Raw genomic sequence first — 288,358 nt, 5'->3', positions numbered from 1 at the left:
TTCCAGACTTCAGTCATCCCCTAATGATCATGCAAATTCTCTCATCGATGCATAATAGAACAAAAGAGATCTGTGCATTAGGAATTACTTCTACCACTTTCTATGGCATTCATTAAAATGTCACATTTCAAACAACATTTTGCAGAAGTTACTTATCAGATTTGCTTATGGGACACATCAGAAAGAGGAGGAAATGGCAGATGTTTCCCTGCAGTTCTGCTTTGTTTTTCTTGGCTTGGCTGGACTTCGATGTGCCACAGGTAAAATTCAGCATAAAATATTTATGCTTGGTGTTGAACTTTATTTCTGCAATATAAACAAAACATCAGGATTTCCTTTAGGATGTGGGAAGATTTCATGAAAATCCTTGCAGACACAAGAGGTAGAAACCAGCAAAAAGAAAATCTGTGCTACTTGTGCCCACACTCTCTTGAGCAGTGACAGGAAGGTATCTTTAGCTGAGGTGCTGGTTTGTAGTGATTTTTATGTCTTAGGTTGCTTTCCATAATGTTTTTACTCACAGTAGTACAGAGCTCTCTCAAAAAAAATTTTTTTACATCATATGCCCTGTCATCTGCCCACAGTTATGGACAGTGGTGAGGAAAGGCTGCAGTGAATTACACTTCAGAGGTAAATATTGACAGAAAGAATCTCAAGTCAAAGTTAATCTGGGAAACTGGGCTGCCAGTAGGAGGGAAGGATAAGAAGGATGGACATCTGAAATTTAGTCCAATTTAGGCTCCTGCTCTGAATTGCTCTCAGGATGCACCTTCCCTTGACTACATGGGGAGTCCACAGACAAAACCTGTAACATAGGTAAGGTGTATTAAAACTCCTTACATTGACCAAGATTTCTTCTTTCAAGTGCATTTCAGCTATTACATGCCTGGGATAGCTGTGAGGAAATCATGTGTGATTGCTGCTTTCCTTCTGCTGGAAAAACCTAACATTTAATTTACCATGAAATAAGACCATGAGCTTAAATGATAGCTAAAATGGCTGTGAAGCTGCTCAGGCTTTGTGAGAAGTGAAAAAACCATGAAATGTCTGAAGGAGGATAGTAAAACAGTAGTCCCCTGATGGTGTGTCCTTCTGGTCAGTGTACCATGTTCAGGGGTTAGGAGAGCATCACTCAGGTCACTTCACACCAGGAGCAACCACCCACTTAGGGCTGACCTGATTGCTGTAAGAAGATGTCTGCAGCAGTTCAGTGAAGAGCAATACTATTTTTTAGGTGAGAAATGCAATGTAAACCCCTTGACCTTGCTGTGCTTATCTACCTCTGAGGATAAAAATTTCATTTTCTCTTTGTTTGTAACAGCATGAGGGAAAATAACAAGGCAATCCTCACCTGGATTCATCTCAGGTGAGGTTCACTTATCAGGTACCAAGTTGCTCTAAAAACAATTCAACTTCTACATAACAGAGAGTCAGTTAGCATTAGATTTTTTGCTAACTTTCTGTCAATGTATGTGAGCAAAAGAACATTTCAATATCAGGGTTTTTCTTTGTCTGATGATGACACTATTTAAAAGGGAGCAGGGTTGAGGCAAGGAATACAAAGTCATGCTTGAGTAACTTTAATCATTAAGAACTTGCTCTTTCATAATTGGCTAAAAATCCTCCCATGTTTCAGTTGTTAGTTCAATGGATTAACAGCACAAGGACACTGACCTGTCATGTCTTTTCAGGAGGAACTTGCTGAGTGGAGATCCAGGAGCATTGAGCTCATTATGCATCCTAGGCAGGGGAGGATCAATCCTACTTCAGAGAGGGAAGATGGAGAGCAGAAAATGTGGGAGAATTAATGGAAAGGCACCTTTTTTCTTCTTTTTTCTTTCTTATATTTTTTTCCTCAAACTTTCTCTAAAGTAAAAAAAAAAAGGAATCTGTGTTGGGTCTGAAAGTATGACTAGGTGTAAAACCAGCTTGTGACATTTTAAGGGGAAAACACCACTGTAAGAAGTACTTTGGCTTGTCAAAAATTTTGGGGAGAAAAGAAGATACAACCAAGCAAGCAATGGATTTAAACCATATTGGATTTGGGAAGAAATGATCACTGCAAGAGCTCTTCAAAAAAGGAAATGCTTTGCTGAGTAAATTATTTACATCCACTCCTGGTTTCCACAAGTAATAAAGGAAATCTGATTTTCACTATCTTCTTGCTGCAGTTTACAAAAGTGAAAAATTATGACAAGGTTTTTGCTGTGGGACACCAGCAGGGCTCTTGTGGGTCAGCACACTCCTGTTCTCTGGACCAAGAGCTAAAGCAGAGGAAGTAGGAGGCTCTAATCTGGCATTGCTTTTATAGGGCTCAAAGAAGTCAGTCTGGTTACTGGCTTCCATCCATACCAGAGATTAATGACCCCACAAGAATTAAACTCAGAGAAAGAGTTTGACCAAAGCTCTGCAACTCTAACCCAGTTAGATTGCTGCCAGTTTTTAGTACACCCATTTGCAGGATCAGAATCTTTAAGCTAGAGATAGCTGATGAAACAGTTCTTCAACTGGTAAATGCATTTGTATTAAATTTTTAGAGGACAATTTGATTGCATTTTTCAGAGGGAAAAAGTCCAGCTGCCTTGTTGTGACAGTGTTAAAATGCTTTTTGTATTTATATTTAAAATTTATTCAATAAATTAGATATTGTGCATTGTAGGAAACTTGTTTTCATAATATATGGCATTATCACAATGAAAAGCTTTTGCTGTTTTTAACTCAAACTCTCTGAAATTTTATTGAATGGGAAGTTTCACCACGCTGGCTTGAAGTTTTTATTTAGAATTGAGAATAATGGCAGGGAAGTCACTATTTCCTAGAGAACAACAATAAACCCATAGATTCTCATCCAGGTCTACCACTAACAATAATTGGAGAGAAACTGGAGAGAAATTTGAGAGGGATTTGAAAAAGTAAGCAACACTCTCAAAGCAATAATATTTTTGACATATTCTTATTAGTATGATAGCTCATTCTGCTCTGTCAGATGCTAGGTTGATAATCAAGTGGAAAGCTGCTGCCTACTAAAGGATAAATTTTCTTATCTAGTATATATACAGATATTTTCATCCCTATTGCCTATTTTAGGGTTTATAGCTTGTCCTCAAATCTGAGTAATGCCAACATATACCAATTCCTTACACAATTCATACACAAACCGAATTCCTTACTGGAATTCAATTTCAGTACTTTGCCCATCAGTGTTCCTGGTGTAGATTGTGATGGTGTTCTGCTCTGATGTTGGCATCCAAAAGTTGTAAATTTTGGTCATGTGCAACTACGACAAAGTGTCATTGTCACAGGAGATAAATGGGCTCAAAGGATCTACCAAAGGTGGACATTTACCACTGACTTCCATTTAATGAGGAAGATTAAGGTTAGTAAATACAAATCTGTGATAAAAACAACCTCTGAAATTTACTGTGTTTTTGAGGAAAGTACAAACATCTTTCAAGCAAATCCAGAACTGTTTTCAGGGCAAGAAAAGCAATGTCATTGGGTGTTACCCTGAAGATTGGTTTGACCTGGGTACACAGCAAAGTTCCTGCTCTAAGGAAGGAAACTATGTAGATTTACAAAAGACTGGCATTTTGTACAACAGAACCATGCCATCACTTACAGGCTGTTATCATAAAGAACTGTGGATTTATTATTTGAGAGACAAAAATGCTATCTACTGGACTTGGTTTCCTTAAGTCTATAGACTATATTCACAGACTTCAAAGCTCTAGGCTCAGTACTTTTGCCTTTTTTACTAGATAAAGCATGATGACAGAGCTCTGGCCTTCTACTGAGTCAGAGAATTTCCTGAGAAAGGTTTACATGAGGACAGACTTTTGCACATGTCTGCCACAGATGGATTTCTTCTGTTTTCTGTATTGTCAGAGAATTTCCTGAGAAAGGTTTACATGAGGACAGACTGCTTGCACATGTCCACCACAGATGGATTTCTTCTGCTTTCTGTATTGCTGTTACTCATAGCTACTTTACACATCACTTGTTTTAGTTTTGATGCAAAGACAGTTTTGGATTTGTTCATGTACAACCTACAGTTTAATCACACGGTTTTCAATACTCAAAGGAGGCTTATAAGAAAGATGAGTACAAACTCTTTAGCAGAGCCTGTTACTCTAGGACAAGAGATAATAGTTTCAGCCTAAAAGAGGGAAGGTTCAGACTAGACATCAGGAAGACATATTTTACAATGAAGATGGTAAAACACTGGCACAGGTTGCCCAGAGAGGCTGTAGGAGCCCCATCCCTGAAAACATTCTGGGTCAGGCTAGACTGGTCTCTGAGTAACTTGATCTGCTTGAAGATGTCCCTGCTCTTTGCAGGAGAGTTGGAGCTGGATAACCTCTGAAGGTCCCTTCCAGTTCAAACCATTCCATGATTCTGTGAATTTATCTGAATATTGTTTTTTACCCGTTTATATCATTGCATCTCAAAACATTTAGCTAAGAATGTAATAGCTTTTGAGGCAACAAAAACATATAAAACCCACATATGTTTATATGTTTATATGACATGGTCACCATCACCCAGCAGGAAGTGGCAGAGCCTGGCTGCAGGCAGGCCTGTGTGCAGTTTTCCAAGCAATCCAGTATTTATCTGACTGCTATTTGGGGCTTTTCAAAAAAATTGTGAAAATAAGAACAAATACCAGAGGGTGGAGCATGATATGAAGGCTGTGGGGCTGCCAGAGGTGCTCAGAATTGACCTGAATCATTCCTGTGGGACAGCAGCTAAAAGGGGCTGAGTGTTGGGTGATGAACTTTCACTCAAATATATTTACCATGTGAGCATATAACATGGCCTTGCCCTCAGTGCATAACTTGCAGCTCTATTTCTAGCTATGATTTGCAGCCAGTCCATTTTTCGCTCATGTAAGAACTGCAGAATGATTAATATTTCCAAGTGTTTGTCACATCAAGAAGAAACAAATGTGTATTTATATTTGTCTTGTATTTATGGATAAAATTCCTAAGGACTCTACTCTCTGACATACAGCTGCAGATATACACAGGAGCCTGGCACAAAAAAAATTTCCTAATTAAGGTGTGCTGCAGCATGCTGGGGCAATGATTGTCCCAACAATATTCAGTGACAGAGATACTTGGGAAAATGAGGGACAGCAACCAAACAGCATTTAAGGACTTTGAGAAATGTTTGCACAGAGAAGATGCTGCTAATCAGGAGATACTCCCCAGGAATACAGGAGTCCATAGACAGCAGGTCATATCTCACATAAAAAATTATTTTCAGCCTTTCTCCAGCCTTGTCAAAGCAATGAAGAAATAGAGAGATGGAATTACATGTGACCCCAATAATGTTTGATCTTGGCTGGGAGAACCACGGTGAGCAGTAATCAGCCTGATGTCAGAAGGCCCCGTGAGCTCCAGGATGGGATTTTCTGAGGGCAGAGCTGCAGCTCACTGCATTGCAGAGGCTCCAGGCAGCTCCCACCAGCCCATCCTGCTCCAAGTGCTCTCCAGCTCTGTTTGGATGATTTCCTTGTGCTGTTTTAATTGCAAGATCTTTCTAGCTTCTTACACACTCCCACACTGCGGGTTCATTATCTAAGCCCTCTCTTTACCCAAACTCTCTGCCATGAGCGGTCCCACGCAAAGCACTCAGGAAACATTCACTATTGCACCAGAGCTCTTTTTATACCCAAGCCAACAAGCACCCTGTAAAAAAAGCCAGACAAAATCTAGTAATAAGTGGGAAGTTGTGAAATAGGTGTAGCATGAAGAGAAGGGAAAGTTTTATAAGTATATTACCAGGGAGAAACACCAAACAAGGAACCCGCTACAGCAGTGAAATTTGTAGCCTAAATCAAGAAGATATCCACAAGGAGGCAACAGAGATCTTGCTGCTCCTGTATTGCTGAGGCTGCTATTAGGCCTCCTGCCATTCAGCAGAGCAACTGCTGTTGTCTTTGAGAGCACCAACTCAGAATCTGCTTCAGTGGCTGTAATTTAATAGTAAAGGCATCAGAGGTTGAAAATGGGGAACTTGGCAGGAATGTCTGGGAGAAGAGGGTTTTTTGTGTGTGAATCACTGAACCTCCAAATGCCTTCTGCAAGTCTGCCTTCCTCAGTCTTTTTTTTTTTTTTTTTCAGGAAATGTACAGTATCAGAAAATGTCAAAAATGAGAAGTATGGATAACCAGCCAGTGTTAAAATCACAGAGGTTTATACTGACGTGCAAAGTCAATATGAGAAAAATTTGAGAGTCCCAGGAAGCAGAACACTTCTTTCTGCCCTCTTCATGGATGCTCCTCTTGATCTAGGCTCTGGACTGCAGGCTGTGCAGCTTCATCACAGATTTAGGCAGCAAACTCCAGGCTCCAGGGCAGGGTTTGGTGAAACTCATGGCTGTGTATCCAGGGCTCACAGAGATGCTGTGGCTCAGGTGTTTGCATTCCCTGAGCCTTCAGCGAGCATGAGCCAGCACAGCTCAGCTCCACCAGCAAAGTTTTGGGCTGTGCAGAGCTGGAGCAAAGGCTGGAGCACCTGTGAGTGACTTAACCAGACTGGGCACTGTCCAAGCCAGCAACAGCCAAGAGAGCCACACAGACTCCAAAGGAGCCAGCACTGCTCTGGATGCTTTATAAGTCATTACTAAACAGCACATGGACAGTAGCATCAATCACTTCTTCACCATCTCCTAATTCACATATGAAATTAGCATCATTTTACTGGGCATTTTTCCTTGGTGACCCAGTTTTGGACATAATTTTCATTTGCCTGTGGACTCTGCATGTTCCACAGACATTTGGCAGTTTGGCTGGTGTCTAAGCCCACAGCAAAGGCCAGTGCAGTGAACTTTTCCTGATCCCAGGGAATGTCACCCTCTTATATTCTTCCAGTTTTCATTTAAATAAAAGCTCTGGCAAGTCAAGAAAGCACTAGTGCTGCTGAGCCTTCCCAGGCCTCTTCTGTCAGGCTGACAGTCATGATGCAATTGATAAATTTTAAAAAAGACAGTGTATCCAGGTGCTATCTGGTGTTTAACATATCAGGATGTGTTTTGCTAGGTTAAGAATTAGGATGAAGCCTCAGCACTTAAGTCTGATGCCCATGGTAGTTTTAAGCACTGAGCTAAATGCAGGATGTGGCTGTAGCTGAGACAGGTATGGTGGTGGGTTTCCCCAGGAACGTGGAACACAAAATTCTCCACTCAACCACATGAATACATTAATAGAGTGGCTGCTGCTGAATTTTGCTGTGATAGAGAGAAATCCTTACAATAAAGATGGAGAAAGCAAGAGGCTTAAGTGGCCATGTGCATGTAAGCCTCAAGTCCACCCCAGAGTACCTGCTAGTGGGGCCAGGCTGGTCTGCAGCTGTGCTGGCCAGGGCCTTCAGCAGAGAGCCCAGCTGAAGGACAGGGATGAGATATCCAGCCAAAACTTTTTTATTTCCCATAAACAACCTACATAAAACATATTTTTTTTAAAGAACTCATATTTTCCAATGAACCTAGTTTTCACCAAAAAAAAAAAATAAATCCAAAATTGGGTCTGTGACTGATGCTACTATATGTACAAAAGTATACAAACACATTCCCTCTTTTCCCCAGTTCTCTTCCTCTGCGACCCATGGAGACAAGGCAGGGTTCTGCAGATGGAACCTGCTGTTCAGTTTATAGAACCTCTAAAATAAAAAGAAAGTACATTCTAGAAGGGCTCTTTAACACAAGGGTGCCTATAGCTGATGCTGAATCATACTCTGAGGAGGTTTAAAAAGAAAAGAAAAGAAAACGCAAGTGACTTTAAACACCACTGTAACTGATATTGTATTTGAATTAAACATTTCATTTACTCTGCCACAGTGACTGTGACCTTTTCAACTGCAGTTTGGCTCTAAATGACTGATGTTCTTCACGTCACACATGAGGCTTAACAGACTTGTTCTGTCAAAGAATGAAAATAGCTCTGTGGGTATTTTGTCTCCCTGTTTCACAGAGAGATAACAGTGAATGCAATAAAAAGTAATGGTGTGGAAGAGATCATGCTGCTGCTTTCCAAGGGTCATGTATATATGGCTGATGAGGAACCTTGGCACTTCAACTGTCTACTGAATTAAAAAAACAGTGACAGGCAGCAGCCACTGTGCAGCCTGAAAACGTGCTGCACAGCTCCCGTGTCTTCAGAGTCAACGTGAGCCCGGCAGAAAATTCAGGTTATACTCCTAGGGATGAACTTTCAGAATAAATCTTCTCCGAGTTGGGTGAACTCTTGAAACCCTTGGTTTTCTTCATTGCCTAGAGACTGCAGGTGGATTGAAACGATTTTATGGGGAGAATGGCCCACCTGTCCCCCTACTCTCAGTGACATGCAGCCCCTTATCAGAAGGGTGAAGTGCCAGAGCTTGAAGGGAGTTTCAAGTAGTTTGCCCACACTGTGTAGCTGGTGATTTTATTTGTCCCCTCTCAGAAAACTGAGGTATCTTCCTTCAGAAAAGAGAAATAGCAAAGTATTTTAAAATATCTCTGCATTAATGAGCTCCAGATTATTTGGTTGGAACAGTATCAAACCCCATTTTCATGTTGTACTTTTCTTAGATTAAGTCTCTTGCAAAGCACCTTAAGGAGAGAAGTAAGGACCCTCTCTGGATGTCAAAAGTCCCTGTGGCACAGGGAGAGGTGACATCAGGTGCCTCAGCAAGACACACATAGCCTGGAGCACCTGAAAAACAGACTTGGAAACTGGAAGAAAGGGCATAAAACCTGTAACTGGCTGGTTTCTTTGGGATGCCAGAGAGTCACCTGTGGTTACTTGTGTCACTCTCTTCATCACAGACAGAAAAAGGCACAGCTGAATGCAGCTGGACGGCTTGGGGCTGGAATTGAACACACAGAAGGAGATAACGACAGAATCACATATTCAACTAGGTTGAAAAAGACCTTTGAGATCACCAGCTTCAACTTATGAATGAACACCGACTTGTCAATTAGACCATGGCACCAAGTGCCACATCCAGTCTTTCCTTAGACACCTCCAGAGACAGTGACTCTACCAGCTTCTGGGCAACCCATTCTGATGCCAAACCACCCTTTCTGTGAAGAAATTCCTTCTAATGTCCAATCTAAACCTTTCCTGGCACAGCTTTATACTGTGTGCTGTTATCCCTATTGCTGGCTGCCTGGGAGAATAGACTGACCGTCAGCTGGCTGCACCCTCCTTCCAGGGAGCTGTAGAGAACAGTAAGGTCTTCCCTGAGCCTTCTCCAGCTGAACAATCCCAGCTCCCTCAGCCATTCTTCACGGGATTTGTACTCCTGACCCTTCACCAGCCTTGTTGCCCTTCTCTGGATACTCTCCAGCACCTCAACAGCCCTCCTAAATTAAGGGGTCCAGAAATGAATGCAGTTCTCAAGGTGTAGCCACACCAGTGCTAAGGGGAAGAATCACTTCCCTAGTCCTGCTGGCCAAATTATTCCTGATATAGGCCAGGAAAATGTGGAGGTAGAAATGGCTGAGTAGGAATGAAAAGGGACAATACAATCTCTTTTAGCAGCTCTGCTGGCTTTCAGTGCTTGTTGAACTATAGCCTGATTTTAACACACAGAGATACACCAGAGATCAGCTGCTGTTCAGGAATGAATAGCCCAAGAGTGTGCACAGGCCAGTGTCAGGTGTACACAGAGTCATGTAATGAGCAACACAAAAGTACTGTAAGGTCCTGTGCAATATTGTGAAATCCCAGCTCGACAAACATCACCTCTAGCAAGGGTCCACTCACTTTTCCAGTCAAGGGCTGCTGCAATGTTTGCAAAATGAACCAACTGGAGAATACTACAGGAAAAAGAAGAGTGAGGAAACAGAAATTATTGGATCTGATCTGCACTATATACGCACAGAGACTGATGTCTTCAGTGATGCATCATCCCATGGATGCTCACTGAGAATCAAAAGGCTTGGCTGTAATAGTCATAACACTCTGTACTGGTGTGGGTAAACTGGAAAGATGAGAAACTGGTGGGAATAGTGCACTGAGACCCCTCAGAGGAACACAAGTACAAGCGCTTTTTGGAATCCAAAGCAGCCAAGAGGCTGGAAAGGTGGGAGGCAGCCATTTCCATGACATTTCCATTCACTGAGGGGGAGAGCCAGAAGTATCTGGACAGAGGTCAAAGTCCAGCCCATTAGAGACCCATCAAGGAGACCAGAGGAACCACCAGAGGAGGTAGACTAAGCTGTATTATAATATAGGCCTTGATATCAACTTCATACTCTAAAAATAAGGGGAAAGGAAACTGAGGAAACTCAGCTGTGGAGAGCTCACAGTCAGACAGCAGATTGACATTAATGAGCACAAAGAGTATCCAATCAATCTTAATGGGGCCCAGCCAGTACTTTGACAGATTAGTCTTTTTTCGTGGATTTCATGGACTAATCCTTTGAAGCAAGCACACAAATCACACATGGGGGGAAGGAGTTTCACTGGTTTGCAAAGGGAGATCCAACCCTAATATATGTACCTAAAATCATTACCCATTTGACTAATTGCTCATAACTGACATAAAAACTCACAGGTACCATGGCTGTTGGCTCCAGAAGTAAGGCTTGTACCAAGTCTGACATTCATTGGGGGATGGAGACCAGCAACACATAACACCACAAAGGTGATGTCTGATGGCCAAATCAAGCCCCATCAGTGGTCAGCTCTGCTTTCTCACATTTTCTTGTGTTAGCAGAGTGCAGGGAGGATGCCCACACACAGTTAATTCACCTCTATACTTTGACTGCAAAAAACTATCTGTGCTGCAGGTGAATAATTTTTATATTCTCTGTGCTTTATATTACAGCACAGAGTGTGAGTCGAGAGCCAGGCTTACCTCCCACACACATACCTTGTAATATCAATATGTGTGACTCACCCTTCAGCTGCTCCTATAAGAAACCAAGAAATATTTCATAAAAACCTATCCAGAGATTTATTAGTCTTCAGAAAAAAAAAATTGTAAGCCATATGTCCTTCCTTTTTATTTTTTTACTTCAAGCTTTATCTCAGAGTAATGCATTTTGCCCAAAGCTTTCTGCACACTCCAAAATACCATAGGAATTCAGTGAACAATTATTCTTTGTGCTGCCCTATCCAATTCCTTTTTTTTTTTATTTGCAGAAGCAGTTTACTTTCAGGATATACACATGTAGTTAACCATATCTATAAACCTTCTTCTCTGCTTTCCAAGTCTTCCCATCCTTATTCTTGTCTCCTTGCAACTTACTACATTCTGTACTCTGTTTGTAGCTCTTACTGATCTCCTGTTTTCCAATACTGTGGGCATTATTTTCTTCCCCAAAAAAGAAAAAAAAGTTGTCTTTTTTTTTTTTTTTTTTTTTTTTTTTACTTTATCGCCATTATTGTAAAAATTGACAGGAATTCCTTTACAGACTGTAAAATCAACATGCTTGTAGATGTGCAGTCAGAACTTGCAATGGTTAGGTATAAGGTGATTATCCATAGCAACTGTCAGCTTGTTTCAGAGCCCAGTTATTAGGCAAGCAGACTGTTTATTCTGTGCATATTTGCAGCATTTTGTTAGGTTTTGCCAGTAGATAATTGCTGCTTCTTATCTTCTCTAAGGAAAGATCATGTATGGGCCACTTGCCACAGATACATTGATTGCCATAAAAAATCTCAGCATGGGTTTCAGTTACTTTAGCACTGTTTTCCCATATTTAGAGGATAGGATATAGCTTTTCACAAATGAGGGCTCTCTTACAGCTAAGAGATAATGCAGTATTTCTCCAGTTCTATTTAAATTATTTAGTCTTATTACATATGTCAATTATGCTCTCAAAATTCAGCCTGACATCACAATTTTGCCTGAACTGAATTAGCACTTTGCAGAACTGCAGAGGAACAAGGTTCCTGCTTTAAAGAACCTTACAGACCAAGGGCTACAATGGGAGCAACCAAATGGTGTGACAATGGTAAGCAGTAAAGAGATGAGTGTGAAAGGCGGTGTGATGCTCTGAAGGGAGAGAGAGCAGGGTGAGTGTTTCCAGTGCCAGCACCAGTGTGCCTGTCTGCCTGGGCTGTGCACCTGCACTGGTGCTGTTAGCCTGATGGGGAGATGTCCTGCCTGGCTGAGTGAGTGCTCTGGCTGAGGTGACACCTGGGACTGCAGCAGCACACGTGTCACGGACACACGAGCCAGCTGGCATGCCTGGTGGCTGTGTGAAATGCACAGCCTCCCTCCTTCAACCAAAAGAAGCTTAATGGCACAAACCACTGGTGAAGGGTTTCAAGTCAATCCCAAGCACAAATACAGGCTGGGCAGAGAACAGATTGAGAGCAACCCTGAGGAGAAAAGCTTGGGGTGCTTGTTGATGAGAAGCTTGACATGACCCAGCAATGGGTCATGCAATCCTGAAAGTCAGATGTGTCCTGGGCTGCATCAAAAGCAGCATCGTCAGAAGGTCAATGGCAGAGATTCTCTTCTCGCCTCTGCTCTCCTGAGACCCCACCTGGAGTGCTGCACCCAGTTCTGGGGACCTAAAGAGACATGAACCTGTTGGAGTGAGTTCAGATGAGGGCCATGAGGATGATCAGAGAGATGAAGCACCTCTCTTGTGAAGACAGCTTGAGAGAGTTGGGGTTGTTCAGCCTGGAGAAGGCTTCAGGCTGAGCTTAGAGAAGCCTTCTAGTGCTTAAAGTGGCCTACAAAAAAGCCAGAAAGGACTTTTGACAAGTGTGTGCTGTGAAAGGACAAGGAGTGACAGCTTCAAACTGAGAGTAGGTTTAGATTAGATATAAGAAATAAATTCTTTTCTGCAGGAGTGGTAAGGTAGTTAAACAGGTTGTCCAGAGATGTTGTTGCGACATCCCTGGAAGTGTTCAAGGCCAGCTAGGATGGGGCTTAGAGCAACTTGGTCTGGTGTAAAGCATTCTTGCCCATGGCAAGGGGGTGGAACAAGATGATCCTTAAGGTCCCTTCCCACCAAACCGTCCTGTGACTCTATGAAGTCAAGGAGTTTTGGCACCTGGGGCATTGCTCAGGTTATTGAAAATGCTCAGAGAAGCAAAGCACCCTTCACAAGACTGCCAGTGCCCTCCCTGCACAGCTCAGGTTTGGCTAAGAAGACCCTTTTCCCTTCCATCATCATTTCGCTCTGCTCCACCGTGTCCTCGCTCTCTGAGCAGCTGCCGCGTGACGGGGAAGCGGAGCCCGTCCATGCACAGCCAGGTCGGGAGCGGGAAGCGGGCAGAGGAGGAATGAAGTGCGGGAAGGTCTCGTCGCTTCCCGGAGCCGGGCTGGGCCCGGGGCTCGTCCCGGTGCCGCTCGGGGCCGGTGCCCGGAGCCCGTCCCGGTGCCGCTCGGCGACACGAGGTGGCAGCAGCCGCTCGCGTTTGGCAGCGCCGCGCTCTCCCTGCCGCGGGCCCGCCGCTGTCGTTTGTTTTGTAAAGGTGCTCCCCACCTCATTTTCCAGCCATTTTGTGGAAACCAATGCTCCGATAAAGAGGGGACAAACAGGCCGTTTTCACCCGGTCTGCGCTTAACTTGTCAGCGCTCTGGGAACAGAAGCGGGTCATGTTCCGCGCTCGCTTGGAGCTCTGCTCGGGCCAGACGTGTCATTTCAGTGTGACGTAGTGAGAGAGAAAATTAAAATCCCACTCGGGAAAGCTGTTCAGCCGCAAACCGAAGCTCTCAGGAGCTGCTCGTCAATGCCACGTGCAGGATAAATGTGAGTGAAAGTCAGGGATGTGCTCCCGCTGCGGGAGCCCCGGAGCAGCGCGGCTCGCAGGGAAGGAGCGCGGGAGCTGCGCTGCAGACGCCGCTCTCACCCCGCTGTCACCGCGCCTGTGCCCGCTGCGGAGCTGCGGCTGCTTTAATCTTTGGATTTAAATTCTATTCCTCATTTAATTGCTCTGTCAGAGAAGACACACGTCCATTGACTGCAGTGGAATTCAGCCCGTGTTTTTATACCACTGTTCAATTGCAATATTGCATTTCATTGAGGAACTGTTCTGTAATTGGAAGGCCATGTAAAAATATATTGTATCATACAGCTACTACCAACACAAACCGCTCAGCTTGTAGAGTTTGAATAAATCTTTAGATCAAGTTCACCTCCTGAATGACCCATAGATCAGTGCTGAGCTCTGCTGTGGTATTCAATTATTTATTCATTATGTTTTCCTCATTCTCATGACAAAAAGAAAGATTTAAACAGTCATTATGGTGTTTATGGAAGTGTTAACCAATTAAAAGCTCAAGGTTGCATGCTATTTCTTCTGAACAACGAAGTAAAAAAAAATCAGGAGAATGATTGATACAGTTAATATATTTATTGGCATTAGTACATTCTCTTTTATTGCTGGGATCAGAGTGACATCATTCATCATAAAGACAGCATAATTGTCTCTGAATGTTATAAAAGGTGAAATTCATTCTCCTGGAAATTAAAGAGAACACTGCAAAGCTTCAGTTAAAAAAAAATAATAAAGGACTGAATGATACAGATGATAAAATGTACGGTCTTTAAATTTCTGTTCATAAACCTGGAATAAAGCTACTGAGAATTAGTCCGAAATGAAGATTGTAATGCAATAACTTGAAATTAGTTTAGGCATTCCTCTAATCTCATTTTTCATGGGATAGGACTATTCATCATAAAATCTGTTTTCTTTCATTGGCAGTATTTCAGCTCTCTACTCACTGAATGAAAACAGTAAAGGGGTGAAGCCACCAAATGAAATATATGTTATTTGTTCTGGCAGAATTATCTCACTCTCAGCAAAGCAAAAGACACAGCAGCATCTTCTACCTGGTCTTTGCTCCCCACGCTCAGAACTACTCTGATCCCTTACTCCCCTTTTTCATATGCAGGTTTGGCTTTAGGAGCAGGCCTTGACCTGATCAAGTGCCTCTCTCATAGGATTTTAACTTTGCTTAGATTTTGCTTTTATCTTCCTGTGTAATTTCTTATCTACAAAGAGACTCTGAAAACCTAAGTGCTACTCCTTTGAAGATCAACTCTGCCCCTCTTGCCTGTATCAAATAATTCTCATCCTGTGGGTCTGGATTGGGTTCTCTTCCAGTTTGATGCTGCCTAAGAGATGAGATGCAAAAGGAGAGAGGACGGGGAAAAAAGGCTGAAGGTTCTTACTCAGGACTCTACAGCTCCACTAAAGCTACGTGCTCCTCCTCTCCTGAGCAAACCCTTCCAGACCTGCCTCATGCTTACACCATGTTTGCTGTGGGACTCTCATCCGTACAAGTTACCCATGGGAAGGGAAGCTCCCATTGCAAGATGGCCAGCATGCTGTAAATCAAGGTGGATATCCCTAGTGACTTAGAATTAGCTTTCTGAATTATGCAATAGCTGTACATGCCTGGTTTAGTCCAAGTATGTTTAAAATTAGCCTTTAATCTTTTGCAAGCCCCGATGTTCCGAAAAATGAAATTGTCAGTGCAAACCAGACCAACTAAGCAGTATTAATTAACACCAGGAGAAAATCACAAAGGATTCTCTTTGATCATTACTTGAAGATATTTTGTACTTACCTTTAATTTCCTCTCCTGATTTGAAATAACAAGTTCATGTTATAGCTCTTTGTTAGAATAATAATTAAAACAATCTAGTCTTTGCATATGCATCGTTTAGCTAAAGGACACTAATTATGTGCATAGGTTAAGAGACTAATTGAGGTTAAACCTGAAAGGGAGCAGCCCTTAAATTCTTCAGGATGCAAAAATTTCTATTAAACATGGCAGTGTCAACCCAAATCTGGACTCTTAATTGTTTTCTCTTTCTTCTATAGAATCCTCAAGTCAGCTTCTGAGCCCTCCCCTCAAAAGGTACAGCTTTTTAAACACATCTGGAAGGGTTTCTCTGCCCCGTAGATATTCAGGGAGTCACCAAAAGAGTTGAGACTAAAGGGGCTTTCAGTTGATGCTCACTTCGGGGTGGCCTGATGGAACCAGCCAGACAGAGGAGCCAGGGACATGGCCCCATGATGTGTCCAGCCTCTGAACTAGAAATGACAGTCAGGAATGGGATGCCACTGGCATTCCCCCTCAGGAAATTCCCTTCACTGAGAGTTGTACCTCCACTCTTGGGACTGAAGTGGGGCCACGCAGGCCAGCTGTATTGCACAGTCCCCTGACATTGAGCAGATAGGGTGTCTCAGCTGACCTCGAGCCTGCTCCTTGGTTTATCTTTACATGAAAGTGAGAAGTGTAAGAGGAGTGTCACCATGGATACATGGAGAAGGCCACAACATTTTACCCTTTTATGTCAAAAGTAAACAAAGCAGACAGCCTACCATGAAAGCCAGAGGCAACTAATCTGGAGTGAGCAAAAGGGAATTCTCACTGTTTCTACCCTATACTATGGCCAAAATTTTGAGATGCTGAGAAAAAGCACAGTGCAGTCTCAAAAAAATTAGCTAATCTGGGGTCAAGGCTTTCCCCTTCTGAGAAATCTGGAGTAATTCCATTACCCAGTGCAGCTATTCCAGGTTTTAGCACACACAGTCCCTGACTAAACATGGACTCTGCAGCTGTCCTTGGCAGGATAATGATTACAAGAGATAATCTTCATGTTTCAAGAAGCATTGCTGACAGAACTCAGAAAGAAATGCCTTCTCTCTCTCACGGTAGCGAAAGTATTTCATAGCTATCCAGATGCATTATGAGAACTTTATGTCTTTCTCTAAAACAAATGGTGGAAAGCATTGTCAGAGAAAGCACAGATGGATTGTGTTTCTCCCTGCCATGCATCACTATGGTTAGATGAAGATTAAATTTCTCTTTTGTATTTAGGCAATCTTGCCTTTATTTTCTTACTAATAACAGCTGGAGGAAAAATGCTATAAATCTGTTTAATATGCATTCACCACGTGACTACTCAGTATTTCTTATATGCAGCTCTAGTTCTGCTGTTGTTTAAATCAAAAATTGAACTCAGTGTTAGTTAACAATGCCGGGATCTGTTTGATGGTCCTTCCCCTGCTCCATTGGTGATCACATCACAGGGGCACAGGGCAGGAGGAGACAAGGTTACAAACACTGGCACTGTTTTGTATTGACTATTTTACTGCCTCTGTGTCTGTGCTCAGGTTTTTGCTAACTCCTTAAGATTTACATCCCAATCCATCCAAATCACTGTGCAGGGCTAGCTTAACCTTGACAAAGCTGTATCATTCCGTGCTGAATTTAAAGCTAGAAAAATTGAGTTTCATCTTAGAGGTCTTAGCGATTTCTTTTCCAAATCTGCCACATTCAAGAGCAACACGCAGCAAAGTTTCCTCCTCTAGACATCACCAAGAGGAATATGGACAAATAAAGTGAACTCAGCCATTACAAGGGCTGTGGCTTCTCTCAGAGAAGAAGGATGTTTAAGTCATACAGAACAGAGGAACTCAGGTACAGATGCACTGCATCTGACACCAAAATGATCATATTGTTTCTGTTGAAAGTCAAAAACAATGTAGTTGGTAAGCTCTCTGTTTTTGCTGCTAGGCAGAAAATATATACCCTTAGTTGTTTTCATTATAAATAATTTATTATCCACCATTTCAAGCCACATACCAGCTGCTGTTTATTCAAGTTCTGTAATTGTTTCAGTTCCTTGATACAAAGGAATCAGCCATTAATATCAAATAACAATAAGCACTTAATAACCATTTATTACCAAAGAGATAGATTAATGACAATTTCAGGAAACTATCTCTTCAGGGAAGCCCTAAGAATCCTATGCCATCGGATGCAAGTGTTTAAAAATTCAGGTGCTTGTGACAATGGCTACTAAGTTCTATTTGTGTGTCTGCAGTGCTCAGCAGTGAAATGAGGTGGCATCTCTGTCAAGAGCCTCTAGGTGCTGCCACAGTACCAAAAAAAGGACGGAGTGCTGCATTTGTTTCATTGTTGGAAAGAGGCAGTAATCAAGTAAACTGCTATTCTAGCAGGCTTTTAAATAAATACTGAGAAGTAGTATTTTTGCTTTGCAGTTCTTTGATCAACAGTTTAATTGAAATAATTTCTCAAAAAAAAAATCCATGCATCAACATCCCTTGTTAAAGGAGAAACCTGTTAAATACATGGTATGTAGAAATGTCAGTGTATTTTTTAAAAATATGAAAATATTTAAAAATAAGGTTAATATTCAACTTTGATTTGAAGCTATTCTGCCTTATTTCCTCATCTATCAAATCTCACTGGCACACAGAGACATGGTCTTCTTTAATGTCTGCAGGGAAGTCTCTCTCTCTCCCCCACGTTTTCAAACAATGATCAGCTACAAGGACTGAAAGCTAATGGAAATCATTTCAGTCTAGAAATGGAGGCAAGTTAATGCAGCTGTGTGTTTAAAAACATTTTCCAGTGTTGTTTTTTATTTACAGACCAAAGACTTCTAAAAAAAATCTTGCCTACCAGCAGCTCCCAAGGATTTTACTTCAGTGCCCCATCTCTCAGATGGGATAAAGCAGCATAGCTTCAAAGGAATTCTGATTTATGCTGAGGACTGGGGCTGAAAGCACTGCTTAGGGGACATGGTGCTGCTCAGCATTTGGGTGCAGCTGCCCTCCAGACCCAGGGGCTCAGTACCCATCTCTGATCTATGGTAAGATTTTTGTCCCCTTTATCTCAGAGATTAACACAGAAAAATCTGTAGAAATTGGTTTTGTATTTAAAAACCCAACCTCATTTACATACACATCAGTCACAACTATAACTGCAGCAACAAATGTTCAGAGATGCTGAGTCTGGGTGACTTACATCATGCCAGCATCAGTTTCCAGCCGGAGCACAGTGTCACCTCACCTGTCTCTGAGCCAGCACTATCACTTGCAGGGAGATGCCCCAGAAAGAGCCAGAGGTTTCATGTGGGAGAGGGCAGTTGCCACAATGGCTCCTAACCAGCACTGTTATTATTTATGGTTTGGCAAGGGGTAGAGGGGCACCTTGGTTTTAATTTGAACTAGCCTATTTCCTAGTAAAGCCCCTCTCTGTGGGATTTAAGAGACTTTTGGAGCCTGCTGAGAGGATGGGTGTAAATTTGGCCTTAAACAGGAATAAACTTCAGTAGGTACTGGTGTGCCTGCCTGGATAGCAACTTAAATTCTTTCTCTCTGCACCAGAGTGCCTGTGTCTGAAGAGATGAGGAGTTTGATCAGCAGCTAAGGCCAGGATTCATCAGGGAAAAGCTTGGATGGACAGAAAACTTATTTAATAATATGTATTTATGAGAAAGATACTAGGTTCTTTTATGTCTACTAATACAAGGAATATCATTGTAAGTTGAAATTATATGTATACAAATACCCCAAACTTCTTTCACCTTTCACTTCTGGACTTAAAAAAAACTTGTTGTAACTCCTCACCTATTTTAATCAGCCTAACCACAATGTATCCATGCAGAAGATAAATGTTGTTATTATTTAAAATTCCTAGCACCAGCTTCCAAAAATGCTGACAAGTCACTAATCCCAAGAAAATGTATGGTAGTTAATTAAAAGTAAAATGTGCAGAAGTTATCCAGTAGATTGCAATCAACAAGATTCATTGAATGAACATTTTGTTCCTCACCACTGAGACAGGTTGTTTCCAACCCTTCCTCCTCCCCACAGACATTGGGATAATGATGAGTACAGAATGAAACAAATGAACAAATGTGGCTTCAGCTCCAGAAGGAAACAAAACATCTTTCAGAGCCAAGCACTTGGAAATTCATATTTCCACCTTTTTCAGAGCTGTCCTGCTGGCCAGGGAGGGGGTTTGTTCATTTTACTTAACCTTGAGTTGAAAACCTGACAAATTGAAAATATTCCCAATAAGCAAAGGGAAGTGCTGATGCACCCTGAGGCAGGATGGGGTGCCCCACACCATGCAGGATGGAACTGGGAATACCCCACTCAGCAGCTACCTGCCAGACACCCTCTGTGAGCCACGGACAAAGAGAAGCCTCTCAAAGGCATCTGTTTTCCCAGCACTGGGCAGGAATGCCTGGGTGTAATAAGACATCTCTGTAGATCAGAGAGGTCTCTGTGTGGCTGCTGAGGTGATGCCAGTGCAGCTCTGCTGCTGGTGCAAGTGGTAAGCAGCTCTTGCAGACACAGGAAACGTTCCCTCCATCTTACTAGCACTGGCTGGTGTCACAGGGAGCAGCTCACACAGAGGGACTGGGGGAAGCAGGAAGATGGTCAGAAATTGAGCTACCATCTTGGCTTCATATCCCAGAAATGCTTCTAGAAAAGTGCAAAGCTTTAGTGGCTAAAGTCAGCCTAGAGGACAGCCAAAGTTCTCACCAACAGGTCAGACTTTCATGGACTTGGGTAAAAACCCCCTCTCTTAAAAGTGATGTCTGGAGTCAGCATGTGGATGTCTCCATGTGTCTATGTACAGGGTTAGTAGGCACACAGGGGTTGCCCATGGTGAGAGAGGACATCACCAACGTGACCACAGAGTTGTAAGATGCAGCAAAGTCAACAGCTCAGATGTGGGACCTTGTGAATGAAACAAATAGATCAAGGTTTTTGTCATGCCGACAGGGTGACTTTTACCTTTTTTGAGCTATTTGCTGCTTCAAAAGCAAAACTTAGTAGGAACACACAACTACTGTTAGAATCATAAATTCATAAAATCCCAGGATAGTTTGAGTTGGAAGGGACCATAAAGACTGGCTAGTGCCAGCCCCCCGCCACCCTTGCCACAAGCAGGCACACTTTCCACTAGACTAAATTGCTCAAAGCCCCATTCAGGCCTGGTCTTGAAGACTTCCAGGGATGAGGCATCCACAATTTGTCCAGACAACCTGTTACAGTGCCTCACCACTCTCACAGTAAAGAATTCCTTCCTTAAACCTAATCTAAACTGACTCTCTTTCAGTTTAAAACCATTGCCCCTTGTTTTATCACTGCATGCCCCTATTAAAAGTCAGAAGTTATTCTCCAGCTTTTTTGCAGGCCCCTTTAGGCACTGCAAGACTGCTATAAAGTCAGGCAAGAGCCTTCTCCTCTCCAGGCTGAACAACCCCAACTCTCAGACTGTGTTCACAGGAGAGGTGCTCTGATCATCTTCATGACTCTCCTCTGGACTGGTTCCAACAGGTCAATATCCTTATTGTTTTAAGGCCCACAGAGCTGGATGCACCGTTCCAGGTGGGGCCTCATGAGAACAAAGTAGCAGAGAATCACTCTCCTTTGCCTGCTGGTCATGTTCCTTTTGATGCAGCCCAGGACACATTTGGCTTTCTGGGCCACAAGCACACATTGTCAGCTCATGTCGAGCTTCTTGTCAACCAGCAGCTTTCTCAAGTCTTTCTCCCCAGGGCTGCTTTCAATCCATTCTCTGCCCAGCCTGTATTTGTGCTTGGGATTGCTCTGACCCAGCTGCAGGACCTTGCATTTGGCCTCGCTGATTATCATGAGGATTGCATGGACCCACCTTTCCACCGTGACCAGGCCTCTTTAGATGGATCCCTTCCCTTCAGAGTGTCAACAGCACCACACAGTTTGGGGTCTATGATAAACTTGCTGAGGGTGCGCTGGATCCCGCTGTCAATGCCACTGACAAAGATGTCAAACAGGTCCAAACACCAGCCCCTCAGGAATGACATTTGTCTCTGGTCTCCAATTAGGACACCTTCTAGATGTAGCAAAATAAAAAATGAGCACTGGATGGGCAAACAGTGTACCCATAACACCTTCATTCTTTAATTTCCCTTACAGGAGTCCTATCTCCTCTGACAGCTTTAGTTAGACATGTTGTTTGATCTGGGGTTTTGAAATGGAGGGAGGTTTTCAGACCCACTAACCAGGACCATAAGGATGTGTCTTATCAAAGTCACAGCTTGTCAAGGTTTTATGTCAGTTCCAACCAACGGAGGCAAGAGCATTACTGAATTGTGCAGACTAGCCCTGCACCTTGCCTGCCTCCTTTTAGCACTGAGATCTTTTTCATGCAACAACAGGCCTAGCACGGAAAATGTAAGTTTTCTGAGACTCATTTTATTCCTTTAAACAAGGTCTTTAAACAAGGTCATTAGAAACAGCAGATGCTGTTCATCACACCTGATGTGCTTTGGGGAAGTAAATTTCAATGCACTGTTTGAAGAAAGAGAGGGTAGCGTTTATTAACTCAGCTGAACCTCTTCACCCAGCACAAGCTGAATTACCCAATATGCCATAAATTTCAGGGAATGGGGAGATAAAGCACTGAAGTTCCTGTGTTCCCATTGGATACTGCAATTGAAACTGTGCTTCATTATTCTCTCAGCCATACTCAACGTTCTTCCCCAGCAGAATAATCACAGTATATGCTGAACTGGAAGGGATATGTCTCAGAATAATAATTTCCTTAACTTTGCCAGGCACTGAAGTGAGACTGACAGGGCTGTAGTTTCTGGGCTCCTCCTTCTTGCCCTTCTTGAAAATCTGGGCAATGTTTGCCAGCTTCCAATCAGCTGGGACTGCTCTGGATTCCAAAGACTGCTCAAAAATCAACAAGAGAGATTAATCAAGAGTGATGTCTTGTATTTCTAATTATAAGGGGAAGAAGGCAGAGTTGCCATTATGTTTATGCTTAACACCTTTTCTTGTAGAAAAAAAAATATTTTCAGGTACATTCACAATTTAGGTTTAAACAATTTTCATTAGAAAATTTAACATATATTGCTATAGAGCTATATAATTGTAAAATTATACATTCCAAATTAGTTTAGGGGTACTCTGTAAGGAAAAATATTCTCGTTTCACTATTTACCTTCAAATCAATTTTCCTGGTTTTATCTGAAAGAAATAACTAGTGTGCATTGAAGGAAAAGCATTCATTGGGTGGAAAAAAGGCTTTTCCAGGTACCACAATTTCATATCCCCATTTTTCTATTATTAATTTATTATTTAGGATTTATCTTCCATTAGTAACACTCTCTGGTCTGTGTCACAATAGCACTTTCTTCCCTAAGTGGCTTATGTCCAAAGGAAGATAAAATGCATTTGCTTTGGGGGAGAAAGATTTGGTCTGTTTAGATACAGACATATATCTAAGCACAGACATAAAAACATCTCCTCTGACATTTAAAATGGGTTTTTCTTTGGTGTTATGTAAGACTAACTGAGGCACAGACAACTTTGTGACCTGTAGTTCGAAGGTATTTCTCCATCAAAATGGACAAAAAGGAGTTATGGCAGCTAGGGAATGGAAGAGCAAGACCAGCATATCTTTACTTACAATGAATATCTGTAGAATAGGAGGCATCCACAGAGAAGAACTGTGCTGCACTGGTGAAAGGAAAAAAAAGTTGGACAATATAAGAGAGTGTTGAGAGGAAACTTATATTCATGGAGATGAGTTTAGACTGACAGCTGAGAAAGACAGTTTTGGCAGACACATATTAGATAAATTAGAGTAGGATGATGCAAATGTAAATGGGATTTTTTAAACTTTCACTCTTCTCTTCCACTATTTTTCAGTTAAGCATAATTTTCCCTTACACAATATTTACAATCTCCAGCTGAACAAGGCTTCCACCAGTCTTACACAAATAGTTTTTGGAAGGCTGAAGGATGTAACCTCATACGTGGAAATGTCAGAAATCCTGTCCTTCCTACTAGGCTGAGTGCTGGACTTTCATCTAACACAGCTAATACATAATTATCATGTCAAAATGACAGAATTTGCCTGGTCTCAGTGAGGAGGCAGGATCTTGTTCTTACCCTGTGGTCATATCTAGAATAAACTCCTAAAAATGTCTTCATTTCTAAGTAGGAGTTCTGAAATATAGGAAGCAGAGATGTGTTCACCATGACAGGTGTTCGCTGCACTTCTCACCTTCCCCATGTCCCCAGACATCCACAGGTCTCCTGTGCAAACACTGCTGCTCAGTTCCTGCATGTACTTTTTCCTAAACCTGATGGCACAGAAAACCTTCTTGTACAGCTCTTGAGAAAGACAAGGCTACAATAGCTGGAAATCCTTACAACTCTGATTTCTAGAGGTTAAAGGCAAAACCTTCCCGGAAATGTAATAACATGTTTTACTTGGACTGAGAACAGAAACAGAAATAGAGCCATATGCCAATTTGTGTATCATTAGGCCCATTTAATGGAGTTAATTTAGAGATAGATGTATGACAGGATGCTGCACATCCAGCTATTGAGGCTAGAGCTGCTGAGAGCTGAGCTGCAGCAGCACAGCTCTCCTCCTGCCCACCCGGCACTGCCCAGCTCTGCTGGCAGCTCCACACTTGCTGGACTCACCATCCCTGTTCCTTGCCTGGGATGAAATTGTCTCCCACTGAATTTACAGCTCTGTCCTCCTGTCCACACCAACATCACCCAGATTTCAGCCTCCAGCTCTCCTGCACTGCCTTCTGCATCTCAGGTGGGCTCTTGCCCCTCTTCCTGAGCCCCGGTTCCCAGTGCTGACTTTTGAGATCTCTGAAATTAAGGTTCTGACTTTGTGTTTTCCTGAAGTCAGTCATCTAAATTGCTGCATGTTCTTACAGCCCAGCAAGGTTGGGAAGGTGGCTGTATCCTTTGTGAGACTGTTCACTGCTTTTAGCACTGGGGGGGACACACCAGGCCCTGTCCAGCTCCTTCCCAGGTACAGACTATTCCAGCCTCCCCTGCTGAGCTGTTCCAACTCTACTCACAATTTTGTTCACATCCCTGGGCACAGCCAGCTCACAAATATGCAGTGCTATAAAAATTAAATCGAGTTTAATAGCTAACTAAATATCACCATGGGCATTTTCTGATTGCATTGCAGTGGGAGGGGGACAGCTGCTGCCATGTGTCATGTAATCTCCTATGCTGGAATGCAGCAACATATCTTTGAATAGACATCAATGACAGATCTAAAAGTTGTCTTTACACAGCCTAAATGTCATAGACTTCTTTCTCTTTAGATTAATGTAAGAGTGGATAAAGTCCTCTATCTTCATCTTGCTGATCCTCTCTTTGGATGTGGCAAAGGAGTGGGTAGGTATTTTTTAAAAGTACTCCAAGCTTTTAGAAGTATTGAATGCCTAGGTGATTTCCGCTTTTAGATGTCTGCAATATCTTCAAAATTTTTCCCTCCTGCTATGCAGAATTTTGGAGTGTTTTTTTTTTACATATGACTTATCCCTTTTGCTGTTGTAATGTCCATACAGTCTCTTGGTTTTTCACTGTCTCTAATGAACATAGATACAGCTTGCAAATAAATCAATATCTGCAAGAGCTTAATACATGAGGCACAGGAGCCCTAGGAGGAAATAAAGAAAGCACTTTAAATAATGAGCAAGTTGTAAAAATTAAAGCTTTTCATTTGATCATTTGAACAGATTATCTGGAAAATTCCATTCTGCATCAGTAATGAGATGAGATGTGAAGAACTGTCTTGTGTTAACAAATGGACTTGATGATCTGAAAGGTTTTTTCTGATCTAAATTATTCTTTGACTCTACGTAAACTCTCACACCTAATAGAGGATCATAGAACTAAAGAGCAACTGACCTGTTACAGATTGTTGCACAGGATGATAAAGTTTTGAATGTTCAAAGACAAAGATCCCAGTCCAATACATTTCCTACAACGCTGCACAGCAGAAATAAAAAAATGAAGATGATAAAGAGCCTCAGACATTATATTTTACAGCACTGGCTGAACTCTTATTTGTGAACACAGAGCACACAGAAATGTCAATGTTCTCCTAAGATTAAAACACCAGCTGCAAATGTGGACCCTTCCCATGGAGAGCCTGACTGTTGCCTTTTGCAGGAGGTAGGAGAGTTTGGGCATCTGTCTCTTGGTCTCATCACTTCTGTCTCAAAATAACCCATTGCTTCAACTCCATTACCCAAAGCTCTCCTTCCTGCACTTCTTCATGTTTAATCTCACTCTTCAGCAAAAGGCATTAAGTGAAGAATGTAAGCCACCAAGATCAGAGTTTATCTGAACCTCTGCAAAAATAAAAATTGGTGAGGTCAGAAGAAGAATTGTAGAATCTTTAAGGTTGGAAAAGACTTCCAGGATCATTGATTCCAACCTTTGATGAAACACCACAATGCCAATTAAACCACAACACTAAATGTCACATCCAGTCGTTTTTGAACACTTCCAGTGATGCTGATTCCACCACCTCCTGGAGCTCATTCCAATGCTTGACAGCTTTTTCAGTGAAGAAATTCTTCCTGATATAGAGGAAAAGAGCAAAAATGATGGCACTGGCTTATGTGAGGAGCTACCAAGATGATCTTTGACTAAAAAATCTAAACAACTCCAAACTGGCTTTGCCAGTAAATAAGATATAAGATCAGCCTGAAAAATCCTCATGTACATCCTTACCCAGTGCATCCTCTCCTGTCTTGAGCATTCCTGAGAATTTTCCCCTGGAACTCCCCTTTCATGGTATCTCTAGTTCAGGCTTCTCATGCGTGTCAGCTCTTCTCAGACCCTGTCCAACTTTCCTTTCCCTTTGCTTAGATTAAACTGCGTATGTTCTGTCATTTTTTCAGATTCTTGGCCTTTAAGAGAAAGGTTTTGCACATTGCTTCTTCATTCCTTCTTTTCTGCTAGGATTTTTCCTTGGCCTTAATATTATCTCAAACAAGCAGTCTTAGAAGCCCTGCTGTTTTCCTGTACTCTATCTTGCCCACTGTTCTATAGTGCTTGCACTTGAAATATAGATTATCCAGGTTAAGACTCTCAATTTTTTGTGTCAGTCTTTCCAACCTACATCTGGAGAGAGTGACCTGTTAGGAAACTGATTCCATGTTTTTGAGCCTGCACGTTTTAGCTCACTGGATTTTTTCAGTCAAGGGCATTGAGAGGTTCCCAGCTAATGCTGGTGTGCAAAAAAACAATCTGTCTGTAGGCCAGGTGTCATAGAAAAACTCTACTCAGGTTTTTATTCCAATTTTGGGGGCAACTCTACTAGTGGTCACACCATGAATGCTTTGTCATTATATTAATAGTGTAATGCAGATAATGTACTCTTGAGTATAAATCTGGCTTACGGTATTTATAGATACAAAACCTTCATGAACTCACCAGAACTCAATTTTAATAGACACAGATTTTCCAAAGTGTCACACTGGACATTCAGGGCCTGTGTATGGTCTTGTGGTGTCTTTTTTTGCAGAACCAGCTCAAATATTCTCTTTGCCAAATAGTACCCTAATGTGCAAAGAGAAGCTTAATGGCTACACTGCAGTGGAACAGCACAAGTTCATGCATTTTGACTGCTTTTTATTTAAGAAATGGCACAACATAATGAAGTGTTTGGATTCTGGCCATGACTCCAGTCTCCTGCATGGTTCTGTCCTCAAGACTCTGCATCAGACCCTCAGAAACCCATTTTCATTTTCTATCTTTTACAAAGACTGTTTTAGGACAGCAGTGTTTTCAGGAGGAAATTTTCTTATGTTTGTGGGTGCACAGGGCACAGAGAATAGCATAAGCAGCACCTACACATTTCATAAAATTGCTGATTATTTACCCGTAATTGAAAAGATACACTTTACCTTTCTCCCTTTCTCCTTTCTCTTTCGTACTTCTCACTCTATGATTCATTGTGCATATGTATGTCCTTTCAGTGTGGATATTTCTCTTTATGCCTTGCTGAAGTTTCACAAAATGCAAAAGGATCTGTCCCCACATGACTGACAGGTTCCTGCTCTTACAGGCTGCTTACAGGGACAGCTGTCAGGCAATGCTCATCACTTTTCTGGCTTTCTGTATAGGAGACCTCTTGTCTGAAAGTCAGTCTCTCTCTTTCCCTCTCCAAGGCTGCAGGGACTGGGGAGATTTCCTTTCTGATGCTGAAATCCCCCTTCCCAGACATTGTAGGATGAGAGTTGTGCACTTGAGTCTACAGCACAAAAAAACACATGCAGACCTGAGATAAATCAGAGTTATTAATTGAAGCCCATGGCAGCCATGGGAAGCAAGAGGTTCTTAGCTTAACTGAGGGACAGGAAAATTGAGGCAGGTCACACTGAGGAAGAGACTGATAAATAGCCTAGTAGCCCAGACCTGAGCTCTCATTTCCAGACCACTTCTGCTTCTTAAGATATGTAATAGAGCAGCATTGGAATTTTGGTGCAGAATTCTATTAATAATCAGTAGTCAAAAATATGGCACATCTAGCAGTAACAGCTGGAGGAAAATTAAAATTTTCATTTTTAATGTATTTCCTTCTGTTCCACAGTGTTTGATATTAATTAAAAGAGAGCCCTGAGCAGTACAGAACAGCAAAAAGCTCAATCAGTCATAGCTGAGAATATGCTAAAACTTGGTGTGTTGAACTTTAAGGCATGGCTTTTGGTTTAGGTTGAGAGTATTTTCTGCTTTTTTGTTGACCCGGTTTTAAAATTCACACTTTCTGGCAAATTAACTGAGTCACCTGAGGGCTCTCAAATCCAGTCAAAGAGTGAGTGATTTCTTCCAGATATGCTGTCTTGTTATTTTTTAACTCTGTATCAAATAATTTACATGGAGCTTTGCCTATGTTGTACCTCACTGATTCAATTAATTTCAAAGGTTTTTGGCAAAATAAACCTCCAGTGAAAAATATTCTTATTTAATAGCTACCATAAGAAAGACAATAGTATTGTTATGAATAGTGAGTTAATTTTAGAGCTCTGCTGAAGTGAAAATAATTTTATTTCAGGTTGTGGGCCCACAGGCCAGATTGTGTGTTGTGGGACTATACAAAGACAGGGAAAAGGTCAGGAAAATGTAGTGTCTCCTTTATCATGGTCAACTTTGGACTTGCAACTAATTCAGAGCTACATCCTACCCTGAGGACCTCTAAATGAGCAAACTTCCAGGTGGATGGTCAGCTTGTAGGGAGGCTGACCTTCCTCTTGTAATTTGTAATCCAAGCTGAACGAGCTCCTGTAAACCAAACTTGCCTTTCTCTCCATCCCACCCCTCTCACTGTTCAGCCATCAGGGCCATCCCTGTTTCACATATTGATCCCTGTTTCACATATTGATCCCTGTTTCACATATTGATCCCTGTTTCACATATTCAGTGTGTCCAGGAAAGTCTCAGGTGCGTGGTGCTTAAGAGTGCATTAGTTTTGGGAGATCTGTGACCAGACCTGGCCTGTGCCTCAGAAGGCAGCACCAACACAGCCTCTCATAGAACTCTTGGAGATGGACACTCTTGGAGGTGCCCTCTCTTCCCCACTGGCTCCTGGTAACCTGTAGCCTCCAGGCAGTGTTCCCACAGTTATGATGCTGTGGTTCACAGAGCTGTTCACTAACGGCCTTCTGCATCAGAAGGCTGTGCAAGCAGATCACACCAGCAGCTCATACCTGCTCCTCCACGCTGATCCTTCACAACTGGGGAAGATACGGCAGCTTTCTTGGAGTGGTAATTTTCAGGGATAGGAATGTAGGAGGAGAGTTTGAAACCTGTATCACTGTGCCAAACATATGGAGATGTGGAGAAAATAGCTGAAGTGATGACTGGATTTCAAATCCCTCCTGATTTCAAGTGAGATCCAGGCATACATTTCACACAAATGTGGATCTGTGACAGAATGAAGCAGCACTTCCAAAACTTATGAGATTTATCTGTTCTGAATGCTAACACTACACAAAGTAATTCTTTGTACTCATTAACTCATCTGTGCTCATTATTCTCAGATACTTTAAGGAAGTATATGAGGCTGATCCAACAAATAAATGTTGCTGCTGAAATGATACCTCTACAGGTGAAAATGCCTTATTTGGACAAGTGCTGGTGAGACAGCTAAGGGAGCTTTCTGCCAGCATCCAAGACCCCAAAGAGGAGCACAGTGACAGGATGGCAGCAAGCTCACAGGATACCATGGTCAGTGCCCCTTCCAGCCCTGTGTGTACCTGCCCTAATCACATCTTATCAGGAACAATCTTTCACAAATTGTCCCTTTGGAAGTCTGCCTACAGAAGCAGTTCAGTGCTATGAGACATGTATTTATCCTCTCTATATACACCTACATGCATAACCAATTGCACATCAGTTATAGTTTTGTACATCTCAGATCAGTAATCTCACTACATTGCATTGTGTTCTCACTCCAAGCCATAACGCTGCCTAAAAGTTTAAAAGTCTAAAAATCACAGGTTTTAGTTTTCTTATATTTTTAGACATATAATGCCAGACAGATATTTCACACAAACACACCTAAAAGAAGAAATACAAGACCACAAACATTTTAAATAGGCAACTAACACAGCAGAGCATTTATTCTGGAGATCAATATAGATTTTGATAGGAAAATTATGTCCACCCCCAAAGAGACATGACAGAAGCTGAAAATCTGAAGTACCACAGCATACATGAGAAGTAAGTATTCAGAATTAATGGTATTTGTATTTTTTTTCTGGGTGATACTTGGTATTCCTGGGAAAAGGCACTTCACTGTGGATTGAACCCAATTTACAATTTCAGAATGCTTTCCTTACATTAAAAATTCTAGGTTAATTGAAGAAGATTAGAATGACATATGATTCTATAATCATATGCATTACACTCACATCAGCAGAAGTGAGCAACTCTGCATTCCACAGACCAAAGAGGAAGATGGTGACCTACATTTTCTCCTTCCTGGCAGCAGGAACTGGTGGAGCAATTTTTGGTAACAGACTCCAGCAGGGTGGAATGGTGCTGGGCTGCATTTGGGGGAGACTCCAGACCAGCAAAAGCATGCTCTGCTGGTCTCCAGCACAGTACAGGGCAAGGCTATCGTCTGACAGAGATGTCCTGTGGCTCTTGAGGTACAGAAATTACATTTTTAATAACATAATCTCAACACAATAAGATCCTGATCCAAATTCAGATGAAATTGCCACTGATTTCTGAAAATTCTGAAGTTTTAAAAATCTTGCCATATTCTCCAAAACTAATTTTTTAAAATGTGCTTTATTTAATAACAATATCTCCAGCCTGTCAGAGGATAAAAAAATGTCTGTCCACAGTTTTGGTGACAGTTTACTCTTAAATTATAAGGCAAAAATCACTTCTCTGTGGCTTAGGTGTTCTCCTAGCAATGTGACTGAGAAGCCCTTCTCAGCTATCGGGCTCCCAACAGTCCCATTGACACTGTAGTGAGGATTTTGACCTCTGGAGGGTCAGAGGAAGAGCCCTCATTATGGGCAATGAGTCACTCAATTACTGAAATTGAACTGTTTCCCATTTATACATAATTCTCTAGACATAATTTAAATTTGATAGAAAAGGAGAAGATGTCCCATTTCTATCTCAGTTCCTCTAGTTATACAGTTCCCCAAACATATTAGGCCTCTTAGAAACAGATTAGCTTAAAACAGAGATTAATAGTTTCTGGAGAAAGAAAGCCTCTTTCCTTCAGATGATATCATCAGTAACTCTAGTAGTTAAATCTTTCCTTCTTTCCCAATCAGACCAGTTGCACCAATCCATTTCCAAGATTAGCCTGACCCACAAACATGACAGATGAACTAAAAGAAAGGGTTTTTTCTAGCCATCTGAATTTTGCAGACACTATTGTTCATGAAAGTTAAAGTGAACTCAAGTAATCCCTTAAATCCCAAAGCACAGAAGGTGCAGACATAACTAATAATGAGAACTAACTACATTGCAATACCAAACCCAACTGGTTTATAGATCTGAAACAGCCTGCACTGTAACAGAGAACCATTTCTTGAATGCAGCTTTATTTTCATTTACATACATTTCTGAGATTATAAACAAGGCCATAAGAGAAGACAGGGGACCCACGGGAGTTGTGCTTCACCCTGGAGTGGCAGCTGAAAACTGGGTGAGACACCCGAGTAAGTCAAAATGTCTGTGTTTGGCCAACACATTGACATCCTTCTTGTTTCAGTGAATGATCAGGAGTTATTTTTCTGCACTCCTTCACAATCCATGTCCCACTGCTGAAGACACAATCCTATTTCTTATTCTCTATATAACTTCTCACCATCTTCCATTAAAATAATTGAGAAAAGAAATCATAAGGGTGGTAAAATGCATAGCCAAAATTACTCATCTTTGAAGTGTGCTATGAATTATTTTTTCTTGTAGCTCATTTGAGCCCTGTGACTCTTTCAGCAGCCAATGTGCCCAGCAGTTAAAAAATCAATAGACTCCTATTGAGAAGTGTGTGTCTTCCCATCTCCTGCGTTGATTTGTTCTGTAACCTCTGACAGGACCAAGGCTCCTCTTTGGCTCCCACTTTGATTGTGAAATGGTATATAATATATATAATAACAGCCCAAAGAGTGCAGTGGCAATTCTTAGTGCTGCGGAGCAGAGTCTCCTCTCCCCTGAGCAACAGCAGCAGCAGCTTAGAGACATTTGCCTCCTTTGGCCACCCTGCCCTTGCCCATCTTGGCCAATGCTTTTTCTGGAGAGCCCATGAGACCCTCAGGTCAGCATCATGCAGGCAGGGGAGAGAGCTCTGGTGCATGTCTTGCAGTGACAGCCCTGTCCCCTGCCAAGCCCTGGCAAAACTGGGAGCTGAACAGGCATATCCCAGCACAAAACTTGCTACAGAGCTAACCAGGACCTATGCTTACATTATCACTGCAAGTTACAGCCAAATCTGTAAGTACATGGGTAACTGCAAGCCTTGCTGGCTTTATCATCACAGTATTTGTGAGAACTGTGACAGCTGTGCTAAAAAACAGGATCATTTACATGGATCCCTGTGCAAGATCATAAACCAGATTTCTTCCAGACTTAACACTGCTCCATAATCTCTAGCAGTTAGCACCCATACTGCTTGGGTTGCAAGTGAGCTAATTTGTCACCCTTATGGCTTCCACCAGCAGTAGGGTAAGAGCAGCAGTTTTAGTTAAAAGTTTATATGCAAACATACCTCACAATTTCTGTGTCACAAATGGTTCTCCTCACCCTGTGGTTTCCCTGCTGCTGGTCAGGACAAAACTCTTGCCTTTGCAAAACTGCACATTTTTGTCAAAACACAGGAAGGCTGCAGTGATTCTCACTCATTTATCTTGGACTTTTGTATGAGAAGTAAATTTCTTTCTGTCATCCCTACTATTTTATTTGTTTAGGGCTTCATTCCACAGATTATACTGTCTGGAATTAAGGCATTTGTATCTTCACATCACCAGTCTGTCATTGCTTTAAAACAAAGACTATTATTTTCTGCATCAATACCTAGTATAACAGATATCCCAACATTAATATACTGGAAAAATAATAATAAATGTTTTAAGTACTTTATTTTTAAGTAATTTTGCAGTGTTACCACATATAGGGAAATAAAATGCCCAAAACTATATTTGTACAAGCTATGTAAACAGTAAAAAAAAAAAAAAGAGAAATTATACAAATAAATACATATGTAATTTAGGTGGTCTGGGTGTGTTTTCTGAGTTGCTATTTATTAATTTTATTTTTTTTTTCCTCAGATTAGCTTCTATTTCTGATTCTTCCCTTTCCATGAAGCCCACTAAGATGGACTATTCTCTTTTCATACTTTGTGGCCACCTAAACCAGGCAGTTGCTATGATTGCTGATGTCAATTCTTTTCATGAACTGAAAGAAAGGTTTGGAGTGATTTTTTCCAAATCAGCGCATTGCAGTAGATCAGTCCAATACCATCTATGTTTTGTGCCATTCTGTTCAATTACCAGACAGTAAAACTCATTACCAGACAGTCTTGGATCAGTTCAGATGGAGTCTACTTAGTACAGTCTTCTGCATTCAGGAGCAGTGCTTCACATACATGCAGACACTGGCAATGAAGCTTTTTCCCTCTGCACCCACATCCTTCTTCTCAAAAGTTTATTAAACAATTATGTTGGCCCAATTGTCAGTGGTGACCTTAAAATTTGTTTGGACTGAAGAAAAGAATAATTTTCCTGATCTGTTCACTCCTAATTTATCACCAAGGTTTAAACCAAAAATCTTAAAAAAAAAAAAGTAAAAAAAAAAAAAAAAGTAAAAAAAAAAATGTTAATGGCTTAAATATACATTCAGAGTTCATGAAACATGTAGAATGCACTAATCACCTTAGGTAGCTGGATGGACCTGGGAAAACTGCAATAACAGATGAACCAGTTATCAGATTAATAACATTCCTCTGTATATAAGAAATGTTGACACCATTTAACACAGAAGAAAAAGTGAAAAGATAGAGAATTAGACAATGCCCCTGACTGTCAAATGCACACAGGTCATTAATCCTAAAATACTCATGTGGTATTTACAAAATATTTAGCCAAAAGTCCAGCTATTGTGTTCCCTGCCTGCTTTTATTATTCTTGGAAGGATGCACCATTATGTCAGCAATAAGGAAAAAGTTTTGGGATTTGTCCATGGAAAGAGAGGAAAGCAAAAAGATGTTACAAAAGGGCCACCACAGGCTGCAGCTGTTTGCACTGCCAGATTTAAAGACCCAGCTCCAAAAGCACCTGCCAGGAATAAAAGCCATGAGTGAGTGTAGTTTTGCCAGCAAGAAAGTCAACAGGCTTCAAGTTACGCTCACAGAATGCTCCCAAAAGGTTCTTTCCCCTGTGGTTTGATGCAACATGGTGCTGTATGCAATGATATAATGCAATAACGTTACAGTTGTCTCCTGTTTTAAGGCAAATGCTTTGTTTAGGAGTGGAACACAAGTAGAAGTTGACTTACAGAGAAGGAAGAGGCAAATTTACTGTGTGGGGTGACGAAGGGCCTCAGCCAGGAAGAGAACAGAGCCCTCCAGCTCCACAGCTGGTTGAGAGCCACACAGTGCAGAGCTCAGTCCTGGCAAAGGTTGTGTGCCCTTAAATAACCTGTCTTAGAAAGTCTAGACAAACAGCTAGATCATTCCAAGACACTTGCTGAAATCTGTTCTAATAACTGAGAGCCTCAAGGTGTCATTGTCTCCTGTTTCTTATTTATTCCTGTTTGCAACTTCACTTTTGTTTTAATTTCACAGCGAGTTTTTGCTGAAATATAGGGATGGGCAGAATGCTGCAAAACAGATAAATGTGAGATGAGAAGCAGCAAAGACTTCCTGCTGATGATCTTGATGTCATATAGATGGGTGCTTATCTTCAAAATTGTGGCTGAATTCTTAGTATTTCCTTTTTTTTTCCTGTGCTGAACTGTCCTTTATACCAACTGGCTGATAAAGAGATGCTCTCCCCAAAACTAACAGAAGACAGTAGATTTGCAGCATTTTGGAGTTGCCATATCTCAAGATGCTGCCATCCTTCCTTCTAGAAATAGATACACTATTATACCAAAATCAGTCAGTTTTTACATTTTAAAGAGGAATAGTACCAAACTGGTAGGGGCGGAATGATGGCATCACATAAATTTGGGTTTGTGTCAGGAGTTACTTTTTCTCAAGTAAAAAGGACAGAAGGCAAAAAGCCATTATTCACTCTAAGTATCAAACAGTAAGAAATCATCTCTAGCAGACTGAGCTGGAATTCAGTTCAATGTTTGCATATATTTGTAGTTGATGAAAGAAGCGCAGAGGTCCAGTCCTGCAGGACCAAATAATGTGAATAAATCCTGCCAGAAGCAGCTTTGGGGCTGGTGGGGTCTATCTTCCACTATGAAGTGCTCCATTGTGGAGTCCTTACCCTGCAGGAGCAGTTGTGCTTTGATTGCCTGTAGCTTCACCCACTCACAGGCTGTCAGCCTGAAAGAGATCAATGCTACATAAGCATCAAGGACAACAGCTATCTGCTATTACAATGTATATTTAATAAATTATTTTTATATTAAAATTTGACATATGCCCACTCTAATGGGGAAGTTTAGATTTGCATGTCATTTGAAACTCTGTCATAACATATTTACTTCTGGCAGATGATTAGCACGTCTTGGAAGTACTTTTCTAAAGCTGCTTCTTGCACATGCCTCTAAGCCTAATAAAGTTCTGTGGTGTTGTTAAGTGTGCACTGCTGTCTGTTTAACTGTGAAAAACAGAAATGTGTTTAACAGAAAAACAGAAAAGCAGAAAAGATGCTGTGTCTTTGCCAAAATGCTTCACTCAAGTATTAAAAAATCGGCAAGCAATCAACACAGGTCCTCATGTTCCCAGTCAGAAAACAGAGAGTTTTGCATATAAGTGGTATTTAACATGGTGAATAAATCAATCCTCTCAATATATTTCATCTAATGAACAAGGTTCAATATACCTTATGTGAATACCAGTTTCCTTACATCAGTTTATAGAACTGAGCAACACTAGCAGCGAAAACACTGTAAAATATCAGTGGGGAAAAGCCCATCTTCACTGTCCATGAGCAACATGTTTTAGGATCTGTTTCTTAAATCAGAGCTGAGATAATGTGAGCCCCACTACTGCCTTCCTTCACCTTTGGCCTGGGTTGCTGTCACGGATATCTTCCACCCATGTAAGTCAGTTTGAACTGTTTGGAGCTTACTTCATGTTAAAGTGAAGCTGTGCAGTGTCAGGGGGTTCCAGCAAACTCCAATGAGGCACATCCCTTTGAAATCTGCATTCAAACAAATCTGAGAAGCTGATCACCTTGCTTCTTAGATGGCACCAAAATCTGCTGCTCCAAAATCCAAAGTGCTGAAAGTGGCAGAGAATTTCTAAAGAGTAAGATTGACATCCTGCTCTGTGGAAAGATGTCCTGTCCAAACAAATGAGGGACTATTAAGTGCAGTACCACTGGAAGGAGGCCGTGTGGTACTAGATGTGCTTGGGGTAAACTTTCTTCAGTCATTTCTGTCTAATTTCTTTATGGAGAAGTTCCGGAGCTATTGCTGTACATCTCCTCTTCACAGAGGGACATGATCTCAGCCGTATCACCCTAGTACCGCTCCAAAAATGCTAAAAGGAAGCATGAAACTAGGGTATCAATCACAATATCCATTGTCTTTCATAACTTTCTCTGCTTTTTCTCTTCCACCAACCCAACACCCCTGCATACCTCTGCAATGTTCTGATGATCTTTCAGCCACTCTATCTCTCTAAAAAACGTCTACACATCATAAACACACCATGTGGTGTTAGGAAAATATCCTCTAGAATATTCAAGTACTTTATCACCTTTATGCATGGACATAATTCAGCATCATCCTGGGTGAATAACATTTTATGGTAACATAACATTAGCCGAGGAAATATGAGGGCAGGACTGTGGCACTGCTTCTGTGTACAGGGCTCAGAGCTGTGGGGTGCACTGACAGCAAGCCCAGTCCTACACACACACACACACAGGCAAGCCCTGGGGACACAGGTAACCAAAGTTTTGAACATTCTGGGAGAGGTCTGTGCACAGAATTTTATTTGCCTTCTCAAAAGCACAGGATGGATGTTGGTAGCCAGTAGCATAGATAGGATGGTGACTTGGTGCATGCAGCAGTCACATCTCTCAAAGGCAGAGCTTTCGGGACTGAAAAAAGCCCAGATGGGCTGAGGGAACCCTCTGAGGAGAGAGAGAGGAAAAGCAGATGCCTTCACTGGGACAGGTATTGAATGTGTTATTGATGATGTAGAAGTATTAAATGTATTTAAAGACTACAGCATTTGGCAAAAGACATACAGAGAAGTTCTAAGGATGTATGATCAAAGTAGTAGAGTTTTTTCCTTTATATAAAGTGGAAAACACTTTCCTGTTTATTTCCTGGTGAAATCTTCTGCAAAGACAAAAGCTGCATTACACTGTTAAGCATTTACAGAGGTACTTCTAGGACTTTAATTGCAGCATACAGAAGGAGATGCAATATTACTGTCACTGAGCAATACTCATCTAGTTTTCTTTGAAGCCAGTGGTAGACTACTACTGCCATCAGTCAGAAACAAATTGGGCCTTGAATATGTACCCATTTAAGTAAATTGCTTGTTAGCTTCTCCAATCAAATCTGCAGTTCAGCCTACCATTGCCAGGCAGAGATAAAACCCACATTCATTTGGACAGACAACAGTAGCAGAACATGAATTGCTTTGTCTTCTCTGCTTCCTTCAGCCACTCCATAGAGGGAAAAGCAGGCAAGGCTGGCAAAAGCAGCCAGCCCACAGCTCTGGCTGACACAAAGTCATGGTCTCTGGCAGCCCAGTGTTGCCATTGCTGGACGTGAACCAAGATTACAGTGTCTCAGAGCAGAGGCTTGCAAGACTTACGCTGCCTAAATTTGTCTTGCCCTGCCTGGAGCTTTGTTTTTATGTGGTTTTTGGGTTTTCACTTAGAGTTTTTTTTCTGACACACAATACAATTACTGGATCATAAGGTGCAGCTTTTTTGGACCACTACAAAAGTCCAGAGCCCTGACAGAGAATCTCTGAATTGTGGGATTAGGTATAAATTCCAAGTGCCAGACTGCCTTGTCCTTGCTGTCCTCTCTGAGAAATAACTGGGAAGACAATAAACAGTTTCTAATAGATATTGCTGTTGTGTAATATAATATGGTATTGTATTTCCTCACCAAGTTTACCAAAATGTATATAAAATTTGTCCATTCCACAAACCTCTTCAAAAGCCCTGCATGGGGTTAATAACTCAGCTTCTCCTGTGCCTGTAGACATTAGCTTTTATGACTAAATGTTAAATTTTACAGTTACATCTATTTTATATGCACTGATTTTTATTGCTTAGCCAGTTCTGCATTTATGAATCATCCTCAGATTCTTTAGCTACTTGAATCTAGGAATGAAAGCTAAAATGCTGCTTGGTATTAACATTGTTGGTTTGGGGTTTTTTAATGAACTTACGAGGCACAGTTAAAATATTCATTTTCAGGACAGAAAGTTCAAACTAATCAACACCTGAAGTGACAGGTAACTTGAAGAAATCAGCATAGGCATTCAAAGAACTAAAAATTGTACAAAACTAAATATAGGAAGAATAAGTTAAGAATGAAACAAAGGCCTTTTCTTATACATGAGTACTTCTTACGTACACTTTTTTTAAAAAAGCAAATTCTTCTCTTCAAAAGAAAAGCAAACCTGCAAACTCTAATATAAACATCACTCTCCCCTACACCCTCGCTGAAATAGTTCTGTAATTTCCAAACAATGCCATGTGTTCTGCTACTAAACTGGATCAAGAAGCTTGTGGAGCTTATCCATAATATTGTTCTCAAAACCATTTATGGAACATATATTTCATCCACAGGGTCTGCATCTTGAGCGCAGTTTATTATTCTGGGCTCAGGGCAACATTCAGCACTTTGGATTCAAAAGCTGCTGACAGTTCATTTCCATTGCTCAGTCTTTGTGTTTCTGGGTTCAAATCCAGCCGAGCCCTGGCAAGCTGACAACTCAGCAAGTGCACCTTCAGCTAAAGACACCACGAAAAGATTTTTATTAGCAGAAGATACCCATCAAACTAAATTACACCATGACTCTTTTAGGACAGACAGATGCATTTGGGTGGAAACATAAAAGTAATTGCCATGAAACTCATTAGAAAAATAGGCACTTCTCATACCATTTTCAAGTGATATAGCATTCCTGATAGCTACAGGGCAGTCAAAATAATCCCTCACTGGAGAACCAACCACTGGATGTATATTTATCAGATACCTAAATAATCTGGAAAGGAAGAAAAAAATAATTAGAATCAAAAAGTTAACAATCTGAAAGCAGAAATATAGAATCAAATGCAAGTGTGTGAATTAATACAGACTTAATGCTGTAAAGTGTTGGTCCCTGAACCAAGCCCAGCAAATCCCTTCAGCACGTTTCCTAACAAAACACATCACACAAGACCCGTTGGGATGTGACTGGAGAGAGCTTTTTAGTGGCAATGAATAGACACAGTACCAGCATCTTGCAGGACTGTACCCTTTGTACCCATTTTCTATGTCCTGAGGTGTAAGATCTAACTGCACATACCTTCCAAAGACACAATAACTGCAGGAAGAGAGACACAAGCATGCAGATCCAGAAGTCTGCTCCTCTACTTGTATAATGGCTATTGTAATTGAAACATTTGTATAGCCCCAACTTACAGCGTTTAAGTTTAAATTTTATGTTTTTCGTTAAAAGCACCTCCAGCTCCCACATTAAGTCATAAGTCCTTTGAAAATTAATTCTTAAGCTTCTATCAAAAAGTTAACTTTGGTTTTGGGGGTTTTTTTTGTTTGTTTTGGTTTTTTTGGGTTTTTGTTTTGTTTTGGGGTTTTTTTGGTTTTTTTTTTTTTTTGGTTGTTTTTTTGGGGTTTTTTGGGTGGCTTTTTTTTGGTTTTTTTTGTTGTTTTTTTTTTTGTTTGTTTGTTTGGTTGGTTGGTTTTGGGTTTTTTTTTCCCTAAAGAGGTACTTTTTCCATAATTCTCTATTTTCTTTAATTTTTTTTCCTAGCAATAACTACCACACATTGCTTATCATGCAAAGTCTTTAAAGTAAAATTAAATGCCACAGAAAATGCTGCACATTTTCTAATGCTTATTGCATGCCTTTAATTTCTTAGTAAATTTATGTTGACTTAGGTGTGGGCAAGAGTTCTGTTGCAAGGATGAAAGCTGCCAACTAGTATGAGTGTCTCAGAAACTTCAGGGATGAGGTACAAGATTTAGAAGATCTAAAGCAAAAATAAGTTCCAGCATTACCAGATGTTTCCCATAAATGCAAAATGAAACCATAATGTTACTTCTATATAGTCAACACCAATTTCCACTCTAACTCTGCTAAATCATCATGGATGATGATAGGTGATCCTGATAAATCTAGCTGTCTGATGTCTTGCCATGAAGTTCTTGCTTTCAGTGGCTTATATTTTGCCAAACACAACCAACTGGAGAACATTTTCTTTCTTTGCTCTAGGTGGTTATGTTTTTGTTTTGGTTCTTAGACGTTGAACAGCCAGTTCAGCTGTTTCTGAGAAGAACTGGGGGAAAGAGTCAATAACCCTGCAAGAGCTTGAACTAATATTTTACATGTTCTTTACGTTTACACACACATAGCAGTAGGGAAATACAACTTAGCAAAATTGGTGCTGTGCCTATGAAAAACTTCTGCTTTGAGCAAATGACAAGTTTCTAAAATATACATATTTTTAAATCTATATACTGTATATTTTCTATTCACATTTTCTATATATTAATTATATATAAAAATGAAATCTGTGTGTGCATATATATATATATATATCTGTATATCTCAGAATTAAAGGATGTTTGCTGAAAATCTCTGGGGGCCCATCTGCACTGAGCATGCTTCATCTCCTCTGAAAAGACTTATAAATACCAGTTATACCAAGCATACCATTGGGAAAAGGTTCATAACTCTGGGTGAATTTTCACTTCAGAAATCACTCTTGACCAGGAAAAACAAACAATTATACTGGGGGAAGAAGGAAAACCTTCTTAGCTGTAAGGAATTTGCTTCCCTGAGTCTCTGCTGCTCCGGTGCACAGCGCACATCCTTGAGCGTTCTCACCCGGATCCTGTTATGAATAAAAAGTTATCTATTTTTGTTTAAGGTTACAGAGCTAAAACCGGTTGGACCGGTTGCTGTTAAATTAGCTTAATTGTTAAGAGTTCTTCTTTAATTGCCCGTCAATGGTTGGTGATTTAGCCATTGTCCTCCCGATGCTTGCCCAGGAGCTACACCTGGACACGGCAGCCCAGGAGAATAGGAGTGGCCTGAGACCACGTATGCAGATGAGAAATGCACTGCTCCAAAATTTTCCCGTTTTCCAGGAAAACTCCTAAAACCAATGAGCCAATATAGAATTAGGGGACCTTAGGTGATGTCTAAGGACGGGCGCGCAGTCCAGTACCTGCTCGGATCCTTTTTGCTTCTCACCCTGACCTAAAAGGATGTTCACTAAGGAGGGGACCCAAAGTGTTGGACCGAAAAGCAGGAATCTGTCAATCTCCCGTGAGGACGCAGTCCCCAGCTCTGCCTGCAGACCAGCGGACAGAGCTGCATCACCCTCCTCCTCCGTGCCACTCTTGGGGACAGCGGCGGCGTGGGTGCCACCTGTCGATTTCTTCCCAGCTGAGCTGAATCTCTTTAATAAAGGCATTAAAAAAGGAGAAAGATCTCCTGCCCATTTATTTCAGATCCCACTGCTGTTGTCCTGACCTGCCCACAGCACAGAGGGCCACTGCACAGCTGCAAAAGCTGACTTCATTGTTCCTCTCTTGGAAAGAGGGGACCCAGCACCAAATGATTCCAACAGAAATCAGTCCACATTGCTAAACCTTCACAGGGCAGCTGGTTTGTGTAAGTGTTACCAGCTGCTTCTTAAATTCATCTAGTGGAAGCCTGGGCTGTGTAACTAAATGTCTACTGACTGTCCTTTGTGGATCTACTAAATGGAAATGGATGTAAGATAATTACCTTTTCCTAAGAAATTTTGAAAATTATAGAAAACTGTATTGTCTGTAAGACTGAGTATTCCAAGATAGGAAATATTAAGGTGGTTCCTTATAAACTGTCACTTGGGAAAAGATGTGCTGGACTGGTGAGCTCTGCGTTATCCCTGTTATTTTGAAGAATCTCCCTGCAAATGTGGAGGACATGGGCAATAACAATTATCACCTGAAAGCCTGTAACTGCATGAACACATGATAGTTGTCTGAACCAAACACCACTCTTATGGAGAAAAATCACTGGAGACTAGCACATGGCTGCAACGAGAACAGAGGAAACTCATGTAATTTAGGTCTTTGGGAAGACAGGAGTGAGTGATTCAGCTCATGTCCCTTTCAAGGAGTCATGGCTGAGGCTGGAAGTGACAGGTCAGAAGGAGGTCATCTGGTCCAAGCTCTCTACCCAAGCAAGGCCACCCAGAGAGAGTTCCCTGGAACTACGTCCAGATGTTTTTCTTAATGTCTCCAAGTTAGAGAGTCCACCCTCCCTAAGCAATCTGTGTCCATGCTTGGTTACCCTCACAGTGAAGAAATGTTTCTCTTTGTTCAGAGGGAACTTCTCACCTCTTGGTTTGTGCCCCTTGCCTCCAGTCCTGCCACTGGGCACCCCTGGAATGAACTTGGCTCTGTTCCCTGTATACCCTCTGTTCTGGGACTCAGACACATTCATAAGGTCCACCTGATCTCTTCTCCAGGCCTTCTATTCTCGAGGCTAAGCAGTCCCAGCTCTCCCAAGCCTTCCCCACAGGAAAAATGCTCCAGACCATCCACCATCTCCATGGCCATTCATTGGACTCCTCCAGGATGTCCATGCTTGTACTGGGGAGTCCAGCACACTCCATGTGTGGCCTCACCAGGGGGGAGCAGAAGGGAAGGATCACACCTCAACCTTCTGGCAACACTAAGATTAATTCTGAGATTGTATCATATGTGTCATACTCCGGGTGTGCAAAGGACATCTCTAACTTCCAGGCTACAGTCCCAATTTTGCTTTTTCCTATAATCCCTAGTCTTCCTTTTGCCATCAAAACTTTGAAAGTATTTTTCTGAAAGTACATCGTATTTGTAGGCACAATTAATAAAAGATATGTACTGGAAATACAATTGCAGTTTTGGATTTAACTCTTAAAAATTCAATAACCCAAAGTCATAAAGTACATGTAAATATTTCATTACACACATTTAATTGGACTAGGACTGTGCTTTTCTCTGATGTAGATTTATGAAATTGGCTGCAAAAAGGGATAGGGATGCTACTTGACTCTTCTTTCTATTTTATGGTGAAGTATAAATCATTGTCAGTATTTTAATATATTGGATATTATTAATGTTTAACTAGTGTCTATAAATTTTTTATTAGAACTTTTCTTTGAATAATTGCTTCAAATTAAATTGAATTTTTTTTTTAAATGACAATACTACAGACATTTACATTTCTCAGAATGTTCTTGAAAGGGAAATTAAGAGCAGAGAGATATACTGGAGGTTTAGTATTCACTGACATAGTGGAAGCATTACCAAAGAAACATGGGTTTCAAAGGGTCAGTGTTAATGCCTTTCCATATTTTATATGGAACAGATTCCTAAAAAAAGAAGGGTAAAAAAAGAAAACAAAGCAAAACAATACAGCAAATACAGAATAAATTACTTAAGCACACACTATATTGAGAATATTGCCTGGTGGAGAATTCCGGTTATGAACATCATCAGTGTAGAGGCAACCTTCTTACACCACAAGTCTCCAGAGGCAGGCTACCCCAGGCACTTGGAAAGGAAACAGCTCTGGAAGAGGAGCACTGGCAAGTGGCTTGTTCAGAGCTGCTCACAGGGCCCTCCCCACACACTGTGCCAGACTTTGCTGCTGCGGCGTGTGCCCTGTGCCGAGCTCTGGCATTTCATTTCGAGATGTCTGTGCTAGGGAGGGCTGAAACCTGGGGAGAGGGCTAGCACAGGAGCTCCTTCACCAGCTGCTTCCACTTTAATCAAACCTTTCTTATGCACCTGGACAGGAGCTTTTTAACCTAGCTGGCCTCTGGCAAGCTCACAAGTACTAAGGTAAACTCATCAGTTAGCTTAAACCGGTGAAGTGGTAAACAGAACTCTTGGATTGAGCATTAGTAATTTCTTGTCATCTCAACATTTTCTCACTGCAGCTGCTGGCTAGGATTGAGCTTTTCTTAACAGCTTAGCTTCCTTGAAGTCAAAACATCAGCTGATAATGATTTTTGCTAGTAGGAGTCGGTCAAAATTAAAGTTACAGGTTAAACTAACAACACAGCAGGATGCCACAGTTCAAGTCACACTTCACCTGCTGCTGAGTCCATCCCCTTCCCTATTTTAACTGAGGCAGCTGTGTGGACCTTGAGTGGTTTCACAGCACACGCCAGCACTGCCCACTGCAGGGACATGCCGGTACCTGAAGTACTTTTAAATAAAAACATAGGTTGGAGAAACCACACTGCTGCCTTATAAGAGTGCTCCACATTAATTTTACTCAAGACTACTGATGTAAAACACAGTGCTACTGCAAACAATTTGCTTCCAGGACTCGGCCTCTCATTTACAGCACATCTTCGATGGCTTTTTTGCCACACAAGAATATGGCCCTGGGGACCCACATTTACAGAGCACCATCTCTTGCTCTCCATCCTGGGTGTGAAGGATGTATTAATGGGCTGGACCTATGGCCCCAGGGACAGAGGTGGGGACTTGCTGCTGTGTGACTGGGGACGGGCCCTACCCAGCCCTCCTCCCTGCCCTGAAACCAGCGCCTGGGCAGCCCAGGCCATCATGGGGATGAAACTTCTGAAATGTTGTGTGCTTTTCGGGTTTTTTGTGAGTTTTTTTATGTTTTAAGTCACAGAAAGCTGTCGGGGTTGCAGTGTGTCCCATCAATCAGCCTACCACGCAGTGTCTATATTAAACATCCTACCGAGTCTCACAGCAAGCGTGAAATTTCCAGTGACACAAGATAAGAAAATATTCAGCAGGCTTTCTTAAACAATTTATATGTTACAGGACTGAAAGGTCAGTGAGCAAAAATTGTATTTTGTCTTCCCTGCATATATATTGCTTGATGATTAGGTCAAAAATGTTACAAATACAGATGCAAGTGAAAAATATGGCAATGCATAGTCAGAGATGGGAAAACTAGAGGGTTATACTGCTCATTTCAGTCCCTGAACAACAGATTCAGAGAATAATTGTGCATTGCTAGGGAGAGCAGCTTTCTGTCTCTTACAGGTGTTTTCAGTCTTTTGCCTTGCCATACCTTCAAACCTTGTGTAAAATTGCTAGCAAAATACATATTTTATCAATTCATGGCCACCTCCAGTGCAAAAATGCATGAATAGCTAGCTCATACTTCAACTGGCAATATTAGACAATTGCAAATGAGTCACATTTCCATCCTATTGACTGCTAAGGGGTTTGATCTTCAAATGCTTGCAGGGATGGGAGAGCCTCAGTAGACCTGATAAGTCTGGTTGGGTAATTAGTGCTGAAAAATCTGAAGATCATGTTTCCTGTTTAATGGGGTAGATGTATGTTGGACTTTCTGGAAAAAGAATTAATCAAAGGAAAGGGGAAAGACCAAATTCAGACCTTCTGTGTAGGGACTGTGCCTTGTTTCAGATGAATCAAGGCAGAAGTTTTTAGCAGTGAAGTGTCTTTTATATTGAATTTAAGAATAGTTTTTATTTCAGTAAAAAGAAATTAAAAACAAGAACAATTTTTTAATGCACAGGACAGGCAATAGGTCACAAGGCATTTCTGGGCTTTTTGCCCAGATGTGTCATTGACTTCTTGAGTATATCTTGTGAGTCTGTTTTATGTTTTGAAGATAAAAAAAAAATAAATTGAGTAACGCAAATGTTAAAAAAAAGCACTGCAGTGTGATCTGTAGGGTCATGTTGCAGGCTGGGTTAAGAGACCTTCAGTATATTTCAGTCCTTATCTATATCTATTTTGCCTTTTTTCTTTATTATGTACTGGCCCCAAATCTGTTTTCTTCAGGGCAAATGCTCTGTCTGCCTGTATGTATGGGTACAGCAAAATAGCCATGCAGGACAGAGACATCTGTGCTAGCCTTAAAGTGCATGTATCATTACAGTGGATGCTCCTACAGGCATCTCTGAGAGGCATGAAGGGCCATGCTGAAATGGTGGAGACCCTTTTGATGCTTGAGTTAGCTCAGAGCCATGGTGCAATATTCAGCATAGATGTGGGAATTTTCTACAGAATGGTGTAAACAGAGCACTCCATTCTCTAGGGGGACCCAGGAAGGGCTGCTTACACTTTACTGATCTTGTCACAACCCACTGTTCTTGGTGAATTCGGGGAATGGGCTCTGTAGATACACACATGTGCACACAGGCAATGTTACCAGAAAACAGCAATGGGAAGGGTGTGGAGAGAGAGTGCGTGTGGAAGTCTCACAAAAGGTGATGAGCTCTGGAGACTTGTGTTTCTCTTGAATCTGAGGTAGCTGATAAACTCAGAACAGCAAGAGCCTTGCAGATTGTCCAAGGCCATCACCTTGACATGGCAAAAGCATCAGCACAGGCCTCTGTAAGTCACACCATAGTCAAGGAGGTGGTAGCTGCCATATGTAGACAGAGCACAGTCTACAAGGTTGATACAAGGGAGGAAGGGACTTCTGAACACCTTCCTAAAAGCTACTGGTGCATTACTATGAACCTCTGCTTCTCAGTGAATATCCAGAGTTGGCCTCCCCACTGCTGCTCTAGCTGGGTAGAATGAATGACTGAGAGGGTAACGGAGTGCACTGTACCAACAATTACCTGCTGTTAACAGTGACTGCTTTATTATCTTACTAATAATTGTGTAACTCATAAAATGTGTTCCAATAAATGTTGGTGGTAATCTGCATTTCCCCCTGTCTGGTTCCTTTGTCTGTAAAATTTTCCTCCTTCACCCCCATAGTTGGAGACAAGCAGACAGTGAAAAGAAGATTCCGTACTGTCCTTGTAGGGAATTAGGAAGACAGGGATGACACTGGAGCAGGAGGCAGGAGAGAGGAAAGCTTTTACAGGGGCAGAGAGGGAGAGGCCAGGTATGAGCCCACTGACTTGACCTAGAGGTCGCTCATAACATCTAGGTACTGATAGAAATATAATACATACATTAACAATAATGGTGGCATTAAATTACCAAACTCCTTAGACAGATGGTACTACAGGCTGTTCTGCCTCTTTCATTTGGTGCTTTAAGCACACATAAGTAGATAGTCATGTAAAGATTGCTAAGAATTCCTGTTCACAGCTGACTTTTTGCAGAGACTGATTTTTAGATGGTGTTTAATTTTTGGAAACAGAACATTTCAGTCCACAGAATACTTACCTCACTAACAGATCTAATAGGCTCATGAATGGACAGTAAAATCTTTGCCTTTATATTCTCTAGCCCTATTGCTACGAGCTATACGAGTCACAAACTGTTCATATAAAATGTCACATTTTTCTTCACTAAAACCCCAACAGGAAGAAAAAAAAACCTGCTGACTTTGATTAAGATTTTGAAAAAACTCCTATGGTTTTGGCCACGCCAGGCTACCAGTTTATAGTCTGGGAACATTATCACAGATTCATTTCCACAACAAAAAGGCTCCATTCTTTTCTTCAAGGTTTGGTCTTTAACCCTGTCCTTGGTGTTCTGCATCACAAATGCACTTGTGTTGTCAGCCCCTCTATTAGCACTCACTTATCAAGGGTGCCAAGGAAAAGTAAAAGAAAAGGACAAGTGTCTAACAGGTTACTATAGTTTCTTTTGTGCTCTCAAAATTTGTAGTCTTCAGGCATTTAAAAATGTAATTAACATTTGTGCATATGATAAATTTAAAAAATGGGTGAAGTTTTCACACTTGAATGTTAACCATTTCCATTGTCTGTTACCAGTGAATTTCAGTGGCTGGTAATTTCTACTGTACAGATTTTTATCAGGCTATAATGCTGATAGGTTGCACTAAGCAGACTGTGCCAAGTTGGGTGAGAGTGTTGATCCGCTGGAAGGTAGGAAGGCATTGCAGACGAATCCAAACAGACTGGATTCATGGGCCAAAACCAACTGCATGAGGTTCAACAGCCAGGTGGGGTTGGTCTCTTCTCCCAGGCAGCAAGTGACAGGGCGAGAGGACACAGTCTCAAACTGTGCCAGGGGAGATACAGGTTGGATATTGTTGCGGTGTGTTGTTACCCATTCAGAAATATTGGTAAAAACCAATAGGATATCAGGGTGAATTTCTTCATGAAACAGGTTGTTAAACACTGGAACGGGATGCCCTGGGAGGTGGTGGACTCACCATCCTTGGAGGTGTTCAAGAAATGACGGGATGTGACATTTAGTGCCATGGTGTAGTTGACACGGTGGTGATTGTTCAAAGTTTGGACTCAGTGATCTCAGAGGTCTTTTCCAACGTAAATGATTCTGTGATTTTACACAGAACAGGAAACAACCATTTAAATGTTCAGTGTAAAATAAAAGGTATTTTCCCTCCAAAAGTGAACGAAAATAATTTCATTTATTGCAGTTTGGTAGGTGGGAGGCATCTTGCTAATATTACATATTGCTAATTCTTTTTCTTTCACCACCATTTTATACAGTCATTTAGTCACAAGCTATGAAAATGTGTGAATAATCCACTTCTGCTATGCCAACTTAACACCACTCCATAAGCAAATCAAATATGATCTTGGCAACATCTGAAGGTACAGCAAAATTAATGCAGTGAAGAATGAAGAGATCATGCAGCCAGAGATCTCACATGACAGTGTTCTTCCTCTGAAGTACCCCTGTTAAATTCCAGAACAGACTAGTTGTTAATGGAAAATATCATTTTACAGTTGTCCTACAAGGAGCCCAGAGGTTTTGGCATTGTCTAGTTTAAAGCATTTTGGTATCTGTAGTACAAAACTGTGTATCACAGCCTAGCTGGCAAAGTCACCAGCAAATTCAGTAACTATTGCATTAACCCCTGGTGCCAGCATTTGCAGGTTAGAGTAAGGTAACTCAGCACCAGGAAACCTGCACTGTGCATGTTCTGTGGTAGTAACCTGAAATTCTTTCTCTGAGGCTGGCAGGGTGATGCCTAAGAAAGGTGCTAAATGCAGTTGAGGCTTAGTTTCCAGGAGGACATTATAACAATTTGAGCAAGGAGGTTTAGAAAGAGACAGAATTAAATCAGTACTACTGAATTTTATTGATGTCTCCTCAAAGATTGGCGCCCAAGAGAAAGAAAAAGTGCTGTAACAGAAAATTTGAAAGCAAACACCTCAGCATTTTAATAACTGCAAAAGCCATTTTTGCTAGAATGCCATGAACATTATTGCTGTAAGATAAAGTGAAGGACAGTCCTATAAACAATACATAAAAAGACAAAGACACTACTTGTAACACTGCTTATTTCAGGGCTAAAATGCTGCCTACACATTACTATTGCCCTATTTTAATGTTCCCAGCTGGCTTCTGCAGGGAAATTCTTACTTTTTCTCATGAAGGAATGAGACTATACCTTCATCTAATACAATTCATTAGGGAGCACAGAAAAACTATCTCCCTCTTACCTTTTTGCTCCCCATCTCCCAGGATGGTGAGACAAAAATATACTAATTGCAGATCACTAGCAGTGGTATTAGAATTTCTGGAAAACGCTGTAAATAAATCAATGTTTAATCAAAGGGATGTAACAAATTCAGTTGAGAAGCCTCACTCCATTGCATCTCTCCATGGTCTCTCTAGACATCTATAGGCTGTGACATCTATAGGGATGGTCATACCTGCTGGTGGCAGGTATGACCATCACAACAGCATTAAAGGCATTCATCTGCCACTCATATCAGAGATAGGATGAAGAAACAGAACCCAGAATATTTATTCCTCCCTAAATGAATCCTGGAAAGAACTAAAAAGAACTTGGGAGTCCAAGAAATAAAAATAGAAGGGGGTCGGGGGAGGAGAGGGATGAAGAATGGGCAGCAGCTTGTAGGTAAATTCTGAGAGGTTCTTGGAGGGACAGATTATCCAAGGCATTCAAAAGGGTTACAGATTTGCACTCATAAAGCAGGTGAAATGATTCAGATTGGATGAAGACATGGTTAGAAGGTGAAGAAGAGTTTAGCAAATTTGTTTCAGAATCAGCAAAAGGATGATTAGAAATGAGGGCAGAAAAAGATAAGTAATTTGGCAACAAAGATAAATTGTCATGAATAGGCTTGGTAATGCTACATAGAATAAAATAACTATATTTAATAAGTGAGTAGATGGAGAGACAGAGAGAATGAGACATCAAATGTAACAGTAAGGCTACAAGATAAGGAGGACAGTAAAATTCTGAACAAACAGAAAAGGGACAAAAGAACATCCTGGGGACAGCTAAAAAAGCCTCATGTGGAGAGAGTTTGAAATGGCAAGGTAACACCAAAGAAGCTATGTCAGAGATAAAAATTCACAACAGGAGGAAAAAATAGTTGTAAGCAACAGAAATGGCTGGGGAGGATAAGGTAGTCAAAAGAGAAACTATAAAGATAAAAGGAGGAGGACTGAGGGTGAAACTTGAACAGATGTGGATAGGGATCTACCAGAGGAGGTGATGATGAGAATGGTGTTTGATATTAAAGTAGAAAGCAGAGAGCATAGGCTCACCAAAAGATAAGATGGAAAGGAAGAAGATGTGGGGAAGTGCTAGTGGTCCTGGAGACTGCATTAAGGGGCATCTGAACTGAAAGAAACCCTCCAGCTTGGCTAGGAAAGAACATAGGTGAAGGGGGTCTCCACGGGTACTGAAACTAGATAAAACAGAAAGTCTGACAAATACAAGACAGGAATGAATATTTGAAAGTCTAATTGGGTGTGAGAAAAGCTCAGTGGGGAAGTGCAACCATGGTTCCAAGCTGACTCAAAAAAGCTGGAGAAGCGAGACAGGGCAGCAGAGAAACTGTTGAGAAATAAAAAAACAAAGGGCACTGGACTGTGTCAAACAAGAAGTAGAGAGGAAACACCAAAGAAATCTTACCTTCAAGGCAGAAAAAGTAAGACAAGTTTGGATTTAATTGAGAGTAAACAGAGGAGGAAGGAAAATCAAAGTAGTTTTAATTATTTTATAGCAGATTTTGCTCTTCACTTACAACTGCAAGATCCAGAAGTCTTGATAGATGTAGACCTGTAGACCCATATATTAAACTGATGCTATAGTTGACCCTGTTTTCCAAAGGAGAAACAAGAGATTAATTTATATGGAAGCCTTCCAGCCAATAAAAGCACAATTGAACTAGACAAAATATCATAAAATCTGCCTCAGCAGCTATGGGGCAATCTAGCCATTAGTGCTGAGGTGAAAACATATTGGAGAATGATTAGGGTTGAATAGATTTATAGCCCCAGGAATTGCAGAATAAAACTCTATGGGAACTCCCACTTTCAGGCTTTCTTCAGGAGAATACAGAACTACTGGCACCATAGCAGCCAAGTATCAATGCAGGCTGGTTTTGCTCAGTAACTAGAAGATTGACTTACCTGGCGTGGGTTGGATGGAGAAGTTATGCCTAGATTATTAGTTTAGGAAGTTAGCACAGATCTTTCATGGTTTTTCAGTTATTAAATGATCATGACAAAGGAGCCTAACTCCCAATTTCCAAGCTACTTGTGGCTTACCAAACAGTTGATGTTGCTCAGAAGGGCTGCTGATGAGACAAGCTCTACTTGCACACTGGCACCAGCTATTTTATGTCCTGGTTCCATGGCAAGGTGATAACGATGTGCTGTGCTTGTACTTGAGCGCTATTCCTGTACTGCCTGGAGGCTACAGGCCCCTGACAGATGCAGCTGATGCCTTGAAGAGGCTACCTGGATCGGAGGCTAGACAAAGCTAAAAGAATAAAGTAGGTATTTATTAACAGGCCTTCAAAGGCACACCTTGGGCAGTGCAAAGCCTCACAGAAGCTACACCCAAGATGGATGATAGTCACGAGTTTCTCAGACTGATATAAGTTTGGTCTATTTGCATATCAGAGGTTAATTGTCCAATTATAGCATCAGGTAATGAAGTCATATTTGCCTGGTTGGCTTCCTCCCAGATTCACTTTTCTTTAAACGTCTCAGGGCCTGAGGCTGATAGTGTGACCTTGGTTCCCAGGCCCTGAAGGATTGTTTAGTCTGCCAAAATGTGAAGAAAGCTAACTAGCATTCTATATAGAGCTCAGAGTTACACACTAATGCAGTACAGAATCTGAAAAATGTAAAGGCTAAAAACTTAAGGCATCACAGTGAGTTTGCCTCAAATATCCATCACTGCCGGGTCAGCAGCTGCTGTTGGCACACCCTCACGTGGTAGGCGGTGGAGTGTTAGCAGGGCTAACAGCATTGCTTCAGAGGAGCACAGAAGTGGACCCACAGCAAGCCACTAACTAAGGCTATTATGTCTTTAGCTGAAATATAAAAGTGAATTTATGTATCCAGCATAGAAAATGTGAGAGCACTCTCCCCATAACGAACCAGAAACATATCCTTGCAAATTACACCTAACTCCCCTGCCACAGAACGAGACAAAGAAATTGTAAAACAAGCTTTCTAAATAAATTGTTCTCTTTTGTTTGAAGAGTACCAAATAACAAATTACATGAGAATTAAAAAAGCTTTTAAAAACAGTCCACCTGCCTAAGTATGCTATAGCATAATTAAGTTCATTTAACAGGGCAGTGACTTGCCTCTTCTACCTGCCCTCTTGCAGGCTGATCTTGTTAAAGATGTTAAACAATACGTTTTTAAGAAGTAATCACTCTTCAAATCACTTGAACAAAAAGATTTAATTTTATCTGCTTTGAAAATTAATATTACTTAGAAATACAAAATCAGCAACACAATAGTCAGCTTTCTATTTTGAAACAGCCTGATAGGAGGAGGCTTTCAGGTTGTTGGTTTTTTGGGTTTTTTGTTTGTTTGTTTTGCAAAAATTAAATATTCATTATGGTTTAAGTAGAGAAACAGCCTAGCCTTGTTAAGAAGCTGGGTTGACAAAAACTTCAGAGACTCTATACAAATCTATACATTAATATATCTGATGATTAATAGTGTGTGAATTTCTCACAATTCAGATCAACTAATATCTATTAAGAGGCAAAAACTTTTGCAAAACTTCTAGTCAGAAGAAGACCCAGAATCTCTTTCCAGAAAAAGTGCAGCTTCTCTCAACTGCACCATTCTCTCCTGGAGGGAAATACAGAAAGATATAATTTCGATACTCTTGCCTCTCATATAGATGTTGATAGAACTTCTACTTTGCTTTTGAAATCCTCAGTCTGAGAAATGTAAAGGAAATATAAGAGGATGATAAAATCTGTCAAATGAGATTTGCCACAAAATGCTTGAAAGCCAAAAGCATGCATAATTGATGAAAAGGTAGGGCATCCTGAGATCCATCAGAAATTTAGAGAGGATGCACTGCATACTACTCACAAACCTGAAGTTCTTCCCATGACTCAAAAACCAGTCATCTCAGCTGAAAATTGTCCTGGGCACCACAAATCCGGGACAAATCCAGGTTGGATTTTAAGGACAGAAATTCATTAATAATGGCTGGCTGGTAAAAAAAAAAAAAAAAAGCTGTGGTCCAATTGCAAGTCCCTGTGAGTTCCTTCCTGCATGGAAAAGCTAACACAGCATGTGACCACTGGTGATTGATGGTGGATCTCCAGGAGCTAAGAACCACACAGGTACAAAGCTGCAAGGCTTTCTCACACATGATGTTACTAGGGCACCTGTACTGATGGTACATGGTAACTTGCAGTTTTAAAATTTTCATTGTATTTGTTCTATGAATCATCATAGGATTTTGTTCAACTTCCTTATGATGGGACCTTTAGGTACCAGCTAAGTGACAAAACTCTGTATATGATCATGCAAATGAGGAGAATTAAACCTAGGGAGAACAAATTGAACTCAGGATTCTGAGATTTACATTTAATTTATTTTAAAACTGCTAAAACTCTACTTAAGTCTAATTATACACGTTAAAAATTAGGATATACCTATTTTTAACATAATAATCTTTGTGGAACCCACAAATTTTTACTTTGTGCATATAATTTCTTTCCTATTACTAACCCTCCTTCAGCCTGATCTGACCTGGCTGGGTTTAAGAGCTGTCCCAGGGAGGTTTCAGTCTGCAAGGTGGCATTGGAGGTCCCCTCCACACCCCCACCTGAGTACTGGAGATGTGCCCCCAGTGCAATCCTCTCCAGAACCTCTCTGAGGAGAGAGGAGAAAGAGAGCACAGCTTGAGTGCCACAGACAGACAGGAGCTACAAAACTCCTCACATGCCTCAAGGACACTGCAGAGATGGGCAAAGGACCCAGAGTGGGGATATCCCATGGGCGCTGCCATCTAAAGGTCCTGATGCTGTTGCTTAGTGGATAAACTCAGTATCACTTGTGCCACTGTATTTGGTTTTGTTGCCCATCACAACCAGACCACTTGTGCCAGCTCTGTCATGCTGACAGAGCTCTTCAATGGGAGGACAGCAAACACCAGACAAACATTTTCTGCAAAGCCAGTTCAAGTGGCTTTCCACAGAACTCACCCTCAGGGTTGTACAGCTGACCCTGCTGACCAGTGGTGTGGGCTTTTCCCTCCATCCCCAGCTGGTCACAGACACCAGACACAGAAACACTCTGTACTCACCAAGCTTGGCATCTGGGGGTTCAGGGAGCTGAGGTTCTTTACAGAGGATGGCTGCACTGGGCTACTGGCATTGCAGAGCTGGGAGCAAGGTGATTTATTCCCATGAAGGGACAGGGCAAAACTGGAAGAGTGCAATGGGCAAAGCACGGGTGTGTGCACAGAACAATATGACAGGAGATGGGTGATGTTTACCAAGATGTCAGCAGCAGGGGGAGTTGGCATGTAAGGACACCGTGAGTTGAAGATCTGTCATGCTGTACAGCCCCTCACTGACCAAAGAAGTTTTAAAACCAACTTTGTCCTACTATACAAGGATTTAAAGTATAAGCTCTGACATTAATCCCAAACATTATCCTAATCTTCAATTAAATAGCTGCCATTTTATTTCAACTCTACATGGATTCTCTGAATTTCTTTCATCAGGAATGGCTAAAACAGTTCAGATACCCCTAGCATCAGTCTGGCATATGTAGTATATACTGAGACTTCTTCTTTACTCAGATTTACTCTGGTGTAAAACTGACATAATAGAGTACTAAGTCTCCAGCCTCTGTGTTTGAGTTACCAGACCTTAGCTTGAGTATAAGAAAAAAAGAAAAAGTGTATCTGTTACATATTTCTTGTCTTTCTTATCTCCAGAGGCAAAATCATTTTGGATAGTTGCCCTAAGAAGGAGCAGAAAGACCATGTTTTTTCAGCTTTTGTGATATTTGTTGCTTATTGGATCAGAAGATTACACAGTAATCCAAAAAAAAAAAAACCACCCACCCCAACAAAAACCCCAATAATAATATCCAAATGTTATAGCTGTCTGAAGAAAAAACATCTTCAGTGAAGACTTGGCAATGAATTAGGAGGTGATAGAGAAGTTAATTTGGATGTAATTCATAAGGTTATTTGACTTGTGACTGGGAGAAGCACTACTGAAGAAAGCAGGTTAAACCTCTCTGATAGGACTTTGTCTCAATCACTAGCAAAGGTCCTGTCAAAAAAAGCTTTAGCAGTGGTCCACAGTTCCCAGGCAGCAGGGCCAGGGAGCAGCTGATGCAGGCATTGCACACATGCAGTCTTCAGCAGCACAGCCCAGAAGGGTGCTGAGCTGTTGCTCTGCCCTCTGCTCTCCCATCATCACTTCTCTTTGCCCAAAAAAAGGCTCATGAAGCTGACTTCGTGTCCAGCCCCAAACTTCACAGTTTTCTCCTGATTTCTAAAAGGATATGCAAATATAATCTTGGATAAGAACTTGTTTCCCAAATCTAAGCTCTACAAAAAACAGTTAGATGCTTAGTGAAAACATTATTTCTCTTCATTCCTATGCATGTTGCAAAATAACAGCACACACAGCGACAAGGGCCACCCTCCTCCCCTCTGAGCAAACATTGCTGACACTCGAGTGGCTGTGGTTAAACTGATGAGTGAGCTGGAAGTACAAACTGCTGGCACAAAGAGGTTCAGGGCCAGGCATGTGTTCCTCACAGCTGTTACCTAGCAAACATGAAATGTACTGTTTCAAAAGACACTTCCTTTTTTGAAATTGTTGCTAGCTTTGAGAAAAATAACACATTTCAAGCTTTCTTTGCACATTGTAAGGGAACACAAACAACAATGGTAAGATTGCAAACAACATTTAAGAGATTCTTTGCCAGTCACCTTTAAAAACCTTCTATTTTCTTTTAAAGGATTCTGCTGCATATTTTTTACCATTCAATCCCTTATATCTCTGGTCTTCTCAGTTCTCAGTTTCTGCTAGGTGGGGAGAGGTATGTTAGCAATGTAATATGTCAGGGATGTGATGTGGCATACTACTTCAGCATAGTTTTAGGAAACATCTGGGCTGAAGTCAGATATTAGTTTATATTTAATTATCATCTTAAAAGGTGTGTTACACTCTTTTGGGAAAATGAGGGGGAAAAACAAGATACAAAAAAATGCCATGGGAAGTAAACTGTAGAGACATATATTTTTTCATAAAGAGACACTAAAAATATGCTAAAGGGCCCAAAACTATTAAAGTTTTCTTCTGTACTCATATGTCTTTTCTGATAGATGTTGAAATCAAGACCTACTTGAGGAAAATACAGCTGCTATGATAACATCCCTTTTCATCACCTGTCACACAGATCTCTTCCTAAGATGTACATCTGCACCCAGCACTATCAGTGGTAATGTCTCTCTAAACTTTCTAAATGGACCTTTATGTGGTCATCCATGGTGCATTTATCTTCACATTTTTTAATCTAAAAGTTGGCTATCTAGTCCAAACCAGCTGTCCAGAGAACTTGTCCAGTCAGTGGAGGGAGACAAGTGTCTTCACAAGGCAAAGACACACACCTCAAGAAGTGTGCTTGGCACCAACAAGAGGAACTGCCTTCTGGATGAACCTGTGTCAGCTCACCAAACGTGGAGACAGCTAGGTGAGACAAGCTCAGCCTCTACATGCCAGAACATGGGTGAGATAAAGCTCACCACAAAAGTAACGTTGCACTGGGGCTGCTGTAATGCTCAGATTCACTCCATCTTTATTGAGGTAAACATCCAAGGTACCTATGGGAGAAGTCGTTTCCCAGAGGGACTTTCTATAAAGAGTGGAGAATGACAGGCACATCCTGAGAGTGAGCCACAGCACAGCACTGCACAAAAGAATGTCAGAAAAACACTCAAATTCTATCCAGGCCACCAAACACCTGCTGGGAGACCACAGCTGAACCAAGTGTGACCCTGTTCCATTTCAGGCAATCTGGACAAAGGGTTAGCATGTGTGATGGATCCCAGCCTAAACTCCACTAAACTGGATTTTCAATGTCATGTACAGCACTAAATATATTGTCATACCTTGACATAAGATAAGCCATACTTAACTAAGTATAAGGCAAGTTCATAATTGCCTGAAATGGTACCTCTTAGAGACTTTTTTTATAGCAGAGGAAACCAGATGTTGATTTTATGGAAGCAATAAACTGTTTAAAAAACCATAGTAAAATAGGATTTCAGCTGTTCAAACAGATTCTGCTAAGTCATCTGTCTATGTCCAAGGAGAAAACCTGCCCTTAATGACCATGTTTCTGCTTATTTTTAACTGGCAACTTAAAAACATCAGTCAGCATGAAGTATTGGATCCAAGTGTTCACCTGCTACGTTTATTAATTAATTTCAGTACAAAGCCATTTAGCTTTGGTTTTTGACATTCAGGTCCATGCACCATATTCCCTGATAATTCTGTTCATAGTATTGTGGTGCATGAAGATATGCACAGAGCTTGTGTGTCAGACCAAAGTTACTGAAGGGTTTCTGTTCCAAACCATCAACGTCAAGATTCCAAACAAGTATCCAAACTAGCACAGCAGGAGTCTGGCTAACCTGTAAAGTCAAGTTGCTATAGTTTAGCTTTCTTGTCCACCCCACACACTCTGCTCAGCTGTAATACCACTCTCAGCTGAATGCCAAAAATACCTTTTTTCCCCAGTCTTCCCAGGTCCAAGCCCTACTCTGAAGTGCAGCCGCTTGGTTATTTCTGCATTTACTGGTTTAACTGCTGTTACCTCAGTCCTGTTGGATCATAAAAGTAAAGTCAATGCTGCTGCTAACCTAGGCTGGACTCCAATGTGCAAAGACCCAAGGCCAGCTTAGTCCACTCCTTCAGCTTAACCCTGCAAACCTCATTTGTTAAAACCAGACATCCACCTCCACCTTCTCCTTACCAAACTGTCAATACAATCATGCAGGAGATGCTTAATGCCATATACCTGTTCACTTGTTTTCTTTCATTACTAAGAAAACAACAGCATTCCACTGATATTTGAGGAAAACATAAATAATACATAAGGATAAATTATGAATATGAAGTAGTGCAATTCATGCAAGTGAATAGAACTAATAGCTACTTTTCTCCCTCCCCACACATGGTGGAGATTTCTGTGATTCTAAATAATGTTACTATAATTACTATTAATATTACTATAATTAGGTCTCATAGAAATTGACTTCAGGACTCTCTCTGGGTCATTTTGGACATTTCCCCATCACCACTGATTTGCAAGTGCTTTCCTACAGTCTGTTTTGGGTTTTTTTTGGTTTTTTTTTTGGTTTTTTTCTGTGCTAAGCTAAACTTACCTTACTTAGAAAGAACATTAAAACCAAATCTATAACAGCATGTGGTGTTTAACTGCTGGAAACTGAGCATATTATATACGGAAAGTTTACTGGAAAGCTCAGAGCTCTGGGATTTCTACATATTAGTTATGACATCTCTAAGAATATTTAGATTTTGAATCAGAACTCAGGTGGGTTTTTGTGGCATAAATTTTACCTCCAAGGCAATATTATCACAATAAATATTGGTTTGTTCCTGTATAAGAAAATCTTAATTTTTATCAAAAATAATGTGTTGACTTGGTGAACTTCTCTGCTGTGTTGGAAGATAGTAAAAAGTCTATGCAAAACCTTATTCTGGTTATTCATAGAGACCTCAGAATAGGATGCGAGGGGGTGTGTATACATATATGGCTTTCATTCTCAAAACATTACAGTGATAATGGCAAGAAAATAAGTGGGATTGTTGTGCTCCAGTTAGCTTGTTAAATGTTCACACCAATAGATGTAGTTACTAACTGGAAAAATAGCTCTTGATGTTGAGACTGATATATATTGGCTGGAGATAAGCAGGAGTTTCTAGACTGAAACTAGAATATGCATAGGTACGTAGGCAGGTGATTTCAAGCAAAGTCAATTTATCTCTTTCTTGCAATAGAGGGAGTCACAAGATAGAAAAAATGCTGATTTTTTTATCACAGGTTAAGCAATTTGGATGTGCTTAGGAGCTTTAGTTTTCCAATGACTTGAAGCAGGAATTTGGAGTCTGGCACAATATAAGCATGATCCTACTGATCTGTGTTTGGCTTTCTCTGTGAAATGCTGCCTACAGCAGAGCAAGCGGATAGCCTGGATTTGAAAGGAAATTAGGATTATTTAATTAAGTTCTCTGTCAATCCTTCCCTAATAAGTTTTGAAGCAGATGGCCAGTGGAAAAAAAAAAGAAAGGTAAATGGGATTGAAGTCTCTGCAGCTGGAAGTTCCTGGAAGATTTTGGAAAAGCTGTAAATGCAAAAAGAAGGAAGGATTAAATATGGCATAGCCAGTGGAGAAGACAAGTGAGCTCAAGTTACCTGTTGTTTGGCAGCCCCTCAGCAGCAATATTTAGATTTGAAATTACTGCATGCAGCTTTTTTTGATATAACCATTACAGGCAGCAATGAAAATGAAAATTTCCAGCAAATGAAAACTGATTCTAAAATACCTACAGTATGATCCATGGAATAGTATCCCAGTACATCCAAGGAACCAGCATCCTGGCAGCTCAGAATCCGCCACAGTACATGTTTCCTTTTGCCCTGTCCAAGAGAGAAAACTGAGGACAAACTGGGTCAAAAAAAGGCTTTTAGGAAATGAGGGAGAAACATTTTGAGAAAAGGAGAAGAGCTGGGGGCTGTAAGGGAGGCTAGTGCTCTCCCAGGCAAGGGTAGAGGAAATATGTAGTAACAGAGACACAATTTGATAGGAAATGAGATTTAAGTATTTCTGCATGTGCATTTTCAATATGGCTAACTGCATATTAAACATAATCATCATAGTACCATATGTAAACATTTTCACTGACCTGAGCTTTTGCAAATATACATATACATCTATATATAAATCATCTATACATGTACATATTTAGATCTGATTAGCCCCACTTTATCTCAACATCAGGCACATAACGTTATTTCTAGCAATAGGAAGGGCACTTTAGGGAAAGGAAGACCTTTTTCTCTCCTAACTCCAAGATGAAATTTTGGGTTGCAGTATTTGAATTTGAAACTACTGCCTGTAGTTTTTTTTCATATAACTATTAAAGTGAGCATGAAAGCTCCTCCATCAAATTACAACTGATTCTAAAATACCTTCAGGATCACCAGAGTCAGGAGCTCCTTTATGTTTTGCATCACCTTAAACAGAACACAAGCTTGAAAAATGTTTTGCAATGTAACAGATAAGTTTGCAGACCTACAAGGAAGGGAGACCAGTATGGTAGTGCCAATTTATTTTACTGCATTTTTTATTGCTGTGCATCGTATTTTACTTCTTGTATTGCTTTCATGTTGCTGCTATTTCTACTAGACAATGTATATTCTATATTAAATTTGTTTTCTGTATTAAAATTTGCTATCATAATATCACAGAATAAAACTCTGACTAGTAGTTTTTAATAGAAGATGCTGGAAGCCCTGAAGTAAAGAATTGTGGGGCAGACAGTTTGGAGAACAATCTGCATATAGGAGAAAATGTTCCCTTGTTTTCCTAACACAGGAGTAATGGTTTTATGTAATGATATACAGGGTTTATAATACTGCAGAAAAATCTGTGTAAATTTGTGGACATTATGTAGATAAATCACATGTTTTTACATACCTTACTCAGCTCTTGATCTAAGTCTGATCATGAATACCCTGCATCAGCCCCTGCATTAGATGCTTCATGTTTTAATTAATTTTATAAATATTGCCTTCTAATTCTATTGAAGGTTCCACTGCAAGCTTTTGCTCATGGCTAAATCTGGCAGCCTATTACAGACTAGAGGCAGGCTGCATTCTCATCTCCTCAATCTTGTCCACTTATTTAAGGCTAGAGGGCCAAGTTTACAAAGTTAGTCTAGGACAACTTACAGCAGATAAATTCTAGCAGACACTTGAAATCCCAAATATATAAATAAGACCTTTTCCATTGATCTTTTGGGATAGTAGCTGGAGACATAACAGACCCTGTTTCCTTGCACCCTGGGTCTGCACTTGGCTAATGGTGTATGTTTCCCTCTTGTATCACTTGTCTTGCAGTATTCCTTTCTTAATCACCACTCAGACCCAACCTCTCTGTCTTTTGATCACAGTTTGATTGCTTTGCTCCTTTGCTGACTAGATTCTCACAGCTTACAGGAAGCTGTGATTGAGAAAGCAGTTCAGAACTAGGCCTATCAGAGTATAATTTAGGAACAAATATAATAATCTCCATCACAGTATGAGTATAGAAAAAAATTACAATTCAGAAAAATTACTAATTTTTTTGTACTGAAATGATACCAAAACAGCTTATGCACTTTTCAGATATCTGTATTTGAAATTTAAATGCTCCTCCTGAATTATCTGTAAAAATTTAGGAAATAAAATCACAGGTTTTAGGATGGTCAAATAGGAAACAATCTGCCAATAATGTATATTACCTCCTATACAAACTAACCAATTTTTGTATGAAAAACAGTTCCAGATTTTTTTTGACTCTTAGATTTCCTATCCTAGAATCACAGTTTTCTCACCTTTGGAAATTTTAATTTCTAGCCTCAGTTTTCTTGTGAAAAAGTTATCCAAGTTTGTCCTTGAGTCATTGCTGCTAATTGTCTGAAGTAAATTTTCACCTTCACTGGCATTTACCTCTCTTGCAAAAAACAAGCTGCATTGTATACCTCTCTGCTTTTGTTTCATGAACTTAAAGACAACAATCCTTTTTAGTCTCTTGACATGAACAGCTTCCCTGTTCTCCTGACTCTCTCAGTACTCCCACCTCCCAGGCTGAACTGCAAACCTGCTCCTGGTACAACTTCAGCCCACACCATCCAGCTTTCCTCTAGACAATGCAAGGTTCAAGGGACAGAGCAGGCAATGGCATTTCCAGGAGACGCTTTGGGAGGGATCCTGGACTTCTCTTTTAGGCGTGGCATTTGGGAAGAGGCGATACATTTTAGCCTTATTAGACATTTACTTTCATATGAAGGCATAACCACAACATTTCAGACATTAATGACACTTCATTTAGATGCTGGAGATAAATCTGATTCAGCTGATGATTTCATTTTTTGTTTTCATTAACATACTGCATGTATGATACCACATCAACTGACCTTTTGCAGTTGTGGCCCTTAGAAGCTGCTTTGGTTTATACTTCAACTTAACTATAGCTGAACTAACTTCTTATCACTCATTTCAAAGTATTTTTCAATCACCCACCTTTTCAATAACATCACAACACAAAGTTAGTCTTATATAGTACCATTTCTGATGGGTTCTCTGAATGTTTTAATAATACTAGGCTTTATAATACCAGGCTCAGAAATATCTAGATTTTAACATTTGTTCTCCAGTCTCCAGAATGACAGACACTATAGTGAATTGCATCTATGTCTAAATCGAAATTTGAAGGGAAATCTCTGGCAAATTTAATCTACTCCCTTCAGGAAACTTCCTTGCTCTTTTTAGGAATCAGTCATCAAAAGGGACAGTAAATTAGTAAATTAGCAAAACTAATTATTTTCTTTTTGAAGTCCGTCTTATAGGGAATACCCACTTATGGACTTAAGCATTTAGCTATCTGTTCCGCTTCAAACTGCCTTTAACATTTCTTCTGAAAATGTGATTTCAAATTATTTATTTCTGAACGTTTTATGCTTTACAAAGATGATTGCTATTCACTACGTTCCTATTCTTATATCTCGTTTCATATTCTGCATTGGTTGTTCTTCTTGCTTTAGTGCAAACCCCTTATAATTACTATACAGATTCTTCAGTTGCTTTTTACTTTTTATAGAAAAAATCTCAGACAGACAAGACACTGTCCTTATTATATCTTCTTTTAATTAATATAAATACAGCCTTCTAGCTATGAATGTTTTTCTACTCTTTAACCTATTCTTTTTTTGTCTGTGTACTTTTCAATCAAATTTTGTTTTCTTACTGGTAAAACCAGATGTCTTTTCCACTCCTTGCAATTCTTCTTGCTTCATCACTCACATAACAGACTCCCAAGAGGCCACTATCCCTGGTGCTCAGTACTCAGCATAAATGTTTTCTAAAAGAGTTTCCAAAGTCTTTTTTTATTTTCACAAAGACAATTCCTGTGACTGTCACATAATTACAGGAACGGCAAGCTGCAGGAGTTACTGCAGATCATCAGATCTAACCAGATCACCAAATCTAACCATGCTGTTCAAGACAAGGACAGATCTCAGGCTATGGAAGCAGCAGCGGGAAGTAACAAAGGAGGGAGAAGAGCCATAGGAATGACCTAGGAACAGGAAGGAAGCATCTGATTCTGTCATCCACATGAATGACAAGAAGGTAGTCAGGTTGCTCAAACATGATTTACCTTTAAGGAAGCAATCAAAATTACTTACCTTCTACAATGAAACAGCTGCCTGGATAGAGGAGGGGATAGCAGTGGATATTGTCTCCCTTGACTTCAACAAGGCTTTCTACACTGTCACTCACAATGTCCTCATAGGCAAACTCAGGAAGTGTGGACTGGATGAGCAGACAGTGAGGCGGATTGAGAACTGGCTGAACAGCAGATCCCAGGCTACATATCTCCTTTCTCTTGCAATCAAATTGTTTTAAAATAAACCTGCCTCATATATGCACTGGTCATCCAGTGTCATTTCACTCTAATTCACCCCAAAGAATCTATTAACAAGAACCTCAGATATTCTGCCTCAGAGGTGGGACATAACAGCCTCCTCAGTAAGTTTGCTGAGCTGGCAGGAGTGGCCCATTCCCCAGAGGGTATGAATGCATTGAATATACTGAATGTATTGAAGGAATCTAGAGATTAGCAGTTCATTATTATAACACACAGATAGCAGCTTCTTAGGACGCTCACATCAGAGACAAAAAAGAGTGAGTAAATGCTGACAGCTCATAGAGGTGAGATGTGGGATAGGATTGAAAAACTCATTGCTCTGATGCTCTAAAGGATAGAGAAAGGCATGGATAAAAATCAGCTTGAGCTCTCAACCTAAGAAGAGACCAGGAGAGAAGATGAGGCCTCAATAGCCAGTGTCATTGTCCTTCAACACCTGTTTTCAAGCATCCTGATACCTGTGTGCTGGACAGACTACCTGGGTATATATGCTCTGGTGCTTGTCTGTGGAAGTCTGAGAGAGTATGTGTGAAATCAGCAATGTTTTAAAATAAATCACCTTCCAACCCTGTTTTCCTGCAACTGCTGCTTCTTGTTCTTTTACTACCCTATCTCTTCTAAAGTCCCTTTCAGCAGTGTAAGACTGCTCTTAGAGGTGACTGGAACCTGCTATTCCCTTGGCTGAAGTCCACTTTGCTCTGCCTATGCTCATATGCCACATCCTCCAGGTCCCTCACCAAAGGGTTTAGAAGTCCTCTGCAGTCTGCTGACAGCTCCCTGCTACAGGCTCAGGCCCAGCCTTTATGAAGTGCTTGGGATGTGACCTCACCAGTGTTAAGCAGAGGACAAACGAAAAGAGATTCTCCATCTCCTGAGCATCTCTGCCGTTACCATTGCTGATCTGTTCCAGGTCACATCATTTGTATGCAGAAGCATGACCACCAGAGGAGACTTCTCTGGTTCATCAGTCTACAAATGTACATCAAACTACATCCTGGTCACCCTTCAAGACTGCTGTAACAGCCAGTATGTCTATGGCTTCCTTATGACCTTGGTATATGAAAATCTCTAATATCTTCCACTTACATGATTCCAGGCACCTTCAGCTTATTCTATATGTAATTCACTTATAACATTTATTGATAATCTATTAGTTTTACATTAAGTATTTATAAATGCACCCTTCATATAAAGTATGATTCATTCATCTACAAAAATTTATTGTTTGTGGGGTTATCTTATATAAAACAGATTTTTATTATTAACATAACGAAATTACAACATCCTGTAAAAATCATTCATGATTATGAAGATAGAAAAACTACACTGACATTTTTAATAGTACTAGAAATTAAGTAGTATGGCCATTATGCTGTATATATAATACATAGGTTTTTATGGCTGAACAGCTTTTGGCTTCATTCTTTATTTAATAGCTATTTTCATCCACTGCATCTCACTAACTTCCATCATAATTCTCTATAAATCACATCACCCACTTAAATGCTGTAATTAATTGTCCTACTTGATCAAAGAAACAAATATAGCCATACCTACATATAACACTAAAATATCCAGGAGAAAATTTCAACAGATAGTCCCAGACAATTTGTACTGAAAATATTTAAATTACAACTTTGAAGTGTAAAGCAACTGCAAATAGGAATTGTGAAATGTAAGAACACACAAAGAAAAAGTGCGTAGGTAAAAAAAAAGGATAATTTCAGTGAGGAAACAGATTTTTTACTCCTAAAAGTTTTAAAGACCTGATACTCATTTGATATGAAATACTGTATTTCTACTAACTTCCAGTACTTGATTTAATGGCAGGCTGATTTATGCCACTGGACAACCTTGTTCAACATCCATTAATGTTACATAGTTTGACTCAGAATCTCTATTCCACAATTCTTCTCAAGACTTCAGCCTTGCCTGCAAGATTACCTCGCAGCAGGAATATCCACTTTATTCATGTCACACTAATGGGGATGTTTCATCCATGTTCAATATGATGATTTTTATTTCACCATGATGCCCCTGCATACAGAGAATGTAATTTATTTTGAATTACATGATCATCTTGGGGAAGAGGATTGCTTGTCTCTTCACTCCCCTTTCAAACACCACCTTTTGCAGGATGGCTTCTATGAAGACTCGGAGGACACTTAACAAGCTAAATTGAAAGTCAATATAACTCTGAGTATGAAATCGGGATTTGTTTCCAGACATCACTTACAATTGTATCAAAGTATAATCCTGATATAATTTTTCATACTCTTTTAAGAGTCTTCTGTGCTGCAAGAACAGTGTCTGAGAGCAGGATACAACCTGTACCTTCTGTTTTTAATATGTCACCAGGGCACAACTGCACCTTTGGGAGCCAGACACAGCTTCCGATGGTGGCTTCCAAAACAGCACCGACGTATTAAACCTGGGATTAACTCAGCTGGATAGAGCATGGTGCTAAAAATCCCAGGATTGTGGATTTAATCCCTCTATGGGCCTGATTTACAAGTTGGACTTGATGATCCCTGTGGGTCCTTTCCAGCTCAGAATATCCTTTAACTCCTGTATTGTCCCTGTAGTGTCAGAGACGGACCACAGTGGGAGCTGCTGTCGGAGAAGATTTATTCTGTGCAAAGCTGCTTCCAGACTTGTGAAGCACTGACAAGTACATTCAGTACAGGAGCTGCAATGTAATCAGAAGGGAGATCACTCCACAGTTATTACTTGCACCGTGGTTATCACTTTGAGCAAATGCTGGAATGCAGAAAAGTATAATTTGGAAAGCTGACAAGTGTAACTTGCCAAAGAACCAGATTTGTCTTTGACAAATTTAACTGAAAAGACATGCCTACCAACAGAGCACAAGTACTATAAGTACTACAAGTACAGTAGATTAGTTAAACAGTAGTTTCAATCCAAATGCAGCTTTCATGTCAACACACAAAAAAATAATTATATGAATTGACATCACAGGAGCCTGAGAAGTCAGATGAAAGGGAGGTCAAATCGAACTGCCTGACAACAACTGGACTAACAATATATACTTTACTCTCTCATGAATTCTAAAATCTTCTGATCCATCTAACTGCTAGTGTGCCAAAATCTAGTTAGTTTGTTTTTTTATCTTCCAGAGATGTACTAGGCTCAGAGCCACAGTTAAAGAAACTTTCATGATACCTTAACGAATTTAATGATGTACTCTTTTTTTAAAAAGTTCTCTATTTAGTGAAATATATGGTGGATTACAATTGTTAAGAAATTATGAAACTTGTGCAGTGTATTTTGGGAATGTTTTCAGACATTATCAATATACATTTTCATATGTAATTTTCATAATACATCAGCAATACATGCCTTTCTGGTTCTGTGGATCAGGTAAAACTACCCTAACTGCATTTCAGTATCAAACTGCTACCAGGGCAACTACTACTTGAATATCACTGTTCTGACAGAGATCTAAGAGATCTAAGGTATACTTTCATTTCTGCAAAATTTACATTACTGTAAGATTGCTCTCAATTAAACTGCTGTAGAGCATCAGCACTCAAAATATTTAAAAAGTTGGTATATTTGATGGAAAATGTATTTAAAAATCAATGTGTCTTCTGTATTTCTGGTGCTTGCCTTCAGCCTCTCCCTTCCCTGCAGAGCTTTCCTTGTGCTCTTTTCCCCGGACCACTTATTACCTGCCAGTTTCCTCATTGGTTACACCATTTGATCAATTCTAGAAGTTAAAAATGACCACAAACTGTGGCTAGCACGTTGGGAGGAGAGAGCTAGGAAAGCGTGGGGAGAGTGTAACAGAAAACAGGAGAGAAGAAAAACTGCAATTAAACAACAAGTAGAAACCTTTAGGCTCATGGAAGCAATACAGGTATTTACTGGTTAAATCTGAAACCTATTAAGCTCCAGTATGAAAGAAAAACTCCATCTGATCAGCTGCAATTACTTAAAAAAAAATTACAACTGGTTAAACATATATTTTCAGTTTACAGGAAACAATAAGTTCTAGGATGTTTTCAGTTTTCTTCTAGAATAGCCATAAACTTAAATACTTAAAAAATTATTAAGCAGAATCATAATGGAATCAAAAATGCCAGTACAAGAATGCTAAGTCTATAGATAGTTTTAAATTCTTATACTATTTCTCCTCAGCTGGAAAAAAAATTCCTCATTTTAAGAAACAAAAATCACAGAAACCTTGAAAACCCCAGTACAAACAAGTTTACTTGTACTGGTTATGTGATGGATGATTTACTGTGTCAGATCCTAACAACATTCCATCTATCCAGGATTAGTAAATACTGAGAGCTGAATTTCCAGGGCAATTTCAGAAATCCAAACTTTCTTTGCCTCATTTATATCTCGTTGTGTTCCTCTGTCATGGTCTAATCAGAGCTGGCAACAAAGTACCACACCCCCATCCCAGTGGGAAGAAGAACTGTAGAAAGTAAAACTTACAGTTTGAGATAAGAATAATGTAATAACGGGAAAAAAAGAAAATAATAACTCTTTTAATATTAATAATAGTAATAATAATAAATAACATAATGGAAAGGAGAGAGAGAAGAATAAAACCCATGAAAAACAAGTGATGCATGGTACAGTTGCTCACCACCCCACTGCCTGATGCCCAGCCTGTCCCTGTGATCACTGGCTCTTGGGCAATTCTCTTATATACTGGGCACGATGTTCTACGGTACAGAATATGGCAGCCAGCCATGCTGGCCATGCTCCCTCCAAGCTTTCTGTGCAACTGCTCACTGGCAGAGCATGGGAGACTGAAAATCCTTGATTTAAAGTAAGCACTACTTAGCAACCACCAAGCATCAGTGTGTTATCAACATTATTCTCATAATAAATTCAAAACACTGCACTGTACCAGCTACTGGAAAAAAGTTAACTCTATCCCACAAAACCAGGACATCCTCAAGGAAACATCTCTGATTTGCCATATAAAGAATTGCCAGCAAGCATAAACCTTTTTTGCTTGTAGCTTTTAGTAAAAGGATGTATTGTGAACTAAAGGCCAAGTGGCAAGAAATCAGTGTTTTCAGTTATTCTCAATTTTCATGTACTTCACATGGGATCTGTTGCAGGTGGCCCACAATGAAATCAAGAGTCTGAACTACCAGCTAGAGTGCAAATATTTGTATTCTAATGTCTATCTAATGCGCAGAACAGAGTACCATGGTGATTTTGTGGTATTTTTGAATGCCACTTTCAGAAACCATTTCACCTACCAATGACCTAAGGGCAGTCACGTCTTACAGCTGAAAACTTCTGTCCGTATGCATTTGCACAGCAGGTCCCTTTCCAGGACCTCCAACTCTCCTGTACAGCTGCAGCAAAGGTGACTTGCTGTAAACAGAGGCTGAAATTGTTCCTCAGACAAGGTCCCAACATACTGGACAAACTTTGGGTTTGCCTTGGAATGCTGAAGTTTTTAGAGTACACAGGTTCTAATCAAATCACACATTATGGTATTTTTTCTTCTACTTCACATGGTAGAAGTGTGACTGTGACTATCCTGAATTCCTTGTTTGATGGCTCAAAAAAGCAATTTATTGTTGCCAATACTTGGAAGTGATTGGGCAAAGCAGCTTAGATTGGAAGGAACTGGAGGATGGGTGTGTGACTCAAGAGCGGATTTGGATCTCAAATTTCAAGGGAGAATGTTTCTCAGGAAAAAAATGATTACTTCAGTTAATCCAAAGTAATGAAAACATGTTGTCCTTGCTCCTAAGAGAAAGTTATTTATATATGAACGAAGTTGTTCTGCACTTGCAAATTTATGATTGCCTGACAGAAACACTTGACCAAAGCTGAAAACAAAAATAGGCTTCTTGCCTCAGTTTCTTCCTAAATGTCACCGCATAATGTGATCTGCTATATGCTAGCAAGAGTGTACATCCTAGTCACAAACTTGCCTTTTTAAGTACCATCTGGAATGCATGTGTCTGAGCAGAGCCCGAGGACAAATTCAGCAAAGTACGGAGTGCCGCATACAAATCAGTGCTTGTGGCAGCTCTTGAGAAAAAAAAAAAATGGGGACAGGAAGATCAGTTACATTGTCTGTCTCAGGCCAGGGCATTCAGAGCACTTTCCAAGCTGAGTTAAAAAAACCCAAAAAAAAGAAAAAAAACCAAAACTGCAAACAATATTAGTACTGGAGAATTTTAAATTTTTTTTTAAGAATGGACCTTCATGAGAACCTAAGTGCAAAAGGTTGAAAAGTATTTGACTTAATCACAAACATTTGAAAGAGCCATGCGGTAATATAATGTACTACTAATAATGAAGAAAATTTATTTATGGTGTTTTAAAACTGATAGGTCAGTAGATGGAACTCATTGGACAGGAGTTCTAACACGCACTGTATTTTGATATTCCTTATTTATTGTACTGTAGTTGCTTTAATTCTTAGCAGACTATCTGAAAATTATGCTTAAGTTTAAATACCAATTTGTTCATGAAGTGGATTTATCTCCACAGTACAAATGAAACATTTTAGTATCAGGCAATTAATCTTAATGTTAGACCATGCAAATGAATTGTCTTGATTTTTAATTTTGATGGAAGGAAGCATTCCTTTTAGATGAAACAGAAAAATATCAAACAGAATAGACACTGGAAAAAATAAATAATATTAAATTAGACTGGCATTATTTTAAAATACATTCAAGAATAAATTAGAGGACAAGATTACTGGCTGATCTTCACAGTAGTCACATACTGCCATGAGAAACAGATGTGATAACAATTCAAATCCTTTAGATTTAAACTGAGCCAAATTTAGACTATAAACTCTCTGGGATTTGCATACATTTGCTTCTTTGAAGTATGTACATTTAAAGCCTTGTAATGACAAAGAATGAAAAACTGGAAACTAAACTTTGAAAAAATTGAAAACTGACTACAGAGAGTAATCTGGAAAAGACTGGACCTATATATGAGCTTAATGCTTTTAACTACATGATAGGTATTACCAAAAATTTAACTAGAACTAGTTTTGCTCTTAAAAAAGATGTCCTTTATAGAAAGAATTGCTTGCTCAAACGGTAGAGAGCATCAGAAAAACAACAGACACATTTTTGTTATTTTTTTTAAATGGGCAACTATTAAGGAATTGGTAGTGACAACTAAGGAAATAATAATAGTAATAGTAATAGTAATAAGAATAATAATTTCTTCCCATCATTAATTTCTGCTCAGTCAATAGCAATACGATGTAGGGCTTCTAAACAGGCAACTGGCACACACCAGCCCATAGTAGTTGGGCAATTTTGACCAGTCCTCAGTGTCTGCTGAGCCAGAGGAAGGAGCATTCCACACTAAAAGGGACACAAGTGAGGCAAGCACTGAGCAGGGCAGGAGCCAGAGCCCAGCTGTGCTGTGCACATTTCAGCAGCAAGGTGGGCCGGGGCGTGCAGAGCTGAGCTCTGGCTCGCACCTCTGCGCTGTCACTGCACTGGAGCGCACTCTGCTGGGAGTGGCTCTGTCCTATAGCAGCAAATGATGCAGCTTGGCTGGTCCACACTTCTGGAGGACTTTGATGCAATCCAGCGTATCAGCACTGTTATATAATGCAAGTGTCTTACCAGCAGCCCAGTGGTCGATGGCCTGCACACTCTCTGGTCAATGCCCGGACCTCTAACTCCATATGGAGATACAGCAGAGTAGTGACACAGCAAATGTTTTCCTGCAGAAGAAAACCCTTGACATACTACTACACCTGGCAGAAATCCATGTGGGACATACACAGAATCAATGTTTATTCTGAATAAAGGCTCTAGCGAGACATTATGAACACAAATTAATGCTGAAATCTTCAAAATTCAATCTAAGGAAAGAGAACCAGGAGACTGAACCTGCATGTTTTTACATATTATTTGCTGATGTTATCATCCTTTAAGATATATTATCTGAATGTCCCAAATAGCAGTAATATTCCTTAAGCTCTCAGTAGGAAGATTTTCTTGGTATTCTGACATTATCTTTGTAAACTGATGATCCACTGCACTAGAAGCATAGTTTCAGAGGTTATTTTAAAGGTTATTTTGAAGTTTTTGAATTTCCTGTGTCTTTGGGCCAAAGGCTGTTTGGTGTTCATCCAGACTGGTATGTACTCATAGCATTAGACTTCCTAATGCCTGGGAGAGACCAGAAAAAAATCCCTATTTCCCAAAGCAGTTTTCCCTTTCCATTGCTTTTACCTAGAAGTTGGCTCCTTCTGTTTAGAGTCCTGTTGTAGCCATACTTCCCCCTCCTTTACATGGCCATCATAAATCAGTAAATTAGGACCAAGCAACCTTTCTATGTACAGTCGAAATCAAATTGGTCTAAACAAAGAAAAACAACGGCGCCCGCAGTTGTTCCCCTTGACAACAAACTACCCCACAGCACAAACACCTGCAGCGCCCCGGCATCACGGGGGAGCTGCAGGGATCAGGAAGACCTCGCGGGGCCCAGGCTGTGACAGAAGAGAGCGGTTCCCGCACACGTTTCAAACCGAAGACCGCAGAGCCCGCTGCGGGCGGAACGAGCCCGGGCCGCCCTCACAGCCCGGCCGCGCCCCCGGGGAGCCGCGCACGCGCAGCTGCCCCGCCCCCCCGCCGACCCGCGCGCCGCTGTCACTCAAGCGGCCGTTCGTCGCTCCCACGGCCCTGCCCCGCCTCCCGGAGCCACGCGCACGCGCAGTTGCGGGGCCGGCGCCGGTTGGGGGGGGAATTTGACCGTAAACATCCTGCGGTTTGAACGGCGCGTTCGCGCGCAGGAAGGACTGCGGCCGCCATCTTGTTTGCTTGAGCGAGCGGCTCGGCTCCGCTCGGCTCTACTTCGGTTCCACTCGGCTCGGTCCGGTTCGGCTTCGGTTCAGCTTCGGTTCGGTTCGGCGCCGCTCGACTCGGCTCGGGCTCGGCCCGGCCCGGCTCGGCTCGGCTCGGCAGGAGCGGCGAGCGGTCCCCGGGCCCGGAGCAGGGTAAGGAGTGGCTGCGGCCGCTGCCGGCGCCCGAAGGGGCCCGGCGGGGCCCAGCTGCAGCCCCGCTCTCGGGGTGCTGCCGTCATGCTCGGGCTCGGAGCCGGCTCTTCGGCTGAACCCTGCCGGCGGGGAGGGCCCGCCTGGTGCGCCGCGACACCTGGGGCTCCGCGGGAAGGGCTGGGCCGCCCCGGGACCCTGCTCGGGGCCGGGTGTCCGGGGCGATCTGAGGCCAGGCCGGGCGCAGCGGGGCCCGGAGCGCGGCTGGCGGCGGCGCTGGCAGAGCCCCTGCGGAGCGCGGTCCGTGCCGCTGGAGCGGCCGCGGGCGCGGACCCGCGGGGACCTTCCCCGGAGCCGGGTCACTCCGAGGGGCAGCCGGGGGGCCGTGGGGGGGCCCGGGGTGTAACAGATCCCGCTGCCCCCGGGCTGCGCGGACAGCCAGGCTGCTGAGGGCTGGGGACAGGGAGGGAGCAAAGTTCCATTTGCCACTCTTCTGGGTTTAAGTGCAGTTTTCCTTCTGCCCTGGATGGGACAGGGTGCTGAATGTTCTCAGAGCCTCTCTAGTGGCAGTGAACTGCCTTCTGGACACTGTGGCTGTTTAGCTGCAAATAAAAGGGCCCTTTAAAAATGCCGGCCTTTTGAAGAACCGAGATCCTGCTCTTACGGACACTGTTCGAAATCTTGGTATCGTTTTTAAGATTTCTCTGATCCTGATTAGAAACGCTTCTGTTAAATATAAAACAGGGCGTTGTTTTTATCAATAACAAAGGAAACTTGGGATCACTGTGACTTACTGGCATCTTTCATTGAAAATGCCTTTTCTTTAAATTCAGACACATAAAGAAACTACTGTAAATTTGGAGACGTTGCCATTTAGGCCCCCATTGTGCAAATGTGGACGATAAGCACGCTTTCCTTAATCCCTACTCAATGAAACTCATTATCAAAACCGGGGGACATCAAAGCGTTATTGAGTCCAGGCTTTGTTTTATTTTATGAAGGTTCTTTTGTAAATATTAGACATTCTACAAAATTTGGGAAAGCAAAACCCACTCATCTAAAGTTTCAACTAGAGAGGAAGTAGGTGTGACAGGGGTAATAAAAGGAGGAGCAAAAATCTAGTGAGACCTACAATCAACTTAAATTGCCACACAAATTAATCGTGTCTTGCTTACACCGTGGGATTTCCCACAGAAATTAGACTAGCTTCAGTTACCACATCAGTTTAACTTCTTAAAGGTAAAATATTAAAAAGTTTTTTATGTTTAGGCTCTTTGGATGAACAGTGCAGAGAAGTAACTGCAAAAGATGAAGTAACATAAGGAATGTTCAGCTTACATACCTTTAAAGAGTGTGTTAGTACATGGTTTCTGCAAGTTTATTAGTTTGAATTGGATCTGGAATTGCACAAAATAGATTGGGATAATGGAGACAGGGCCTTAAATTAAAAACATTTATTTTCTACTGGTTGAGCATTCTGAGTGTAGGGCAAGGGCAGGATACCTGCTGAGGGTTAGGTGTGAATGTGGAATCGAGGGAGGAGGACAGCAGTGTTCAGAGAGTTCAGTAATTTCCAGCTCTGTACGGTACTTGTGAGTGATCTGCCTTTTGAATTAGTAACTTTAGTGCGGCGCTGGTTCTATCTGATTATGTAGGTGTGTAGTATATGGTAATTGAAGAACAGTGAATGCAGTTCCTCTAACGGAGTGGTATGGTTTGAGTAATTAATAGACCTGGTAGTGCAACCTCAGTCATGGAATTTCTCACAAATTGTTGATTCAAGAAACAAGACCTCGACACAAAGGGAAAATGTTGTATGTATTTACCAAAGGTATGTAAAATTGAACTAGTTCAGTTTTATCTTTTTCAATAATTGATTTTTTAGACATAAGAAATTAAGGTGACTTGACACTGAGCTTAGTACTAAAGCTGCAGGTGACACAAAGAAATACATTAAAATTCAAATAAATATGGATTAACCAGACAATTATCAAGGTGGTTGAAGGAAGGAGATCAGATAATGTAGTGGTGAAAAGAGGCCTGGAGCTGTAAGGTGATGTTAGTGGAGTTTGTGATGAATTTTTTTTCAGGCACCAGCTGTTCAGTGTGGTACCAAAACCTGCCAGGGAGGCAGCCTTAGTGAGTGCCCACACATGGGAAGTTTAGTGATGTAAGAAGGATTGAGAGTGAAGGATTATGAGTTAAAGTTGGAGAATTCAAAGAATAGTTGCAGGGTCGGGGTAGTTCTTCTGAACTTCTGAAGTCTGGTAGGGCCAGCTCAGACTGATGCAGGTGCACAGGGAGATCTCAACCTTCCCCAGATCACCCAGGGCTGCCTGGGCTTAGCAAAGCAGGAACAGCTTAGGAGGAAATTATGCAGATGGGGAGAAATCAGAGGAGAGAAATTGAAGGATAGCATAAGGACAAATTAATTAAAATGACTGGCTGATTTCTTAAACTGTAGTGTGGAATTTCTATACTCATCCGTGTGTGACTGTGGTTTTGGACTAGCTTTACAAGGAACAAAAGTAGGTGACAGTAAAAAAAAAGAAGACTGAACTTCAGTTGTGGACTGGTGTGTGTGTGTGAGTACATAACCTAACCTAGGGAGAGCAGCTGATGAGTGAGTTTAATGAGCTAGAGTGAACCACAGTCAAATAAAAATGTGCTGAATGTTCTGCCTGTTGTCGGCTTAGTTCATGAAGCACCTTTCTGCATGCCTTGAAGAATGGGACTAACTATGCCAGTGTGCTCTTCAGAGGTTAGTTAGCTGTTCTAATCAGAAGAAGGATTTTAAGATGAAATATATATGAATTGAGGGTTAAGATGAATCTCATAGTTACACCATCTACCAAATTTTCTTACTGCTACTTTGGAAGGAGCAATTACCAGAGTCTCAGATGAGGGTGAAACAGGCACATTCTGGATCAGACCCTGTGTATGACCAGTATTATTTTAGTTCTGCTTTACATTTCACTTACTTTGTATGTAGAAGTACAGTGAAGAGAAGAGCATAGAGCAGAGGAGATTTTTTACGTTTCTATAGGAAGAACAGTGTTTTTTAAATTGTGCAGTTGTTGACCAAGTTAGGCAGAGAAAACCTGAGAACAGTTGTGGCAAATTCAGAATTAATGGCAGTAATGTTACAGGTATTTTAAAAGGTTGATTTGGCAAGATCAGGATTTGGTGCTACCTGGCCTTGTGTGAGTACATCCTCTTTTTGCCTTAGAGGAATGCAAGCAAAACAGAAAAATGCCAGAGTTCTCAGAACAAGTTTTATGGTCCTGTCAATTTCAAAATCCAGTCAATTTCAAAAACTGAAAGTTGTATTTTACCTTACAAGCTTTTTAAGAGCCATCAGCTACCCTTTCTCTTTTGCGGATTCTTAGGAGTTGGTTTTTCAGCCAATGAGATATTCTATGTGTCTACCTGAGCACTCTGCCACTTGTAGAAACTCTTGGTTCCTTTAACATTTGTCCCAGTCTCAAATTATGCCAGAAAATCTATTTCTCCCTTTATGCCACTGCATCAACATACTGTGCTATGAATTAAAGATCAGACAAAAAGCCTGAAATGCAGAAAAGGGAGTATCTGAAAAGAAAGACAAAATCTGGAGGAAGTGGGAGCAGCCTTTGGGGCTGGCTTTGAAGAGCTGAGGGGCTAAACAGCTGAACTGGAAAGGTGGACTTTGTACAGTTGCTGTAACCCAGTTATTGCCATGCAGAGCATCTGCTGGAATTTGGAAGTGGCAGGGACTTGTGACAAGAAATTATTGCTTTAGGTAATAGAATCCTTATTTGTTAATAGCAGTTCAGAGTGAAACACACTTTAAAACCATCTGTAGTCTGATTGTCACTGTTTCCCTTCATGTATTTCAGTATGGCAAGCCTCCAGTGATGGATGAAGAGAAACAGATTTAAAGTGATAGATAAATTGATTTTGTCCAAGTTGTCCAAATAGTGAGTTTCACATTTAACAGGAAACTTAAGTATGTTTTCAGTTAACTGTATGTTTGAAGTTTTGCGAAACCCGTGTTATCTGTTTTAATAATTGTGCCAAACTCCACTAATCAAAGTACATAATTTTGCAACTGTTGTTGAATTCTTTTTATGGATTAATACAGGTGCTTTTGTTTGTTCTATGTTTGTGTTTTCGTATTCCTCATATTCAGGGGTAATTACAGGCTTACTGTTGCATGGTTTTGGTAGCAACTCCAGATAACAAAATGCTGTGCTGCAAAGTTATGTCTCTGCATATACAAAAAATACTGAGGCCTTCAAAAATATGCGAGGATTGAATTGTCTGCTGGCCTTAAGACAGTGTGATGTCTTTCAAAATATTCAAAATAAGGTAGAATACCTTCCTTTAGATAATGTTTATCCAAATTTTTTTCATTATGCTTCCTGGAAAAACTTGCTCATGCCCATCTTTGTGTAGTGCTGTCCTCAGCCCTCACACAATCTCAACAAGTAAAAATGGCATTTTAACTTGTTTGTCAATTGGCAGCTTTATTATGACTAAAAGCTATTAACTTCACTCCTAAGAGTAGTTTTAATTCTGTGTACTGAGTTAATTTGAGTTTAAGCTGAATGTGGCCTTTATTTCCTTTAAATCCTCTTCACTGTTTTGGTCATGGATCAAATTGGTGGCCAATCTGTCATTAAAAGAGTAGCTTGATAATCAGTTCTGTTATACAACTCTCAAAATGGAAAAAAAAAAAGTTCTTGGACTTGACTTTTGGGATGTACATTTTTAAATTTATTATTCAGATGTCTAGAGGTTGGCTTTATTTCCACTGAATCAGTAATGTCAGAGCTTCTCTTGCCCCTGTACTTCAATTCCTAGCAGTGTCAATTGTGACTTGCTGTGCTTCCTCTGGCAGTTTTTCAGTAGGTGTAGAGGAGGTAAAAACTAAAATGCACTTGTTGTGCCTTTTCTGTTGTTTTCTTTTGATTCATTTTTCTGGGTTATAGAAACTACTGGAAAAACTTTGTGGAGATTCTTCTACTTTTTTTAAAGCAAACTTTTCTTTTCCTCTACTTGTAGTTAACTGAGTCATATCTTTACCTCATGCGTGGAAGTGGCATGCTTAGATCATAAGATGTCATGCTGTTCTGATTCCCCCCCGGCTTGATGTGGTGGCATCTTATAAATTGTAACAAAGTAATCACTAAATAAATAAGAATGTAGTTTTTTTTTTCCTGGTGAAGGAGAAAGAAAATGGAATCTTAAGGAAGTTTGGAATAATGCAGTCAGTTTTCTCATCACTTTTATCAACACTTAATTTAAAAAAATATGAAATGGAGAATAGTCTGTTCAGAAATGGAAGACATGATTGTGCTTCCTGTTTAGGAAGCAAATTATAGTGAAGTGCAAAAAGATTTAAGGCTGTATGTTATAAAGGTGAATCTTTTGCTGGAACAATGTACAATATATACTGGTATAGTAGAGTAGTAGCTGCTGAACTAGAAGTAGAAGGAAGTGGAAGTTATAGAAAACGACTGTGGAGTGAAAACTGAGATGTGCTTCTTTGCATTGGGAGAGTTTGGTATCATTACCTTAAAGGTAAAAAGATTCAAGATCATGTTTTCTTGAGGTATGGTAAACATTTCTTAGTTGTGTATGTGGCTGTTAGTGGGTGTTATTTCTGCTTTGTAATTCTTCTGTAATAAATACATATATATGCTATTACATGGGTACCATTTGTAAATGTTGGTTCCTTAAACATATTAAACAAATAGTCTGACCTCAGTGGTTAAAAATCAAACATGCACTTCTTTTGAGGATAAGGGGGCTATTTACAAGGATGTTCCTCATAAAATAAAAGATCTGGAAAGAAATACTTGCCTTTCTCTTTACAGGTTTGCACTTTGTTTTAGACATCTGGGACCATGTTCTATGCCCACTTTGTCCTGAGCAAACGTGGGCCGCTGGCCAAAATCTGGCTGGCGGCCCACTGGGATAAGAAGCTGACCAAAGCCCATGTTTTTGAATGTAATCTGGAGAGCAGCGTGGAGAGCATCATTTCCCCAAAGGTATCTGTTTTACACTCATCTCATGTGACCTTGTAGTGAAAAGAACTTGAGTGTACAGGTGGTAATTACTATTTGGGTCACTGAAGCAAATAAAGTTCTTAATGTTTCTGTTTCAAAGGGTGGAAAGGTCTGTTTGGATGTGAAATACTCTGTTGTGAAATGGGAGGAAATTTTAAGTTCCTTGATGTTTTTACATGTTTTTCTTCCCCTCTACTACTCATGCCATTGAAACTGTTCATCTGAGAACTGATGGCACAGTTGTGACTTTATGCCAATGAAATTGTTCATCTGAGAACTGATGGCACAGTTGTGACTTTTGTCACTTAACAGATGTCAATGTCTTATAAAAAAAGCAACTGCTTGAAAACAAAAGAAAACTTACTTACATATTTTATTTTAGTTGATTCAAATGTTAACAGTTTTTATAGTACTACTCTAGATTTTAGAAGAACTGCCAAGTGTAAGCAAAAAGTGTACAATTACAGAGATGCTTACTCTTCTACAATAGTGATTTCTTTTATTGTCACTTTGGAAGGATTTAGGAAGAAGGTAATGTTCATAGGCTCACTAATGAGCTGGAGCATTCTTTTAGAGAAAGGCACTTCTTCATATATTTAACTTTGTGTGACAGTTCATTAGCTGAAATTTTAAAAATATGTTGGAGGAAATAAAAATCTTTAATTCTTAGGTTGATGTTAAGTCCTGTATGGCTTACTCTTTCTGTGAGATAATTATTCCATGTACCATTCAACACAAATTTCATGCTCTTTCAGCCTAAAATACTTAAAGAGGAGTCCTTCTGTGAATTACTTTTTTTCAGTTTTATGTTCCCACAGTAGGTACTTCATTGCGTAGTAAAGCAGTGAGATTGAAAAGGAAAGGAACTTAAAATTTTTGGTTTACTGTGGCAGTGCTTGTTTATGGGCACTCCACACCTTCCACTGTTTCTCACTTCAGGACAAAATACGGCTTTTAAACAGTTTTTAACCAGGTTTTACTTAATCAAATCACTATTTATGGCTGCCCAACCTTTTGTATTTTTCACTTTTTCCACAATTGAAGTAGCAAAGGTGGTAGAAAAGAAAATGTGGTAAAAATAGGCTTTGTCACTTATTTTTTAATTAGACAGAGCAGTGTTTGGGAATTCCTGGAGGGAGCTGCTATTAATTTAGTGACATTTGCTTGGTCATCCATAAATAATGTAATATGGTGTCATCTTGAACTGTAGACTTTGCATTCTTTGTTTCTTCAGATTTCTGCTGATTTTTATACTTGTTTTGGATATTTGATTTTATTCATAAAATTCATGTATAGCTGACTGAGGTGTCATTTAAGGGAGTACTGAGGATACATCTGATTCACTGATTGTGCAATGTGTTTTTAGGTGAAGATGGCACTTCGAACCTCAGGACATCTTTTACTAGGCGTTGTTAGAATCTACCACAGGAAAGCAAAATATCTTCTTGCAGACTGTAATGAGGCTTTCATTAAGATTAAGATGGCTTTTCGTCCAGGTATCTGTCTTTATCTAAGTGCTCTCTGAAAAGCTACATTGATAAATGTGTTTATTAAGAAGGCATACAATTCTGCTTTATTATGTCTGTTTAATTACATAAAGGTATAGGTTGTAGGAGAAGTAATTATTGCAGCTAGCTGGCTGACTGAGTTGTCTGCTGCAAAACATCTTTTAACTGAATTCTGAACAAAAACTTCTCTTATTGATCTGATTCAGTAAAATCCCACTTAGGCTTTTGGCTGTTGCTGGTGTATGATGTTAAATGGAAATACACTGCATGGTTTTTACCTTCTGTCCGAAAAAGGCCAGTGCCATACTGAATAGAAGCACACAAGGGGACTGGTTTCCATCAAGGGTCAGGATTCTTTTGCTATGAGTTACAAAAGAAACATGAAAGTAAGCTGTTTTTTTACCACTTTGACATTATAGTTTTTGAAAGTAATGTGGACTGTAATGTGGGCATCAGAGAAAGTTTTCCTTTTTTATGTTTGCAACATAGTTTCCCACTCTGTAGTTGCTTACTTAATGTTTTCCATTAAAATGGGGTGCCATATTAATACCTGAAATTACTTTTCTGTCCAGCAGTCAGTTAATTATTTGGCTTTCATTCTTTCATGTCTTTATAGATAGTTCTCTTAATTTTGGCCTGGGGAACTTTTTCTCAGCTGAAGTGTAGCTGTGGCAGTGATGCTGCTGGATGCTCACAGCTGCTAAATCATATTCTATCTTTTTAAGTTAGTGAGTGCAATAGATTTAAAAGCTGAACTTGAGGGAGACTTTTTGTTTTTTAAAAAGGCAACTCTTGAAAGCCAATGCAGCAGTTACTTGAGAAAAGTTAAAGTATGTAATGCCTTTATCTTAATTTCCTGATCTACAGGTTGTGATTCAGGCACTGAATTCAAGTACTGAATTTTATGTAGCCTTCAGTGGCAATTTGTTGACTGTTGCTAATTTTTTGTTTATTACTGTGTTTAACTTCCCTGGGTTATAATAAGAACATAATTTTAATATCACAAGGCAGTCTCTTTTCCCTCTCCTAATAGAGTGCACGTCAAAGATGGAGCACTATAAAATCAAGATGTACAAAAAGTGGCATGCTGGCCTGACAGAAGCTGAGGCACTGGTCTTTTACTTTCAGTTTATCAGCTTTGTGCCTTAGGCATTGAGCCTTTCTGTTCTGAGAATCATTTACATGTTTCATTTTAAGCAGCAGACAAGTAAAAATATTGAACAGCCCTGAAAGGATGGACTAGATGTCTTCTTTCCTAGTCAAGTACCGTGATGAGTAAGCTACAGACTCGTGCTTGTTCCTGGTCTCTGTGGACCAGAGTGGTTCTTTGATTATTCATTGCAGAGGGGAGCACGGTGAGCAATGTTTCTGAAGTATCTGTACCTCAGAATTGCCTGTGTTGTATGTGTGGGTCAGAAGGCAGAGCATAGAGCTCATATCTTCTGCAAGTTACAGAAGGAATTGAACCTGCATTTCCCATGCACTTTCAAGTGCCCTGACCTTTTAAGACTTTGAATAAAACAAAGGGACCTACTGCTGGCACTGGTTTTGTGATGCCCAATCTGATATTCATGCTCTGAGAATGCCTGCTGAATAAGAGTAAGCATCTCTGGAGGATAAGAAAAGGTATGTGTGTGGTTTTGGTAATACAGCTCTTTTATGTGCAGAACCCTATGAGTTAGTGAGCCCCAAGTGCAATCAGTTCTGTTCCAGGACTTCTGGAGCTGATGGAACTGAATAAAGGACCAGTAGCAAAGTAGTCACGCTGTGCTGCCACTGCAGTGTAGAACCCTGCAGCTCATACCATGTGTCATGATAAAATTATTGTGTAGCATAGTGTACACAAACATTACTTTATACAGACAGTGCAAGGGCTTGAGGATATTTATTTTGAATTTAGTTTGAGTTTCACTTACTACCTTTATCTAAGGTTTCTTTGTAGGTATCTCAGCATCAGTTCAGTTAACAAATTTAAAGACAGTAGGCCCATGCAGAGAGAAATTGCTAATGGCATGGTGAAAAATGCTGTCCTTGTAAGGAATGGGAACTCATGTCTGGGTGTTCTTCCTTGCAGGAGTTGTTGATTTGCCTGAGGAAAACAGAGAGGCTGCTTATAATGCTATTACCTTACCTGAGGAGTTTCACGATTTTGACCAACCACTCCCTGATCTAGAGTAAGCTTGGGGTTTTTTCCATTTCCATGACAATGAGAATTGGTTTTAGTTGAGGAGAACCTGGTTTTAAACATCTAACTCATTGCTGAATGTAAAAAAAGTCTTTAGGTAACTTCTATTCTTAGGTCTTTTTATATACTAATAAGGAAGTGTGCAGTCATTTTTGTGTTGATTTTAAGTTCATAGTAGCTTTGACTTCAACTGCAGTTGAAGCTGTCCTTACAGGAGCTTTTCAAAAACTCTGATACCTATTATAACTTCCTTTTTCTTCTGTGCAAGGCACCCTACATCACATATGTCCTTAAGTTGGACAAGATTAGTATTATGGGGATTTTGTTGACCTTTTAAAGTGGCACTTTTAATTCTCAAAACTTCTTAATACTTATGGGTTACTTTTACATATAACAAGTATACAACCTGAATAGTTCTTAATCTTTAAAAAACTGACAGTTTTTATTATTTTATTTTTTTTAATTTGAGTTATTCATAACGGAGTTTTTAGAATCCAGCTTACTCAGTGTTCAATTTAGTTTAAATTTAAATTAGAGTATATACTAATTTGAAACTGCAAAAAATTTCTGTGTATTTATAAGAAATGTACCTTAATATACCACAAAGGGTGTTAACTTGGTAGTGGTGCAAAATACAGCATTTGATAAACTATATTAATAACTTTTGGAGTTGAAGGGGTGGAAGGTTTTTCTTAATTGTTAATTTGGCCTTTGAAATTAGTAGTCCCAACACAACAAGGAGTAAGAGAGGTTACTGATACATTTCCCAGGAGCTAATGCAATTTGGATGGTAGATTTGAACCATTAGTCGTCTCACTGTTTTAAGTAGTAGTTTCTATTCAGTGTTCACCTTTATTTTTTTCAATAATTGACTTGAATGTAAAATTGGTTTTTGCTGAATAATGTCATGTTCATTTCAGCAGGCTTTATCTGTTCTTTGTTTTTTAATGAGATTTTTAATAATTGCCTTCTGTTTGTTTAAGTGATATTGATGTGGCTCAGCAGTTCAGTTTGAACCAGAGTAGAGTGGAAGAAATTACAATGAGAGAAGAAGTAGGCAACATCAGTATCCTCCAGGATAATGACTTTGGTAAAGATCTCATGTGTTATTATGTGTTACTAGCTAATTTCAGTTATTGTAAGATATGATTTTGCAATTACTGTGGAATGCCCAGTGAGCTCTAAACAAATTAGATCAAACATGCTGTGGTTTTGTGTGTTTAATTTTTAGTTTGTTGATGTCAGTTTTTCCAGAAAGTCTGTCCTCTAATGGTCAGCAAACTTCTAGCTGCCTAAAATAGGCAGAAAGAAAAGCTGGAGAATATTCAGTCAAGTTAATCATTGAAGTACTGTGACAATTGAAATTTTCAAAATGTGATGTGAATATGAAGTGAGCTGTTGCTTTAATCATAAGCATGCTCTCAGTCAGAAACCATTGGGACATTTCTAGACCTGAATCAGTCACTGGTGACAAGTTTGCTACTTTAGGTAAAGATACCTAATCTTTTCAAGGACAGTATTCTAACATCTGAATCACAATCTAGATAGTTTTATTTGAATGTCTGATTCTTAACCTACAGTATTGTAAACCATAATTCAGTAATAGTTTTGAAAGAATAATCTAACAATGATGTTGACTGGGTATTGGTTTGTTCCCTGTAATTAAAGCACAATGTCTTTGAATTCCATTGAATCCTATGGTTTCTGTGCAGATAAAGTTTAGTAGGATCTTGCTAATATCAATTCAAATAAGTACAATAAAATGCTTTGAAAATGAGATAATTATTTTTATAATTGTTTGAACAGTATTTTTTGCTATAGTGTTGCTGGGCACAATTCCTTACATCTTGTCATTAACTCTGCAAATAGGATTAATTGAATTAAACTTACATATAGGCCTTTGTTGATCAGTTTAGGTAGGTCTTTTGCATCTTGATTTTTTTTTTTAGCACTTAGAGCAGTGCAATTGTATTCTGGCAGGTGACTTTGGGATGGATGATCGTGAGATGATGAGAGAAGGTAGTGCATTTGAGGATGACATGCTGGTGAGCACTAGTGCTTCCAATCTCCTCCTGGAACCTGAACAGAGCACCAGTCACCTCAATGAGAAATCTAATCACCTGGAATATGAAGACCAATACAAAGATGATAATTTTGGGGAAGGAAATGATGGTGGAATATTGGGTAAGTTTGAGAAATTAGTTTTTCCTCTATCCTACCTCCTGTCTGAATTAATTAGTTCTTGGGTAGATGAGGGGAAGTTGTTTCTTTTGTTGCCAGATCCCTGTCAAAGTTATGCCTTGTACAGTGAGTATTTATACTCACTGTGTGTGTGTGTGTGTGTATATATATATGTGTGTGTATGTATGTGCACTCAGCACATATTCTGGTTTGTGAGTACTACAGCAGTATGGACAACTCGCAGCATATTAAGTGTTGGCATATTTAAAACAAAGTTCTAAAAAATTAGATGTGAGATGCAAATATGTGGCAAATACATTGTAATAAATGTTATCTGTAAGCTCAGAATTAAAGCTGAAATGCCTCTTGAAAGAGCACTGCTACTTTCTTCTATGTCAGCATTGAAAGTACTTTCTGTGTTGTAATAAACTTGTCTGTACTTCTTTGTAAATTTGTCTATACTTATTTCATGAGTTTGTGGATGCAAAACTGATTCTTTCATATGGTTTCTTCAGATGACAAACTTCTCAGTAATAATGATGGTGGTATTTTTGATGACCCACCTGCACTCTCAGAAAGTGGAGTAATGATGCCAGAGCAGCCTCCCCACGATGATATGGATGATGATGATAATGTGTCAAGTGAGTGTGATCTAGGACCAGACCTAGAATTACTTTGAACTCATGTAGTTTGGATAATTCCTTAAAAGCATACTAAGCTCAAAAGTATGAAGTGTGGGAAGCCACCTGAAGGTGTGGAGGAGGGGATGGGAGGGGTAGCACAGCCTTTTACGTTGTGACCTAGTGCAAGGTTCTCATTGTCACTGGCAGTGGGAGGCCCGGACAGCCCTGACTCGGTGGATCCGGTGGAGCCGTTACCAACCATGACTGACCAGACAACCCTTGTTCCCAATGAAGAGGAAGCTTTTGCTCTGGAGCCTATTGACATAACTGGTGAGTGAGCTATTGGGGAGTACTCTGCAGTTTGTCAGAGACCACCTTAGCTTGATGGAGTGGAAATGACTGTCTAGCACTGCTGCTGACTGCTTCTCACTTGGGAGAGAAACCAGGGATCAAGTGCTGAATTCCTTTTATTTTAATAGTAGCCCTCCAGTACCTTCCAGAGAGGTGGCTTACATGGATGGTGTCAGAGAATACTAGTTCGTAGTTTCTGCAGTCAGTGCATGTAACAGCATGATACTGCAGCTTCAGATAAACGTGCTATCAGTTAAAATGCACTGAGTTGAAATGGAGCTCAGCATGTCTTTCATTCTAATATGGTATCTATAGTGCAGCACAGTTCTTGATACGCTGTGTTTGAAGGGCAGGACAGACTGTTTACTCTGAGAATCAGTGCTGTTCTAGTGATTTGTAGCTTTAATGAATTGCTGATTTCAGGAGGTGCACCTTTGTATTTGAATTTCTACTAAGTAGGGATTTTCCTTATCTTTTTCTTTAATTCAAGAAACGTGCTTATTTTAACTGATACTATGTTTGGTTCATTATATATTGACCCCTGCTTTATTAAAAAAAATTAATATCTGGAAAGAAAGTAGCTTGTCCTGTGCTTTTAGACTGAGCTCCAGGCCCTGATTCCCTACTTGGCCTGTGGGAGAGCCCTGGCACTGCCCTCTCGTGGCGGGCTGGCAGCAGGGGACCAGCTCATCTGCTAGTCCAGCAAATCCAGCATTTACCAGAGCTTCAGGGTCTGCTGCAAAGTACCAGGCTGTGAGCACAGTAAAGTTATCCTACAGCAGGGTCAGAAGTTTACAGTTAAAATAACCATCCACATTAACTCTACCAAAACTCAGGTAGGGCTTAGGGGATAAAGTGGGTGTGCTATTTTAAATCTGTGATTAGAGTCATAGAATGGCTGGGATTGGAAGGGATCATGAAGATCTAGTTCCAAATGTCTTGCCATGAGCTGGGACACCTTCCACTAGACCAGGTTGCTCAAAGCTCCATCCAGCCTGGCCTTGAATACTAACAGGAATGGGGCATCCACAGCTCCTCTGAGCAACCTGTTCCAGCGCCTTGCCACACTCACAGTAGAGAACTTCTTCCCAGTATCTAGTCTGAACGTACTCTCTGTCAGTTGGCAGCCATCCCCCTTACTCTATCACTACATGTCTGTGTAAAAAGTCCCCTCCATTTTCCTTGTAGGCTCCCTTTAGGTACTAGAAGGCCACAGTTAGGTCACCCCAAAGCTCCCTTTCCTCCAGGCTGAGCAAAATGAAATCTCTCAGCCTTCCTCATAACAGAGGTTTTCCATCCTCTGTTCAGCTTGGTTGCCAGTGTTTGCACCGGCCCATCAAGGAAGCCATGGGAGAGAGAGGCATGTGCAGATGAGGGCATTGAGGCTTAGGTAGATTTAAATTCACAGAAGAATTTGTAGGTTATGGGACAGCATTCATAGTATTTGACATTTTATATTGCACATAGCTTTTAGTCCTTCTCCCAAGGCTAGTGTTGCCTTAGATTCTTGAGGCAGCTTTATATGTGGGCAGGTAAGACCTATAGAGAACTTGCAGGATTCTTTTACAGCATGGTTCCTGTTCAATCTAAGCTTCATTGCTTGTTAAAAATCTCAACAGTCAAGGAAACCAAAGCAAAGAGGAAGAGAAAGCTGATTGTGGACAGTGTGAAAGAACTGGACAGCAAGACTATTCGAGCCCAATTAAGTGACTACTCTGATATTGTTACTACTTTGGATTTGGCACCTCCTACTAAGAAATTGATGATGTGGAAAGAAACTGGTGGAGTTGAAAAGCTTTTCTCTCTGCCTGCACAGCCTTTGTGGAATAACAGACTACTGAAGGTAATGTTTTTGGGCAAGGTAATTTTTAAATTGACTGTATTCAGGATTGTGCTTCATGTATAGCAAACATCAGCATATAAATAGTGATATAGTGATGGCAGTATTCATAATTGGAAGAAAAAACATTAAAAGAACTAAGGTAAATATTTTAAACGTTGTTGTTACCAGTCACAAAGATAAATAATTGTTTAGAAGTTAGTACTGTTGGAGAGGAGCTTAAAAACTGAGAAAGAAAGATAGACCATAATTACTTCATCCAAAATTAAATAAAAAGACACTGAGAACTGCAATAGTGAATAATGTAATGTTCCCATTGTAGCTCTTTACTCGCTGTCTCACACCTCTCGTACCAGAAGACCTGAGAAAGAGGAGGAAAGGTGGAGAAGCTGACAATCTTGATGAGTTCCTTAAAGACTTTGAAAACCCAGAGGTTCCCAGAGAGGAGCAGCAACAGCAACAGCAGCAACGAGATGTCATTGGTTTGTGTCTTGTCAAAGATGCTCTGCTTTCCCTCGGAGCATATTTTTCTCTTTTATCTGTGCTTTGTATTAAGTCATCAAAGATTATGTATGAAACAATGAGCTTTGTAATGGTTGTTTAGCTTGATGTGATGCGACCTCTGACATAAAATAACACTTTTTTCCTAGAAATAGGGGATGCTTAGGGATTGCTTGAACCAGTGGATTAAAAGTGCAGGCTATTGAGAGTGCTCAATTCTAAAATAATAGCCGTTTGGATTTTGGTACAGTTTCTGATAACATTCTTAAGTATCTAAAAGAAGATTTGTTGTGGAATACAGATGAACCTATTCTGGAAGAACCAAGCCGTTTGCAAGAGTCGATGATGGAAGGCAGCAGAACCAACCTGGATGAATCGGTTATGCCACCCCCACCAGCTCAGACTGGTGTTAAACGCAAACTGCAGCAAGTAGAACCAGAGCCAGTGTTACCTGTGAGTTAGCTTTTCCTATTTTTTTTATGGGGAATGAGAAGTGGGCAGTGTCTTTGAGTAGGAAATGACACAGATTTGAGGCCCTAGCTTTCTATGGTCCTTTGAGATTCACTGTAGTAATATCAACATTTGTCCCTGGGTATCATTCTGGTGCCTTTGTTAGGTGAAAAGCTTACTGAAACATTTAAAATGCTGGTAGGATACAGAAATTATACTATTTCCTCCAGTAAAAGTCTTTTAAGGAATCTAGTGTATTGCTTATCAAGCCCTGCTTGGCAAATGTATATGAACAGCTTCCATGAAGCAAGGATTATGTTAGCTCCATAAATATCTTTTAAGACAACCCTAGTGTTCCAGGTTTAAGGCTTCAAAGAAAAATCTTTGATTATCTGGAGAGATTTCCTAGTTGAGTTGTGAATAGACTTGGACACTCGCTGTGATGCAGTGTGAAAGGAAACTGCTTTTGAAGGGGAGAGGAAGGAAATGGACAAAATGAAAGGTGTATTTTTCTGAGTGCTTGCGTGGTGAGAACAGTCCTGAATTATGTTGTGTCTCATGTTTGAGCATTTTTTAACTTCACTTTTCACATTCCTTGGCTAACAGGTTGTTCACTATAGAATGGGACTGTTAGATGTTACATTATCTATGTAACCAGGGTGGCAGCTGCTGCTCCTCTTGCCCTTTCACCCCTTTCATGGGGTGAAATCAGCATTGACTGTGCCAAGTCAGTGTAATTGGGGGTGTCGGTGTGTTGGGAATTCTGTGATCATCCTAGAGGCCAGGTCAGGCCTCTAGCAACAACCTGTAATGATACCTGATGTGTGAGTACATTAGGAGTTGCTTAGCCATTTTAGGGTATGTGTAGAAACAGTTTCAGGTGTCAAGGTAATTTTACTGGCAAGCACTTAATTGTTTATAGATTCAGAGGGAGAGTACCATATATAAATTTTATTAAAACGGTCTACATAAATCCTATTAAATTTCTTTTCTGTATTTTCCTCTTAACATAAATATTTTCTGAGAATATACTTCAGCACCAAAGTAATTCATATGTTTTCAGAAACTTTGCAGGTGCCCATGTTTAAATTCCTTAATGTTTGTGTTGATGAGAACAGCATTTTGATATTTTGAATATGACTAGTTGCAGTGAGTTAAAGTGTGTTCGTGTAGCATTGCATCTGGTGATGTGGGATTTTAAATTTGCATGTGCCGATCCAAGGAGTGAGAACAGTAGTTTGGATGGTGGCATAAGTGAAGTTACTGGAAAGCCTTTTTACTTTACAGTGGTGTCATAATTTCTGGTTTGAGTAGAATCTGAAGGATTGAAAATACACCTATGGACAGCAAAACAAAATTGGTTTTTGGTTTTCAAAAATGAAAAATTCTGACAAAGGGCTAAGATTATATACTTGGATTTTATTAAACTGGTTTGTAGCACCATTGTTCTATTGTAAAAGAACTGAAAAAATGATACTGTTTGTTTAATTGTATTGTGTGCTCTTAAAGCATCCACCATCACAACAGCTGGAAATACCACCTGTAGAAATGCCTCCAGAGGAGCCTCAAAACATCTGCCAGCTAATACCAGAGCTAGAACTTCTGCCAGAAAAAGAGAAGGAGAAGGAAAAGGAGAAAGAGGAAGAGGAGGAGGAGGAAGTAAGAACTCTGTGTAGAATCAGTTTTTGTGTATCCCAGAAGTGGATGAATGTTTGACTGTGGATTCAGTAAAAGGCATAAGAAATAACTCTTTTGTCTGTCCTTATAAATAGCCCTTGGAAATTTAATTCTTAAATTATTTAATGACCATTTAATAATATTTATATTATTTAATTTTATAAATTATATATACGTTCTGTTTTGAATTAGTTTCTTTTGTTCTCACCCATGGCTGGATTAAACCACTATAAGTTTATGATGCCTTAGATGAGAACTTGTGAACTTAAATGGTGTTGTTCATTTTAAGTAGCTTGTGCTGCTTGATGAAAGTAGCTTTTTGCAGGAAAACCAGCCATGTTCTCAAATGGGATAACTTAAGTTGTCTCTTAGCTACAGTATTGAATATCCTGTGGTAACAAACAGAGCAAACTTCATGAAGTCTTTTATTTTACACCTGCTTCCAGGAAGAAGACGGCACAGGGGGTGATCAGGATCAAGAAGAAAGGAGATGGAACAAGAGGACTCAACAAATGCTCCATGGCCTTCAGGTACACATGATCATTTGCTTTTTCTTAAAGCAGCTTTGGAGTGTGTCAACTGATGCTTTTGAGCTGAGTTAAAATGTCAAGAAAGAGCTTTCTTTGCGGTCAATGTTGCAACCTAAAATACCAGTTATCTTAGAGGGGGAAGAATGCATGTAGTTGATTAAATCTGTATCAAATAATTGTATTAAAATTAAATCTATGCTTCTATAATGGTCACTTATTTTTTAGAGAACATTTGAAATAAAACTTTTCACCTAAATGTTTTTCAACCTTTAAGTCCACACTTGGTGTACAACTAAGATTCCCAGAAATTTAAATTATAAAATAATTGACTGTATTTTTGATGAAATCATAGCACCTCTGACTTTGTGTTAGGTGCCTTTAGGCAAACCCCCATAAGGGTCTAGGGATAACACCATTGTACAGGATGTTTACTTCCTGTCTAGGCTAGTTTGAAAACTTGAATGCCGTGAGAAGCTGAATCTCTTAACAACTGTGGAAATGTGACTTTGGCTGATTTCTAGCATGTGGATTCAGTCTGCACAGACATATGTCTGTAGGATGGATTCTTGCTTGCTGGAACTAAAGAGGCTTTTTCTGATATGATGACTGAAAACCACAGTGTTCACCCTAAACTGAAGTGCATGCTGTTCCTTTGCTTATTGGTCTCAGTGTTTGTCCTACTCTTGGACTACCTTTGCCTTTCAGCCTGGTTTGTAGCTCCTTTGTTCCCTTAAACATTTTGGCAACTCGTGAGATTTGGCTGTCACTGAATGCCACATCCCAAGTGGTCACACACCCCCCTCTTCTCTCGCCCAGCTTTCAATGCAGAGCCTGATGCCATATGGCATGGATTATCCTTTTGGCCAGTTAGGGTCAGCTGTCCTGGCTCTGTCCCCTCCCAACTCCTTGTGCACCTCCAGCCTATTTGATGCAAAACAGCACCATGTGAGCTGTTGTGAAGAAAATTAACTCTGCCCCAAACCAAATCAGTACAACTAAAAAAAGCTTTAAAATAATTTCTAAGGTATACAGATGTTGAGTTGGTAGTGTTATGTAATGTTTTCCTCTCTGAATATTTTATCACAGTTTCTGAAGAGAGCTTTAGAATTCTCTTTGGCCATAACTAGCTTTTTACAGTTTTTTCTTCATGTACCCAAAAGAGCATCACATTGCTTGGCTGAAACATTAAAACTGCAATGATATTTGGAGTTAAGGTCTGATAAATATAAAATAATTCGGTTTAGCCATCCAAATATCTTTTCATATAGTTGAAATTCATTCCAGGGCAGACAGTTCTGCTTTAAATCAAACACCTCAGTTGTTGTCCTGGCCAGCAAAAAGATGTATTTATTTTTTAATATATTCTTTATAATACTTTGAGAAAAGCTAAGTGACTTTGGGTACTTAAACAGTTTGAGACAGAGGAGTTTTAGAAATAAACAGGCTTTCACCTTGGGAAATTATGCATCTTTTAACGTTAGCTCTTGAAATTTTAGTTTATTATTTTTGGAATTACATTTATTTTGAGAAATAAAACTTGATTTTTCTTTATTTTATTCCTATTAAGAAAAAATTGTCCTGTAGTCAAAAAAGACTGGTTAGCTATTGCTGCAGAAATAAAATCTTGTGCTATACAACAGTGTTTCTGGAATACATTCAGTAGATTCAAGAATGATTTTTCACACATCCCTGGGAGGCCTACTAGGTTTCATTTAGCTAAGATCCATGAAGAAATTTTCATGTACATGTTGTAATGTTCCCATTCTTCTGAATCCCTTAGTGTCCTGGGGTTGACAGCAAACAGAATCTTGCCAAGAGGCATTGTTGTTTCTATGTAGTTCTTTACTTAACTTGTGGTATCAATGTTGTGTTTTTCAGAGAGCTCTTGCTAAGACTGGAGCAGAATCTATCAGTTTGCTTGAGCTGTGCAGAAATACGAATAGAAAACAAGCAGCTGCAAAGTTCTACAGTTTCCTGGTACTGAAAAAGCAGCAAGCTATAGAGCTGACACAGGAGGAGCCCTACAGTGACATCATTGCCACCCCTGGTCCCAGGTTTCACATTATCTGAATGGTTCCCTAGAGCAGAGCTAGTGCTCACCAGCGTGCTTGTATTGCCCCGTCCGTAGGGCCCACAAGACCATTGCAGAAAATTTAGATTTTATTGTCTGTATAAAGTCCTTGGTTTTCTCTTGGGGTTATTTTGGGGTTTGTATTTTAACTTTACCACTCAAATTTTTAGTGAAACTGCTGGCTGGTTTGGGTGACTTGAGTTCCAGCTGCAGAAACCAGACATCTCAAGCACCCAGATAAAGATTGTTTTAGCAGCTCAGAGCAGATGTGTGCAATATTGGTGCATGTGATGTTGAGTATCAATGAAATGTCTTACAATAATTTGACTAGTTGATTCAGTATAGATACTTTTAACCTATACAAGTAAATCTGAATGGCCAACCTGTTGTCTGATTAAAAACTTTGCCAAACTCATCTGAAATGTTCGGTCTGCTTCTCATAGTAGTAGTTTTTTCTCCCCTTCTCTAGATCTTTGTGCATACCGTGGGTCTCTCAAAGCTGCCAATATGAAAGGTAGTGCCTGATATGTCAGCTTGCTGTGTCACTGCATTTTTGCAGTCAGATTTTTGTAGCCCTTGATGCTAAGGGGAAACGAGTGTCTGTGGAAAGCACTTCCTCTACGTGATAACATGAAAGGACAGAACATGTGAAGCGTTTTAAATGAAACATTCCTTTTCACTTATCACCCTGTTATGGTCCACTACTGATAATGGCTAATTACTGTTAATAAGGGACAAATGAAAACTAATAATTTCATTTAAACATTTAAGAAATCATAATGCTTTAGGTTTGTTAGAGCTGTATATAAACTCCAGACTTTTTAAAATAGACTTCTAGATTGTAAATGATCTAATTTTTTTTTTATTAAGCAAGCATCCGACAATAAGAATAAGAAAAATTGTTAAATTCAGATACCACGTGTACCAAAAGGGCAACGAACTTTGAATACAGAGTACAAATGGGCACAATTCCACTTAATTGTGTAGTGTATTAATGGCTCTTTGAATATATTTATGGTTTTAGTGTCAATTCTTTCTGATAATGTACACTCCCATGTTCAAAATGTTTTATCAGTTTTGCGAAAGAAGTCCGGTTTGATTTTATTTCTGAAGAATGAAGCTTTACTGTTAGACCAGGTAGCACCAGAAATTATGTGAATATGTTGATTATGGAGACCTGTCTTAACTTTTTTTAGGGCAAAATTATTCACACTGAAGGTTCTGGTTTTAATGTTGGCACTTTTGTGAAATAATTTTGGGACTCTTAAATTTCCATGTATACTCAACTGTAAAACATGAATGTTTAAAAAACTCTGAGACTACATGATGACCGTGTTTTACTAATCCTTGAAAAAGTTAATTGTATAAAGTTACTGCAGCTTTATTTTCAACATGATGTGCCTGTAAAACCATAATTTTCTCCTTTGTAAAAAGAGACATTGTAGATAACTTGAATGTTTAATTATAGAAAAGGTCATTAGTTTCTTGTTACACATTTTTAGTCTGTTTTTGTTGCTTTTCAAAGTTAATATTCTTGAAAATAGTTGATGCTGTTATGTATAACTTTTCTAATAAAAGTTGTGTTATAAGCTGTTACGTGTTAGCTGTGTATCTTGTTTGAACACCTCCCATTTATGTAGGAGAGACTGAGCACTAAGAAATTGGTTATTTTGGTATTAGGTATGGAAAGATTTAGCTCTTTAAAAGATTAAATTTGAATATGTAAATAAAATTCTTGCCATTAGGAAGGAAGTGTTACACTACTGGCTGTACCGTGCTTTTGTTCAAGGATTCTATGCTAGGAATGCGCGTGTGGAAAATTATGGGAGGCTGTCTATAAAATGTGATTCATCTGCATGCCTGTCCCTTCTGAATGCCAGAACATCTCCAGCTTGTATTCTTTTAGCTCTGCTGTTCCCTTGCTTCTGGAATTGCCTCTGCATGTATGTCAGTGCCTCTGAAGTTACATGCTCCTCTTGGTAAATCCAGACTCTTGGATCCAAGCCTGTGGCTGCAGCACATGGAGTCAGCTGGTTACCTCTAGAGTTTGTATATATATAGGGGCAGTGAATTCTGACTGACACAGGCTGAGTGAGCTGGCTTAGTCTGGGCTCCACACAAGGGACTGTCCTGCTTTTGAGTGACCTGTGGAAGCAGCCAGGCCCATCCTGTGTGTGCTGTGATTCCAGTGGGATGCAGGCTGGCCTGTGCTGAGCCAGCCCAAGTGTGTGTGTGTGCAGGTGCAGCACTGGAAAAGAGGCTTTGATTATTTTGGTTCAGTCTCTGTGAGAGAGAACTGTGGGAATTTGGGCACTCAGACTGATGAAAGCTCTTCTGGCTTTCCTTATATCAATAGATTATATCCATAATCTAGTACAGTTTTATCACCAGTTTGGCTCTTTGTTACACCACTGTGATCAACTCTCATGATAAATTGATTTTGCTCAAATGTATGCCTGGTGACACTAACCTGGGACACTGAATGCAAGCTTTGCTTTATCATGTACAGGATTTGTTACTAGTTCTGACCATGGCCTACACGTAGTACCAAGAGGCTTGCATTTCTTGGAAAGGAGGCTTTGTGGTTATGCACTGATCAGCTGTTGAATGAGGTTTAAGGAATGGTGATAGAGCATTGGTGTTGATGATGAGATGGAGAAGGGCTCTCTGTTGCACAGCATTCATAGTTTTCCCTGTGAGTGCTGCTGTTTGTTTTTTTTAAAGTGCTTCAATATCTTGGTAAAGAAGTACAGCATCTGCATTTTATTATAGTTCCTCCTCAAACAAATGTTGAAATGGTTTTAAAGAAATTACCCATAAGCATTCACTTAGTGTTTACTAGATAGGAAGACATTTTTGTCGCAGCTCAGTGATTAACATCTCTTCAGAAAGCTGTCTTGGGAGGGATTTAGATTTGATCAAGAACATTACTGTAGAATGTGTTCTTCACTGCTTTCCTGTCAGGCTGGACTGGCTCTAGTGCCTTTGGCTGTAGTGCTGCACTGCAGCAGTGAGGGGAAGGAACTGTTGTGAATGCTTCTCTGCTCCATCTTCCCATTGGTGGCAGTTTTGTTCTGTCTGCAAAGCTTAAATGCTCACAGTGGGAGTACTATGCATGTCCTGCTTTCCAAATTACTCCTGCTTGGTGGTGTAAAAAAGAGAACAGTTCAGGATTCTAAGGAAGTATTTCTTCAACACGATGGAGTTGTTGAATGAATTCCTGCCCTATGTGTGTGATCACCTTGAAGCCACACTGCTGTTTTATTCTATCTGGGGTGGAGGGGAAGAAGGCAGGTGATGTTATGTACTGCTGGAGGTTAAATAGTGCTCTGTTTATGAGTATGAGTAGAGGATTCTTCCTAATTCACAAGATATGATTTAAAGCAGCTTATTAAGCAATGAACTAGCAACTGTGTGCAATTTTGCTTCAGGGACTTTGTTGAAAGGCCAGATACATGGTGCTGAGGATGTTGGTCTGTGCCCATCTTCTGTGGGCACAAAATTGCCTTTTCTACTTGGGTCTTTCCAGCTGACATCCTCCACTGGCAAATCAAGGAAGTCAAATTTCCAAGGGTTTTTTTTTCACTCCCTGTTGTTGTTCCACTGCTACACCCGAGTCTGTATCATGGTACTTAATATTACCTATTTTGGGGGTAGTGGGATTAAGGTAAACTTTTCTGTTTCTAAACCTCTTAAGGGTCCATAGATTGTACATCTTTCCTCAATTGTTTGTGCTTTTTCAGACCTTTTTTCTGTTTCACCTCGAAGAAGTGGCTGGAATGAATATACTGTGAATTTTTGCAACATGAACATATAGGAAAGCTGAACTACCAAGAAATAAATTGTCCCAACACACAAGGAAAAAAGGACAGTTCTCTGCATTTCTTGCTGACCTCTAAAGTTCTAGTAAAGCTTTGAGAGAGACAAGAACAGGAGGTAGAAGATTTTCTCTAGTTCTTATAACAGGACCTGGTTTTATATTTATTTTAGCTTAAAACATCTTCATGCAGAATAAAAAAAAAAAAAAAATCCAAAATATCAGGTACGAGAAAATATTCATATTAGTCAAACACTAATTTTAGTGTTCTGTTATGAGTAGAATAAAGTGCCAGAGAAACTTTCTGGGAGAACACACCCTCCAATTTCATTTGGCCCTAGTTATTCCCCAGCAGCCAGGAAAGATGCAAGAGGTAGTTTGGTTGTCGTGAGCTGGGTTTCTACACGTTCTACTTTCCCCAGCCCCCTGCTTTTCTTGTTTGCCTAATTTTTGTTTTCAATAAAAACATTAAAGAACATAACATAGCCTGAAACTAACACTAAATAATTGAGGATGTGTGGTTGACCTTTAATCATGGATGTTTATAAATGTTTGACACTGATCAAGAATACATGTGATGAGAAACAGAGTTGCTCATGACACTTGGCATCCTACTAGAGCAGATGGGGGTTTAAAGCCAGTGGTGTTCTCCATGCAGGGACTCCTCTCTAAATTAAACTGTCTTGCTACATTCTTGATACACTTTCTCCTTCCCTGCCTTGCAGTGCCCAGGTAGTGCTGGCAGTTATGTGTACAATTTAGTTTTCTAGGTTTGGGGATATTGGAAACTGATTTAGGGAAAAACCCACCAAAAGAAACACGGGTTTTTTTTCCCCAGCTGGATCAATTTCTACATCCTGTGCACTGGGCAGCCACACAGAAACTTGTGCCAGCATAACACAAGAAGCACCAGGCAGGAGAATAGAGAAGGGAAGGAGTAAGGATTTCTTTTTTGTCTGGCGCTGCCAACTTTTCATGTGTGTTAAATCAGTTTAAGAAAACTACTCACAAAGTTGCAGTTTGAATTCAGGAGTCCCAGCCCTGGCTAAAACTGTGTACTGGCCTGTTCATCATCAACTTGCACACCACTTATTAATATTCTGTTTTTCCAAGGCAGACGTTGGAAGTTCTCCCTGAAATCAGGTATTTCTATGACAGAGCCCAAGCCCAGCCTCTGCCAGCAGATGTGTCTGCACTAATTTTCTGTTCATTTTGTGAAAGTTAATATATCCAGTCCTCACGTTACTGGAGAGGAAGCCAGAATCGCAGTCAATTCACCGGCAGCATGTACCACACATCGCACTGCACTGCGAACTCTGAAACGAAGGGATCAGATTACCATTAAACGTTCCACTGTTGAGCATTTTTGCAGAAAAGTTCAGCTAAATTTGTCTTTGTACAAATTAAGCTGCTTCTCATATTTCTTGACTATGGGACTAATCTCCAAAACAAAAGAAACGCTGATGTTTAAGGAATAAGAAACCACAGTCAATGTTATAAGAAAAAATAGAAGGAAAATCAGCTTAGCATTTGGATTTCAAAGCCAAATTTGATGCTTAGGAATGTTTCTCTGGTCAAGTAACTAATGAGAGACCCTGAAAATAAACTAATGGTACCATTTTGCATTTTGTAATTACATGAATGCAAACTTGTACGTAGTCCTGCTGATGCTGAGGGGGGCAGCAATGAGCTGGAAAAGGCACACAAAGATATGTTATGGTGGCAGCTACGTAGCAACATAAGCTGCAGGCTTGATCATGTCTCGAGACTGAAATAAGTGCAGGAGACACCAGTGCTTCCAGTGCTAAGTTTCATTTCCACATTTGCGAGGAGCAGTTCCAGTTCATTAACTGTGGCAGGCTGCTCCCTGGGGTGTGAGTTGGGGCTGAGACCTCTGGGATCTCTTGCCTTCACCACTGAGCCTATGGAATTATATGGAGGCTCTCTGATAAAAAAAAGTTTAAAAACCAAGTCCAAAAAGAGAAGACCCACCACATGCAAGAGGAATCTATAAGGAATATTTAAATCATCCTCATGTCAGCAGCAAAGCCACCATCATTCCCATCTCTCTTGTGCTATTCCCTTGGCAGGGCGATGTGACCATCGGAGCATGGCAGGTGTTGGGCAGGTTCTGCTGATCACCAACGAGCTGCTTTTGGTGAGGCACAGCTGAGCAAGCAGCTCAGCCCCCAGTGCACAGAGCTGTGCAGGAAGACTTTACTTGTACTCCTGACATGATTGCTCAGAGCTGTTCCCTGGAGCCCTGAGCCCTGTTCCCCCTGATGCATGTCGCTCTCAACAGAAGAGCTGGGGAGGAGGAGGGTGAGCCTTCTGCAGAGAACAATGTTAAGTCCAGCAAGAGGGGTGCACATATAGCTTTACATGAAATTATGTTGCAATTATGGCACTTTATTCTTATGACTTAATACTGCCATTTCTGTTAGGAAAGGACCCTTCTGGCTCCATGTGATGTGCAGATCATTCATGCCTTGAGGGAATACAGCAGGTACCAAACCCAGCCAGATGTGCTGGGCATATGTATAATGAATGAATAGGACTCTGAATCCCTAAGGCTGGACTGAAAGTGAGAGAACTGTTGAGTTTTCATTGCAAACAAGATGGAGACATAAGGTCTGCCAGCTGTGGAGGTGGATTCAGCAGGATGAGAGACAGGACCTGCAGTTTGGCTGCTGGGACAAGGATATGAGAAAGTTTCCCACCTGCTCAATAGATCATGAGTTTAAAAAGGAACATGCTGTCTCTGTGGTCTTTCCTCAAAACCCCTCTCTGCTTCTATCATCCCTAAGGCCCAGTTTTTCAGCGATAACAAAGTTTTCTGCCTAATTTGAGGACCAAGATATTTTCAATTGAAAGACAGAAAGGGTAATTAAACATTGGAGTAGGTTGCCCAGGGAAGTGATGGAGTCACAGTCCCTGGAAAAGGTATTTAAGAAAAGACTGGATGTGGCACTTTGTGCCATGGTCTAGTTCACATGGTGGTGTTTGATCATAGGTTGGACTCAATGATCTCAGAAGTCTTCTCCAACATAATTGATCCTGTGATTTTATGACGACATTTCTGGAACCAAGGTATACTGCGAGCAAAGCACACCCTTACCTCACATGCAAAATAAGGTATCATCACTGGAAAACCACAACCAAAACATGCTTACCATAGTGGAAGGAAAGGTAGACTACTCTTTCTAGACTGTCATGGTTACACGCTCTTATCTCCTCAGTGTGGTACTTCTAGTTTTGTATTCATGTGTGTGGTTTTAGTTAAAAACTAAACAACAGTAATTTTTTGAACTTGACACTTTCTTTCTTATGGTAAGAGAAGATAAGCAGCAAAATGCCTGAGTAAATGGCAAAGCAGTATTTGTGATCTGTGAGGAAAATGGGACATGGTATGGGTGGCTGTGCTTGGCTGAGGCAGGCAGCACTGTATGAGAAGGGTACCGCAGCTGCTGGATTGTGGTAGTGTAGTGACTGGATGAAACACACCATTCCTGGCTACACAGGTCAGAGCCTTGGCCTGAGTGTTCTTTTGCCAAAAGGGAAAATGGATGCTGTTATCAGTGGCCCCAAGTCTGGTAGTCAGCTGTGAGCTGCCATGAGCTCCCTGCAGCCTTGAACTCGGGGTTTGCCAGCTCCACAGAAGCAGACTGTGCAAGGACACAGGAGTAAAACTCCTCCATAAACAGCACTTGGGAAGCCACCTGGACTATGAAGTTCCACTCTCCTCCTTCCCCTCCAGCAGAGGAATTTCCCAGCCTGTCCTACTAGAAAGCCCAATTGTGCCTACCCAGGGTGAAGCCCATGTGAGAGAACCCTGTGAAGATGACTGAGCTGTGTGCCTGACATTCCTCTCCTACATCCCATCACCTCAAGCACATCACAGCTGCAGAGGAAAGCCACTACTCTATTCCCCATCACAGCACAACCTGCCAGTGGCAGAGGTGAGGAGCAGGGTGGAGAGATCATCTCTCACCAGGAGCCCCACAGTTAGCACAGAGTCCTTGCACCAAAGTCATCAATGCACAATCAGGTCTTCATCACTTGGGAAAGGCTCAGACTAGAGTACCAGGACAAGGTACTTCTAAGCTGGTTTCACCTGAATGTTACACAGATGTGAGTAATGAATGCTCATCCATTATTCTTTTCCACCTACTCCAATGGAGAAGTATGAAGTTGACACCAAGTCTGAAATCCACCAACATAACTTAAAATGCTACAGTAAACTTGGGTCTGACATTTAAAGAAAAAAAAATAGTGTTTGAAGGTCATTGAACAAACTTACTACAAAAACCATATATAATTTGAAAGCTTTAGCTTCTAATTAATGTTTTTCAAAAGAATTCTGTTCCAAACATAGGATAGAGAGATCCAGTTTAACCAAAAGGTACAAATAGCAAACAAGCACGACATATTTGATTGCAAAATGTATAATCTGATAAATCATCACCATAATGTAGTCTGTGCATGTTTAAAACATATCCTCCTATAACCAGGTCACAGATTCCCGTTAAATGTAGTAGAAGCAGCCAGCATTTAAAATAATCCCCTACAAACGGTATTTTCTCCATAATTTTTTTCTTTCAATCAGCTAAATTAGAGCTTTTTCAGGTTTAGGGTTTAGAAGCTCAGTTTTCTGGTAGGTATGAGTTCTTGATGAAAGCCATGTAACAGTGGACAAAAAGTCAAAAAAATATTGCAAGCAGTTCATTTCCTGGAGCCTGAAGGATGTGTGTGAGGTCAAATCTTTCGTTGTGACTCCATATTCCCTTCTGGAAGGGAAAGGATAGTTGTCTTTATGGCATTTCTGCAAGGATATTTTAATTTTAGAAGATCTCACTGTAAAAAGAAGGACCAAGAAGCTGAGCAACCCAGGGAAGGCTCTTAAATTCTTGAAGTATTTAAAGTACTATGAAGTGGAAACAGTCCACAGAAAAATATCATCAGCTCCTTGCTAACAACCTAAATATCTCCCTGCTTCACCACTGAGCTAACCTACTCCCTCCATGTCTGGATTGGTCTCAAAAAGCCAGAAACTTTTCTCAGAAAAAGTCTTTCCCAGAAATCACATTCCTGAATATGCTTTTTGTGAGTTTGCAACTGCAGGCATTTGGCTTTCTGTTATTTTTCTCCAGTACTGGCAATTTGTTGTTTCTCTCAAATGTTCATCTGGCTCTGTTTTGCTTAATCATAGTGTCTCCCAAAGGTCTGCTCTAATGAGTTTCTGCATTCGTACCATATGCCTTCTTTGCCATGGAGAGGTTTTGTTGTATACAAAACAGATTTTGAGACTCTTTCTATTCCCTTTCTCTTCTATCCTCATATCTGAAAGGTCTTCTAGGCAAAAGAGTTTGCACAGGTCTCTTTACCCAGCAGTCAGACCACATCTAAACAATGCTCCCATCTAATTTAGGTATGTGACAAAACTTTGAAAGTAATTGTCCAGTTGCTTGATTTGGATTTAGGTTAACAAGCTTTTTTTAAGAGTCCTCATTTGAAATCCAAGACGGCAAGGCCATCCACACACCAAGAATATGGTGGCAACTCCCAGTGACAGGAGACACCAAATTCCTAATGAAGGAGCTGTGCTTCTAAGGGTGGTAGAATTATATAAAAGGAATTATATAATTCTTTACTGTGAGGGTGCTGAGACAGGTTGCCTAGAAAAGTTGTGGACCCCCCATCCTTGGAAGCATTCAAGGCCAAATGGGACAAGGCATGGAGCTGGAAAATGTTCCTGCCCATGGCAGGGGAGTTAGAATGAGATGATCTTTAAGGTTCCTTCCAATATAAACCATCCTGTAACTCTGATTCTATGATTACCACCATTTCTGGCAATTTTTGTCTCTCCATGCCCACAAATTCCCCTTCCAAGTCACTTCTGCCACAGATCTGTTATTCACAGCACTGCTTAGCTTAGAGAAGGATCCCAATTCCAGTTCCAGTAGCACAAAAGAATTATTTCCTGCATTTTTCCTATACAAAACACTGTCTCGTTTTCTCTTTTAGATTCAATGGAAGCAGTGTTCAAGTGACATTCCAGTTTTTCTAATTGTCCATCAAGCTGAAAGCCTCCATGAGTGCTATTTCTACAGCCTGGTCTCTGACACAAAATGCAATCTGTTATCTGGGAACACTGGGGTGCATGGAAGAACCTGATGCTTTTAGTCTTAGGAGCAGCAGGGAGGAAAAAATCCAGTTCCAATACAGCTGTGTCAGGAAGCCTTCTGGGAGGGAGCCATTCATGGACTGGCCATGTGTGAAGTACAGGAAGATGCTGACTGACCTGCAGGATGGAGGCAAGGACAGTGGCATTGATGTGCACTGGAGCTGGGACAATTGAGTAGAGGAGTTCATATTGGTGAGCATTGGAACATTTGTCAGAACAGATTTGTTTAGAATAACACTGGGGAGAAGTAACAGTTTTCCTATAGTGAAGGACTTTATTATTTATGGTACTACATTAAAAACAGCAACACTCCCTGATATTCCTCAGAAAGACACAATTTACCTTTTGGAAGCTGTAATTTCTCAGCCTGTTTGTTACTGGAGGCTCATGCAGGTCTGATGCACTTTGTCACCATCCCAGAGCAGCATCCAGGACAGTCAACTCCCTCAGCAGTGGTGCCAACTGCAGCCCAACTCAGAGCTGTGCTGGACCTACCTTTGCATTGTTCATGGCTCTGAAAAGGATATCTCAGACCCTCTTGGGGATGAGAATCCTGTCTAAGGAGCAGATCCATCACAACTGAAGTTCACCCTCTGCTTTGCAAGTCCCCTGGCAAGTAAGCAGAGCATTAACACCAGAGAATGGTGTTTTTCTCTGAGACATTACCTAGCGATCAGCCAATGGTACCAAATCTTACCTGCTTATCTAGGCACTGCCAGAAGAGCAGAAGACAAAATTGTGCTTTTGTCTCCAAGATCAGTTCCAGTTTGTCTGCTGAAGTTACTGTGGCTACAACATTTTACAGTATTTGAGATTTTTTTGCCAGGGTGTTTTTCATACATATTTTTTTTTCATTCAGAAGAGATTTTCAAATTATCTAGTTTCATCTTCTTTTGCCTGGTTTTACAGACACTTTCCAGTGTTCAGGCTACTTTAATGCAAACACTGGGCTTACCTGTAGGATGTCCCCTGGTAAACTTGACTGTTAGTTATACAAGCTCAGATTTTTCATAAGCTGGCAAGACCTCTTGGAACACTCCAAAATATGTTGCACTAATGTATGGGAAGAGGCTTAATCTACTTTTACATCCATTTTCAATAAACCACAATTTTCTCCAAAAGATCTGCCTAAAACCCTTGTCTCCCAACTTGAAATATGTTTCTGAAAGCAATAACATTTTCCATTACACCAGCAGAGTAGATATTAAGTTTTATTTCTCTGAGTATCAGAATTTCTCATCCCTAAAGGGATGCCTTCTGTGTATCACTGCAAACTTGATAAATGACATGCAATGAATCAAATTGATGTCCCACCTTCAATGCAGGGTTATTATAAAACAGAGGGAGCTACAGTAAGTGGAGTCAGAAAAAAATCTCCTTCTGTTCTTAGCACACTTGGAGATTTCTGGCAAAAATTAGGACAAGGTGTTACTTCTGTATGTGCCCTTAACTGTAAGGGCAGCTTGCCACACGCTTCACTCATTTAGAGGAAACATCCCTGTGATGGATGACCCAACTATATAAAAATAACAGCCTGGTGATAAATTTAATGTGCAGCTTTGACCTCCTGCCTTTCTAATACTTGTGTGCTGCCGTTTTGCTTTAGCTGGCAGAGGAGGAGGGAGTCAAAGCAGGGACCTCCTCATCTGACCCAGCACCGACACCATGACCACTACTGGAGAAAGGAGCACAGAAGGGGATCTCTTTCCCCAGGAAAACAAACCTACCAAGAAATACAAATTCCAAATTATAATTAAACCCCCAGCACAGAGAAGGAAGACCATCCCTTGACTTTTTGGATGTTGAGTAAGATAGTAAAAACCAGTGGTAGCTCTCAGGGTTTAGAAAGGACAGAACAAATTGCCTGTTGCAGTCAGAAGCCACTTGTTCTCTGAAGAGAACGGCACAAGATTGGCTGCTGGGTGAATATGATGGTTCAGCACTGATCACTGGTTTGTTATTTTATTTTCCTCTTTTGTTGTCCTATTGTAGCTGCTGTCTGCCTATTGTCTCCATGTCCAGTTGAAATCTCCATGGTCACCCTCCTCTCAAGGTGATTGGTGTGGTAAAGGCAGGTGAGGTGGGCAAGTGCTGTAACAGAAGCCTGACCTCTAACCCTGCTCCTCATATTTCTTCTAGTCAGGCTGTCCTGCTCAACAGGTACATCAAAAAACTCCAGTGAGAAATGGATCTGGCTGCTGTCAAAGAGCAGGAGATTGGATGAGATGTTTCTTCATTCTTTAAAATAACCTTAGACAAACTGCAGCTTCCTTGGACTATACTTCCATCCAGATACACATGTAAGGTAGGTATGGTGGGAGTCTCTGATATCTCTCTGATTATTCTCCTCACACTTTATCAGAAGCAAAACAAAAATGCTCTTGATGCTGAAATAAATTACCCTGATGTACAGATGCCTGTGTAGTGGTCAGTCTGATGTCCAGACACATTCCTGGAAGAAGACCCTCAGATTCCTGGCATATTTTGTCCAATCCAAACCTACAGGCATCCAGCCCTGGTGCTTGTTGAAAGGTGGGTGCCAAACCAAACAGATGCTTGGTTTGGTCTCCTGCTCTTAAAACCCCACTGCTTTCTTGAAACCATTGTGTCCAACTCTTCCAGCCAAGCTCCAACCTGCACAGTGGACTCTGCTTTCCAGCAGCAAGCCAGGGCTAGCACAGCATTCATGTCTGATGGAAATGGCAGTTTCATTACTTCTAAAATTATTTGCTCACTGTGAAATGGGAGTGCTTGGCACAGAAAGATGCATAGCAGATACTACAGATAAAGCCAAAGGGTTTGAGGATATCTCATGCCTGCTAAAAGGCATGGCCAGAAAAAGACCCACCCATTTCCCTCTAAAATGTTTGTGTGCAGGTAACAAAGATATGCAGCCTGAATCCTGATAGTAGATGAAAATGTTATAAAATCCATTTTCAGGTCACATCTAGCAGGCAGGCAGGCTGTCATCAGCTCTGATTCTGCCATTTCATTTTCACTCGCTCTCATTCATGTGGAAAGATCCTGGAGCACCCTGGGCTGTGATCTGCTCAATTCTATTTTTGGCTGTCTCCTTTCTGAAGGAAGGTGATTTCTCACATGTGGTGTTTTCCAATTATCACTTGTTGAGACATACCCCCTGGTTATATTACAAAGAGAATCAGGTGGCAAGTACATATTTACAAGTCTTTATTCTAGGGCACAGGAATACTTTATTGATCTGAGCTTTGAACTGAAGCTCTGGGTACTCTTGAGAATCATATTTCTTCTGAGTGAGTTTATCCAGCCTCTTACTCTTCTGTAAAAGATAGAGAAAATTAAGTATCATCTAATTTACTGTGTATATATGTGAAGAGGCTGTTGGTGGTCAATTGTACAATATTTAAAATATGCAAATGTCTCCTACAATATCCTGTAGTGTATGTGATATTAAACAGGCTTTTTGTTTTCCCGGTTACTGTTCACCCACTGCCCACCAAGCTGTGACTCAGCTGCTTCCTTCGTTTCAAAAGCTTAATCTTTTTGGTCTAAAAGATTACTTTGTAAATCTTAAAACGTATTACTTTGTAAAGTACTTTATCAGGAAAAGCATGGATTTGTGGATGGATGAGGGGGTGAGCACCTTGCTGTGGCCCTTCTATTTTCTCTGTCCCACTCTCAAGATACACAGGATTACCTTGGAGCTCTCTCAGCAGCATAAGTTTGAAAACTGAAAAAAGCATGATAATGATGATAAATGAAATATTGCCATTAGTAGGGGTGTATTTTGCATCAAAAATTAGCTTAATTATTGACAACATTACAGTAACACATGAAAAACAGGAAAACAAACTCAGCAAGGAGGCAGGGGTTGCACAAGAATTTGAGAGGGGACAAAGCTGGGACAGCTGACCCCGACTGACCAAAGCAATATTCTGTAACATATGAAGTCACTGTCAGCTGGGGGAAAAAGAAGCAAGGAGGGAACATTCAGAGGGGTGGCATTTGTCAAGTCACTGTTATGTGGGATGGAGCCCTGCTCTCCTGGGAATATCTGAACACCCACCTGCCCATGGGAAGGCTTGAATCAACTGCTTGTTTTACTTTGCTCGTGTGCATGGTTTTGCTGTACCTATTAAACGATCTTTGTCTCAATCCGCACAAGATTTCTCACTTTAACACTTCCTGTTCTTTTCACCATCCCACCAGAGGGGGTGGACTGAGTGGCTGTGTGGGGCTGAGTTGCCAGCTGGGGTTAAGCCATGACACTTCCCCATCATCCACTGAACCAGCAGTCCTGGGGCAGGTCTCAGAAGCTCCCCATGGCATCTCAGCTGTGACAACAGCACCAGTAGGGTCTTGCTTAGAGCAGCCAACAACAGACCCTCAACAGTTAAGGGACCCTTCTGTGTGAATGATCAGCAAAACCTCCAGTCACTGGTTTTCCTCCATTCCACAAGCTCCCAGAAGTGGCAAAAGTCTCAGTGAGAGCTGAGAAGAGAGGATCTGCTTTGTTGATGCTGTGGATGTTTCATGGCTAATAACCTTTGACTGTTTTTGGCAGCCACCTTTTCCTTTGCACCACAGTGGTCAGCAGTTGTCTATTCTTGTTGAAACTTGAACAAATTTAACGTTTTTCTGCAGCTGTAGTTATTTGATGAGCAATTTTTCCCGGGATCTTTTCACCATCAGTTTCCCTCTTCCAGCTGTTTGCTCACATCTCTTGGAATGATTTCACTAGATCAGCTTCAAGCTCAAACTAGTCAATACCCCAGTTTCTTTTACAGGTCATTGAGATGCAGTTAATTTTCTTGCTTGTAGCTTTGAAGACTGAAATTGCGATGCATCAACATTCCCTTGATGTTTTGACTCTTTTCTACCAATCTTTTCATTTAGAGAAATCCTACTTTTTCTAGGCCAATAACAGACCCTTTATCCCCCTTGTTTTTATGCATTTTTTCATTCAGAAAATCACATCGGAGAACCAATCACCTACAAGTACAAATATTCAGCCTGTGGTTAGTTGTTTTGGCCCTGGTTCAAATAAAAAAGAGTACCAGATGTAAATATGATACCTGTAGGGCCTGGGAAACCGAAAGAGAAAACCAGAGTTTTTCTGAGAGTGCACACAGTAAGTGTAGGAGCTTCCTCTCTCAGATATGAAGTCTGGACTGTGCAGCCTTACTTTGTGCTGGGGCAGCAGTCTTGGAGATTTCTGTGAGCAACAGTGAACAAAACGAGTGCTGAGAAAGAAAAAAAGGTATGATCATGCTAAAAAAACATGGGCAACAAATTGCAAAGTTCAATAATAGCATCAGATAGCCGGGATGGAAAATGCCTTAAGAATATATGATTACTCTGCAGAGACATGCAGTTGAAATCTCAATAAACCAAGTGGACTATTTCCTTATCAAATGTGACAGAGGGCAGAGCAGACTGCACAAGTAAGCCTTTATTTAAAGTCACCCTACTGAATAGTCTGACACCTGGAAATTCATCTACCAGTGAGATACCCTGTCTATGTCATATTTTTGAACCTTTTCTATCTGTCAGTCATTAAGTTAGAAATCATTATAAGACTGAATAGTATGTTACTGGAAAAATAAATGGTATGAGGAAAAAAAGGTCATTTTCCTCCACTCAGCTTTGTCTTCCATGCTGCCTTCTGTGTTTTTCCTGCTTTCTATGTATAGGATGGATTTATCCTAATCTGAAGGAAGAGTCCAGTGGACATTTCTACATGTGCATTTCTGATCCATAGAATCACAGAATCACAGATTCATCTGCTTGGAAAAAAAACCTTTGAGGCCTCATCAAGTTCAACCTATGACCAAACATCATCTTGTCAACTAGACCATGGCACTGAATACCATATCCAGTCTTTTCTTAAACAACCTCCAGGGATGGTGACTCCACCACCTCCCTAGGCAGCTCATTCCAAAGCCCAATCACCCCTTCTGTGAAGAATGTGTTCCTAATGTCCAACCTAAACCTTCTTTGATGCAGTCTGTCCTCTTGTCCTCTTGTCCTATTGCTAGTTGCCTGGAGCTGCCTGACAGAATAAACCAGTGTGATGTATTTTATTGAAATGGGTTTTATTGAAAAGAATAAGCAAGGGAGTTAATTTTTAAGGCAGCAAGGGTAAATCTGCTACAATTTTGCAAAGTTAATTAAAGCTTGAACAATCTCATGATTGCATCAGTGTTCCTATTAAGACTAAATCAATAAACCAATGGGTTCGAATCACGGAATCGGTAAATTAATGCAGTGAGTAATCAAACTGGAGGTTGAAAGTGAAAGGAATTACTTTATGTTAGTCGTGTTTTCAGACCTCATGAGAAAAAGGAGCAGCATTCAAGGAAAAGGCAGCTTCCTTTTCATCTCTGGTTGCAGGCTGTAGTCTAACCAACTCATGAAACTATTTAGTCAGTGAAGAATCATTTTGGTTTCAGGGCCATGCCAAGGAGACATTGCAATCCCATCCTGTTTCACTTTGAGGAAATCCGATTTAGAGGGTTCTCAAAGGTCCCTCTTTAACAAGGCTCTTCATGCTGAGCTGCTGCCAGTGGTTTTGGGTTAACTGCTCTCCCTGAGTACCACAAAAGCTATAAACTTCCCAAAGATTAAAAAAGACTCCTTCCACGAATTGCAAAATAAATGTTACTAAGAGGACCCACTGCCCCCAGGCTATCTGCTCTTTCCCCTCCCCAAGCACTTCTTCCCATCAGCAAATTGCCAGGTACCGCTCTCAGGACCCATCTGCCCTGTGGAAAGGCTATTCCAGCACAGAGCTAAACACGTCCTGTAGCAATTACTCCAGCTGAGTGGCTTTGGAAGTGGAAAAATTACCCGTGATTAAAGACACTTTTCCTTGATTATATCAATGACTCTGAATTTGCTATTTCAGTACAAAATGTCCATCTAGTTATTTGTGGCACATAGAAAGCCACTCACATGGATGTCACAGAACATCCTCCCTCCAGACCTGGACTAAGTGCCCCTACACAGACCTGCTGTCCCTGCCCTCTGTGCCCACTGATTAGCCAAATATGTGGCAAAACTTCAGAACAATTTGAAATAATGACTTCGTTTTATTGCTTGTTTTATTTAAAGCCCCTTTAAAACTCAAGCTGTCTTATTTCTTGGAAGAGAGACCTAAGCCTCCTTGTTCTGTCTGTGACTTGCTGCCCTGTCTTTATCCAGGCAATTTCAGGAGGCTATACTCTGTAAAACTAGATGCCATGCTATTTTCCAAACATTTAATGCACTTTCTTATCAATACAGAGTAATGCAATGAAAACAGTGAACTTTTACCTGCGGAGATTTAATTCAGGCTTCACTGGTAAAATCTGAAGAGACACATTTTTAAAGATACTTCCTGGCAGACAGCGTGCAGGATTTTTAGCACTATCTTTACATCTGATTTGTAAGCTTTTGAGTTTCTAGCTCTCACTCAGATGAGTTCCTTCAGAAATCAAGTGTAATGCCGAATTACACCTGACAGGTGCTTTGAGAAAATGTAAAATTCTCCTATTTGTTTACCCATGTTTCAAACTCCTCTGTTACTCAAGCATGCTACTATGCAAAGGGTCCTTGTAGGTATCTTTTGCTATGTTTGTTCTTTTTGGTGTATTGCTTCAGTTAGGAGGGTGACTGTCAGATGAACACACTCTTTAAGAATGGGTTAGAATATTATGATCAGCACAAGATAAGGAAACCAAAATGCTGTAATTCTTATCCCTGCATGTAAAGTGGAAAAGACACTTCTGCTTTTGTTTTCTTGTGTATAACACAGGGTCAGGAAAGGTTCACCTCCCATGTCCATCAGCACAGGGTGTCCATCAGGATGGAGGGTCAAATCCTGGTCAGGGTGGCTCTCCCCTGCTGTAGTACTATCAATATTGTTCCTGTCCAAGTGCAGTGAAGTCCTCTAGGGTCACTGGCCACATTGAACAGTCAGTACAACGAAATTATTTCCTCCAGCTGAAATCACTGTTATGGTCTGAGGACTGGGGTTCAGCCAGCTGGGCACAAACTCATCACATCTGGCAGAGCAGCCAGGGCTGTGCCACCACTGAGTAACCCCAGAGGGCTGGGTAGGCCATGGTATTATTGTCATAGACTTCCGTGGGAGAAGGGAAAAATGTACAGGCAGGTTAGTGTACTTCACGGGATTTGACATTTTTTTAATGAATTGGAAAAAATGCATGGTAAATTCATTAAGACTTTTCCGTGGGGGTCTCTAACCAGAATCCCCTAGCTGGGATTTGAAGGACTTGAGACAAGATGTAGAAGTTATCCCCTTGGATGAAGCCCAGAGAACATACTGGAAAGATAAATACATGCTTCTCTCCTCATCTTTTCTTTCTCTATGAAACATTTAGGCTTAGATCTTCCCTGGAGATAAATTGGCACAGTTTCAGTCGTTGCAGCAGAGCTGCAATAATTTACAAAGGGCCTGTGCATTTTAAATCACGGCAGTTAAGGCAGAGAGAGAGAGGGAAAATCGCAAACCGCGGTCACTCCTGAAGGACCACGTCCCCTCCAGCCCGGTTCCCTCGGCTGCTCTCCCTGAGCCCGCTCCGAACCGGGCTCGGCGGAGGTTCCCTCATCCACAGCACCCAGTGTGAGCAGGGCACAAGAAGTGTGTGTGGAGCAGAGCTGTCCTTTAGTGCCCGTCCCGGGCCCACCCAGGCCAAGCCGTCCCCGCTGTCTGCGGAGCCGGGCCCCGGGACCCAGCCTGGCCCTGAGCCGCCGCCGGGGCCCGGGGAGCTCGGCTGCCCCGCTCCCCTTCCCCAGCACAGCCGAGCGGGGCCCGCCCGCCGCCTCCCCACATCCTGCGCAGACCTCCGGCTTCCCAGTTAGCGTCCTTCAAAAGTAATTAACGCAGAGGGCCGTATGCTGATTCCGCAGAGCCCATTAATCACTTTTGCTGAGGCACGGGGACTGTTTGTACAGAGTTTGCAGAGATTATCGCCCTGGCTCCGGGATTTGTCACGCTGCATTACAAATGGTGCTTTAGTGAGCTCCTGGGGTCCCGGGGGACATAACCTGTCTGAGGCAAAGGCAAATATTGTCAAGCAGCAGAGGTTTCCCAAGAAGGGGCTTATCTGTTCCAGATTGCTTGATCATATAAATAGGACTTCAATATGAGATTCATGTGCAATTAATTCCTCAAGGGTTACATTTGATAATGGCACAGAAATTAATCTTCAGTCACAGAAGTAACACTAGCTGTTTCAGAGAATTTAAGTAAAAGCCTGTAGAGATATCCACTATCAACAATAGTGCTTTATTTCCCCTTTTGATAGAATATTGTTGTTATTATTATTGTTGTAACCTGCTGAGATTTCTGTTTTGAACATGTTCTAACAGGGATCAAAGGGAAGGGCACAGCAGCCACAAAACAGCCAAGCCTCAAGCACTGTCCTCCATGAGGGCTGCCGGCTTTGAGACCCAATCCCCCGTCCACAATCTAGAAGATGTGATGGTAGAAGGATGACCCAAGATGGGACACACTCAAATATACAAAAAAAAAAGTGATGCTTATCACTAGGCAGGTGAGGACGATGTCAAGGGAAATGTGTCCAGGGACTGGGATATACAGTTTTGGCCTGGAGAAAAACCATGCTGAGAAATCCTTCAGAAAAAAATGTGAAAGCATGGCATTGGCCTTCTTCAGCATAATGCTATCAGATATGTTTGTGGTGGAGGTAAGCTTGTGTATAACTGGAGCGTAGTTGAGAAAGCCTTAAAATCAAATGTGATTTTATAAAAGTATACATGAAAAAAAAGTTTTGTTACTTAGAAGTTTGGTAATTATGTATTTTGAGCAATCCTACCACCTGCAGCTTGAGTCAGCTAGCTACTTCAGAGAGTTCTGGAAGGCACAAGTGAGCAGATGGTGTGTTTGTTGACACCATCAGGTAGTGGGCAGTGAATATTAGTAAACTGGCAAGTGCCCACCAAAAATTATTCTAAAGCACATAATTAAATAAGTTATAAACAATAACAACAGCAACAACAACCCTAAAAAATAATAATTAAAAGTCTCATTAGTTGAAAAGGAAGGAGTTGGGGGAGGAACCAAGAGTTTTTTCAGATTAATTATACAGCCTTATTTCCTACCTTTTCCTAGTCCATTACACACAGAGACCAAGTAAAAATCTAATAAATTAAACAGACCTCAGATACTCTGCATAACAGAAGCTAATTGTCTACCATTTTTATATTGTCAAGCATACATAATAACAATGTTCTAGTTCTTACTATCATTAAGAAGTAAATACAAACTTGAAAACAAGTCCCCCAGAAATCACAGAAGGCCAAATATGTGGAAGAAAATTCGACTGTCTGGCATAATGCAGTGATTTGTATGAATGCCATATCCCCATTTTAATTTTACTATCTTCTCAGAAGCTTGGCAGGCCTGCCAGGGTTCTGATAGCACCAATCTTAGTGCAAATTTATCTCTGACTCAAGCTTAACACCAGTGGTGTTGTTTGTGTTTAGGGCAACAATAAATCTGACTTCTTTACTACACAAAGAAAAATGAAACACTGCAGTTCTGTGGGCATTCTAATGATGATGCAGAACTCTTTTTTTTTTTTTTTTTAATATCCAGTTTAATTAATTTAAAAAAAATCTAATATAAGCAGGCAACTCATATGCTGAAGTCATTATGGATACTGAGAGGCAAGGCCTACAAATGGGATAAAAATACAAACATGGGTCCTGGGGGAAGATTCTGGCTATGGACATGCAGCCATGAAGCCTTTGAGGACTACAAGAACTGTGGCAGGGCATGCAAAGAGGCAGCCAAGAAAGCTAAGGCTCAGCTAGACCTGAAATTAGCCAGAGATATCAAGTAAAACAAGAAATGGGTATTCAGACACTTGACAAAAAGCAGAATCACAGGTAAGACACCGGACCAATGCTAAACATGGCAGGAAAATTAGCTACTTCTCAGTGCAAGGCCACTGTCTATACTAATTGAAAAGTCATTGGAATCAGGGGTGGATCCCCCAGGGATTGACACTGGGCCCCATGGTGCTAAATATCTTCATAAATGATCTGAATAATAGGACTAAAAGCAGCCTCAAAAAGTTTACTGATGACACCAAACTAGATGGTGAGGGGGACACTTCAGAAGGGAGAGACATCTCACAGAGAGACCTGGGCAGGCTGGGAGAGCAGGAGAGCAAGAACTGGATGTAGTTTAACAAGTGCACGGTCCTGCACCTTGGACAACATAACCAAAGAGCCCAGAACAGGCCAGGATCTGTGCTTGGGGAGCAGAATCACTGAAAGGGACCTGGGGGTGGATGACAAGCTGACCACGAGTCAGCAGTGTGTGGCTGCAGCCACAAAGGTGAATTGGATCCTAAGGCTGCATCTGCAGGGGCTTAACTTGCAGTGGTAGGGACTTCACCATCCCACTCAGTGCTTGTCAGGCTGCACTTGGAGTAGTGTGTCTTGTTCTGGCCCCCACAATTCAAGAAAGATATAAGCAGACTGGGGAGGATCCAAAGAGGGGCCATGAAGATTATCAGAGAGCTGCAGAAGCTGCTCTGTGAGGGAAGACTGAAGGAGTTAGGACTTTTTTTCCCTGGAGGAGGCTTAGAGAGAGCTCATCACTGTGTTTAAAGGGTGACTACAAGAGGACACCGCCTCTTCACAAAGATCCACATGGAGAATACAAGGGGCAACAAGAACAAGTGGCACTGGCAGAGGTTTCATATCAACATAAAAAAGACGTTTTTTACACAAAGAGCAATCATTCAGTGAAACAACCTTCCCAGGGATGGGGTGGAGTCCCCATTACTGGAGGTTTTTCAGACATCATTGAACATCTAGGGTGCTAGATAATCTCATTTAGGCTCCCTGTTCTGTGAAAGGTTGTACCAAAGGAACTTTCATGGTCTCTTCCAACTGGGCAGTTCTATGATTATGCCTTATTCAAATTATCATTTACATCTTAATTTTAGGTTATAGGGATACAATCCTAAGCCTAGAGTGCTGCTGAGTTATATTTAGGATGTATTGTGTATTGGGTGAAGACTGGGCTCTTAGAACAGTATAAGCACAGTAGCTGGTTGAGTTGTGAATGCCAGCCTCTAGAGAGCTTGGGAGCTCAGGGAAGCACATTTACTGTCCTTCCACGGGCAAGAAGCCCAGACGTGTTCAAGACGGGCAGTGGCATTCAGCTGAAGCACCCATGAAGTCTGTGACAAACAAAGAGCTGAATGCAGAGTTCCTGTCCTTCACCTTTTCTCACAACTCTTCCTGTCCACACTCTTCCTTGAAGAACATCCATCTGAAGGCAGAGACTGTGGTTTTCTCAAGTGTGCCTGACTAAGCTGAAATCTGATTTTCTTTTAGGTACTCTTATTTGTGATGCAGAAGACACATCAGCTTGGAAAATAGATGAATGAGGGGCAATATCACAGCTGTCTATTCAGGCACAAGTGGCATGGGAAGGATGACTAAGGAATGACTCCTTAAGCTTTTACGCATTATAAGGGCCAGCTGGTAGGCAGCAGATTCTTAATTGACACAAGAAAGTATTTTTCATAAGATGTGTTCAAGTTATGCAACTCCTTGCCACAGAAAATTAGAGGTTTAAAGTTTACATGGTTTCAAGGAGAGATTGAACAAATTAGTGAAACAGAAATTCATTGTCTGCTGTTAAAAACAAAATATTTTTCTTGGGTCAGGAACTCCCTAATAAATTGTCAGAAAGTTGGAAAGTCATTTGGGGAAGCACCAAGAAGATGTTTTGTCAATTTTCATTCTACTCCTGAGAACAGCATTCAGCCACTATTGGAGGCGTGATGCTGGCTGAGACAGATTTTTGGACCATCCCAGAACAGCCCTGCTTGTATTTTTCAGAGCTGAAAGAGAGGTCAGGGCAGAAAGGGGGAGCCAGGAATTCTAGAAAAGTGTTTGTTCTCTTAGTTTTTTTTCTGAAAACCTGGCTGTCAAAGTGGGTGCCAATTCACAAAGTGAAAAATTTCCTGTGTTTCTCCAAGACAGTCTGAAAGAGTATCCACCCTGAAGAGTCAGATCAGTAGCATTCTTGTCCCCAGAGGGATTAATATGGCAACAAGATCATTCGATCAACCATAAGTCAAGACTGCAACAAGAAACTTTTGAGGTCCCCTACTGAGTTCTTGGAAGGAGATTAGACTTTAAAAAGAACCCATACTATGCCAGAACTGCTGGCTGACTATCCCAGAGTATTGCTGTGAGTACCCTCAGGGGCAATTAACCCTATCAGTAATGGCATGAGTAGGGCTGCTCCTGGATGTAATATCTGCATGCTGGGCAGTGAGCCACATGCAAGGTCAGGCAAACTCTACAGCAGAATGATTTGGCTGCAAACCTGCAGTGCTGCAAAGTGAGTGATATTGAAAAACCATAAAGACACAAAGTGTTTGGTGGCATGAGACTGACATTCTGCAGGAATTCTTGGGCCATCAGCACAGGGTCTGTGAGCAGTTTAGTCAGTTCAGCTTGCTGTTTTGAAAAGGCAGAAACTGAGCCACAAAGGGTAATGAGATTTTCTTAAGTTAATTAGAAAGATTTTTAAAAAAAACTTGTTTGTGGTTTATTGTGTTCCCTACTCTCCTTGACTGCTGAGCCATTTCTGGTTCACCTTTCACTGCTGACCAATTCTTTCCTCCAGTTAACACCATGAAACCCTCATGTATATATTTTTTCTCTCTTCCTTGGTTTCTTTAAATCTCAGTGACTAATATATTTTCTTTTTTCTTCCTTCCAGCTCTCAGCTTTGGGTTGTTTTTAATTGGACCCTTGTTAACAGCTTCGTTGTTTCCCTGTATCCATACACAAAGCACAGCTGCATGCTCTCCCTCTCAACCACAGGAGAAGAAATCAGAAAACAAAGTCGCCCCGAGGGAGCCCAGCCTGTCTCTTCTATAACAAGCTGTAGCAACTTTTACAAAATGACTGCCTCTGTGTGCAGACAGCTGAGCTCTCTGAGACAAATCTGGGGCTTGGAGTGCACAGACATAATAATTACCAGAAATACATCACAAGCCCCTTTCCTGGCATTAGTTAGGCCATTCCTAAATCATAAGGTGCAGTCTTTCTCTCACTCCTGACTCTCTGGGTACAAAAACTTTTGCTTTCTGTCATTCTCTCTCAGAACGCTGCAATTTTTCTCCCTTAAATTGTAAATGATAACACCTGCTGGGGCTCTTATTTGTTCATTCCCGTATCTCTGGCTGCTCCCTGTGTGAGATATTACGCCCACACAGAGGTATGAAATATACAGTAGCTGTTTGTGAAACTTCTATATGAAAGATGCAGTGAATATAAATAATGGTATTGTTCCGATGTTCTTCATTTTGTATCTGACAGAACATGTTCAAGAAACTCCAGGAGCACTATAAAGCTGATGGAGAAGTCATTCACACTGTATCAGTATAGCTGAAAACAAATGAGCAGGACTGATCTGGACATCCTATTTTCCTTTCACCACCAGAATGTATTTATTCCTCAAGTCATACCATATTCATATTTACTTTAATGATTCATAAACATCCCAGGTTCCAGAAGCTTCAAATTAACTCATCTATTTAGTGTCATTAACAGATGCCCAGGGAGTGATTTATTGTGCAGTACCGGATCACGCTAACATATAAATCCAGCCAATTGAATTGGCAGGCAGTCTAGGTAAATATCTTCTGCTGCTTGTAGATGAGACTCCATCCTAAATTCAACATTAATGCCCTGCAGACTGTGGCTGATGTATTATTGTTTTCTTCCTCTATTACTCTGCACATGTAGCATACATTGTATTGTATAACACTGGTTATTTCCTGTCTTTTTAAAGAAAGAAAAGACTCAGCAAGCTGCTGCCTAGGATTTGGGGTATATTTTTATACTGTCTGAGAAAAGAGGAAATCAATAGCCCCAAAGAAGTTTTTGATCAAGCTCCTTTTGATTTACCTCTGGCTCCTGTAGTTTCAAAACTGAAACCAGTCTCTCTAACAGCCTAGAGCAAAACAATCCTAAACTTCATGAGAACAGTTATATTGTCTATAGCAGAGTTGTGGCCACAACTCCAGACTTTTTATTGATAAATAAGGCTGTGGCTTTTTGGGCAGTACATGGACTAAACACCTATGGCAGCAAAGTTGGCTCTGTGGGTGCTCCCACAGTGGTGCTTCTCACAGGCCTAGGGATGCTCCTAGAGATTCACACTGCTGAATTCCTAGAGGGATTTGCCAAGGTTCACAGCCTGGGCCAGCTAAAGCTCCCTGAACCTGGCAGGCAGAGGCAGCACAGCCCGAGAGCACCTGCAGGGACTGCTCACAGCGGTGTGAGCCGGGAGAGCCCGGCCGGGCAGGGCCAGCCGGGCTCGGTGTGACCGACCGGCTGCTCTCAGGGTCACTGATTTAACGGTATAAACACAGCCACTCAGCTGCACTTGCTTCACTTGGAAACTAGGTGGGCTTCTCTTTCTATTTCAAAGCAGTAAAACATATAGTCTGATTGCCTGTGCCTGTTGCCTAGGTGGGAGCTCTCTCCCAAAGCTCACAGACATGCATGTATGCAGCAGAGAAATTTTACAGTTTTTCTCTTAGGAGCTCACTCCCTTTGTATTCCAGTTCTTCCCAATGGCAGCACCATGAGTCAGTTTGTGTTCAAATGCTAAGGAAACAGATAAATGCTGTTTTAAATTCCTTGAGGTGGGAGTCATTAGAGCACTGTTAAAATATTCTCTTTTTTACAGAAATTATGTTTGTGTCTGTTCACAGTCTTTAAAAAAAGGTGAATTTAAGCTTTGTGTTTCAGTGAAAGGGACTGCTGTAAATAATTAGGGTGTTTTCTGCTTTATTTTTAAAAACAGTATTTTTAGTAAGGTTGCTGGGTTTTAATATACTTTTGATTCAGAATGAGATTTTGATGGCGAAACAACTCTGCTGTCTGCTCCAAGTTTTACTTGCAGCAGTGATGTCTGTGAGTGGGTTTCAGGAGGAGGAAGAAATATAAGCAATATTTATGGAGGAATGGGAAGCAAAGCTACATTAATATGGGACTGTGCCCAAAGAAGTGAAGGTATAGGGACTATGACAGCTTGAGAAAGGTGTCAAACAAATATGCTGTATTAATGTATTTCTAGGAGTTACTAAATTTCTCTTCAGGACTCACTTCAGCAATCAATGTGGGAACACCACGATGAGTGTGACTGTTTTAAATTTCAATTAAAGATTTCATCTTGACTACAGCACCCTTCTGCCCTGCTTCTGTCTCTCACAGTCTGTTCCAAAGATGCTTGTGGTCTCACACAAAACAATGCAGGCACAGCCTGCTCCTAGCAGCTGTGTTGCGAGGAAGGCCTGGGCTGGGGCTGCAGCAATGTCCCGTGCCACGAGCATAGAGCACACCATGCATCTCCTCTCCTGGCCAGATGTGACCCTGCAGAGTCTGCTAAGACTGGCCAACTCCCATCACTCAAGCTGGTTTCTCAAACTCTGTGAAACAACTGTCTATATAATTTGAAAAGCCAATAGAAAGCGTCATAGATAATAGCTATGTACTCCAGACATTCAAGAACCTGTGCAGACAGTGCACAAGAACTACTTTGCAAATGCATGACACACAGGCTAAACAACTGTTTAGAACACACAGCTTAAACCCATGTAGGTCAAGAAGAAAGCTTTCCTTTTAAGAACATCTCAGTTAAGAAGAAAGGCACTGAGAAGTTAAAAATCTGGCAAGAGATGACTGGGAACACTGTGAGAGCACACTGACGCCACGGCACATGCTATACCGCACATGTCTCTATTGTCATTTCGGTCACTCCCTTCAGACTCTAATGCCACCAAACATCTAAGGAGGCAGAGGAAGCAATAGCTATTATTGAAAATCAGGTACTTGAAACCAATTTACAAACTCTCTCCTTGTGCTGCTTTAGGCTGGAGTAGTTACTTTTCTTCACAGTAGCTGTGCTTTTGGATTTGTGCGTAAGCGTTGAGGTGTTTGCGTTATTGCTGAGCAGTGCTTACACAGCGCGAAGGCATTTTCTGCCTCTCACCTCACCAGCAAGTAGGCAGGGAGACACAAGAAATTGGGAGGGGATACAGGAAGATCAGCTGATTCCAAATGACCCAAGATATTCCACAGCATATGGCATCAAGCTCATCATATGAAGCTGGGAAAGAAGGTGGGAGGTCATTTGGAGTGGTGTTTGTCTTCCCAAGTCACCATTACACCTGATGGAGCTCTGCTTTCCTGGGGGTGGCTGAACACCTGCATGTCCATGGGAAGCTGTGAATGAATTCCTTTTCCTGCAGTGCTTGTGTTTTGCATGCTTTTTACTTTCCTTATTGAACTGTCCTTATCTTAACCCATCAGTTCTCTCACTTTACCCTTCAATTCTCTCCATCCCAATACAGGGGAAGTTGAGTGAATGGCTGCATGGCGCTGAGGTACCAGCTGGGGTTAAACCACAACTCTCCTCCAACCCAGTTCTGATCTGTTCTACAGAACAGCAGAACAGTCATCAGGGCCCGAGTCCCATCACCCTCAGCTGTTTGTATTCCAGGAGTCCTGCACAGCTCTGCTATACTGTGATGGCATTAGGTGCTACCTAGTGCTTTGATTCAGCAATTTTAAGTTGCATTTTTCCTATTAAAAAAAAAGAATAAACTACAGGTGAAATAGACTAGGCAAGACTAGAGATGCCCTGATACTGTCAGGAATAACAACACAATTGCACACCCTTTATGATTTTCTTAATAAATAAAGATCAACACCAAGAGAAGTATTGGTTCACATGGTACTTACAGAGAAATTTAGGCTGGACAGGGCTTTTGAGGGCATGCGGTCTCTTTGCAAGAGTTAACTTTTGTATTCAAACAGAGATAAATAAGCTATTGTGTTACATTAGGTCAGTTTCATAATCTCTAACAGGCCAGCTGTAAAAAACTAGTTTTATTAAGATTAGCAACCTCGATTTAGAAAGAAGTCTAATATCCCACTGAAATCCATATGGAGGCCAAGAAGCATTTCTAAAAAACTGCTACGTAACATGCGAATTTTAACACAAACCATGATGCTGGAGAGAATAATGAAATATGAGGGTTCCTAAATAATTTGTCACAAACCCAATACTAAATAACAGAATAAATTATTAGGACAATAACCTGCAAATACTGAGATACAGTAATAAGCAGTACCACCTCATAAAAATAAATTTTAATATTAACAACTCAATTTCATATGACTGCATATTAATAACAAATAAAATTATTTTTAAAATTTATTTTTAAATTAACTTATTATAAATAACTTGAAAATATAATTTATTTTTAAAAATGGAAATAAAAGATCTGGGGAACAACAGGCCAGTCAGTCTCTTCTCTGTGCCTGGCAAGATTATGGAGCATTATACTTTCCTCCTGGAAGGTATATAAGGTGTGAGGAAAACAAGGCCAACATGGCTTCACTAAGGTTTTTTTTTTCTCCAAAATTCAAACAATGTTCAAGTTCTGTGTTGTCTGCAAAGATGGGTTTATTCTCCTCCATTCTTCTGCACTGACTGCATGGCTTCTGCTTTAACTCTATTTCGTTTTCTTTTTCTTCTTTTCTTCTTTTCAGCAGAAGGCTCCTGACCCTCCTGTGTTTTCTTCTTTTTCTTCTTCAGACAGCTGAGAGGATTGGGGCCTCCTGCCCTTTTGCGTTTTCTTCTCTTTTCACCTTCTTGCTTTACTAGTCCTTCTTTTTCTTTAAGCTCCACGATACTTTGTTTTTGGTACTCTGGAACAAGCTGATTTGTCTGCAACTTTTGAACAAATGCCAGAGATTTAGGAGAAGGTTTGTCTAGCACCATAGTGTTCTGAATAATAAAGAGGAGAGGAATGCCAGGCTTCCTTTTCACTTTGTTTGATAAGTCCTGGTCCTGCAAGATTAAACACTTTAGTCAATATTTTCAGATGAAATAGTATTTGCAATTCAATTGCACCTTCTTTTAATACAAAACTATGAAGATAAATTACATTATGAAAAAGATAAGAAACTTAATCTAGCAGATATGCATGGCAGTGCCTTTCAGAGCAACTAAATTTCAATTTCTGTCCTGATTAGCTGTATGTCTGATGCAAAATGTACCAGCGTTTTCTCTTTTCCTGCATGTATATGCATACATACATTTTCTGAGGAAAAAGTCCCAATTCACTTGTATGCAGACCACACCACAAGAAGTAACACAATTTTTTCTGGGCTAAATAATTTTTAAACTCCTGTAACTTACATAACTATAAAGAATTCTACTATAAACTTTTATATATATTGTATCATTTATACATGCAGTCCCAATAACAAAACCAAGAAAAAAAAGTCTATTTAATCTGTATAGTTATTTTTTCTTAAGTTCAAAATGTCTTAAAATTGAAGTTATATGTATGTTAACATTTAATTTCATTTTTCAGACTACTGTGCAAAGCAGTTCAGGGAAGGGGATGCACACACAAGCAATATGCAATTTAACATTCACGAGTTGTTTTTTACATGTCAATATGTTTTCATACTCTTTCACCTAAACTAAGCAGTATCATTACAAAGTGAAAAAAGTCTAGTTGTTCAAGTAGGAGAAAAGATTCCCTGCTTCGTAATTAGGAAATACATTAAAGAGCAAGTAAAGCTTTACATGATTAATTCCCATGAACTATTTAAAAACCTCATAATCAAGGCTACTGTAGACTTCTCTATCCTTAGGTATCAAAACATCACTTCAAAAGAAATGGAGCTACATTTCCCATGAGCTTTTACCTGTGTAGCAATGAAGAAGTGATGAGGGTTGCCATCTTCAATCATGGAAAGTAAACAGGCTGAACCACTCACAGGATTCTTATGGTGAGAACAGTTTCGAACTTGAAATCTCTGGGCAATTAATTTTGCTCCATACAGTGCTTTCCCCAGTGATTCAAGCTCTTTTATGACACATCTGAAAACCAAAAGAGACAATAACTTTTAAACAAAAAAAACATCATATTTTTACAACAGCAAAAGACTGATGTAAGTTAATTAGGAATGAGCAATGCACAGTTGTTCAGGCCCTATGATTTGTAAATGGCACCCAGAACTCCGAAAGCAATAGCCCATCTGAAGACATCAGCAAAGTTTCCTTGGCTGTAAACATGATTAACCAGTAATAAAATTAAGATATATTAAATGATTTAAAAATAATTCACATCAGTGACAATGCTGAGTCCTTAAATTTATGCTTGAATCCCACTGAGCACATGAACCACTACCTAACAAATAAAATTATTTTTAAAATTTATTTTTAAATTAACTTATTATAAATAACTTGAAAATATAATTTATTTTTAAAAATGGAAATAAAAGATCTGGGGAACAACAGGCCAGTCAGTCTCTTCTCTGTGCCTGGCAAGATTATGGAGCATTATACTTTCCTCCTGGAAGGTATATAAGGTGTGAGGAAAACAAGGCCAACATGGCTTCACTAAGGGAAAATCATGAAAAATATGGTGGCCTTCTGTGTCAGAATTACAGCGCTGATGGATAAAGAAGGGCAACAGATGTCACCCAACTGGACTTAGGTAAAGCTTTGCACACTGCTCCACACAACATCCTTGTCTTTACACTGGAGGCGTGGATTTGACAAGATGTAGCACTTGGTGGATATGGATTGACTGGAGGCTTGCACTTGAAGAGTTGCAGTAAACACTCAATGTCCTAATGGACCAGTGACAAGTGTCAGTCCTCAGGGGTTGGTATTCGGACATTTGACATCATTGTCAGTGACATGGACAGTGGGATGCAGTGCACCCTCGGCAAGTTTGCCATAGACACCAAGCTGTGTGGTGTTGTTGACACTCTGGAGGGAAGGAATGCCATCCAGAAGGGCCTGGAGAGGCTTCAGATGGGCTTGTGTAATCCTTATAAAGTTCAACAATGCCAAGTGCAAGGTCCTGTATATGGGTCAGTGCAACCCAAGCACAAATGGATTGAGGTGGAAGAAAATGGACTGAGAGCAGCCCTGACAAGAGTGACCTGGGAGGTGTGTTGGTGGACAAGAAGCTCAACATGAGCTGGCAATGTGAAAGCCAACTGTGTCCTGGGCTTCATCAAATGCAGCACAGGCAGCAAGGTGAGGGAGGGGATTCTCCCACCCTACTCCACACCAGGTGTCACAGCAAGCCAGCTCATTTCCCTTGTGAGACCCTTTTCATAACATTGAGGTGCCATCAGAAACTCAGTATTCTGACAGCAGAGAAAACAGGTCCATTCAGCTGGCCTAAGTGGAAGCTGGTCAAAACGACCAACACATATTGCTGACAAAAGAAGCAAGAAGTGATTTTTCAACATGACAGGAACAGTTTGGATCACAGCAATTCCCAAGCCCTTCACAACTTACGACATGATTCAATACTTTATACTGTTTAGAAGATGCTGTGCAAGATGGTTCAGTGTGTTTTTTGAGCCTAGGGTGTACCTCTTCCGGGTATTTTCACTACTTGCCTCCATAGCGGGCAGCTGGCTATTCTGTTATTGCAGATATACAATGTAACTGTATTTTTGTATTTTAATATATACAATATATCTAATTAAGTAATAACCAAGACAACTTGGAGGCAACTTCAGTATGTAGTGTGCATGCTTTATCTTTGTCTAGCCCATCTTTGTCCTCCCTTGCGAACAGCTGCTTCGGAAACAACCCAGCACTGGCAGGCTGCAGCTCCGGCCAGGCAGGAACTCCCTCCAGGCCCAGGAGATCCCAGCTGGCCCCTGCTGTAACCACCTCGCCAAGCAGACGCTGCGGGTGGGAAGAGACCCACCCGGCCCTCCCTCACACAGCGGGGTTACCGCTGGCCCCGCAGTTCGTGCCACTTTCGGAAAGGCAGCTGGGACGTCCGAGGGATGCTCCCAGCCCCCTGCAAGCTGCCCTCAGCCCCCAGCGCCACCTCCTCCCCCGGGCCGGCAGCCGGAGCGTCCCCGCCGTACCGCGTGGTGCAGAGCTGCGCGGCGCCGTCCAGGTACCCGGGCAGCTGCTCCCGGATCTGGATCTTGTTGCGGAGCGCGGCCTGGCAGAAGGTGCCATCCAGCAGCACCTGGAAGGGCTCGCGGAACTGGAAGTTGTTCTTGTAGAAGCCCATGATCTTCTTCGCGTGTTTCTGTCTCGTCACCCCCATGGCGCCCGCGCTGCCGGCCGGAACGGCCGCGGCTGCCCCGGAAGCTGCGCCAGGCCCGGGCGGGGCCTCCCCGGAGAGCCGGGACCGGCCGGGGCAGCGCCGGGGCAGCTCCGGGAGAGCCGGGACCGGCCGGGGCAGCGCCGGGGCAGCTCCGGGAGAGCCGGGACCGGCCGGGGCAGCTCCCGGAGAGCCGGGACCGGGCTGTGCCGTGCCGAGATCTTCCCCCGAGAGCCAGGACTGGCCGGGGTCTCCCCCGAGAGCAGGGACCGGCCGGGGCAGCTGCCCCGTCCCCGGAGGGTCCCGCCCTGCACAGGGGTAACCTCAGGGTTGGTTCATTGCCCTTTCTTCTGCCGTGCTGTGCTGGCTCCTGCCATTTGCTAAGATAAGAAATGCCGAGTTTTCTTTTTTTGCTAGTTCATTCTACTGATAAAATTACAGTTGCTGCCCCAGGGACTGTAGTTTAATCACACATCAGCATACAGAATGACAGAATCAGTTTGGTTGGAAAAGCCCTCTGAGGTCACATTGTCCAATTTAGGATCCAACACCACTTTGCCAGCCAGACCACGGCACTGAGTGCCAGGTTCAGTCTGAAGCACCTCCAGAGACTGAAGGTGCTTCCACCGCCTCCCTGGGCAGTCCATTCCAATGTCTAGTCACCCTTTGTTTTACGAAATTTCACCTAATGTCCAATCTAAACCTCTCCTGGCACAGGTTAACTCTACATCCTCTCATCCTGACACTTGTTACCTGGAAGGCTTAGGAAGGCTTGGTCAGTGCCCATTTATATTGTTTGCCTGTATTGGCTACCTCAATGTTAAGTTCAATGCGCACAAAACTGAAGTTGAAAATTACATACTCTACTTTTTTTTTCCCCCCAAGACAATTTAATTGTGCTGCAATCTGGGGACATAGCGGTCATTGAAGAAGTGCACAAACTCCTCCCTGTCCAACACAAAACATGAACACACCAGACATCTGGCATTAAGAACCCAAACTTAATGCCCCTGTTTTAGGCAGACTAGACGATGTGATACCTTAACACCATCAAAACGATAATTGGAGACATCTGTCTTGCTATGCAGGTTCCACAGGAGACATCTTTCTGCCTGGCACAACTGTACTGCAAGCAAACCATGGCAAGCACCTGCCAGTTTGTTGTAATCAGTCAGGCTGCTCTAAGATCATTTAAGCAAATACTCAGCTGTCATATTGGTCTCTTTGTAGCAAATAGAAATGGAAAATAAGTGCTTCCAAGTAAGTTAGCTAGTGTCAAGAGAAAGTGAAAAATAAAAGATTTGATTACTATTCTAGAAATTCAAATGTTTACATGGAAAAGTATTTTAAAGCATTTAGGATGAAAAGTGCAAAGAACAGGTGATTGAGAATATTTTCCATGGATCCAATTGTGCTGTTGACAGTATTTTTCTGCCATTAAATCCTTCTTTCCAGCTGTCTTCAGGGGACAGTTGTGCATGCTTCTGAATATCATGGACATACATGGATATATGGCTTATTATGAGCTGAGTGACATGTTGAATTCATTATTAGACATAGTCTTACATATAAAAGTTTTCATTAAACTTCGGTCCTGTAGCTGATGTGTTTCCATAATGCCATGATGATTCAGTTCTCCTATCTAACTGCACAGTTTAATTATTGAAGATGTTAGACAAAAACATTCAGCAAGACTCCAAAGTAAAACCTTACTAGAGAAATTATTTTTTCTTCAAGTAGGTTTTTGCTTGTTTGTTTTCGTGTTCTGTGTGTCTGTTATGACAACTAAGTAACTGCCCAAAGACAGGCACTTATTCCATGTTTAGAACACTTTCCACACTTTACATCTGGAATGAGGAATCTGCAGTGATAACAGTTTCTATTACAGAATGGAGATAAAAATAAAATAAAAAAGGAAATAAGAGCTTGAACTAGTTTTTGAACTAAGTACAAAGTAAGATACAACCCAGTGTAAGGTGTTAAATACCATTGTGATGAGGTGCTGTTCTCCTGGTAAATAGTATCATCACAGACAAGTTGTAATGTTGTTGGTATATGTGGAATATGTTCAGAAGGCTGGCTAGCAGGAAAAACACAGCACAGATTTTTCCTTCTTCACTCCTCAGAAGATGGCATTAATTGGATGATAAACTACTTTCAGTAATGTTTCTTATGTATGCAATTATTTTAAAATTTCTTTTTAATAAATTTAAAATATGAAAAGGTCTATAAGACTGCTATAGCAGTGCAGAGAAGTACAGTTCTTTCAGCATTTTCTTTCACATTTTGACAGTATTTTTCATAAACTAAAATTCTCCATATTCCTTTCAAGTTCAAATCTTTTACTATTCCTATGAGTCATCTGTAAAGTGGATTTTTTTTAAAAAATAAGTCTCGGGATATTATGAGAAGTGTTGAATTCAGACTTCTCTGGTACCTGGGGTTTGTTACTTCTGGCTGCTGAAATCCATTCACATACACTCTAGATCCAGCAGGATTCTTACGCTCCCATGTGTCCTGGCCAAGTGTGGCACGCACAGAGGGCACTAACAGAGCCAGCCAGTCAGACTACCACAGCACACAGAACTCTACCAGAAATGACAAATAATGCACATTCAGAGTGAAGTGCTGCTCCCCCTCTCCAGCTGAACAGGACTGAAATGCCCAGGTGACCACTCCACACCCTCACTGCCTGCACTCACCAGAACACCCTCACTCACAAATCCCCATGGCCCCTCGGTCCATCCAATGCCCATGCCTGGACCCCGGCCCTCCCGTGCATGTGTGTGTGCCTCCTGCTCTCTGGCTAGTCCAGTTTAGATCTGATAGCACATTACACATCCACAGGATTAAATTCACTGGGGCACGATATTTAGGTGCAAAAGAAAAGTTAGAAACAAGCTTCATAAAAAGAGAGGACTAGGCAGAGATCAGGCAGAGAGCTCAGTAAGACATATGTACTGAATGCTGCCAGCGCATATGTGAGTCCCCTTACATCTCGTTTTCCCATGAGTCTTCCTAGATCCTCCCTTTCCCTGTCTTTGGCCAGTTCTGTGAATATCCTGTAGAAAATTTTGCAGACTCCTGATGATACACCATAAGAAATTTTGCACAGGGCTATACATCCCCTCAAATATCTTGTGGTACTCATGGCTAATCATGTTTTCCTATTCTTACCAGAGACAAAGCTCAGACAAACCCTCCTCAAAGTATCTTCCTGGGCAGCTCCTTTAATAGCCTCAAAGCTTCTCCTCCCCACTCTTGTCTTCATCACCACCTATTTATTCAGCAAATTTTGTGCACCTCTGTGTGTTTCATAGATCACTTGCCCTCTTGTCTTCTTTTATACTGAACAAATGCAATGAACCAGATGCTTTTGCATTCCACATACCCTTACAAAGACTGTCAGTAGCACAGCAAAGCTTGTCATAAAGCTCGGGGGAAAGTTATGTTTTAGAGATTTCTAGCCCTTGTATTTTTAATTAAGAAGTTTGAGCAATTATCTGGCTGCATCACCAAAAGACTTTGAGTTTGGGGTTTTGTGTGTTCTAGTGTTTTGGGGGTTGGTTTTGGTTTTTGTCTTTTTTTTTTTTTTTTTTTTTTTTTTTTTTTAAATGAGCATTTTATTGAAGCACTAACAAACCGCTTACATCTTCAGTAGCCTGTCTACCAGCAGTGTCATTGTGGAAGTGAGCCTGAGAAGGAATGTGGAGTTTGTTTTAACATTACCTTTATTAATGTGACTTGCTTTGTCCAAAACAGGAAAGAGAATTTGAAAGGGGGAACTTCTTTTTCTGAAATACAAGTCCTTGTTTGCTGCCAGACATAATACAGGTTTCTGGGTAAAGTTCTGATCTGACAAAACAGTTCCTGTCTCTTTATCAATAATATTAATACCTTGAAGGTAGATAGACAGTACTTATGAAAAAAGGTGCCACTGAAGAAGGAGACCTTTCTCTGTATCTAAAGTGGGAGGAGAAGTTCATGCTGAACTTCCCAAGCCTGTGCAGAGATGAACCAGGCATCACAGGAGGCTGGGCTTCACCAGGCACACTGCACACAAAATCTACTCCAGCAGAAAATTAGCCCTCTGCAGAGCAGACTATCTCTTGGCATAAATGAGTTCAGCTCTGGTTTTGACTGCTAGTAATGCAGTAGTAGAATTAAATAACAAAATTACTGTGACATGGATTACTTGAAGTGAAAGCTGTTCTTTATCAAAGGAGCTTTGATGTAGGCCTAGTAACAAGGATTTCCTTAATAGCTGGCACTTGTCAAATGCTTGTAGCTTGTTGAGAAAATAGCTTCTGATTCTCCCAAAGTTGTCCTGTGTCAGACCTTTTTAATCTGTGTTGCTTTGGGCAAATGTGCCGAGTGGTTATCTGCAGTAATTCTTAACACTGTGCTTAAATATGAGAAATTAACTGACTTACAAAAAAGAGAAAAGGATAAGGTTTTCAATTTCAACATTTAAAAATAAACAAAACTGTAATAAACACAGCCCATAAATCATTGTTGGAGGGTATCTGAAAATACTTTCCTAGGTGTATTTTTTGTTAATTTTTCTGAGGTATGTATAGGCCACAGAAGAAGATTCAGATGCGTTTATTGCTAAATTGTATCTGTCAGAATGTATATTATTCATTGCTGGCCCCACCTTTCGTTACCTTGAGGCTGGTATTGAGCTTTTGAATTTTAGTCTTTATCATGTGCATTCTTCTTTTATAGTGCTGTTTTTCTGATATTTCATGGGAATGCAGTATCTGGACTTATAATAACCATGGCTGTGACAAGTTCTGTTTTTCCTTCATGGGTTGGTATGATTTCAGCAGATTATAATTTTGTGTATGACAAAGATTTCTGCTTTTCTGGCTCTACTGTTACCACAGCTAGAAAATTATTTCTGGCTTAAGTACCATTACGGCCCATCACTCTATGTCCCACATTAACTATCTTTTAAATTGTGCATCATAGGAAGCACACATTTAATACAGAGATCAGCATATTTAGTTTCACAAGGGTAAGAAATAAAATACAGAGAATATCAATGCAGGTTTTATGTGACTTCTTATATTAGCATGTATTTTGAGAATGCTCTGGAGACCAAAGATTTTGCAGGCAACTTTACCTTTTTTACTAGAGCTGAAAGAAATGATAGGAATGAAAATAACCAGTGGGATTCTTGACAGTTTCTCAGATGTTGAACCAGCTTTGCTGTCTTTTTTGACCTTGAGCTAAATTCACATAAAAGATCAGAACAGATCAGAACAGAATCAGGTCTTATCCAATGTAACTAAACTTTCTGAACAGATACACATCTCTGATGCACATTATTTAGTTTATGCAGCATTTTTGGTTGATGCAGCTCTTTATGATGTACATGTTAAACAACTGGTTTCATACTCCTGTAAGGACACACAAGGACACTGTTTTGGAGCAGCCTTCCCTCCCTGCACTGTTCCTCAAAATCTGCACCAGTTAGCTGCCATTCTGCACCACATGTCACATACTGCAGTACTGCTCCCTTGTACTCACTCGTAGAAGCCCTTGAAGGATGTAAAAGTGCCATAATGTAGGAAAATAGGAAGCCTTAATGGAGTACCCAGGGCTGGAATTGTAACTTCAGATTGTGAATTGTGAAGAACACAGGAGACAGGAAGATACCTTGCCAAACCCTGACTATCCTACATCTGATGTGCAAGGTGGGTAGAGGGGAATATCAGAGTGATGCTTTACACCTCATCTCCTATTGTGCCTATTGCTTTGTTCTGAGCAAAACATCCCTCTCCCCCTTTTACTATTTCTGATACAAAGTAAATAGAAGTCCATTTTAGTTCCCTTAAACACATACATGGTTTTACCTTGGAGATGACAGGAAGCTCAGAAGCCATAAAAGGTTTTTGATTTTTGGTATGCTTATTTCCATTTCCTCAGTTCTTGTTCTCCTTAGAGAAGGTTGTTGTATTCATCATGGGATGGCTTGTGTGTCATCAAGAATTAGAAGGGTCAATTAATTGATTGATTAATTAACTGATTATGAAGAGAAGGCTGAACAAATTGACATCAAAAGAGAAATTATGTGAGAAGAATTCTCCAACAAGAAATTAACTTATGGCCAAAATTCTGATTTATGCCAGAGAACTCATTTTGGTTGCCTGAGATACCATATGTATCTTTTCACCTTTTAATTGATTTTAGAGAGAAAGTTCCAGTTTACTGGGAACAGAGAAGTAGAATTTTTAGTGTGGCAATAAATCATACATACTCCCTACATTTACATAATTTTCTAACTTGATACTCTAGAAAGAGTGCAGCTCTGCTGAGAAACATACAGTAACTTTGTGAAATACCTTGTCTTTGTTTTACAGGCCAAAATTAGCACTTAAAGTGTCTGAGTTTGTTTTAGCACATGCATTTTCAATTAGGCAATTTTTTCATTAATTCCTTTGTCATTTTTTTTTGTTCCTGTTAGCTGTATGCTAATGGCTTTGAGATGCAGTAATAAATGATCCATTAATAATAAAAAATAGCTATAAACACTTGAAACATTAAAGTTAGTAGGAATAAAAGGTAACTAAAAACACTCATGGGAAAACATCTATTGAAAAAAGCAGAGAAAAAAGGTTGAGTGGTGGAAAACCTCCAAACTTTCCCAAGGAAAGAGCTTATATTTTTTAATATTTCCTTCACATGCAGAAATACCTTATTATGCCACTGCCCATTTTTTTTTTTTATATAATGCTTCTAGTCCAGTAAATACTGAAAGGTTGCCTGTGTAACAGTGTGGCTGAAACCTTCCATGGCCTCTGAAACCTCCATTCTTACAGAAAAGAAATTGAATTTTCCAAGTTTATATTCTAGTCCCGTAGTTCCTTATTGCATTTGGTGTTTGTCCCTGGGGGTTTCTGTGCTGTTGCAGCTCCCACTTTTACAATTTTTCTCTCTCTCCTACACCTTATTACTTTCCATTTCCTACTTCAAATTAAAAAAAAAAAAAACAAACCAAAAACCAAAACCAAACAACAACAATAAAACCAATTCCTTCACTTTGATTGTCTTGAAGAAAATTAGAAAAAAAAGTGGAATAGATCTGAGTATTGGTATCATTAACTTCTAAAATCACAACTAGCCTCATGAGAAATAAAGGTAATTAAAAATCCATCTGCACAAAATGCCCATGCATTTATGTAGCCTGATCTTAAATTTTCCCATTGAGCTCCTCTGTGGAAATTAGTAAACATTAGATGAATACCTGACACTTCAGAAGGTGATTATTTATCAGTGAAACAGAATGTTGTAGATGCTGTAGAAATAAGTATGCAAAGGTCCTGACTTCAGTGAGTTGCAGCTGGTGATCAGTGATATCTGAATAAATTGGGAATGGAGTGCTGCCTCATTTATCAGGGAGACCCTACCTCAACATGGGTTGGTATGCCTGGGGATATTTTATTTCTTTGAGTCTTAAATTGCTTTGGTCAGCAGGACACAAATAGCTGAAACTCCTGAATTACACAAGGCTTATACACAAGGCTGCTTCCTGAGGCTGGGGCTGGAATTTGGAATTGTCCTGCACATGGCAGACAGTGCTGCTGAACATATCTGCAGTTATAGGTTCTGTTACAGAGGCATGCACCTGGCAAAACTTCAGCTGCTGGTGACACATGAGGATCTCTCTTACATCTTTTTTGGGGGGAAACAAAAGTAAGAAAAGAATGAGCATTTAAGAGATCTTGTCTATTCCATGGCTTTGGAAATGTTACTCACAGGTCTTCTTGGCATCCTCCTGTTCTCCCCCCACACTGGGGGATGACAGCTGAGTAGGTGTTTGGCTTTTGGCCAGAGTTAACCCACCACAGATATCTTCACGGATACACAGAGGGACCTCTTGTCATTAGGATTTTCACTCTCCCAAAAGGCATGTGAGAGTGGCATGTAAAGGAGAGGTTTGTAACAAAAGGTGTCCTGTGAATAAGAAAGGGATTTCAAAAGGAGCAGAGGCCATGCCAAGCATAGAATTATTGTAGAATAGCTTTGATTAATTACAGCCTTAAAATCACTACACTCCTCCCAAATACAAGCCTTACTTTAGACGGGAAAGGTGTTGGATTCTTACTTCATTTGTGAGCAGTGCACTGGCCTGCTGAGGCAGCATAAGTACATTCCCTTTGTGGCACACTGAAAAAGGCCAGCAATGGATTCATATCTCTATATGTCACATGCCTGTGCTTCCCCATGTTTGAAAGCATGAGCCTGAATACATCTCCTCTCTCAGAATACCGAGATTATCTGAACTTGAAACTTCTGTTAAATGCAAGACATTACAAGGTGATTTTAAGTTTGTGATAGGAAAATCTTTTGCCACCAAGTTTTGGAGATTATTTTACTGGAAGCAATTATTTATTTTTTAACATAATTAATGTTGGTTTAGGCAACTCTAGTTATTTGTGCAAGTTTGTATTTGGGTGTTGTTATGTCTCAGTGCAAGTACAGACTGCTATGTGTATCCTAAGTGATTCTTCCCAATTCCTCTATACTTTGTGATAATGAAATTAAAGTATGCTTCATTATGCTTAGAAATACTTGGAATTGCTGAGAGGGCAGGGAAGAAAAACACAGAATTCAGATATGACCTATTTACCAAGTGGTAACAAGTCATTGCAGGCTAGCCCATCTCTGGTGCACGGTCTTAGCCTGCAGCATACACAAATGAAACTCAAGTTGGTTTAGCCCTTAAGGTAAAGTCAGTCTGACGATTTGGAAGGGATTATATCTTTGAACCCTAATCAGATAATTTCTATTTAGCAACTCTAGTTCTGCTCATAGCCCTGATATGGTGCAGAGGTGCTTTGGGGGATATGACACATCTCAGTTTCACCCAGGTTTTAACTTAAACAGGACTGGGGAATTAAAGGGTTTTTGGTTGGTTCCAGCTGTCTTTTGATTTAGAGTATAATTTAAAAATGATTAATGGAGTTTGTGCACTACTTGAATTTTCTAAAGTATTTTGTGATGAAAGTCTTCTGTTTTGTGGTTTTCCTGAGTAGTTTGGGCAACGCTTCCAAATTCTTTATGCTGACATCCTTTTTGTGGCCTCTTTTTCAAGAATTCATAATTTTCAACGGTAAAATTTTTATGGCCTCTTGCCCCCAGTGTTTTGGTGAGTTTTGTAAAGTAGAAAGTTGATATTTGTTTTTCATTTTTCATGTTAGTCATAATTAACGAAATTGACTCAATTATTCTGGCAGTGCATTAAGTAGTGAGCCCTATGCCAGTCCCTTGAATAGGGATATTTTGGGTGCCCACAGCAATAACTCTGAACATGGTGATGTTCTGTGCTGGAGCTACTTGTTGGGGTTTTTTGGTGTTTTTTTTGGGTTTGTGGTTTTTTTTGTTTTGTTTTGTTTTGTTTTGTTGTTTTGTTGGTTTTTTGGGGTTTTTTTTTGTTGCCTTTTTTTTTTTTTTTTTTAATTGCATTGACTTTCTGCTCAGAAATTTCATAGACCGGGATAATACATCACATTTGTATTATCCCAGGAGTTGTCATTCTTTTTCAGATCCCTAAGAATTTGCCAGTGGTAAAGCACTATGCATTTCAGAAGGTATGTTTTCCTATTTAAATAACCTTCAACAGCATCTTTGAAGTATTCCACAGATCTCCAGCAGTCCATGGATGGGAGTTGAAAATCACTGTATTACCACAGTATTGCTTCCTACTCTTTGTTTTCTTTAATTAAAACTGTTTGATCAGATTGAGTTTAACAAGGGCAACTGCTGGATTCTGCACCTAGGAGAGGGCAGCCCTGGCTGTGTATAGACAGGAGAACGAGAGGCTGGAGAGCAGTGCTATGGAAGGGGACCTGGGGGTTGATGCCAAGCTGGACATGAGCCAGCAGTGCCCTGGCAGCCAGGAGGGCCAACCCTGTCCTGGGGGGCATCAGGGACAGCATCACCAGCTGGGCAAGGGAGGGGATTGTCCTGCTCTGCTCTGCACTGGGGCGGCCTCACCTCGAGTGCTGGGGGCAGTTTTGGTCACCATAATATAGAAAAGATATTAAACTATTAAAGAGCATCCAAAGGAGGGCAACCAAGGTGATGCAGGGCCTTGAGGAGCACACACAAGGAGCAGCTGAGGTCACTTGATCTGTTCAGCCTGGAGGAGACTGAGGAGAGACCTCATCACAGTTTACAACTTCCTCAGGAAGGGAAGCGGATGGGCAGGTACAGATCTCTTCACCCTCATAACCAGTGACAGTACTTGAGGAAACAGCATGAAGCTAAATCAGGGGAGGCTTAGGTTGGATATCAGGAAAAGGTTCTTCACCCAGAGGGTGACTGGGCACTGGAACAGCGCCCCAGGGAAGTGGTCACAGCCTGAAACCAGACAGAGCTCAAGAGGCTTTGGGACAGTGTGGGTTCTCAAGGCTGGGATTGAAGGCACTTGAGATGGTAGTTTATGTTCAGACTTAGGTGTTTGTTATTTCTTATCAGTGAAACAGCCTCACAACTATAAGTTCTGTAGCCTTTCATTAGCAAGGCACAAAATGACTATGTCTTGTAACAAGATTTTTTAAGACTAAACTATCTAATTAAGAAATGACACTTAGATTATTTTCCCTTTTAACCCAATAACTGATCCCTTGAAGCCCGCAGTGCAGACTTTTCTGTCTAATTACAAAACATCACCTAAACTCATGAAGAAGAAGGAAGAAGAAGGTAAAGAAAAACAGCTTGCTCTGCCCTAAAACTTCTATCTTCCTTCATATTTATTTCTATATTCTAAAACCTCAAACTTTAAGTTTTCCACTCTGTGATATTACATATTTTTAACTAACTACACACTTATGATCTTAGTGTTATTAATTAATTTTTGAAGTCTTCTCCACAGCTTTAGATCAATTGCAGTGTTCTCTTGTGGGTCTGTGCCTTTAATCACAGAAAGTTTAAAATTCTCAGCATCTAGGGTTCCAACAGGACAACACTCCCATGCACATGATGTGAGTCTTGGGGATGTCCTGTGCAGCCAGAGCTGCACTCGATGATCCTGATGGGTCCCTTCCAACTCAGCATATTTGATGATTCTATGACTCTATTATATTTTAAGTTAAAACTGGATGTTCATCTTAATATAACAGCTAAGTGATGTTAATAATTTAATTTAATTCAATTCAATAATAATATTGAATTTAATTCAATAATAATATTGAATATTGAATTAAACAACTTAATTCTCTAGAAAATTTCCAAAAGGCAATGCCAGTGGCATTCAGTCATGGAAACCTAAGGTCAGGACTCAAATTTTCAACTCCTACATGATGGCTGAGCTTGCTGGCCACAGCGCACTGCCCTGAAGCTCAGGGTTGTTATTGCATCAGCCTCTCTACAAACTGTTTGTAGAAAAACACCCTAATCCCACTGCAGATGCACTTCAGTCTCTTTGGGGCACAAGGCTCATTTGACCTCAGTGATGCTGCCATGCTGAACTTCCCCTTCAATCTCCATTTAAGAATTATTTTCCCAATGGAAAATGTGAGGTGGGATTCATCATACCCTCCTTTAGACATCTATCACAAGGTGTCCTTAGCAGAGCTGGGTGTCCAGATTTCTTGTTAGGGTCAATGCAGTTCTAATCAGTGATATCTGTGGCATTTAGGATATATTTTGCCTTGCTGGGATGATTATTATACTAGATTATTTGCTTGAATTTGTTCCAGCACCAATGCAAGCAACTGATAGGGATTATTCTAAGTGATGTTAGAATCGTTTTATAGGAACAGGCAAATGTTGGGTCTGTGGCTGCAGGTAAATAGAGATACATTTTAATATTGGTGTTGATAAATATGTTCCTCACCCTTAATTAGAAATGACTGTTAACTACATTGTTGAAAAGATAAATTTTTATGAAGTCACATATTTGGCATAGTGTCTGAACAGATTTGGGGGGTTTGGTAGGGCTGCCTTTCACAGCGTGTTGCATTTTTCAGATGGAATTTGAAGAGTAGAGTTTGAAATTAAATTTTTAAAAAAATTACACAAAAACCCCCTACCTCAAACAAAACAGAGCAGCAAAACCAACTGTTTTAATGCAACACAAACTCATTCCTGAGAATTGCATGAGAAGTCAATAGTTCAGGGATTTGTGTGATGTTAAGAGTTTGCACTGATGCCTTGTTATTTGCGCTCAGGACAGAGATTCATGTCACTCCACAGCAGTTTGCTTTTTGTAAAGATAATACACAAAGCTTTCAAATCCATTAGAAGTACATGTCCCTCAACACTTGCAGGTTTATTAGGTGTAAATCCCCACTCAAGACCAGAATCTCCTCAACCATGCAGGGGAGCCCTCACTGCAACCCAGGGCTGGCCCAGCAACAGGGCTGGGAATTCAGGTCACTGTGGCACCAGAGCTGCCCAAGGTGGCCACGGAAATGCCCAGATGGAGGTTCCTGGGCTGTCAGAAATGGTTTGCCAGGGGCCAACTGGCAGCTGGACCAGGGCAGTGACCCTTCCCCTCCCCACAGCACTGGTGAGGCCACACCTCAAATCCTGTGCTCAGGTTTAGCCCCTCACTACATGAAGGACATTGAGGGGCTGGAGCGAGTCCTGAGATGGGCAATGGAGCACAGGTCTGATGAGGAGCAGCTGAGGGAGCTGGGGGTGTTTGGCCTGGGGAAAAGGAGGCCCAAGGGGGACCTTGTTGCTCTCTACAGCTCCCTGAAAGTGTTGCCCAAACAGGCTCTTTCAGCCAGTGTGCAAGAGGCCAATCCACACAGAGCTGAGGTATTTGATTTATTTAGAGTTCTGTGCAGAAAGGGGTGCTGGGTGGCAAATCCACAAAGCCAGCACAATGACTACCAAAACTTTTCACTATTTATGCATTTTAGCAAAGGCACTGATGTTCAATCGTTAGGAGTTATTTAGTTCTCTTACTAATTAGTGTTCTATTGGTTAATGCTTCTCATGCTTATCATGTTAATTAGTCTGCATGCTAAGTCCTTTTCTTCCTTTGAGTTTGTGGCTTTCTTGAGTCATGATTTTCCACTGCTGGAATTACTTTTTACCCCACAGGACCTGATGCAGTACAGTTGCTGAGTTGTCCTTATTAATTTCTTCCTTGTCTTGGAGGTTCTGCCAAATGTCCTTGTGGCCCATAAATTCCACAATCTCTGTGTCCACTGCCAGTGGCACATCCTTCTTCCCAAGCTCTTTGTTAAGTTCCTCCTAGGTCTCAGATCACTGAAGCATATCCAGCACTACACCTTAACAAGACAACAAGTATTGTTTCTTTCTAATGCCTGGACATCACTTAGACCTTGTTAGCTGCTATCTAATTCACAGATTAAATCTCTTTTTTTTGTTGATTAGGCTTGAAGGTGTACAAAGAACAAATGTCAAAGAACATTCTTTCTTAAATTTTTTTTTTTTTTTTTACATATTCCACATTTTGAACCCAAAGAAGGTTGTAGCCAGATGGAGGTCGGCCTCATTTCCCAGGTAAATAGCGACAGGATGACAGGAACAGAGGACATGGCCTCAAGCTGTACCAGGGGAGGTTTAGGTTGGGCATCAGGAAAATTTCTTCACAAAAAGGGCGATTAAACACTGGAACGGGCTGCCCAGGGAGTGGAGTCAGCATCGATAGAAGTGTTCAAGAAACGCCTGGACGTGGCACTCAGTGCCATGGCGCAGGTGACAAGGTGGTGTTTGGTCATAGGTTGGACTCGATGATCTTGGCGTTTTTTTCCAAGGTAAATGATTCTGTGGAGAGGAAAGCTGTGGTGGCTGTCCCATGCCGGATGAGCTGGCACAAGGGCCAAGGCCCAAGGCTCTGAGCCGGCACCGCTGCCATGCCGGACCCCGCACCCGTCGCTCCGCGTTCCCGCCCGGGGCCGTTTGGCCGCGCATCGCCCCGGCCGTGCCGCCGCTTCCGGCGTGGCGCGTTTCCCTTTCCGGCCGTGCGGGGCAGCCATGGCGTCGCGCAAGGAAGGCTCGGGCGCTGCCGGCGGCGGCTTCGGCGCCGCCAAGGGCAAAGGCAAAGCCGCCGCCGCGGGAGACTCGGCCGTCAAGCAAGTGCAGATCGACGGGCTGGTGAGCAAAGGGTCCGGGGCCTCTGCGGGCCGGGGGCGGGCGGGGTGGCCGCGTGGAGCCGCCGGCGGGGCCCGTGCGTGGGGCGGTGCCGCGGCGGAGCCTCGTGTCCTGCCGACACCGGCGCTTCTCGAGGGGCAAGAACAACTTCCTATCTCTTCCCAGCTTCCCGGCTGTGGCCGGGCGCCCCGTGCTCATCCCTGGTGAGGGGAGCGGCTCCCGACCTGTGCAAGCAAAGGCAGAGTGATTTGTCTTTAAATGTCCCATTTCATCGTTCAGTTCTGCCGCCCCTGTGCCCGGAGTTGCTATTTGCAGCTTTCCTGCCTCATTCTCATACCACATACACAGAAAATGCCGCAGGTGTAAGAGCTGAGAAGCACGGTGGGGTTTTCCCTCGCCCTTTGTGCTTCTTGCCTTCTCTGTCAGGGCTGCCAGGACCTCCTGCGTTTGCTTAATGAGAAATAAAATAAACTGACGGGGCGAAGTGGCTTAGCAGCGAACAGAGCCACCCTAATACAGACAATCCGTGCAGGGCTAAAGTGGAAGAGCATTTACTAAAGTTGGTTCTTGGCTTTGCTGCTGGATCTTTTTGTGTTGGTTCAGGCCTTAGAGAGCTGGTAATACTGTTAATGACACAAGGAGAAAAAGTTACTTACTAAGGATAGAAGCATTGCTTTTTACTTCAGTAAGGATAGAAACATTGTTTTTTACTTCAGTATCTTTGCCGAGTGTCAGAACACTGCGCAGCTGGAGTGTGAAGAAGAGAGTTGGTGCCCTGGTTATGAGAAAGGAGATCATGGTTTTGAGACAAGCTTTGAAGCCTGCTTGGATTATTAGTGGTAGTCCTCTGCTGTTATCCTGGAGATATACAGTGTAGTAAATATTTGGGAAGACGAAAAATAATTTATTTGTGTGTAGTAGGTCTTGTGAAAGAGGAAATCTGAATTGCATTTTTTCTGCCCTGTTCTGTCCAGCTATCTGTGTGCCTGTGGCTTTGGTGCATGCAGCATTTTCAAGGAGTGGTGAAACCTGACCAGTTGTGAAATGTTCCTAAAAGCCCAGCAGTGGACAGCAGACTGCTCCTGCTGCAGGCTGGTGCTGTACACTTTGATAACAACTGGTAAATTTGCTTTATTTTGCTCCTGATTGCTCCTGTATGTCAGGCATGCAATCTGCTTTGTGAGCTGCTGTTGATTCAGATCAACTGTGATCTGATGCTCTGCTTCTGACAGTCCAGCAAATACTTATGGGGTTTTTTTGTTTGTTTCGTGCTTTTTTCCCCTTCTCCTTGTAATTTCTTCTGGTACAGCACAGTGGTGCCTCTCACATGGAGTCAGTACAGAGGGAGGTGATTTACTGAAAACTGTGAAAGCTTTCAGCTTTCCACCTCCTGAAGAGGTCTCCTAGACAAAGTGTGCTCAGGACATTGGCGTTGGTTCATAAACTTCTGTGGCATCTGTGATGGAGAGAAATGCTGGCATAAATTTGCTTGCTATGCAAACAATGTGAATTCTGATACAAGTCCTTCAAATGTTTTACTGAAATTCTTCTGAAGTGTTTCTGGTACCTCACTGGTTTAAATGTCTTGTCTGCTCTCACAAAGTAACAGCACTTCATCAGTCATCTTGATGATGGCCAGGGTGATTACATGTCAGGAAATCTGAATTCAGGTGGCCATCAGGGGAGCTGGTGATCTCTTTCTCTTCAGTGGTGTCCCATCTCGTGGCAGTGTCACAATTAATCCTTCAGTGGGGCTGCTTTGAAAGCACAGGCATGTTTAGGTAGGTTGCTTTGGAGTCTGAGTGCAGAATAGAAGATGCATCAGTCATCTGTGAGAATGTGAAAGTATGTTTGCAAAGCTTGGTATTTCAGAGGAATAATAAAGTAAAAAAACCCAAAACAACAGTATTTGTAATGAAAAGAACAAGTTCTAAATGTCAGGATGTTACCGTAAAACATAATATGTAATGATGCCGCAATATCTGCTTCTCAGGCCTCTTTTTAAAATCTGGTACAGATCAAGCATTCTGGAGTTAACTTCTTTCTTATTTTAATCTGTTCAATTTCTTAATAAATCAACTTAGATGGAAAATGGATTCCAGTATAGGTGGTCTGATCTTTCTAAGAAATTAAAAAATGCAGGGTGAAAAATAACCCTCCGAAAGTACAGTATAAAATGTGCTTGTCCTTCAGGTGAGATGTAAGAATTCACATATTTGTTTTTGACCATCCTGACAAAAGATCAGATTAAGTGCCATATGTGATATCCTGTTGTCTTTGCTTCCTGTTGTAGAGATGTGAATGGATATTCTATCATGTTTTCTCCTGTCAAGGAGCCCAAAGAGAGCTTGTGTTTACAGCAGTGCACAGGCTTGGGGAAGAGTGACTGGTGGGAAAGAGCCTGGGGGTGCTGGCTGACAGCAGCCAAACATGAGGCAGCACGTGCCCAGGTGTCCAAAAAGACCAGTGGCATCCTGGCCTGGATCAGGAGCAGTGTGGCCAGCAGGACCAGATTGTCCCCCTGTACTGAATGCTGGGGAGGCTTCACCTCAAATCCCATGTTCAGTTTTGGGCTCTTTGCTACAAGGCAGTCGTTGAGGGTCTGGAGCATGTCTGGGGAAGGGTCTGGAGCACAAGTCTGATGAGGAGCAGCTGAGGGAGCTGGGGGTGTTTAGCCTGGAGAAAAGGAGGCTCAGGGGAGATCTTGTCACTCTCTCCAACTCCCTGAAAGGGGGCTGTAGCCGGCTGGGGGTTGGTCTCTTCTCCAAAGTAACCAGTGATGGGACAAGAGGAAATCTCGGGTTGGTACAGGGAAGGTTTAAATTGGATCTTGGGAAAAATTTCTTTACTGAAAATGTGCTTAAATATTGTAACAGGCAGCTCAGGGTGGTGGCATCACCATTCCTCAAAAGTGTGTGAAAAAACATGTAGACATGGCACTTAGATACGTGGTTTCATGGTGAATACTGTGTGGTGGGGTTGGGTTCGTGGTGGAACTTGATGATCTTAGAGATCTTTTCCAACCTAAACAGTTCTCTGATTCTGTGGTTATCAAAAGCTGTCAGAAATAATTGTACAGAAATGCCATAATTTGCTTACCCCTTTTGTTGTTTTTGCAAGAGGTATGGATGGACTCAGGTTTGTTCTATTCTAGAAATTCTTCAGTGGGAAACAGATATTTTGCAATTCAGCTACTAAAATTAATCAGATTTGCTTCACTGATATTATAGTATTTTCGTTCAGTAAGGTGCAATAAATTTCAAACTATCAGCTGATGTATTTTAGTGTATAAGAAATAATTATTCCTTTGAATTATTTTTAGGTTAACGGAAGATTCTAGATTTTCGCCAAGTCTTGGAGACTTCTCTAAAATGCTTCCCTAGTGAAACTTGTAACCCTACTACACTGTCTAAAATTGTACCTGTGGAGGACTTCCTTGGCATATTTATGCATTTCTCATGATGTTAGTGATATCAGGCAGTATAGAAAACTGTGAAGGCAGAAGTGAAGTGGTGTATCATTCAAAGGCATAAGATGTGGTGGGGTAAGTAAGTAGCATTTGTACATGATGAGCATCAAAGTTTGTGTCATTCAGAAATTGAACTAATATCCAAAACCAGATACTCCTTGTGGTGGATTGTGGGTTGTGTCAGACCACTAATATGTGGGTGATGGATATGTGGAAACTTTCTTTTGGAGAATAACAACTGTGGGATGGGAGATGGGGAATTCTTAGCAAGGTGAGTGTGCTGCTAGGCCAGATAAGTGTTATTATTAATCACATTTACCTTCAGAGTAGTTACAAGGGACTATGTTCTTACTGGGAAGGTGTTTCATTCTCTGCAAATCTTCATGAGGTTATTCTAGGAAGGAAGGTAAAATTAGCTAAATTCATCTAACTAAATTCTTATGCTCCAAAATTACTTTTTGTTTTTAAATCTTACCCTTGCATTTATTTACACATTGGAAAAATTACACACCCAGAAATGGTTCTGAAGAACAGTGTTAGCTGACTGAAAAAGGTTTGCTTATACATGGTTCTTTCAAAGTAATAAACTAGATCCTTAGCTCATCCTATAGCACTAATATGTGCATTGCTTTTATCATTTCACTAATGGGGATGATGGTTCCTTTTTTACTCAGCCACTGCATATGATTTCTTTTCATGCATGTCCATTGCACAAAATCTTTACATATTGTAGGAACTAGCAAAAGTTATGTAGGCTTTTCAAAATGCCTGCAGGTTTCTGTTCTTATATCTTCATAACTGCTGATGTGCAAAAGCCTTCATGCTTTTAAATTAGTAACAAATTGCCACTACACCTGAAGATGTCTTTGTAAGTTTGTTTATAGTAAAGACAAACATACATTGGCCAAAACATAAATATGGCAAGAAAATAGTTAGAAATTGTAGGCCTTGTCTGCATGTGTGCACCACCATCACCAGTGGGGCTGTAGTGCCACATTCTCCTGTGTCAGATACAAGTGATTTAATCCAGCATTACATCATCCCTGATTTGGTGATGCTGTAGTGTGCCTAGTACTTTGTGTTCTTGTCTATGGTAAGTAGATATAGAGGATTTATTTATTTATTTATTTACAAAAACATAGAAAAGAATATGTGAGTCTACGTTTTTAAAAACCCCTCACATAATTATAGAATTCTTTTTCAGTAGTTACTCTATTCATAATTGTGATATTTAAGTTGCTTGTGCCTTTTTTTTAGTTGCAATCCATTTTTGCCATAAAGGACTGTATCCTCAGCTGTTTGTAGGGGGGAGCCCTTCAGGATGATATGTTTGACCACAGTAAATGAAATGGTTACTGAACCATGGTTACTGAAAATCAATTTCTAAGACTTTTCTTGCTGATGTTTGTGTAAAGACTTTTAAATTACAACTTTTGACACTATGGAAAGAAAGGAATCAACTTTCATAGTGTTTGAGTAATTTTGTAGTACCGGTGAAGCCTATATTGAACTGGCTGAAATCTGTGACATTTCTTAAGTTGTCAATATTGTGCTTTTCCTAGCATTTCTTGTGTTTCTTTTTTTCTTTCTTTACCCTTTCTGAAGACTTTGCATGAATGCACAGTGGTGGCTTCTGCTTGCTGTTACCTGTAGAGTTTCTTGACGTAGCAGAGTTGTAGAGTAGTATTTTAGGATGTAACATCCTTCAGGCTGTATTGTATGTTGTGTCTTCCAAAGGAGTTAAAATGGAATTTTAAGTTGAAGTTTAATCTTGTTGACTTTTCCTTGACCTGTTTCCCTAAAGAGTTAGATCACATTATGCTGGCTCTGAGAGTTGATGTGTGAATTGAATACTGGCTTGATGTATTCATGGATACTTTGAACCATGGAGAAGACAGAAGAGCTTTGTTCTATATTCTATTAATCTTCATGTGTTAACAATGAGTTACATGAATCTAACCCAGAAGGGAACTTCTGACATATAATCTGTGCTTAAATTCAGAAGAAAAAGCATTAATATGTGCTGGTAAGTTGAAAGGGCAAGAGCCTCCTTGGAATGTAACAATTTTCAGGCTTAGTGAAATTTCTTGAACTGCAGTGGGTAAAGTACCCATATCGTGATGTTCTGAGAATGCAAATTTCAGTGTGTTTTGTCAGTGGATAGGAGTGAATATGTGCTAACAGAGCACAAACTTTAAATGATTTGTAAGAGTGCAGTGGTGCACTCAGCATCTCCTAAGTGTCATGGTAAGTGTACCCTAGTGAGGCATTTAGAACTGGAACATCTGGTATCGCTTCATGCCATGAAACTAGTGTGCTGACAAAAGAAGTTACTCTAAATGTGGAGGTGGCTTAAATGTGTTAGCAGTGTTACACTTCAAGACTTCAAGGGGAAAATCTTCAAAACAGGCTTTTCTTTCTTTAGCTGCATGCAAAGAGAAATAATGTGTTGCCCTCTTCACTGCTGTCACTAGCAGTTAAAATTCTCTGATTTTTGGCCCTCTTATGTGCGTATTGAACTGGTCTCTGGCGTGGTAATTGTGAATTCATAGCTCCTGTGAAAACAGTAGATCGTGCTCTTATGATCCCTATTTCGTTGTGTTGATACTGAGGACAACAGTATTTCCACCAAATATCTTTCAAGTAAATTCCTACCTTTTAGAGATTAAAATGTTGTATCTAAAATGCGGCAGATAATAATCGTTACCTTTTGTCCTGGTTGGTGTTAGCTTTGACTCTGTGTGTTGGGAGGTGACCAATGATGGCTTTGTTGCTGAGGCAGTGCATTATGTCTCCTTGCACACTGAACATTGTTAAATGTTCTCCTTTGATTTTCATTTATTGTAAAAAAATTAGAGCTTTGCAGCTGACATTCAGTGTGGTGTAGGTGAGGGAAGTATACACATAACTGCAGGCCCCCGGGAGAAACCCAGCAGGTGCAGATACTGAAAGGCCCTTGGTGCTGTGTATGAAATGTCTTACAGACTGTATGAAAGGCCTTGTAGGAAGAAGAGCAAACTTTTTTTTTTTTTTTGACCTCTAATCTTTGAAAAAGGGTTATGTATCTTCAACTTATTGTTGCTATAGTATTTTATCGTTAATCTTTCTTTGCCAGAGATATTTTTTGGATATGGTTACTTTTTGGGTGTTGTTTTTCCATATTTACGCACAAGCTAAAAATACCTTCTCAGTGATGGTAAAGTTTTGAGCATGCTTTTCTTTCATGTTATTTTTAATCTTCCAGTATCATTAAGATTGCAGAGATGTGATGCTGGCTTTACCAACAGTGTATAACACTGGCTGTACCAACAGTGTATAATTATGTTACCACGTAATCATATCACCTTAATGGAAAGTAAATTAATTATTAATGTACCAAATGGGAAAAAATTTATCTTATATAATAAATATTCTTGTTAGTATTTTGTATGATTATTCAATAATCTAAAACCAAGACAATAGAGCTTAACTTTGATAATGTCTTTTTTAATGTGCATACACAAAGTTACTTCAGCATAAATGTGGGAATATTTTTGAATGATTTATATATGGATATTTATTTCAGATAAGCATTCTGTTAATTTCTTTTGGTTTTATCAAATTTTATAGTTAATAGACAGGCTTATTTACTCACTGGAGTTTGAAGATATGCCTGAATTTTGCTTTGTGCATGCAATAACAGGCTAATTCTCTTTTGTTAATATTTGGGTTTTTTTCTGGAAAGAGAGTGTTTGGATGTTGCTTTGAGCATGTAAGTCTTGTTGGTCTTTGCCTTTGTTCTGCTCACATGTTGTATCCTGCTTTGCAGTGTGTTTGCTGCACCTCCTTCCTGTTCCTTGCAGCCCATATCTGTGTGAGAAGCAATGTGCGTACCCCTTCCTGTTTAGCAAGTTCTTTGATGTTTAGGAGCTTGGAGGTGTAAATCACTTACCGTTATTTGGGGATTTTTGGTGCATACCTGAGAAAAGTATGGAGTCTGACAAAGTGCTTCATCAATGTAGGGCTGAGTTTTGAGCGCTCAGGTCTTGGGGTTTTTTACTATTACATTATTATCAATGCAAAAAAAATGCCTGTTTTAAAGCTTTTTAAACTTTAGATGAGATGTAGGATATTTACTGCAGCTGTCATCACTCCTTGGAAGCAATTTGAAAGCCATACTGCCTTCTCTATTGGCACTCTCAGTGATAAAATTGGAATGGTTGTTTTTAATCTCTTTGTCACAGTAGCTGTTATTAGAAATGGAACTCTGCTGGAAGTGATTTTCATGTGGCAGTGTTCAGATGATGATACAAAGGCAAATCTCTGTTCGAAAGATGGGAAAGCTGAAGCAATAACTGACGTTCATGGTTTGGGCTTTTTTCTTTTCCCTCAGTTTTGTACTTTTAAGTCAGCAGGAAAACTGAGACTCCATGCAGGCTTGCTTCTCTGGATTGCACTAGCTGTTACTAGGAGGATCTGTCTCTGTTGCAGCCCCTTAGCACATAACCAAGTGTTTGCCAGAAGGGCTGAGTGTTTCAATGTGGAAAAAATCATTGTACAAAAAGTTACAAATTATTAAAATGGTATGGAAGTCATTCCAGTAGGGATTTTACTGGTTACTTGGAAGCATCTGTTGAATGCATATTGAAGTTATGCTTTAAAGACACACCCTAAAACAGCATATTCCAGTTTTATTGTGTGCGGGGTATGTTTTTGGAAAAGATCAGTAGTCTCACAGGAACCTCCACTCCCTCATGCCCATCTAGGTCTGCCTTACTTTACTAATTTTTGAAGGGCAAATAGATAAGGGTAACTGTCTTGCTCTTTTTCTTCAGCTTCAAAATGGTAGCAGTCTGGCACAATCTGATTAAAGAGTAGGCTGTTAAATAAAATTGCTGCTGCTGCTTTTGGCTGTCATCTTTAAACCTTTTTATAGGAAGCTGCTAGAAGTTGATGCTGAAGAAAACCTTATACTTGCAATGCACTCGTCGTGCACCACGAATTTGAACACTGGTGATTCACTAATACACAGAACGTGTATCAACTGTATGTTGAAGGATAAATGTTGAAGGATAAATTCTGGTGTTTTGACCAGAAAATGTTGAAACTGTGCCTGTCTCTACCACTTGTATATGATTTCCATATGTTGTGCTCTGAAGGAGTATATTCCTTAGCTTTCATTCTTGAAATGATGGCTATATTGAATTCATTAAAAATAATAAATATGAATTGTATTGGCAATTTGCAAAAACTGCCTGAAATACTGAATATTTTCAAAAGTTTTTTGTTCAGTGATATTTGGGAAATAGAAGAAATAATATACTAGGTAATCCCGGGGAGATGCTCCATCCCGCTTGCAACCAGCAGAATTTTTGGATGTTAATCTCATCACATCCCTATCTCTGCCTCCTGACAGTGTTCTAATAATGTCTAATGCCCTGCCCTTGCACAATGAGGTCCTGGGGCTGTCTTAGGGAAGTGTTTCTATAAGGAAGAGATTCTGCAGTGCCCGTGGCCTTGATGGTTTCCATGGGAATGTGCATGAATCCATGTGCTGTGAAATGCGTTATGAAACTTTGTATTGCAGAGAGCTACGTTTTACCAGCCTGTGAACACAGCAATGGGGAGTTTCAATGCACATGTAATGGTGCATTTTTACTTACATTGAGGCAATATTAAAGTGTGCTAATGGCTTGTGATTAACCCTGGAGATGGCTGTTAAGCTAAACTGCTGTAAAACTCAGATGTTGTGGGACAAAAATGAAGAAGAGATTGGTCTATTTGGTAACACACCTTGATTAACATTCAGTATTTTTCTGTTTTAATAACCTTTGCTTTTCTCCTCTATTTAATTAGTTTTTCCTTTGATGTGCTGCAGTTTGTGTTTAACTGCTTCCTTTTGCAAGAACAAGCAGCTCACTTCGACGTGAGTAAATAAATGACTTAAACAGATATTTCATGTTACCTACAAGACATTAGCTGATGAATGTAAAATCCTGGCAGAGTCAAGGAAAACCACAGCCTATGAAAACCCAACACGCCTCTAGCCAAAACCCAGTAATCTTCCCTTGTAGTGTTGAACTTGTGCACAAACAGGCTTGGTGTCTGTACTATTTCAGTTCTTCGGTCTGAACTCCACCTACTTGTGGAGTCTTGTCTCAGTTTGTCTATTCCATTTTATATTTTGGATATTAACCAGTTTTAGTTCTAGGTTTTGAGAAATGGTCTCTTTCATGTTCTGTGTCTGGTTTTACATGAAATCAGTGATTTTTGTAATTAGAAGTAGCTTTTTTGTAGGCTATGATTTTTTAAAAAATCTTTGTGACTTTGAAAGTGTCCCAGTAATAGAATGAGAGAGCAGCTAACCCATGTTTGCAGCAGCTAAGCTTGCTTCCAGTGAGTGAATAGCCTGTGTGTCAATCACTTGGCAGTGTCTGTAGGAATCTGGGCTTGCACTGTGGGAACAACCACCTTGACTGGAAGTGAGGTGCTGTTGGAAGGTGCAGCCAGGCTGTGTCACTGTAAGGAGGCCCCCTTTTTGTGAGAATGGTTTTCCCTCTTGCTATTAGGGAAATTCTAGAGCTCTTGAGTCACAGCAGTTTGGAAGTAATTCTTCTTAAAAATAGAAATAAAGCAACTGAAGGAGCTGGTACTTTAAAAGTGTTTTCTGTGGGGTATTTTGGTGGTAGTTGAAGCTTTGCTTGCAGTTTGTGTTGAGTGTGCTGCTGAGCTACACATAAACTATGCAAGAGTGTTCAGAAAGTGAAAAATGAAGAGAATGTCTACTTTTTCTAGACTAAGCTTCAGGGTAAGCAAGGTACAGCTTTTTCAGCCATGCCCCAAACAGTGCACATAAGCAGTTAGTGTTCAGGAAGAGCTGATAAAATGCCTCTTAGCCAGTCACTGACTAAAAATTGTGCTTTGTCAACCACTTAATGAAATTAAGTGACAAGGGATGTTATATCTGGCTTATTGCTGTATATGGATATTATCGCCTTCTTTATCCTGTTGGAAAAAGCCCCTAACCAAATGCTGAAGGAAAGTAAGATGGCTATAAGCAAGAGGTAGTCTGGAAAACCATCTAGATTCCTGTAATTACCAGGGGAAATGGTTCCTTAACCAAGCAGAAGTGACAGAAAAGACTTGTTACATCAATAATCTGTTATGATTTGGGTAGTTTTCTTTAGCCTCATGTACATGTTGTGGAGCAGAAGGGTTACTAATATTCCCTCTTGCAGTTAAATCATTTCAAGTCTTGAGGTTTACAAACTAAGCAAGTGTTATGTACTAAGATGTCATAAGACATCTAGGGAACAAGAAGCTTTGGACGCTTCTCCTGTGCTTCCTAATATTCAAAAATATTAATGTAGTCATCCCCCCATAGTTCAAGATGGACAGTTTTCCATTCCATTTAATGTGGCTTTCCAGAGTGGTTTGATCCTGAGGACCTACATGAGACAAAATTGACAGACTCCTATAATTTATAATTTCAGTGTGAAAATACGTGTAGCATCCTCTGCTTGAGTCCCGCCTCAGATCATTGCACATTGTTCATTGATGGTGAATTTAGGCTCAGCTCCAAGAAACTCAGCTCTGCTTGTGTCAAAAGGATATTTTGATATTTGCACCCATGTGAGATGGTATGAAATTGCATGCATTGTTCTGTTATGCTCCTATATAATTATTGTTTTTAAGCCCCAAATTTTTGTCAAGTTCACAAATAAGATTTTAACATCTGATGTTGAATTAGCTGTTGAGTGGCATAAAATGTAAGCTTACTATTCCAAGAACTGTATTTACAAAGACTTGGTAATTGTTGCTGTTTAGGCCCTAGCAAGTCAAGATAAAGGTAAATTATTGCAGGGCGTTTGAGGTCTTCTGTCCAAAGGATGACTGCTACACTTAGAACAGTGAGGGCTAAGGCTTGTTATTTCTGAAGCTGATGTTCAGAACAACATTTTTTTCTGAAGTTACCTTGCTTTTAAGTCTACTCAGTCTTGCCCTTTTCAACAGAATGTTTAGATTTAGTAGGTTTTGATTACTTCCCAGGGAATTAATTTTTTTTTTTTTGGCCACTAAACATAGTTAGAACTGAAGATATCTGCCAAAATAATTACTTTAAGATGTTGAAGGTCTTAATGGACAATTATTTTCAAAATTTTTTTCTTTTACTTCTTCTGAGATAAAATTGGTCTAACAGCTTTAAGAACTTTTATTCCAAGGTTAATTATGAAGAAAAAAGAAAAAAATGTCTAGACATCCGTCATGTCAGGAATGGTCAAAAATGCAGTCCTGTTCAAGAAGAGAATCTAGAAAAATTCAAAGATCTCTGCAAATAAGCTGGAATATGCATTTAATATGAATTCTGTGTTTATCAGTAAAAATTGTCATACTTCTTGAGATTAGTATAACATGCAGAATTCAGTTTCACCTCTAATCTTTAGTTTCATACAGTGGTTTGGGTTGCAAAGGACCTTAAGAATCATCTACTTCCAGCCCCTCTGTCATGGGCAGAGAAACCTTTCACAAGACCCGGTTGCTCAGAGCTCCATCCAGTCTAGCATTGAACAACTTCAGGGATGGGGCATCCACTGCTTCTCTGGGCACTCTGCCAGCGCCTCACCATCCTCACAGTTAAGGATTTTTTTCTAATATCTGATCTAGAACCACTTTAAGTTTGAAGCCATTCCCCCTTGTCCTGTCTTGTACATGCTCTTGTAAATCCTCTCCATTATCCTTGTAGGCTTCCTGCAGGTGCTGGGAGGCCACAGTCAGGTCAACCCAAGGCCTTTTTTTCCAGGCTGAACAAGCCCAAATCTCTCAGCTTTTCCTCATAGGAGAGGTGTTCCATCCCTCTGATCAACTTGGTGGCTTCCTCTGGATTCTCTCCAGCAGGTCTGTGGCCTTCCTGCTTTGAGGAGTCCAGAGCCGGACACAGCACTGAAGGATCTCATGAGAGTGGAGTAGAAGGGGCACAGTCACCTGCTCAACCTGCTGCCCACACTGCCTTGGATGCAGCCCAGGACCCATTTGGCTTTCTGGCCTGTGAGTGCACATTGCCAGCTCATGTCCAGCCTCACATCCAGCAGCACCCCCAAGTGCTGCTGGGCAGGGCTGCTCTCCATGCATTCATCCCACAGCCTGTGCTGGTTCTGGGGGCTGCTCTGACCCAGGTGCAGCACCTTGCCCTTGCTCTTGCAAAATCTTATGCAGTTCCTGTAGCCTACTTCTTGAGCTTGTCCAGGTCCCTCTGGATGGCATTCTGTCCTTCAGGACTGTCAACCACACAACTCAGCTTGGTGGTGGACTCATGCCATGACTTTATGTGGTGGCAAGTCTTGTGCCATGAGGGTTCATATCCAACAGCTATGAGACCAGGGTATCAACCTCTTACTTCTGACATTATCTGTCACAGTGCTTTCTAGAACGCATTTCTGTGGACTGCACTGATTAAGGTGGAATTTTTGATGTGTGTCTATAAACATCTGTCTCCTTAATCATCTGGAAGAGTGCGTCATGTGTATCAGACATATGTTCTCTTAATGTTAATCGTTGCAGTAATATCTTTAATTTACTTCAGAGTTGCTTTTCTCCTGGCAGGAAAGTTGAGAGTCTCTGTTATTGTCTTATCAAATGGTGCTGTAGCCAGGAGACAAATCATCTCAAGGCAAGTTTTTTTGGTCAGCTTCCAGAACTTGTCTTTTGTAACTGTAGGATAAGCACTTATCTGTAGTTTGTAAAAACCTCATCTGGAACTATTAAAATGTTAACGTTACTCATGTTTCATGATATCTAGTTTTTTTTGTATTTTTTTCCAAGTCTTTGTTTAAAAACAAAGCCATTCCATGCTTACTTGAGGATTTCTGAACTGTTTAATTAAATTTCATTTTTGCATAGCTAATTGGTTGTTTCAGCACACCACCAGTTGTAAATTTGCTTTTGGTGTAGGGTTACCTGGGGAAGGAGACATGGCCACTAAATTAGAGTAAAATGTGGTATGTCTTCATGTGGATATTTATTACTAAACAGTTCAACTCTTTATCCAGAGGTAGCATATATGCATTTTATGTGTATCAAGAAGATGTTGATTCCAGGCAACTTTTAAGGTTAACACGATTACCTGAGTCATTGTTAGTAATGACTGACGTTGTGATCTATCCGTTTACAAAGCTGCATTATCAGTTCTCTCTTGAATTTGGTTTATGCTAGGAGTTTAAGTAAAATTGCTTGTGCTGAAACACTCATATAAAAGTTCATGGTTTGACTTCTAAGGGTTTGTATGGAGAAGGCAACAAATGTGATATGGATGTATTCAAAGTGTATCACGCATTATTAGCAGTCGTAGCTTTCGAGCCCCTTTTGCCAAGCTAGCTGTTGATCACTGTTGCAGTAGTGTTAAGTACTGCAGCAGTGAGAGGATGTGAGCGTTGTGGCACCTTCCACGTTAGTGCTGAAACCAGCTACGTAAGGCAGACTTGTTCAGACTCTCTCCCCATCCTCTTCCCCAGATAATGGCAATTGGTGCTAGTGGTTGTGACCACAAAGCTTTCTTGGGTGGGAAAAAACGTTAAGCATTTAAAAAGATATAAATACTTAATTTAAGACTGTAGATCAGTGTGCTACATCATGTATTCATTGGACTAACAGAAGCTCTCTCTTGTTTGATTTCACATGTGCAAGACATGGCACAGGTACTGGAAATCTGGTTTCAATGTGGTGACATTCAGCTCTGGAACACTGCCGTAAATGAATCCTCAGTGCTTTGATTTGCTGTTGTTTCCCTTTAGATAAATGCAGAAATGTGCATCTTGGTATATTCATGTCCCTACAGTGGGATCTTCACAGAATCTCCCCTCAAAGGCTCATGATACTTCAGCTGTGGGTTCATGTTACATGTATTTCTGTAGAGAGGTACAAACTTTTGAAATTAACAACTATGATGTCGGGATGTAGCCCAATTTAAAATTTGGCAGTATGCAGTTAAAACATGTATCTTTGATGTTCTTAACAGTTTCAGAATGGCTTTTAATTTTTTTATAATTTTTTTTAGTTTGACTTGATTCTTAATGTTTGAGCAGTGCTTTCAAGATTTGGAGATTAGAAGCACTGCAGAATTGCAAAGGGTTTTTTTTTTTTGTTTTTGTTTTTTTTTTGTTTTTTGGTTTTTTTTGGGTTTTTTTTTTTTTTTTTTTTTAATTGAGGATTAATGGTCATTAAAATCTGACAAGTGGCTGCTCCAAGTGATTAAATTACTTCGGTGTTTTGAACACTAAATTTACAAGGCTGGTGGACTCTTGAGTTTTATTTAGGAATTACTTGTATATCCTTTTTTAAAGAGTCATTATGTACCTGAATATTTCTCACATGCTGGTTTACTAAATCGTGCTGCACATGATTATTGACTTCTGTTCAGGGTATTGGAGTTTAAAAATCTGAGGGGTTTTTTGTTATTTGATACATTTTCTCCTTAAAAATGTAACCTTTCCTGGCTGGCCAGCTGCATTGCTTTAGTAACAGCAGCAGTTGAAATGGTTTGGTTTGGCTGCTGTTAATTTTGTGTAGCTATGGCATAGCAGTGAAGGGTCTACATGTATTTAAAAACAATCATAGCTTGTACAAAGGAGCAATATCTCCTATTAGGGGAATAATTGGATGGGAATTATAAATGGTATTTGGAAGGTGAATTAGCATTGACTGAAAGATGCTTATACTGGTGTTCATTCAGATTTCTTTGGAATTTTTTTTAAAGTGTTAATTTGGAAAAACTGATACTTTTCAATGTGCTGTGTTACTTGCATTATTTATATTAACACTTACTACATTTATTTTCAGACCAATATAACTACTCTGATTCTGTTCCGATGCTTCACAAACATAACATCCTTTTGTTTTAGGAATGCTTAGATAAAAGTTAGTGCTCATTTTTCTTGGGTATATGTGGTTTATTCAGTATGAAGTATTGGTTTGTGCATTCAGTCAGAAATGTCATGGCAGTGGTGTTTGCATGGTGATCTGCTTTTCCTGCTGTATCTAGACTAGCAAACAAATGGAAATTACATTTTTAGTGTTGTAGCTATGTAATTACTAGAGAAATAGTTCTGCTTTACACCTGCAGGTCTGTTTTTAGTACTGAAACACAAGTTTCAGAGCACATTTCCTGCTTGGTCATATGGTAGTGTTTTGGTGGCAGGTTTTTCAATCTGAGTTGAAGAGTCTGCTGTACAAAAGACTGATGTCTTGTGTGTGTAAATAAAACTGTCCAGAACAAAGACCAAAATGAAAATAAAAATCCTCTGTCATTGGATGCATCTTTTTATAAGCCATTTCGGTAGCTAATGTATTTTCCAGTGCAGTCATAAACACACTGCAGTGTCCTAATGGTTGTGAAATTTGGAGTATTGAGTTCATGAACTTCTCTGCTCCCTTTCTCAGACTCTGTTGGAAAACAAGGTTGCAGGTAGGCTTAAATCCCTAAGGTCTCTATCTCCCTGGATAATGTCTGCTCTGGTCTTCAGGCTGGAGATTGAAAAGTGTAGGCTTGTGTAATAACTTCATTGTGTATTGGAGTATTTGGTTAACATCTAAGAGTTTTGAACTCCTAGCTTTCTTTCTCCAAAAAATCATTGATACTCTGTGACAGCCCATGCTTGTTTCATTTGTGACTGCTTTCTGTGAGCAATTATCATCAGAAACGCTGCAGCAAATTGGCATTGTATCACAAATGCTCCTGGAATGAAATCAAACAGGCAAATAGTACTCACATTTACAGGGACAGTCAGTATGCATAAGAGCTCAAGAGAAAATGAGAAAAATACTGGAAAAGGTGAAGCTTACAAGACTGTAAAGCTGCTGAGAATAGTTGTATAGTAGACAGCTGAGTATACTCTGTGCTGTATTCTGGCAGGGTAGTTATGGGTGCCGTGACTGTGGAAGACAGGGCTTATGGCAAATACATGATAAACCTTAGCTGTACACTAAATGCAAGTTGAATATGATTTATGTGCTGACTCTGTGGTACATTAATCTGCTATGTCCAGCTGACCTCAAACTGGTGGTTGCTGTACTGTTGCCATCACTGTTAAGTACTGCTTCACTGCCCACTGATCTTAATTTCCTTATTGTTTTCCCATGAAATAAGATGTAGATAACCAAAGTATCTGTTTGTATCTCTGCTCTGTAGACCTATTTTAGCAAATTGAATAAAAAGGTGTGTCTGCAAAGGATTTGAGATGTGAATGAGTATTGGAGTGAAATGTTGCTTTCTGTCTATGATTGAGAAGCTTCAATGCAAGTATATCTAGATTGAAGAGGAAGCACAAATGAGTGATACTGTAAATAAACAAGGAATTAGAGAGTGTTAGTCCAGTCTGGTACTGAAATGCATCTCAGTTGGAAATTTGGAAATGGGTATTTCTTTTCAGTTTTACCCTCTCTGCCCTGCCTCCAAGTATGAAGCTAGTTTTCCCATTTTAGCCCAAGAAAGCAGTGTATTTGAGAAATAATTTCTCTTCTACTCTCCTTTTTCTTTCATTTAATCTGTATTGTGGTACTTCAGTACATTAATGATGTTTTACAAAAAGTAACATCTACTAATCAACAAAGGTGAAAGCTAGGGACAAATATATATTCCTGATGTCTAAGTATGAGCTTAACTTCCTTTTTTTTCCCCCGTCCCCTGTGGAATGTTCACTAAAAGCCAGTACTTGGCTGTACAAAGTCTGTTCTAAGGGCGGTTGATCTGAAATTGACTAAACTAGTTTGTTTGCCAGCAGATTTTAAAGTAGTATTGCTTTAATGAAAACAATCATCAGACATTTTCTGTTGAATTTTGAATGGATGGATTAGGGTTTAGTAAAACAAACCTCTTACAATGGAGAAAGCATAAGTTCTTTCAAGTCAATGTTTGTGGTTAGTGTCTTACCTTATTGTAGCTCTTGTCAAGTATAAAATGTTATTCAAGTATGAAGTGTTGCTAGCAAACGAATGACTGACTATTTTTGAGTGGTTTTGTTCATACTGTTCCAATTTACAGTATCATCTCATAAGAATTATTCATTGTAGAGTTCAAATTTAAGGAAGGAAGTGGAAATTATGTTGTTAAAAATATTACGAGTAATTTGTGCATATTTTTTTCTTTTATCATTGATTTCCCTTAAATACCCTATGATATGCCATTCACGTTATATAACTTGAACTATCATCTGATGAAAAACTGCTGTGAGATGTACTTTAGAAGATTAATGCAATTGAAATTTGATGGGATCTGCACCTTTTAAAAAATTCCTACCAGTTTCTGCATATTTTTTAAAGATGTTTTGTTAGTTTCATGTGCACAGTGTCCCTCAAGAGGGGTCTTATTGGACCTTCAAGATACTGTTAAAAGCTCACAGTTAAAGCAACAAGCTAAAGTAAAAAGGATCAATATTTCATTTTAGAATGGTGTTTCAGAAAATTGGTTTAGAACTGCATTTTGATGGTTTATTTAATGGTCTTGTTTTTTCCCTGTAATATTAGTATGGCTGGCTGTTCCTCAAACTGTATTAAAATTGATGGTGCTTAAGCTCACTTGGTTTGCAGCTCTAAACCATGCAACAAATTTAAAATTCCATATACATAGTTTGAGGACAAAAATAATGCATTGCATGTTATGATTTTATTGTTTTATATTCTAGGTTGTGTTAAAGATCATTAAACATTACCAAGAAGAAGGACAGGGGAATGAAGTGGTCCAAGGCGTGCTGCTGGGTCTTGTGGTGGATGACAGACTGGAAATCACGAATTGCTTCCCTTTCCCTCAACATACGGAAGATGATGCAGACTTTGATGAAGGTAATACTTAGAGTTTTGTAAAACTTAGACTAAAAAAACGATCTGTATGGGCTATAAAGGCCTTTTTTCCCTCACAGTGAGCAGAAGCTTGTATGTACTCAGATTTTTTACTGTGGTTGAGGTGTCAGTAGGTTAATTGGAGTGCTGTGCTGAATATCCAACTTAAAGTCTGTATAAGGGAAGTTATAGGGAATGAATACTGTATGATATGGACATTTATTTTAGGATGAGACTCCACACAGGAAGTTACATTAGTTTCCTGTCTGTAATTCATAGTCACTTTAAAGCTTTTTATGGAAATGGCTGTGTGTACTTGTGTGCATACATACACATCTGGATGTAGCTCGGCACATAGATTGCCTCTCTGTGGGTTTAATTGTATGTGTTAAGTACTCATTGGAAACCTGGAGAGCAGAGCTTTGTAAGTTTTGACAGGCTTTGGCTAACTTGAAGTCTGGGTGATCATTTTGCTTTCTAAGTGAGCTAGAATGTAGCATGGGTGGTTTCAGTTTGTCTTGGTGGTTTTTGCTGGTCCTAGTGATGTTTTGTTAGTCACACTGTAAGTTAGTATGATTGGCTTGGCACAGAATGACATCAGATTTATAAAGCAAACTTAAAAGGCTTACAGTTCTAATCTTGATATTATAAGTATGCATGTGTGTATTTAATGATACTAGTAGAAAAACTTTATTAGGGCATATAGAGTCAGTTTAACTTCAAGAGTAGCTAAAGAGGCAGTATAGTCAAAGTAGTTGCAGTTGCTTCTGTTTTGATAATTCGGGTTGAGCAAGATCACTTAATCTGTAAGTATAAACTGCTTTTTCGTGCTTATAATGAGATTAGGTATTATTGAATTAATATTTTATCTTACAACAAAAGAATCTTGGACTCTGCTTTTATAGCAGCGATAATTTTAAGAATTCTTTCCAACTTGGTAAGGTTTTGTCACTGTTTATTGCTTCCTTTGTGCGATTATACAGTTAGGTCAAAGAAAATAAGAATGCAAAACAAAAAGGAATCTTAATTGTCCTACAATAACACTTGAGTCAGAACTATATTTTACTAATGCCTAAAAAATATTTTAAAGATCTCTTCTGGAGCTCTTCAAATGATTGAAGTAATCTAAATTCTTAATTGGACCCCATGCTTCATTGTTTTTCTGTAGAAAATGGCTGAATTATTTCCATGTAGCTGATAGGAGAGCAAGTATTGAAACGAATTTCTCAATGTCAGAGATGGATTCAGCTCACCATAGGATGGCTCCCATGCTGAGCTCTAAGCCTGTGATCTGGTATGCAGGGTTCAACTCTTCGTGTTTGGAAAAAACTTCCTTCCAGGAAAGAGGTTTTTTGGTACAAGTCTTTCCTTTTTTAGGGCAATAATCCTGACATTATGTAAGGTCCAAAGGCAAAGCTTCCCTCACCTGGACCCCTTAGCTTTTCAGCTTTCTGTTCCCATGCTGTGGGCACAGAAAGCAGAGCAAACTGGCCAGAGTGGGAAGTGAGCCTGTGGCAGTAAGGCTGATGGTACCTCTGGCAGTGGTGGGGAATCTGCAGCCAGGCTGGGGAGCTTGGCTGTGCTAAACCCTGTAAGCTAATTCAGGAGAATTTCCCATTAGTTTCCATCTTCCCTAGCCTGTACTAGAGATGTTACCTCTGTATTCTTCTCAGTGAAATACAGTTAAATAGACTGAACCACTTAGGAAATGCAAAGTGCTTGTGTTCATTCTGCATTCCCTGTAGTAGGGGTCTGTTGAGCTCTTTAATTTACGTAGTAGAGCCTAGAGAAGATGAAAACCTAAACAAAATGGCTGTTGAAGTTGCTAGCTTGAGCCTTTGGGTTTTTTAGGCTCCTCAGAGTTGTCTTCTGTCTTGCCAATGTGAAAAACAATGTTTTATAAATGCCCCCTGTTTGTTTTCCCTGAAGCTGTGTTTCCCTATGCAAGCATCCTGCCAGATTTTCAAAAGATTCTTTTTCTTCTAGATGCAGATAATTCATGTAGAGAAATCTCTTGTTATGTGCCAGAATATTAAAATTCAGGATGCTAAAAACCAAAGAAAACAAGACGCCTCCTTCCCCCTATGACTTGTGTGTTACTTCAGTGCCCTACCTGGCTTTATATATTTGCACAAATTCAGGCCCACAGATATGGAGGGAAAATACAAAGGTCTTGGCACTTCAGCACTGGTATCACACAGAATAATACTTAATGTAGTGCTCTTTTGTCAGGATGATGTTGCATCATCTTCTGCCTTAGTGTAGGCCTTAGTGGTCTCGAGGTGATTGTTGTTAAGAGAATTTGAGCTTTTGTACAGGAGGGTGACATTTAAGCAAATAAACTGTTGGGTAATTGGCAAGACACGTTTACGTGAATGCTTTCCTCTTTTAAGCTGTGCAAACCTAATACAAAACACATTTTTGAGGGTGCTAAGAAAATATCCTTAAATTGAACTTGAAATAGGTATGCATGACATTTAAGAATCAGTTTGATAAAGATGTATTTAAACTTGCTTACAACAACCATTTCTTCAGATATGCTTAGTTATGCTTTTGTTATGGTGCCATTTTGTCTCTTGCTTCTAATAATATTATCTGAGATAATATCAAATTTTGACTATTTGCTGTTACAGAATTCCTTCAGAAATTAATTTTTTTAAAAAAACCCTTATCTGAACTTGTTCTTTTAGTGCAAGAACATTTTTTTAATGCCATTTGAATTGGACTATTTCTGAAACTACAGAAAGCAGGGAGAGGTTTTTTAGATTCAGGTAATTCTTATTTCAAATGTGGGCGGGCTGTCCACTGCGTATGAATCCGCAGGTGTTTTTCATCATAGAAAGTTTCTCCTGAAGTGTTGTCTTCCTATGATTCTTTTTACAAAGTGCAATTTTTTTGGTAAGATTTCCTGTCAGGGAAGTCTTAAACACTTAGGCTGGTCTGCTACAGCATGAGATTTTTAGTGGGGGTGAGAGGGTTCAACCCAGCTCTCTGTTAGAAATCTGTAGGTGAAGTTTAGTTGAAGATATGTGAGCTAATAGAGGAAAATTGCAGAATTGTTGTTGAGTCCTCAGCAAAAGATGCTTCAGTGTGAATGTTCAATATTTTAGGGCTGCACTTTGGGCTTTTGGTTAGGCATTTACTTTTCACATAACTGTGTTTCCTTTTTGCTGGTGCACTTAAATCCTCATAGGCTTTGACTTTATTTTTCAAAGCACTGATCTTAAATTTCATAAAGATACTTTCAGTGATTTACACATACAACCCCTATTCCTGTGCCCCGTCTCCCCTTCCCCACATCCTCCACCCCACAGATTCAGCTCTAGTTTAGGGAAGATCAGATTTCGGCTGTAAGGATTTTGGCTTAGGACTTCTGTGAAAAGTTGTAGTATTCCAGCTTGTCTTACTGAGTGTAGTTTTCTGAGAAGTGCTTTCACTTTAGGGCACTTCCAAACCTTTGTCTGAGCATAGTTTTGCTGTTTTTCAGTTAAGGTTTACTAAAAACCTTATTTTCTCTATGTTCTTCCTAATGAATAGATGTACTTTTCATGTCTGTATATTTCTAAGCAAATGTTAAGTTCAATCCCCTTGCACTTTATTGACTTGATCTTCGGTCCTTTTCACTGAGTAGCTTTTCTCCCAATTTAAAGGAAATTCATATTCTCTTCTTAGAAATACAACAGTTGAAATGAAGCATACCTCTTGTCACTCATTACAGATGTTGTGAGACATTGTTTTGAAACAGATTTATTTCAGTCCCCTGTATTTTAGTAACTTAGTTACAAAGCTGAGCTAATAAACTGAGTCCTGTAGTAAATATGCCAATCGGAACTTTGAGACAGTTATATAATTATACATCAAAATAAGTTCTATGTGGTTGTAACTTTTTCTTCTTTTTATTAGATTCCCTCTGAAATGCTCCAGAAGGAAAGCTGATGCCTTCTCCCCCTATCCCCCAACATGGTTTTTACTTTGTTACTTAAGAAGATTAATTTTGGTTTTCAGGTTAGAAGTTAGCTGGATGATTAAAGATTCAATTACCTGTGGTTTTCTGTGCTTTAGGTTGTATTTAGTTGTGTAATCATTCAGTAACAACTAGGAGTAACAGAGTGCAACATTTCCACAACCCCCATTTTTTTAGCCTCAAATAGGTGCAGTTTCATGAGACAAAAGCTCATGAATAGTGCTTATTCAGGGTTTTACTTGGCCAGGGGCTGCAGCAGTTTGAGCTGCTGAACCTTACCTGCTCCGTTCACTCACCTGTGACATGTGGCCCTTGCAGAGGCAGAGGGCTTCAGGTAGAAGAATCACAGAATTATCAGGGATGGAAGAAAAGAGGATTATCAAGTCCAGCTGTTACCCAGTACTGTCACTGTAACCCCTGAACCACATCACCCAGGACCAGATCCAGATACCTCTTCAACACATCCAGGGCTCGTGAATCTGCCACCTCCCTGGGCAACCTATTCCAGTGCCTGACTACCCTAACACTGGGAAAAAGAATTCTAATACTGAATCTGCATCTCCCCTGTCTCAGTTTAAGGCCATTTCCTCTGGTCTTCACTGCAGGCACAGCAGAATAGACTGGCCCCCACCTCACTACACCCTTCTTTCAGATGGTTGTAGAGAGCAATGAGGTCCCTCTTGAGCCTCCTCTACTCAAGACTGAACAAACACAGCTCCATCAGCTGTTCCGTTAATATTTTCTAGACCTTTCATAAGCCTTGTTGCAATAGGGTCCAAATGGACTCTGTGAGGGTTGGTTTATTTTGCTAGTATTGCTGTAGAAGTCCTGGTGTCATTAAATCACTGCTCTCCACCAGCAGTGTTGGTTCATCTGCTTTCTCTAAAGGCTTCTGTCCAGGTTAGATTTAGTCAGTTTTTCTAGTTTTATTCCCACTTTAAATCAAAGGTTTTATCATTGTATTTATCATTTTGTATGTCTCTTGTATTGTGTGGCAGACCTTGAACATGCAGTGACTGTAACAATGTTCTGAATAGGCAGATACAATTTTAGCTGTTTTTTTCTTCTCTTTTTTTTTTTTTTTGTTTGTATAGGTTTATTCTCTTTAGATATAACAGTTGTAGCTCATATCTGTTGTTGTTTACTTTAAGAAAATGGAATGTTTATGAAATGAAGAAATCAGGTTATATGACATTTGAGTTTTATTTCATTAAGGACAGGAACATATAACCCAAAAGCTCCTTAATCACAGCCTTGGTTCCGGTTCCAGTTGTAGTCCGTTTATGTAAATTCCTCATCTGTGTTTTTTGTAAGGCTTGTAATTTAGGAAGGAAGCCATGCTGTGTAAATGTTGACTTTTCAATTACTGAGTGCTCGTGAAAGCCCGTCAGTTTTGTCCATGCATTTATGAAGTTACACTTCATTCTCTATGCAAAAAAAGGAATAGAATTTTAAGCTTTTTTGTTTGTTTTTGTTTCTTTCTTTATCATTTGGTTATAATGAATGTGTGAAATAGTCCATAGGCTCAATAAGGTTTAATTTATATAAGGAATTCAGATTATTATGACAAAGGGTGGATGGTCAGTTGTTAAATACTCAAAATAATGTAATCTGATCTTTGATATTTTTTTTGTGGTTTGCCAGAACTGATATTGCAGTATAATAATGGACAAAATTAATTGTCATCTAATAAGATGTATCACATATTCAAGGTTCTTTAATAAAACTGCTAATCACACCTGAATTATTTTGTACTTTACTTGTCCCTAGTGAAATCCCTTGATTTGTTTCCTGAAAGGAAGCTAATATTGACATGGTTTGTGTAATTGTGATGGTTCAGTGGAGTAGCAGGCATGCAGCCTGTTAAATGTTTTGCCCGAGTTTTCATACTGTGCAGACTTACCTGTAATGACTGGAGGTTTTTGTCTTCAATGGGTAAGAAAGAAGAAATCCCACTAAAAGGCTGCTTTACCGGGTGCGGGCTGAAGCGTGCCTTGGGTGTGTGATGCGTGTACCTGTCTCTGTCAGCGGCGGCAGTGTATGCCGGGGGATGGTTTTGTGATCACAAGTGCTAGGAAGCAGTGCTTTTACTTGTCGTGCCCCAGGCAAGTGAATTGTCCGGGTGTCCCCCCCGGGTGTCCCGTGGCCCCTCGTGTCCCCCCCGCCCCGTGGCCGTGTGTCGTCCCCCATCCCGTGGTCGTGTTCCCACCCCCCCCACCCCGTGGCCGTGTGTCCCCGCCCGTGGCCGTGGCCGTGTGTCCCCGCCCGTGGCCGTGGCCGTGTGTCCCCCCCGTGGCCGTGTGTCCCCCCCGTGGCCGTGGCCGTGTGTCCCCCCTGAGGCGCGGAGCCGCCGTCAGAGGGCGCCCGTGGCCAGCGCACGGCCCAGCCCGCGCCGCCCTCCCGGCCGGGTGTCCCGGGCGTGCGGCAGCGCAGGGGTACGCGGTGCCTTCATCTGATACGGTGCCTGTAATCTTTTACGCAAACGAACTCAGAAAATATGTTAGAAAGTGCATTGACTATCCTAACTCAGCGTTTTTTCGGTTCTTAAATCATCCTAAATGTGCTGTGTGCTCTAAGGCTCAGTGCAGATGGGGAGAATTTGATTCAGACTTCCGTGTGTGTATCCTAAAAGCAGGACGGGAGCTTGCTGGTTCTGCGGGTTTGATTCTTTGATTCCCAATTCTACCACGCGTAACTAAGAAAGAGGAGGCAGCAATTGTGATGGAACTCCTGGGCTTATCTAAAGGGATTTACACTACTGGACCGTGCAGACTTAAAAATTGCATATCAACTATTCCTCTTCTGACAGTATTGCAAAACTGCCTGAAATGTTTTGTTTACTGTTTTTCTGGATTTTCGAGTTGATTTTTACTGTAGGGACAATACTTTAAAGTGGTGGGTTGATCCTTTCGTTCAACATCTAATTTTATATCAAAAAAGAGAAATAATTTTGCTCTTTAAAGTACCATGCATATTAAAGTTTTATTTAAATCAGTTTCCATTGAAATTTTGCTGCAAAATAAGTGCAATTTGATTTAAAATGCAAAATGTTCTACTAGCCCTTAGATTTTTTATAAAGAAAACATATTTAATGGCATTTTTCCTTGAGCTATTTTAAACAGAAAAACCTAGCCTAAATTCTGTTGTCTTGATTTTTTTTTCTCCGTAATTTGCAATTGCAGGGATATTATTATCATACTTAATAAACTCCCATGCTGTACTTTACTGAAAATTGTGTTTAAGAATATTCACTTACTTAGCCTGAAAATGAAATTAGAAAAGCATCTGTTGTAAGAGATAGGTAGTTAGATGTATATAACTTTTTAGCAGCATTAAAATGAGCTGGGAGATTGTATCCAACTCAGCTATGCATTTAAGCATTTCATTGTATGGAACATTTCATCTTGAAGCCAGGAGCTTTTACTTCATAGCTTGTGTTCTATCTTAGCTGTATTCTTTATTTTTAATCGCAATATACGATAATTTAGTTTGTTATATGGATATTTCATATAATTTTGTAAGACTTGCAGAAACTCATTAATTTTTGTATGGTCAGCAATATGAAAGCCCAGTTTCTTTTACCTTCAGTTTTGGTAAAATATTACAAATGAGCTATTCTGAATTTAATTTTTTTTGGTGCTAAATATAATCAGCTCAGCATTGACTAAAGACATAAAACAGCACAGAAACAGATAACCAATTAAATAATGAAAGTGTATGTGTGTATATGTATCTATATATATACACACATACTTAATATCTGCTCTTGTGTCTGTCTCTGTGTTTGGAGGAACTAAAGCTTCATCCAGAAGAAAGGGCAATGTTGTGAAGACAATATTGTCAGTTCTGCTAAAAACTTTCATCTTCTTCATCCTTGATGATTATTTCTTGGTCTTGGACAATGTGGTACAGGAGTGGCCGTTTCAGTAGGACTGCCTGGATCTCACTCTCTGTGCTTTTTGCATGTCCTTTCTTAAGGGACCAATTGTTTGTGGCCCTTGTGGTTCCCCTCAGCCTTGGCCGTACATTTGGACTCTGCACTCATCTGTTCTTTTCCCAGTGGGACTGGACCAAGAGGAAGAGAGAGTTCTTTCAACACCTTCTTATTACCTCTTTCCATTCCCCCTCCTTTCCTTTTTTGCTAATGCAAGTATTTAGCCATTTCCTTTCCCAAAGAAAGCTGTAATAAACTTGAGGGAGCTGAAGGAAAGCACAGCAAAATGAGCAGATCCCCTGGTTTTTTTTTTCTGAGCTAAAATTAAGGAAATGCCTATAGTTCTATTGAAAAGCAGTTCAAATCAATACATCTGTGTGAGAGGTAATAGAAACTGATTGAAAGAAATAGTAGCAGTAAATTATGAAAAATAATTTTAATTCTTATTTTTTGTTCAGTAATGTTTTATGGACTTATCAACTGCATAATGTGAACAAATTATGTAGCATTATTCTCTAAGAAAATGTTCCATACTCAAGGTACAGTACACATGAATCCTAAGTTACACCTCTTCTATTCATAGTGTTGACATTTATTTTTTTGATGGAAGGGCAGAGACAAGAAGCTGGCCCAAGGTTCAGGACTGAATTTGAAATTAAATAGTTGAGGAACAGACTCAAAATCCGTTCTCCTGGCAGGAAACCCACTACAGCAGTGGAGTTAAAAAGATATAAGAATTTTTTTTCATAAAAAAGTATAGAATTTTAAAGGGGTTCTAAAAATACTAGTCTTTTATAGAAAAGAAAAAAAATCCTTAGTAGAGTTTATGTTTGTATCTTTATTTTAGCATTAGTTATTTATGATTAATATGTATTGTGAAATCCAGTGGTGCAGTCAAAAATATATGGAGAAACTGAGAAAGCTCAAACTGAGCAAATCTTGCTTATCTTTGTAGTTTGAAGGTAATGCAGTGTATAGAATCCTAATATCAGTAAAATTTAAGAAAGTAAAAACAGCTTTAAAGCTCTAGTGAGGATGAGCAGGGTGTGCATAGTTGCACATGTAACAGTGGATAGTAACTTAAATTTATATAATTCCTTATTGACTGCATTCACAAAATGTTTTTATTGCAGATAAGGCTCTCACCCATCTGACTGAAGAAATTCACTCTGTTTTGGTTTGTGGTGTGTCAGTCGATAAGTTGTAGCAGTAGTATGTAGCTTGTAGTATGCAGCTTGTCTTTTGTTTCACTGTGCTGAATACACAGTTTGATTTCTTTTATTGGATTACATGCTTCAGTACAGCGTAAATTCATGCAGTAGAAAACTATACATGAAAATAGGTTGTTTACGGTAAAATACGTGTTTTTTGTAAGTTTAGTGTGATAAATCTTCTACATATTTATAGCAAACATGCAGACATGTGGAGTTCTAGTCAGAAATAAAAATGGAAAGATTTCTTAAAACTTTTTTAGAAAACAAGTCAGGCATATGCTTTGTGTGATATAGGTCATAAGGGACATCTGCTAAGGATAATTTTCTAACACTTGCTAACAATCCTAATATAATATGGCCTATTCATCAGTTATATTGTTCCTGACTTGGCTAGCATGGATTTTAGTGATTCCCGATGTGCATTTAGCCTCTCTTAATTGCTAGTTTCTTGCTGTTCTATCTTATTGTTTTGTAGGACAATGCATAAGCGGGCACAGAATAATCAAAATGGTTTCCCTGGCCATATTAGGCACCTAACAAGAGATGTGTTTGCTGTGCAATGTGTGCGTGTTTTTGCAAGTAGAAGTCTCGTTGAAACAAAATAAATCTTACCGGGGAAATAATTCAAGAATTTGAGCATGCTGTTCAGTGTCTGTGTGTGTGTGTATATATATATATACATATATATATATATATATTTATATAAAACCTGATCTGTGTGGGGTGTGTTGCAGATTTTGTAGTGTTCTTTTATGCAGCAGAGAAGTCAGAGGGCTAAAGGAGGAACTGCAGACTCAACATCATGATTTTGAAGTTCTCGATAAACTGTTAAATTGTGCCAGTTTTGTGTCTTTGGTTGAGAAACAAAAGCTTCTTTAGAGATATTTGCAGTAGAGCTGAGATCTAATCTTTTAGGTTTTAATCAACTCAGAATTTCACTTAGCTGCAAGGCATTTGACTCCCAAAGAGGTGCATGTAATGTTCTTGCAGCTTGCACACGTGAAGCAAATAGCGCTGGGCTTCATTGTTTGAGGGGAGAGATGTTGTGGTGGGGGTTAGGTTTTGATATTAGTGAAACAGGAAAACTGACCAGGTAAAGTTTGGAAAAACTACTCAAAGGGGTGTTTGCAATTTGACTTTCACATGTAGGTGGAAATAGTTTTTTTCCCTTTTCCTATTTTTTTTTCTTTTCCTTTTTACCAATTTGTATTGCTCCATTGTTCCATGCTGTGCTCTTACCTACAGATAGAATAATAGCTGTTTAATGTTTTAGTAGAATTGTTATAATAATTAAGTGTTTTATCTTGATCTGTTTTCTGCTACTCTGTAGTAGTGAAAGAAAAAAAAGCTAGAAGTTGTAGCTTTTGCAGCAATTTGGGGGAAGCTTTCTTTATAACTTACTCTCAGTGTTGAGTCTTGTTTAAAATTGTTATCCCTCTGATCAGTTTTGGGAAGAACAAAACAATTTTATTTTTAGATTTGTTGCTCTCATTTTACTCAGTTGTTTTAGCCAGGCACCGTAGATGATCTGTAAAATCCTGCATAGCTGCAAAACATGAAAATTGTTGTTGGTGCTTTGTTGTTTTGGGGTTTTTTTTTCCAATTCTTTTAGTGATTTTTACTTCTGTTCTAACAAAACGTGTTTAGGAAGAGTGGTTTGGACTACTGAAGCAGTGCCAATGATGGAGAATAAATCAGCCTGGGACCGTGAAGTCAGTTGTTGAGTATAGTTAAAAGACCATAGTCTACACAAATGTTGATTTCATTCAGAGTTTAAATCTGTATCTCTCTGGCTTAATTGAAGTATTTTACGGGATTTAATAGTTGTTGTCCACATTGAATAGTTGAAAATTTCTTTAATCTGTGCACAGTTGATTTAAACAGTTTGGCAAAAAGTGTGTGTAAACTACTTTGCTTAGAGTATATGTACAGTTTAAGCAGAGAACTGCTGATTTTCTGTAACTGTAGCCTGGGAGAAATGAACAAGGAGAGACTGAGAAGGGAACTGAAGACGCTGTTGTAAGGATTCAGTTTGGACACTGGGTGCCACTCCTGGTACACACTGAGCCTGAAAGACTTTCTCACACAGTGGAACAGCAGGCACTTGTAAAAATGGAGGTCTTTGTATACTCAGGAAATTCTGAAGGTCTTCCTCTCCTGAGCTTAGTGGTTCTTGTAGCTGAGAAACATTGTCCTCACTCCTCCAAGGGGTAACTAAAGATACAAGGGCAGGATTTTTTTTTTTCAGTTCTACTGAGAATGATTTTCTAGACTTGATATGTTGCTGTCTAGTTCCATACTTCCCATCATATGTAACAGAAACAAGAGTGCAACACCAGCTGTTCAGGAACTAGACCAAATATGACAATTCTCCTCAGAAATAGAAAAAATAATTGCAAAACCAAAAAGGTGTTAATGAAATGTCTGCCTGCAAGCATATATATATATATGTCTATATTTATTTATTTATGTATTTTTTATATATAGTTTCATTCTGCCATGTGCTTTCTTTTTAGATAATTTCAGTGTCAAATTCTTTTGGTGACATGTTACTGATGGAAGACTAGAGGAAAGGACAGTTGAGGATGGGTTTAGGATTGGTCAGTTTACTGGACTTGGAGGCAGTGATGGTTTCCAATAGGCACCAAGTGTTGAAGATATGAGGAATGCTGAGGAGATGGAATAAGGAGTGGGAGTAAGAAATGTTTAGATGTAAATTGGAATGAGGTTAGTGCTTCCACCCTGAAAGCTGTGTAGCTCTCAAACTAGGAAGCGTGACCTGATTTATGCTTTACTGTGCTCATGCCCAGAGGCGTCAGCTGGCTCTGGGTGTCCTGAACATTATACAAACACATACTTGCTCAAACATTTTAGAAACAGCACAGGAGTTTAGGTGTCCAGTTCTTAATGGCTTTCAGTGGAATATTGTTGGCATCTCTACCTGGCTAATTTGGAAACTGAAATTTCAGTTATAAGCGAAAGGCAAGTGGGAGTTTGTAAGGCAAAATACCATAGCATTTTAGGAAGATTAGACCCCTAAACCTTATTTCCATGCAAAAATTTTGTCTCTTTTGTTTGAAAAGAAATTGAAATAGTGGGTCAGAAAATAACATGTGCTTGGAGAGGAAGCAAGACGCTACTTGAAATGATGAATGACAGGGTGAGGGATGAGGAAGCGCCTTGTAAAATTCTACTTTGATGCAATGGTGTAGAATTAAAAACAAAACTTCCCTCTATCCTCAAATGTAGAAATTTGAGCTCTTGGTTTTACTTTTTAAAATGACATTTGAAAAAGGTTCCTGCTATTCACGGTGTTCCATTGTATGATACTTGACCACATCTCCTAGGCATTTTTCTTGTAATGATGTTTCAAGTGAAAAATTAATTGATGTATTCGGATACATAATGCACAAAGTTAAATGAAGAATAAATGTCAAATCAGCTTTTTTTTCTCTTTGTCTGCTTGCTGTCAGGGCTTACATCAATTTTAAAGGTAATGACTTCCATAAGTAGTTAAAAATTTTGACTGTGTTTTTATGTGAAACTTTCAGATTAAATCTCTTAAAGTTGACATTAAATTTTTAAATTTTTTGGACTTTTTTGGATAAACATATTAGCCCACAGAAAACTATGGCAAACATGAGTCATTTGGTATTCCTCTGTAATTAGCTACGCTTTATGTAGATGGTGAATAATACAAAGACGCACTGGTTTCTGTGGTTTTGCCAACTGTGGCGAAATGCCTGATTTTAAAAACAGTATTTTTAAACTTTTTTTTTTTTTAATATTAGACCTTCTTATCAAAAGGCACCAGATATATGAACAGAGCCAGAAATGAAAGAACTGGCGCAAACCTTTTGCTGACACCTGGAAATCTATTAAATGGGACACTTGAAATAATGACTATGGCATACGATAAGCTAGAGCCACCTGGGTTTTATTGGGCTACTGGATACTTTGATCACAACTTTATTTAAAGCGGTGTCTGTTTACAACATCAATATTCCTTGTCATCACTGTGATTTAGATTTCAATCTGACACAATACAAAGAGGAATTGCAAAAATCAAGACAGTACTCAAATGGGAAACTGGTATGGGAGAGATGCTAGTTCAATGTGTCAACCTGGGAACAAAAGCACCTGTTTAAACAAGACCTGTAATCTGAAAGAGCAGTAGATGACTTTCAGTAGATGTGGGACACATCATGCCGTGGAGAGAGTGGTAATAACTCAGGCTTGCTGGCAGCAGACAGAGGAGTTCACATGGAATGGGACTGTCATCCTCTTGGATGGAGGGATCAGGGTAGACGTCACTAAGGCCATGTGTGTGTTGGTTTGGTGCAGCTGTGTCCCTTAGGAGCTGGTGTCACAGGGAGGCATGGCTGTAGGCCTGGTGCACAGCTCTGCAATGTACTCCTGGTCCAGGCCTGCGTTCCCTGCACAGCCCTTTGCACAACACAGACATGCTCCTTAAGATTTCCCTTTGCTTTCTCTTCTTGCATTTAAATGGCACTTTAACATGGAAAAAGGAGCACTTGGGTCCAGCCTCTGATCCTGCTCATGCTTGCTAATACATCTTAACTGGAATAGGGGAAAGATCTGTTTTTATTCTTTCTGATGATAAAATTTTGGTACAGTTCTGCAGCTATGAAATAAAGCCATCACTATATACAAGTTGTGGAGGTTATAACTCTTTGAGACTTAGCTGATTGGCAGAGGTAGGAGAGCTACCTATGTTTGGTGGCATCTGGGTGTTGGTTTGGTCATGGATACTTGAGCATATTATTGAGCCTCGAACGACACTGCTTTTCTTCCCCAGTTATCTGCTGCTGAAAATTCCTTCTCCCCTGCCTTCCCCCCTTTTTTACTGTTGCAGCTGTGTAACAGCTAGTGTTTTATAGTAATGGTGACAGTAGTTTTTAATTGGGATTGATTCTGTTGTGTGCTTTTGCTTTCTTCAGTGTAGGGAAGGTGAAGGGACATTTGATTAAATCTCTCTAAAGAAAAATTGCCCAAGATTTTTTCCTGTGTCCCAAGTGGTTGCAAGAAGCAGCGGGTTCAACTTGTATAAAGGGTGAGTCATGAGGAGAAACACCATAAGAGTAGTGGTACGGTAGGGCACGTTGAGTGGAAGTCTGGGGAGGTCGTGAAGGATACGTTAGCCAGATGTTTGCTACAAACAGTGCCTAATGGGAGGAAACGGCTATCAGATGACTTTTAGCTCTGTCCCTATGATTTTGATATCCTATTTATCCTGAATTTGAGAGACTTTTAAATTACTGAAACTGATGCATTTCAACTACTGTAATTTGATCAACTAGTTAAGTAATATTTTCCATACACTCTCCTGTATTTGGAAGTCTACATTTGTGCAGGGGCTGATGTGGAGGTGGTTTGATTTAATTGGAAATATGTACAGTTATGAAATGGAAACCCAACCTTTGCATGAAAACATCTCAACTGACGTAGTTTAAGCATGTCAGAACAGTATGAAGAAGAAATAATATTTTACTTTTAATTATTTGTCATTTTATTCAGTTGTATATGTTGCAGGTTTTTCCTTTTTAACATAAAGGAAAGTAGTTGATGTGAACATGGTAAACATGGAGTAATGCCCAAATGTCTTTTAAGATCGGCTACTCTATAAAATAAGAACAGGTAATTTTAGTAGGAAATAGGGCACATTTGGGAGAAATAGGGCAAATCCTGCCCATTTTTAAATGTCTGATTTTGATGGTTTTCCTTTTTTCTCTTTTCAGATTGCATACAAAAGTTGAAGCTTCCATATTTATTTATTTATTTATTTATTTATTGGGAAATCTGTTTGTTTCTTGATATTTTTAGCAATTGTAATGTTAATTGTAATGTTAATTAATGAATATTAACATTCAATAAATATGTGCAAGTAACTGTTTCATTAGTCCACATTTTCACTTTCAGAACAACTGTTTAATAATTAAGCTAAAATTTTTCATAACTTTTACCACTGACTGTTTTGCATTCAAGGAAGTGCTACAATCTTAGTTGAAATGGCAGCAGGTCTGTGTTTTCAGACGCATGTACTCTCTCTGTAACCTTCCTACTTATTTCACTTTTCCTTGCTTCATATGTTCTCATCCTTGTGCCACTATGCTTTTACTCCCTTTCAAAGCTTAAGTGAGCCTCTAAACACGTGTCCACGGGAGATGCTGGACTGCCTTGCTGGACTGAGGTCCCGTCACTCCTGCTGGTGCCCAGCCGTGCGTACCTGGTGCTGCTGCGCGCCCCGGGCTGGGGCCCTGCTCGCGCGCTTCTCGCCAGCCGCAGCTCCAGCCAGATCTGCAGCCAAGCCCTTGCTTGTACAGGTGTGAGCTGGGAAGTGCCATTTAAATGGGGACAGATGTCACTGCCTGGGGTTATCTGGACCTAGCCTGTGTGTTTGAGAGACTTTCAGTTCTCTCCTGTCAGTGGGTTTATTTCTGTCTGGATCAGGTCTCAAATGCGGTGCTCTTCTTAAGCTTAAAAAGGTATTGGTGAAAAAAAGCAAATGTTAGTGGTCAATTTTTATATTCAAGTGTCAAAGCATAGTATTGATGTACATTCCCAGTCTCCATTAACTCATTAAGTTACTTCTACCATACCTGTAATCTTTCAGCCAAATATGTGTGTTTTAAATATGGAAATGCATTGATAAAATTATTTATTCATTGTAAATTTGTATTAAAATAGTCATTGTCACTTCTAAGAGCACATTTTTGGATAGGCCGTTTTTAGGAAAAGTGTTGCTGATGTTCTGGGCCTTCAGCTCAAGTAGACTTTTTTGGTTTTATTTCCTAGTGACATATTAGAGATCTTTGGCTCAGGTAAAGGCCTATCTCTGTGTTTTTGAAGATTACAGCTAACAGTTATAGTTACTGTTACTGCAGCTCTCCAGGTCACAGGTTGCTAGAAGTGCCTGATTCCTCTCTCTGAGGCTGGAGCCAACAGTTACTTTGCAGAAGATGTGCTGTGGTTTAAGGGCTGTGTCACCAGGTGAAGGAGCTACAGGAGGAAGTGAATAGGCTACACAGTATTTCAGCAAAGGAGCAAGAGGTTGACCAGTTCTTTTCAGTCACACCACAGTCTCATGACTCTGGGGAGTCTTAAACCTCCATTGTAGAGGAAAAGCAGGTAGATTCAGAACCCTACAGGGTAATTAGTCAAAGGACTGTTAGTCAAGGGTCTGTTCAGGATGATGGCTGGAAGCAGGTCACTGTACATAGCAGGAGGAGGGTTCCTCCTTGGAATTTGACAAGTAGGACTGGCACCTTCTGCAAAGGTGTGAAGCTCTGAAACTAGAAAGCCAGACAACTGATGAGGTGAGTGAAGGTCTTTCTGGGATAGTGGGGCCTCCTAAAGCAGCGCCACCTCTACCCTGTATCACGACCTCCTCTATTAACAGAAGAAGTGGGGTAGTTGCAATAGGAGACTCCCTTCTAAGGAGTACAAAGGGCCCCGTATGCAGACTGAACCCCACTCACAGAGAAGTCTGCTCTCTCCTAGGGGCTCAGGTAAGGAACATTACTGAAAAACTTTCCAGTCAATAAAGCTCTCTGATTACTATCCCCTTTGGTTGTTCAGGCTGTGGTGACAAAATAACAGAAGTCTGAGGGCAGTCAAAAGAGACTTCAGGGCCTTGGGGCGATTGGTAGAAGGATCAGGTGTGTGGATAGTGATTTCCTTGATCATTCTGGTAACAAGGAATAATATTGGTAGGAATAGGGAGATCCATCAGGTCAGTGTGCGGCTCTGAGGTTGGTGTCAGTGGAAAAATGTTGGGATTTTTGACTGAAGGATGGTATACACAACAGCCAGTCTAACTCCTGACAGGATGCATCTGTCTCATAGGGGAAAAAGAGCTCTAGGACAGGAGCTAATGGGGCTCATTTTTGGAGCTTTAAACTAGCTTGGAAGGGAGAAAGGAACTAACAAGGCTCGCCAGTGATGAGTGATGGGACCATGTGCCAAAACTTGAGGGAGTACTAGTGAATCCCCCAATCTGCTTTGCCAGGTATTGGGTACAATCTACTGCAATGTTTCTATGCTAATATATGCCATGTGAGGAACAAACAAGAGGAGCTTCAGGCTTTGTCCCAGTCCCAGAGATTTGACATTACTGGTATAAGTGAAACCTGGTGGGGTGAGTCCTGTGTCTGGAGTGCCCTGTTGGATGGTTACAGGCTCTTCACGGGGTACAGGCTGGGCAGAAGAGGCTGGGGGTTGTCATTGTATGTAATAGATGTGTTTGAATGTATGGTGCTCACAGTTGGCAATGGCACAATTGAGAGTCTCTGTGGGAGAATCAAGGGGCAAACAAATAATGCAATAATGCAGGTGTCATTGTAGGAGTCTGCTGTAGACCTCCCAGCCAGGACGATGATGCTGATGAATTTATTGTTTGAGGAACTAAAGACACTTCCAAGTCAACTGCCTTTGTCCTTATGGGGGGCTTTAACTTACCAGAAATTAACTGGGAGCATTACACAGCTGGTACAACCTGCACCAGAAGATTACTAAAAAACTTGGATGACAACTTTATGGAGGAGGTCCTAAGGGGGCTGATGGGGAGAGGTTCCCTCCTTGATTTGCTGCTTGTCGACAGAGTGGATCTCATGAGCAAAGTTGAGATTGGTGGCTGTCTTGGCCACATTGACAACAAACTGCTAAAGTTTAAAATCTCTATTGACAGGAAGTGCCAGCAAGACCCCAGCTCTGGACATGAGGAGAGCAGACATCAGCCTGCTCATGGAATTAGTGAATAAAGTCCCCTGGGAAAGTGTTTTTGCAGATGCTGGGGTCCATCACTGCTGGTCACATTTTAAACATCACCTCCTAAGGGCACAGGAGCAGGCAATTCTCAAATGTTGGGAGTCAGGCAGGGGAGGCAGAAGGCCAGCTTGGCTAAGCAGGGATCTTCTCTTGGAAATAAGGTAAAAAAGGAAGGTGCATGCCCACTGGAAGCACTTGAGAGGAATACAGAGATGCTGATTGCTTCCGTAAGGAGAGAATTTGTGTGGCCAAAACTCAGTTGGAGTTGAATCTGGGCAAAGCTGTGGGGCACAATAAAAAGATTTTTTTCAAATCTGTTAGTGGCAAAAGGCAGTGTAGAAATAAAATTGCCCTTTTACAGGATGAGGATGGTCCCCTCACAAACAGGGGCAGACATAAGGCAGAGGTGTTTAATGCATTCTTTGCCTCTTTCTTCAATACAGAGGAGGCTCCAGGGGATGCCCTGAGCTGGGGGACCATGACTGAGAGAATGATTAACTCCTAAGTGACCCTGAAACTGTGCAGGATTTGCTGTTCCAGCTGTATCCTTACAAATTTGTGGTGCCTGGTAGATTCATCCAAGGATCCCCAAGGAGCTGGCTGATGTCATTGCAGAACCTCTCTTGATTTTTGAGCTGCCTTGGGAATCCAGAGAGGTCCCAACTAAATGGAAGCTGGCAAACATTATCCAAGTTTTCAAGAAGGGCAAGAAGGAGGAGCCCAGAAACTACAGCCCTGTCAGTCTCACTTCAGTGCCTGGCAAATAATTTCAAGGAAATTATTATTCTGAGACATATTGAAAACACCAGAAAGACAATGCAGTTGTAGGTCACATCCAGCATGGCTTCATGGGAGGAAAGTCCTGGTATCAAACCTGATTTCCTTTCATGTCAGGCAACTCACCTAGTTGATTAAGGGAAGCCAGTTGTTGTAATCTTTCTGGATTCCAGTAAAGCTTCAGCATTCCTGTCTCTCTCAGGATCCTTCTGGACAAAATCCTTCTGGTCCAGCTCACAGCTGGATAAAGACATCATGGGATGGGTGAGCAGCTGGCTGATGGGTCAGGCACAAAAGGTTACAGTGAATGAGGTGACGTCCGACTGGCAACCTGTCACTCCTGGGGCTCTGCAGGGCTTCATCTTGGGCTCTGTGCTGTTCAACATCTTCTCAAATTACTTGGACACAGGACTGCAAGGGACACTGAGCAAGTTTGCAGATGATACAAAACTGGGAGGAGCTGTTGACTCCCTCAGAGGCAGGGAGGTCCTGCAGAGAGACCTTGACAAATTAGAGGACTGGGCAATCCCAAACAATATGAAGTTCAGTAAGGGAAAGTGTCAGATTCTGCACCAGGGATGGGGCATCCATGAATGTATGGAAGGACTGGGGAATAAGAGGCTGGAAAACTGCGCTGTGGAAAGGGACCTGGGGGTCCTGGTTGATGGGAAGGTGAACATGAGCCAGCAGTGCCCTGGCAGCCAGGAGAGCCAACCCTGTCCTGGGGGTCATCAGGGACAGCATCACCAACTGGGCAAGGGAGGGGATTGTCCTGCTCTGCTCTGCACTGGGGTGGCCTCAAGTCCTGTGTGCAGTTTTGGGTGCCACAATATTAGAAAGATATTCTCTGTTAGAGAGTGTTGTGGTTCATTTGGAGGAGGGGCACCCCGGGGTGTCCCCAGAGGGCCCCCTAGGCTGTGAGTTGGCTGGCAGCGGCGGGCAGGCAAGGAGACTCCACACGGCTTCTGAGGGTGCTGATCAGATGAGAGTTTATTGGGGGTCCTATCCCCAGGAACAGCATGGTTACTGAAGGAAAAGGGGGGAAGGAGGGGGAGCCTGGGGGAGGGAAGGGGCAAGAGAGGGGAAAAGGCTAAGAGCGGAAGGGCTAAGAGAGCGACTGACTTCACTAGCACAGCTTAAGAGGGAGATTGAAGTGGGCGCGGAATCGCGCTTGGGCCAATGGCATGACAGATACAGGATGGTTCAGGGCAGGACCACAGGCTTAGAATATACCGTACATTTCGGAGGGGTGAGACAGAGCATACCATTTCAATAAAATGCAATACGACAAGAGAGCATCCAAAGGAGAGCAAAGAAAGTGTTGACGGGTCTTGAGGGGAAGCTATATGAGGAGTGGATGAGGTCACTTGGCCTGGAGGAGACTGAAAGACCTCTTCAGTCCACAAGTTCCTCGTGAGGTGAGGAGGGCCAGACACTGATCTCTTCTCTGTGGCAACCAGTGACTGGACCTGAGAGGACAGCCTGAAGTTGTGTCAGGGGAGACTTAGTTGGGTATCAGGAAAAAAGATGTTCACCCGGAGGGTGTTGGGGCACCGGAACAGGCTCCCCAGGAAGTGGTGACATCACTGACAGAGTTTGAGAAGTGTTTGAACAATACTCTGAGGCACATGGTGGGGCTCTTGGTGATGTGCTGTGCAGGGCTAGGAGTTGGACTGGATGATCCTTGTGGGTCCCTTCCTACTCAGCTTATTCTGTAAAGTGGTAAAATAATAACCTTCCAGTATCATCAGAGATTACTGTCATATCTTGCTTAACACAAGGTCACCATTCTCATTTTATCAAGTTGTGGCTAAAAGTGATAAAATAATTGTAGACATGGATGAATTACTAGAAGTTTCATAAAATTTATTTACTAATGCTAAATACATTTTTTCATATATATACATTCAAACTCTTACAACTTAAGACCACCAACCCCCTGCTTTTTTATGTAGGTAAAGAATGAATATAGCATGACATGAAGAACATACTTGATCAGGTATTTTTGAACACATCAGTAGTCTTTTAATTTAAAAAGTATGAACTGTTTAGAAGTCCTGTTGATATTTTTCTTCCCAAAACGCTTTTCTCCTGTCAGAACTAGTATAAAGGTATATGTGTGCTTCTTTTTGTCTCTTGTGGAAGAGAGGTGTCTAGCACTCTGAACATCTATAAAATGGTATTGCTGTTGGCTCTGTGAAAAGGGAAAATTACTCAAAAGAGACTTGGAAGAAAAGAATGGAAAGGGATGTAGGTTTCAGGCTTGGGGAACTGCAAAGCACTTCTGAGCTGTGGAAGGGAAAAAAAGACTTTGTTTATACTAGTAAATCATAACTTGAAGCTATAATGAATGCAGGACTAAAGTGGATTTAGCCAGTGCTGTGTAACTTTGATCATCATTATGGTTTGTTTTGCATTTCCTTCGTAGTGTCCCAGGCTATCTTTGAAATGGCTTTGTTGTCATCATGTCATCCACACATGGAGACTCTGAAACTGCTCTTCTGTCCTATCTGGAACCTTGCAAATGCTCTATTTTCTTAAGCTTTCTAAAGTGTTTGGTGTCTTATTCCATCTTTTTGTATGGAATATCACTATGATAAATCAATTTTTACTGTCACCTCTTTTTTAAAGTCTCTCCCATTCCCTGTCCAGATTATGGCATTAGGGCTACATTTAATTTATAATTCTCTTGTCTCTTGCCTTGATCTTTTTCTTTCCTTCCCCCAGCTTGTCCTGTTAACATAGAACAGAACTGCCCTTGCTTGCACTGCTGCTCTTTTTCTCCTGCACTTCCTGCTTGGAAATCCTTTTTTTCTACTTGATCTTCTGACCTGCAGACCAGGCTGATAAAAGCGCTATCTCTTTGCTGCACTGTCCTTTTGGCTACCTCTGCTGGATCTGTATCACCAGTGATCTTGAGTGTAAATTTTCCAGTGTTTTTGTTACTGCCTGTTCCAAAACTAATAATTGTGTTATTAATTTTGAAGAAAGTCTCCATCTAATATATTATTTAAATAACATTATAATGAATGAAGTGTAAGCATTCTAACTGGTAATAGAACCAATGCATGTTTTGAAAAATATGCATTTAAAAGTTAAATTCGCAAGGGTGGCCGGTGGTCCTTTTGCTGCTTCTATTTTACAGCTTTTATGCTCATTAGATGGTATCTAGCAGCATACATTACATGCAGCTGACAGAAGTTTCATGGATCTTGTAGTATAGTACTGCAGCCAAAAACAGTCTGTATCCAGCTTGCAGGCTGGGTGTTTGGGCAGTCTATGTGAAGCTGCAGATGTCTTGAACCAAATGCCCTGTTTTATGTAGGAAAGTGTAGGTAGCTGAACCACAAAAGTGCACTGTGTCTAAGATGTCTGCTGCAGGGAATGGAGCCAGCATGTGTAGTAGAGTTTTAATGGTTGTAAAGCTGCCAACACTAGGTAAGAGGTGGGATAAGAGAATGATTTGTACCTGGAGTGTGAGATTAATACCCTGCACTTGCATAGCACCTTTCATTTGACGATCTTGGCATGCTTTATGATCAGTTAATTGCCTCATAACCTCTCTGTGGGGTAAAAACTATCACTAGTTTACGGATAAAGAAGCTGATGCATAGAAGAATTGAAGTAACTTCCTTGGGATGCCTGGGTAATTGTGGCAGAAGTATTTGAAGTTCGTCTCGTGCTAATTTTGGAATGTCTAGCATCACAACACTTAATTTCCCTACACAAAAGGCAGTAATTGATTCTAGCTCTTTTTGTTCCTCCAGCTCTTCAGTTTTGTGAGTTCCTTCCCTGTGTTTTTCCCTGTGGTCCTTTGAACTGTGGTCTTACAGGTGACAGCTGTTGAAAAAGGGAATAAAGTTCTTTTAACTGAGTTAGAGCAATGCAAATTGTCTCTTAAATGCTGAAGAGCAGAGTATTACCATGGAAATAGTTAAGTCTTGACTTTCTTCCCACTCTTCTCAAAATACAGGTATCAAAATACATCCTTCGTGTGTTCCCTTTTGTTTTTGTCACTTAAAGAAATCATAAACCAGTAATCCTGTAGTGCCTGAGTTGCCATACTTGAAGCTAAATATGTATTTTGCTGGTGGTGGTTGGGCAATTCTGGGTGAACTAAAAAGTAACTAACAATGCTCCCATGAAGGCATGGCTTTGTCTCTGTTAGAGTTTACGAGCATTAAATAAAATTGATTCTCTCTGTTACCCAAAGTAAACTTCCAATTAGTTTTTTCCTATGTGTCTTTTTTTTTTTTTTTCATGTTATGAATAAAATAACCGGAACTATTTTTTAAATTTTTTTAACCATGTCAGTGTAAAATTCCTGCTTGTCCATACTGGTTAGGAGAACAGGAGTACGTAGAAGTTAAGTATGTGCCGGGAAAGGATACCTCAAGTAATTGGTTAAAGAGGTATATGAAAATGAAATTTGTGTTCTAGGGGAAACAGTGCTACAGGCTGCATCCTTTGTAGTAGTATATGTGAAAAGCTATCTTCAGAAAGGTGACTCAAAGTAGTAATTCTTAAGGTGGAGGTGTACTTCAGAATTTTTTTTGAACTATGACGATATACTGATTTAAAGTACACAAGGATAAAAATGGACACTGCATATATACCTCCCCACGTTATGGAACATGATTTCCGTATTACATGTACCAACTATTAGTAGTAACTTCCTTTTGGTTTTAAGACACTGGAGAGTCAAAGGTAGTGGGAAAAATATAATAATAGTCATGTGTTCGGTAAGCAGAACACATTTTTTGACCTCAGCCTTATAGAAGAAAAAGAAAAAAGTAAACAGGATTTTCTGTTAAAGTACTGTGGACTTGACAGAACTGGTAATTGGTTTTAATCTTTCATTTCAACTGCTTTGCCTCACAAGATGAAGTAGGGGTTTTTTTCTACTTCTTAATATGCCACAGTGCATCTCATGCTCCAAGGCAAAGTCATAAGGTGAAATATTCAAGGTAGATGAAATTTTTTTACTTACTTTTTTTTTTTTCTCCAAACCTACGGTTTGTCTTTTATTTCTGATCTGCATCTCATTTAGGCAGGCCATACAGTATTTCTTCCTTAAAATAAGAGTGACTAGGGCTGAACATAATTTAACTAGTTTCTTAAAGAGAAATATTTGGAATCAGGTGTACAAAGCTTGTCTTTGTTACAGAAGACAATCTCAGAAACTTTTTAGGTGACACAAGGTGATGGCTGTGATGAGAAGGGTAATGGATTGTTTCCAGGGAGAAACCTTAAAATCATTAAGGTTGGAAAATAACCTCCAAGATCATTGAATCCAGTGTTCTACTGAACGCCATAGCCTGTAGTGCCACGTCCAGGCAGTCCTTGCACACTTCCAATGATGGTGACTCTGCCACTCTCCTGAGAAGACTATTCCAGTGCCTGACTACCCTTTCAGTGGAGAAATGCATCTTGATGTCAAACCTGAACCGTCTGTGACACAGCTTGAGGCCATTTCCTCTTGTCCTGTTGCTTGTTGCCAGTGAAAAGAATTTAGCAGTTTTAAGTTCAAATGACAAGTTAAAAAGTTTTGAGCCAAGTGCAGTTGCTGGTGCTGTTTTTAAAAATTTTAGAATCACAGAATGGCCTGGGTTGGAAAAGACCTTAAAGATCACCTAGTTCTAGCTCCTCTGCTGTGAAAATGATTCTATCAAATTTCTCTAATATATGCATACAGATAACTTTAACCAACTCATTCCAATTCATCATCCAACTCCAAGAAAGTTAATTAGGGTCACAATTTGTGTGTTAGAAATTTCAGAGGTTCATACTGGTAATTGCTCAAACTGGCATGGTAGAGAGTGGAGCAGAATTTGTCTCTTGTAAGAATACCTGCAAACCTTCCGACGGTGACTTTTCTAGTGCTTGGTACTTGTTCTGCATTTGACAGTTTAATTAAAGATCAGACATTACCTGTTGCTGTAGCCTGAGTAAATTTATGGTCATGCTGAAGAAAAGCAAACCTGTTTGGTTGTTTTTCTCTTCTGTGTAGTACAAAATGCATGGTGTTATGGGTGTTTTATGAATTTCTCTGCTCTTCCTGCATGGAGTTTCTCTCCTGCCAGACTTGCATGCGTTTTTCATTGTTGAAATGGTATTGATGCATCGGCCATTTTCAATACTCAGTTCATTTGTCACACAGAAGAGAACTGACTCTGCTGCCATAAAATTTGTTTTATTGCCAATACATTTAAACACTTTTGATTAACTTTTATTGGGGCCATTTTATTAAATTTGATGCCTGCGAATATCATGCTGAGGTAAAGATTGCTACTTCGGATGCCACAAATTTTATTAAATTATTATCTCGGAGCATGGTGGTTCTTTGTTCCTGGCCTGGACATCAAGTTGATTTGGAATCTGGCAAAAGAACATGTTGTTTCCTCTTTTAAATTGGCATCCTACTAAGTAGCAGGGCCTCCCGCTTGCTTTACACAATTATTTTTAAGATATGCAGAAAACTCCAGAAATATGTAGAGACTTCTTTTAAAAGCTTTGTATTTCATTGAAACATATATTAATTCCATTTGCCTCTTCTACAAAAGAGTTTGTAAAATAATAATGCCCAAGAAAACATTGCTCTTACATGCAGTGTTATTGTCTTTACAGAAAATAATCCAGCTGACCTATTTGAAACACCTATTTACTGTTTCCCTTCACAGTGGGCTGGAAATGGAGTTTTTAGCATTTAATGATTCAGCCCTGAAGGAAGAGATTTTATTTTTATTTTTTAAATTGAATTGACTACTTTTAGTACAAGTTAATTAAACTTTACTCCCAAGAAGAGTAAAACACTAGTAATCTCACTGTAGGTCAATATTGATTTGAAGATTACATTGTATTAATTTTACATTTTAAAAATGAATACATTTTTGTTATTTAAGAAACTTTGCTCTGTAAAAGTAGGTGTCCTTATATTTGTTGATAATAAGTAATTTTTATATATGTAATGGATGACATGGGATTCTGTGTAATGGACACTATGTAGTAATTAATTTATATCATAACAGTGAAATAGTACTATAGGTCCATTCTGCTGAGGATAGAGATGTGCCAGGTACGCCTTGGGACTTGAACAAGCCAAGTGGGTTACTAAATTTAAGTAGTAAATGGACTGCAAGATAATGATTACTTACAGTTTTAACTGGGGAAAGAATGTTTTTATCATATTTTTTGAGAAAAAGTCAGATGAATTAGCCATAGTCCCCAGAGGTATATAGGCAAAGAAGGATTGGCAAAAAACTTATCGGTGAGAAATGCAGAAGATGACGGTGTTCCACTTTTATGATTACAGGATGGTAATTTACTAGTTTTGTATTTACTCAGTGAGAGTTGCATAAGTAAACAGGCAAAGCTTAAGAAGCAGGGACAATGGAAAGAAATATGGGCATTCAATTGGCTGAGAGTGGAAGGAGAGAGAAGAGCATTTATACATGAAGAAACAGCGTATTTACTGTAGTGGGAGTTGTAATTCTGTGTTACAGGGAGTGAAGTGGTGATGGGAAGTAGAAGTTAAAAGGCAGGGTGTTGTTTTTTAAGTATAGTCTCTTTCTCTACAGGTAAGGCTAAAATGGATAAATTTATTTTCTGCATTGTAAAAATCAAAGGATTTGATTCAATGCATAAAAAACAGCATTTGAGAAATTTGATGAACTGTCTGCTAAGTGATTATTTTACCTCCACAAGAGACCCTGAGGCCTGCAAGTTTTTGACACTGAGGGAAATGTGTAATTTTTTAAAATAACTCCTGCTGTTAACCTAAGAGAGAACTTCCATATGGAAACCTAATATATGTTCCCTTAGTCATGCCAGAAATGCAGATATGATGTTTCATGTAGGCTTTTCTGTGGCTCCCAGACACACAATTGCTGAACATCTGACAGCAAAAAATGTATTTCACCATAAATTGGTAATAAGCTGTGTTTTGTATGAAAAGAGGATAGTAATCTTTGCCTTGTGCCACCTAATCTGATAACGCTACAAAATGAAAATGTGGGCATCTGTTCTAGAACATGTGGTGTTTTCTTTTTTAATTGTAATTTCTACTTTCTGTTTATGTCTTCTGTTCAAAAAAGATTTTGAAGCTTTTCCTTTCCCTGAACTTTCATGGACTAATCCTCTACATATGAAACCGTGGCTTTCCTTTTCTAAAAATGAAGGAACTGGATATGAAATGTATAATTACTTGAGCTTTAGGCAGATCTTCATGTGGAGGGCCAAACCATATCAGACTGTTCCCTTTTTGTCAGAGGAACATGCTTTGTATGCTTTTTAAAAATTGCTAGGAGTACTTTATCATTGTCTATTCCATCATGGTAGACAGTATTTCACAAAAACCACATATCAAGTACATACTACTAAAACTTAGTGTGCTCTGTAGATATTCTGGAAGGTGATCTGTCTGCATACTAGGAAAGATGTTTGCTTCAAATGTAATCAAGAAAACAAGATTATTTTCTTAAGCAAAGCGAGCTGTTTATACAAAATATTATCACTTCAGGACACATATGAAGTTAATGACTAGAGTCTGTTTGAGGTGCTGTCAGATGGTAATATATGTTTTTGGCACACCATGCTTACTAGTATTCTGATGTTTCAGGCTAGATTTTATTTTAAACATAATTTATCTGAAAAATGGGCATGTAAATAGTGCTCTCCCTCCTCCCCAACAGAAACATTCCTTCTAAAAATTTTCCTTGAGATTTTTTAAATGTGTCATTGTAAAACCAACTGGGGAACAAGACCTGAACAGTTACAAGAGTCACAGTATTTGAGGTCTGCGCTGTCGGTTGCTTATCATAAGTATATTGTTTTCTTTAGGAGTAAAAAGAAAATACATTTCAGTAAATTACGATAGCTGGATGGCCTTCATGGTGGTTGAAAAAGAAAGAGAAATAGCTGACTTGCTAATAGATTGTGTAATTTGTTATTGAAAAAAGGATACTTCACATCTATTAGAAGACTGCACAATATTATAACCAGCTAGACAAAAATGGATTGTAAGTCATGCCAAAATAAATAAAGGTTGTGGTTCTTACTGTGATACTGGAAAGGGGGAAAAGTGAAATCTTTAGAAATATTTTAACATGTTGTTTTTCTAAGTATAATTAATTAATGGCTCCTGATTTTTTTCCTGTCTAATTTGTATAAGTCAGTTATTACCAATGGGAAAAAAAAAATCAAACAAGCCAAACAGATTTTCAGTTACTTTTTTATACAATCCTACAAAAGATGAAGTCTGGTAACTTCACTGTTCCATGCAATGGGCAGATTAAAGCAGGATATTTAAGCCTTTCTTTAGAATAAGCCAGCTACTTACCTGATTCTGAAAATTCCACTAGTCTCACCTAATTGAGGAAAAAGACAATGACAAATTGAGTTGACCATCATGTAGTCACACTTAACACCTAACATTACAGGCACAAGGAATCTACTGTTTTTCAGTAGATTTTGGCTTTTCTGGCTTTTGGCTTTTCTGGCTATTTTAAAAAACATGAAGATAACATGCAGATTTTTGTGGTTCTTCTAATTTTTTTAGTTTCTTGGTAGCTGCTGTGGAAGTGTGGGCTATTGCAGACAAAAGGAGCCGTATACAAAGGTGGAGGAAGGGTGGGGTAGAAGCTTGGCAATGTCCCTTAACAATATTTCAAAGGCCAGATTTATTGTATTGAAACAATTGTCCCTAGACTTACTTTAAGTTTATAAAATTGTAAATTTACTCTCTCTCTCTCTTAGAAAGTAGCAAATTTGCAGGCAGGGGATATCTCAATTGGCATTTCACCCTAGGAAGAGAAGGTACCTGTAACCTGGCCATAAAAAAAGCAAAACAGTGACCAGAATTAAGCAACAAATGGTAAAACCCAAATATGTTAAATGTTTCAACCTGTTAAATGTTGAAAGTATTTACTGGAGGAGATGATAGTTTTTCATTCCAAGTTTATAAGGCAGTACTGTGTTACACTCTCACAGAAATATGCAAGTAAAGAGATGATAAGGTGAGATATCTTCCATTTTACTAGACACAGAACTACTTTCAATGTATAAACTTCAAGGGTAACACATTTGGTTTGCAATAAGGTACATGCTTTTAATCGAGTTTTTCTTGTGCTTTAGCTGATGCAGTCTGATTTTTTGCAAAACCTTTAATGAGTTCTTTGTTTAAGCACATTTTAAACTGTAATTGCACACAGTGTTCTGGTGAGATGGAGGGGCCTGTATCCCTGAATGTTTGTTTTCGTTTGATTTTGTTTTTAAGTATATGCTGAAATGGTTTTAAAAAAATCATTCTGGTGTTTTGATTCTTACAGTATCTCAGCCTTTCAAGTATTCAGTTAAATGAACTGTCTCTGTTAAAACACAAGTGTGTTTTCTCTGCTGGTTTTTAATGTGCCTAGAAGTTGAGTATCTCAGAGGATTTTTAGAGTCATTTGTAAGCTACTCACTAATTTTTCATGGAACTCAGTCTTTTCCCATAAATTTTATTTAAGTTACTCAGAAAGTGTAAATGGGTTCTTCAGTTCCTAGCAAAGTGTCCTCCTTGCTTGCAGCATCCATTTGATGGTGTAGCAGGTAAAACCAGCACAAGAGCAGTGGCCCCAGAGGGGTTGCTGTATGTTTGCTAATTTCTGTCAAGGTACCTGTAAACCCAAATGTGGTCATGTTGCATTTGTGTAATGCACCAACTGCCGTGTTCCCTTGCTTCGAAGTGTTAGCAGTTTCGGTGTTGGGATTATAAAATAGACCTGATAAATTAATAGATTTTTATCAAGCTTTCTCGAGCATCCTGACAGAGGAGTGGTTCCTCAGAGAAAAGCGAGAATGATTTGCATCTGGTTTTGGACAACTCTTCATAAGCAAAGTCTGCAGTGTTTGTGCTTTTTGTAAAAATGTAGCTGAAATAATGCCAAAAGGTGATGGGAAGTGTGAGACTAGGAAAATGGAAATGAACCTTTAGTATTAAAGGAGTATTTATTTGCAGAAGATGGAAAGCTAGACAAAAGCTTAGAAGTAGAGAGATAAACTTGTATTTGTTGTAGCCGCAACAGCTTTTCCTTTCCCCTCCAGCCTTCTTTATTAATGTATTAAAGCAGTTGAATAGGAGAACTGTCTGTATTAGCTTGGTGAATTGATATGAAGAAATTATCAGTATACTGGTCAAAGCAAAAGGAAGGCCAATTATAATATTTTTTAAACAAGAAGATACCAAGAGACTGGATTGTTTATTTGTTGCTTTGTGGATCCTGTACATAGGAATGGCTGTGTTTTAAGTGGCAATTGACTTCTTCTAAGAATGTGTCTCGGAGACAACTTGAGAGGATCCCCGCATTTTGACTTTAAACAGTATTTTTAGTAAGCTTTATGCATCAAAAAGTGCAGCTGTTTTTCAAGGTGGGATTTTCTATGCAACATGAAGCTTGCTTGGATTGAAAAGAAAATGAGCTGTAGGGAACGTCAAGCTAAGGAAGAAAGACAGCTGGGAATAATAAGAAGAAAATACACTGGCTAGTTTTTATCAGCTGTTCTACTCAGAGAGGAAGTTGAGAGGTTTTGCAAAATGGGTTAAAGGTGATTCAGTGGGTTGTGTAAAGCCTGAGCTGGTGATGTGGCTTTCATTGAAGATGAAGATGCCCAAGAATGTCACTTGCCTAGTAAAGGGTATGGAGGTGTTAACTGGTGCTGTGGGAACATGTTGTTGTGATCCAGTGTGAAAGATCAAACTTAATTCCAGGACTTGATCCTGCATTTGCTGTAAAATTAAACATATGCCTCAAGCCTTTTAGTTATTCTGCTATTTTGCCAGTCTACCAAGAATAGAAATCTCTGGTTTCTTTCTTTCATTCTCTCTCTTTCGTTCTCTCTCTCGTTCTCTCGCTCTTTTGTTCTCTTTCGTTTTCTCTCATTCTCTCTCTTTCGTTCTCTCTTGTTCTCTCTCTCGTTCTCTCTTTCTTTCTCTTTCTTTCTCTTTCTTTCTCTTTCTTTCTCTTTCTTTCTCTTTCTTTCTCTTTCTTTCTCTTTCTTTCTCTTTCTTTCTCTTTCTTTTCTCTTTCTCTTTCTCTTTCTCTTTCTCTTTCTTCCCTTCCTTCTGCCACTTCCCTCCCTCACTCCCCACAGTTGAAATTTGAATAATATTTTTTTGTGATTTGTCTTCTGTATGGCATTATGCAGAGAGAAGGACACTTTGATGGTTCCTGTCTTATTTCATGTAGTTGTTAATTGGTCATAGATTGAAATACAGTGTGTACCATTATTTCCTCTGCATAACTTGATCATACTCCTACTTGCCTATAGCACCAGAGATCTGTGTGCATGGATGGGGATAGTGATTTGCACACCTTTCTTTCTCTTTCTTTCTCTTTCTTTCTCTTTCTTTCTCTTTCTTTCTCTTTCCCTTCCTTCCGCCACTTCCCTCCCTCACTCCCCACAGTTGAAATTTGAATAATATTTTTTTGTGATTTGTCTTCTGTATGGCATTATGCAGAGAGAAGGACACTTTGATGGTTCCTGTCTTATTTCATGTAGTTGTTAATTGGTCATAGATTGAAATACAGTGTGTACCATTATTTCCTCTGCAAGTAGGATCATACTCCTACTTGCCTATAGCACCAGAGATCTGTGTGCATGGATGGGGATAGTGATTTGCACACACTTCAGGATAGAAGACTGCAGAATGACTTAAAGCAAGATATGTCAGCGTTTTCAAGTCCTGCAACTCTGCTTGGCAATAGCATTTTCAGAAACTATTTCCTAATTTAATGTTACGTAAAAATACTTAAATCAGTAATTCTAACACCAGCAGCCTTTGAATACCTTGACTATTAATGCACTCTTCTATTGCATGGTTTTCTGTCTCAAACTGGATTGGATCTTTAATAATCAGAATACTTTTTGTATCAATGCATGGTACCCCCTCAAATGCTTGTTTTCCATGACAAAACAAATGCCTACTCTTTAGACAGCTTTCCACACAGAAGTGAGGGGTTCTGTGGTTTGTTTTGTTTGTTTTTTTGTTAAGAGAATATTTGTGTTTTGGAATTCTAACACTCCTTTTTAATAATTTGCTGCATAAATCCTGTGTCAGTATGTAAGGCATTCTGACTATGTATTTATCCTTCACACTGTAAATTCAGTGAATTAAAGTTTCCAGTTAATGACACAGGGCCCTTGCTTTTAGTTTTACAACATCTTCTCAATTTCTCAAATGTAAGAAACAAAGTACATATGTATTATTTGATCAATTCTGTAAGTTCTGGATGACTTAAAATGGTTTAGATGTTATTTAAGTGTCTTGCTGATGTTTTTCCTAATCTGTTATGGCTTTTGTTAGGGCACTTATTGCTGGGAGCAGACCATTTCATTGCTCTGCAGTTTCTGAAGCAAATGATCATTGCTGTAGGAAGACCTTTGTAGGTAGAGTTTAATTTAAATGTGTTCTTGGCTGTTAAATTTTGTAATTTAAGCACCCCTGGCAAAGCAACTCTTAGCTAACCAAGGCATTTGTATTGTGACCTGAAAGCAGTGGTGTATTGATTAAGTTGGATGGCTTCAAGAATGGTAAATTAACCGTAACATGTAATTTATCCCTTCTTTGATATTTTTAGGACAGTTTTTTTTTTTTTTTTTAATGATGAATAGGAAGAAAGAATAATTGATTGGATATTTCTAGTTACAGTGCTGTTCATTCTGGGAGAGATTTGTTCTCTGCAGTTGAACTTTCATAATACATGTGATTTAATCTATCTGCTGAGGGATGGGAGCCGTCCCAATTGTTCCTCTGTGCATTTGGCTGCCTGGTCCTGCCTCCTGCCTTGTGCAGGATCTAGGGCTTGCATGGCGAGTCAGATCAGCTTATTGATCTACTGGAGAGTGAATCCAACAAATTGCTGAAGCTCATGTAGCTGGAGGAAGAGAGAGATTGGGTATGGACTGACATTTCAGCAGCAGTTGAGGGTAAAGGATTGAGTGTGACATGAAACAGTCTAATTTTTGTTGCCAGCTTATTTACTTTGTTGTCTGTTAACACAGCAGAGAGTTTAAGAGCTGTAAACATTATTGTGGTGACTTATTTTATTCTCAGCTAAATATGCAGATAATGTCAGATACAGTAATTCTGAAATAAGCCTGAGCAAAATATTACCTGTTTCACTGCTGTAGACGTGTCAACTTGTTTAAAAAAGCTAAGCAGTTGCCATGACTCTCATTAAGGGAAGAACTAAATTTGAGCTCACAAAGACAGACAGGTTACTTGAGCATTTAGACAATACTTGAGATTCATCCAAACTACTGTACTGTGTACAAAGCAGTGTAAATAGATAATGATTTCTAGAGCCTAGCATGGACACTTCATAGGGCTCTGTGCATCAGATTGACATTTTGGTTGTTTGTGTTGGTTTGGGTTTTTTGGGAATACAGGGTGGGTTTTGCCCCTACAGCTGCTTTGAGTTCTGAAAATCTTTTGCATCACACTTGTCTTCAGAGTATGCCAAAGTTATATTGCAAGGTGGATTATATGCAACAGTTATTTGGAAGATAAGCTGAGGGTTGCTTGTTTTTTCTTAAATCTGAACAAATGCTAGTGCCCCCTCCATGCCTTGGTTCTCCTTGTGTCAGAAGCAGTCCTTTGTCCATTCTTATCCTGCAACCTTTCATCCCTTTTCTGCAGGGTGTCAAGGAGCAGGGCACAAGTAACATGTAATAATTTGGTATGCTTGGTATTGCAGTTCTGTTTCTGCATGATAGATTCTTGGTATTGTGTATGATTTATATCATGAACTACTGGCCTGATCACATTTTCTGTGGCCAGTCCTTAATTTCTGTTCCCTAGGTGATGACATGACATTTATATCTTCCCTGTTTTTCTCCCATGTCTTGCATTAAATATATATGGAACTTTTTTATTATTATAATAATTGCATTTTTGCAAATTTAAGTGTGAGAATAGGGCCCTGTACTGGGGGAGTTTTCTGCAGCGCAGCTTGTGTTACCATGTAATCTATTTTTTGAAAAAGTTTCCATGTTCCTCTGATTAAACATCTTAATCACTTTCCGTTCTACTATGAAATTTTTATCCAAGAAAAATAAGTTTGGATGTGGATATTACTTCTTCATCTTCTGACTAACCAGATGCTCACTGGGTATTTATGCTTTTTTGTCCCAGGTTTGATGTTAGAATTGTTTAGTGACCAATTTTGTTGGTCACCAAACAATGTTTAGTGATCAGTTCTGTTTCCACTGCCTGTAATGTTCCTATCATTTATAACACTGTATAAAATCCAGTCTCTTTCGTCAGTACTAATGGAAGTGAATGATAGTATGAGGTGATGGAAACATTTTATTTCCTAAACACTTCCCAATTTGCCGTTGATTTTGGTTTCCCTGGTGGACTGATCTTTCACAGCTGTTGCAAAATGTAAGTGCGTTTTTTCTCTGCTGTGCGGATATCTGCATTTTTCTAAACTCTCCATGGCACAAAAGGGTCTTTTTAAAACGTCACAAATATAAAGCAATTTCTGTTGGCATTAAATGTAAACATTTTGCTGTCTTTGTTTATGGAAGAAATTGAAAGTTTAGGAGTGAATGGGTGAAAAAAGATAAATATTGAGCGGTCATCTTATAGAAACAGGAATGTGAGCTACACATAGTTTGTTCCTTAGGAAATATCTTACATTCATTTTTATCAGTTTTCAGTTTTCAGTTTTTCAGTTTACTGCTTGAAAATACTTGGGGCTTCACTACTATATAATTGCAGTAACTATGCCGTCTACTGTCTACTCTTTGTTATTTCACCAATAAGTTTTGTCAAATGTAATGACATATGGATGAATTGACTGTAAGTTTGCTTTCACTCTAAAACTAGTGAAACTATATATATATGCACATATCCAGTTTTAGCTATATATATTTATGTATATAAATATGCCTAGATAAATGGTTTCATATGTTTAAAACTGCCTAAAACCCCTTATGATATAAAATAGTAGGATAGGTTTTAATTGAGATAACTTTGCTTTTAGAAATTATTTTCCACTGAGGGTTAGCACTGGGCATTAATGCATACATATGGAAGCATAATGTTGATTCAGATGGAAGAGGAAATATCAATTTAGATTGAGGAATGTGTTCCCTATAATCCTCCCTGTTCTCAGTTATTCTTGTAGAGCTTTGCATAGAGCTTGTAGCTGTGGTGCGGGAATACTAACTTCAGTAGCAGATGTGAGCCTGAAGCTTATTACATGTTCCACCAGATGTTTCATTTATCTTTAGGGCAACCTTCTGGTTTGTTTTTTATATCAAACACTGTGAGAAATAAAATTCAGAATATATTTTAAACATGTTATGAATATTTGGAGATAAAGGAAACCTTTTATAACTTGTAGAACCATTGTAATGTCTCATATTAAATATATTTTTCTTTTAGATTGTATTTCAGCAAGATATTTTATAATTTCCATTTGTATAACGATCCAGTCTTAGACTAAGCTTGCTTGTAAAGATAATGTAACACTAAACAGAGCAGATTTTGTATGTTTATGTAAGCCTATTGTCTACTTCTGTATTTATTAATAGTTCACGTGGTTTGATATCTTACATATTTACTGCTAGAGGTTGTTCACTGCATAAAGTAGTCTTTTGGATGAAGAAGCCTCAGAAATTTCAGTAATAATTGTGAATCTCAAGAAGACATCCCTTAGGCTAATGCATTTGGTATTTCTTGAAGGAAATTAATCTTTTAATTTCATCTTTGAATAAGTGGGCCACTTGTGTGGCTCACTGGTTTAGTCTTTGAACAAAGGCCTTCACCTCTGTGCAGAGTGGAGTATCAGAAATTCAGCTTCTGTCCACCCACAGCTACTCCTGTGCTCAAACCATGTGCCACCCTTGCCATATTTGAGTTACAGCATTGTCCAAAAGCTGATGTGTGTCTGGTGTCTGTGAACAAAAAATAAGTGTAGCAGACCCATGTCATGGAAAGTTTTGCCAGGGAAAATTGTAGAGGATAGGAAGTGAAATGTTTATCGGTTTTTAGTGAATTTTGTTCATCAAGCATGTTTAATGGTGTGAGGGCATGTCAGGGAATTTGGTGGTCTGTTTTAAAAGCTAATTAGCATGTCTTTAAGTTCAGGGTTGTATTCCTGATCCTCTTCATGCTTCCAAAGTAATGCCTAAGAAAGGAGGCTGTGAGAATAGACTTGGTTTGCCACATGGCCTCTGGCGAGAGAGGAGGAGAGGAGAGGACCCTGGCCTCCTTCTCCTTTAAAGGACAGCAATGGAATGTGTTGGGATGATAATATAGCTCATTTAGCTAGCTGCCTGGAAATCACTTGGGAGGAGTGGTTGTCCATCGCAGAAGTGAGATGGATCACCATGGGCTGGATTATGCTGAGTCTGAGGTAGAGATCTGGATTTGTGAAACCATTCTGAATTCAGCTCTCCTGCAGAGAAGTTTCAGTAGTGCAATTCTCAGTTTCTCGAGTGTTTCTAACTCTCAGAACTTTGGCAAGGACATTTTTTTTTGAGTGGAATCTTCCACTTGCTGAAGGAGTGGGAGATGGTTTCAAGACTCCTGAACTCCTTATGTGTAAGAATTGAAGAAAGATTATTTGTAAAAAACCTGAATTAGACTCTTAGCTAATCAGCAACTGAATGTATTGGGCAGTGAAAGAACTGTTACGCTACCAATCAACATGATTTTGTTGGTGTTTTATGGCTAAAGCTTTGTGCATATACGCCACAAGCTCTGTGTCTGCGTGGATGCCTTAAGGCTCTCTAATAAGCATCCCTGACTCAGTCTTCCCACAGAAAGAAGGATTTTTCTTCCAGTCCCCTTGGGTATATTCTAATGATAAAATATGGAAGAGGTGTTTAAAACACAAATTGCAGGATTTTAAGTAGGTGTTTAGGGACTCTTGAGAATGATATAAACATCTTTCATCTAAGGCAGAGTAAACTTCTTACAAAGTTTGTGGATTCCCCACTGGGACCTGATACTGTCATTGTTATACATAAAAATAAAATACATTGGGAAATTAAAAATAATTAGGTGAGCATAAATTGAGGTTATTCTTATTGAATTGTCACCTTAACAGATACCTCAAAGTTGCCACTGTTCCACTCATTAAACTTGTATTATTTTGAACTGTTTTCTGGTATAAACGTGTAACTGTGGCAAATGGAAGTTTTTAGTTTTTTCAGTGAAATACTTCAGGAAATAGCATTCTTTGTAATATCTTGCGGAGAAGGAGTCTTCAGCAGTCCATCTAGATGTAATTCTGATTATATTGATATTAAAGAGAATTTACTGAGTCTGCTCTTGATGGCTGCAACACCATTTTTAAAAAAATTAAATGCAACTTTAAAAATAGGACATCATGGTCAGTGTACTAAATGCTTTTTAATTTACATTTCTTTCTGCCACGTTTCTCTGTTGAACAATATGAATTCTCCAGGCCTTTATTTTCAAGTCCGCTTGACATTGCAGTCCAGTGTTATTCAGTCCTTGGCTTTGTTTCCTTTTTGTCCTTTGACAGTTCTGTATTTTTGTATTTGCTTACCATATTGAACTGCAGATGCAAATCTAAGCACAGTTTGTGTAACAAAGTATTTTCAGACTGGCTTACCCATGTTAATTTTTTTGAAACAATTTCTGTTACATTTTTGACATTCAGTGAGAGTGTCTAAAATAAATATAGTCTGTGGCTGTTAACCAAAGATTTTGCACCTATTGTGACTCGTGTCTTGTTTGCATTTGAAAAAGTATTTAGGCTGAATCCTTTGAGAATTATATAGTGCTCTGTATAATTGCTTTTAACGTTTTCAATAACTAACAAAAAGATGAATGCAGAATGAAAATAAATGCTTTTGAAACACAAAAAATCTCCTTCAATGAGCTTTCACACTATGGTTGTTTGTTTCTAGAAACCTATATTTTATTCAAGGCAAACCTGGTTTACTTATATTGTGATATTTTTATTTTAGCAATTAGCAGTACTTTGTGATTTTGGCCCCTTTAAAAAAATGTTTTATGTGACTGAAATTAATGTTTGGCATTTCTTTTTGTTATTTGTCTTTACTGTATTCTAACTTACTAAGCCATCTTTTTCAGTCATAGAATCATTGAATTGCTGAGCTTGGAGGGAGTGTCTAGAGGTCTCTGGTTCAATCCTCCTGCTCAAAGCAGCACAGCTAGAACAGGTTGTACACACGAGTTTTAATTGTCTCCAAGGCTGGAGGCTCTACAGCTTCTCTTGACAGCCTGCTGGGAAGTTTACCCTTCCTCAGAGTATGAAAGCAAACAAACAAATAGGCTATTTTGTCATATATTGAAGTTGAATTTCCAAAATCTTCACACGCATGGATAAGATCCCGCTGAGTCTTCTCCAGCTCTCTCAGGCTCTCCTTGAATGACAGGTGCCCCAGTCCCCAGGCATCTCTGTGGCCTGTCCTTTGCTCTTTGTTCATGTCTCATGCTGAGGAGCCCAGCACTGGACTCAGCACCCCAGATGTGTCTCACCAGGGCTGGGCAGAGGGGAAGGATCACCTCCCTTGACCTGCTGGGAATGCTTTGCCCAATCCCCAAGAATTCCCAGCCTGTGCTGCAAGGGTGCATTGATGGCTCAGCTGAATGTCCATCCAGGACCCCCAGTTGCATTTTCTGCTGAGTTTCTTTCCAGCTGGTCTGCCCTAGCATGTGCTGGTGGCTGGGGTTCTTCCTCCTCAGGAACAGGACATTGCATTTGCCTTTGCTAAACTTTTTTCCAGCCTGTTTAAGTCACTCTGGAAGTCAGCACAAACCTCCTTCTGGTTTTTATCATGGCAAACCAGCTGAGGGTGCACTCTGTCCCATCATCCAGGTCATTAATGAAGATGACAGAAGGGTATTTGACCCAGTATCAATCCCTTGGGTACACAAAGAGTGACTGGCATCTGGATGGACTTAGTGCTGCTGCTCACAGCCCTCCATGGTTCATCATCTTTGTGGCTTTTTTCTGAAGTGTGTTTGGATAGTATTAATCTTGTTTTTCCCCCCCTCCAACTATAATTTGAGTTTGTAAATACAATGTTGTTACAAAGGCATTTTGGCAGTTAGTGAAAAATAGGTACCACCAAGTGATTTGATGATTCATCTCTTCCTCAAATGAAACTGTTTTGCTTCGAGGCTTTGTTCTGAATAAATTGTGAGTGCTGTCCCAAGGGTTTGTAGTCTTCAGAGAACAAGCAGAAGTGGAAAGAATTGACTTGTCCAGCCCCCATCAGGGAGTCCTTCAGCTGAGCAAGCAGTGGAACCGCAGCCTACTGCCTCCAGCTCTGATGTACTGTGCTTTTTCTCTTACTCATTAAAGAATTGATTGCAGCGAATCTGCCCCTCTGCTTCCCAACTTATTTCCAATGTAAAAAACCTTCTTTAAGTTTATAACTTCCTTCTTGGCACAGAGCACTTCTTCTGCCTGTTCAAACAGGGTGTGAGTTCAGTTCTTGGCTACTTTAAAAGAACAAGCCACACTTAGATATAAAAGTTGCAAGTGCTATATTGCTGAAATATTAGCTTTGGCTTGCAAAATCCTGCCATACGATGTTACAAGCCCTACAAAGAGGAGGAATTCATCCTGACTCTGTCTTGTGTAGCTTGATCTAAAAGCCATGACCTTTATTTTTGAAATTAAATTCTTAAACTGTTGTGGGTTTTAGTTTTGTTTAAATTGTTTGATATCTTCGCATTTGAACATAGTGCACAGTCTCAAATTGCTGTGTGCCAAAGGCTGCTCCTGCAAAGTCATGATTGTCTTTTACCTCAGACATCTAACGACTCCTGGTTTTATTGTTCCTATTGCTGGGCTGTGGAATGGACTTCCTCAATCTGGCCTGAATTCATTGTTTCTTTGAGGACACATTGAGGAAGTGATACTGATGCAGGCATTACTAGTGTTAGCTTGGGCTTTAGAAACTCCACTTTGTAATACCAATGATGATGCCATTCAGTAGATGCTGTGCGGTGTTGTAGTTCCTTAGTGCAGCAGTAATGCTCAGTGAAGTGGAGATTTCTGTGCTTAGTTACCTTGACCTGATTTTCCCTAACCATGATGTTATTATCTGAGCATTGGTGAGAAATTGTAAGCTGAAAATTTTTTGGAGTGGGGGTAAGGATTGAGCTGAACTTTGTAATACTGGAAACAAATGCTGTCAGCCTTCTGTGTCTTGTTTGGTGTTGAGAAGTTGCCTTTACTTTTTCTGTGCATATAAAAGCATGGTCATGTGCATGAACATTTACCATGGGAAATACACCTTGATTCATTGTTAAATATCTATTTACATATGGCATGTATATATGTATATGTCGTGTGTATGTGTGTATTCTTTCCTCTCTCCCTCTTCTTCCACCCCCCTCATGTCTGTATGTATGTGTACATATATGCACACACATGACTGAAAATAAAGGAGTCAGTAAGTGATGATGATGCATCTGATTTCCTTGGGTAGAAAATGGGACATGTAGTAGTTAATTATGCTGGTTATCCAGGACAAGGTTGGAAGCCTGGTATAGAAATAGTTTGGTGATTTGGAAAATGTTAATGCAGTTAATGCACAGTTAGTCTGGATCTGTCTTGACCAGTTGACATGCCATTCTGGTGTACCAGATTTTACTTTTTTTACATCCATGTAGAAAGCGTCTGAAAACTGAGCCATTGTTGTTCAGGTACTGCGGTAGATCCCTGTGTGTTAAAACAAGATCTGCTGTGTGTCCCTAACTGTGATGTTTCTTGTGTTAAAGTGGCGCGATAGCTACCAATGAGCCTTTCAAAACTGTACCTGCTGGCTTTCCCTGGCACCTGGGCTAACCTGTTTTAAAGCATCATTTTGGAGTTATTTAGAAGTCTGTGCTGTTATGCCTAAAACTGTACACTTTTAAAACCTTAAGTACTGTAATACTCTTTCACTAATTAAATGTTGCGCACACTAATTAATTGATAGATGCTGTGGTAGTAGTCATGTAAGGAAACAGTATAATGATGTTCTTGAACATTTATGTTTCGGAATTGGCATAAAAACAAGGTTTTACCTAATGAAGCATAACACTGATGTTGGGCTTTTTCCCAACATCATTGCTTAGCTGTATGGGATGAGTTGTGTTGAAAATTTGGATGCCATCAGTTCTGGATGATGAATTTTTGGTCAGTGTCATGTCTCTCACTGCAAGCTCTTGCTGCCTGCTAGCATATGTGGCCACCGTATAACTTCTTGCATCTCCAATAACCTTCTAAAGCCTATCATCTGTCATGTTGAAATGTACACAATATTATATGTAATATTTGGGGAGCAAAGGAGGCCGATTTTCACATGCAAGAAGGGACTACCTCTATGAGAATTTGATTTAATCTGTTGTTTCCTGGTGCAGCCAACAGTTTCCAAAATAACTGTGCTGTGACTGTTGGTTGGCAGGGAAGACTTAATAAAAAAGCAGAACATGTCTTGTGATCTAATTGCAGTAATTTAAGAGTCTTTTGGGCAAATACTTTCCCAAGGTTTGAACTGGTAGTCTTACTCTTCCTCTGAAATTGAGTATTTTTCCTCAAGCGCTGTAGAAAATGTTGATCAGTGTCTTCTACTTTTGAACCCATCTAAAATCAGTTTCCTTCATATTATTTCACAAACTTAAAACTATCCTGAAGAGAACTGAAAACAGCTCTTGGCAGCCATCATGCTACAATAAAATACTAGTGTAAGATGTGCCCCTCAAAAAATGGAGTTGTTCGATATACTCAGTTCTGGCTGTCATTAGGCATCATCTCTGTATAGATCTGTGGCCTCCACATGTGCAATGCAAACCTTTCACTTCATCTAGAGAAATCTTTGGGTGGATGGGTTGTTTACTTACCCTTTTGTAAGCCTGCATCTTAAGAATTTTTTGTGTTAGAGTCTGGAAAATAAAAGCTGAGTTTTCCCTCTCTTTTGAAGAGTTGCCTAGTGATAAGTGGTGTTAAATATGTGTGTGTGTTGTGTAGTGGCAATCATTAGCTCAAGAACTGAACCAGAAGGGAACCTGTCACTCTAATCTTCCTGCAAGCTAAACAAGGGCAAAGATTTCTGTTGTGGCAGGGATTGCAAGCAAAAGGACTTGACTCATTTTATCTGGAAGTCAGTGTTTGGCAAAAGCAAATGTCTGACCCTGGCTCTTGTAGTGAAGAGATACTTTTTGTCATCTGTCTGCTGGGTAGGGCTTGGCTTGAATTCTGATTTACTTGTACTTCCTGTGAATTAAAGTGTTGCTCATGGCTTGAAGACCTGGCTGACAGCCATGAGGAGCACTTGTAGATGGTCCTACATCAGAGATCCAAGTGAAGCTGCCCTTTGTTAGAGCTTTCAGCTTAGTCATTGCTCTCTAAGCTGGTCAGATGGGATGTCTCGGGCTGTGTTCTGGCCTGCTCAATGGGATGTGTTACTTGGAGATGTAGGTGGGGCTCTAAGAATGTTGTAAGAGGTGTGCTGAAGCATCCTTGTGACATTGTGTTCATCTAGGTATTAGACAAAGCTCCTAGTTGCTGTGTTAAATGAAGGGTGATAGTTAAGTGCTCTTCTTACTGAAGAGAAAGAAGTTAATGTGGCATTTCATAGCTGTTTGCTCAGCAAGTAACAGCACCTGGGCTAGACAAAACTGGTAGCCTTCGTAAAACTAGTTGAATTTTGGGGGTTGTGTGGGTCCTTCTGCCTTCCTGAAAGGAGCAATAGATGCTGACTGCTTCAGGCCTTCCCAGTGCATGGGGAGGTCTTGCCCTGCACAGTAGGCCCCCGGTGGAAGAGGCAGTAAGGGCAATGCTGAAGATACAATAATCTTTTTATTTTTTAATACAATACCTGTTTAATTTTGATTCTAAGGATGAGTTTATGGGGATGGCTACCATGTTGTTCTGCCAGAAATTGGAACTTCACTGATTCCCTCTGCTAAATGTTTAGTAGTGTTGTCACTACATGATGGGCTGATGGAGGTCACAGAAAAATAGCTGGTGTAATTTTCAGCTGAAGAAATAGGCGGTAGCAATGAATTGCTATAAAGACAATTCAGGAAAATTGCTGTGTGTGCATCAGTGCTCAGACCATGTTTTATGAGCTTGAAACTTAAGAAAAATGTGAGAAATTCTTGAAAGCAGACTTGTACATATTTAATACCAAGCCATCAGAAAACCACTTGCTTCATTGTATCTGGCAACACAAGATGGGTGTTCTGACTTTAAATAAGCTGTGGAAGAAGTCACTCCACTTCCCACTGCCCTTCGAATTTCAGCCGTGCAAACAGTGATTGGTAGAAAATACCCAAACTATGAAGCTTTACAAAGAAGAAAAATGCTTTTTCTGTGTTTTCAGAGGAGATGAGGAATTTAAAAGGCCCAAAACCCCTTATGTGAAGTCATCATTTTTCTTCACTTACTGAAAAGTTATTAACTAAATGAGACTGACTTTCTTATGATGCATGCTGTATGAAATGACTGATTTTCAAAAAGCAGGGAGTTTTGAGTTGTTTCCATTTCAGTCTGTTCCTGTTCTGCTTTCAAATTGTTGAATATGAAAATCTGTATTATATTAAAGTAAAAGTGACTGTGTAATTCATTAATCTTTAAACATTTCCAAATTTTTCCAGGTAATTGAATAACCTCTTTGAGTATTTATGTAATACAAAATTTCGTAAAAAATACATTAATCTGATTGACATTTATGTAGGAAAGTAATTAGTTTCACCACACATTTTTGTGTTATTTTGTACTTAATTGCTTTGTAACTTAGAGCATTAAGGTAGATATGTTGTAAAGAATATGTTGATATTTTGTAAAGAAAGAGCTTTTTTACCTGTTAAATATATCCTCATTAGAATAAACAAACTAAAATCAATGGCTGTTAAAGAAAGTTAAGGATATTTTAGGAAACTTTAAAAAACCACTTTTTTTAAAAAGGATGTGCTTTCTTAGATATGAGGTTACTGTAACACAGAGTTGTTTTTTGACCATGCTAATTCCTTTTCATGCCTTTAATCCACCTTTGCATGTCAGCAGCTAGAATGATACTGGACAAAATTGGAGCAAGTAAAGGCTTCAAGGTGCTGAAGTTCATGGGAATACACTCCTAATAGAAAACAGTTGATGCTTTCATTAGGCATGTGATGTTTATTAGGAAATGAGATATCATCTTCCTGCCTTCTTACAAGGAAAGCAAGCTTTAGGCTGAACAGATGACATTTTTAGTAGTACAATTTACTGCTGTCATGACAATGTAGGCTGACTGAAACTTTTTCTCTGGATAAAGATTTTGATCTCTTATCAAATTTGTCTTCAATCAATGTAGAAATAGTAGTATAGTAAGCCAGATGGATGCTTGGACAAGAATAATATTTACCTGCCCTATAGAAGGAGATGGAGGAGTAATTGGCGAGTGTTTGTAAGATGCTGTGAAGATGGATCTTTCTAGATAAATGTGAAAAAAATACTTCAAAAATATGGCGGAAAACCTTCAAATACATTGCTTTTTCTTTGACCATTTCTCCTTGATAATCAGTGCCAACAAAATAGTTGAATTATATTGCTTGATTTTAACTTTATTTCAAGATGCTAGTTTGTAGTGGATTTCTGAATTGAAAATGCTTTTTGAAAACTCAGTATTTTAGTATTTCTGAAAGATAGTATTGTAATGCTTTTATCCTTTGGAATAATGTTGCATACATTTGAAGACAATTTCACAAGTTACCTTGACAGTCCTACCCATGGTATTTAGAGTCGTCTTGAGGCTTGGATATACTTAGTTAAAAACAGGACAAGTTTCCATTATCTTGAATTGTGAAGAGAATTGTGTGGTCATTGAGATTTAGCTTGTCCAAAGGCTTATCTGAGTGTTTGCTCATGTGTTAATAAAATGCTGTAATAGGTTGATGGGTTTGATTGCCTCTTAATTCACTGGTTGTGTGCTGAGACCAGAGCCCAAACCCGCTGTCAGAAAACCCTGGGCGAGTGCCAGCACATGTGCAGGAAGTGGTGTGCTTCCATTTTCTGCTTTCCCGTTGTCCTGTCACGCACATCCTGGTGCTCCCCATTCCCTTGTTTTACTCATTTACTCTCAAAACTTGTCCTCATCCTTTATTTCCACCAGTGACAGAGCTGCCCTTTCCTACCTTGCCCTCCTTGGTCAGGAGCTGTCGGCTGTCCTTGTGCTGGCCTATGGCTTGGAGCCACCTCTGCAAAGTGGCAAGGTAGTCATGGGCAGTCACTGCTGGCTGTGCTGGGATGTCCCCAGTCCCAGGACAGTTTCCCCTGTCCCTAATACCAGGGCTGTGGTCATCAGCTCTGGTGGGGACTGTAATCTGGTAATAAATAACCCAGTTGTAGAGAGTGATAAGGTCACCTATGAGTCTCCTTTTCTCTAGGCTGGACAACCCCAGCTCCCTCAGTCGCTCCTCATAGAACTTTGGTTCTGGCTAAACTGGTAATAAATAGCACTCTGGAGGTACATGCTTACACTTGGGTTAGTATCTCCCAACAGAAGCACTCCAAATGTTGGTTTTTATTTTTATTATGTTCTGTTACTTTTCACTGTTCACCTACTGATTGTGATATCTCCTCTGGGTGTCCTGTACTTTATTCTGTTGAGCACAATTAATATCACACAGTTCTGTCATAAAACTAACATGGAGTTGTGATCAAGGTTAAAAATGAATGAGTTTATTGAATGTACATAATGAATTGGTATTGAAGAGTCTTTCCTCTTCTGTTTCTCTCATTCTTTCTCATAAAAGCAAAGACCATTTTGTTTTAGAAAAACATGAAGGTACTAGCAAAGCCTCAGTTGCTGTAATAAGCATTCACTCAGAAGAGGTTCGCTCTTACTACAGCGGTAGTGTTGTTGGCATAGAAGCAGGGGATTTCTAAAGATTGGTAGCCAGTTTATCTTATAGCCTGTACAGAAAGTGAAGATTTGTGAATGTTCAGTTTTTCTTCCTCTGTTGCTAACTCATTAGAACACAAAATTCCTTACAAAAAGCTGATGAGAGGCTTGGAACCAAAGTCCTATGAGGAGTGACTGAGGGAGCTGGGGTTGTCTAGCCTAGAGAAAAGGAGACTCAGAGGTGATCTTATCACTCTCTACAACTCCCTGAAAGGTGGCTGTGGTCAGGTGGGAGTTGGTCTCTTTCTCCAGGCAGCCACTGACACTACCAGAGGACGCAGTCTCAAGCTGCATCAAGGGAAATATACATTGGGTATTAGGAAAAAGTTTTTTACAGGAAGGGTGATAAAATACTGGAATGGTCTGCCCTGGAAGGTGGTGGAGTCACCATCCCTGGATGTGTTTAAAAAAAGACTGGATGTGGGAATCAGTGCCATGGTCTAGTTGAGGTGTTAGGGCTGGGTTGGGCTCGATGATATTGAAGATCTCTTCCAACCTAGTGATAGTGATTCTGTGATTTGGACAGATATGTTCTACCTTTTTTTTCATTCTTCAATTTAGCAATTAAAATGGGGTTGAATTAAGTCTTTTGACTTGCTTTTCGTTTAGTGCTCTTATGACTATGACTCTTGGACTTTTGCCTATTTTAATGTGATTTTTTTTTTTCCCCATCCAGCTACCTACAGACCCTGGTATGCTTAGCTTCCAGGTTTAGATGAGGTCAGGTGCTTTCAGCCCTGTATAGAAAAAGTGCATAATATAGAGCACTGTTTTGTAAGACTGACTTGATATTTCAGAGGAGGAAATTAATATTATTGAGGAAGGCAATATTTACTTTTAATTTTTTTCTCTGTGAATAGGAGAATTGTTAAGTTACTGAGTTTGTGCATTTGTCTTGGGAGAAGGGTGTATGTATGAGGTGGTTGGATATAGATAAAAATCTGTGAATATTTGTATGCATATGTAGAGCACACTTTGGACAGAGAAGTATATTTCAACAGTACCTAAAGGCTTTTTCAGATGAAACATTGTCTTCACTGGAATTAATTCTGAATTCTTGTTTTTCTTTTCTCATTCTTTTTAGTTGTATTTTTTAACCATAACAAGTTGGTTGTGGCATTCCTTTTTTTTTTTGTGTCTTCACAATTGGAATTGTTATCAATAGATGCAGTTATTGTGATTCATAGTTTTCTAGACAATTAATTGAGATTGTGTGTGTGGAGGGAAATGAATTAATCTGTTGTCTCCATAATTCTCTGTGCTAAATTAAATAAATCAATTTTCCTTCTTTTCAAATGCATACGCTGGTTCCTTGAACTAGCATCTGCTAACTTGGTTTAGTCATTGAAGATACTGTCTGAAGCATACATGTGGTTTGGCAAAGTTAATATGTATAGAAAAACACAAATATTTTTGTGCTGTGAAGTGTACAGCACTTGTTCAGTACGCATGCTACCACATGGTAGCACTTCAAAACAGATAAATTATTGCATCAAAAATACAACCCACATTAATAGCAGTGCTATAAAAGGAATATTTTGGTGGTTTTTCAGTATATTTTGACCAGATTAACCAAAACTTGCCATGTTCATGTTGCTAGTTAAATTCAGAGAAGTGTCGGCACAAAACCTGGGTGCTGTCTCTTCTGATGGACTTTTTTGTCCTTTGGACAGTATGTCTAATCTTGATGAAATTTTGAGTAGTTTTACTTCATCTGTCTTCTAGGTGCTCAGCATTTTTTGAGGAAACAATATTCATCCTCAGATTCACTCTCCTTAAGGGTGTCTTTGTGAGGAGGCTGTAGAAGGTGAGGGAGCAGCGAAGGTCCACTTAGTTCTTGAACCGGTGATCTGCCCTCCTGAAGGCAATGCAACTTCTGCTCTTTGAGCACACTTAAAGGACAAATTTGGGAAACACGGGTTGAGGCAAACACTAAGTTGTAAGTGGCAGACCAAAGGCTACACAGATGTTAGTGGTTTGTAGCTTAGAGTTGGTTGTTACTTCTTTTGCACAGGGTCCACTGCAGCAAGCTTGGTGATGGGCAGCATAAAACCAGTCAGTCTATGGCGCCTAACGCAGGTACAGAGTCCTTCCATTTCAATGGAGTGTGGCTTTTTAGGAGGCATGTGGATTGCTGCTCTTAAAATCAAATTTCTTAAGGTGTGTCAACTTAAATTATCTTTTGGAAATTAAGGTCTTGAGCTGGTGAGGTGTCATTAAATATACTGCCTCCGGGCCACTATTGGGCACGTGGGTTTCACATGTCACAATAGTTACTGGTAGTCTGAGTGTGGCCAGGCTGAAATGCATCTCCTCTGATGATAACAGTCACTATTTAAGGACTGAATTGTAGCAACATGCATATGTGATCCCACGAGAGGTGAATTCTGATTAATTTTTCTTGGTAAAGAAACAGTTCAGTAATAAGTAAACCTGCATCATTTGCTGGTTGCTTTTCAGCTCTAGGGTTTTAGATTTGTTTGCATTTTAGAGTAATGATGGACCTTTTTTCAATGCTTCAGCTGATTTGACCTATTCTGAAATTAGGTTTTCAAATAGTGAAATTACTGACCAGATATTTTAAGGCATAGAAAACATGGCTAAATTGTCCCAGTGTTGAATGGGCCATTACATCAGGGTTCAATTCTTTGTCTTGTATCTGATATATTTTTTTCTTCTGGTTGTGTTTTTTTTTATTTGGTTTGGATTTTTTTGAGGGTGTTTTTTGTTGGTAAGGTAGGGTATGTATCTCCTATATATGGTAAAGCTCAGATAAAGTTTCTAATATTGGCAGTACTTTCTAGCAAAGGAAAATGTCTTTGTTATTCTATTATTTTAAAAAATCTTTTACAGTAAATATTAAAACAGGGTAATAGGGTAATAGGGTTTACTGTCAAGATTTTTCAGTCAAGGCATTTTGGTAATACAAATCCACACAAGTCAGTCATTTTCAAACAAAACCCCCTGTTGTATAGTTTTGCACTTTGTTTGCTTTAGACATATTATAGTAATGCTTTCTAGCTTCCTTAACCTTTCTAGCTCCCTCCCCCTGCCCATTTTTTGCAAACTAACAAAAAATTGCTATTTTAGAGGAAGGAGGTGGTGTTTTTTAATAATAAGAAAAGAGAGACTATTTTAAAAAAATTTAAAAATCTAAGAATCTCAGGTGCTCAGGAGAGCTTTGATGGCTCAGGAGACAGAGTTTGCACGTTCTCAGTGCAAGCAGCACCGCTGGGAAATGCAGGTGTGGCTGTTGCCTTTTCTCATCGTAAGGACGTCCCTGAACAAATAGTTTCTTTTAAAATGTAGGTACACTGTCTAAATGTGCGGGAGAAGGAGGCAGCATCCTGCTCTGGCTGTTCCCCTGCCCTTTCCTTTGCTCACCTCAGTTCTGGGCACTTCAGACTGAGTGGCTCCTTCAGTGTCAGCTTTGCAGAGCGGCTTGGGAGGGACTGTGACATGAAAAAGTCACAACTGTCCCAAATGCTAGCAGATTGAGTAATAAATAGATGGAGAGAAGCCCAGTCTGTGCTAAGCTTCTAGGTAAAAAGATGACGTTTTGTGGATTGGGCAAACGATGTAAAGAAAAAGTGGTAACGGTATCAACAAAAGCAGCTTGGGGGCTGTTACCCATTTGTGCAAGTTGGCAGCTTGTTGGAGCTATCTAGCTACTAATACATGTTATAAAATATATATGTTTGGTTAAAAGAGTTTCCATTTCTCCCTAGTGGGGACTGCATCATGTTTTAATTTCTGCAGTTGTTTTCCCAAGGCAAAGATGTTAGCTATTGATGCTTTATTGGTTCTTTGACATTTTTTCCACTATTGCCTTCATTATCATCTAACTGCTAACAGTCATGAGAGGAGGAATTGCTGACATGAAATCTGGATGGTTTTCAGTGACTACTTTTTCTTCTGGATAGTATCTCTTGCATCGTGTAACATCTCTTACATGTTGCTGGGTGTACTGTGTTTAAGAAAAGAATTTGTCCTGGAACATGGTTGCTATTTAGCTCTCAGAAGAGCACTTGAGAGCATGGTATGCCTTTATTCAAGTTTGTAAAAATCTGGATGTTTTCCTGCTCTTGAATATTACACTTCTCAAGGTGGAAATTATCTGGATGTATCAGCCACATGATTTTATAGGAATCTATGTCTAAGTATCTTTCCTACATCATTACATGACCACCTCTACTTTGAGAGTGTCCACATTACAAGAAGTTCACAACTGCCAGAAGTCTAGCTCAGCTATCTAAAAGACCACATTTAATTTAATTTAATTATCACAAAATCCTTTATCTGTTTCAGCTGCTTTTGAAAATCCTTTCTAGTTTTTCCTCTTAATGACTTCATTTGGCTACAAAGGATCTAACTATAATTTCATTTTTTAGCATGTTGTAGCAAGTCATGTGAGAAAAAAGTCATTCTTGCTATCTACACAGATACACTTTTGAAAAGCTTCTTTTAACCAAAAGAGTTTATTCTAGCTACATGTAATAACTGGATATACTTTTTCAATTCAAAATCATGCTTACATGAGGAGTCTTTTAGTTTGTTTTGAAAGGGGTCTGTGTTCTTGTTTTAATTATAAAATTTAGAAACTTACCATCTTCACCTCCAAAAAATCCACAAAAACTTTTAAAGTTTAAGGACTGAGCCTCTTTGACAAACTAGATCTTTTCTTTAGAGCTAAACACTGAGATGCAAAAGCATTGGGCTCTGGGTAAGTAGCTTCATTCAGCCTGGCCTCTGTTTCTGGAAGTAGTACAATGAGCTTGCTTAGGTCTGGCATGGGGAAAGGTTTTCATTCTGACTTGGAAATAGCTGTTTGATCAATTGCGCAGGCTGCCCTGAAGAGTGTAGAGGCATCTCCAGATTTGCCTTGGTTTACAGACACCCACATCGAGCAGGCCTCTCCTGCACTGGCTGTGTTTGGGCATTTCAGAACAGAGCCCGGGTGGTTTTCCTGTGTTAGTTTTGGGATGCTGTAATATCATGGTGCCCTGGATGAAACACAAATTTCAAGTAATTCCTGTTGAGATACTATGGTATAGAATGCAATGACCAGCATATACTGATAGAAGTCTGCAAGGGTTTCTGTAAGTGCATATAGGTTACTTCAATACAACAGTCAGTCAGATATGGCAATTTAATGAAAAGGCAAGTTAAGTAGACTGCAGAATGTAGTTTGTGCTGCAAGGGTGAGTGATAAGTTGGAAAAATATTTGTCCAGTCCTGAAGAATGTCTCCTCATATCTTTAAATAATATGTGTGGATTTTTTTTCCCCCTTTTTAAAGGATATGAAGTGGGGTCTGAAAATGTAGCACATTCCATGGCTAATTAATTTGTGTTTCTCTCTTTTATAATGAATATCATATTTGCATCAGTACAAGGAGAAGCCTTGAAAAAAATTACCAAAACTGAACACATGGGGGGTGTGTGTGTTATCTTTGTAATTTTTGCAGCTGCAGACAAAATTTAAGGATTGTGTAGTGTTGTTGCATTTGATTTCCTGTGAGTTGGCTCTGAATGTTGGCTCATCTGATAATCATACTGATTTCTCTTTCCTTAAATTTAACCAGCAGGCACAGTGTCTGTCTATTTAAAAGGTCTGATAAGTGATAAAGTGTATTGTTCTGTTTGATGGGATTATGTTATATGTTCCTGAACAGAACTTTCTTCCATGAAGGTGATTGAATGGAGCATTTAATAGAAGCAGAATTTTTGTGTTGGTAAGGAAACATTACAGCTGTGGGTGTAAAAAGCCTTACAAAAAATATGTTCTCTACTATATGTTTAAGGTAACTTTCTGTATTTAGATATATGTGTATTATAAACAATAATATGTACATGCATGCATCCTTTGCATTTATATACACCTAAAAAGAAGAAACAGTGTTAAAAATTGGAAATAAAATGCAGTCAAAACTATCTAACAGCTATAGCTGGTTCCCCAAGCTCTGATACTGAAAATGTAGTTTTATGTTCTGAAAAAGACACAGTTTATAATCTATTTCATGTATTCATTAAATAATTCTCCTTTTGATTCCAAAAGTTGCCTAATTCCAGACAGTATTGCAACTTAAATCACAATAAGTCTTTCTTACTAAATGGTAAAATGTTACTGCTTAATGAAACCCAGTATCAGATTTTTTTTTTTTTTTTTAAATGAATGCGGAAGGTAATGCACACTGTAAATGACGTGTAACAGTTTGTTGATCACTTTAGCAATTAACTGCAGCTGAAAAAAGTCTGCTTACTCAGGCTGGTCCTGCTCTCATTCTCTGAGGAAACTGGGTTTTAGTGAAGACAGTCTAGTGAGTAAACACATTTCTAGGCAGTTGCAAAAACGAAAATGAAATACAATTCACTCATTTAATATCAAGCTTTCTCTTTAAATAGTACTGATTGTGTAAGTTTACTTTTTTAACATGCTTTTTATTTAATCCAGTCCAATACCAGATGGAAATGATGCGAAGCCTGCGCCACGTAAACATTGATCATCTTCACGTTGGCTGGTACCAGTCCACATACTATGGCTCTTTTGTCACCCGTGCCCTTCTGGACTCCCAGTTCAGTTACCAGCATGCAATTGAGGAGTCTGTAGTTCTCATTTACGGTTAGTATGAGGTTTCCTTTATTACTCTTTTCCCCTCTTAATATTATTACTACTATTTTTGTATTCTGTCTTTTGCCTGTAAGAGTAGCCTGGCAGGCCTTTTCGAGTAAATACCAACCCTGTGTCTACGGCAGCCTCAGCAGCAGCTAAGTCTAGACAGGGTTTCCTTCTTTCTGTTTATTTTTCTTGCTATCAGAGCCCTGATGTGTACGTTTTGGAATGCTGGAGTAGCTGCTTCATTTTTATTCCTTCATCTCCCCTCCCTCGTGGAAGGGGCTGGTGGAACCCGACCAGATGTCTAACAAACCCCGCTTGCTAGCGTGTCTGGCTCTGTACGTGACTGACCAATCATCACACGAATTGCCAAGTTTTTTTAATACCTCTGACAGAAGCATACAAAACCTGGACTGTTTCTTAGCACAAAGATTTTTTTCTTTTCTGCCTATTTAATGGTGTTTCCTCAAGCTCTCCAGACCAGATGTTCTGTGCTGTATCAGAACCGTAGGCAATTTAACAGCTTTATAGCCTCCCCCTCCCCAAACACTCACAGTTTGCCATATCTGGCAGACTTGCATATAGTTTCCAGCTGAGAAGTAAATGTAACGTCCTGAGTATCTGTCAGAAAAAATACTAATGAATACGATCAATCTTATGAGCTGCCCCAAAATTGTTTCAGTATGTTAACAATTGGATTACAGTAAAGAACAAGTTGTTAAAGTATACTTATATTGGCTGGAAACATTGCATCATCAGACCTTGATGAATTTTCCACTTGTTTCAGTCTATTTTGGTTTTCATTTTATCACCGATTGCTAAAAGTTTTACTGTGTTAAGTTTCAGACAACATGAATGTTAACACAGCTTTTATTCTTGTGTTGGCATGCTTCAGCTGTTATCATGCTGCAAGTGTTAAGCTTCTTTGTCCAAGGAATGTAACAGTTTGTTTAGAAAATTTCCCCCTAAATGCACCAGAGTATGTCAAGGCAAAACAAATCTTTGTATATACCAGTTACATTGTCATTCACAAAGTGGCATGGCAGCTTGATCTGAATTAGCTTATTGCTACTCTGAAATTACTTTTTTTTAATATAAAATGTTGTTTAATAAATATTTTAATTTACTGCAGAATGACTGGAAGGAAGAATCTTTATTTAAATGAGGTCACTCTTACATAAGTTCTGTGGACAGTTCATATAAAAAAAGGAAATGTGAATTGGACCTTTAATGGGGAAATACAAGTAGAATGGATTTCCAAGTTAAGTTTACTAATTGGCATCACTTTATATTATTTGGTCATATTTTACATAGCAGTGCAGTAGGACTGCCTCTGCTACAGAGTCTTTTCTGTGTTTGTTGTGTTATTTTTTTTCACTAGGACAACTTAGTAATTTTCCTCCTGTTTATGTCATTCAGATATTTAAAAAGAAAAAGGCAGTCTGGGTTTGGTAATAATAGGCTTCCTTCCATTTTTAATAATAGATCCCATTAAGACTGCCCAAGGGTCTTTGTCACTGAAGGCATATAGGCTGACTCCCAAATTGATGGAAGTTTGCAAGGAAAAAGACTTCTCTCCAGAAGCGTAAGTAACTTCAAATAATGTTTTCTCCTAGGGTTTGCTGAGTTATTGGGGTGCAGAACGGTCCCTGGGACGATGGAATGCTGTATTTTAACATCTCATGTGGCAGTGTGTGCTGGGGAAAACAGACCTGTGTGGGCTGTGACAGGCGTGCAGTGGCACAGTGGCTGAGGAGTGAAAGGCTGGCTGGGCTTTTCCAGAAGTGGGGGCACCCGAGCTGGGTTTGGGGCTAGTCAGAGGGTGTGCTGCAAGGACCATGGGGTAGATAGCTGTGCATGGGAGCAGAGCCAAAAACAGGAAAAAAAAATGAATGGAGGAAGGGAAATAGCTGATCTGTCTTTTAGCTCTTTTTTCCCCCCAGAATTAAAATAGAACAGGTATTCTGGAATAGCTGTCCCAGTGTATGTGTTCCAAATTACCTTCCCCATGTGGACACCACCTTCTGGAGTAAAGTAGGATAATTACTCTTTTTCAAAAGATTAGCTACTTGTTACAGATGTAGGCCTTAGCATCCTTTGCCTCCAACTGCTTGGTGTTCAATAGCAAAAGCACAAACAACTTGTTAAAATAACTTCATTGAGGAAAAATGTATTCATTTCATTGCTTGGTGTCTTAAACTGTAATGATGAGCAAACAATTCTGTGATATGTCAAAAAAAAGGGGGGGGTGGAGGCAAAAAGCGAAAGTTTTTGTTCCCAATCCAGTATGAATATAAAGAAGTTAAGGCTCTATTTCCTTAGAAATTTCTAAATCATGCTTTTATATCTATATTTTATGAAAAGTATTACTGTCTACTTTATTTACTTTATTATAAAGCAACAGCAATAGCTTTTTATGTGTATATTATAAAAAAATACACACTAAAAATTTATGTTTTAATATTCACCGCAGAACTGAATTATTCCAAAACATACAATATTTTGCGAATCTACTTTTTTGGTCAGTAAAAATTTTACTTATTCATCTAGTGGGAAAATTGTTCTTCATTTTAGTAGTTATGATATTTAAAGGTATTTTAGCATCATGTGGTAACTAACTGTTTAGTTCTGCTCAAGAAATGCTGATGGCAGGAAAATCAGTAAAATATTTTGGAAGGGGCAGAGTTAATCCTCTCAGTACAGTCTCTTGCTGGAGGCTTTTTCACAGAAGACAAGTAGCAAGGCAGCTACTTGTCTTCTGAGAATTTTTCCTAGAGCAGCTTTTCCTAGTCTTCGTAAACGTGAGGTTTTGCCATGCAAATGCTTTCTTAACAAAACTTGACTCTTGTTTAATTGTGAAACTATGAAAATCAAGAATTTTTACAAAACTGTTGTTTGTTGGAGCAACAATTCAACAAAGAGAATGAGAGAGATACTGTTTATATTAGTAACTATTCTGTAACTTTTTTCACAGCTTGAAGAAAGCAAATATTGCATATGAAAACATGTTTGAAGAAGTGCCTATTGTAATTAAGAATTCATACCTGATCAATGTGATGTTGTGGGAACTGGAAAAGAAATCCGCAGTAGCCGATAGACATGAGTTGCTCAGTCTGGCTAGCAGGTAAGTACTTGTTACAATAATGGATGTACTTTTATTCGCTTTCCCAAACCACAGTTTAACACCTTGGGTGAAATCCCAGTCTCATTACAGACCATAGAAGCTTTGCCTTGACTTTTAATGGGGTTAACACTTTACTCTTCATGTTCTTTTGCTGAAGGAAAAACTGCATGGTAAAACTGTAGCATTAGATTCAAGGACTAAATTCAGTCTCTAATCCTCATATTCTTGCCGTGTTTGAAATGTATAAATGTTTCAGAAGAGTGTGTTTTTTCAGAAAAATATAGGCACTCAGAAATTTCAGGCAAATAGTTCTATAAAAAATAGGTTTTGTTAGATATTCTGTTAGTAATTACATAAATTATTTTAATAAAAAAGAAATCGCATTTCTTTTACTTTGGTAGCAGGATGAATTTGAAAATAAAATAATAAAGGCTCTGATAAACTGGTAAAAATGCCACTGATTGTCATGACATACAGCATTCATTATGTTGGAAATTATTTTAAGAGTTTCAAAAATGATCTTCCCATAACTTTGTCTGGGAATAACTTTTTCTTCTTGTAGCACTTTGCTCTGAAAATCCACTTTTGGTAACAAAGTAGGCATGACTTCTAGCAGTATGATCAAAAATTTGGCAGTATTTAAATCTTACACAACACAATACATTTGGATTACTATTGGTCTGGCCAAAATAACGAGATACACAAAATAATGTAGTATCTTGTTGCATGTAGAAGCTAGGTTGCATTCATTAATAGGTTTTTGTGGTAAAACACTTCACTTTGGCATCAAGTTATTGCCTGCCAAGATTCTGTTCCTAGTGGCCTTTTTTCCTTTTTTGTCCTGCTCCCCTTCCCTCCCCTATCATGTAAGGCTGAAGTTAATGGATATGTATTCCTAGTGGTCCCTATGTTGCCTAAGTTGTTAGAAATTTTCCACTTTCTCTGCTTGAGCCTATGTGGATGTTGAGAGGGATCTGATAGCTTTTAGAGAAAGTGATCAAGAGAGAACGGGTATAGGGTTGAACTCTGCTGGGGTATTTACAAATGCCACAAGTCAGTAATTCTGTCCAGTAAAGTTGTTTGCACATTGGGAAATGAAGTGAAGAATTCTTGCTGAGATACTCAGTATGCTTGACTCTGCAGGTGTTCTGTAAGTAATTTTCTTTCCACGGTCAAAGATTACAAAGCTTTTCCCATTTGAGGAGAGGGTGAGGACTGGATGTAGGACATGACAATGGTTTGATTCCTTGTGAGCTTTATCACTTTGTGGTGAAAATGAGGACCATGCTGAGGATACATAAGGTTTCCAGGAGGTCAGGCAGCATTGCCCTTGGTTGATTCTTTGGGTTTCCTCCTGTATAAAAGGCTGGGACTACCTGGCACCCTGGATCTAGTAAGGGCTGCTGCTAGTGACAAAATACAGTTCTAGAAATGGAAAGTAATTTGAACAGACCACAAATCACACCTTTAGGTCTTATGTAGTAACTCTTCTGTGCCACTGTCCTGACTCAAGATAAAAGATAAGAAATCTATAAATTACTTTCCCTTCTGGTGTTAAATGTCTGGTGCAAGACAGGCTTTTGTGTTGGTCTTTGTATTAGTAAAGGGACCGAGAGGTGAACAAGAGAAATACCAGCTTGAAACTAAAAACAGACTTTCCTGGCAGATCTTTGAAGCTCACCTGGTCTCTTTGAGGAATGTAAGGTGCTTAGTTTAGTTTGAAGGAGAGAAAGTTTTGGGAATTACTCCAGTGGGTTGTTTGGAGGTTTTTGTATGTGTCATTTGTTTAATATTTGATAGCTACTTTTAGTTACCAGGTAGGTTTCATTCAGTGATATCTTATATTGGTATAACTGGCAAAGCAGGTGGGAAATTAAAGCATTTTAATGCTTGTTTATTCAAGGTTAGGTGACTTGTACTGCCTGCTGAAATATTTAGCTAGTTTTTACTTTGATTCAGCTAGCAAGGTTACTCTGTCTAAGCATGTGTTACCTGAAGTAGGGAGTTCAAACCTCCACTGTTCTGGAATTTTATTTTCACATTTCCTTAGTTTTGTCTTTCAGCGGTTTAGGCTAAAACATTTCAGATAACAACTTTTAATTTTTGGTACATACCTTCCTCACTTAACTTTGCTGTTGCTGACAGTAACTTCAAAGCTACTTTTTGCGTTTGGCCTTGTTTTTTTGTTTTTGTCTTTGTTTGTTTTGTTTGATTGTGGGGTTTTTTTTGTTTTTTTGTTTGGGGCAATATTTTGGGGGGCTTTTTTAGTTCCTTGGGAGCATCCCTGAACTTCTGTACTCTCTGAAGCAATGATTTTGGCAATAAAATTATTTACCCATAGTTCCTCTCTTCTGGAGAATTTGCTTCATCAAGATTTTCACATGTTCAGCCACCCACCTTGTCTGAGTTTAAAGCTCTACCTATTTGAGACACTTTGCTTGCACCTTAGTATCTTTCTCCATTTGAAGTAAATTTGTGATAATTGTATATAATAATTTACTTTTTTGGATATAAAGTTGTGTTTCTCTTGTGAAATATGAATTGACTCAAGTACTCTAGGCAAAGATGTTGAAGGCAGACTGGCACAGGGTTAGCAAGTAATAGCAAGTAAAGGCCTTTTACTCAAACAGTTATCCTGCTACCCTTAAGGACCAAAACGTCTTGAAGACCTTGGAGTACTGCCAGTCTTTTGATAGAGACTCAAGAATTAAAATCCTGTCAGATAATGTTCCAGATCTGCAGGGAAATAATTACAACCAACTTTCTCATTCTCATCCATCTCTTCCTTATTCTATTGATGATCTAGTTTAAATTAAAAAAAGCTTTTTTGTGGTCTAGCTTCATAATAGGGTTGTTCTATAATATCTCAATTTGTCTCAAGCAATTTTTCTAATAGTGTGCGTCAGTAGAAGCAAACATGTGCTGAACATTTACTGCACTAGCATCTACTTGCCAATTATATTTTTCAAACATCAGATGCACTATTTTTGCAGAAGTAACATAAGAAGGGTTGCTTTGGCTTTTCAAAACAATATTAACCTTTACACATTGCACTGCTTATTCAAAACTCTCAATGTGCTTAACGGATTATTAAGATAATTATGAAAATCTCTACTTTGCAGGTGGGGGAACCTGACACAGAGAGAGTAAATGTGTTGCCCAAAGGTACACATCAAAGTTAGAATAGAAAACAGAATGGAACTCAAGACTCTTGGCTTACATATCTCATTCAAACAAAATCCTCTTAAACAGCACAGGTTGAACTCAGGCTCAAATGCTGAGATGTAAACAAGTTCTGCTAAGTGGTGGGAACGTACCTTACACATTTTTAATCAAAAAGATGTGCTTTGCCCAGTAGTGCTTCTCTAATCCACCCAAAGATGTTCCCACCAGGAGGAAAATTCTATGCAGGATGGCACCTTTCCCAAAAAGCAGTGGCTGAAAGAGGGCCTCAGTGGAGCTGATGGAAAGTGGAAAAAATGAGCAGCAGATACAGCATTTTCCAACGCTTCCTCTTGCTGTCCCTTGTTCTCATCTTCCTTAGCCATAGTACAAGCAAAATAAAATTAAATAAGTGAGGGGGTTCAATTATGGTAATTGTAGGCAGGTTTAGGGGGCTGTCTTTTTTGCATATCTCCAGTTTCAGGATTGTTATAGCCCAAAATTTGGTGCCTGGGTGCAGCACCGTGACTCGTGTCTCAGAGGAGCAGGGCCATGGGCCAGCTGAGCCCGGGAGCTGCACCTAGGCACAGGCAAAGTAGTGAGCAGCACATGGGCACTGGGAGCCATGGGAATCGCTGCTTCTCTTTGAAGCTTGGGTGTCTGACTTGAAGCTTCATTTTGGGTGTTTCAGACCTTTAGCAAGTGTGTCTGGAGTCCTTTTTTGATTAAAGATGCTGAAGTAAATGTGGGCTTCATGTGTACTTCCCCATTATGAATGCTACAGAAGCAGAGCCAGTTTGAGGTTCCAGTCGCAGCTGTTTGTCTTGTTTCTCCCCACTACCCCCATTTCATCTCTACATCCCTCCCACCCTCAAAGATTTTTATTTCCTCATCTGTTTCAGTATATGGCTGTTCAAATAGCTTTTGTGGCATAATCTGATGGAAAAAGTCAGACTCCCACTCCTCCCTTCCAGCCTTCCCCTCTGCCTCCCCCAAAAAAATAGAAACCCCAACAGGGGGTGGTTTTGCATTTACAGTAGACTGTTTCACTGAAAGGGTTTGAAGTGTGCCCACGCAAACAGCTGAATCCATACAGTTCAGTGCTGTAACCTGTGGGCAGAGAGGGAGAGGCAGGGAGGTGTTGATGGTGGAACCTCTTAAACTGCCTTTGCTGGCAGCAGTGAACTGGACCTTTGCTCTCCTTACAAGATATCTGCAAAGGGAGGCTTTCGTGGTATGAGCACTCCCTTGGGAAGAGGAAGACTTGCATTCAGGTCTCTTAGCCAGATTCTGAGAGGATGCCCTTGTGCAGTGAGTGATCTGTGAGTTTGGTTAATGTACCGTTTTTGCTTTCTCCTTCTGTGGGTGCTGGATTCCATCGCTGCCAACTGCAGGGCTCGCCAGCAGGAAGAATAAGACAGGAAAGACCATCAGTGTTATCTGCAGATTAGGCTACTCTGCTCACAGGCTTCTACTTTTCACCCTCAGAATTAATTGACCCTTGTATTTGATAACTGTTAAACAAGGAATCTCATGTGTCAATGACCTGATCTTCTATCTGCCCTTGTGGGTAAACAGTTATATCCCATCACATATAAGGCTGTTACAGAAAAAATGCACAGCTCAAGAAACTGCTTTCCAAACTATAGTTTCTAGTATGTTTTATGATGTAAAAAGTCTTTGACAATTTCTCTTTGGCAGTTTGTATGTGTTAGTAATTTTGGGGCATTTTTGATTATGCTATCTAAGCTACACAAGTAAGTCTCAAATTATAAATTTCCAGAAGTTCTATGGGTCACTCCTTACAGGTCCATGATTCTGGTAACAGTTGTGCCGAAGGAGTGTTCTCACATTAGATGATTCTTCATTAGATGTGTAAGAATCCACATGGCAGGTCCTTTTTCTGATTTTTAATTTTTCCCCCCTTTTCCTATCTATATTTCTTCACAAAAAAGAACATGGTCCCCATGTGAGAGGGGGGAATTTGTGATGAAAGCTGATAGTTTTCTTCCATGAAGATTCACTGTACCAGAGGAGTGGTGGTCTCCTGGTGCTATGTTAAGGTGGAGCTGTCTTCTGGCTCAATTCAAGAGTACCTTCAGGTCATCACCACTGTGATCTCAGACCCTATTTGTTTCAGATGAAACTAAACTGAAAAGAGGCTTTGGGAGGATAATTACTGTGCCTCAGCCACTTGCAGATCACTGGACCATGTCAGAAGTAGTGATAAGAACCCCCCCAAACACATGTAGCATGGCCATTGGTTTCTCAGCACCAGCTGTTTTGCTTTATAGGTCTGTTCCTGTTGGTCTGCGTTACTCACTAATTTAAATGTAAACTCAATTTAATTGACTCTTTTGCTGAATCTGCTGACTGAAATGCAGCCATTGAAATAGCAGTTTCTTTATTACTGATCCCCCCAGAACAGCAACAAATGCAAGTGCTGAGCTCCGCATTGTCTACACTTGACAGTCACAGAGCCCTGTAGGGAAGTGAGTCTAGATAAGGATGCAAGCAGCACTTATTGGCACCATTTGTAAAAAAAAAACTTTTTTTTTTAAACTTTTTTTTTAAATTGTATTGATGCATAGGGGGCATTTAGGTACCTTGCAGTGTGATCATTGAGATCTGCTGTTGGGAATGCACAATGTATGGAGGTGCCTAAAGCACCCTTTGGGCAAATGAAGTATATGATGAGTGTTATGGGCTGGAGCAATGGGATCTAACTTCCAAAGTATCAGCAGGATAAACTTCAGCTGAATAAAGCTTGCTTAGAGATCATACATATACTTTTTTACAAATGCTTCCTATTTGTCTTTCTGTTTTTTTAAGAGATGGAGCAAAAAAGGGTATCAGCCACATGAGAACTGAGGGAAAAGCTGGTTCTGTATTTGCAGCATACTTATCACTTCGTGTCTCAGTTCACATCTGTTTAAGTTATCTGTTTTTTGTTGCCCTGGCAATGAGAGCAAACACTGTGTTACTGCAACTTCTGACAATAACTCTCTGTTTCTGTGCTCTGTTGTACTAAGCTGGTCCAAAAGAGATTCACATAAAATCATTGTTTGTAACCAGCTATATTTCACATGGACACTATCTGTAAAATAATTATGTATTTCTGTTGTGCACATACCTTACAAGGCTATTAGTGTGTATCTGTACAGGCATTTCTGATAATATCCAGTTCTAACACTAACTCCATACAGTATAAACTCTGTAAAAAACTGAAAACATGCACGCTCCTGGCCATGGCAATATTCCACAGTTCTAAATATCATGTGCTTGAAATGTTCAACCAAAAAAAAACCCCAAGAAGTTTAAAAATAATTATTATAGTGGCGCCTTTCTTGCTGCTGAAATCCTCCACACCATCTGCCTCTGTACGCAAGTGCGATTTAACACTCTGGCTTGTAAATAAATTGTGATCTGAAGTTCCTGATGCAGACCTTTGTTCAGTGAGCAGCTCAGTGAGTGAAACAGCTGTCCTTGCACTCAGAGATAAGGGTATCTCCAGCTCTGTTCTTTGCAGGTATTCCTAAGTGCATGATCAGCTTCTGTCTCCAGCTATCTGGAAATAATTTACACATACGGATGTGCACAGTATTACATGTGCGGTTCTCTTTTGACTTTATGCCTGTGTCTTCCAGTTAGAGTTTCTCCAGTCCACAGGCTGTGGGATGATAGGAAAGCATTGTGAAAGAAGAGAGAATCTCAGATAATATGGTGAAACAGTGACTGAAGGGTGTGATTCTGACACTGAAGTGGACCAAACCTTAAATTGGAAAGAAACTCTTGTGATTATTAGTAGATTTCAGTTAAGGAAGAGAAAGATGGAGTTTAGCTTTTGAGTTGTTGATCTTCAGCCAGGTAGGACAACAGAGCCAACAATACAGCTTCTGATCAAAGGGATCAATAGAGAGCAGAAAGTGTCCTTCTTTTACTGCTCTACCCTGTAAACATAATTTAGGAGGATGTCTCCATGGGCACCAACCTAAAAACTTCCAAAACTTTGACTTGGAAGGTATACCTTAAGTTGAATGTTCCTGCAAAATACTGAATCCATTGCTAAAAATGGTAACAATAAAAGTTGTTTAACAGACTGCATTTGTCTGGCCAAGGCAGTAGATCGCATAACTGGAACTGGACACGCCCAGCCTGCTGCTTCCATGTTGCCTATGGTATGGAATGTGGAGCTGGCTGGACAGGACACAGACTCCCTCTCAACAGCTAGGATCAAACATGTCTGCTGAACTTCCAGGCATGGTTAATGAGATGGAGTTCTGAAGAATATTTAACTGTTCTTACTCAGAATAATATTTAACAGAGGGATAATTAAAACTTTGTGCAAAACCAAATTCAGGTCGTGAATTTTAAAAAGCAATTTGAAACCAAACACTTTGAACACATCTCCTGGAATGTTGCTTGGATTGCGTGTCACAAAAGCATCAGACTTTTTCTTTTAGATGTATGACCTGTATCTAATAACTGCAAATTCATGCAAGGCATTGTTTTTTCATTAGTGGGAGGTTCCTGGAAAGACCAAAACACTTAAACTTGGTATTTGCAGTACGGCAAAGACGCTAGAGGAGGAGATACCATGTAAAATATCAAATAAATATATGAACAAAGATAATCAGGAACTTAAAAATTTGCAAATGGTGCCATTATTGCCGAAATACTGGTCAAGAGACAGAATTAATTTTTAATTTTAAATTTTTTTAGTAGTAAATTTAATCTTTCATGAATGTTTCTCCTATTTCAGTAATCATCTTGGGAAGAGCCTGCAGCTGCTGATGGACAGAGTGGATGAGATGAGCCAAGACATTGTTAAGTACAATACTTACCTGAGGAATGTAAGCAAGCAGCAGCAGCAGAAACATCAGGTTGGTAACATGGAGAAACTTAAATGAGAACATTTTTTTTCCACAAAATACAGTTTGGGTTGTGTTATCCAAGACAGATGAATTGGGATCTAAGCAAGATCTTTCAAAAATACACCTGTTAAGCAGTGTGGTGGGTTGACCCTGGCCACGTACCAAATGGCTCCGAAAGCCAGTTTATCACTCCTCTCCTTAGCTGGGCATGGGAGAAAAAATGTGGAAGTCTCATGGGTTGATCTAAGGGCAGGGAGAGAACACTCGTCAATTACCATCTCAGGCAAAACAGGCTTGACTTAGGGTAATTAATTTAATTTATTACTGAACAAATCAGAGTAGGATGATGAGAAATGAACCCAAATCTTGAAACATCTTCCCTTCACCCATCCCTGCTTTTTGGGTTCAACTTCAGTCCCAACGTTCTCTCCTTCTTCCCCTCAGTAGTGCAGGGGGCCAGGGAAGAGGGGCTGTGGTCAGTTCATCACACATCTCTGCTGCTCCTTCCTCCTCAGGGATAGGTCCCCTCACATTCCTCCCCTGCTCCATGGGCTGCAAGGGCACAGCTGCTTCACCATGTTTTGCACCACAGGCTGCAGGGGAATCTTCCTCCTCACTGACCTTGTGTCTGCAGAGTTGTTTCTCTTACATACTCCCATTCCTCCATTCTCTTGGCTGGCATATTTCCCCTTTTTTCCCCCCCACCTGAAATATTTTATCCCAGAGCTGCTGTCACTGTCACTGTTGGGCTTGGCCTTGGCCAATAGATAGGTCCATCTCAGAGCCAGCTGCTGTTTGCCATATGGGACATGGGGGCAGCTTCTGGCAGCTTTTCACAGAATCCACCCTGTAGTCCCCCTGCTACTAAAACGTTGTCACACAAACCCAGTACAAGAAGATTTATAAAATGGATTAGTCAGATGGCAGTTACCAAATGAATTCACTTCCAGTGACATGTGGTATGGATTTAGCTTTCTTTGCTATTTTACGTGTTTATTAGTGATTTAGGATAAACCAAAATAATTTATAAATACACCATGGACACAGGAATAAGAGATTCATTAACTGAAAGAGGTGAAACTACAAGTTTTGCTCCAAACCAGACTGTGTCTTAGTGCCATCACATGTAGTCATGCATCTAGAAATAAAGAGGCATAGTCCAGTGGACTATGAAGAAGCTGGACTGTTCTCTGATTGAAAAGGACACTTGAGTCATGTTTAGTATCAATAAATAGTGATGCTGATTGGGTGATGCTGACTTTCAATTCCTAGTGCCAAAGGGCCTCTTTAAAATCCAAAGCATTAGAGAATTAGAATTAAAATCCATTGATTAGAGAATCTTTGAGTATGAAAAGCAGCACTAGGTGACCCTGCTTGAGCAGAAGGGTTGGACAACGTGACCTCCAGAGGTCCCTTCCAACTTTATTCTGCTATTTGAAGGCAATATTACTTTCTTTGCTCTTGCTGCACAGATAAAGCAATGCTCTGTCTGACTGTAGGAGGATAGTGGTAAATTGGAAAAAAGCACTATGAGAATTGTTTGAAAGCCTGGAGAGAAGATTTTGGTGAACAGAATTCACATAATGTGATAAGTTAACAAATTACTTGCTTACTCAAGAGTTACCTGCATCAAGAATAAATTTGAGCTCTTTTATCTAGCAGACAGAGATCTGACAAGATTTAATATTGGCCAACTGAAAATGGGCCAGATCACTTTTAAGATAAAATGTTGTAGGTATTGCCACACACAGTAAGTGATTATTAAAAAGAGCACCTGTTGTTCATGTAAAAGACTTTATCGCTGACTGTTTTAAAATCAAAATTGCTTTTTTTCACGTAAGTAAAGTGCAGCTTGGACAGGGAATATTTTAGGGAAGCAGCATATGATCAGTGGTCTTTCCTGGCTATGGAATTCCCAAGGACATAGAAACTTCATGGAGGTTATCTTCAGAATTTTTCCCCTTATTGCCTAATTTGAATAGAAAGATGGCATCTACTTCAAAGGTTTTTGTTAACAACAAGGGGATCTATTTATTTTGAAAAGCAGAGCAAAGTAGGTTCCATGGTGTCTCACTTAATTTCTTTGCTAACTATAGCTGCTTTAGTAGTGGCTCATTGCAGCATACTTAGTGGTCGTAACTTCATTTCTAGAATGGAGCAATTGTGATTAAGAGCAAGCCATTTCAATAAAGAATAATAGGCAGACTGCTGAGAAGTGAATGGGGTAATGCAAAGAAAGAAGAAACTGCATGCAATTCACATACAAATATGGGCATTTCAGATTTTATTTTTAACATTGTCCAAAAACATGTATTTGTCACTACTACTGGAAAAAAATTACTTCATTTGATTGTGCCACCAAGTAAGAACTGTTTTCAAACTCACTGGATCACAGATACATTTAAGTAAGCAAGAGAAAACACTCTGTACTCTTTGTGTCCTTAAAGACTTTTTTATTGTGTTGAATGTGAGGACTTTGAAGACAAACTTTATAACTGAATCCTCACTGCCACATACAGTATGAAATCTCACATAGTTTCTGAATTTATGTGCTTTTCGAGAACAAATGTTTATCTGATAGCTGCAGAAATGTTTTTCTCAATTTTTATAAAGTTTGAGTAATCTCTGTGGCAAAGAGAAGTCTGGAAAACAAAAGGGTTTTTTTATACATATATATATATAGCAGAAAAATTTTACAAGCTGCTATCCCAGCATATTAATGGAGAAATGAGCCACTGTGCTTGGTTTCAGCCACCACTTTGTTCTCAGTTTGGAGTTAATATTTTTTGGCTTAAAATACCCTATTTAATCAAGTTCTCTTCTCCTTTCACATTAATATTATTTTGACCTTTAACTTACATAAAATGGAGAATTTTTGGTTTGTGCAACTATCTGAGGTGGTGGCTTCTTATACCTACCTATTCCACCCTTGCTTTTCTCTATTGTGTGAGGCAATAGAGGCCTTTCTCAACCATGCTCTATTCTTTCTATCAGATACAGTGTTTATCTCGGAAAAATTTTAGAAGCTAACCCCACTACCTCAGGACTAATTGATTCTCCATTATCTCACTTATTTAAGGTGCCAGTGTGTGGGATGGGAATGCCTTGCTGCCAGTGAATTAAAATAAACTGTGCATTGCATTGTATTGTTTGTAGCCCGAATTACATTAAAAATTGTAATTTTTAAAACATACTTCCTGGTTTCTTGAAAACATCTGAAAATAAATTTTTTTTGCAGCTTTGTAAGTCCTGCTGCATTTTGATTCTGTTGTTTTATTTTCAGTATCAGCAGAGACGTCAGCAAGAAAATATACAGCGTCAAAGCCGAGGAGAGCCCCCTCTTCCTGAGGAGGACATCAATAAGCTTTTTAAACCACCACAACCACCTCCAAGAATGGAGTCACTCCTTATTGCAGGTAATGTTTAGCAGTGCTTTCAAATTACCTTTTAACATAAGAATGTCTGCTTGGGAAAAAGTACAGTTGTATCCTTTGAAAGCATTTTAAGTTTTCATTACCTTTACCATTACGGTATGATATTTTGGCTTGGTAGCATTCCACATGCTATCCTTGATATTGTAAGGAGAAGGAAGCTCCCCCGTGCTCCACAGGGAAGGCTTTCTCCATGAATGGGTGTAACTGCCCCTTCACTCATGCCCCAGCCCCTCCCTCAGCTCCAGAAGTCCAGGAGCTGTACAGACAAGACTCAGGAATAAGCTCTTTGGGCCGGAACTTCTGATTCAGAGCAGTTGACAGCAGCCCCAAGTTATTGATATTTCTAGGTTATTGCAGCAGCAACTGGTTGTTGCAGCAGCTGAGAAGGTTTTGTTTTTAATTTCAAATAGAGTGGAGATAATTTCTTTGTTTTGTATGACCAGAGATTTAGGGAAGCTATCCCCATATTCTTGCACTGCCAGGAGAGGAAAAATACAAATGGAAGCAAAGCATAGATAGTTAGAGATACCACCCTGCAATTGCTTCAGTTCACTGGTGGGCTGCAGGCATAGCCACTGTCAGTGCCTGTCCTGTGCCTCCTGAAAGGGTAAAAATACCTGGGACCTCACAGTGTCAACAGAGAGCAGGCAACCTAGGTGCACTGCTAAGTAAAATAAGTTTGGAAAATGTCATGAGAAAGCAAATTGTTTAACTGTAGCAGGCTTTTTGGACCAGATAGCTATCACTTTGTTTTGTACTGAGAGAAAATCCAAAATCCTGGTGATGTACTGTACACCAAAGAATGCTTTGACATTAAAAAAAAAAAAAAAAAAAGTGGGATTTGAATTACCTGAATTTTGAAGTGACCAAGAGATTATTATTTGAATATTTAATCGTTTCACACTGATAATAAGTGCTGTGTTTAGAAGAAAGAATATTCTAGATTTATTACTCCTTACAGAGTCTTTTAGAAGACCCTATTGTTTTTACAGTTTTTAGCAGTTAGTGAAACCTAGCAGCATTAAAGTATTTAAATATTCAGCTCTAGCAGAGCTTATAAAGGCAACTGAAGAGTGTATATGTGTAGACGTGTGTTTTATGAAAGTGAAAGCTTAGGAGGAATCACCCCTTACGAGAGAAGTAATTGAAAACGATTATACTTAAAGAAAAAGACAGTTTTCAGCCAAAGCACTTTCTTTTTTTGTTCTTTTACCATAGTCAGGGGAAGAATTGAAAGCATCCACTTCAACTTAGATGAAGTAGTTTGTGGATAAAGAATAAAACTTAGCTCTTTGTCTCTGAGGCATTGAAAAAGTTTTCAAATAGAGCTTTAAATTGAGAGTTTATTTGCCTTCTAAACAGCCTTAATTTTGATTAAACTGGCTTCAGATTTTGCTATTTGTAGCTAACAAGGGAAATAACTTGTAGCTGTAAGAGTATAAAAATGTTTTGATGGGCACGTTTGATTTGTAAAGCACTGACAAATCTTCATACCCTCTTCATACCAACTCTTCATACCCTGATGATTTTTGAAATAAAGTGAAATGTTAGGTAGAAAAAAAGGCTAGCAGAATGTCAGAGAAGAATGGCACAATTTTCAGTGTGCTGCTGAAAAATACTTCTTGCAAATATTTTAATAGAGAAAGCATATGCATAAGAACAGAACTGAAATTCAGTCTTACAGAATTTTTAGAGCAGCTAAATTGAAGAACTAATGTGATTGAGCCTTCAGTTCAGGAGCAAGAATTGCTTATTCTTTTTATTGTCATATGTATTTTCAGAAATTGTTTGTAGTATGGCTGGAAAATTAAGGGTTTGAGCATACCAGTTTACCTGTTCTCCTAATTTAGTTTCTTCTTCCCAAACACATTTGGGCATCCTGAAAATATAAAATTCCTAAGTGTGGAGTAGTTGAGCAGAGTTAGTGGCTTCTCTATAAATCTTCAGTGATTCACACACATTTGGCTTTTGAAAAACTGTGTTCTGGGGTGTCTTTCTGAATTTCAAAACTGACAAGGGTTTATTCTTTCTTTTTGACAGGTCAAATTAATACCTACTGCCAGAATATTAAGGAGTTCAATGCACAGAACCTGGGCAAGCTTTTCATGGCTCAGGCTCTCCAGGATTACAACAACTGAAGAAACTTTGCTGAAGCCCTCAACAAGAATTGTAATTTACAGCTTTGTTCATGATCATCTTGAAAATTTATTATACTGGGAGGAGAGTCTTGTAAAACAGAGTCAACTTGGTTTATGTAGAATTCTCATTATAATAGAAAAATAAAGGCACATTTTAATGATATTTTAGTATTTTCTTACTTGTTGGCCGAATTGAACTGGAATTTTCTGTGGTCACTCAGGTTTTATAAATGTTTGGCAGTTATTCATGTTTAGTCATAGCAAATAATACAGGTTTTATTTAACTTGGAGTCAGAAATAAAAACAAATATTACAAATGTTCAGTATAACTGACTTAGAGAAGAAATTTAAGATTTCCCAGTTTTGGTTGAGGAGTTACAACTGCAATGTGCTAGACACTTGGGGCAGTTGCTCATTTTTATTTTAATCTGTTTGGATAGTCTGGTGCAATGGTCCTCCTGTATCACAAATGTTTCTTAGACTTCACATTCAGAACATACAAAACCAGTGGGACATGGAGACAGGTCCCCACCATATTTTGTTGTGTTCCCATTTCTTGTTGCTGCCACCAACTGGGTTGAAATCAGAATCTGTAACCAAAAGCTGGAATGAAGACCAGTTAATGGTTGGATTTGGAGATCTTAAAGGTCTTTTCAACCTAAGCAATTCTGTGCAATCCAGTGATGCTACTGAATTGTTCATGACAGAAAGTCCAGAAGTAGCTGGAGCAGCCAGTGCCATGTAAAAGAGCAGCATCTGCTGGAGCTTTGTCATGTTGATGAGTCTTTATTCCTGAACTTGGTCTACTTACCTTTTTAAGAAGAAAGTTAAAGATTTAGTACATGGCAACTCACACATGTTGCTGTCATGATTTCGTGTTTTTTTCCTCTTGAGTTCCTGCATGTCATTGTGTCTTGAATACCCAGAGCCTAAAATACCAAGAGCTGAAGAAGTGTGGTTTGGTCTTTTAAAATCATATCCTCTAAATATGGACCTAGCATGGAATATTTCAGCCTCTAAGGTGAATATTTTGGAAAGTTGTAAGTGTGTGAAACCTGAGGTTTAGACTAAGTACTTATTCTTTTCCAATCTAAACTGTAGTGATGGCAGTATTTATGTAGATATGCATGCAAATTTTGTTCAGCCCTCACATATCTGTCAAATTGCCAGGCTGATATTTTACTTTGGAAACCTTGGGCACTTTTTTTTGTGTTAGCTTTCATACAGTGAACTCCTCTGAAATCAGAGATCACCGAAGTATCCTGCTACAGTGCAGGATATGATTGAGTTTCATTTCCGATACAAAAATGATTGAGTTTCATTTCCTATACAAAAAATATTCAAACAGTGTTAATTTTTCTAGTTTTCTGTAGCACCAAAATAACCGCCAGGGAACAGAAGGAGGAGCAGATAATTAGGCTAAGATGAGATATTTGAGAGAGAAAAAACGATCTCCTGGATAACTGGGAATAGAAGACTGACTCTGTGTATGGAAGGAAGCAGCAGTAACATTATACATACTAGGAGGTCTGCAAAGTTAGCAAAACAAATACTTGGAACAAGTTAAAAACAACCTGTGTGTTTTGAATTAGTTCTTTAGGATTGAGGATGTAAATGAAGAAAGAAGGCAGTAATATTCTGTTCTGAAGCTTAACAAGCTCAGTGGATTTTATTTAGCCAGATTGAAAATGTGCTAAATGTCAATTAAAGTCCATTAAGACATAAGGCAGATTTCAGTACAGATTTGTAACTTCTAAAGGCATAGACCTGTGTCTGAGAGGAAAATGAGATACAAAAGTAGGTGAGGTGTAAGTAGATTTTGGAGATGATTTAACTGTTCTGTTCTGAATTACACTTTGGTTTTCTGTCATGGTGGAAATAATCAGAGGCAGCTTCTCTGGGAGGCAAGAGAGGTGGAGTCACTTGAGTGTGTTGATCAATAGAAGAGAATCGACATCTGTGGAGATTGGAGATTAATATGGATGGGCTGTGTCTTCATACTGGATTCAGTGTGGACTTTCCCCATTTTCTATGTATTTCTATAGCTTTGCTTTTATTTGTTCTTTACCTAATGTGAGCTCATTAACCACAAGATATGTCCTTTCTCTTTCTGACTATTGTAGCACTACCTGTTTTTTCTGTTTTCTTCTCTGTACAGAAAGGCTTTTCTGTAGACTGGTGAATAAGTAGTGACCTAGTGTGTTTGAGAAATGCATATAAAGAAGTTAGAACTTCTTTTTGGTCAGCAAGCCATTGCAGAGGCAGGTGTGGCCTCTGCCCTGTGGTTCCCTCTCCATTACATATTTACAGGTAACTCGTATGCACACAGGAGACCAGATGGGCACGCAGGGGAAAACCTGCCCTATGGTTACACACTCGGTCTGCATCAAGCTGTCATCTCTTGTCAGGCTCCTAAGCATGCAGGTTTGTGTTGGGATAACTGGCTTGTAATTGATTTTTATTTCTGCAGAACTGTAATCCTTGTAAGAGAAAGTGTTACTATGGCATCCATCTCTAATTGGTGTGAATCTTACAGGCTCTTCAAGCTAGATGTGCAAGTCTTTCAAAAGTGACATTTGAAAGGAGAAAAAAGGGGACAATTATCTTAGTTTTGATGCTGGAGAAGAACAGCATTTCTTCTAGTTGTTTAATACTTAGGATCTTCACTAGTATAGCTGGTAAGATTTTGCTGTGAGATTTACTGCCTCTGTTCCACTGCTACTTGTGAAATGTCTAATTGTACTGATAATTGGAGCAAACGTGGATGTGAAGTGCTGTCTCCCTTAACCACAGCACTAGCTAAGGTCCCAGTGCCATGGCTGCCACTTACAGGTGCCCCTTTCCCAGCACCCTTGTCCTGTGTAGACAGAAAGGCTTTGCTGGTGAAGGGTGGGGTGGATGCAGCTTCGTATTGCATAAAGGGACAGAAATTCCATGCTTTGGTTGTTTGAGGTAGTCGCAGCAATGGATGATGCGTGCTCCCATTTGGCTCAAAGCAAAGTGGAACAGGTTAATCTCAGCATTTCTAACAGTCTGAATGTGTCTGGTTGGACTGGCACCCCAGTTATGCTCAGGACAGGCCATAGGAAAAGGTGCTAAACTTTGGACCATCTATTGGTTTAACTTAAAAAAATAAATAAATTCTTTAGATACAGTTAACTGCCACAGCTGTTGTCACAATTTAGTCCATAACATTAATACGTAAGGAAAATGAAACTAAATGGGAGATGTCTTCTGGAATTGGGACATACTTGATGTGACCTTGCCTTGACATCATGATATGATGCACTGTTTCCATTCTCTGTTTGGTATTCTCAAAGTTGAACCCAACTCCATCTAAGCTGTAAAGTATTCTGCTGCTGATTGCCCACATGGAGGAAACACAGGGTGCTCCCCCAGTTCTGCCCAGGTTATCATGTCCTTTTTTCTTTTCAGCTCTACATTATATTCTCCCAAATATTTAAACATTTAGGAGGCATAATTTCTACTCCTGTGTGTCCTGTTGGAGTCTGGACATGTATGCAGAGCTGACCAGTGTGGGTATAAGGAGCTGCCACATAAGAATGGGTAGTGTTTGTGCAGATGTAAACACGTGCACAGAGGGGCAGAGTAGAGAAGGTCTGAGTGAGGGTTTGGTGCTAGCAAGGATGCAGTGGGATTGGCATTGGCAACCAATAATGCTTGTAAAGAACATTTGACATCTTTGTGTTTTTGCTCTTTATACTTGGCAAATTTCTGTGCCCATGCATTCATCTTGTTGGTCTATATTGCTCAGTTTTTTGCCTTCTGACAAATCTCTGATATGACAGATCACGGGTGACAATCTGAGGCATCTTTAAGAAGCAAGCACTATTTAATGATTCTCACTTGGCAGCCAAAGGACTCTGAATGATCTTTTGAGGCGTCATTAGAAGCTGGTGGTGCAAATAATATCCCAGTCAAAATACGTGCAGTGTGTGCAGGAAGAGGAATTGAATTCCTGTCTGTAGAACTGCTTCTTATCTGGATTGACAGCCCTGGGGTGAGAGATACATCCCTCATGGTTTTCCATGTCTGTGCATTTCTCCCCTTGAATTTTATACTGCCTTTTAATTTTCTTCAGATTTTGCCCACAGCTTGTTGATTTTTAAGCAAAACCAGCATGCTGGTTTTACCCCTGCCTTCTGTCATTATATTTACTTTTCCATGAATTCTTCTGGAAAGCTTTGTCTGCAGTTGGAATTATGCTTTCAATTTTGTGATCTCAACATTCCGTTTATGGAGCTTTGAGTTGCTCAGGTGCCAGGTATGATCCCAAATTCAACTTTCTCATGCCCCTGCACTTCAGCTGCAGGGGCCTTAAAGCCTTGGCACTGCTCAGGAGATGCTGCTGCTCTTTGGACTGGTCCAGAGGGACTTGTTCAGAAGCTTTTCATGTCAACTTTACTACTGGAAGGAGGTTTATAGAAAGTTGGGCTTGTGTTTTATTTTTGATCTTTTATTGACAGAACAGATTGCTGTTGACACAGCTCATCATATGCTTAGCAATAGTGAACTGTGCAGAGCTGTGGAGGATGTCTAAAAACAACAGCTTTGCAAAAGGCTCCTTACTGAGAGAAAAGCAAAAGGCTCCTTAATAAAAGTTAATGTCTTATTCAATTAAAGCAAACATTTATATGTGAGGAAAAATGGCCAGATCCATTTTACAATTATATTAAAAGGCATTAGAGTGTCAGTAAAATAAACAAAGAAGAGTAGCAATGTATTCAGCCATCAGAAACACAGCTGAAGCCTTCCAAACTTCATAAGATGAAAAGAACATGTGTAACAAGGATTGCCATTCTGGTTTGAATGATCAATTTATTCAATCTCTCTCCATTACTGAGGGTGATGTTGCTTAAATGTCATACAATACATTAATCTTTTTTTTTTTTTCCCTTCTGCATTTGACCAATACATATGTAGTTTTATATATGTCACGTTTTCATTACTTGGTGTGTGATTTCATCTCTTATCTCTCAGTAAAACTTATGGAGAGCCATATCCCACAGGTTAGAAAGTTGAAATCTGGTTGAAAGTTTCAGGGGTCTTATAACACATGCAGTGTTTGCTTGCTTGTGTATCGTGATGTTTGAAAACGAGGCACTTAAATAGGTTTTCTCTGTCACAGAACCGATTAAGTTGAGTTTTTTTTTGTTCTCAGATCTTTCACTTTGCTTCTTTAACATTAGCACATTTAATTATTAGCTCACAGATTGCATCTAAGGCAGAAAAACATACAAAACTGGAACTCACCAGTTGCAATAGACTTGCCTTTTTCAAGATGTGGTAAAAAATGTGCTTGAAAGGGAAGTCCTGACTAATAATGACCAATTTATGTATTTTAGAAGTACGTAGATCAAGGCTAGTTGTCTTGGAAGAGTTTTAACACATAAGTTGTTTCTGTTTTGGACCAAATGTGTGATTTCCACACAGATAGTTATTTATTTTTTCATTGGGGACAAAAAAAAAAAAAACAGCAAAAAAGGCATGATCACATTAATTGCTGTGCAGAGGCTGGCAAATCTGTTGTTACTGGCTATGAAGAAAATAGTTTCCAAAATGATTGGCAATTACAAATTCCAGTGATGTTAACAACTTCTTTACATGGACTTTAAGGTCATTAAAGTTAATAATTTTTAACGTGGCTCCTGAGTCATGCTCTAAGGTATCTAAGTGTCTAGTACTGTTAGGGGGGAAAAACCCTTTCAGTTTATAGAAGAGCACTTTCTACAGTTATATATGTGAGCAGAAGCAATCATGGGCTTGGTTTCTTGTGGCTTTTTGGTCTTCTTAGTTCAACCACAAATAGCTTTTCACAATGACTCCTGCACACAAGTGCCACATGAGATGTTCAGTTCTCTCTCCAGGAGTTTCTCACTCTGAGGGAGTGCTGGTCCAGCTCCCAGCCCATGGGGCTGTGTGTCCTGCAGGTCTGCTCAGGGCCTTGGCAGCACAGCCCACTGCTCTGTCTCATAACTGTGCTTGGCCAGTGAGTTTGGAAGGTATCAGATGAGCTAAGAGACTGCAGGACTGCCTTAGCTCTGCCTCGTTGGAAAAGCTCAGCATTATCCTTTAATGCTGAGACCACCAGCTGTGCACAGCGCAGTGTGCGCAGGGGAGGCTGTGCAGGGACCACCAGCATCCATCCTGGGCTGGCTAACATGGAGTGCAGTCAAACAAGCTCTTTGGAAGTGAAGAGCTCCCATTCGCAAATTGATATTTTGTTAAGACTTCCATGAGCATTTAATTAATCCCCACACTCCAAGGAAAAACTTCAGGGGGGATACCCAGCCATTTTCATTTTATGTATCTGTAGAAGGGAAATCAGGTGATTTATGAGAGGCTTCTGCATCAAGCACCAAACCACTTCCATGGTTGTAAAGTGACTGGTTTGTGTTTGCCTATAAATTAAACATGCTGGCAGAAAAGTCAGCATTTGTGGGTGTGAATATTTCTTAAATCATAAGACCTTTCATTAGATCATAGCATTATTTGAAGAGACTCCTTTTGTTTATATATGGTATTTTTTCATCACTTTTAAATAAGCGGCAAAAATCAGGCATCTATCTGAAATTTCTCATCCCCTTCATAGGCAGCTGCTGTTTCTTCCTCTCTTGGGACACCCAAACTTTACTTTTCTCCTACAAAATACAGAAAGGTATTCCTCACTGAAGGAGGTGAAAGAGGACCTGGGCCATGGGCTTAGCAGTTCCAAAGGAAGAAACCCCCATTCCTGGAGAGAGAAGCTTGTCCATGTCTTGTGGCTCACCAGCCACAATCTCTGCCTGCCCCCAGGCCATAGCAGAGAATGTGCCACTCTAGGTACTAGTGTCAGTAGTGCTGCTGATCGACATGGGTGAATAATTTCTTTGTGTAGAGGGCAGCTCCTGATTTGAAACATACAAGCTGCTTCTTCATTCACATCTGCCTGGCAATATAGATGTGAGCCCAACAGGAATCCTATCCAAACCTGGATACAATAGATCCAGATAAAAGTCCTCCCTGAGGTCCTTGAATCCCAAGTGCTTCATTCCTCCAGTACAAGTAGCAATTCTCTCTTTTGTGTTTTCTGAGTGTAAGCTCCTTAAGACAGATGCTGTCATCTGTCATATGCATTTAAAGTACTTCATGTGCTCAATCCAGCCCATGCTCAGCAGGCCCTTGATATCATTTGGAGAATCTAAGTATAATTGCCTTATTATTACATCTTATGGAGAAAATAGTACATGATTAGGCTATTAAAAGGTTGTGTACTGAGTAACAGGATGAAGATTGCACTGACAATTCAGGTTTTTCCTGTCTCTTGAGGGCTCAGATTTCCAAAGTCTAGTAAAGCAGAAATTATTGTATGAATTTGTGTAGACTGCCATGCCAGCTGTATTTGAGGCTGTGTTGGAGACACAGTTACTCTCTCTGAGAGCCAAGAGAATGGAAAGCAGCAGCCCAATGCAATTACCTGCTATGTGTACCTGACAGCAGAAAGGTGTTAATGAGCTGCTTTGCTACCTGCAGAACAGCAATGCCATATTGAGGCCAAAATGCATAGATGTGATGAACCAACCCTTCTGGTCTGGTAATGCTACCAGCCAGACAAGGTTGTTCTGCCTCCCCTCTTCTTAGCACCTGATTTTAATTTCTTATGTTTCTTAATTCTGTTATTAGATCATCATGTTACTTTTTGTCAGCCTCCGTCCTTGGTCATTCTTTGAATTTTAAGATCAAAACTCTCATTTTCCCTTATGGAAGTGCCAGAGCTTTTAATATGAAACTCTAGTTTTCCTGTTTTCCTTCTCTTTTTTTTTTTTTTTTTTTTTTTTTTTTTTTTTTTTTTTTTTTTTTTTTCCTTTTTTTTTTTTTTCCCTTTTCTGTAACCTCAACCTTGGAAATAGCTGAATCCCTTGAGCTAAAGTTTCCCAAAAAAGATCGTATTAGTCAGACAGCTAACATCAGGAATGTTTAGCCTGAATTGTTCAAAGTTATCCTGAAGCAGAGTATTACAATGGAAAATGTTAAGTAGCTTCCTCATAAGTGTGGCTGCCAGTAATATCCTTGGCCTTGTAGAGAATGTTCTTGTGCTAGCTAAATTAGATTAGCTAGGAAATTTGCTCATTCTTTAATGTCTATCAGATTTGAGACTTCTAGGCTTAAGCCTTCTGCAACTAATGCTGATGGTGAAATTATTGGATTCTGTGTGAACATGGACTTTGCAGGGCTGATGTGAAAATTTTGTACTGTTGAAATCTGTGAGTATTAAGAATGCAAGAATATAGGCATTACAGTGCAAAACTAAAGAGAATAGCTTTCAGACCAGACTTAAGTGTGAACAAGAATGTGTATGACAATTCAGTCAGTTTTAATGTTAGCTTGTAAAAATCTCTAAGTGTATTAAGAACATAAGACTCCCCATGGCTTCTGGTAAAATTACATTTTTAATATTATATTAAAAAATATGTGATGAAGAGTTCAATTCAATTTTTCTGAATGCTTCATATATCTGAAGAATTACAACTCTTGGGAGAGCATAATATAATATCTAAAGTCATATTGGTATTTAATGTTTTGTCATTGTAGTTCTGCTTTCAGCCTCTGCACCTTATTCCATTACCCTCGGATATGCTGTGGAATTATTCAGATTTAAATAGCTTTTACCTCTCTCTGGCAAGAAAGCAATTCTGAGTGTATTATCTGCATTGTTTTTTTAAAAGAAACTGATAATATAAACTGCTGCCCTTTTCAACTGGAGATGGCTGCCTGGTGGCACTATTTAATAGCAGGTAAACAAGTAGGGTCTCAGCTGGCTTATTGTCACTGGGGTGTTTAATATGTGCTCTGCTCCTGAGAACAGTTGAGACATTTGCAGATTTAAAATACTGAGCCATTTGTCCTGTATTTTGTACGTGTTAGGCAAGTTTTTTTTGACCCCATGAAAATCTAGAATATCTTCAGTGCTGTGTGATGTTGATTTTCAATCCCCAGAGGTTTTTTTTTCAGAGCTAAATACCTGCTGTGCCAGGGCACGGGCCAGCCCAGAGCTGTCTTTGGGAGCAAGTAGTTCAGAGGGATGAATCATTGCCTGAGGTAAGTCACCTCGCTGGGCTGTGGTACCCCAGCTAGCTGGAGTCCTTTCTGAGTGCTGGGCACAGCTCAGCTGGGAGCCTCAGGGACACGCTGAGCCATGCTGCCCAGCCTGGGCCATTCCATGCAATGTGCCAAGGAATCGAGAGGGAGGGAGGTTTCAGGATATCCTCTGTGCCAGCACCTCCCCAGTTTGAAAGCAAGCGCTGATGGTGACTGAAGCCAGCACTTTTACTGACCATTCATGGAGAGCAGAAGCCTATTCCTGGCAGAGGAGATCTAAAATGTCCAGGGGCAGGAGTAGCATCCAAGCCATGCGTATGCCCCATACAGAGAATTCACAGTACATGCTCATACTTGAGCACCTTGCAAAGTGATCAGCTCAGCTACAAACGAGCTGCTCTCTTTTGGCTCACTCTGCTGAGCTAAATGGGAGAACTTCTTTGAAGCTTGTTCATGGCTGATTTTAATAGCAGCAGTCTCATCTTGTTGTATGGGGCTTTAATTGTACACATCCCATTAGTGCTAATGGAGTTATGCACCTGAAGTCCTGCACATGAAGATGGGACTATAAATCCAGGGTTGCAACCTCATTAAAGTTGTTTATTTCACATGTAATAGCATTTTTGCCACCAGGATACCTTAATTCATTGCTTTATTTGTCCCTTTGAATGAAGTCTTCTCATCTCAAGATCATAACTGCTTCTGTGCCGTGCCCTTAGATGACCAATCACACTTTTCTCCATCTCTATTGCTCAGCATGGCAAAAAAAAAAAGCCCAGACCCACCTCCTGTGAGACCCTGATACAGAGAATTTATTTTAAAAAATCTTTTAGGCCTCACCAATTCCTGCATTGTTTTTCATTATGAGTGCTGGGAGGTGCTGCTAGGCCATGCCATTTCTCAGTGCAGTTTCCCATTGTTTTTGGTGATAAAGCTCTACTCAATACTTCCCTACAGGAGGGGAGGGCAGGGCACAGTGAAAGTGGGGGCAGCAGTGCTGGGCTTGTGCTGGAGAAGGTGTGTGTGTGCATCAGGGAGTGAGATGCTCTGGCATCTGGGCCTGGGGTAAAGGCAGGGGAAAAAAAGAAGGTGGGAAAGCCAGGAGAACTGGGGTTTGCAGAGCTGAAGAAGGCTAACTTTAGTGAAGAACAAGTGTCCACAACTAGTGGGATAAAAAGATGGATTTCCCCAAGTGACAAAAGCAGGCTCAGGTGTGACCATTTACAAAAACATGGTGGTTTGTGAGCAGATGGAGTGTGCTGTTGGCACACAGCCTGTGTGGGCTGCTGGGCAGAGATGTTTGCTCCAGTCCAGCAGGAGGAGACACTTCTGACAAGTAGGTACCTTTGTCTTCTGCTTTCTTGTGGTCTTTTCAACCTGAATCCTGTTCATCACTGAAGGGTGATATATGCAGGAATAGCAGGGTCTTTTCTGATTCATCACAAATTGTGGGTAGCAAAAAAAATAAAAGAAGTTATATTCTAATACCCTTTGCTTTGAACTTCTAAATCTTTTTTTACAATAATGATTTTATTCACACTGGTCATGAAAAGCTTTGTCATCTCCAGGCCAAGGTTTTCTCTAGTAGTTCACCAGATGAGTGCACATCACAGGTTGCCCTGGCATGACTGGTTTGCCAAAGACATGAATTAAAGTCTGAACTCTCCAAAAGGGCTATAACAAGAGTAATGGCTATTAAGAATATGTGTCATTTCTGACATGGAAGTGTTAAAAAACCTGCTTTAGGTCCATGTTTCTTGGTTTGGATTTGTATGAGTGTTGTGCTTTGGCAGGAGTACACTGAGGTTACAGGGAGGACTGGGGGAAATGAGTGCCTGTTCTTTGTTCAGCCTGGCATGTCAGAGGGCAGTGGATCTGGGCCAGCTTTAAAACGGGGTATGTTTCAAAAACACAGGTAGGAAGGTGATCACTAAGAGGGTAAGCAAAGGGGGGATCATTTTGGAATGTCTTGGTGGGAGAGAGGAAAGGGAAGGAATTAGGAAGACACAGAGCTATTAACCTGCACTAACAAATCAACTGACTTGAGGAAATGTCCTTGTGTGAGGGAGACATTAAGGGCAGATGCAAAGGTGGGTTTTCATATTACTGAGTGGGAAGATTTCTGCCTGGAGGTAGCTCAAACTAGGTATAAATATGAACAAGAGCAGACTGAAGCCAGTGATGAGCAATCTTCTGCAAGTGGTGAGACTATGCTGGTGACCTGGGAAGAGAGAGTAGGTGTCTGTGTGGGGCAGTGCTAAGTGAAAATGGTCTTGGTGGAACACGTAACTTTTTTGTCAGGTATTAGTTTGACAGATGACACTTTATTCTGAAGAAATGGAATGTGTCATCACCACTTATGTCTGCAAATCAGAGCCTTCACCAAGGCTCCCAAACCCATCACATCCCCCAGCACCATTTTGCTGTTGTCCAGAATAAGCTTTACTGGCATTGCAGAGCTTCCCCTTCACTGCTGCACACTGTTTGCAATACTCAGCTCACGGAGTCAATTTGCAAGTGGAGTTATCCTGGTTTGAAACATCTCATTTGGAGATGGATCCAGATGAGACAGCAGCAGTATTGAACTCCATGTTGTGACTCAAAACAATGGTCAAAATGGAACTCCTTTACACATTTATTTCCATTTTATTTTCTTATTTAAGTGAATAATTAGGATAGAAGTTGCTCCCAAGTATGAGTTTCACCCAAGGTTTCATGGTACCCTGGACATCTCAATCCCCCTTAGAGAAGTTTCAGAATAAAACCCGTAAATTTCAGGTATGCTGAATGCTTCTCTGTGCTCCACTGTGATAAAGGCATGCTTGCCCTTGGCACACTTTCAGGCTGCAGCATTGCAAACATGGCCAGTGTCCAGGCACAGCTTTCCCTCTCCCCATCCATAACTGAGACCATAATTTCCCTGCCGTCCCTCTGTGCCCTGCTGGCAAGGCGAGCAGCTATGCCAGCAGTGCAGTCATTCAGTTTGTGCAAGCCTAGGGAGACCATGAGGACCCTTCAGTCAAGGACTCTTCAGTGAAACTGCTGGCTCTACCCATTTTGTGATAATCACAGACATTTATCTATTAAAAGAAACAAATTCAGACACTATCAGTTTGTACCAACTTTTTGTTCTTCCGCTCAGATCTGGGTTTTTGTTCCAGAAACTGTGCAGGTTTTTGGAATTTTTAAGAGGTCTTATTTTTGACCAAATCAGCACAATGTAGTAGTTACAGTAAAAATGGGGCCATTTTATTTTAACATCTGACTGTGAATCATGTTTGACATTGGCAAGGAACAAATAAAGGCATTCTGTTGTTTCCCTGTGAAATGAGGGGGGTTTTGTTGGGTTTTTTGGAGTAGGGGTGTTTCTTGCTCTTTGATTAGAGTTTTTTTGGGTCATCTAGGTCTGTAGTGTGCTATGCAGAAAGTGCACCCCATGGTTCCTCACGAAAGACTCCTGATTATGGGTTGGTAGGCTAAATATTTAGCAATCAACTTGGCAGTGGAAGCGCTGCTGGGAGCCACCACCCAGGGAGCATCCCACTACCTACTTCCAGAGCAGATCCAGCTATACCACTGAGATTCTGGCTGCCATGCCACCTGCATTGCTGGTTGCTGGCCTGCGCAAGCCCTTTGATGAGACCACACAAGCTGGCTTTGATCTAGAGGTTACCAGCTGCCAAGGGCTTGGCCCCAAAGTGGTTCATCTCAGCTGTCTTCTGCTGCCTGTGCTGGACCTGGTCTTCTGGTGCCTCTGTGAAGTGTGTGATGCACAGGAGACCAGATGAAGGCACGTACTTTTGGATGGGATGGTTGTGCCCTGAGCTGTGCTGACTGCACAGGAGGCAAAAGGGGTACGTGCTCAGGTGCACGCAGACTGTCAGTCAAGTGCACATCCCCCTGGTGCCTCCTCTGAGATCACACTGGAGCTGAGGGTCTTCTGTACGTAGGTGAGATCTGCCTCTTCATGCTGGTCCTGTGATACTTTGAAAACCCTGAATTTGCACCTGGAAATGGGAATAAAGCAAGTCTGCATGCAAGGAGTGCTCTTGCTGTGCTGTGCCACCCTCCCCTGTGTCTGCCAGCAGGTGTGTGTGTGCTCCCACGTGCTCTGAAGGTGGAGTGAGTCCCCACTGATGATCAAACTCTGAAATCCAGATCGTGTCCATCTTAGTGAGACAATCAAGTTGGTTACATGAAGTGTATCGTGCCTTTGTCGATATTTTTTAATAGCTACAAATATTTTCTATCAAGTTTTATTAAGTGAGACCCACATACTTCTCCCAGCTGTGACTGTGGTCTGTTCCTGCGTAGCTGTTCACCCCGCCCTTGCTCAGCAACACTTCACAGTCATGCTGTGGTGCAGATGAAGAATTTGGGTTTGAAGCTGGCAATCTGATTCCCATTAAAGCTGTATGGAAATTTGCCACACACCTGCCTAGGAAGCTGGAATAAATAATTCAGTGCTGTACAGTGATACCTAATAGCAAGCAGATAACTTGCAAAACCTTGTACTCTTCAGCTCTTCTGTGCTTGGTCCTTTCATGGCAAAAGAAAAACCCCAAGACGGACATGGAGAGGCTAGAAAGGGCTGTGAAAGGACCTTCTGAGCATGAGCTTTTAGCCCTTCTGAAGGAAGGGAAGGGACTGACATCTGGTACAGCTGAGGAATGCAGCGAGGAGAGCAAACTGTGAGACCCACTGACGCTCGCTGGGGAGAGAGGCACCAGCAGGAACGCGGCGAGTTAATTGCTGCAAGTTAACCATACAAGGCAAAAAGAAGAGCATGAAAATCTTTGTGTCTGACTCCCATTTTCAGAAATACCTTCTCACTTTAGGAGCAAGTGTCATAAATAGAATTTAGACTCTTCATTGCATGCATTACTTTTGCAAGGAAGGCCACCTTTGTTAGATTCAGAATCACAGAATATTCTGGGTTGGAAGGGGCCCAAAAGGATCACCACACAAATCTATTAACCAGTAACTGTGGCAGACACTCTTGCTACAAGCATGACTGATTTGCCCTCACTAGATGCAGCTACATAAAGTTGTGTTGAAAGCTGTCATGAAGGAGATGTGGGCAGAAACTTCCAGGTTTAGGTCCTGTGCTGTTTGCAAATTGGTTGATCATATTGATTGCCTAGTGCTTTCTCACCTTTTTCACTGTCTTTTCTGCATGCCTATGGACACCTGGTGATTAGTATCTGCAGTTAGAGCAAATGTCATCAAATCTAACTGTTGTTGTTTTATTTTATGTTTTGTGGCTCTAGCAGTCTTGGCATCTCATGTGAGAAATGAGGTCATAGTGTTTTCCTTTAGGAGCTCACAAGCTATATTTGAGAATATAATCTTAACAAATATTGATTTGCATTTAAAGAAGCCTTGATTTGCATAAAATTGTGTTAGATTTTTTTTTTCTGCAACACCTTTTAATTACCATTCTTTCTTATTATTGAAATCTAAGTGATTCGTGCCTCCAGGCTGCTGGTGATCTGTAAGTTACATTGGAGACAATATATCTAATTCAGCAAGAACTATGCACTGAGTCCAAGACACAGTGCAGCCTGTTAAAAGAGATAATCTAATCTAAATGCTAAATATGAATAGATTAAGGATGTAGTCACTTTCAGAATTGCAGTTTGTGACTGGGCTCATGGGCTTTAATGACAACTCCCTCCCTGTTGTCAAACCTCCATCTGCACCTCAAGCACAGCAGAATTGCATCTGTTATCATCATGAAAACCTAAACCTTATCAACTGTGTACAGACACCTGTTCATCTTCTGCAACCTGTTTACACATAGACTTGCCTTTGCAGGCCTGGTCTTGAAAAGGGGGGACAAAAATTACCTCTTGGATGGCACCAGATAAGCCAGCCCAAGCTGAAGAGCTGCCTCACTGCAGACCTGCTTCCCCTGCTGTGGTGGCTGTGGGCTCTGTCCCTACCAGGCTGCCCCAGGTGAGGAGGGACTGGGGAGGAAGAATAACCAGAATCTCCAAACACAGTCCTGCTGTCACAGCAAGCAGGACGGCAGCTGTGTTGCAGATAGGAAGAAGATTTGCTGCACAACAAGGTGTCATTCCCTTACTGTTGCTTCCTAGTGCTGTAAACTCCCTGGGCCAATGCAAATAATATATGTGAATTAAACAGAAGTGGTTTCTACTATTACATAGTTATTGTAACTATTTCCAAGTTGTATGTCAAAGAGATTTTTCAGGCATGTCTGCGCTCAGAGAGAAACTGTAGGTAGATCTGTATGCTCAATTTCAGCATTAATCTTGGGACAAGTAGGTAACAAGTAGTCTCTCAATGACATTACAGTATATTGTGTTTACGATGTCAGACTAAGGCCATTCTGATTTTTTGACTTCTATAAAACACCCCATATACTGTACTAGGAAATAGTCACTTTTTACATACGATGTGCCAGGTTGGTATGGTTAGACAGTTTTGGTACATTTCCAAAGAAACTAGACTTCTGGGATTTTTTATTTCATTCCGCCCAATGCAATCTGATCTACTGCTGGTCCCATGTGAAGCCAGTTTATGTACCTTTGGCCACACAACTCCACATGATTACTAGCTGACTTTCTTGGCTCTTAGAAAAATTATCAGGCAATTTTTTGATTTTAGCTCCCAACAAGAGAAACAGGGTGCTTGCTGGTAATTATTTAAATACAGGGTAATTAAAAAAAAAAAATCCCTGAACTACATTTTTCTTAAATTTGGGCAGTTATAAGATGCTGGTTTCCTTATTGGGGAGAAACAATGTTCTTTTACTCCTAGCTGGAAACTGGAACAGGCTTTGCAACATAGAAATCTGCTTTACTAATAAAATCTATCAATCAGCTAAACCAATGCATACCCAATAATTCCTCCAGGGTCATGCAAATTGCTCACTGGAAAACTGCAGAGTCTGTCATACCTGGAAATATATCTAGATGTTATTATTTTTTCAAGCTTTGGTGCTTGTCAGGATGGAAAATTTAGGAATAATGGGATCCTTTCACCTTTTATTTAGCTACTGGATGAGCTGCATCTCTCAGTTGTAGCTATGGTTTAACTCCATTGCCCTTCAGGCTCTTCAGGGTCAGGCATTTCTTGCCGTGCTCCTGGGATGGGGTGATCATGGGTGGAGGGGTTCTGCAAGGGCAGATGGAACAACATCACTTCTGGAGTGGTAGCACTGCCCACCCAGCACCTGGGCACAGTGGGTCCAGTCCTGCCCCGTAATGCTGCTAACAGAGGGTTGGGACCATGGGCTGGGGACAGGGTAAGGCTTCTGAGTGAATTTGAGAGGCATATTTTGCATGTTACTGGCCAGGGAACATTCTGCTGGTAGTTTCTGTGTGATGGAAAAACAGTGGGGAGGAGGTGGCACGTTTCCTGATTCAGTGGGAGAAGACTCAGGCCTTGGGAGCCCAAGTCAGAGCTCTGCCCTATTTCACAGAAGCTAAATGAGCATTTCTCAATCTTTTAAAATCAAAGGACCTACAAGGTTTTTTGATCTGAGCACCAGCAGCCAGGGAGTGAGCAGTGCCTGTAGGCAGGCACTGACATAAATGCCTGCCAACTGCGTGGGATGCTGTGTGTGTGTTTTGGTTTAGTTTCTTAATTATTTTTCTGCAATTAGTTCCCGGACCACCTTCTGGTGCCTTTTGGATTGTGGATTGCCCATGGGCCCCACTGAGCAATGCTGAGCTGGATGACTGTTTGGAACCTGGCTGCACCAGAGGCACTATGGATGGAGGATTTATGTGCTGTTACATATATTCCCTGAAATAATCACTTCTGTCTGAAGTACTTTGATATTGATAAGTGGCTGAGGTAGAATTTGTGTTCCTATCTAGTCCTACATGCCTTGTTTTGCAATTATCCACCTTCACTGGTTTTCTCATACAGACTTTAATTTAGCAATTATTTCTTTACAACAATCTACATAAATTCAAACATTGCATCCAAGGGTTTATTCCAATGTGTGCATTTCAGGTGAAATGTTAGAAACCTTTCAGCATCTGTAATAATTTTTCTGTATTAAATGTAGAAACTTTTAATTTAACACTAAAAAAATACACTTCAGCTGTATGGGCCAGGTTCAAAGTGTCTGCAGGCAGGAAATTGAAAGTTGGATGCTCTCTTCTAGCCCAGTGGAAGAAAAAGTTTCACAGGAGCTGGACTTCAAGGCCAGCTCAGTGTGGTCTTGGTTGCTGAGCTTGATGCTTCACAGGGAACCCAAGCTCCTTCCTAGGGATGGATGAAGGTGTCAGGAGACTGGTCAGCATGACTTTGCCCTGCAGAGGACTGTGTGCTGCTGCTGCTGCCCTGCACCCCAGCAGTGGGGTCTTTCTAGGGATGTTTGTTTTCTGTTGTGTCAAATCAATGACAGCCCATGGACACTGGGGTCAGTACTTAGTTGGTGGTCACAGATTAAACTCAAAATCACAACCTGCCCTGAGGAGGAGTTGACAGATGCACTGGGTGTCTGACAGGAGAGTGCAGGGGAAGTGACTGATTCACATCACTTCATTACCCTCTCTTAATTCCTGTAATCAAGGTCTTGGGCAAATGCTAAGAAAAAGTGGCTTTCACCTCAAAAAGATGTCATGTGCCAATATTCAATGCACAGCCCATGGCTTCAGGCTGAGACCTGCTGGTCCTGTAGCAGTGACAGGTTTTTCCCACTTCCTGCATCCACCTGCAGAGTTTCCAGGGCAGCAGAGCCGAAGGTACCAGCCTAGGAAAGGTGAGTGATGATATGATTACAATAAAAAAAATGTAAATCAATCACTGTGCGTTAAAAGGGTAATTAGTGAGCAGGTTACCACTTAGTAGTTGGGCTTTTGATCTGCTTGGTCAGGCCAGTTTTTTCAGGAGTGGCTGATGGTCTGTAGTACTTGATCTCTCCAGTACATGCATCCTGTTCTGTGGGCAACTGGCTGTGTGATAAATCTGGCTGTGCTGCAGCAGAGCTTAACCCTGCTCGTGAACAGCCACTGGAAATGACATTTGGGGCATGTGCTGCATTTTAAACATTGATGTCATGGCTGTTTTTGTTGCTGTTTCAAAACACTGGAAGAGACAAGGCAACAGGATTATATAGTTTGCTGGCTCTCTTTTGCTTGTTCCTAATCTTAAAGTGATTTTTCTTTTCAGTCATAAATAGCATTCTTTTCATTTTCTTTTAATTTTGCTGCCGCTTTCGTTGTCAGATCTGGTTTATGTACTCAGTGTACACACACATTCCTTAAAATAGAGGGATCCTGCTGTTTTGCCTCGGGCACTTTGCAGCCCATTCCTCATAATGGCAACAGCAAATCTACTCAAAGAGCAAATCTTTCTGCCCTGCCAAGTGCATGACTTGCAGCAGAGTTGGTGGAGACAGCATTGGACCTCTGTACTCTCCTCAGAGAGGAGACCTCTGTACCTTGCCTGTCCCATAGCTAAGGAAAACTAAATCATCCCTCACAGATGAGCAATTGGGATTTTTTGGTCACAGGAGCAGAAGAGAGGGAAGCCCTCCTCACCTGCCCTGTAGGAATGTGTTCTTTCCTGTAGTCGACTGAAAAAAGTGATGGTGTAGCAATTTTCTTGTGTGGCTTTTGATGTTGATATTTTCTTTAAGTATCATTTTCTGTGAGCAGAGAAGAATCTTGGGTTTCTTTTTGTGTTAGAAGAAGGCAATTTTCTAAGTGATGCTCTAAATTTATTGAAGAAAAACTTGAGAGTTTTTCAACTTCAAGGCTGAAAACCCAAAAGGTGAACAAGAAGAAACCCACAGGGTATTATTATCAAGACAAACAAGCAAGCCGACCAACTAAACAAGCCAAAAGATAAAGACCTAACCCAGTTTCTGGTGGGGGATGGCAATGGTGTGGGCATCTGTCTGTTGGACTGATGATGTTGTCAGTAACTCCCTCTGTTCCTCCTCCTCCCCCTTGTCTTCTAATTTTGTGAATGCTATTTTTATAACTCCTTCTTCTTGGATGTGTTTGCTGTGGTCTAGGGGAGACACCAGGAGAAACACCATCATCTGATTTGCTGTGGCATTGGCTGTGTTTTCCCTCTCAGGTTTCTTGCTTGCTGGCTGTGCTGCTGCCTCCCTGATTGCCTCTGTTCTGGGTCAGTGGCTTCAGCAGCCTGGGAGGGCATCAGGTCCTTTAAGGCTGATCTGCTTGGTCAGGACACTTTTACAAATGTGTGTTACATTGATCTAATTGTCCTCTGCCCTGAAAGAGCTGACAGCCTGCAGACCTCCCAGGATGTGGCCTTCCCTGCTTTGTGACTTTCTCTCCATCATTTTCCATATCATGTCTATCTTTTTCACTGCCAGAAGAGCTTAAGATGGAGCTGAGGATGGAGATACTCTGGCTTTATTAAGAGGATCTGATATTGTTATTTACTTTTCCTATGGTTCTTCTATTAATGACCATTGCAGCTCATGCTTTACTTTAATCTGACATTAAACAATTAATTTAAGAGTTATGGATGCTTAATTTCAAGCTTTGCCTGAAAATACCCACAAAATTTATATTTCAAGTTGCCAAAGCCAGTAGCCCTGTAGAGGGGAAGCTGCTGCAGCTCCACAACCTCGAGCTCAGCCAGCAGTGGCACTGAGCACATGCTCCCAGTAGGCACCTGAGTGCACACACACACACACACCTGTGTGCACAGCCTGAAAGCAACACGGAGTAAAGCAGATAGAAATACACAAGCACAGCACAAATGACCTAATCCTGTCCTCTTGTCAGTCCTGTCCTATGCAGGACTCCAGAGATTTGCCCTGGTGGGCTCATGGTCCTGGGTCTTTCCTAGCCCCTGGGGCTGATGCTCGCCTGGGACAGCCTTGGAGGAGCTGGGACAGGGTTTCTTGTCTCTGACTGAGGCGCCACTGGTGTCTCTGTGCTCCTCTGTGTGGGTGTGAGCCTTTCATCACAGAACTGAACAGGTTATTTCTGGAAATAGAAATGGTACAGAAGCACAAGAGATTACTCAAGACTTAGGCATGTTCAGAAATGCCTGAGTGACTTAGCAGCCTTGTATCATTCTTTGGTGCTTAAAAACATTAAAACTCATCAAAAAAAATGGTTGCTGTTTGTGGTCCCAAGTTGCTTTTGAATTTACTCCTGTTTTGACTAGTATTGCACAAGCTGTAGATTTTGTACTATGAGAACTGCTCCCAACATAACAATTTATGGTGAAACTGCAGCATATATTTTAGAAAGGTAGAAACTTTGATTCGGGACTGGATAAATATTGAAAAATGCATCACACCATTTAGCAACTTGTACAAACAGCAACTTTGGTCTAACAGACAGTGTTTTGTCAAAATCCACTGTCTAAAACCTAATTGAAATGTTGTGCTGATTGACAGAGCTGTAGTCAACAACATTCAATGTAGAAGAGGATATTTTCTTCCCTGTGTGCTTGTTAGATTAAAGAGCTCTCAAGGATCAGAAGAAGTGTCTCTGTCTAAGGAACAGAGGCATCTGTGAATGGTAGGGGTGTAATTTCCTACCCACCTCAAGTTACACTCTCTTGTGATCCATCTGTCTGTGAAGCTATCAGGTATTGTGTTTTATAATTACTGCTTGTTAAAAATATCATCCTCATTGTAAGCTTAAAAAAGGAAATCTCAACAGACCCTCAAAAAATGAAAGCAAAGCTACTTCTAGGAAAAAATCCAACAACTTTTAATGAGAAATAGATTAAAAGTGGAAACACCTTACACAAGGATTTGATTTAAAAAACCCCAAACAAGCCACATGGAGCATTTCAATGATAAAAGAAATGTATGTGCTTATGGAAATGTTTCATGTCAAGAATGTGTGTGAGAGTGTTTAGCTGAGATGTCTCAGTATAACTGCAGCATCACACCAAGAAGTGTCCTTTGCCTGTTCAGGTGCAAGACTGAACTCAGACTTTGACCTTCAAGGTAACAGCTGTGTTCAACTCCCTTCATCTAGGAACAAAGTGGTGCATCAAATTGACAGGAAAGATGGATGTACTTGTTAATGGGATCTGGGTCTCCTTAATAAGTGCCTGATTTCCCTGTAGAGCTGATTTTAGGCAGGAAGAGCAGGTGCCTCACAGCCCTGGTTTTCTCTTCAGCCAGATGAGAAGGGACACTGCTCATCCCCTTCCAACACACCCAGATTTGCTTCCCACAGAAAGAAGAAACTGTGGCTGAGTTACATGTCTGGACCCAGGACTGGGAAGTTCTTTCTAGGCCCTTGTTAAGGATATAGCCAGGACTGACATTTTGGAAGTCTCTGGAGGCATGTCATTTTCATGATGAATATATTAGGAATTAGAAGAACCATTGTATTAAGCATTAGAGAAACCTTAATTAGGTGGATTGATCCTACCTGGACCAATTATTGCCTTGGTGACACTGAACTGTTAAAGCAAGAAAGAGCATTATCAGGTAGAGGGACTGACAACTCATGCATAATCCTGGTGACTGTGATGGCAAGGCTCAGTGTGTCTCTGATTTAACAACAGAATTTACTCTCTCTATTGATTAATATAGATCCCATTCCTTATCCTTGTTCTGGTACCATCATTTCCTTCTACAGATAACAAGATGTCCCCAGCCCAGCTGAACTATGTGTCTGAGAAAAGAGACCCAGCTGGTACTGTCAATGCTTTCCATTTTATTCCTAGCTGCTTCCTTCTTTTTTTTCTTGATTCCTGTTCACCCATATTAGGAATCATTCATCCAGAAGTTGCAGAATTACGTTTGCTTGTGTGTCCTCTCTTAAAGGGGCTGATCCATCTATACCAATAACACCCTGAGAGGCCACCTAAATCCAGCTGGCCTTGTCCCTTCCTGCAATGCCATGTGCCAAAGTTTCTTGTTGGGGCAAGCAAGCTCACTCCTCATGTCCAGGCACAGACAGACAGACAGACTGGGAGGTGTTTGGCAGACCTACACTGCAGTGATACAGGGTCTTGGATGTATGCCTGGGAGAGAAGAAAGTGAAATGACCAACCGTGGGTCATGGCCATGGGCTCATTATTATTTTGGAACTAAGGCCATAAACCCTGATGTTGCATATCTTCAGCATGGCACCTTCAGTGAAGCTGTACCAATTTCCACAGGCTGATGAGTTACCACTGTGTCTTAGAAACTCTGTGCCTATTCCTCCTCTGCAGGTGGTCAGCATGGCAGGGAGAAGCTGGGATAGATTTTCACACCAGAGTTCAAATTGACTAGCTGGCATTAGAGGAAATAACCCTAAGCTTGCAGAGGCAGGGAAAGAGTTAAAAGGTGGAATTCCAGTTTGGACATCAAGAGCAATCATGACTTTTACTACATCCTTCTGCCCAGCAAGTATAGTAACAAACTGGGTGGATGACGATCTCTCTCTGTTTGTAGAGACTGAAAATTATGGTATTTGCATGGCAATAAACTGTTGTGGGAATAAAAACAGCTCTCAGATGTTTACTGCTGGCAAACAGGGGAACTCTGAAAAAAGGGATCCCGAATGGATTTATGTTTTGTGGTGGAGAAACTGACAGTAAAATATATTTTTAAAAAAGCCAGTATTCTTACCTGGTACCATGGGCATGCTCTGCTTCTTCATGGTTTCACCCCACTGGACTGTATTTCACACTCTGCAGAGGAAGTACACTTTCTTTGCAGAATGAGAGCGTGACAACTTCTCTCTCATCCTTTGCCCTGGAGCCTTGTTAAAAGGAGGAAGAATAATTGCATCTGGAAAGTGACTGGCTAAATTACCCAGGAGCCAAAGAATTGGGATAGTGTGAGGGGGGGTTGATGTACAGTTTGTGGGTTACTCTAGCTATTATCTCAAATGGCTCATCCCATGGAACTATGATGGGGTAACCAGAGGGTTACTCTACTTGTAGTCACAATTCAGGTGTTGCCCCTGGGGATCTCTGTGCACTGAATGGACTGTTTTTCCCGAGGAGTTACTATAATTAAAATACTCTTTAAGGTCTCCTGTATGTATATTCAGTCCCTGGGGAACCTCCAGAGGCAAGTGCCCAGACGTAGAACTCCTGGGATTTCATCCACTGGGACACGCAAATATGTCTCCTGGGGCCATATGTGGTTTTTCCAATAAAAGTCTTCTGTGCCAGGGCTGTCAGGAGAATAGAATGAGGGGGATGGACATACTGCCCTGGGGGGACACTGGGCAGGGCATGGCCCATAGCCATTCTGGTGGTCAGGGGTACCTGAGTTGGGGCTGCAAGACCTCCCTGTGGCAGTGGCTAGAAGATGAAGGGGAATTTCTGCATCCAGAAGGGAGCCAGCTTTTCATAAGGAAATAATCTCATACAACAGTGTGATGAATTTGTGTGCATGTATATCCTTGGCTGCTGGAGCCAGTCCAAGCTACGTGTCTGTGTGCCATAGGCCCTCTGCGGCTCAGAGCAAACAGAGGATCCCTTTCAGCCTACGTGGTGAGGAACCGTCCTTCTGGCATGAGGCGTCCCTCAGTCATGGGTCATTTCCCAGGCTGGGCATTTTGGCTTAACAATGCTCAGGAAAGAGACTTTGATTTTTGCTGGTTTATACTAGCGAAATCTCTGGAGAAAGAATGGTTGATTTTGTGCAGTTATGCTTAATTAATTTAATTTGGTAATGGCAGAGTTTTATTGGTGAAAGCCCTCTTTCTCTAGTGTAACCCAAAGAACCTGCCAGCACTGCTTTGCTCTAGCAAGTCACCCCCTACACTGGTAAGACCTGATGCAAAGTGCTGCTCAGGATCTGGCTGGTTCCCTTTGCTCTTGCATGGAAGGGTCTAGCAAAAAAAATTCATCCACTTCAGCCCAGGAATGCTCCTCAAAGGGAAACAGCCTCGGGGTGCTGGGTGACTGTGCCGCAGCCCTTCCGCGGGGTGCAGCCGCCTGCTCCGCGCGGGCAGCAGGAGGAGGCTCCCTGCCAGCAGAGCTGGCGTGTGCCCGTGGGCTGGACTGAGCCATCTCTGTTCCCCACGCTGCGGCCACCCTGGCCTCCGTCTTTCCCAGTAGTTACGTCAGAGCCTGTGCACTTTGCCAGTAGGTTTGATACGACTGACTAAAAGCACCATTTTCCTGGTAAAACAAACACAGACTCCTTTTTAAAAACACCTTTTGATACTTTATGAGCAGGGCTGGTATATGTAACCTATCAAGCCCAACATATGGCTTATTATGACATTTAGCTGATTAAAATAGTCTAGACATAAACTTGAGATTTCAAAAATGTTTAAGCTAAGTCCGAAATACATTTTAATGTACAGTAGATGTATACTGCAATTTGGGCCACCTGTGTCCCTGTAGGAATTATGGAGCAGGAAGTACTTTTGACTCAAGAAGTGTGTCTGAAAATTGAGGCTGTAAATTAACAACAGCTTGTCTATTAGATTATTTCACCCATAAAGGAGTCTGTATATTTCTAAATGCCTCGTGATTTTCAATACCTTGCTGTTGTTACTTTTATTAAAGAAGGAGGCTGGCAACAGTCTGGGCATCTAGGTTGAGCACATTTTTAGAAAATCATGGAATAAATAGCAGCAGCCAGCCAGACGGTGGTGAAGCATAGCTGTGGCCACAAGAGGAGGAAACCCCAGCTTGGCCTGCTAGTGGGCACAGCGGTGCCGGTGTTCCCTGGCATCCAGGAGACTCAGCCCAGCTTGTTTCAGACACTGGGCTGCTGCTTGTGGGTTGTTCCAAAGCCAAAGGCAGGGCACAGTGTACACACCACCATTGACCATCTCTGTAAAAGGCCAGATAATTTACCTCTTTGTCAGCTTTCTGGTCTCACTGCATAACTTCACATCATCATCTTGCCTGCCTCTCTCTTTTATTTTTCCTTCCTTCCAAGAGTTTGGTCTATTTATGGTTGTTCAGCTGTCTCTGAAAAGGCCAGAATAGGAAAATAAAATTAAAAAAAAAAATTCCTGCTACATGATCTGGCCAAGCTTCCCTGGAGTGGCTTTCAAAGAGGGGAGCAATGAATCCTAAACACTTCAGCAAGGGAGCCATGTCCACAAACTCCCAGTAAGGGGCATCACATGAGGCTGAATAATGGTGAGGGCATCTTCAGCAGAGGAACAGCGCTGGGGAGAAATACCTAGAGAGAAATTTCTATGAGGAGGAAGTTATGGCATAGAATGTGCATTTTATCCCTCATAAATTGTTATGTAATTCCTATTTTGCTGAGCAGTTCTGCCACATACGTTAGACCTAATGACTTGCACAGCTCATGAGACTGGCTTACATGGGGTGATTATTTTGGCAAAGAGCTGTGTTATGTTCAGTCTGGTCATTATGCAGGGGTCTAGATACATTACCCCTCTGTGGTTCATCCTCAGGAGAGGTGTGTACCTTCCTCCTGGACACTCCTGTACTGCTGAACAGAATAACGCATTGTCTGGGGTATGGGATACTGTTTCAAGGACAAGAAAAATGAAACCACCGGCACAACTCATGGAAACTCCTTTCACTTGAAGAAAACAGGGCTGTGGTTTGGTAGCTAGTACTCTCACAGTCTTGCAACACCTCATCTGCAGGGTGGGTCAGTAGGAAACTGAAGGCAGGTGAAGGTGGTGGAAGATGTGTCCCTGCTCTGGGCTAACATACTGGCATCACTGGTTCAGCCAAGGCAACTCGATGGTAGAAGGCTCTAGTTCTGCCTGCAGAGAGGTCTTCCTGTGGCATTAGAGCTTGTGGCAAGTGTTTAGGCTGCCTGCAGCACAGATGCTCCGTCTAGCAGCCCATCTGATATGCAAGAGCTAAGTGCAGAGCCCAGGTTATCTGAGGGGCTTCGGACGGAAACTGGCTGCACCAAGTCAAGGCAAACATATACACACAAGACATCAAACTCCTCTGAATCTCCCTCCTCTTCCCTGGTTTCTCCCTTTTGTGCTCCCCTTGCCTTGTTGGCTTGGCGCTGCCCCATCCCCGTTCTTCCAGGCTTGGTCCATCTGGCACGTTGGTTGCTAAATCACGGCTGGGCAGCCTTGCCAGGATGCCGAGTTCCATCTGACCCCCTAAAGGCCTCTCTCTCGCCTTTTAATCATGAACGAAAGTGAGCCAGGCAGAGGGGAATATTCTGGCTTTGCTGCAGGGTGCTTGGTGTCACTGTGTCAAGCACATGACGTGGTTGCTTCTCTGCACGTGCAGAGCTGGGTCAGATGGGCCGGCGTGGGCTGCAGCCAGAGCCCGTTTGCAGCCCAGCCTGCGGGGCAGCGGGCAGGGGCTGCAGGGTGGAGGATGGACCCCGCTCGGGAGAGCAGGGCTGCAGTGCTGCTGGGGGACAAGGAGCAGTTGTCACTCTGGATCAGCTTCTCCCATCCCAGAATGCAGCATATTAAAGCAATTAAGAAAAGCTCTGCTCAACACAGGGATTTTAAGGGGAAATATGAATGTACGGATACAGCATTCCTTGATCAGAGGGGAGAAATAGCAGAGGGTAAATTAAGCACAGCTGGAATGAGCATAAGAAATAGATTAATTCAACGAGATTTTTTTTTTCCCGTTCTTTAAAAATTATGGGAGCTAGGAAAACTAGCACATCTTAATTCCACTTGGTATGCAACCCTTTAGCCTGTCAGCCAGCATGCACTGAATTCAAGTACAAGCCATTCACCCTACAAACCCTTGGTCAGGGACCCCTCTCCCTCTCCCACACTTGCCCCTGAGCGTATCCTTTTCTCCTCTTCTTGTGCTACTGAGAGGACAAATACTGTGCACAAGGGAACTCTGGAAAATATATCAGGAAATTATTTGCTTGTATGTTGTGATACTGGTTCAGAGAAATGAACAGAGCTCATTGGCAAGAACAATGTCAGGTTCTCCTTCCAGTATGCTTGTCACAGAGGGGATCATCCCTCAGTTCTGAGGCTGCACAGAAGGATGGTGTCTTGTTCTGTGGCTCAGGTGTTTAGTTTAATGCAACTTGTACAGTAAATAATAGCGGAGTTTGTGGACTGAGGCTCACCAGCTACTTCTGCTGTGGCTGATACTCAGCTCTTCTTGGTTCTAGGCACCTTGCCAAGGTTGGGCAGGACCTGTGAAATTCTGAGCTTTGCCTGGGTTCTGAACTATGAGGGGATACATTGCTCTCTTTCTTGCTGGACCCTAAGTGTGGGCAAGCCCATCCAACCCTTGCTCAGGGCAAGGATCATCTTCACACTAGTGCCTGTAGGGCCTGGAATGTACTCTGAGAGGGTAGATGAGTCCAGGGATCTGAGTCCAGAGAGGTTGTGTGGAGGCAGCTGGCACCTGGAGCTGCCCAAAACTGCAGGAACATGCATCATGCTCCCCGGCCTGGGGTGTGTGGCCACAGGCTGCTGCAGCAGCTCGAGGCACTCCCTGTACCAGTGCGGATTGGCCCCTCGGTTCAGTCTGCCACTGGCCCCCATCCTACCCCTCCATCCCTCAGGCCTCTGGGATTTTGCCTCTCCCAGGAATGTCTGTCCTTGGGTTTGGGGCCAGGCTGTCAGGTACTGCCCCCACCACCAAAGGCTTGGGAGGGCCAAGCCCCAAACCCTGCGACGGCCATCTCAGAGATGGCTCAGCTGCAGCAGTCCTGGCTTAAAAAAGATGGAAGATAAAGAGTCAGGAAGAGAATAATTCCGGATGCTTATTGAAGGCACTGCAAAAGCAGGAAAGGGTTTGAAAGAACAGATGAAGCCTGTTGCCATAACATACAAATTGATACATCAACCAGTGCTGGACAAGAAATGCAAGTTATGGCTGGCACTTGATCTTACCTCATATAGCTGCTGGGTAAAACCATAAAGGATAGCCTTGATTTTGAATGTCTTGGCTTCTCTTAACTTGTATAGCAGCCATAATACTAAGTAAATACATGTTTTCTGGGAAGATATTTTCCTTTTCTCTTTGGCAATGACAATTTTTGTTGTTTTTTATTTAATAAAATAACATATGGTCATAAATTGAGTATCATTTGCTCAACTATATAGATGATTTTGTTGGAATATGTCCAGTCTTCAGTTAAAGATATATTTAAGCAGGTTTCAAATACTTGTATTTAAAATGAGGTGAATAATCCTTAAGGCGTTTTGAAAATGGTGTTTAAGTCTGTTCACAGTATATTTTGCTAACTTCCCCCGTACTGTACAGCTAAATATGCTTCAGTGATGCACTCAGGCTATCACAAATGTTAAACTCAGCAGGTATGTGTGGAGTCCCAGCCAGGAGTACAGTATGGATAAAATACCCTCTGTGAGCAGGGAGGCAGGGCTACATTTCTGAGGGTTTCAGGGCACCTTTGGACTCTGTGTCATGGTTTGACACTGGCCAAATGCCAGACACTCATGAAAGTCATTTGCTCACCCCTTTCTTGTTCTCAGCTGGGCACAGGAGAGGAAAAGAAAAAAAAATAAATGAAGGGCTCATGAGCTGAGAAAAGGATTGGGAGAAAACACTGTAAGAGGCAAAATAGGTTCAAATTTAAAAGTATAAAGTAAGTTTATCATTAACGAAGTCAGAGTAGGATAATGAGAAGTACAATATGCCTTTAAAATACCTCTTTTTTTCCTCCTCAGGCCCTCCCTTCTTCCTACGGGCACTGCAGGGAGACAGGGCGTGGGGGTTTTGCCCACTTTGTCCGTCACTCGAGATCCTCTTCTGTTTGCTCAGGGAGAGGAGTCTTCTCTGCTACGCCACAGGGTCCCTCCCATGGGCAAACAGTCTTCCCAAAACTGTTGTGGCATGGGTCATTGATCCATGAGGTGCAGTCTGCTAAGGATAGGCTGCTCTAGTTTGGAAGCAAGGGCTCTCTCTCTATTTGGGTCTCCCACTGGATCACAGCTTTCTCTGGTATCCACCTGCTCTGGTGTGAGTATTTTTTCCCATAGACTGCATCCCCCATGGACTTCATGCATTACAGGGGACAGTTTGTTTCACCACCGTCCTCACTCTGGCTTGCAGAGGAATTTTGGCTCTGGTGCTTGGGGCACCTCCTCCCCCTCTTTCTTTCCCACTGACCTTGGTGCTGCCGTGTTGTTTTCCCTCATATGTCCTCACTTCCTCCTCTTCTCTGACCAGAATAAAAACTGTTGTTCGTAGGTGTCATTGCCAACAAGTTCCACCAATTTAAAGATTCCTGCAGGACCCTGCAGTGCCAAGAGGTTGATCTCGGTTAGGCTCTGCCCTGGAGAGTTGTTTGCCATGTTTTCACTGCTGGCCGGCAGCGGTGGCCGCGGCGGCACCGGCGTGTTTGACATCTCTCTTCACGGGGACACTGGGCAGGGGACACGGCGTGGCTGGCTGGGGGTGGCCAGGCAGGCAAGGTCACTGCAGGCCACGCCGAGATGGAGGTGGCCACGGAGCATGGCCGTGGGCTGCTCCTGGGAAAAACCTACACTTGCGCTGCTTTGATTTTCCTCTTAAATGTGTCACCACAGAGGCATTACCAGCCTCTCTAACTGGCCCGGTGGTGTGTCTATCTTCAGAACCACCAGAGATTGCTCTGTCGGACATGGTGGAAGATTCTAGCAGCTTCTCACAGAAGCCACTTCTGTGGCCCCTCCCCTGCTACCAAAAACCAGGCTGTGCCAAATCAACGCACGCTGATGGATGCCCTGGAGAATCATCCTCTGAGCTGTGTCAGGGCATCATCATGCTCTGCATGCTGCCCTCTCCATGCAGGCTTTTCCCCTTCCCTGTCCTTGCTCTGTCCTTCCCATTGCTCTCCCTCCTTCCCTCCAGGGCCACTGGCTTGAGAGGGCCAGAGTCATTACACCATTCCCAAGCCAGCAGGGAAGGTGTTTTATAAGGATGATGTTTCCTAGCAGAAGGACACTGATGCCTTAAAACATTTATTTTTGTATCATCTGAGCAGCATAAAGAAGCCTTAAAGGAGGAGAAGAATTGAAACTACACATCTGGAGTAAAAGGATATAAATATATTGTAATATACTCATGACATACTGTTGCTGAATTTTAGCACATTGGACTCTGCTCTCACACTTACCTGAAGACACTGCCTTTGTTGGCTCCTGCTCAGTATGCTGGGTCCTTGAGAAACCCTCCAGAGCAATCAGAGAAAGATTTTGCAAGACCAGCAGGAAGTTTAAGGGATGTTCAAAGCAGGCACTGTAGACTTCAAACAAAGCTGTGCAGATAATTTAGACTTCAGGACTGTAATTAGATAGAAGAAAATGTAGGCTGTGATAAACCCAGCTGCTGTTCTCATAGCATGTGACTGATATCATGGGCACAAGGCCAGGATCAAAAAAGGTCACAGCCATGGTTAAAATGCTCCTTTCTAAAATTTATCAGATTTGATGTGCATGTTCAGGATGATGAAATGCTGGTTCAGATACTCCTCTCACCTCATTTGAAGAGGCCAGGCCAGAGCTGCCCCTTACAAGTTGATCATTCCTCCTGCAAAGCCTAGTCAGAGACTTTTCACAACCATGTCTGAACCAAGCTGTGCAAAATATGGCCAAGCAAAAGAGTCTTGATGAAGTGACTCATTTGCAGCAGCATAAATTCTGCTCATTTGATCCAAAGGAACTTTCTGTCATGGTTAATATCATAGCATGGATCTTGATCAATGACACTTCTAAAGCTTGGATCTTGCAACTACTTCATCACCTTTGTAATTCAACAGAGAAGTATCCAAAAAGATGGGTATGTCCAGTGATTAAGACAATGCATAATCTACACTGTTGTCAAGAACAAACAAAAACTCCATCCATGGCAGGATTTTGGTGTAAAAAAGTAAGAGTCACAGTGAGATCACTGAGAGACATTCAATTTGAAGATCTTATTTCTCCAGTCAGACTTAAAATTATTGCCAGGTTGAAGAAAGACAGATTAAAAAGAAAAGTGTGGCATTTAGCATCAGAACAGAAAAAGAAGCAGTCATGCTCTCACCTTATCTCTGACATAGGCTTGCTTTGGCAAACTTGATATGTCACCTAGTGTGTTGATGTCTTAATTTTGCCATCTGTAAAATGGTGATACCTATTATGTTTCCTGAAGGGGCATGGGTGATGTATGTTTAGCAGCTGATAAACGTAAAATTCATATTTGGAAAAAATACACACTTAATTGTGTGAAATTTCAGTGATAAATCAGTGAATTAAAAAGTCTGATTGCCAGGAAAGCAGGGGCTGAGCGAGACCTGTAGGCCTGTAAGTCAGTGGTGAGCTGTGATGGTAGGATTATATTTCTGGTTTTAAACTTCTTTCTTTTCTCTCTTCTGTGATACTCTCTCTCCTTTTTTTTTTCCTTAAAAAAAAAAAAAAGAAAAAGCAACCCTAAATTATATCTTAGGGTTTTGAAATAGCATCAAAGGCATACTTGGAATGCTTATAAATAGCTGTATCTTTTCTCGAAGGTGTGGTGTCCCAGTTTATTTGAGGACTGATGTAGGGAGGCACTGTGGGCCTGGGGCTGCGGATACTTCAAGGGGCTGGCTCCCTGGCAAGGCCTGTGCTCATCCTCCTTGCTCACTTGTGTACCCAGACCCTGCTTCTCCACGGCCACTTGTTGTTCTGCCCTGCTGGCAGCCTGTGCCACCCGCCCTGGGGGATGCTTATGTACGTGCAGGCTTGTCCCAGTGCCTTCCTCCCTTGCCATCCCGTGTTTGTGTCCCCAAACCCTCCCCTCCTTCCTCTCCAACTCAGAACTCCAGTTGGGCCCCTCTTTCCTGTGGCTTTAGACACAGGGGCAGAACGCAATTCCTTCCTACATGCCTCCCTAGAAAAGATCTAATGATGTCCCCTCTCTCTGTGGGGGTCTGGAGGCTCCATAGCCACATCCCTTGGAGCCACCCCCGTGGCTGGCACGCTGTCCCAGTGCCACACACAAGGAGCTGGCAGCGAGCTGTGAGCACAGGGGAGATGTGACAGACAGAAGAGCAAAGCCTGTTCCTTGAAGAAAAGCCGTGGATGTTGATCTGCAGAAGGATCTGTGCTTTCCACAGCCGGGGGGAAGGCGGCTCCCCGGGGATGGATCAGGAAGAACCATGGGGTGGCATCTTGTGGCATGGCAGCACAGGGGACAGGCTGCTGGAAGAAAAACCCAGCGTCTCTTGGCTCAGAGTCCATGGAATGAACTGTAACCACCAGCCTATAAATGAGAACATCCAAACAAACAAACAGAAATAAGACCAAATGCAAAAAAAAAAAAAAAAAAAAAAAAAAAAAAAGGATCCAGGATGGTGCAGCTCTGACTCTGGGCCCTGTCGTCTTCTAGGACTGATGAAGCGACTGGGTGGTTCTTCAGATTCCTGTGGTCTGAACACACACCCTAGTCATCACTGAGATGAGCACGGAAAAAAACAGTAATGAAAGAGGGCTCTGATTTATTTCCTGATAAAATAACCTTTGCTCTCAAAGGCTAACATTTCAGCTCCAGCTTGCAGAGAATGATCTTTTATTTCCATCCATCAAAGCCTACATCGTGCTGGATATCCAGAGTATTCTTCACACACAGCCATGTGTTGGCCAATGAAGGAAAATTACTACCTATAACTTTTTTTCTGAGGGAGGAGAAAAAGGAGGGGGGCTGAAGTCTGTATTAAGAACTGAAATAATTACTATCCATTGCAACCCTCTGTCTACAGGAAAATTGTTTAAAAGTAGTAAGCAGGCCAAAAAGGTTTTTCTACAGTGTAAATAATCTCTATGTTTTTTGGAGCCTTTGATTTGAATCATCATCCAAATAATTCCTTTTTTGTTTTTGCTCAGGTCAACATCTTGAATGAGTATTCAGGGCCTTCCCTCTCTGCTGCTGTATTAGATAAATACCAGTACCTCACGTTTTTGTCCATTACTGGTGTCACTTGGTGTGAGGTAAGAGCCTGCAGTGTTGACTGGGAGTGACAAGAGTAACAATTAAGATTTCCAGTTCACATGGATGATTTCACACCACATTGTGCTGCAAATGGCTACAGGGAACTGTCAGTGTAAGTGAGTTAAAAGCAAGGCAGATGTTTATTTGCAATCAAAACATTAGCCGAGCTTGATACCCATTGAGGCAGAGGCACCTGCTCTGCAAAGGAACTGTTTGAAATAATGAGTTGCTTTTCATAAAACAGAGCCGGCTCCAATATATTTTTCTGAAAATATAACTTTTTTATGGCAGTGGTCTGCACTTGGGTAGGACAAAGTAGAAGGTCTTGCAGTGTTCATACGGTCACCCCAATGAGCACAGTGATCAGCGAGCCCCGACGCCGGACAGATCAGGGTCCACGTGGCCCAATGCCTCTGAACTCCCTCTGGCTGGGAGTGCCAGCCCGCTGTCAGCCCTGGGTAATGCCAGAGTTTTCCCTGGGTTCTGATGGTAAATTTGTGGATGTTTTGGAGTGCTCTGAGCAGGCACATTTTACAGGGCTCTATTCTGTTAGCCCTGAGCCTTCAGAGGCTTGGCAGAGCTGCTCTACCACGTGGGGTTGCTGGTTTTTACAAAGCTCCGTGAAGAGGCACTGTAGCAAGAAGCTTGTGTGGGTGTAGAAAGCAGCAAGGGACTGTTTTTCTGTGAAGGTGGATAGAGGGTGTTCATGGGTGCATGTACTGCAAGTCATCCAGCATATGGGAACAAATGTTTTTATCTACAGAAATTAGCACACAGAAGTAAAGGCAAAGAGGAGTGCAGAGACCATGACCCTAAGTCTCTTGAAGTCATCAGGGATTTCGTTTTTTGCTAGGAGCTGAGCTTTGCTTTTTTTCCTTGGAGAGCTCATTCAAGCTCAGGGGAGGTCCAGAAAGGATGGGATGAAGAAAGAGGAGTAGGAAGACTTCTGTGCAGATGAGTGATGCTGACATAGGTCATCAGTAGGCACTGACAGACCAAAAACTCCAGATCCCCTACAGAAAGCACAAATTTATTTCCATTGAGTTAAAAAGAATAGCATTTCATAGCTAGCAAATATTATAGAGATACTTCCCATGAGAGCCAGCCACTGCAAAGCACAGTGAACAGAGTTACCTTGAAGCAGTGCAATAGGATTAAAGGTCAGCCTCCTGTGTGGGTGCCTCCAGCAACAGTCAGTGGGAGTTTCAAGGGCTGAATATCCTCACTGCAGTCAGTTTTGGCTTTGAGAAGGCAAGTTAATGTTAGTTTTATTATGAGACAATATAAAAATGGTGTGGCCCATCCAGCCATTAGCCTATCTACCTTGGCTATAGGGAAACATTCATGACCCAAAACAGAAGCTGAGAAAAAAATTGCAGAATAACAGAAAAGAGCTGTAATTCCCTCGTTTTGAAGTTCTAGTGTTAAGGACCTACAGGATTATTCCCCAGTTCTCAGCTAACCGTTCCTTCCAGCTCTTGTTGTAAGCAGTTTTCACATAGCCTGCCTTCCCTCAAAGTGTACCCTTCATCCACAAGGACCCCATAAAAAGTATTAGGCAAAGATTAAACATTATAAACATATAACCAGCTCATAAAATGAGTTTTAAATGCTAAGCATGAAAGGGCGAATTTGCCTAAGGGGGTGTTCTGAACTCCATTGACTGAGGGAAACTTGTTCCTTAAGAGACATATTTATCACTGTAGTTTATTTGTATTACAAGAGGAACCACTGGAGACTGGGGGCTTCATTGTGTGGAGTGCAGCTCAGACATTCAATAAGAATAAATTCCCCCTGAATATTTTATATCAAAACTGGTAGGAGAGGCTTAGGCTAATAATAATAATAATAATAATAATAATAATAATAATAATAATAAAAGATCTTCTTTTCACATTACAGATGTGTAAAACTAAGGATGTTCAGGATGAAGGACTTTCCGAGTGCGTGCTGGTGGTCCTGTAAAAGCAAATGGGCTCAGCCGAATCCTAATTAGTACTAGGCCTGAGCCCTCTGCACTGGTCCCTTCATGTCTTCTTATGACAGATTGTTTTTTTAATTGAGATTCAAATGCAGAAAAGATAGAATAAGTCTCCTGGGATATCACCTTCTTTCACAAGGGCAGACAAGGATCTAGGTATTGGCTGCAAAAGCAAAAATGCTGCATTAATTGACTTAAACAGACAGAAGAGAAATGCAGCCACAAAGACTGCAGGAAGAAGATACACTTTTGTATGGATGATTTGAGTACAAGGATGGTGGAAAAAAACATCTAGAATGGAGGCAGATCTATATTTATAGTCCTTAAGAGCTGACCTGATTTTTCAGGCCTGCCAAAGATGTGAGAGCTTTCCCAGAATGATTTATTTTACAACCAACTCCTCAACAAATAGCCTCTATGTCAGTAGAGTTTGTAACCAAAGAAGCATTGATAATTGCCTGTGTCAAAAGAAGAGTTAAATTTTGCATTAAATTCCAAGCCTTTCCATTCCTCTAGGCTAGCTAACATTTCCTATCGTCATCTGACTAGAGTTTGTTTTCATGTTTCATTTTCTTTCCTATTGATGTATTAGTCTGGTAGACTGAGTTTTCTCAGAGGGTGAACTTTTGTGCAAGTTTCATTAAAAATATTTCACAATACCTCTCTAAAATGTGATCTGTGCTTTTGTGCTGATTGAAAATGGTGCAGCAGCTTGTTAAAGCGTATGCTTTTGTATTTTTATCAAAACAGATTTTTTTTTTTTTAAATGGAAATCTCAACTATTATGTTTCTCTGTGGAGATTAGAGTGAGCATTTTCAAACTGTCAATAGAATTACTTTGAGCCTGATTCTCTTGTCAGATGTACCTTGGTAAATAAAGAGAAATTCTTCTGAAATCAGTGGAATTATTCTTATGAAAAACTTCAATGCATGATTTAGCAAGGGCCCTTCTTTTTATTATGTATCAGCCAAGCTGTCTAAACTGTCCCAGAGCTGCCTGTTAGTAGCATATATTTAACTAGAATATTAATGAAGGAAAAAGTCTAATTATTTGCATGTAATGTATTTCTTTAAAACTTCACAATAGGAAACAACATGTTTCACATTACCACTTACCTCCTCTAAGGCAAGAGTTGTTCCAGTGGTTAGACTGTGTGAGAAATTATGTTACATACCACCACGGAGCCTCATGTATCTCTAAGCAATCTGAAATTCTTTAAATCTGCAGATCAAAATGCTGTTGTGTATTACAACAAGCTGTGCTGTACCATGCTGTCTCCTCTAAAGTCAGAGAAAGAGATGAATAATTCACTAGGGTGCTTTTTAATTTCTAAAATAAATACTTCAGTGCTGTTCATTTTAATGGATATTGTGGAAGGCAACTTGCTGCAGAATCTGAGTGTTCTTATCATTGCATCAGAGTAAATACTTTGCACTTTTTGTCTCAATGATTTATGTTCTTTGATTATGGTTTCTGAAGCTGTCCATAATCTTGAGACTTGTTACATCTGTCTGCTGCCATGTCACTCAACATTTTCTTTCTGTTGGATAAGCAGTCTTGTGCCTGCTCAATACTGGTATTGAAAATCTCAAGAAACATGTGCAGTAGGAAACAGTGTCACATATATTCACATCCTGACTCTTGTCTTCCTGGCTTAGCCTGGAACTGGAGGCCTCTTACAATGCTAGAGAAAATTCACACTGCTGGACTTTTCTCAGGAGATGGACTGCTTATTTCAGCTTCTTGATTAACTCATAATTATGGTGACTTTGTTCTACTCGTCCAAAATTCTCATATATAAGAGCTTCATTCAAAACCAGTTTGCTTTCTTCTCTTTTACTAGCATGCAAGAATTAAAACAACCTGTAGGTGCAAACTTTTGCTAAACCAAACTCACAGGTAGGTGGGCAGTTAAAAGATGATGCAAAGGCTCCTCTGTCCACTTCTCCTGGTGTATGTAAACATCAGAGAACAAAGGCTTCAGGGGCATTATCTTTGTTCTGATCTCTTAGCTGAGGAGATCTGGTTGGAGAACAGAATTTCTTTTCATGGGAAATTTGACTCCTCCAGATTTGTTTTTGTTGTCAATGTGAAAGTTAGTTCTTTGTTTTCTCACAGATCATTCATCAAGGGGAAAAAATAAAGAAATCATTTAGACATGTCACAGTATTTTATTTTCATTTTGGGAAATACATTTTACTTTGGTAATATGCAAATATCTTGTTTTGATATGCTGAAGATATTTAGTTTTTCAGAAAAAAACCCCAAGAACAGAGACCAACTCCTTTCTTTCTGATTTCTTTGGAGATTGGTTTATTTGCCCAAATGAAATTTTTTGATTAAAACAAAGCCCAATTTTCCAAAGAAAACTGTTCTGTGGAAATATTTATTAATCCCAACTTGCTTTTGCTGTTGCTGAATGTTGCTCAGATTGTATCATGGCTCCAGTTTTCAGCCAGCAAGTGAACCAATCTCTATATCCCTGCCTAAGTGTGTGTAGATACATTGCACTTGTACACACATGTATGCACAGGACCAACTTCTGCCCTCAGCTACGTATGTTAATCCCAGGGGAGATTACCATTGACGTTGTGCACATATGAATGAAAGTAGAATTTGGCTCAGGATTTGTAATCAATATATAAGGCTTACTGAGTGATTTGAGATGCTCGGAGAAAGCTGTTACATAAATGTTAGTCATTATTATTTGTAATAATTACCTACAGCTGCAACTATGGCAAGCCTCCATATAAAAACAGCTAGCCCCTGACATATGGCTTCTGTGCTTCAGCTCCAGATTCGACCAAAGTGCACAATAAACTCTTTCTTTAAAAGCATGTGCCTGAAGGGAACATGTAACCTCTGGCACACGATTGCAGCCATAACGACGAGGAGAGAATTATGCCATCCTCATTAGCAGCAGAGTCTGACTCGCACAGAAAGGAATGGGTGTTGGATCAGACCCTATCATGTGAATAACATGCTCCTGAGATGCAGTACAGCCATGGGCAATGTAGGCAGCAAATTAAATTCAGGTTGTAACTGGGTCAGGGCTGAAGAACATTTTGTAACCATATTTTTCCAATGTGGCTGCAGATTAGCTGGATCCTTATTTTTGGGGATGTCTTAATTCTCTTCAGTTTTACTTTTAAACTAAATAAATAAAAATTACAAAAAACAAAGCTAAAACCAAAACCAAACCAAACTACCCCCCCCAAAAACCCCCAAAACCAAGAAACCAAAAAACAAAAAACCCAAACCAAAATAACAAAAAACCCCAAATCCACAAAGATCCTCCCAAGACAAACAAAACCTTCCAAGTGTCCTCTTACTTTTTCTAGCTTTTCCCATTTCTGACATGGCCCGTACAGACATTTAAAAGATGAAACACAGAAACTGTTGAGCAGCACACCATGCTGCTACTCAATAGTCTCAGGAGGAAGCAAGGAATATGGCATCTGACTGAAACTTCTTGGGAATTTAGGCAAACAGCCTGTAATTGCCAAATTGATTTTGGCCAGAAGACCAGGGCTAACACCCACAATAAGTATAAAGTGCCATGGGATCTTTAATAACCCCACTGCTTTGGACACAGTTTTACCTTTATTTAATGCACATTTTATGTTTGTGAATAATATACTCCATAAAATATATACAGTCAGGAAATGCCAAACATTGCCAGTTTCCCAAAGGCAATTTCAGAGCTTGCAGAGAGCACTCTCAGGCCTCGATTCATGATCGTGTTAAACTTTGTTTATATGAAGTAATCCAATATTTTATTCATTAAAATGCACCATGCACCTAAGAGGAATTAAACAAATGCTTTACTATGCACTAAAATTGTTCTTCCCCCTTCAGTGAGGATTAAGCAGGAATACTCCATGGACCCCTGGACCTTGTGCAGTCCGGGAGGCTGTGGATGTTGCCTCTGCTGACTTCACAGCAACCCTCTGGATCTTCTGCCAGGTCCTTGCTGGCAAAGGCAGGGCAGAGACGACTGGAGAGGGCAGAAGGAAGTTTGTGTAATGAGCTGCCCAGGATGCTGAAATGCCCTGGGGAAATGCCCTTCATCTTTGGGGAGAAGCTTTTATCCAAAGACAGCATGTGGAAAAATCCTTCCTTGCATTAGGATGCTCTGAGGCTGATGATAGCTAAAGGTAAAGAGATGGTGGGTGCCATACTGAGGAGGAGAGACTCATAGCAGTCACTCAGTGTAACATGGCATTAGCTGATTAGTAATGAAATGGGTGGAACATCTGCATTTCTGAATTCAGAGTGGCATCTTCTACAGCTGCTCGGCTTGGGCATTAATTGCCTCTGAGTACCTATGATGAGAATTCAAGTTTTTCTCTGTGTTTAGTCTGGCTGTAAGAGCCCTTTGTGCCATACTGTTGGTAATTTTACTTGGGTGCAAACAGAACAAGATTTTCAAAAATAGGTCACTAAACTTAGGCTCCAAGGATTTTATATGCACACACTTAAGTCAGTGATCTGATTAAAAAAAAGCAATCTGAGTGCCCAAGGTCTCCCGAAGTTGTCAGATCTGTAGCCAGGCAAACAGAGAAAGCTATAATCAGGACTGTGCAATTATGTACATATTTGTAATTTTAAAGATTGTGCTTCTATTCTGGTGATGACTGGGGTTTTAAGCATTCTTTTGTATTTACTTTTTTTTTATAAGGAAAATGATGGTGGTGGTTTCCTGAATCCAGATCAGGTCTCTTTGGGAAAGACCACAGTCAAGTTCACCTACAGCACCCCAACTTGCATCCTGCTGAGCACAATGTGCAGCAGCTGGAGTCACGGAGTCAGTGTCAGAAGATCTTCATCTGCCTCCAGAGGTCCAACCTCCCACCAGGGCCAAGAGCGGCTCAGCTCGGCTGCGCTCAGCAGAAGGATCAGGTGTGACTGCAAACACCACACATCTGAGAGCAAGGTTTTGTACTTCCATATCACTTTCCATGCACAAATTCTACCGCTTCTAGAAAAATACTAGTAGTAAGAAAATCTGTGCAATATTTTTGGGACATAAGTTCTGAGAGCCAACCTGGCATTGGTAACTTGTTGTTCTCTCTTTAAGATTTATCTCCTTAAAACCTTTCTGAAGATTCATGAATGAAAATATCCTCTTGTGGCTTGGATTAATGTAGGCAAGGAAGGGTCTTCCCCTCAGTGGGGAGGAGCTTAGGCTTTGCTTGTCAGCCCCCATTTCTGGCACAGAACAACTCTGGACTTTGAACACCATCTGTAGTTTTCAAGGGTCACAGATTTGCTGCACATAAGGTGGACTTCTGACATGGATGTTCCATTTGGAAGACATCTGTCCCATGGAGCCTCTGAAAACAACAGCATCCAAACCAACCTGATCTTCACCAAGGTGTGTGTGTCATCCAGCTACGCTCCTGCTCTGCTGTAGCTCTTTGCAGCCACTCCCTCCTCCTGCCCACCGAGGGCTGCTGGAGGGCAGGGAGCACTGCCAGTGCCTCCGTGGCCAGCCACTGGAGCAGCTCTCTCATGGAGGCTCACTGCTCCTGTTTCCTTTCTAAAGAGACCTTCTTGTGCTGGACTCAGTCTCTGCTTGGGACTCTGTGGCATGCAGCACAGAGGAGGTCAGGGTAGGCAATCTTAATAATTTATTTGGCCTAAAAACCTATTACTCGCCTCTGTTTCATTAGTCACAGTCCCAGGAGCATTAAGATTAAGGGGTGTTGCCATGATGATGTCTGGTGCTGGGAGACTCATACCAGGAAATGAAGGCCAAGGCTGTCAATTTCCAAATTTGATATAAAGCAAAAGGATGTTTCTGTAAAAATGATCAAAGCAGGGACTGATCTGGAATAAGTATTTCAAAAAGCATATTTGGAGCAAACAGGCTGTGAGCACCCCTTGCATGGTAGTGATGCTTGAAACAGATCATTCCCCTTTTTAAATGTCAAGTCTTCCACATATCATTCAGCAGGAGATCCTCCTAATTAGTTTAGACTTTTTTCTCATGGGTCACACCCTTTATCACTTCCCACTCCGTATGACTTGACTTATGGAACACTTGGCTTCAGACACAGTCGCAGTCCTGCTCTTTGCATGCTATTTGCACACAAATTACTTACATCCCGTATTAGTCACTCTTCTCTTTCAGTGATACATTTTTTGTACGCAGTGAGTTCTGAGGCAGAAGGAGTATCGTTTGGATATGTGAAATCACTCCCAGGATGGGAGTAAGTCCTAGTGCTTGATTAAAAAGTAACACTTCAACACATGTAAAATAGCATGGCTCAAGTCAGCTCGATCGGAGCTGGTTTTCCTTCTCTGTGCAGCCCAGGTCTTAACCTGAGAATGTTTGTTGGAGCACTGAAAATACAGGATGAAAAGGCAGATTTGGCATTTCTTGTGTCATCCACATAAATGTTTCTTGGGCCGGGGGTAATACCTGTGTCTTTCAAGCCCATGGGGATGCCTTAACCCCTCCCCTCAGGCACCACTTTCCAAAACAGGGCAATGTCAGGAAGACTCCTTGTGCCAACCAGCCTTTAATCTGCTGGGTGAGCTGTCTGCTGGGAAGAGGATAAGGTATGAGTTTGAAAACTTCTGGCTAGAGGACAGGATGTGAACCCAGGTAAGTGGACAAGGCAGCTTCTGGAAAAAAAAAAACCCAAAAAACCCAACCCCCAAAAATACACTACCTCTTTCCTTTCATCCCTCCCCTTTTTCTACTTTGTTTCAGCCAAAAATTACAGTACATGCTGCCAAGTTCAGATATATGGTCAGAGCATTGCCGATTAAGTGGCCATCAGAAGGGACAGAGCCCAGCTCATGAAAATATTAACATCTTAGGTGAGGGTAGGAAAAAGAGACACACACACCCACAGAACCTGAGAAACCAGAAGATCTTCTGAACAAATATAAGATTTTTGATAGCCAGGTAGCTCTTTTTGCAGTGAAATTAATTACATCCAGGACAGGGAGCATAACATCAGTGGAAATAATATATATCTATATAATAGATCTGTATAATATGTAATAATCAGGAATTGAAGGACAGCAGAGATGAGGCCTATTGTGTCAACAAGCCCTATGCTACAGTCCCAACATCTGGGCCTCTGCTCTTCTGGAGTCCTGTGGTAGGGGCTCCCAGCCCCTGCATGTGGAGAAAAGCTTGGGAATGTGAACACAAAGTACCACACTTGCAGTGCCGTAAATCAACAGGCACATAAAAGGGATTAAAGTGCAGGGCTTTTATACTGTGATTTTGGGGAACCCTCACTGGAGAAGATTTTAAAATACTCAGGCTGACAGTAACACTACGTAACAGAGACTGGAAATGTGCCTTACAAAATCACTTCTTTGAGATAGCTCTTCACCAGAAACAGCTGGAGATAATTCTTCATCTTTCACTTGAAACAGCTCTTTCAGTTTAGAATCCATGTGTGGAAGGGAAGGTGGCTCTGCAACTTTTTTGTCTCCAAACAAAATATCTCCAATATTTTTGTTTTTTCACAGCTCATTGTGATCGGTGGTGGGTTTTCCATTGGTGTTCAGGTGAAATTACAGGGAAATAACTTCATACAAAATCTTATTGGATCTCTGGGCTGCCTGCAATGCCAAGGCTTGCCTGAGGCTCAGAGGTTTTGTCTCTGGGAAAAATTAGGAGGTCTTGACAAATAATTGTAACATGCTGTTATAGAGAATCACAGGAAGGAATGACAAAATCCCCAAATGATTGGGTATTCAGTTCCTTTGTAACATTTTGCTTTTATTAATGCAAATTGTGCTCACATATGTTATTCAGTGGGCAGTTTATTGCATCGTATGTTTGAGTCCCTTATAACATACATAAGAATTAATACATTGTACAAGTTCTGTCTTCACCTGCAAACAAATTTCTGAAAAGGAAGAGGGACATAGAACTGTAGATAATCTGCATAGGAACACACAAATTTTTCTTATGTTTCAACTGAGGATGGTCTCTATCATATGAGCTTACCTTCTGTTTTTGGCTTCCAGTGAATCCCATGATGTAGAGCAAAACTTAGTAGAAAGAATGAAGTTTTCCACCCCAGATGGTAAATTGGTTCAGTTTCACTTGAAACTTGGCCTTTTTGCAAGTGTTGTTGCATTTGGCCTAGTAGATTATAATGAAATTTTGAACTAGGATTGTTTCACTATGTGAATTAAGTATTGGGCATATTCCATTCCTGGATGGAGTAGGACTTTCCAAGCAATTACTTTTCTTATCTCCAGGGGTTACTGTGATATTCAGAGCTTAAAACGTGGAGATTGTGACTCTTGGGCTCTCGCTCAGTGCCACTGCTGGCTGTGAGGTAATATGGGAGGGAAGGATTGAAAACAGCCATCCCCCAACACCCTGTGGGGCAGTGAGGATCCTCGTGGACAGGAATGGGGACACTGGATGAAGGGGCTGGTGTGAGAGCTGTGCTGGAAAGCAATGGGGTGCAGAGAGGAAGGTAAAGACCCAAAACTTTCGGGAGTGGTGGGGGGAGAAGCAACTGGAATGCGGGTGGAGGTAGGGCAACTCCTCAAATGAATGAGAGAGAAGGTGGGTGAGGACATCGTCAGGCAAGAAATTACGTGAAGGTAGAAGAGAAGGTCTGTGGCAGCAAAGAGTGCTGACGTTGTGTCCCAGCCCAGCTCTGCTCCGGGCGATGGAAACAGGGAAGTGACAAGCAAAGGCGGCAGGTCTGTGCTCGGGGTGAGCAGCAGTGCCACCAGGCAGCGGCAGCCGCAGCGGCCAGGCCTGCCAGGGGCCCTCAGGCTGCCCTGCCGGCACCGGCCTGCCGCTGCCTCCCGCCACTGCCCCTCAGCGGGACACCCCGCTCAGGGCTGAGCCCTTCAGCGCCGCTGTGGATTGGCTCTGCATGTCAGAGGGCCCTGGCCTTTGCAAGCAGACTGCAGGTTTTATATGTAATAATTTTTACACGATAGTTACAGAGTAGCCTGGATGAAACCTTGATCTGGGCCACACTGCAGTTTGCTGACAGGAATTTCATCTCCGGCTTCAGTGCCAGAGATGATAGTAATTTTTTCTTGACTTTTGCATCAGCAATTCTATGTTTTGGGATAGGAAATTGAGTCTTGTTCTTCTTGGACATTGAGGAGCCAGAAGATGCCAAGATATTTCTAAGCCCCAGAAGTAGAGGCTATAGAAATTAATCAGAAGCCAAGCCAAAAGCTTCTCTTTTGGACAACTGCAGCTGCTGGTTTCCTCGAGCCCGAGCAGACATTTCTGAATAGGTTGTCCTGAGCACTTTCTGTTTCATCTGGCATATGGGGTTGAGATTTCATACCAGAGTTTGCACTGTTTTTGTCCAAAGTTTTATTTTTTCCTTTGCCAAGATTAAGATCCACTCAGAGGTTCTTATCCAGCTAGCTCTCCTGCAGGTGCCAGGACATGACTGGATGCTTTAAAGGCTTACTCCTTGTTATAAATGCAATGCTGGCCAAGCTCCATTACTGCTCCAGAGAGGTCCAGAGGAACTCACAGCATCTTAGGGAAAAAGGGCTGGACGGGATGTGAGGTGACTCAGAGCATCTCCTGCATTGAGACACACTGGCTGTGCAGTCCACAAGGGGTAATGTTTGCAGAAGCACTGAAGTCTCGTTTTTAGTCACCAGTTCCCTTTGTTAAGTCAGAAGCTGAGACGTGGGCAGGCTAACTGTTGTGAAAAAAATGTGTGTTCTTCAGGTGTGGAGACTACTGACACCCCTCTGGTTTTGGGGGAACTTTTTTTGCAGCCATGTGCAGGACTCAAAATACCTTTCTTTCAAATCAGAAATACACATTGCATTCTCTTTATTTAGCTATAAGTCAGTTCTGTTTAGTTGAGATAAATCTACCCTAAAGCTCCTGTAAGTTATCTTGAATAAAATGGTGAGTTATGACATTAAAATGATAGGATTGTACTCTTATTTTCTGTTGTTTGTATTTCAAGTCATGGCTACATTCCATCAAAACATGCCTTGAGATTCAGTTGTTAGCTGCCTCCTTGCTATTTGAAGCTGTATTCATCCTGTTTCTTTCAAATGTAGAATGTTTTTAAGTACAAGGAATACACATAAAATGCGATGGAAAATTTCATATCCTATCTGACTAATACCAAAAGCCTTTGATTTGAAAGGTCACAGAAAAACAGTGTGGTGCAATGCACCTCTCACAGATTGTTCAGTGTTTTCCTGTGGTTTAACTCCCAGTCTCTCTATTGTTGTGCTACTTTCTAAGCACTGTTTTCCTAGTGCCTGTGGAAGACAGTCTCTCCACAGCCTCACCCCCGTTCCTCCTGGCAGCCCTGCTCCCTTGATAGACTTCAGCTCAGGTTGAGGTGACAACATAATGGAGCTGCTGATGGTCAGGTTTCAGGAAACAATCATGCACCTTATGAGAAACAATCGCTAAAACACAAGCACTTAGAGGAGCTAGAGATAAAAGAGTCTCATTTTCTTGGCAGCCCAAGTAGATGTTCTGCAATGACTGATGATATGCGTGTTATCTTGACACCATACTCTCCCATGTTGAAACTGTTTATGGGAAACAAACATCATGTGAAAAACAGATTGCCAGACACTAAGTAAATCACTCTGATGAGGAACGAGTCAAGTTCTGCCAGTTTTACCCACACTGTCATTGTTATGATGTAACACATTCCTCATGACTGATACTGTATCCAAATTAGGGCACAAAACCTTCTCTTGATCAGTTAACTGAAATTCCCTGCCTTGTAGTGACTGCACACACACAGGCACAACCTGGCTCACACACACAGAACCCGAGTCAGTACAAAATCACACCCTATGTTATGGACGATTAAGAAGGTGGCAAAATGATACAAATTGCAAATTTTATACCCTTCCCTCTTTAATAAGCTGTTGCAATTTTCAGAGTTCTGCTAGCAATGATTAATAAACATTTGGTGTGCTAAACATATGGAAAAATCATCCCATCTGGACCATTTAAAACTAGGACGTAGACTTTATCTTTGTTTATTTCATCCTTAGCTAAAAGGCTTATTATGAATTGCAATAATCCAGGGAGCCAACCATGGAGGACAGACAAGCTCTTTAGATAAAACCAAAAAGGCAAGTTTTCTAACCGAGGACCAGATGTATTTTTGGGTATTGCCCTTGTACATATTTAGCTGAGCTTTTCAAGTGGTGACGATTTGCATGTTTGTTTTGCAATACTAATGAATATGTTTTAGATTTACATTTTAGAAAATGGAAACTTTTATCTTCTTGGGGCTTTGTAAGTTAATGATTTCCAGAAGATAGTTTGGTATCCTCTTTTAACCCTTCACCATTGAAAACACATCACTTTCCGAGGCACAAGGATCTAGTGCAGGCCTGCTGAACCAAACCCGGGAGATATATGTGACTCTTTCTATTGTTTATTTCTGGAATTACATAAAATGTGGGTTTTACATTTTCAATCTAGTGAAAACATATGTAAATGGCAAATTATTTTAAAACTAGCTTAATGTGAATCGTGGGGTAGGCATTACCATACACATGATTCTTTAATTAGATAAATAAGGAAAATACATTTGGAAAAATACAGTTTTGAGACCCAGTATCTTCCATGAGTGATTTAGTTTCCTCCAAGATAAAGACTGGTTTAGAGTAGTAAGGAAAATGTGCTGCATAACAACATTTTTACTTCTAGTAGGGAGAGCAAAGTTGCAGTTTCGTAACATAGTTTTTTACCCTTTGATTTTCTTTAGAGAGGTTATGAGAGAAAATAATTAATGAATAAAACATAATTTTTCAAAGGCTTACCCTCACTGGCAATTTTTATATGACACAAGCCCTATCAGAAATTAAAAATTCTTCCTTAGGGAACAACAGAACATTTTAACACAAGAGATAGCTATAGCTTTGAACTTTGGGTGGTTGACAAATCAGTCTGAAACAGCCTTTCTTCCAAGTTTTTCCAATTGTCCATGTGAAATATGATGGGAAACTAAGTAGGATCTTGAAAGAAGATGATGCTTCTTATGCTTAGCTGAGGAAAAGTTGCAAACCCCTGTGTATCTAGGATGCTAAAGTAGCGCTGCAGAGGGGCCCTGGCCTGCAGGGTTGTGTTGTCACTGCAGAGCAGCTGGAGCCACATGCAGTGTGAACACCTCTGGGATGAACAGTTTGGCTGCCAGGCACAGCTGTACAGCCTCAGCTCACACACAGGACACGTGTGTATTTCAGGGGATGTCTGCATGTGCACAGGTGACACTTCGGTCCTCGGCCTCGTGTGCATTTTCAGGAAAGGGCTCCTGGGGAGGGATCCGGCTAAGATCCCAGCTCCACTATGGAGGCAATTTGGTAGAGTGATATGCTTTTCACCTCTGTTTGTTTTTAAAGAGAAAGTCAAAGTCAAATCTCCTGTGTGCTCTTGGCACAGCAAGGGATGGCATGACATCGTGCCTGTCTGGCCAGGGGGGACAGCTCAGCACAGTGTCTCCATCAGCAGGAATACTCAGCTCCTCTGAGCTGTTCAACTCCTGCCTCTGCATTGGCATGGCAACATGTCAGCTAGGGGGGGGCATGTGCTGGATTCTGGGGTGCTTTTAGCAGCTGCAGAGTTTACAGGGGGGTTAATGGGGGTCTCAGTTTTGCTTTTCATACCTGTATCTTGTAAACTGCAGAATTGCAAGAGCTCAGCAGGGTAAACCAGTGCTACTACCAAGGCAGCTCCTGTGCAGAGCTAAGGACCTGACAGTGTGAGGGAAGGCAGGAGGGAGGACAGGGCTGTCTCCAGGATCTTGCAGCTCTGTTTGGTAGATCAGGGGAGGCAGGGGTTCTTACAGCTGTCTGGTGACCAAAGCTGGCTCAGACTAAAGGGCACAGAAGCTCTGCTTGGGATCCTTTTTGAATCATGTTGCTGTAACTCGGTCTCTTCTCACCAGCATGGGCACTGAGGACCTGGCTGGGCAGTGCAGTGGCAGGAACACCACTGTTTATAGGCTCTCAACCAGACACCCCTCTTGAAACAGGCAGTGCCATGGAGAAAATGTCCTGTGGGCAGAACTGACCTCGAGGCCACTGGCAGGACCATACTGATTAACCCCCAAACACTGAATTATAGGCAGTTTAGGCTGCTGAGTGGGTGGACTCAGATTTTTATTCAGGTACAATGTTGTGGAGAAGGTGACCTTACCTAGGGACTATGATTTGTTTTCAACAGAGCCTTTTGGTGACACTGGTCCTCCACTACTGAAGCAACTCTAATGACTGCATAGGCATCATTCTTTTTCCTCTGGGTGAAACTGAGGTCAAAGCAAATTCCATAATCCCTGTTTACTTTACTTTGCTACTATTTTTCCTTTTTCATTGTCTGTAACATTAATACCTCCATTTCCATCAACATGTGCATAAATATGAGTTCAGCTGGAAAACTGACAACCATGCTCTGCTGAAGCAGTACTAATACTGTATTCTAACACTGCAGATTTTTATTTGCATTAAATTGAGAGTGGTTCATGCACCAAGAGACAGAGAGTTGTTCACCACATACTTTTCAGGGAATGGGATCCTTGCCCATACTAGAAAGGTGGTTAACATGAACTAAGTGATCTGGACTTAAATTCATCCTCTTTTTTTTGATGTGGATATAAGACATATAGTTTTGACCTGAATTAGTCCATGTTAATTAATTATAACCTAAACATTGCTTTTTCTCTGGGCTGGACAGAGCTGACACTTTCCTACAGACCTTTCACTGTCTGACCTTCAGTACATACAGGATGTGACACTCTATTTATTTCCTATTGCTCCATTTTTCCACAGGACTTCTGATTCTTCCAATGTATCTGTGATGGATAGAGAATGAAGCAGGCCTGTGTCACATACAAAGCAGGAAGAAGTGGAATAGTCTTTTGGTTAAGGTAATTGGCTGTGATCTAGGAGGTGTAGCTTCTATCTCTCCTTCTGGCATTAAGTCTCTGTGGGAGGCTGCATCTGAATAGCTGCTAATATTTTCTTCATTATTTTCCAGGAATTCCACATAGGGAATTGAAATTTGATTTCCACAAAGTCAGCTGAAGTCAATAAAACCTGCAGATGTGGGGCTGCTCTGAGAATTCAAGGTCTTGGGTGGTTGGCACTGTACATTGAGTACCAGAGGTGAAGAAAGAAGGTCTTAAAATGTCTGAGTTCAGGTTCCCTCAGATTTATTGCAGACCTCCTGTTTCATCTTGCCCAAGGCAGTTACAGCCAGGCTCAGACAACCCTAGAACAGGATTCTCTCCCTTGGCTGTGTGAAGGCTGGAATCTGGGGAAGTTGGAGGGGAGAGCCAAATGCAGCATCTCTTTTCACTCAAGATGCTACTGTAACTGCAATGCCAAAGGTAGACACCCTGGCACTGCTGGCAACTGTTTGAATGGAGACCTCCATTTTCCAACCTCCTTTCCCTTCTGCACAACAATACAGTTATAAAAATAACTCTCACTTCACGTGGATATGTGGCTACATCAATAACAGTAATTCACCAGGTCTGGCACTGCTCTCTGATGCCAGCTGGCACAAAGGATTCCATGCCACTGACCTCTTCTAGTCTTCAAAACAGGAAGGCTGTATGAAAACTTCAACCCAAGAGTGGCTCCTGATCTTTGAGGTCTCTGAATTGGGAATGGCTTGGGTAAATGTTACTTGTACCAGCCTGTCTCCATGCCAAGGACCATTCCAGCAATACAAGAGCAGCACTGGCAGATTTGTAGTACCCAGAGTGTTCTCTGGCATTCTTTGTTTTCCTGCTGTTAGTGAAGCCTGTAGCTCCCAAAGGGCACTAATAAAAGACTCAGCATTTTGTGCGAGAGGAAAGGTGCATTTCTAGCACAGGTTAGAAATTGTATTTAATTCTTTGTTCACCTCCAGGTGTGAGGGGCACGTGGGTGGCAGAGGAAGGAGAACTGAAGTAAGTCTTTGACAATTCCGACTCTAGGTGGTAACCAACTCTTTTCAGCAGCCAGCATGAAATAGACCCACCTCCAGACACCTGAGCAGACCTGAGCAGGTAGCCAGCTTTCCAACAGTCCCTTCTCTTAGCTGACTTAGTAAGGCAACATTTACATGCAAGCAGAAGCCCAGACAGCCTAACTCCTCACACCTGCATGGGCTTGGCCCTGCAGCCTAATTACTGCAGCTAGACCTGAGCTTGCTCCACCCGTGCTCTGAGTTGATGGATGTAACCTGTCCCAGGAAGCCATATGTTCTGCCTGCCCCAGGAGTCATGCTTTAAGTTAAAATGTATGTCAAGCCCTGCTTACTGCCAGCACCCAGGCAGACTGTGCATCTGCCTTGTGTGCTTTGAGCCCTTTGAGCCCTATGGAGAGGCAGGAAACATTAGTGGGAGTGCCATGACTGATGGGGCTGTGCAGTGTCTCAATGGAGCTGGCAAGTGTCCTGCTGCTTCTGCTGTATTCACAAGCCATAATATCAGTTTAGTTTAGTGGAGTAATAGCCCTCCAGTCAGGATCATGCCTTCACATAAACCTGGATTGTTGTTCTGCTGTTTCCTTCATTTAGTTGCTTTTTTAAAACAATATTTTCTGAGGAGCAAAGAGGAAGAACTCCCCAGTCTGCTTTGTTGGGGTTCTCCAGTCCAGGCCTTAACAAGCATCACTAGGTGGGTTCAAGTGATTGAAAAGCACTTTGTGGCCTGAGCCAAAAAGTCATTATGGTCATCCTGAAACTTTAACAAAATCTTGTCACACTTCTGTAGAGGATAATAGCCAAATTTTGTCCAAGGTTACATTGAATCAGACCGGCTGAAAATCCTGAATGAATGATTGTACTGATGGAATTTAGGATTTACTCTTTGGCCACAATAAGCCTTATCCTTAAATAGGAGTTTTCCATTGACTTCAGTGGAAGTTGGATCATAGTAATATTTTTTCATAGAATTAATAAAAAGCAATCAAAATCTTGCAGTCTCCACTTGATCCATTTTCAGGCAAAACTTTCAGTGTAAATCAACGGAGTTTACAAAAGGGGTAGCCATGAAACGTCCCATCCCTGTGACATTATCTGAAGTGGCCATTTCTCACAGTATTTTCAATACTGATAATTTACTGTACAGAATTAGACTTCACTGCACAATTTCAAAACCTGGCTGTTCAGACATTGTATGAAGGGAAAGTTGGCACAAAGACTGCAAGTCCAGATTGTCCAGATTATTTTTGTTGTTGTTGTTATGTTGCCTTTGTTTGTTTGTTTGTTTTAAGAAAACTGGTATTACTAATTTATAGAGCAGAAAACCCTAAAAATTTTATATAGAGTTCCATGTATCTTGTCTTTCATAGACTGTGAACCAGGTTTATTTTTAAATATGGAAGCTGACTTTTGTTAATCTTTTTGCTAGTTCCAGTGTAACCAGTTCATACCATTTTTGGTGATTCTGATACCTCTTCCAAGGGTGTTTTCTATAATTTGGGGCTTTCCCGAGAGGTGCTGAGTGCAGTCAGCTTTGATTTGTTAATAGGTTGATACATTGATACTGTTCTGGTTGAAAACTAAAGAGAAAAAGGTACAAGGAGAGCTCTCTTTCTCAGCAAATGACAAAACTATTTTTTACCCCACTCCAGCAGCAGCTGCTTCAGGTATACATTTGCTGCTGTCAGGACAGGGACATCACAATTTTGCAAGGAGAATAGCTTTACTGGGAGAAATTTGGTCCCCTGGATTGGATAGGAGGATACATGATCTTTTGTGACTTTGGCTGGAGATGGTTACTTACAGCAGGTCAGACTTTTGTAATCTTTCTGTGAGCAGTGGAAGGCTTTGAGCTCCCTCAGATCACATGTCTGGAGTGCACACAAGTTGGGAGCACTCTTTCTTACCTGTCTGAGTGAATGAAGGATTACCTCCTTGTGTGCTTCATAGGAAAAAGTCTGACATTGACTCCAGCTCATTAATAAAGAAGGTTGTGCCACGAACATTGGTTACCTTTCTCACATCTCGCTCTGGGAAAGACAAAGTCAAATTTTACTCCAGTTTAAATCTCTTTACAATAGCTTAAGAACATTTCCTATTATTTGGATGCCGTACCTCGCAACAGCCATTTAGTTCTCCTGTTCAAAACCCCATAAAAAAAAGAAATTCTTGTGAATAAAATTCCCATAATAATATTGTGCAGCTAGGATAATACACAGTCAACTGGGGTTACTTTGCATCTAAGGAGATAGAACAATATGTAGCTATTCTCACTTTTTCTGGAACTTTTCTCACTGAGAGAACTTTAGAAAAATCCATCTAATTTATAGGACTCCTTGGGCCTGAGGACCACACATCAAGCTGCAATATTTAACATATCATAGCAGCAGCACAATACCATATAAAAATAACACAATAAATGATTAATAGACTAACTCTCTCAAACTCATTCCCTCTGATTATTTCTTTACAATTAAAACAAGTTGCTAGGGTTTTTTCAAAAGAATAAGAGATTTTTCTCTGAAGTTATCCACTGCTGGTATTTGTTTAAGTTTAGAAGAGCCTGAGCTCCTTTGGCTGTCTTCTTAGTGCTGTATTGTGCAGTACAGTCACCCCTTCTGGTTTCCAGACATACCTTCCTTCCCCACTGCTGGGTCCTAGTGCAGGAAGCATGGATTGTGCGTGCTGTGCTCTGGCAATACCCTCAGGATGGTAGGTGGCTGCTGTGACTTTTTAGCAAACATAAATGGGACAGCCTTGGGGCACTCTGTCCCTGGCTGCAGGACTGAGATAACACAAAAGAGGTTGGGAAGCTGTTTCAGGTTAAAAAGGAGAGATGCACCCCGGCTTTCCAAAGGTTCAAGATAGCAAGATGTAATCTGGGTAATTCAAGCATATTTATATTTTAGTGCTTTCTCACAAAATGTGTCATTGCCATTAGCTCTGAGTAGTGAAGATACATAGGTGACAACACTGTGTATCTTTACGCTGGGCAAATTAACTGAAGAAGTACTACAATACGTGTCCTTATCCCAGGGACTTTCATGGCAGTAGTAGATGGATTACACTCTGGGACACAGCATATTGCTTTATGGGAGGTACTGTTGCATGAGGGGTTTGTGAGTGCTTAGGGACAACCCTGTCATTGTGTAATTTTTTCTGCCTGTTTGTCTCTTTAGTGTTCAGAACTGGATGTGACTGAGACATCCCAGTTGCCATTGCTTCTAGGCTCATGGAAATAGCATGGAACACTTCAGAGCACATCTGACCTCCCAGGCCTGGGTGCAGCTGCCACTCTCTGCTGGCATGTGTGTTGCAACGGGGTCTTGCAAGGCACAGTCCCTCTCCTAGAGGGGAACACATATGCTGAGAAAGGAAGGAAATGTGCCGTGCTCCAGCAGGTCTGCTAGTCTGGATAACCAGGATTGCAACAGAAAGTGGGAAAAACATCTGCCCTACAATGGAGACACATGTATTATGATACACGGATGAAAAACTTCAGAATCATGAAAGCAACTTCTCTGGAAACATACACCACTGCCACAAGCATGGGACCAGATGCATTATCCCACAAGCTGGTGTGGCTCTGCTATGGAAATACTGACTCCATGGACTGTTGCTACTTTGTGGAAACCATATGAGGTCAGGAAGACCAACAGCAGTCCAAGTCTTTGCTTTTTAGGGAGAGATGGGGCTCTGAAAACCATGGCAGAAATACTGGAGAAGCTTGGGATAACTGATTTCCTAGAGTATGTGTAGGTTTGAGAAACTGTCAGAACACATGCTCCAATTTTCCCCCCTCGAAAAATCTCTTAGTACATCAACTGTGCAACAGAGGCACTGACAGACCACAGGCTGATGAGCAATAATGTGATTCACAGAGGGAGGTACTCAGAAGCACACATTTGATAAAAGATTTTTAAGATGGTGTTATCAGGCTCTTTGCACCATGTGTGTAGGAAAGGACTCTACTTTTAAATAAATTATTCTATGGCATTGTTGAATGAGGAAAAACTAATGTTAGAAAGGAAATAAAAATACCTTTATCTGTCTTTTCCCCCACTACTTTCCACAAATTGTTTCTGAGTGCAATGTGGCCTTTCTGTATGAATCTATCCCAGGTAAGATCTCTGTGTTGCCTTTTTTTTTTTTTTTAATCCCAGAAGGGAGCTTTCTCCTCTGTAGAGCCCGGAGGCTCCCCTGGGGTGGTCTCAGACAGGAGGGATTTCTTCTGATGAGGACACATGACTGATGGATTTACTCATTCCACTAAATTCCCCCAGTGTAACTCTGATAGAAACACCTGGACCTGGTTTCACCTTGCCTCACTCTTCTGAAGTTCACACTTCCTCCTGGTTCCAGTAAGGATTTATTCCTGTAGGCCCAGGCAGTGGGATTCACCCAGTCCCTATCCACTGAGGGTGTAAAAATGGTGTTTTTTGCTGATTTTGGGCAGGAACAAGGGTTTAATGCATTGTCTCTTTGGGGTAAGCTAAATGTCCCTGTTCACATATTGAACCTGTCAGGAAGAGAATTTTTTCCAACATAAAATATGTTTTTAAAAACCTACAGGGGGAGTGGAACCAGTGATCAATTTAATCTCAGTGAGCAGACTTTGAAATCAGGGCTGCAGAGCCAGCACACAGCCCTGGGGGAACAGGCGTTTGCTGAGCAACTGTTGTAGGAAAGATGGAGCAGAAGTGGCTCACAGTGCCTCAGTGCTGGTGACCACAGGAACGGGCAGCCTTTGATACCTTGTCCTCCTACAACTCATTTATGTGTGAACAGCACAAGCATGTGAAGAGGTTTGTGTCTGTAGCAGCAGGATTTGCCCAGTCCCTAATCCCGAAGGTGTCAGGACTGGTGTTCCTCGTTTCTTCCAGGCAGAAACAAGGGGTTAGTGCGTGTTTCTGTTTTTTTTCAAACTTTGCAAGCTAGAAGTATGTCATCATGTACAAAGCCTGGAAGAAAAATGAAACCTGCTGATGTGAGCTTGCCCTTGCTGCTGCTCTGTGCAGACTGAAGCTCCCTGGTGAATCTCTTTGAACTGAAGAAAAAGCAGGTGATGATGGCAGCAGTGTGCCAAGCCTGAAATAACACACCCAAACTCAGCAGGGCTTACCAGCACTGGCTGGTTCTGTGCTAACATGGTCACGCAGCTTTCCTGGCTCCAAATACCAGCAGAGCAGGCTTGTGTCTGCCCATAGTGCAGTCTGTCAACAAGACTTTCTAGTGCACATCAAGCTTCAGATAAAATCTTGAAGGTGTTGGATGTCTTCCTAGGTTGTGCTGAATATCCTCTGCTCCCATTCACCTTGGTGGGAACTGAGCAGCATCTCAGCACCACTCATTCCCCATGTTGCACCATGGAGGTTTAGGATGTTGACATGTGATATTTCTGTACACAATGAATAACACATTGTTCAGTTGCACAATAAGGTGTGGATGGGTTTGATTTCCTGGGCAGAATCAGCTCTGTTTCTGAGCTGTGCACAGCTTCTGTCAGTGGGGTAGAGAGATCACAGAATCACAGAATATGCTGAGTTATGTACTAGTGTGGATGGCTGTCAGCTCCCTGAATTTTAAGGGTGAGACCGCAGAACTGTGGTCTCATCATAGCCACCAAACTTAGAGAGAAACATAATTCCTGTCTGCAGAAACAGCCCCCTTCTCTCCCTATTATGATGCTGAACACAAGTAGATGTTTATTTTAATACAAAGTGAAAATGAAACACTGCAGTAGTCTAAATCTCCTTAGATTAATACAGAATGACACAAGTGTTGCTGACTCTTCACTAGAAGGGTGCTGCGAGGACTCTTGTCAATGTTAATATATTCCGAGAGGTTTTGTCATTTAGCTTGTGATAAGGAAAGCATTCCTCTCTGTTAGCTATGCAGCATGAACAGACAAACCTGACAAGCTTTCATTGTCATTGTCTACAAAGGTATTGAAAACTTACAACATATGGGCACATACACACAAGCATGCACCCAGACACACATGAACCCAAACACATACACACACACACAAAACTCACAGCCAAATGAACAGACATAAACAATTCTGCCTGTTATGCTATGTTATGTCTTGGCCTTCTTTTTCAGCAGGTGGAAAAACTGTAATTTATTGTTTTTCAAAGTTTAAAAAGCCTCAAGTAGTGATAGCACTTGTTACAGGTTTCACGAGACAGTCATTATCCCTGAGCACATAATTCTAGATATTTCTAGATAAATACACAGGAAAAGGATCTACTATCTGTATTAGTCTTATATTCTTGAACAGGCACAGGTACATAGTAGGGAAACCAGAGTGGCCTAGGAAATCAAGAATCAGGTGCCTACCTCTCCTCCCTGGGACACCAGATTATGTGCTCGATCTCAGATATGCCACCTCACAGCTCCTCCTCTTCCCCTCTTAGCTGTCTCCTATATTTACATTCAACAGTGCAAGAGGGCATCCAGTAAATCTTTGCATATGTCTTTTACAGATATATCAGTCAGACTGCAGATCTCAGTTCTCAAGGGTGGTGTTTATCCAGTCACCATCAGTTTCTCCAGGCCAGATGATGCCAAAGAAGAGGATTGGTTTTCACAACACAGCACAGCTGCAACTCCAGCTGCCAGGAAGGACATGTTATAGACCTTGCTGCAGATGCTTTAAGCAACTTAAGAGCCTTCGCTTCCCTCTTTACCCTTCAGGGAGAGTTGACCTATCCAAGATTCAAGTTGCCCACTGGAAGTGCCTTTCTCAGGTCATATCTAAAGGAATGTGGTAAGGTGCTGCCTGTGAACATCAAATGCAACTGCCTGTCCCAGATGGCTAAAAATCACCCTAAATTTCCTAAACAAAGAGTTACTCATAAATTTTTAGCTCAGGTTTAGTGGCAGAATGCTTTAAAGGTCAAATCAAAACTCCATTGATAAGATTAAAACTAGAGTCTGCACCAAGCTTTTGGATAGCTGAGGAACACAAAGCACTTGCTTTTATGCTGCCTCACTGGAAAATGTAATCATTTACAGTGACACTATAGTGTTTTGCAATGAAGAAAAACGTGACATAAATCTGTTTCTAATTTTAGCTTGAATGAAGCAATTATTTTATATAATTTGTGGTCAAGGTTGCTTGCTACTGCACTTTTATTCAAACTCATTTGAAGTAATGCTTTCTTAACCTCACAAAATAAAATTGGGAAAGCAAGAAAGCAATAGATCTTCATTAGGGTTGTATGTATAGGCATCAGCCAAATCATTATCATTAGCAAATCCATCAGGCATATCTAACCTTAGTCCAGCATTTAGATCTAATACAATCATTAACTGCTTCATTTACATTGTTATTGAAATTCTCTGGACCATCTTTTTTTGGCCCATTCTTTTGTCAATGAATTATATATTACTAGCTCAAGACTGAAGACTGTGCTCATGTCACTTGGATTTCTGAAAAGTCATATGCCAATCCTTATTAAAGGATGTCCCAGATTTCTACATTTTTCTTTTAGACAATAACCTTCTTTAAGGGAGAATTCATAACCTTTGTGATCCAATCAGAGAAATAATGCTAAGCAAGTCTGAGCACACTCAGAAAATTGATAGATATGAACAATGAGAATCCAGAGAAAAAAGAATGGAACTGAAGAATTGTTATTTGTTAAAGAAAGTAAACCTGTCCTCCAAATTCTCTCAGTGGAAGGAAAATATACAATTTCTAGAAACAGACCAGCCTGGCCAAGTCGGTAATTCTTTAGCAACTCTAAAAGTAGAAAAGAAACATAGAAAGTGAAATCCAGGTCAGGAAACTAAAAATGAGTATAAAAGAATCACACAAGTACTTAGAGAAAATAAGAAACGCCAATGCAAAAAATAAGCTATAGAGATATAAAGGATAAAATGAAAACACTGTATAACTCCCTTGGCAGTAAGAGGAGGACCAGAGAAAGCATTGGCCAGCTAATAAATGGGACAGGAAAGCTAATAACAAAACATGCCAGGAAGGCCAAATTGTTTAATGCCTTTTATTGCTTCAGTCTTCATTAAAAAGCCTGACTGTAATCAGATGGCTGACACAGTTAACACCAGCCACAAAAGGGTAAGAACTCAGGCAAGAATAGTTTAAGAAATGTTTAGAAACTGCCTAGATAAATTAGATTTTCTCAGATCATTCAGGCCTGTAATTCACCCTAGGTTACTTAAGGAACTGGCTGAACAATCCTGAAGGCCGTGGTAATTATCTTTGAGAATTTGGATGATGCTGGGCTAGAAAACGGCTGAAAGAGTGCCTATTATTAAAAAAAAAAAAAAAAAGGAAAAAAGAGGACAAGAATCCCAGCTGATCTGACTTTCATTTCCCAGAAAGATCATCGGACAAATGACATGCAAGAGAGTAAAGTGATAAGTAGTTATCAATGTGATTTGTCACGATCAGATCATATCAAACCAGCCTGTTCCTTTGTTTGTTTTTCCTATGACTGGGTAACAAGACATGTGGATAGGCAAGAATTCAGTAAGGTTTTTTGCACTGCCTCAAATGGCATTTTCATAAGCACCCAGGGAATTGTGGTCTGAATCATGGGCCTCTAACTTTGCTGGGCTCAATGAACAATAATACTGGAAAACATGTTGCATTGCTTTCCATGTCAGCTTTGGTTGATGCTCTGCTGCCCAAAAGTCACGGCTTTGGGACCACTGACTCTTGACAAAGTTGCTGCAAAACAGCCACAGCATTTATTGGTGAATGACAGCCAAGGATCTGCTGTCAGCAGTTCAGTATTGTGCTGACTGGATTCAGCAGGTAAGGTTCTGTAAGGGGCTGTCCCAGGGTCCAGGTTCACTGTTATCATTACAGTGACTTGAATGATGCACTAAAGAGCACATATTTTAAATCTGGGTTTGATTCTAAGCACTGATAAATTGCAAGCATCTTAAGGGAAAGGCCTGAGGAATTGAAGAAATCCTCTAAAAGAGGCAGGATAGCCTTGAATATAAACTGGCATCTAGATAGGGCTTAAATGCCTTCCTGAATACTTAATAGTAAATGAGAGGAGAGGTAGCAAAGATCTGGGAATTGTAGTGGATCATAAGCTCAGCATGAGTCAGTAATGGCATCCTGTTGTGAAAGAAGCAAATATTATTCTGGGATATATAAACAGCAGAATTGTACAAAAGACATATGAGGTAATCCTTCCATTGGTAAAGTCTCCAGTAGGGAGCCAATTCCAGTTTTGGGTACCAGGCTTCAAGAAAAATTGTAGAAAGTCCAGGGGAGAGAAATGAGCCTGGTCAGAGGTCTAGAAAACATGCTCTGCAGGGGCAGGTGTCAAGAAATATGTTTGCTTAATTTATGCAGAGAAGACTGGTGAGACTTGTGCCTGCCAGGCTTCAAATAAATAAAATGCTACTTCAATGAGATGGTAATAAACCTTTGTGTCTCTATTCATTGTGGTTAATACAATAAGTTATATGTTTAAAAAGATTTAAGTTGACTTTTTGAGAAGTCTTTTTCCTGGAATAGATTCTTTCAGAAACAGTAGCATCCCTCTGATGAGGGCCATTAAGACCAGACTTACAAAATACCTGCCAGGATGCTGCAGGTAGAACTAGTCTTGCCTTAGACAGATTGATGAATTATTCCTATTTTCTTTGTTTCTATGATAATAGATTGGTTTTTAAAAAATTCTGGGTCCAGACAGGAACACATTTACCATTAGCAATCTCTGTGCTTGTCACAAATATGAACTATGAAGATGTTGTGTGTGATATTAAACTTGTTGATGCATAAATCAATGTGTAAGTTGAGCGTATGTTTAGTCTAAGTGCATTCACTTCTTTTGGTAAATTTCCACTTTCTTTCATTCAATAAGCCATTGCCAGCAAAAGATGGCTGTGGATGCAGGATGTCCCCGTGCCTCAGTCTTGGGTCCTCCTCATCCAGAGGATGGGGTGAGGAAATTTGTTTTAATATTGGCAGGACAATTTCTAATCATCTCTGTGGTTCTGGCCCCACAGATTGGCATCATGATTGGGCTGGGGAAGTAGAGGAGACTGCTCCTGCTCTTTCTTTCTGCACTTCGGAGACAGCAGGCAACCTTTGAAGAAGCCTGTGTGATCATGAGTGGATACTACCTAATGTTAGCCGTCTAACAGTGGGTGCTGAGCACAGGCAGTGCAAATCCCAACACACCACAGAGTGAGTCAGTCCAGCTCTGTCCCTCCTCAGTCTCACTCTCCTCACTCTCAGGCCACCAACTGCAGCTGGTGTTGGGTTTCAAGGCTGCAAAGAGGCAGTCAGCACACTCCAGCCGTTCAGCCAAATGGTAGCCCACAGGAACAGGACTGACCTGGTCTAGGGAATACGGCTAATCTCACCCAGTACCTGCACAGGCATTTTGTCCAATGTGAAGAAAAGAGCAGAAACCTAAAGCCAGATGAAGACAAATGCATTGGGCTGCTTCATTAGGTGGCAGTCTGCAGTTAGATAAGGCTAGAATGATGTGTGACTAGTGCCCTCATTTTGGCCAGCAAAAAAAGACTTTGGTCTTGACTAAAAAAATGTCAGCTAGGAGCCGTAACACCCAGAGTTGTCTTGTTTTGCTCTTTATTCCAGTGAGTGATGCCAATGCTTCGTTGTTTATTTGGATTGTTTTTATCTTATCCAGTGTATTTTGCTCTGGGCAAAGACACAGGCATTAAGTCAACAGAAGGACCTAGGTGTTGCAACACCGAGTGTTGGAGCCCTTAACTGTTAGGCACTGGGCCATGTAGTGGAATCCCAAGCCCCATATGAAATACTGGTCTCCCTAAACAAAGCACAGGGTTTAACACAATAATTTATCTCTAAGCATCACATGGGAATGTGTCTCTGCCACTCAGCCATTTATTATTTCCCAGCCAGGAAAGTTAGAGAGGAGGAAACAGTGTCTCATGTGACTTTGGAGAATCTTACACCCACTGAATAACAAGCAGCAAAGGGGGAAGGGGCAGAGGGAAGACGAGCAGTTTGGAAACAGCCTAAAGGCAGAAATTTGACACAGAAACTCTTTGGCATAAATTCCTCAAGAACAGTGAGGCTGATAGAGGAGAAAAGAGGTCCCTAAATGATTTGTGAGCAGAAGGCAGGGTGCTAATGTATTTACATAATTTATTCATAACAGTTTGCTCAGCCAGCTCTACCAAGGACATGGATACTGGACGCTTTAAATGTTCTCTAGGGGAGGAGTGAATCTGACTTTTTGAGCTGAGTCAATGGCTACTGACGTCTCTGCTGCCCTTTCTGTGTTCCTCTGTGAGCTGTGGATCGAGTGCTGGGTCCGATGCTTCTTGGTCCCATGTACAGATGTTCCACCTGTGCAAAGCGAAGCTGAGCACCCACATCCAAGCCACTGCTGGATTTCTGTCATTTTTAAAAAAAATTTGTACCCACCCTCTGTATTGTGGTTTAGTACCCCAAGCTCTCAGACAGGGCATGCTGTGGGAATACACCATCAGCAGCTAGCAGTTATGAAATATCCTCAGATGCCTTTGACTGCCTGAGCCTATTCAGAGCACTACTGTTCTGCATGCTCAGAGAAGAGATAAAACTGCCCTGCACAGCAAGTGAATCCCACATTGTGCTGGGAACAGGAAGGTCCCTCACTGCCCTGCTGCTCCCTCCCACTTCTCTTTTTGCTATGCAAAGTCAGATGAAAATGAATTAGATGCTTGTACTGAGCATTTCAATGGGACAGAAACTCAGCAATATTACCTGTCAGTGGGTCTCTGGG

General features: G+C 40.6%; 3 protein-coding genes across 4 annotated transcripts; 2 read left to right on the top strand and 1 right to left on the bottom strand.

Annotated features, from left to right (window-relative positions):
- The first annotated feature begins 73,107 nt into the window (after positions 1-73,107).
- On the top strand, positions 73,108-94,916 carry RAD21 (RAD21 cohesin complex component). 2 transcript variants are annotated; one of them, XM_041470720.1, is made up of 14 exons: positions 73,108-73,356; positions 79,215-79,388; positions 80,773-80,902; positions 82,989-83,088; positions 84,083-84,189; positions 85,080-85,283; positions 85,796-85,921; positions 86,111-86,233; positions 87,874-88,097; positions 88,417-88,576; positions 88,897-89,048; positions 90,555-90,704; positions 91,169-91,252; positions 93,131-94,916. In XM_041470720.1, the coding sequence occupies exons 2-14, from the start codon at positions 79,245-79,247 to the stop codon at positions 93,320-93,322; spliced, it is 1,896 nt and encodes a 631-aa protein (XP_041326654.1). In that variant the 5' UTR covers positions 73,108-73,356; positions 79,215-79,244; the 3' UTR covers positions 93,323-94,916. The 2 variants fall into 2 exon arrangements, with proteins under 2 accessions (XP_041326654.1, XP_041326655.1); XM_041470721.1 differs by lacking the exon at positions 73,108-73,356 and adding an exon at positions 77,295-77,312.
- A 26,880-nt stretch (positions 94,917-121,796) lies between these two features.
- Positions 121,797-125,526, bottom strand: UTP23 (UTP23 small subunit processome component). The gene is made up of 3 exons (XM_041470737.1): positions 125,306-125,526; positions 123,107-123,281; positions 121,797-122,237 (listed from the first exon to the last, which is right to left on the bottom strand). Exons 1-3 carry the CDS (start codon positions 125,491-125,493, stop codon positions 121,851-121,853), a joined length of 750 nt encoding a protein of 249 aa, XP_041326671.1. The 5' UTR covers positions 125,494-125,526; the 3' UTR covers positions 121,797-121,850.
- A 13,906-nt stretch (positions 125,527-139,432) lies between these two features.
- EIF3H (eukaryotic translation initiation factor 3 subunit H) lies at positions 139,433-226,960 on the top strand. The gene is made up of 8 exons (XM_041470878.1): positions 139,433-139,575; positions 157,693-157,849; positions 209,906-210,073; positions 211,553-211,652; positions 213,042-213,191; positions 221,116-221,236; positions 224,511-224,643; positions 226,702-226,960. The coding sequence occupies exons 1-8, from the start codon at positions 139,456-139,458 to the stop codon at positions 226,797-226,799; spliced, it is 1,047 nt and encodes a 348-aa protein (XP_041326812.1). The 5' UTR covers positions 139,433-139,455; the 3' UTR covers positions 226,800-226,960.
- Positions 226,961-288,358: the final 61,398 nt, after the last annotated feature.

The sequence above is a fragment of the Pyrgilauda ruficollis genome, unplaced genomic scaffold, assembly GCF_017590135.1.
Source record: "Pyrgilauda ruficollis isolate IOZ18807 unplaced genomic scaffold, ASM1759013v1 scaffold25, whole genome shotgun sequence".
In the NCBI taxonomy this organism is placed as follows: Eukaryota; Metazoa; Chordata; class Aves; order Passeriformes; family Passeridae; genus Pyrgilauda; species Pyrgilauda ruficollis.
The sequence above is the reverse complement of the archived record's forward strand: the minus strand, read 5'-3'. Positions and strand labels throughout refer to the sequence as shown.

What these genes read in the sequence shown, in the direction of transcription:
- RAD21 (XM_041470720.1), top strand. Translation starts at nt 79,245, where the DNA reads ATGTTCTATGCCCACTTTGTCCTGAGCAAACGTGGGCCGCTGGCCAAA. An exon ending in TAAGATGGCTTTTCGTCCAG is followed by an intron (nt 80,903 to 82,988) that starts GTATCTGTCTTT and finishes TCTTCCTTGCAG; the next exon opens with GAGTTGTTGATTTGCCTGAG. An exon ending in AAATGATGGTGGAATATTGG is followed by an intron (nt 85,284 to 85,795) that starts GTAAGTTTGAGA and finishes TGGTTTCTTCAG; the next exon opens with ATGACAAACTTCTCAGTAAT.
- UTP23 (XM_041470737.1), bottom strand. Translation starts at nt 125,493, where the DNA reads ATGGGGGTGACGAGACAGAAACACGCGAAGAAGATCATGGGCTTCTAC. An exon ending in GCGCAGCTCTGCACCACGCG is followed by an intron (nt 123,282 to 125,305) that starts GTACGGCGGGGA and finishes TTTGGTTTTCAG; the next exon opens with ATGTGTCATAAAAGAGCTTG. An exon ending in ACTTCTTCATTGCTACACAG is followed by an intron (nt 122,238 to 123,106) that starts GTAAAAGCTCAT and finishes TTAATCTTGCAG; the next exon opens with GACCAGGACTTATCAAACAA.
- EIF3H (XM_041470878.1), top strand. Translation starts at nt 139,456, where the DNA reads ATGGCGTCGCGCAAGGAAGGCTCGGGCGCTGCCGGCGGCGGCTTCGGC. An exon ending in GTCTGTAGTTCTCATTTACG is followed by an intron (nt 210,074 to 211,552) that starts GTTAGTATGAGG and finishes TTTTAATAATAG; the next exon opens with ATCCCATTAAGACTGCCCAA. An exon ending in GGAGTCACTCCTTATTGCAG is followed by an intron (nt 224,644 to 226,701) that starts GTAATGTTTAGC and finishes TCTTTTTGACAG; the next exon opens with GTCAAATTAATACCTACTGC.